This window comes from Dipteris shenzhenensis, chromosome 16 (assembly GCF_047967505.1).
Source record: "Dipteris shenzhenensis isolate YYH24624 ecotype China chromosome 16, Dip_SZ_1.0, whole genome shotgun sequence".
Classification (NCBI taxonomy): Eukaryota; Viridiplantae; Streptophyta; class Polypodiopsida; order Gleicheniales; family Dipteridaceae; genus Dipteris; species Dipteris shenzhenensis.
In genome coordinates, this window is record NC_141611.1 from 40,641,819 (window position 1) to 40,930,176 (window position 288,358).

Here is a 288,358-nt window from a genome sequence, read left to right on the forward strand (position 1 = left end):
TGTCTTTTTACTTGTCAATTTCTTCATATGACGTGAACTTGACTTTAACCCATTTGCAACCTACAAAGTTTTTCTCTATAGGGGGATCTATCAAAGCCCATGTGTATTCTTGATAAGAGAACTGTACTTTTCATCCATTTCTTATTGCCATTTTGAAACTTACACTTCTTGGAATAATGTTGGTTTTTGTAATTCCATCATGGTGCTTCATTAACTACTCAGCACCCACAACAAGTGCAAGCAGCATGTTGTTTCAAAGAAATATAATGAATAGCTGAAAGAGAGTGAAGTGCAAGAAGCTAGGCAGCAAGCTAAGGGCAAGGTTGTAAGTGATGAGTCAGCATTGATGGAGCAGCAATGGAAGGATGGAGTGTACCAACAATGAGAAAAAGACTTGTTTAGTCATTAGTAGAAGTGCCCTTAATAAGGGCAACTGATACAATGCATGTGCCCAAGGGAGAGCACCTATAGATCAATAAATTACTCCATTGATCTCTCAATCAGACCCATGAATCTCTCAATCACACCTAGTAGAACCTTCTACCACCTAACCTGGTCACATTAACCACCATGTGGTTACACAAAAACTCACACTACCTTTTATTCCTTGGTACAACCCCCATTACATCAATTTGTCCAACATACCCCCCCACAAATTGATGACCTCACCCCAGCAGTAGTCCATGGGAAGCTTCATGGCTTGTTCACACCTAGTAACAACACTCATGACCCCAACCTGTGACTCACTCTAATTATGGCTCTTGGTTTACAACTAGGAGAATGGACAATGATTATGCATGGGAAGTTCCCATAGGTCTGACAAGAAAATAACTCACACATAAGACTAACAATCATTTAAGGGGGACATCCCAGGGAAGAGAACCCTTCTTGACCACACACAAAACAACTTATAAGATAAATGGGTCATCACTCTCATCAAGATTGACTTGGGTGGTGAAAGCAGTGAGAGCCTTAATCTCCTCTGGTTCTTCTTCTTCTTTCTCTGCTTCTTCCACAAGACTTGTTGAAAGTCTCTTCTTTGCATAGCACTCCTTTTCAAAGTGTCCAAGCTTTCCAAGGAAATTGCACTTCATCTTGCTCTTGCTTATAGATCCTTTGAAGTTGCTTTTGACCAGATATGCCTCACTTTCTTTGTATTCATTCCTTTGTTTAATCTTTCTTTCTTCTTCCAAGAGGAATGCCTCTATATCCACCAAACTGGAATCTGGTAGATTAGTGAGAGTAGTTACAATGGTACCATACTCATCATCAGGTAGACTCTTAAGCAAGATAGTAATCACAATGTCATCATCAAGATCAAAATTGATGCTAGATAGCTGAGTCAATATACTTTTCATGGAGTTTAAATGTGAGGATATTGATTCTCGTTTATCCAACTTTAGATCAAAGAACTTAATGAGCAGATATACTTGGAACATTTCCCCTGTGATCCAAAATCCCAAGATGCCTCCGTGCAGCACATGTAGTTTCACAATCATCAATGTGATGAATAAACGAATCACTCAACCCAAGTGCAATCATAACTTATGCCTTTTCATTCCTAGGTAACCATAATGCTTCTCCTTCCCTAGTAGTTGGTTTCTTCTCTTTCCCATTACCAATATTCCAAATCCCCTTCTTTATGAGAATAAACTTGAGTTTGGTCTGCCATGTATGAAATCCCTCTCCCTCAAACTTGTCTATCTTTGTTTTGGTAGCCATAGGGAAGGTCTTACCAATAATGGTAGTGTCTAATCCCTTTACAACTCTTCAAAAAAGAACCATCAACACATAAATGCATATCGCAAGCAAGAAAATCTAAAAAACCAAGCATATTGATAGTAGTGAGGGACTTGAGTTTTGTCTTAAAGCCTAGTGACTTTCCTATTCAAATATTTTGGAGCTCTCTTCTTCTTTATTTTCCTAACACATGCAGTATTGCTAGAACCATAAGAAGAAGGCATTTTTAACAACAACCTTCCATGAGTTCAATGGCTGTGTACCAATGCTCAATCTCAGTCAAAATACTAAAATTATCCACTCAAGTCAAATGCCCTATGCCATTGTTGACTTAGTCAAACATGAAGACAAATCAAAACTCTCAAAACTGATCCTAGCAACAAGCAGAGAGTGGAGGGCAAAATTCAAATTAATCAAAGCAGCTCCAAGAGGGATTTTACAATAGAATGAAAAGTCTATTACCAGTGAAGAGCCAGTAGGAATCTTGGGCGAACTGCTGCATCAGGTCATCCTGGGTAACACTAGTAAGTCGCACTGATTTCTCCTCAAGAAGGCTGGTTTTTCACTCAGCTCAAATTTCAACGACAAACTCCTCATAGGGTTGCCTAACTCTAGCTACGAGCAATTAAGAAAATTCGACGCGCTGAAGGAGAATTTGCAAAAAGTTTTTGGGGGGATAATCTTGTTGGCACGAGCAAATGTCACAATCATTCTCTAATTCCTCCTAGCCAAGAGTTTGCCCCATCAAGAGGAATCTTGGGCTCAAAGGGCTTGGGAAATGGTGCAAAAATGGAGAGAACAAGCTTAAGGAAAATTCGTGGCAAGAGAGGGAAGAAAGGAAAGAATTGGGGAAGAAGATGATTATGTGGCACAGTGGGAGGAAGGATCAAGGAGGGTGAAGTGGCTCTGATACCACATGATGGAGTAGTAATGGAAACATGGAGTGTACCAACAATGAGAAAAAGACTTGTTTATTCATGAGTAAAAGTGCCCTTATAAAGGCAACTAATAAAATGCATGTGCCTAAGGGAGAGCACCTCCAGATCCACAAATTACTCCGCCGATCTCTCAATCAAACCCATGAATCTCTCAATCACACCTAATAGAACCTTCTACCACCTAACTTGGTCACACTAACCACCATGTGGTGACACACAAACTCACACTGACCTTGTAGCCCTTGGTACAACCCCCATTACATCAATTTGTCCAACAAGCATAAGAGCACAACAACAACAATAGGTAGAGGACCTTTGCTATTAGTTTTGTCCTGAAGCATAAGGATGAGTCCTCAAGTGCAAATGGAGAAGAGGCCGCATGAGGCCAGCTCTTCAAATTTAGTGATTTTGGAGAAGCATGCCCTTAGTCTGGCAGTGGTGCTTCCAACTACCATGGAGGTGGGAGCAAGTCGGCAATGTGCACATCACCTAGCCTAAATTTTTTATGAAGAAGTGGAAACAAGTGTCGTTGGTTCGTCTGCAAGAGGAGGTGAAGTTACTCTTAGAGTGCAGGAGATCATTAGTCCATAAGTCAATACCCCTAAGGGTGTTTACAGACTTAGCCCATCGGCAGCATGTCCAAGGATCATGGATGGGCAAGATTGGCCACCCACATCGAGCCCATGGCCCAGATGCATTTGGTTGCCGAGCATGAGCTAGAGGGTGCACAATAAATGGTGAAGGCAAGGCATCTTTAGATTCTTATTTAAGAGGGTTAAGGGAAAATTTTTAGAAGTGTCATGCGAACGAAAACTAATTTCTTGGAGGCTTAGGTGAAGGGCTAGTAGATGCCTCAAACAATGCATAAATGTTAGATGATATTCTAGCCAACTTGTCTAACACTCACAAATCGACATTATGGGGTTGTGGGAAGAATAGATAGAGAAGATGCTACATCTAGTCCTAGATTCAGGGAGCAAACATTAAATGATAATGAGCCCTTTCATGATGCAGAACCGAATTCAAAACTACTAGATATACAATGGACGATTCATGTTGAAGGCTCCAATTGATCAAGAATCCTAGATAATACAAACTCCGTCCCCATACCATGGATAGATAAGGTGTGATGACCTCTCAAATGTGCTGCCAGAAGGTGGTGGAGGTGGTGGTTGTTATCCATTTACCCCTACTCCTCAACCAACTTACAACCTGTGGCTATGAGATATCCCCCCTCAAATTTATGCAATCTCGACTGTGTGTTTCTGTAGTTGGCCGCATAACCACTAGACAATTATAGAAGGTTTAGGGGTACCCTAGGGCACCCCTAGAAGATGGTCCAATTATCTTGCACTATGCCTCTGAGGACAATGCTAATAATGGTGAGGCCATCCTGAGAAGCAAATCTAGGGGTCTATGGGGACGGCCTCTAAGAGAGAAAGTCACAACTTTAGCATATCACTCAGAGGCCGTAACCTGATGAGTAGATCAACTAGATACAAAGCTGGCAAAGGAAAAGACTTGGGGCATGAGTGGGTAGGATGCAATGTTCTGACTGTTTAAAGAAAAATCTCCGGTCCTCCAACAAAGCTTGGATGCTATCAATATCCGATATCTCTATAAAGCATCAATATAAGTAGAGCAATTTGAGTAGCCAACTGCATAGCTAAAAATCAACCAACCAAAATGTAAGACAATGGGTGTAGCTCTGACGTGAATGTAGAAGGAGCGGGGGGGTCGGTGGTGACACAGGCCCAGGCTAGCAGTGAACTCCATGGCACTAAAGGTACACGTGGACTACCTTTAAAGGAAGAATATAGACTTTTAATGTTAATATTGTGATCTGTAGGAGCATCTCATAGGTAGCATGATAACATGGCTATAATATTTGGCAAGCCTACACATACATTCAATGGCTAGCTCAACTTTCATCTTTGACCAACGTAATGGAGCTACATTTGGCATCAATGCTTGCTGGATTTTAGTTGGCAACATGCAAAAATGCCAATCCCCTTACCTCCTCTTCAACAAGAACCTTTGATTGTTTTGGTTACTCCCACAACTGGTGGACCTACCACCACATTTCTGGCTAAGTAAACACCCAAAGAGACACTTCTTGATGCATAGTGCTCTTGGAGAATGGCTAAGTAGGAATGCAAGAGCAAGAGCATAGGCAGACTACACCCAAAGAACATGTGCATAGTGGAGCTGTGGCATGAAGTAGACAACAACCCAAGCTTGAGCAGACAGAGAGGCATGAGAAGGCCCAAGGCAACTTTGACAAATAGTGTGTCATAAACCCTTATTAATACTAATTGTGTCACTACATTAGTAAGCATGAGAGTGACACTATTATCAATAAGCATGATAGTGACATGACTTTAATAAATGTGAGCCTAAATAAGTATGAGGAGCCTCAAGAAGAAGAACCAAGATATCCTTTTAAGACCTTTGAGATTTTGAGAGTTCCATTATGATAGCACAAGGTGTGGAAGGCAAGGCCTCCATTGCAAGTAAAAAAAACCTCTCTCATAGACAAGGGTGGAAGAAGATGATGAATTAAGCATGATGTGGATCTCATGTGGACTACCAAGTTGTGTTTATGACTAGAATTATTAAGCTTAGGCACACACGCTATCAGGTCACAAGCAACCCTCCCCAAAGCACCATGGGAAGAATAACATGAAAGATGCCAACTAGAAGGATAAGATAGTGACTACTATTCAAGTACTTGGGGAATTCAAGGGCAAGGATCAATCAATCGATATGTCGAAAGAGTAACCCAAGTGATCTTAAGAAAAGGATCATGAAGAAATGGAAAATTCCAAGGTAATCTAAGATGGACGCTCAATAAAATTCTTGATCCTATAAGTCAATTAATATTCATGTAGGAACCACCTAGTATAGGCGAATATGAAATTTTGAAAAGACTCATGCATAAACAAAATGGACACTAAGGCCTAGGAGGATTTTACGGGCCTAAAGATTAACATCAACATCAAGAAATTGTTATGATTGTCCCCTTATTCTACGGATCTATTTGCCGAGTAGTTCAAGAATTTTATGCAATTACCCATCACTAGCATAATGAATAACATGGTCACTATGCAAATAGTAAATCAACGTAAACCCTCCTTGTTTTGGGTGTAAATGGTTTATCATTATTTAGTTGAATCAAAGGGTAGGTTACAAAATGCATGCATTATCATTTATGGTTTAGAGTTATTTTCGTTCCGCTAGTAATGGAGGAAATGCCTACCTTAATCAAGCCAAGGTAATACATAATTAGGGAGCAAAAATTATGACCATTAGAATGGTAGATACCAAAGTCAAACTCCCTACTACTCCAATAAGATTCCAAAGCACAATTGACCATAGGATCTAGAGTTCAATGATAAAAAATTAAGAAGCGCTAATCATGGAGATGAGTGTTGGTAAGAGAGATTCGTTCCGAGTAGCGACCAAGTTCAAAGAAGCTCAGAAAAAGCCAATAGGCTCTGAAACAATAGGAACTATACTCAGAGCACTTCCTTGAGGGTGAACAAGAAGAATAAAAGAACAAAGAAGAGTCAAGTACCACAATTCATTGATTTGGCACATCGAGGGCGTGTTTCCCAAGCTTATGCAACAAGAAGTAAACATGGGTACACCAAGGCACAATCTTGCATAGTCTGAGCAAGGTAGGATTTGACCATAACTTTCTAGGGTCAAGTACACTCCCTATTCATAGATACCAAGATGTGTTTACTTGGAACTATATGGATTTCAGAGGTGTACCTCTTTAAATCTATAAATACTACATTCTGCTTGTGCCTAATGCTAAATTTGTGTGGCTGGAGAGGTATAGGATGCTCGTAAAACTATGCAAAATAGGCTAAGACAAAGTTAGACTAGCTCCTCCAAGTAGGATTCATCTATGCCATTGATAGAAGCAATGGGCTACCCCTTGTCACACTAGTGCCAAAGAAAATTGGTAAGATTCATGCATGTGTGGACTATCAAAAGTTGTAAATGTGAAGATTTTTCCAACACCGTTTCCCCATTCCATTCATAGATGAGGTCAAATTACATGAGTTATGATGCTAATAAAAGGATATAGTGGATAGAGTCAAATTCCAATTGCACAGAAAGATGAGAAAAAGATGGCCTCCATAATAGAATGGGAGCATATGCCTACAACGTGATGTTGTTTGCATTACATAATGCGTCATTCACTCTTTTAAGGTTCTTTGTTTAAACATTTAGAGACACCGTCAAATTTTGGCAAATATATCTAACAACTTCTATGGGTACACCACCATTGTTGTGCACCTTGTGTAAGATCTTCCACATAGGTGGAAAGATAGGTATATCCTTAAGCCCCAAAATGCATTTTCTATGAACATCTTAGGCAACTGTGAGAATGTCGGAGCCAATTAACCTATAGTTCTACATTGTTTTATCATAGTCATTGATGCTTCATAAGAGATTTCACTCAAGTAGCTAAGCCACTATATAATTGCTATGTTCAAAGATTGATCCACGGTACTACAACATCCATTTCGTGACAATGTTGATGAGATGTAACCTTCCATAAAGATGTGCATGCATTTAGCTATGGCTTGGTGCAAGTGTAGCTCAAGTGCATAGTATGTGAAGGACTCTTTCTTTCCAATTCATTGTGTACTTTTCTCTCTTTTCTTGCCTTCCATTTTGTTTCTAGGTAATGCACTCCTCCTTGCGCCCAACATTTTGCTCACTGCATCACTAAATTAGCACTCCTTTTGTGATGCGCACCATAACTTGGCCATCAGGAAATGGCTATCTGTAGAGCAAATGTGAAGCCATGATGGATGTTTGGATGAAGCATGCAACATTTCACGCGTAATATTTCGGCAATCTCACTGGGGTTTGTTTTCCTCAAGATGGCCGCATTTGATACGTTCCCTGCTTCACTGCTGCAAGACTCTTGCAAATCCGGTTCATCTTCTTCTTTTGGAAGACTTTGGCAAACTAAACGTAGCTTGCATGGGTTGATATATGTTGAGTAGCTTGTGTGGGTTGATATATGTTGAGCAACGTTGTCGTCTTGACTCACGTCCGTGTTCTTGCATCCCAAACCTCTTTCCTTCGTCCCATTCTTGGACGGCTGCTCCCTTTCTATCTGGTTGAGACTTCCGACTGACACACAGTATTCACAAAGATGAGGCATTGACGATCTGTTGATCGCGTACGAAACGATTAGAGAAGCACGACTTTGGCTCAGAAAAGAGAAAGGAGTTCCTGAGCGGAAGCAGATCGCACATATCTTAAACCAAACAACCTATTTAGAACTATGGGAAACTCTCTCTCACAGAAATAGGCGTCGACGAGTTCGTTTAGAATTTCATACTCGCACCTTTGTGTCCGAATAGGAGTATACCTCACCGTTTTGTCACCTTTCTTCATGACAAAAGCATTAGGAGTAGTGTTAAAATGGGCATGCAATTTCACATGCCTTCTTGCTTCCCCGACTCTACATCTACAAGAACCTTCTTTGTGTTGCAGCAAATAACTGCAACAGACTTCAGCATCAGTTCTCACTATCTTCAAAGTCGAAGTCGAAGGAACAGTCCACTGTTATGCACTGCTTACTGAATGATGAGTCCAATGCCAGTGCACTGCCTTCAAGTGAATCCTTTACGAAAGGCATTACACAGGTCGATGCCTCTATGGAGCCTACATTGCTTCTCGACTGGTGTAATGTTAATTATTTTCAATATTAAAAAAATTAAACTGCTATTCCAACGAAACGCATTGCATCTCATCAAAATATTATTTTTCCTTTAATTTAAAAAAGCACTAATCACTTTCCCTTAACCAATTGAGTTCTTTACTTTTAATACAAAAACATTGACCAAATATTAACTAATTAAAATAGAACATTGAGTAAATATTGCCTAATTAAAACTGAAAATACACCAACTAATGCAACCCAATCCAATACACCCAAACGGGAGATGTGATTGCATCAAACACTTAAGTGTTCTTGTAACAAAATCATGAAACTACAAGTCAACTCCATTTTTGGGAAAGAGCCCAAAAAATGTACATTTTTTCAAGATTATAGGGACAAAATATATACTTCATGTCAAACATTTTAAAAAACTAGAACTTTTATAAAAAACGAATGCATAAAATATTACTTACAATTTACTCTAGAACCCAAAAATGTCTAGCGACGTTTGAGGAATGGAATCCATCGACCAATTGAGCTCACAAAAAATCAAGGGGTACATTCCATCAACCATGCGAATGTATCAGCAAGGGAACCCATTCGACAAAACGTAACTCCATGCGTTCCCATTACAATTGCTCATATCAAAACTGTTGGCAAATCACCTCCATGACAAAGAGAGACTTCAATCTACCAAGCACTCAATTGAGGGGTGCAATCCATCGACCATTTGAGCGCATAAAAATTCAAGGGGTACAATCCCGAGCGTACTAGCAAGGGAACCCATAGTGAATGAAACTAGAAGGCAACACATAACTCCATGCATTCCATTACAAAACAAACCCATCTGTTCGAGCGATGGGCATGAGATGATAGTGAATGAAACTAGAAGGCAACACATAACTCCATGCATTCCATTACAAAACAAACCCATCTGTTCGAGCGATGGGCATGAGATGATGGTCAAGTCTGTTTCATTCTCTTCGTTGTTGGAAACAAAACCATGAACCTCCTATGCACGGATCCTTTAAAACTCTTAGAACCGATGTATTGTTCCCCAAAAGACCTTACTTAATGTTTACAACCACCATGAAAGTTATTGATTCCTTGGCTACACCTAGCAAACACAAACCGCTTCTGCTGTTGCAACACATGACACAACCCATAAGTTGCCACTCTGCATGAAGTGCACACAAGATGAAGACGAGCACAAAAAACCAACATGGGACATAGGCACTGACCCTAGCGCTCAAAGCGACCACCCTTTTACCCCTCATCAATAGAAGGCATTGCACAATCGTAGATGTAGTCGGATATAAAGGCACCCATACCTAAATGAAGCCAATCATGAAGGCGAGCATCCAATTGAAGCACTTGATTCAAGCACTTGTTTGAAGATGTGAAGCCATCAATCATCGCAGACAACTAAAAACGTCAAGTGAAAGAGAGCTTCCATTGCATCTTCCTAAGTGATTACACAAGCACCCGATTCTAAAGGTTTGGCGAGACTGAAGGACCCATTACAATGCCTCCAACTAGTCGCGGTATGCTAAAGACCAAGTTGGGCATCTTGTCATGGGTCACTTGTGAGATCCATGAAAATGCAAACCTCTAGCTTGATTCTGATCCAAATGACCAACGAGTGGTATTACATTGAAAAGATGTAAGCAAACAAATGAACAAAACTTGAGTTGAAAACTAAACAAAAATGAATTAATAAAACTTGAGTTGCAAAATTGACAAAACTGAATAAACAAAGAGGAAAAAGAGGGGAATGGAAGGGGTGGAAAAGAGGGAAAGGGAAGGGTTGAAAAAGAGGGAAACTACAGAAGGGTTGAAAAGAGGACAAGAGGGAAAAATATGGAAAGAGGAAAAGGGAAAGGGGGATGGAATATCTATAAGAGAAGAAGTAAGGAACGTAGGAAAAAAAAGAGGGAAAGAAGAGAAGAGGGAAAAGAAGGAAAGAGAGGGAGAGGGAAATGGAAGAAGGAAAAGAGAAAGAGGACAAAAGAGGAAAAGAGAAGGGCTTAAAAATAGGGAAAAAGGGGTTGGCATGTAGAAAAGAGAAGAGGGATGGAACATAGGAAAGAAAGAGGATAAGAGGGCAAGAGGGAAAAAGAGTGTATGGATAGAAAGGGAAGGGCTGAAAAAGAGGGAAAGGGAAGGGCTTTAAAAAGTGAAAAAGAGGAAAAGGGAAGAGGGGAAAAGAGGAAAGAGAAGAGGAATGCATGTATAAAAGAGAAGAGAAAAAAGCGAAAGAGGCATGGATGTAGAAAAGAGAAGAGAAGAGCGCCCATGCATGTAGAGAAGAGGAGATGTAGGAAAGAGAAGAGGGATAGAGTGTACAAAAGACAATGTAGAAAAGAGAAGACTGAATGTACAAGAGAGGAGGGATGTAGAATAGAGAAGAGGGAAAGAGGGATGGAATGTAGAAAAGAGAAGAGGGATGTAGACAAAAGAAGAGGGAAAGAGCCTGGATGTAGTGTACAAAAGAGAAAAAGAGAAGAGGGAATGTAGAAAAGAGAACAGGGATGCAGAAAAGAGAAAAGAGGGATGGGGAAAAAAAGAAGAGAGAAAGAGGGATGGAATATAGGTAAGTACTAAGAGAAGAGGGATGGAGAAAAGAGAAAAGGGAATGTAGAAAAGAGAATAGGGAGGGAGTGTCCAAAAAAGAAGAGGGATGGAATGTAGAAAAGAGAAGAAGGAATGTAGAAAAGAGAAGAGGGATGTAGAAAAGAGAAGAGGGATGTAGACAAAAGAAGAGGGAAAGAGGGATGTAGTGTACAAAAGAGAAAAACAGAAGAGGGAATGTAGAAAAGAGAAGAGGGATGGAGAAAAGAGAGAAGAGGGATGGGGAAAAAAAGAAGAGAGAAAGAGGGATGGAATGCATGTAAGTACTAAGAGAAGAGGGATGGAATGTAGGTAAGTACTGAGAGAAGAGGGATGGAGAAAAGAGAAAAGAGAATGTAGAAAAGAGAAGAGGGAGGGAGTGTCCAAAAAAGAAGAGGGATGGAATGTACAAAAGAGAAGAAGGAATGTAGAAAAGAGAAGATGGATGTAGAAAAGAGAAGAGGGATGTAGACAAAAGAAGAGGGAAAGAGGGATGTAGTGTACAAAAGAGAAAAAGAGAAGAGGGAATGTAGAAAAGAGAAGAGGTATGCAAAAAAGAGAGAAGAGGGATGAGGAAAAAAAGAAGAGAGAAAGAGGGATGGAAAAGTACTAAGAGAAGAGGGATGGAGAAAAGAGAAAAGGGATGTAGAAAAGAGAAGAGGGAGGGAGTGTCCAAAAAAGAAGAGGGATGGAATGTAGAAAAGAGAAGAAGGAATGTAGAAAAGAGAAGACGGATGTAGAAAAGAGAGGAGGGATGTAGGCAAAAGAAGAGGGAAAGAGGGATGCAGTGTACAAAAGAGAAAAAGAGAAGAGGGAATGTAGAAAAGAGAAGAGGGATGGAGAAAAGAGAGAAGAGGGATGGGGAAAAAAAGAAGAGAGAAAGAGGGATGGAATGTAGGTAAGTACTAAGAGAAGAGGGATGGAATGTAGGTAAATACTGAGAGAAGAGGGATGGAGAAAAGAGAAAAGGGAATGTAGAAAAGAGAAGAGGGAGGGAGTCTCCAAAAAAGAAGAGGGATGGAATGTAGAAAAGAGAAGAAGGAATGTAGAAAAGAGAAGATGGATGTAGAAAAGAGAAGAGGGATGTAGACAAAAGAAGAGGGAAAGAGGGATGTAGTGTACAAAAGAGAAAAAGAGAAGAGGGAATGTAGAAAAGAGAACAGGGATGCAAAAAAGACAGAAGAGGGATGGGGAAAAAAAGAAGAGAGAAAGAGGGATGGAATGTAGGTAAGTACTAAGAGAAGAGGGATGGAGAAAAGAGAAAAGGGAATGTAGAAAAGAGAAGAGGGAGGGAGTGTCCAAAAAAGAAGAGGGATGGAATGTAGAAAAGAGAAGAAGGAATGTAGAAAAGAGAAGACGGATGTAGAAAAGAGAAGAGGGATGTAGACAAAAGAAGAGGGAAAGAGGGATGTAGTGTACAAAAGAGAAAAAGAGAAGAGGGAATGTAGAAAAGAGAAGAGGGATGGAGAAAAGAGAGAAGAGGGATGGGGAAAAAAGGAAGAGAGAAAGAGGGATGGAATGTAGGTAAGTAGTACTAAGAGAAGAGGGATGGAATGTAGGTAAGTACTGAGAGGAGGGATGGAAAAAAGAGAAGAAAAGAGAAGAGGGAGGGAGTGTCCAAAAAAGAAGAGGGATGGAATGTAGAAAAGAGAAGAAGGAATGTAGAAAAGAGAAGATGGATGTAGAAAAGAGAAGACGGATGTAGACAAAAGAAGAGGGAAAGAGGGATATAGTGTACAAAAGAGAAAAAGAGAAGAGGGAATATAGAAAAGAGAAGAGGGATGCAAAAAAGAGAGAAAAGGGCCAGAGAAAAAAAGAAGAGGGAAAGAGGGATGGAATGTAGGTATGGACTAAGAGAAGAGGGATGGAGAAAAGAGAAAAGGGGATGTAGAAAAGAGAAGAGGGATGGAGTGTCCAAAAAAGAAGAGGGATGGAATGTAGAAAAGAGAAGAAGGAATGTAGAAAAGAGAAGATGGATGTAGAAAAGAGAAAAGGGAATCTAAAAAAGAGGAGAGGGATGTAGGAAAAAGAAGAGGGAAAGAAGAATGGGGTGTATAGAGAGAAGAGGGAATGTAGACAATAGAAAAGGGATGTAGAAAAGAGAAAAGGAAAGAGGATGAAGTTTACGAAAGAGAAGGGGGATGTTGAAAAGAAGTGGGAACTTAGACAATGGAAGAGGGGAGAGTGTATGAAAGAGAAGAGGCATGGAGTGTATGAGAAGAGGGATGGAGAAAAGAGAAGAGGGTATGTAGAAAAGAAAAGAGAGATTAGGGAATGTAGAAAAGAGAAGGGGAATGTGGAAAAGAAAAGGGGGATTAGGGAATGTAGAAAAGAGAAGGGGAATGTGGAAAAGGGAAAGAGAAGAAGGATGGAGAGAGGAAGGAGGAAAAGAGAAAAGTCCTACATCCATCTCATTGCTAATACCACTAGTGTGGTAGGACATTAAAATGTCTTAGGACACTTTTATGTCTTGTTAACTTAGCCAATTCCTAGAATTATTCAAAGGCATTCATAAGGTATTTTGTGGTTTTGACTATTTACTGTAATATCTTATGTTAGAATTATTATGGATTGGAATGTGCACCTATTACTTTGAGTTTTAAGGTCAACCTAACAAGAAATTTAGGTTTTAGATAAAATGGCCATACTTCTTAATTAGAATGAGTTTTTTAAGAGTTTTTAAGCCCTAGAGTCTATGGATAACTATAACACATATGTTTACATTGCTTTGGATCTAGATAATCATACTTATTATGATCTATGGCCTCAAATGTAATTTTGGCAAAATGCTGATAGCGAGGGGAAATGTGATCTCTTGCACACTTTGACATGTCTAACAAGTGACAAACTCAATCATACTTTGTATATGTTTTCAATATGATATTATGGAGTAGCATGAGTTTTTAGGGGACCTAATATCATGTAGAATACCAAGCTCAAATCTTATTGTTATTGTTCATTATATTGAAATTTATGCTAGTTTCAAGATACAAGGGTTAACTAACGTCATAACAACTTTTAGAAGTTTCAATTATACTTATAGAATGCCTTTAATCATGAATGGGTGATATTAATAAAAGAAGGTTATGAGTAGAACACTTATATGTGGAATAATTCAAAACTATAAAAGTGAGATTTAATACACAACTTGTTTTGATCATTGAGATTAAGAGTACTTACTCTCTTTTATTTGTAGCGTTTATTGCAATATGGTGACTTCTACCTATAATAAAAAAATTAGTATTGTTTATATATGACACTTTGTGGCTATTATGTGGTACTAGTAAATTAAGTTAATGTCTTTGGTTTTAAATAATTGTGATATATAGGTGAGTTGGGAATAGAACTAGAGATAGACTTATTTGGCATGATTGACTTGGTTAAAGACATAGCCTTTGATGTAAATGCTACTAATTGATTCTTTTTTCCATCAAGAGGCTTCTTATCCTTGTCCCTTTTACTTCTAAATACTTGCATTATGTCAATACATATATTGATTTCATCATGAACAGATGAGTATTTCCCACACTTGGTGTACATGTTCTTAAATTTTTTATCTTCAAAATGATCAAACTTGGAAGACAAATTGATTTTGGATCCTATTCCAAACTACTTTTTGTAATTTTGTTGGGGCATGCCAGCATTGGTATAGGTTTCGGCATTTGTGTTGGTATCTAGAATGATGTTTGTGTCGATATGTGTGTCAATATAGAAGTATGCATGCTGCAAATATTGATGACTATACCAACGCACATACGAACACTATTAGTCGGAAAAGAAATCAAGACCAGAGGCTAGAGGCTAAGCATGGCGATGCTCGAGGGCCATAGAGAAAAGGAGATCGTGAGGGCGAACCATTGTCATGGGAGGGGAAAAGGAATTAGAAGTGGAGGGAATGAAGAGGGAGACTATGACACAAGGGGAAAAGGAGAGGGGGAAGAGAAGCATGAACATGATAGGAGGAGGAATGTAGAGATGGAGACATCAAGGGAAGAGAACCATACTTTATTTGAAAGAAAGGATGAGAGGGAAATATCAAAATACTAGCTAGATGGCTTTACAAGAATGAGTGTGTCTCATCACGGAATAGCCCCCTCCTTTTATAGCCAAAAGAGGGGGGTCTCTCCCAATTAATGTGTCCTCCCACATGCATGGTGTGTGTGGAAAAGTCTCCCATGTGGGCTAGGCGGTTACGCACTCTCAATTGTGTGCGACAACCCTTTGCCTCAATTTTCCACATAAATCAAGCCCCATATCTCAAGTCTATGATACTCCCTTGGTCTCTTCCCAATTTTATAATATGTTCAAACCTTTAGGAGGACAAGTGGAGGGTTGGCACAAGGAATCTTGCCACCTCATCCTACTTTCCCCATTATTTAACTTGCTCTCTTGGACCTTCTATACCTCCCCCACATGGGCCTATCCCATATGGAGGGAATAACTCAATATAATATCCATCTCCACCTATTTTATATTGCTTCTCCCATGGACTTTGAGCCATATCTCACTAAATGCAGCCTAGGTGGAGGGGTGGCACATGGAGGAGCCATGCCACCTTACATTTTATAATATTACTATCATGGATTATGTACAACACACCTTAGGGGTCCTCTTACATGGAAGGGTGGCACATGGTCATGCCCTGCCACCTCAACCTTGGGCCCTATGCACACCATATTTTATTATACTATTGCCACATATACAAACACACATACATATTAATGCCTTTTTCCTGTTTTGGTTAGCACATTGATTGAAATCTCATGAAATTTTTGGCACGATTTCTTTAGGCATTTCTTGCATGATATATTGTACTACCTTGTTAAGTTATCAATATACAACATGTCACTTAGGTTTGACTAAATCCTTGGCACAAATAAATTTGACATCAATGCAACTACGTGATGGAGTTTCCAATAATGCATCACGTGCTTGTATAGTAATGTTCAAAAAATAGGAAAAAGGTGCAAACATTTCTCTCCTTAGGTTTCTGACATGGGCTATTTGGTCTAAAAAGCTATAATGTATAATGTTTCACCACCACAAAATGGCCTTTGGGGGTATCATTTTACTATTCTATGGAGCTCATCGTTTTTTCAAAGGCTTATTATCTATTTTCATTGGTAAACAAAATAACATATGTCAAGTGTGGGCCAAACTTCAACTCAATCTCATTGTAAATAACATATGATGGGGAACATACACATATCTCCACTTTGAAACTATCATTCACATAGAAAAAATAAATAAACATCCTTTGGTAGAGACATTAACATCACAATTTACCTAACTCAATAAGACTAACTGTATAGTCCAGTAGTGATTCACGTGTCGTGGGGATCTTGGAATAATTCCATCAAAGTCTCCAATCCCAAAAAACTCCTTGTGGGAGCTTTATATGCATGAGCCTCGCACTTGTGTCACCCAAGCATCTATCGGATTGTGTTCAAGTGATTCTTCGAGAGTGAAGAGAGAGGGAGGGAGGAGGGAGGGAAGAGCGGAAGGAGGATGAGAGAGGGGAACATGGATGAGAAGAGGGAGAGAATGGTGAACAAGGGAAGTGGTAATCACAAGGCAACTAGCAATGGAAACAAGAAGACTCAAGTGCAAGAGAATGTAGAGAAAGAGAGAGCTTATATTCCCAATGTTGCAAGTACACAATGAAGACCAAAGTCAAACTTTTGGCCTTAAATACATTCCACCTTTTGAAGGGAGGGCTGACCCTTGTACTCTCTTGTACCTCTCTCATTCTCGTATTACAAGCACTTGGGCCCATACTACTCCAAGGTAGATAGCATATTCTATGTTTTATACCTTCTCCTACTTCTCAATCCATCCCTAGATTGTGTCTGGTGCATAATGTTGGACTTTAAAGTGTTGTTCATGATTCTATGTCGAGATCAAAGGTCCTATGGGAGATTCGGCAAAACACGTGGAGTGACTTCCAAAAATGCCTCTCAAACATATCTTCAAAGCTTTGAATATGATGACCACAAAGATTGTGGACACGTATGTACAAGTGCATCAATTGAGGAAATAAGGGCCCCTCATTTAAGTTGAAAATATTTTTTTCTCAAAGCCGTTGATGGTTCCCCTCTACCAGTGGGTCCAATGTAGGGATGTCCTGAAGCAAAACGATCAATAGCCTTAAAAAGTGCATCGTGGCAATGAGACTGCAGGATCTGGGACCGAGGCAAAGGTTGTGTTAAAGTCCTCCATTTAAGCAGCCAGTGCATAGGATGAGCCAACTTCTAGAAAATAAAACTTTGGGAATTTTTATGCAATATTTGTGCTACCAAACTTCATCCATTCAAAATTTGGCCAGCTCCAATGGCATTGTAGAGGCATGTACATGGGATCAATGAGTTGTTCAAGGCCCGCAGAATAATAAGGTTGCCAAAATGCCTCGAACTTCAAAAAGGGGACCGGCTATTGAGGTTGGAGGCCTGCATCTACATCTGTTTGAGGGACCATAGTGTAGTCTAGCCTGTCATACCCACCCCTTGTGTTTCTCTTATTGTTATCATGCCGCCATTTGTGAAAGCTCCTCTGTATTAATTCCATGAGAGTTCGTACCTCCATTATGTCCTTACAGCTTAGATGGTGTTGTGGTCAGGAGTTGTTTCTTGGGGCTGATCCTCTTTTTCATGGGGATGTTCATCCACTTCTTTGTGCCCCTCCTCCTCATATTGCCCTTCTATGTCTAAGAAGAGCATGGGCTTGAGAATTTGGTACCATGTAGTTGTGCCCATGTCTTCCTGGTTGATCAATTGTTGTGTATCTGTGGTGGTGTGCTGTGAGGTGGATGGCTGTGCATGTGCCACTGATGGTGGAATTGGGGTCAGTGCTAGATGTAGTGTCAGGTTGTGAGGGTAATGGTGGCTATGGTGCTATGCTAAATCAATTCAAGGCCATATCCATATCTTCTTCTTGGACATTAGTGGGGTAGGCCATATGAGAAGGCCATATCTTCTTGGCCAGGATGTTTTGTGTAGCTACTGTCATGGCCATAATGGACTCTAGAATTGCCAGCTCCTTTTGCCCAGCCTCATGATCTTCAAGTGTCAACTGAACTAGAGGTACAATATTTTAGAGCTTGCTAATAGACTCTAGGGAAGTACGGTGGCTGAAGTAGATACTACTTGGGACCTTGTGTGGATTACCATGGCTGTGGTGGAGGATTTTGCTCTAGGGGCTCCTGTGTCATATCAATTACCTCCTCTCCGTTCCCAATGGGTCACTTGAGATGGCATACCCTGCAGAGCTTCTCTACATTGTCAGCCTCCCTTTTACGGTCTTCCTACTCTTGGATCCTCTAGAGCTCTACTTGTTGTTGCTAGAGGTCATCATGTCTCTTTTTGGCTACGTCCTCATCCTACATCTCTTTAGCTACTGCCTCGTCTTACTGTCACTTGGTGGCTTCTTCATCTTGCTGCCTTTTAGCAATTGCTTCATCTTTGGCCTTCTTGATGGACCCTTCTCTCACTCTTCTCTTCTCTTTTTGGGTGATAGCTTGGTGGGCATAGACCTAGCAATTGGAGCTGACAATAAAGATATGTCCTTTCTCACATCATTATATCCCTTTGGAATAGGATCTTTCGACAGGTGATGGATGATGGGCATTATAAACATCGAATACCTATTTTCTCTCCATGAGTGCATATTCCAATAATTTCTTTGTAGAAGAAGTATGCCCAGTTGTGGTCTCTTCTAGTTCATGGAGGTGTGTCAAGAGATTGGGTAGGACTGCACAATAATGTTTAGTCAACTGGATCTACAATGAGGAGAGTTACTACCCATGTTGCTTTTGCCAATGGTACATTTTGGATCAAGTTAATCGGGATGCCACCCCTATTGTGTCCATATCCTCTTGCATTGGGGGTTCGTCCTATTGCATCTACGATCCTCGGCCTTTTTATTGCAATTTTCACCTCCAGCTACCTTGTTTGTTTTGTTTGTGGCTCTTTTGGTGGTGAGTGTTCAAATTTGTCATTGATGATTTGGGCCAATCCAGGGAGAGGTTATATCATTCCTTCTTCATCACTTCAAATATGGATGCAAAGGTGTGCTCCTACTCTGCTACTCTTTAACTTCCTTGTTTAGAGGTTCATCACCTAATCTTTGATGTTTGGTGATCGTTTTGTGTACTTAACAAATTCCTACCTTTTGCATCATGGTCCATGAGACATTCATACTGTGACTTCTCATGGTGACTCTTGAAGTAGGTCTTTCAAGGTAGTTTCTTGGCAAAACTACTTTAGACAACACTTTTCAAAGTGAAATAACATTGACATCCTTTAATATGAATCAAATGAAATTTTTTGTTTCAAGGGCTTAACAAGAAAGCCCTCCCAAAGAAAAGGTACCTATGTCAAGAGCCAAGATTTTCTGGTCAAAAAGAGGCTCATGAATCACACCTTAAAGATATTTGAAGTAATTCGGCCACAATAGGACTAGATGTAGAAGCACATGGAAAAAGTTTTGCATGAACTTAACGAAAGTAAGCCATGAAACCCCACACATTTAAACTAGTGGGAGATGATGACAAAGAAGACAAAGATGCCTAAGAAGGACCAAGAGGGGCTTCCAACCTCAACGGTCCCAAAGACCATGGTGAGACCAACCCCTCACAAAAAAGAATCTGATGCAACAAAGAACCAGGGGGATAAAAGGCCAATAGTGGATCGGTCACAAAAATAGTGATTAGAAAGAGTGGAACCTAATAGCAAGGTTAAAAACCAAGGTTGGGGTGAGCGTTGAACCCCAAGATTCATTGCAAGGTAAACATGAAGCCGCCGTGAGCCCCACTTGAAGGATGAAGCAATGAAGGGCAAGGTGGCCAAGTTACACTTACTCCTCACAACTTCCTAGAACGAGTGGCTGTAGGAGCTGGCAAATGTACTAGCATGATGAACCCTCCCTTCAACCTCACCTTTAGGATCTCATTCAAGTAGCAATAAAGATGCACAATGGGGGAAGGGGTGAAAGTCAATGCATGACTGTGGTATATTAGAGCCAAGTAAAGGGCTTGACATAGTAGATGGGTGAATGTTGGACTCCTTGAACTCGTGTAAAGGTGGTGGGTAGTACCCACTGCCTATGTCAAATTGATCACAAAGGTATAAATAGGAGTCAAGGTCTAGAAGTCAAGATCTAGAATCCTAAGAGAGTTTTAAGGCATGTGAGAGTGCAACCCAATGCTATTCTATTTAGCTAGATTGCCAAATGTAATAAAAAAATTTCTTCGAACAAATTTTTTGTACACCTTCATCTTTGTTCCTTCCTTCTCTTGTGCAAGAAATCTTTCTAGTACACTTTTGTATTGCACCCATTGCACTCACATCACATCCGCTCAATGAAGAGCGCCAATCAATCAATTATCTAAAAATACTACTAAAATTGGAATCGAGGTTATAATGTATAGATATGAATAGGTCAAATCCCCAATAAGTACAATTAGGACCTCTAAGGGACATATGTACCTATGATACAATTTACATGTCACAAAGCCCCTCTTAAATTAAGCTACACAAGTAGTTGGTGAGAGCTACAAACCATATTTTCTATTATTTTAAAGGTGAAAATGTTGAACAAGACATCAGAGAAGTAAATATGCATTGTGATTGGAGCATATTTTTTGTGCAATAGAATGGTTGTACAACCAAATATGTTTTCCCCTTGTAGTATGTTTTAGTAAATACTAAATTATTTATAAAGATAAGAAATTTTGTTACAAAATAATGGCTTTGTGGATATATCTACAAACTATCTTGTGTTTATCCCTCCAATGAGAACCTTTTCTTTGTATTAAATATATCTACAACCTATCTTGTGTTTATCCCTCCAATGAGAACCTTTTATTTGTATTGATTCTAAGGACATAAATGTTGCCTTGCACTTCCAAGTTATATGTAGTTTTAGAGCCTTATCCTAGGCATTCTATACAGACTTCCATAGGTCAATACCTTTAGTGGTGCATGGTGAAGCTATTAGCTTAGGGAGATTCTCCCATGTGGGAAATGTTTAGGGTTTGAATTTTTCCATGTTATTTATAAGTACCATGAGATATGTAGAGGCTTACAACTTGAATGATCCATTTTGTTGCTATTTTCAAGGCTGTTTGCTATATATCTATAATATCTAAGCCTCATTTAGCTTTTGGAAGAAAATTATTAAATCAACTAGATATTCTATGCATGGTTAATTGCCCCCTAGAGAAATTTTTTGCATAATTCTAAATGCTCCTCCTTCAAGAGGGAAGCCAAAATGAGTAATAATATACTGCATTTTGGTAAAGACAATGATTCAATATAGTTTTCCAATAGGAGGTTGAGTTGGTGTCCTTTCCCATGTCCAATTTTATCTTGAGATATGAGGTTTAATGAGGTTCTTCAAGGATATGGGAGGAAACTTTGATCTTTCTATGGGAGCAAACTCTTCCACTAAGAGAGATGGCACAAACCACCTTGTCTTCCTTGATACAATAGGTTGAGTGGGTCAAAGATGACATATCTTTGGTAGTACATGCAGATGTGATTGGCTACATAGATTTAGTGTTTACAATCAATGTGAAGATTTGTGCTAGGACAAGATCTAGCATGCTACTTGGAGCCTCTAGTAGGAAGAAGGGGGGAAGAAGAGGTAGAAGAAGGGGTAGAAGAAGGCTTCAACAAAGACCTTGTCTACTACCTACATGAAAATACTTCAATAAAGATGAGGATGAGGAGATTATTCCAAACACTTAACACTTCACTAAGTATGAGAATGAGGAGATCATGCCAACCATAGTCAAATACATACAAGTGTCCATTGTGGAGGATGTTGAGAGGAGGAATAAAAAGTCGGTAGACTCCATAAGTTTTATATGTAAGGTAAAGTGCCCAAAATGTTCAAGTATGTTAGTACCCTTCCTTGTAAGAAGGTGGAACCAGTCTACACATTGCTTTGACAAGACCTTGCAAGAGTCTAAAAGTTGTGTAATTTCAAGTTTTTGGAAAAGGATTCTAAACATTATTGTCTAAGATAAACCATAGAGACAATATAATCAAGGGAATAAATTCTCAAAGGAAGCCTAATGCATGTTCTTCCTTGGCCTCATGAGGCTCAAAAAAAGCCCTAATGTCTGAGCTTCTAGTCTTAATTAATCATCCTAATTTGCATCCATCCTACGTAGTTGCAACACATGTGGTTGATACTTATTGAGAACTTCTATATCCCATCCCCCCAAAAAAATTTAATCTCAAGAAATAGAGATAACAGTATTGTAAAAAGATCCATGACATTATGGAGAATGAAGCATTTGATGCCAAGCTCTAACACAAAGTACATTTTGAATAATTTCTTAATGTGTATTATTAGTGCTAGAAAGTGGATCTTTTCACTTGTAATTACCAAAGAAGATGGTGATAAAATTTAAGGTATCCAATGATCCCAAAGGTCCTAATGATAAAAATGATCCCTTCATTAGCTCCTCCTCTAGGTAGGCTATTGTCAAATAGGCCATGAGAGACTAGAGCAAATACTAAGACAGATGTGGCGATCATGGACACATTTGTGGACAATTAAGCCAGCAAAGTGGTCAATCATGAAGGCTTTTGAATTGTCATTCAATGTAAATATAATGCCATCCCCAATTTCCATCCTCATAAGATGCATGTCCATCATTGTAGATATAGGAGAATTTACTTGATTAAAAACTTCAAAAGGTGACTACCAAGATTATTATAAATGGAGACAAGAACGTCTTACTATAGAACTTCTTTCTCCCATCTGTTGTTGATGATTATGAGGACTAATAAGTACAACTATGTGATGCAAAGAAGACCACTTACTTAAACAAGATCAATACCTACCACTCTTTTGTAAACTAAATCCCACTTGTGTGTTGCTACATGAACAAAAACTTACTTATGGTAATTTCTTCACATTTCAATAAAGATTCAATAAATTTTAATTACGTTGCTCAAAAAAATGTGTAGGAGGCATTGTTAAATAAAGAGACTAAGAATAGACATCCAAAAGGATGTAGATTGTCATGTAGGTAATGGATACGCCTTGGTGGATTTTTAAGCGGTATCTTGGAATTCTTAATTGTTAAAATATATGCTCCTTGTAGATCATATGCAAGAGCCAAATTATGGGACAAAATGCCTATGTTGTTAAGTGGTGAGCTGGACCCTCATTTTAATAAGCTTGTGATAGTTTAGATCAATCTGATCCAAGGCAAGACCTCACTCCAAATGTGAGGATGAAGAATGGCACAAATTATGTTTTGGTATTGGGTATATTGATGCCAAAATTATGGATTAGAGTAGCATGGATGCCTTCAATTGGATGACTATCCAAGGCAAGACCTCACTCAAGATGTGAGGTTGAAGCATGCATAAATTACATTTTGGTATTAGCATAGTTGATGCCAAAGATATGGATCATGGAAGCTTGGATGTGGATGAACAAGCAAATGGGATTGCACTTTTTGCTAGTTTCCCAGACTAGATGTTTATTTTTAATCGATGCCGCTGGCTCAAACCTCCTCTTCAATTCTGTATAGTACACAAGGCAATGCCTTGTATAACTATGAAGCATTGGTTAGACCATGCCTAGTAGTTAGATCATAGTAGTTAGTAGTAGTCAATAAATTAGTAGAAGGGTCCCTTCATACTTGATTTGGAGCTCCTCAAAGATCCCCAAATGGTTGAGAAAAATATGCTAGAATGTGATAAGAACATCGATAAGGGTTTTACCAAATGAACCAAGTGGGATAATTTTGTGGGTTACTTGAAAATGTGTAAACATAAGATGTGGGTTAAACATAAGGGATTTGTAAATCTTCTCTATTTAATAAATATACATACAAATTAGGTTTTTCAATTTAGAAACATAATTCTTCCAAAGGGAAAGGAAGAGTTGAATGTCGTATATAGGGTTTGAATATTACCCCTAAATGATACTAAGTAAATATTACTCGATAAATGGTTTAAGATATTACCCCTTAAATATTACTCATATGTAAATAGGGGTTTATATATTACCCCTAAATGATACTAGTAAGTAAATATTACTCAATAATTGGTTTAAGATATTAACCCTTAAATATTACTCATATGTAAATAGGGGTTTATATATTACCCCTTAATTCATGCATGCTTTTCTAGTATTGCTCTCAAAGTAGCAAGAATATGGATGGAGGCAACAAAAGTCAAGGGTATCCCCATAGGTTCAAGTTGGAGAAGCAAATCTCAATAGTTATCAACACCTTATTCTTCTTGTTCCAAATCTTTCAAATGCACCTAGATTTTGAATTGTGATATCATCTATCCATGATTCCCAACTCTTGACTACTGATAAATGCAATGGTTGAGAACCAGTCTCATTCCTGCCAAATTGGCCTGAAAAACCCCCCCCATTATTAATCCTTTTATGAAACCTATCCAAAAAGCAATCCCACCTTTGCTTCATGGATATGTCAAATCCCATTGGAATCCCCAAGAGCCTAAAAAATGTGCCCTTTTTTATTCTGAGGCATCCCAAATTCTACAAGACTACCTACACCTTACCACCGAGAGAGTCATACCCTATTTTTTTATGATTAATTCTAGAGCCTAATGCTTTACAAAGATGTCTAGACATTCCATTATGCATCTAACATCTTGCTCAATATTCTTGGGGGTAAGAGTAGTGTCATCAACAGCAAACTGCTCACACAGTATTTGTTTGCCAGAGACATGAGTTCATTACCTTTAAGGTTACCTTCCTGAATCTGACTCCTGAGAAGCCATCCAAGAGAGTTTAGCTACTGCTATTGCAAAGAGGAGAGGGGCAAGCGGGAAGCCTTGTCTAATTGACCTTTTCAAGAGAAAAGGAGCACTCATGTCTCCATTGACACTTACCTTGGCTGAAGCATTAGTGATTAAAAGCTGAACATAAGAAATAAAAGAAGAATCCAGACCCATGCCTTGCAGATATTGTAGGAGGAAATCCCATTCTAGCCTATCATAGGCTTTGTCAAAGTCTATCTTGAGGAAGCATATATCTTGCTTGGTCTCCTTGGCATATTCACACCCTTTCCAAATATTTATAATTGCCTCCAAAAGGTGACCACCCTTTATAAAATCTTTCTATTCTAGAAGAATCTAGTCCTTCATCTTTCTTTGAATTTTGAGAGCTAAAGTCTTAGCAAATATCTTCTAGCCCGCTGTAGGTTAAGCATTGTGAGAGGTCTCCAGTTCCTAAGCTCCTCTTTGGATCCTTCCTTGGGGATGAGCTTGATGATTCCACCATTAACATGAGGGGGGAGCACCCTTTCCTGTACTTTCTTGCCACAGTAGTAGTAAGTAAGGTCCTAGCAGGTCCCAAAATACCTTATAAAATTCAATGGGGAGACCATCCTCTCCTAGTGTTTTGCCATTTGCCATATTGCTGTGATGACTGCCTCCTTCAGCTCTTCAAGACCAAATCAAATTTCTCTATTGCTTTATCTCTTACAACTTGACATAACTTTCTAGCTCTCTAGGTCTCTTCAACTGGAATGACTGAAGAAGAGAGGAGTGGCTAGAAGTGACTGTATATTAGCTAGATGTTCTCCCCTTCGGTTGAAACCAAGGCTCCATTATCCTTTTTTAAAAGAGGGATGTCCTCATTGACTCTTTTTTCTGATAAATTTGAAGGTTTCCTTAGTGGGTCTATCCATCTTGCCTTCCCACCAATCTTTGAAGTTTACCTTGGTATCATTCGATTCAATCTGTTCTTGTTTTCTGAGCTCTTTTTTGGCAATAAGTATATCCCTTTGGGTATCTGGATCTCTAAATCGGGCATGTTGCTCTAAGCTCACAATTTTGCTCTGAATCAAATCCATTATCTGAGCTCTTACCATGGCTTTATGTTTTCTAGCTGTCTTGAGAATTTTTTGAGTATTCTCAATTGTAACAACCCAAGCATATGCAACAAACCTGCCCTCATCAAAAGCATTTTCCCAAGCTTTCTTTATCAACAAGTATTGAACACTCTTCAAAGCAAATAGTTTTGGCTCTGCTTTGAATCAATAGGTTCCTCTATGACCAGACCCAAAATCATCATATAAAGAGATAGGCTTATGGTCTGAAAGAGTTAAGGAGGAGAAATTATAAGTCTTTAAGGAAATGAGATTATTCAAAAGACCCTATGAGTAATAAAACCTGTCCAATCTAGCTTCTCTCCTATACTCACCCAATTGACTTACTATTACACCAAGTGAAATCACCATTTGGACCTGCATCAACTATCTGCCAGTGCTCTTTGAGTTCCTCCCAAACATCCAGCTCAGAAACTCTGCTGACAGTGCCTTTTTCAAACCATATGTCCCTCTTCATTTCTACCATATTGAAATCCCCCATAGCAAAACAATTGCCATCTATAAACAAAAGAGAGTCCCATAATACCTTTCTTTCTGCTACTAAATTGGGAGCATACATAGAGATTACTACAAAATTGATCCCTTTAATAAAGCATTTGAGGAGCACCCATCTATTTTGCCCATCTATGATCACTTGGGTGACTCCTCTATTATAATGAGAGAGGGCTCCAATAGCAATCCCTCCCTTCCCTTCCACATGGGAAGTAAAATACTAGACTCTCATTTTGTCTATAGACTTCAATCTACTCTCTAAATTGACTCCACGTAACTTGACCTCTTGTAATGCTAGGAAAGTAGGGGAAGAGAATTACATAATACATTTCTTTCTGCTACTGAATTTGGAGCATACATAGAGATTACTACAAAATTGATCCCTTTAATGAAGCATTTGAGGAGCACCCACCTATTTTTCCCATCTATGATCACTTGGGTGACTCCTCCATTATAATGAGAGAGGACTCCAATAGCAATCCCTCCCTTCCCTTCCACATGGGAACTAAAATGCCAGACTCTCATTTTGTCTATAGACTTCAATCTACTCTCTAACTTGACTCCATAGGACTTGACCTCTTGTAATGCTAGGAAAGTAGGGCAAAGAGAATCCCATAATACCTTTCTTTTTGTTACTGAATTGGGAGCATAAATAGAGATTACTACAAAATGATCCCTTTAATGAAGCATTTGAGGAGCACCATCTATTTTGCCCATCTATGATCACTTGGGTGACTCCTCCATTATAATGAGAGAGGACTCCAATAGCAATCCCTCCCTTCCCTTCCACATGGGAACTAAAATACCAGACTCTCATTTTGTCTATAGACTTCAATCTACTCTCTAACTTAACTCCATGTGACTTGACCTCTTGTAATGCTAGGAAAGTAGGGGAAAGAGAATTAGCCCTCAACTAGTGAGATGGACTTCAATCTACTCTCTAGCTTGACTCCACAAGACTTGACCTCTTGTAATGCTAGGAAAGTAGGGGAAAGAGAATTAGCCCTCAATCAGTGAAATATCTCTTCTCCTCTTCCAGGGTCGGTCAACCCTCTAACATTAAGAGTCAAGAAGGAGACTGATTTATCTGACATTCTTTTTCTAGCCCTTTTTAGCCCTGGGGTTGGGGCTATTTAGTTGAGTAGTAGTAGCTTTAGATTTCCTTTTTTTATGTTGGACCATAGTATAGGCTTTACTTTGACTGGTCTCCCCTTGGCTTCCTGGGGTGCCCTTGATTTGCTCTTCTTCTAACTCCTCTTCACTTATATCTTCCCCATCCATGGCATCCTCTCTATTAACATCTTCTTCAAACTCTTTTGACCCACCAGATTCAATAAACGTGTAATCATCATGATCCTCTGTATTACTGCCTTCAATGTTAGCCCCCTTATCCTTGAGATGTTCAAAGGGATTTTTGTTTGCTGTAGGGGATAGCCCAATTTCCTTACCTTTTTCAATACTACTTTTGGAAGTCTGCCTCTTCTGCTAAGTACTCAAGGGTACTAAAGAAGTCTTGGGAACCCATTTCTCTGTAGGTCCAGCTTGCTTTGGAGCAGTAGGGGTAGCCTCTTTGGGCTTTCCCCTTTTTAAAGGACAATTTTTCACCACATGTGTGGGTAGTCCACACAAGAAGCAAGAATTGGGTAGATTCTTGTAAGCCAAGGGCTACTCCCTATAGGTAATACAATTTCTATTTAGGATTATGAGGGATTGGGAATGGCCTTTACAATATCGATCTTGATACACACTTGGGGTTTAGTGCCACTAGGATTAATAAAGTTTTCATGTTCCACTCCAAGGACTTCTCCTAAACCACAGCATAAGAAAGGTAACTGATTACATAGATAGAGAGGAAGGTTAGGTAGCTCTACCATCTTGAGAAAAATCCTTTGACCACCATTCCAAGTATAAAGGTTGATTTCTAATGGTCCAAAGACCATGTTGTAAGGCTCTTGCTGCCATCTCAGGCTTTTCAAAGAGGAATTCAAAGAAACCTTTTTTCAAGAATCTAACATTAAACACATTCATACCCTTCCTTACCCAATTTGTCCTGATCCAAGTCTCAATAAAGGCCATTGGGGGGTCTATGACTCCAAGAAGGAAGCCTACCAAAGCATGAGTGCATAGCCACAAGACTGAATCATTGAGGAGTTTGTCATCTAGGAAGGCCATAACTAACTTGCGCGCACTAAGTGGTTCACCCTCACCCTTAGTGTGGCATGCTCCTCGAGAAGTTTGTTGTGCAGGAGCTCTTAATGCTTGATTGCCCTGAGATGTTGACACGTTCATTTTCGACTGGCTGGCTGCGAGTATCCCTTGCTCATTCGGAGTCTTCCCAGTAAGTTCGTGATCAACTCTTTGTCCTACTGCACATTCATCATTGGTTGTAGAAGCGCTTGCTATGTCTCCTCTAGTTCCACCTTGATTATTGGTACCTCCTCTAGTTTTGTCTTTATAGCTGGAGTTCCTACCACTGGACTCACTCTAAAAGTGTTCGTTGCCAATTGGGGAGTCAACTCTTGGACCTTCTCCTCCTTCACTTGCACTAAGAAAGGCACATGTATTGACGAAGGTTGCTTGCACCTCTTTTGTACTGGGGAGAGTTAATGGGCGAGGCTTGGTATATGCGTCTGGGAGCTAGGGACCCATGTGGATAAGTAAGGCCAGTAGTAACATGAGATCCCAGGGGGAGGCTATTAAAAATCCCCCCCATGGCTTCTGAGCTGCATGAAAGTAGGACGGTCGAGCCACTCCTCCTCCTCTACCTCCTCGAGTATCAAAGAAGGAGGATCCATTATGCTGAGGGGGGAAGAAGCGCATTTCTGCAACAACAGAGGATTCTTTGGCTAGAGCAAGAAAAGCTTGTTCGACTACTCTTCGTCTATGAGTGCAAACTTGTAAAAAAATGACAGCGGCAGCAAATCTTTGGCATGTCTAATTCATGCGGCGATGTGACTCTCTCTCTCAGGATCATCAACAGTACCATGCAAAAGGAGACATGCATTGGGATCTAGTTGGGGAAAAGAGGGTTAGAGATGGTGACATGTGTGTCCATCACCATCAAACCCACTATTCTCCATCTCCTAGTTTGATGAAAGTCTTGTTGATGAAGACATCTCCCCTCTTGATCCCATAAATGCTTAATGCAAAGATCATTGAAAGCCTATGCCCTATTCAATGAATGTACTTGCTAAGAGCAAGTATTGAATGTTTTTCTTGCAACTTGTGTGCATTTTGTGTCGTTTTTGCACTATGTTTGTACTACTACATGTGTGTGTGAGAGAGAGAGAGAGCTACTTGTGCTTGCATTGTGTGTTTTTCTTTTCTTTCTTTTTTTGGCTTGCATATGTGCAAGGGGTCTTGTAGTAAGCTTAGAGAGCAACTCATCTATGATTGTACATAGTTGTGCAGAGAGATCGGAGAGGATGGCTAGCCTATGTTTGTTGGAGCTTGATGGGCACCTTAAAGCTAGCAATCAAATTATGCTATGGATAGGAATCACATGACCGTCGTGTAAGCAATTCCTCAATAATTGAAGTCACACATAATCTACCTTGGATTTATTTATATTTAACTAAAAACCTCTCTCCCTTTGTCTCTCTCTATCTCTATTTTTTATCCCTTCTTCCCTCTCTCTCTCTCTCTCTCTCTCTCTCTCTCTCTCCCTCTCCCCCCCATCCGTTATGGCTCTCTAAGGAAAATATTATTTGGAATATTATATGGTTTTGTCTTGCAAATATTTGTATTCAATACTTCTTAAATTAAAAAAAACATTTTTCTTCGAGGATCAAAGTGTAGTCCTTGAGATTTTTGTAAGGTGATTCTATTTTGTTTTTGTAAATGATTGAAACTACACCATAATTAACATGATTTGTGGTTGTAAATTTTGCTGAAAATTTTTCTTCTTTGGTAGGATGGATAGAAAAATGTGGACCTATGGAGATTACCTTTTGCTTCTGATGGATGATACTTCTTCAAATACATCACAACCACTATGGGGTTGTAGAAGTATGATATAATGGTAGGAATCCATCTACAAAATCACTACCTCTCTTCTATCTCTTTCTCTCTAATTTCAAGTCACACAAGCTCTATTTTGTCTCCTTTCTTAGACTAATTCCAAAATTAGCATCGATAATAACTTTAAATCCTAGAGAATACATGGCTTTTGTTTTGTAATAAAAATGAAGAGCTTTAAAAAGAAAAGTTCATGATTACAACCCTCTACAACTTGGGAGTGAAAAATGCAAGTATGGAGCTTGCAAGATCCACAACAAATGAAAAGGGAGGTGGCGCAAGTAATGCATAGGAAGAATATATATTTTTTAAAAACCAGAATTATGAACCTCTATACAGCAAAACAACTCTGAAATACAATTATGAACTTATATATAGCATGGCCCTTGCGCAAGGAAGCCCATTAATTCATAAGATGCCCATAATGACATATTCAAAATAAATATTAAGAAATTTGGCAAGCAAATCTAACATCATAACTCATTATTTATTAGCAAAAATATTTACTAGAAGCACTTGATCACTTGGTTCCCATAATTGAATTGTTGAATGTGAATGTGGAAAATCTTTGCTAGATTTTCATGTATTGCATCAAATTTAATAAGGATAATTATTGTTTGGTCAAGAATATTCAGACAAATCGGTCTCGCGTTCCTGTTTTGTAGCCCATGTTTCTTAGGATGGAATGGCATGCACCAATGGATTTGACTTATTAGTGACCTTAATGTAGTCATAATAGTAGTTACACCAAAAGCTAGCCATTAAGAGTAGACAATAGGTTATCTTAAATTTTTGAAACAAATGAATCGAGACAAATTAAAGGAAGTCACTTTTGTGATAGGTACATCCAACTTATAAAAATTTTGAACTCTGTCTCAAGGAATAGTAAATGATCCACAACAAAGCTATCTATTCTCTCAATCCTTATAAATGGATCATATGCAAGACAGTAGGCAGTAGTCACACATTTCTTGATCATTATGCACATTCCTATGGCAAATACAGAATTTTGGAGATTTGTTTACAATCACCAACATTTAAGGCTTTCAAATATTCCAAATGGTATACCTCTTCACCAATTTGTAGTAATGCAACCTATCCTGATTCTATCTATCAAAACAACCTGTTCTAACTCTATACCTCATCGATTTGCAAGGTGATGCAAGTTGAATCAAGGTCCAAATGTTCAGGATAAGAAAACCTTGCATCATGTAAGTCCCATACGTGCTAAGAATCTTCCCTTCAAAATTATATTCCATTGAAATATATGTCACAAAATATTTATATAGGTAGTAGCATCTCAATTTAAGAAATAAAAAATATAACAATTTCTTTCAGCAAAATATCAGTAGGTTTTCAAAACCTAAAATTAGAATCAATGCTCAATTAACAAATGTCAACGTTCACTGCACAATTAACCATTCTAAATTATGTCAATAACCACAATGATTTTTAGATTTTAGATATGCCCCTTGAGTGACAACATAGGCACTACAACCCTAAATCCCTCTTTCAATGATCTCAAGTCTTAGAGTTTTATGATTTTGCAATATTATACTAGCTAGATGACGATCAACTTCAACACAATCCATAGTTGGCTCTCTTCAGCAATAGTACGAGCAATGCTATGATAACTACACTATCATGTGTGAGACATCCTTGACATAGTGTTTTAAGATGCACAATTATCTCAGCTCCTACTGACTCGATACAAAGTCCAAAAGTGTGTCAACTATCAACCATCATAAGTATGTCCTACATTTTGTATAAGCCTTCCATATAGACTTTGTCAAAATATGAGAATATTGTATAACATCTTGGGTGGTTTGGATGCCCACTACTCGACCTTTCTCACCTCTTGTTCCTTCACACAACTCTCATGAACAATTATTCATTTATGGCTAAAGTCATGGAAATAAGGAAAAAAAAGAGTCATGGAAATAGAAGAATTGACATCCTTGAAAGATGCAGCTCCTCAAGCTCCATAATGACAACATGTAATGGATGAAGAATACACAACTTTCATCATGAATAAGATACGCATTTTAACGATTCAGTTAGAAGATAAAATACTATAGGTTGCAACTAGGTTTGTAAAGTCATATTGACCTTATATGATATAATTAGCATCTAGAAGGCTAGAATAGTTGTCAGAGGACATGCTCAAGAATATGGAACTGATTACAAGGAAACTTTTGCACTAGTTGAAAAATTGACAATAGTTAAAAAATTTATTGCTATAGCTCTGCAATTCAATTTGGCCGTTTATCCTATGGATTTCATAACTTCGTTTCTTAAGATGACACAACTTGAAGGGACTAAAAGATCCTACCATGGGCTTTTACCAAGTGTGAATTAAGCAGCAAGCTTGATTGTCTCTTTGTAATGTCATATCAATCTGAACCCCCACATTCATGACATTATTCAGGATTCCTTTCCATGAAAAAAACCACGTTTTTCCCTTGATGCCAAAAATGGAAGAAGAAATTTGATCTGCAAAACCATAGCTTTGAAACAATGTTGTAAGAGATATTTTATAGGGCTAAGATCTCCCATATGGTCTCTTGCTTTAGATTCGTTTCCTCCTTTTCTCACAAGTGATTAGCCATTGCATAGAGATCATTCTTCGTCTTATCAAAAAATTGGATGTACCTATTGGGGGGTAAAAATGCCAAGTGTAGTTAAAAGGGCCTCTCTTGTTCAGTAGAGATGGTTGCACCCACCTTTTCAACTAGCTTCTCCCTAGCATGCATTCACTCCTCATCCTAAATGTTTGCCTCACCTAAAACTTCATCACTAACAAGAATATTGTGAAAAGCCAGTAAATGGGATAGGGTTTTCCGCGCACATGCGTTCATATATGCTTCACACAACTCAATCAACTTTTGAAGTGAGAGGTTTAAACATTCCAATAGATCACACATTTGATCTACATGTAGATACATGCCAAAGTGCATATGAATCATTTGATTTATTTAATGAAAATGCAAAAGAATTTTGGCAAACCACTCAGCGTTTAACTTTAGCCTAGTCAGCAACGATCAACAAGTTGAAAAGAGCATTCCAATGCTAAAACACTTTTTCAAATATCAATCAAGTGATTTGACATGAGTTTATGCAAACAACAATCGACTTTAAAGTCTTTCACATGTGAAGACATCGTTAATTGTTTTGATGGATCCCAATCACATCAATGATGCATCCACAAAGGTCATCAATATATGTGACAATATAGTCAACAATCTTTTACAGCTTATGACAATTAACTTTTTCAACATAATCCATATTTGCAAGAGAACTTGGCATAGTTTTGAAGGCATCTGTAGTTCAATCTCGAACTAGTAAAATACAATAGTGTAAAGTGCCAACATTTATCAAGAAGATCAACACCCATGAATCATATATTTCTTTAGGCCAAGCTTAAAGACACAATGCATCAACATTTCATGGAAACAACCATCCAGCAACAAGTAGGGTCATTAAAAGAAAGCGTTCTGGCAAGAGAACAATACCCAATCGAAACAATAGCAACTAGGACAATACAAACGGTATCAAAGCCACGATTGCCCTCATCATGATAAAAGTCAATACATAATAATAAACAAAAGCAGACCTCCAACGAACAAAAACAAAAACAAATAATTCATAGTCTTATTATAAAAATTTATACAAATAACTCCCACCAAGAAGAATGTGATAAGAACTTTAGACTTTAACCTAGGTATGATTGACCAATCAATGGAACTAAAATAAAGAATTGAAAAATACAACATAGCCCTACAATTCTTTGAAATAACAATATCGGAATCCCACTTAGACAATATGGTGCAATACAACCAATGAAGGAAAAAGGTTGAGAACCTTACAGGCTTACAGGAGGGATCACTCAACAAGTTACATGTGTATTGATGAAGCTTTGCTTAGCAAGGCCATGGTGGTTTTGCCACCCTTTTAACAAGGGTAGGTTTAGACGGGCAGACGCCCTCCTTCTCAAAGGGGCATTGAGTGATATGGCAAAACACCATTCTAGTTGGTCCATGTCTAACGGAAGGAGAGTTCATTCGGCCCCCCCCCCCCCTTTTCCCACTCCCCCCTCCCCCCTTGCCCCTCCTCCCTCCCTTCATCCAAACACTAGTCAAACACACTAAACCAATTACAAATTTGGCAGGCTGCAAAGATTTGTTAAAGTTGCCATAAAGAAATCATGTCCACCCCGTTCGAATGCCATAGAGCGGCGTCAATCCTCCACAAAAGGAGGGTTTGGTTGCCACTTGTTTGAACCTAGCATAATGCTCAACAAAATCTTGAGCTTGCCACGACCGAGAGGCAGCCCTTTCCACAATTGATCAGAAGGGATACTAAGGGCCGGTTTCCACCACTGAAGCGGTGCGATGATGGTTTGAGCAACGGAGGTAGGATAGGAGAGATGCGTTCAGTCTGCTCGCACGGAGCAGAGCCATGCAAAAAATTGGATAGGAGCACAGGACATAGCAAAGTTCACTTGTTTGGAACTCCCTTGTGTGGTTTTCAAAGTGGGCGGCAAGGTGAAGCACGTGGGTGTTGGAAATGATCCACCGGTTCAAGAAATGCTGGATGCACCGCCCGAGTGCTCAACTGCGCACCCGTGGTGCAACTGCGCGGTGCGCGCACCCTCTCCCCTCCCCGTTTTAGATCACACACAGAAGTTTGAATCAATGGCTGGAAACAGGCCCTAATTAGCATGGGAAATGCATATTAAGCACAAATTAATTGACTAACTAATTTCTGTAATCCTCTTCTATGGCATATATAGTGTTGCACTGTGCAGTTGAAATAGCTGTGGAAGAGCAGCTGGAGGAGGGAGCTATGGCGGAGCCTTCATCCCACCCTCAGCCCCTTCGAATTCACCTCAACCAGCCTCCTCGTGAACGAATCCCTTCCATCATTTCTTGCCATGCCGAACGAGATCGTGTCATGGTTCTCCCTCCTTTTTCACTCCTCCTCTCTTTTTGTTAGCTTCTTTTCGGCTGCATTTAGCTTCCATAACTCATTTGCTTGGCTTGAATGGCCTCGTGCAGGAAGTCTTCCGGAACGCAATTTCCCGGCCTTCGCCTCCCGCAGCAGTTGCCGTCTCGACGATGCAGGAGGCCGTGAAACCTCAGGTGTGTTGCTTAAACCTGTTGCTGCTTGTTTCGTGCAAAGTACACGCCCTGGGAAAATTAGTGGAAGGCAATGAAGTTGCTCACGGCAGCGTCTGCATTTGCAGAAGCAAACTGTCCTTGTTCAGGACGAAAACCAATTATTGGAGAACGGGCTTCGTACTCTTCTTCAGGAGCTTGTAGTACGTCTCTCTCAAACTGTGCAGGGCATTGAAAAGTTTTAAAATGTGGTTTCCTATGCTTATATGCTTGCCGATCAGCGAAGTGCTGCTTTTTATGCATCGGATGTATGGTGACTTCACCTGGAGGCCGACTTTGTGTTGTTATAGCGCATGCATTTTGAAACAATTGTATCGGCTTTAGTAGGGCCAGACGCCACTAGGAGTGCTTTAGACAGGACTTGGAACTCAGTAAGATGGAAAATCCTTTGCCTGTTCATCGGTTGGCTTTCTAAAATCTTTTGTCTAGCAGCCTAGGGGAAAGATTCAAAATTTTGTTTGTTTTTAGAATGGTCTTTTAAACTGGAATTTCTCTCTTCCTCCTCTCTTTGTCACCGATTGGTCTGATCTCACCCATCGTGGTGTCCAAGTGCATGCATGCTCTAGGTTCAAAGTGAGATTTTAAAAAGACGACAAGCAAGAAGCATCCATCCAAACATAGACCATGCCATTTGAAAAAAGACTTGAGTAAAAGTCAAGCCCTTTTGGATAGAGGAGTTTAGGGGTCCTCTTTGGATAATGTTTCAAAATCCCATTGCACCAATCGCAGGTCCAATTCCATGGCAATTAATTGTTTGAGCAATAAATAGGTTTGGGTAACAAGCATGCAACTGAAGGAGTCAGGGAGGACCTGATTATGTGGACCGAAGTTGCTATGAAGCTTGCTACACCAATAAACTTGCAAAGGGCATGATACATATCTAGGAAAAGAGAAGTACGTGCTTAGTGCAGACATATTAAGATTGGATCACTGTTAGAAAAGTACCCAAAAGAGGGTACACGCAGCGGAAGACTTATAGTAATGCCCAGGAGCTCACACAGTGTGCGGTGTGGGTGTGGAATCACAAACTTCTTTCCTTATGTGCATACAATAGGTGTGCAGACTCATCAATAGACAATGAACCAACCAGATAGAGAAACCACCAAAATATATATTTCTGTCCACAAATATGGACACAATACAAAAGAGACAGATCCAGAGTCCCACCAATGATGTGGTCCTCTGATCTTACCACAAGGTCCTTCTCCTATCTGCTGGCTATCTCTAGACTCGAGCCCGCGTGCTCCACCTGGAGCTTCTGTAGACTTTCCGTCCATATCACAACACCTTGCTGCCCTGAGAGACAGCCAAGGTTCAGCCCTTGAGAGCTCAGTCTGCAGCACACCTTCTACTCTCCTTCACCTCCAAGATGAGGCCCAAGAAAATGTCTTCTGGCTGCTCCTGTCTGCTGCTGGTTCTGCTGAACTGTTGGATGGAGAATGAGGCCCAATGGCCTCTTTATATAGGCCCCAAGGGGGCTGGCAAAATACCGACCAGCCTGCAGCAGACTGGCCGACCAGTCTGTGGCTGGTCCAGCCCTTTAAGGGCACACAACCCAGGGCTTTTGGCCCAAACTTCCAGGGCCCTTTGGCCCTCCATTCAAGGCAAGGATCCAGCCTATATAAGGCCTGCCTTCTGCCCACTGACAGCCATATTTGCTGCTCCATATGTGGGCCTGCACATCCTGCCATATCTGCGCCTCTGCCAGGTCCTCTTCCCAGCCACGTGTCCTGCGCCGTATTCCTGTACATCCTGCTATCCTGACCCGCCTGTACTGCGCCATCATCAGGGTCTGTTGCAGGCCCTTCACCTGCCCACTACCCTCGCCATGCTGACGCCATCTGTAGGTTCCAATCCTGTGAGGTGCTGCCCATGTGGCAGCCCCTTCTCTTTCTTCTCTCTTGGGCACATCCTGCCCTAGGTCTCCCTCCCCCACACACTCCTCATTTGGGGGCTTACAGATGGGGAGGTGACCTTTCCAACACCCCCTCTCACCGACACATCTCGGCCCAATGCCAACACGTCGATGACGATGCTCCAGTAACTCCCTGGTCGTAGTCCTCTGGAACTCTTCGATGTCGAAATCTTTTCCTGGCTTTTCATCCAGTGGCTCCTGCTCCACCAGGTCTGGTTCCGCTTCCGCACACCATTCTGGTAAACAGGTCCATCTTTGGTAGCACCTCCTTTAGTCACGTTCCCGCCTCTGAACTCGAGCAATCCAGCTATCACGATCTTCCAGTCGTCCCCCTCATAATGGGAGTCTTCTAGGCACCATGCTCTGAGGGTCTGTTTCAACCCGTCCTTCATTTGGCAAGGTCTGCAACCAATGAATATTTCCAGATAACCTGGACCATGAACTCTCACTGAGTTTTCAAGGAGGTACTCTTTTGGCTTCAGTACTCTTTGTCCATCACCTTCTAGCAATCTGCGTCCAAGATTTGAAGAAGCACCAATACTTCCCCTTCTGCCTTCGAAGAAGGCCAATTCCTTCCAATCTCTTATCACCTGAGACAAATGAAGAGCAGAGTCTCTCCACAGCATGCTATAAAGGCTCAAATGCAGAATATCAAATACATACCAGATTATTGTACTGCCTGAATGTTCGCTCTGAAAGCAAACTCTCATTGAGGCACCCACCAAGCGCTTGTGTAGTCCTGTACTGTCCCTTTCTGAACTCCAGCATCCATCTGACCATGAGACCCCAGGGCCTTCCATGGAATCCACCCTCGTGTCAGTGTCAACAACCACACACCTGGAAGGTACCGAGCGCTCCATGCTGTCCTTCACCTTCACAAAGGCATCTGACTCCTCGTCGACCCACATCTCTATGTCAGACATCCTTACTGTGATTTCTGGATCAACATATCTGACCTCGGTAACACTCGGTGATGTCACCAGGAACAACTCTTCGATTACCACATTTGCTTTGGCCTTTCCCTCTGAATCTAAGTCAGACTCCTTTTTGTTTTTCAGATCCGCCTTTTTCTTTCTGCAGTCCTTTGCAAAATGTCCGGGCATATCACAATAGAAACACTTCTTCTTGTGCTTCCTCTTCGAAGTCCCCTCGTCGTCAGAGTCATCTTGCTTGGACTTGCCACCATTAGGCTTGCCCTTTCCTTTGCCAGCCGAATCCTTCACCAGCATCGCCTTGTCATCTTTATCCTCGTTGTAGAGCTTCTCCCGAGCTTCCACCTGTAGCAGTAATGGACACAACTCCTTAAATGTCAGAGGTTTGGTCCTCTGTCCTGCTGTCACAGTGGTAACAAAGCTCTTGAAACTCCGAGGCAGTCTCCTCAGTACCATCAAGGCCAGATGGCATGACTCTGTCTTCTGACCAATTGTTGCCAGCTGATCCCTCACCACCTTGACCTTCGTCAAATGGCTATGTACCGTATCTCCTCCTTCCATATCAAGATTGTAGAGTTTATGCTGAAGAAGCACAATTTGGGAGGTATTGTTTGTCTCGTACAGATCCTTCAGGGTGGCCCACGCCTCTACTGACATCTCGGCCAGCTGGATATGCGGAAGAACGGAATTCGCCGTAGTCCCTATGATTATTGCCAGGGCATGGGCATCTCTGTCTTCCCAAGCTTCCATCTCCTCTCTGTCTACTGCCATGAGTATCTCCCCTTTAATGTCCACCATGTCCTCCGGCTTCGACTCCTCTCCCGTGGTCAGCTTCCACAACTTCCGAGCCACTAAATGACTCCGGATCTTCACTTTCCAGATCGGGTAATTAGTCCCGTCCAGGTTCCCAGACTCTCCAAAATTAGGGATAGTGAAAGAGAGAAAACTGGGGGAGGAGGAAGGGGAAGCAGGGGCTGAAGAGGCTGTAGAGGTTGACATCTCTGTTGTTTATACCACACAGCAAAGTCAACCAAACTTAATTGCAATAGACGAGAATTCTGAACGTACCCGACTGAACCTGAGTCACCCTCCTTCTCGCAAGGGCACAATCCTCCAGTCGTGGAAGTCGATTCCCTAGAGCTTCTGAATCAGGGTCGTCCTTCAGCAAGGTCCCTACCTTCAGGCTCCCACACCTGTGAGCCTCCTACTTGGGCTCTGATACCATGTTAGAAAAGTACCCAAAAGAGGGTACACGGAGCGGAAGACTTATAGTAATGCCCAGGAGCTCACACAGTGTGCGGTGTGGGTGTGGAATCACAAACTTCTTTACTTACGTGCATACAATAGGTGTGCAGACTCATCAATAGACAATGAAGCAACCAGATCACATGCACATGTTCTCCAGGATGATTGGGCATGGGCTGTCCATTGCTCCTTTGATCCTTCCCAAGTTGATGCATTCTTTACTGTTAATGATGCTCAGTCTTGGTATTTTGATAGTGGTGCTTCCAAGCATGTCACATCTTGCAGACAGTTGTTTCATTCCTTAGCTAATGCACCTCGAGGGGGGACTGTCACATGTGCTAATAATGCCTCCTATGCTGTAAAAGGAATTGGAGATGTGCATCTCACATCCATTTCAAGCCATCTTGTCACTCTGACTAATGTTCTTTTTGTGCCCGGAATTGAAGTCAACTTGATTTCAATTTCAGCAATTGCCACTTCAGGTTTCAGAGTGATTTTTGATGGATACAGATGCCTAGTATATGATCTTCGTGATGACAATGCCATAGTTCTCACTGGCACTTTGAAAAAGGGGCTTTATCACCAGGCTTTATCACCTTGATGATCACTCAGCTGCACTCTCTATTGAAGCATTTGCTATTTCAGATTCACAGCTTGCTGAAACTCATCTTTGGCATGAGAGAATGGGTCATCTCAATTATAGAGCTCTTGCCAAGTTACATTCATAGGACATGGCAAATGATGTACCTCAAACTCACACAGTTTCCAAACATGTGTGTGAGGGTTGTCTTTTGGGTAAGATGCATCGGTTTCCTTTTCAAAAGAATTGTCCAAAACTCTCACAAAGGAAATTGCAGCTAGTGCACAGTGATGTGTGTGGCCCAATGAGGACAAATGCCATTGGGGGGTACAAATATTTCATGACTCTCATTGATGACTTCACAAGATATTGCTGGGTATATGCTTTAAAAGCCAAATCTGAAGGGCTGACCTGGTCCAATGTAGTATGGACTAGTCGGCCGATCTGTGGATTTGGTTGGCCAGATCAGTAGGGCATGTGCTTTATGAAGGGGCCCCATTGTTGTGGTCCCAAAGATCATCCTGTGCCTTAAGTTTGGGCTGCATCCACAGCAGCAGAGAGGTAAGTGATCAGCGTCCATTGTGCCTCAGGTTTGGGCTGCATCTAGAGCAGCAGGGAGGTCAGGGATACATCAGGAGAACTCTGCAGCAGCAGATCTTCAGCAGGAAGAAGAGCAGCAAAGAGAGGTATTGGAGCAGGATCTTTCCAGCCCACTGAAGCTCTACTGGAGCATGCAGGTTGACAAAGATCAGAAGTGCTCTGCGGAGCCTATGGGAGTGCCAACAGTCCACACCTAGCCAGCACACATTCTGTATTATATGTTTTTTGGTTATTCTACTTCATGAACATGCTCTAGATTTGTGGTAGGCCTCAAGTGTAGGTTGGTGCATAAACAACGAAGTGAGATTTGATTTAAGCATTGTGTGATTCCTGGGCAATATTCTTCTTCTGTAAGGGTGTTGGCGACATTGAGCAACCTCCATCTCTGTTTTTAAACACATGATGCATGAAATCCTCTTTAATAAAACACATGTTTATAACAAGATAGTCTTAGAAGCTGTACCAAAAGTAGCGTGTTGATGTGTAGAGCAGAGAGCTTCCCATCTGGAAATGAAAAGAGCAATCGTTTTTTCGAAAAGGGATAGAAATGGAAATCATTTTTAGAGGAAAGTGTAAGGCTTCTTTATTTTATAAAGAAGGCATTACGATTTAGTGAAAAGGCTGCTAAACATGTAATCTTTTTGAGTGCATGTGCAAAAAGGGATTGAAATGGAAATCATTTTTAGAGGAAAGTGTAAGGCTTCTTTATTTTATAAAGAAGGCATTACGATTTAGTGAAAAGGCTGTTAAACATGTAATCTTCTTGAGTGCATGTGCAATCTAGTTGTCGTTTTTCAAGGAGAAATTGGGGGTTATGGATACGTAGATGTTAAAAAGCATGCAGTTTACCGTGCTTTTACAGTTGGAGTCTTTATGCATTTGTCTAGAAGATACAATAGGCAGTTTATAGCAAATTGGTAGGTCTGTTATTTTGCTTGCCGTTCCTGGTTTTCTTGTATTCGGGGCAAGGGACAAAAAGTGCGAGGAGATCCTATAAAAGAATGTAGGAATAGAAGGCTAGAGACTGGTGGAAAAACGAAAGGTTCAAGAGTTCAGTGTATCATTTAAAATCTGTGCTTGCATGTCTGGCGAAAAAGAGTGAATATTTCTTAATGCCTCCAGTATCAATGACTGTTCTCATTCTTAGAGGGTAAGCATTTGAAGAGATGGGACCTATCGTTGGATAATGCATTGTAGGGTGCTGCTGTGGAAGCTGGACAGCCTGTTATGCAGCATGGTAGATCTATTGCTGAAGGGGATGATGAACGTGGCCTTATAACCAGGCTTCTTGGTAATGAAACTTTTCTCTTGTCACAATTCCATTCTTAATGGTGTTTTTGTTCGAGTGTCTTGTGATGCACTACATAAAAATTTTCATGAATTAAATGTGACAAATGTATGGTAATTTTCATAAAATTTCAGGCTGTTTCTTCACATCATGGTCCTCTCCTGTATCTTATAATCATATGTGGCTGTATCTTGTAGACATCATGTTGTTCCTTTGTGAACGAGGGCATGTTGAAGGAGGGATGGTTTTCCAGCTTTTAGAGGATCTAACTGAAGTTTCAACCATAAAGGATTGCAAGGAGGTATTTGGATATATTGAAAGTAAGCAGGAGACTTTGGGCAAGGCAAGTGAAATTTTGAAGTCCTGATATTTCTGCCATTTCTTCAGGTTGTCTTGTGTGTTTGAATTGGTCGCAAACAGATCCTGTGATATAAATGTGAGTTGGGCTCATGTGGATTATATTATTCTCACACGTCTATGTCCATAGGCAGAGCTTTTTGGAAGAGGCAAATTGGTGATGTTGAGGACTTGCAATCAGCTACTTCGGCGCTTGTCAAAGGTATTTTAGTTGGGACATTACGCATGTATCTATGTCGATAGTCAGTGGATCTTTAAGTCTGCTTTAGAGTGGCCTTGTAAAGTCTTGGAAAAAAGGTGGTTTCAACTTGATATTTCAAATAGACCTGGGCTTCACATTGATCTATCATTTCACTGTGTTATTGGGCATTTAAGTCTCACATATTTTTTTGTTCTCAAGTTGTTGTATGCTGTCTCTTTCTCTTTCATTAACATCAACCCAACCAGGTTCCTTGTGTTATGTTTTTCTTGGTGTTTCTGTTAGCAAGTGCTAGTCTCTGTGTGGTTGGGTCTGCCTTTTGCCCAAGAATTGAGCCTACGGTTTTGTATATAAATTTGCTAATGCTAATGTTATGCATTTGATTTGTACTACCTTGAAGTAAGGTCTAACGCCATGTCATCCGTGCTATGCATAAGCCAAGTTAAAGTTTGGAAATTATGTCAATAACTGTGCCCTTTTCTTAATTTTCTTTTGTTACAAGTCTTTCATGGCTTTTCATCTGTGTTTTTTTCTATCTATCTTTTGTTACAAGTCTTTCATGGCTTGCTTGTTAGAAATCAAGAGGGAATGAATCACTCAAACCTCCACCCAAGATCTCTCCAACTCTTACACACACTCAACTCAGATAGAGGATCACAGATGCAACAAACACTCTCAGAAATAAATATGGAAGGAGAGAGAAAGAGAGTATATTCATCCACCAGATGGTGGGCAGAAAAATAGCTCCAAGGGAGTAGTACAAAACACAGCAAAGTGCTGGAGAATATTGATGGACTCTCTCTCCCACCAACTGCTCCAGATCTGAGTGCTGAACACAGCTTTGGAGAGGGGCTTTCAGTCTTGCACTGGATGCTGGAATGAATGGAGGAGTAGGCCTTTTATAGGCACTGCCCAGGCCCCTTGAGTTGACCGACCAGCAGGTTCAGTACCCTGTTTGGTGGCCGACCACATGGGCCCTAGAAAACCGACCAGGGTTGGCCCTGGTCGGTGGCCCTGGTTGGGCCGACTTGGCCAGCCACAGGCCCTTATTTAAGGACGCCCTGGGCGGCCAGTCAATGCTGCTCTTGGTGCCTCTATGTGAGGCCTAGAGCCCCTTTATTCCTGCTGTTGCAGACTGCAACCAGCCCGTGTGCTGGTTGCCTATGATGCCGGCTTGAGTCTCTCTCTCCAGCCCTCCTACCTCTCATTGTCCCTTGTCCCCTCAAATCGGGGGCTCAGAGGTGGGCACAGTGAGTTTCTAACACCCCCCCCTCAATGTCACAACTGTGGGCCAATCCCCATTCGTTTGATGAGGTGCTCCATCTGTTCTCGAGGAAGTTCCTTCGTGAAGAGGTCAGACAAGTTGTCGGCGGTCAGGCAGTACATAAGCTCGATCACGTCGTCGATGATGAGCTCTTGAACAAAGTGGCAATGAACTTCGATGTGCTTGGTCTGCGCATGGTACACTGGATTCTTGGCAATGGCTATGCAACTCTGATTGTTGCACATCAGCACTGTTGCGTCCTCCTGACACATGTCCATGTCCTCCAGAATCCACCTCAACCACAGTGTCTCACAAGCTACTGTACACGCGGCTCTGTACTCTGCCTCTGTAGATGAAAGGGCCATTTTGGGTTGCTTCTTACTCAACCAAGAGATGGCACCAGATGCAAGTAAAAAACAATACTCTGTTGTTGATCTCCTGGTGTCAGCATCACCCGCCCAATCACTGTCATAGAACCCGCCTAGTTCGATGCCTTTGGTATAGGTGATCCCGTAGGTGCAAGTACCCTTTAGATACCTCAGCACCTGTAAACCTGCATCTCAGCGACTCTTTCTGGGAGAGGCAGAGAACTGGCATAATAGCCCAACTGCATAACAAATATCAGGTCGAGTATTGGTAAGGTAAAGCAAACTTCCTGCCAATCATCGGTACAAAGGAGTATCGACCGGCTGAGATGTGTCGACCAATCATCGGTAAGGTAAAGCAAACTTTCTACCAATCATCGGTACAAAGGAGTATCGACCGGCTGAGATGTGTCGTGAACACTTAGCTTGAGCCTGACCTCCATGGGAGTTACTGCTGTCCTGCAATCCTCCATTTATCTCTTCAGAAGTTCTCTGCAATATTTCTCCTGTGAAATGAAGATCCTGTCTTTGGCCTGCTTTACTTCTATCCCAAGGAAGTAGTGTAATAACCCAAGGGCAGTCATCTCAAACTCAGACATGAGTAGCTCCTTGACCTGAGAAATCTTCTTGACATGGTCACCTGTCAAGATAAGATCATCAACATAGGATGAGTATCAATCGCAACCCCTTCTCAATGAACAAGTAGAGGTTTCCCTCAAAAGGGCTCCGACTTAGCCCTATCTTCTGAAAGAATACATCAATCCTTTGGTACCAAGCTCTGGGGGCCTGTTTCAGCCCGTATAGCGCCTTCTTCAACCTGCAGACCTTTAATGGGGACCCTGGATCTTGAAAGCCCGGTGGCTGCTCTACGTATACCTTCTCCTCCAGGGTTCCATTAAGGAATGCGGACTTCACGTCCATTTGAAAAATAGGCCACTGGAATTGGGCAGCAAGGGCAATCACTGTCCGGATTGTAACCATGCGAGTTGTGGGAGCAAAAGTTTCATCAAAATCCATGCCTTCAGTTTGAGCAAAACCTTTGACTACTAACCTTGCTTTATACTTATCCAAGCTGCCGTCTGACTTGTATTTAAGTTTGTATACCCACTTAGTGCCGATGACTTTCCGTCGCGGGGGCTGGCCACTAAGTCCCAGGTATTGTTCTTCAGGATAGCATCCATCTCTGCCTGCATGGCAGCCTGCCATGCTGGATGGTCCTTCGCCTCCTCGAAGGTCCTTGGCTCTTCAAGCTGAGCCACCAACGCAAAATTCATGGATGGAGTCTTCTGAAGACGTTGGGACCGTCGCAATCCAGAACTGCTACTCTTAGGTATTTCGGTGACCCGAGAGTCTTCCAATGTCCGTAGGTACCATTGGGGCAACCTCTTCTGCTTCTAAGTGGGAGGAGGAACTGTAACTGCTTCTGGAACGTCCTGCTCTTCCTCAGTACTTCGTGGAACATCAGCTTCCGATTTCGCCACCTCTTGGATGGTCAACCTGGGGCGGGGTGGGTTCGGGGGTTGAACAATCTCCTCCTCCTCAATCTGAGGCTCCTCCTGGGGTTCAGGTTCCTTTTCCTCGAAGACAACATCCCGACTGATAAGGATCTGCTTCTTTACTAGGTCGAAGAGTCGATAGGCCTTGGATTCTTCGCTATACCCAACAAAGATACATTTTCTGCTCCGGGAATCAAGCTTGGTCCTGTCTTCCTTGTGCACATGCACCCATGCGTTAGAACAAAAAATGTGAAGATGAGTCATAGAGGGCTTCTTACCATAAAATGCCTCATATGGAGTATTGTCCTTGACGGCCTTCGTCTTGGTCCTGTTGAGAATGTGTACGGCTGTATTGATAGCTTCACTCCAATAGGCTTTAGAAAGGTTCCCACCTCGGAGCATAACAAGCCCTGTCTCCGTGGTGGTTCTATGCTTCCTCTCGGCTACCCCGTTTTGTTGAGAAGTATGTGTTGTGGTGAGTTGTCGCTTGATCCCATGCTTGCGATAAAATGTGTTAAACTCATTTGAGGTGAATTCTCCCCCCCTGTCTGCATGGAACGTCTTGATATCCTCCATTGTCTCCTTTTCAACTCTGGCCTTCCAGTCCTTGAACTTCTTGAAGGCCTGTGACTTTTTGGCCAAGCAATACACCGAGGTCATTCTACTGAAATCATCCACAAAGAGAAGTGAGTACCTGGATCCTGCCCGCGATGCTGTAGACATTGGGCCACAAATGTCGGCATGAACCAACTCAAGAGGTTTGTTGGCCCGAAACGAGGCCTCTTGTGGGAACTTGTCCCTGTGCTGCTTGCCTTCTAGACAAGCCCTACAGACACCATCCTTGCTTGTAATTGGTGGAAGTCCATCCACCATCTTTGACTTAGACATTTCAGCCAAGGTTCCATAGTTGACGTGACCGAAGCGCTCATGCCAAAGTTTGGACTTTCCGTTGTCTTCATGAACCAACATTGCACTGAGGCGGTACAGTCCGTTCTCTTCAACTCCTTGAGCCACCTGTTGGGGTAAAGGCACTATGGCCACCCAAGTACAGTTAGTACACTTAAGTACAGTTAGTACTTTATTTGTTAAGTACACTAAGTACACCGTACTTAGTGTTGTAACCTTATCCTTTCATATAAAAGGTTGATTGTGTGCTAGGGGAGGTACACACATATGTTTTATCCCCACACTCTTGTGTTTATCTTGCTAGTGTGTGTCGGTGTGCTCCTACTCTCCCCTTCCACAAGTGGTATCAGAGCCACTCTCCCTATCCTCGCCTATCCAGCAGCTGCCTATTCGTGTGGGTGCCCAAACGTGGGTCTTACCAGCAGCCAGCAGCCAGCGCCGTCAGCGACGCCAGCAGCTGCCAACGCTTCCAGCTGCCAAGGCAACCAGCGATGCCAGCAGCCAAGGCTACCAGCGACGCGAGTTGCCAAGGCAACCAGCGACGCCAGCAGCCAAGGCTACCGGCGACGCCAGCGGCCAAAGCCACCGGCGACGCCAGCAGCCACCAGCGCCATAGGTGCCAGTAGAAGCGGCGCCACCAGCGCCAGCAGCGGCGCTACCAGCGCCACAGGCGCCAGCAGCTCCGCCATCATCGTCTCCACTGCAATCTCGTTATGGGCGCCAGTATCGCTTCTTTCCCCGCCTCCCGCCAAGCGTCCTCGCCCTGATTTTGGGACAAACTGTAGATTGATGCCTTTGGTATGCCTTAAAATCTTTGGAGAGCTTTGTTTTACAAAGTGATGCAGACTACACTCCCGTGAGTACCTAGTCGGTGTTGAGAATTTCAAGTCACAAGGTACAGAATCAAGGGGCTTTTGTAGCCACAGCCAAGCATTGGCTTGTACACGCACTTGTTTGCGTATATCCTCCTCATTGGAGTTGATTTGTGCAAGGATTTGATGCATTTTATGACTTACGGGGCAGTGGCAGATGCATATGAATTGGGGCTTTTGACATTGTTATGCATATCAGTGTTGGGGGAAACACCTAGATGCTTTATGAGATCAGTGGGGCTTTGGGAAAGCGGTGTATGCACTAAAATCTTCAAAAAATTGGCTTCCAGTCAAGGGGCTTTTGCCTCATTCAAGTTCTAAACTGTGTAACACAGTTATAGAGGCAAGAGAAAGTCTAATTCTGACAGTTTTGGACAGTTATACAGTCGATTTCTGTTGCTGTACTAGAAAGTACAGTCAGGTACTGTCCGGAGTCAACTTTTGGACTGTAAACAGTCACTTTACTGAAGTTTAAAGTGATTAAAATAGTGCTGTTTTCACTGTTACAGCAGGGACATACATTGTGTCAAATAAAGGTACTGCTGTACTGTACTACAGAGCATCAATTAATGCATTAAGTATTGCTTTTCTGGATCTGCAGCAGGCAGGAAACAGACAGTATTTACTGTTAAATGGGAGAAAGCTGCAGGTCCTGTGTTCCATTGCAGGAATTAACTTTTGAGCACAACTACAAGTGCATCTGTGCACTTAGTTTGCAGGGAGTCAGTCACCCAAGTGTGGGTTATACTTCTTGCTGATTGTAATGGCTTCATCCTCGGAATCTTCTCTTCTCAATATTAAAAAGTTGCAGGGTGCTGCTAACTACCCAATGTGGAAAAAGATGGTCCTGAATGTGCTAATTCTCAGGCAGTTTCATGCTCCTATTATACACAAAGGTGTGAAGCCCACTGGCACATCCGATGATGCTTGGGCACTAGCTGATCTGTCAGCAAAGTCCATAATTGAATTGTCACTCCATGAGAGTGTTGTTTGGAATGTGGATGGTGAAAAAACAGCCTGGGGTGTGTGGAAAAAGCTACAGGACACATATGAGCAGCAGAGTGTAGCCACAAAGATATATTGGCTGCGCAAGTTCTTCAATCTGAAGATGAAGGAAGGGACCTCCATGGATGCACATCTCAATGAGTTTAATTCAATTGTCACTCAACTTGCAAATCAAAAATATGTGGTGGATGAGGAAACCAAGGGTATGGTACTCTTGATCTCTCTTCCTGAAAGTTGGGATACATTCACCACAGCTGTAACAAATGCAAACACTTTCAAAGTTTTTCAGATATCACAGGGCTGATTTTGCAAGAAGAGCAGAAGCTGAAAGCTCAAGATGCAGTAAAGCCTAACAATGCCTTAAATGCAAGGGGGAGAAGTCAGCAAAGAGGCAAATCTCAGGAAAGGGGAAAAGGGAGGAGCAAGTCCCGCTCCAACAAAGATGTTGAGTGCTACTACTGTGGCAAAAAGGGACATACCAAAAAGCAGTGCTTTAAACTGAAAAATGATAAGAGAGACAAAGCCAAAAACACTGATGCGTCAGATGCAAAAGCAATTGTACCAGTAAGCAATGGCAAGAGCAGTGTGAAGATTGAAGAGCTTCATTCTACACACGGTTATGAAAGTGAGGGAGAGGTTCTATTTCTCTCTACTTTAGGGGATAATCATGCATGCAGTATTGTTGGTATTGGAGATGTCAGGCTTGTATTTGCTGATGGTACTCAGCTTATGCTTCACAATGTTAGGCATGTACCCGAAGTCAAGAAAAATCTGATTTCTACTGGCATGTTGGATGACGAAGGTTTTGTGACCAGCTTTGGTCATGGTTTCTGGAAGGTCACCAAAGGTGCCCTGGTTGTCGCCAGAGGCTCTAAGGTTGACACAATGTATACTCTTCATGCTAAAGTATGTAATCATGCTGATATTCATGCCACCGAGCTGCCGAATATTTCTATGTGGCATAGCCGGATGGGACATATGAGCATAAGTGGAATGGAGCAATTGGCTCGCCTTGGTTACTTACCGTCTCTTAAATTTTCTGATTTAAAGTTTTGTGAGCACTGCATATATGTTAGACAGTTACAGTGTCCTCATAAAAGGAGATTAGGACATAAAGATGCTCAACTTGAGCTTGTGCATACAGACGTGTGTGAGATGCCTAGTCCTTCACTTGGAGGTGCACGGTACTTTGTCACATTTATAGATGATTCCACAAGGAAGGTGTGGGTGTATCCTCTTCGATTGAAGAGTGATGTCTTTTCAGTGTTCCAGAAATGGCTTGCTATGGTTGAGAACCAAACAGGCAGAACACTGAAGGCTTTGCGGTCAGATAACGGTGGGGAGTATATGTCTAATGCATTCAATGCATTTTGTGATGCTAGAGGTATTAAAAGAGAACTCACTGCTCCTTACAGTCCAGCGCAAAATGGCACTGCAGAGCGTATGAATAGAACCATACAGGAAAAGTCTCGCTCTATGATGTCACATGCTGCTTTACCTCATGGATTTTGGGCTGAAGCTGTAAAAACAGCAGTACACCTCATCAATAGGTCACCAAATAAAAGACTAGATGGCAGAGTGCCAGAGGAGCTTTGGACAGGAAAACCTCCTTCCTATAAGCACTTGAGGGTCTTTGGCTGCACTGTGTACGTGCATATACGCAGAGAAGATCGCAGCAAGCTTGATCCTAAGTCTCTTAAATGCATTTTTCTTGGATATGGTGACAGTGGTGAGATGGGTTACCGCCTATGGGATCCTGTGAATAAGAAGCTAATACGCAGCAATGATGTCTTATTTGATGAGTCATGTATGTTTAAGGCAGCAGATAAGCCTTCTGATGCTTCAGAGGTTGACATTGATGACTCGGGACATCCTGTACAATTCAGGCAGGCTGCGAATCAGCCACAACAGCAGCGTAATCAGCCAATGCATGATGCTGCAGCAGGTCCAAATGGACAGCTCGCAGTGGCGGAAGATGTACTACGGGACATGCCACCTTTGGAAGACCTCCCAGGCATAATTCTGCAGCCTGATCTACTAGAACAGCAACCTGTTTTAGGTGAGCAGCAAGTTGGACAGCAAAACCAATGGGTCCGAAGGTCCACCCGACAAATGAAACCGCCAGACAGATTTGTTCCAGGAGCAGATTTTATTATGCTTACAGATTGTGGAGAACCTTCCTGTTACAAGGAAGCCGTGCAAATGCATGATAAAAGGCTATGGGAACTAGCCATGAAGTCTGAAATGGACAGTCTCCATAAAAATGGTACTTGGGAATTGGTGCAGTTGCCTAAGGGCATGAAATTACTGCCATGCAAGTGGGTGTATAGATTGAAAGTCACACTTGGAGCTAAGCCAAGGTATAAAGCCAGGTTGGTTGCCAAGGGCTTTAAGCAGGAGTATGGTGTCGATTTTGATGAGATCTTTTCTCCAGTGGTTAAGATGACCACACTCAGGATTGTACTTGCTTTGGTTGCATGTGAGAATTTGGAATTATGCCAAATGGATGTGAAGACAGCCTTTCTTCACGGTGATCTTCATGAGGAGATCTACATGCAGCAGCCAGAAGGATTTGCAGTCAAGGGCAAGGAGTCACTTGTATGCAAGCTTAAAAAGAGCCTTTACGGGCTGAAACAGGCACCAAGGGAATTGTATAAGAAATTTGATACCTTCATGAAGTCCCAAGGTTTCAGGAGAAGTGATGACGACCACTGCTTATATACCAAAAGGGCTGCAAATGGCAGCTTAATCATTCTCATTTTATATGTGGATGACATGCTTATTGCTGGTAGAGCTCGTAAGGAGCTTGATGACCTTAAGAAAAGATTGCATGAGGCCTTTGATATGAAGGACCTTGGTGATGCAAATCACATACTGGGAATGCGGATACGGAGAGACAGGGGACAGCGTTTGTTGTATTTGTCTCAAACCGAATATATTGGCAAAGTATTGCACAGGTTTCATATGGAGGGGGGGAAGACCCTTAGTTCTCCATTGCCTCCGTATGTGAAACTCAGTGCAATGGACAGCCCACACTCAGATGCTGATAGGGCTGAAATGGCCAAGATTCCGTATGCTTCAGCTTGTGGCAGTCTCATGTATGCCATGGTTGCTACCAGACCTGATATTGCGTTTGCAGTGGGAGACCTAGAGCCCCTTTATTCCTGCTGTTGCAGACTGCAACCAGCCCGTGTGCTGGTTGCCTATGGTGCCGGCCTGAGTCTCTCTCTATGCAGCCCTCCTACCTCTCACTGCCCCTTGTCCCCTCAAATCGGGGGCTCACAGGTGGGCACAGTGAGTTTCTAACATTGCTTTGGAATAAATGTGTTGGAGTTTGGGTCTGTTGAAAAATTTATATGTCTAGGAGCCATATCTTTAAATCTTTTACTAGAATCTTCTACCTAGATATCTCTAGACTGAGTACAAGTGGGGAAGTGCCTTGGAAGCAATTAAAGACGGAACCAAAGAAACCTCCATCTATCCGTGACGTGCACATGTCTAGTGCTCAGATGGTAGGCACGTATTGTCTTATCGTACATAGATATTTATTGTAGCAAAAACAACAAAGACGAGAAAGAAAGAAAGAAATAAATTTTATTAGAGTCTTCGGAAGACCGATGGGTCTATGAGATTGAAAGAAAACCTGATACAAATCACAGTAAGGGTGGAGCTACTGAAACGAGCATCATCACCCGTGCTGAACCCTAAGTCTGATCATACATAGTCAAATATATCTGGATGTAACAATGAAAAGAAAAGAAAAGGACTGGAGCGGAGCGGAATCCTCCATATGTCATGTTGCCCTGGTTGGTGCATAGTCGGTGATGGGACGCTGGCGTCCGTCAAGGCGTGCCGTGCATCTCGATCTCCTGGACGAGGCTCGACACAAGACCAGCACCACGGTGACTCCCATGGGACGTATCCCGGGTCTAAACAATGATGGGAGGTCCCTCAGAGTGATCTGTGTCTCCCCTCGATGTCTCGTGTGTCGTGCTGCGATCGTCGGGTCGGGGTCTCTGTCACGTCTGCGGCTATAGATTGGACGATCAATGTCAATCGATGGGAAGAACTCTGTGATCCTGCTCTGAGAGGTGTCTGATGATGTGGCCAAGCCTCGTTGCCTGAGTAAGTACTCTCTGTGTCGGACCCCCTCGTGAATGAAGGCCGCGAGGCATCTGTGATTTGGGTAGGTGAGAAATCTGGAAAGGAGCCTGGAGCTGTCTCTGAAGAGGCAGTGGTAGCGACCTCGGATCTCGTAGTACACTGGGCACTTGAAAATAAAATGCTCCTCTGACTCAACCTCCTGACAGTCGCACAATATGCATAAACGATGCTCCCTAGGAATCCCCTCTGCTTTGCCGCTCTCTATGCAGAGGCAGTGTGATGACACCCGAAACTGTTCGATGGAGATCCGTAGTGAGTGAGGCATATGAAGCTCAGTGTACCCCGGTGGTGTGATGAATCCCTCCGACGAAATACGAAGACAATAATCTCTGTAGAAACTCAACTTCACTGGAAGCTCCCTCGGCTCCAACCAGGTCCTAAAGGTGTGTAGCTGTAGGAGATCCTCTCGAATGACCTGGTTGGTGTGTGGCCCAATCAGGATGGTGGGTGGGAGTACCGGAGGGGCATCTAAACTGTACTGAAAAGGAGGTATCCTATCGATGTGGAACCCTAGTCTCACAAACCGTTTGTGAGTCCGTGCATACCAGCATCTCTCGTCTCCCTCTGCTGCCAACCTCATGGGGGAATCGAGAGCCAACCATGGCAACCTTTGTCTCCCTGATGTGCAGTCCCCATATGATGTAACCCGGTGTAGATATGTGATGGTCTGCAAGGCTGCATCTAGCTGGAGTGGAGAAGCACCAAACTCGGCCTGAATGATGTGATGTGGTACAGACGGTTTCCCTCAGATCATCCGTGAGAGCATGAGGATCTGTAGGCGCTCCACCCGTGTCCACTCTGTCTCTGACATGTTAGGCCCCCAACAAGGGCTGCCATATATACCGGCTGGTCGGACCAAGGAGTCGAAGAGAAGAGCCTTGGTCCGAGGGTCATGGAAGTGGGAGTGAAAGCATTGTCTCTCTAGCCGAGCCGGTGAGGCGTATCCTCTGCTCAAACTGGCCTGCATCGCTAGTCTCATCATGAAGATCGGGCCGGAGAAGATGACCCCCAAGTAAGTGTATGAGGATACGATCTCAATTGGAGACCCACCGAAAGTAAAAGTAACTTCCTTCCGTTGCATGTTTGCTTGAGAGGTGTTAAAGATCATGACCTTGGTCTTGCCAAGGTTGACCTCCAAATCATGGGATAAACAAAAAGCCTGCAGTGCATCTAGGTGTCGCTGGAGCCCCTTGGGTGTGGATGATAAGAGTGCCACGTCATCTGCATAAAGAAGAATCCTGATGATGATCTTGGCAAGTGAGCAACCGGTCCCTCCGAACGTCCCAATGAAAGTCTCCAGCTCATCGATGTAGAGGCCAAACAGGGTCGGTGATAATGGACAACCCTGTTTGACCCCTATGGTACTCAGGATCTCATCTGTCCAACCTGCACCTGTCTGAACTCGGCCTGAGACTCTCATACAGTGCCATGACTGCCCAGATGATCTCCTGATAAAATCCCAGTGTCTGTAGGCATGTGATGAGACGAGCTCGAGGTACTGTGTCAAAGGCTTTGCGAAAATCCACAAAGCAACAATATACCCTCTCCTTCCGTGATCTGGCCTCCTCAATGACACTTCCGAGTGTGAGTATGTGATCCATAGTCCCATGGTCTCACCTGAAACCGGCCTGACCCTCTACTCTGAGCCCTCTCATCTCTGCGAACAGGCTGACCGATGCATCTAATACAGCTGCATAGATCTTGGACATCACATGTCCAATCATGATAGTCCTGTAGTTACTCGGGTCCATGGGATCCCCTGCCTTGTGGATGGGGGTGATGGTGTTGAGTGTCCAGGTGCGGGGGAAGCCAAGGCAAATAGCGTCATTACATGTCGATCCCATATGCGATAAACTTAGTGCATAGCCCCTCGTGATCCTTCGCTCGCCCATTGTGCAGTTTCAATGTCGCGTCCTTGACTCCCCCTCTGGTGAACAACGTGCAAGTGGTGGGGCGTGGTGTGTGTATGAGATCTGGAGTGGGCTGGTGTGGGACATCATAAAGATGGTGTGCATACGTGTGCCAGATTCTTGTGTCGGTGAGGGGTGATGGGGACCTACGCTCAAGGAATCTCCACCAAAAATCCTTAGAGTTGCTGCTGTACAAGATGTGCAGCAGCTTCTCCTCATTTCAACGAAGAAATGCCTGTTTCTTCCGACGTACGAGATATCGGTACTTGTGTACCGTGTCTGGTGTGTTCGGGAGGTGACATCTGGTTTCAAATCGGAGCTATTGGCGATAAGCCTTGCACTCCGCATCGTACCAATTGTTGCAGGGTAGAGAACCAAGAGGTGGTGGTCTAGTGGACTGTGGTGTGGGGAAAGATTTGGAGGGCAGCCTCGTGGAGTGTGCGACTAATCAGGGCAGCACGGTCCTCTGAGTGGTATGTGATCGATGTAGCTTAGGAGTCTGTTTAGGCGTCCAGAGTAGGCCGGTGAGAGGCTGTGATCAAAGTGTAGGTCGTGGTAGGTGTCGTGCTTCCTATGTGGGGTGTGTGGTGTGGCTAAGCGTGGGGTGGCGATAGTGAAGAATAGATATGTGTGATCAGCTCCTGGAGGGAGTGGTGCTACGGTGAAGTCGATGATATATGAAGTGAAGGTAGGGGATCCCATGATGTAATCTACTACACTAGTGCCCCTCCATGTGGGAAGCAAGTAAAACCACCTCAGGAGGGCCATAGGTCGAGCCCGTTGTAGATGATGAGATCATGCATCCTGCCTAGATCAAGGAGCGCGTGTCCATATGGTGTAACAGGCCCGTGTCGGTCATACCTGCTCTGTCTAGGTCCTTGTCTGGTAGCATGATAGAGTCGTCTCGGAAGTCCAAGAGTGGTGCCTGGCGCATGCTCGTCCTGGCGTTGAAGTCCCCAACGAGAACTTCCCCACGGGCTGCAAGGTTTGGGATATCCTGATGTAAGGGTGCATATGGCGATGTCTCACCCTCCTCTCGTGCCACTCTGGCGAAGTGGGATGTGTCTGGCGGGAAGTAGCATATTGCTATGAAAAGGTCATGGGTGTCTGTGCGTTGGATTCGGATCCACATGAATCGGGAGTGTGCGTCCTTCCTCTCAATGGAGATGGCTCCAACGAGGGAAGACCTGTACAATACTGCGACCGCGGCTGATCCTTGGACTCCTCCTATATCCCTCGTCTCATCCTTGAAGGCTGACTCCCATGTGTAGCCACTGACTATCGGTAGTGGACGCTCTGGGCTCTGGTGTGTCTCCGTGTAAAAGACTATGTCTCGTCCTGTATAAGCCTGGGTCTGATCATAAGGTACCATTCCAAATGGTGCAGTCTAGGGTCTTGGAAACCTGAGTCTCATAGGCCCCGTCCCCCTAGGAGGTACGGGTGGGAGCCCGACGGGTGTCGGTCAACAACCTACCATCTCGGACCACGGCCCATTTTTCTCCTTGCGGGCAACATCTCATAGCTGCAAAAGAACTCGTCGCTCCTTAATCTGTAGTGGTGTCAAATCCTCGTCCATGGACAGGGTGGGATGCTCTCATAGAGAGGCTCGGCGTCGGAGTGTCGCTAGTCGAGCATGTGAATCTCTGAAGCGAATGACTAGGGGCTGCTCTCGGTTGGGATCTCTCCCAACATGCCATGCTCCCTCTATGCCATTGTCGGGGACTCCCATGGTTGTGGTCACAGAGGTGATCGCCTCCTCCATGGGCGTCGTAGTGGTGCTGGTGCTGTCTCGTGTGATCCCTCGTACCCGGATGTTGAGGGCCTTCGAAGCCCTTTGCTGCTGCTCCTGTATGGCGGCTGAAATGGTTGCCTTGGCGGGCTCCCGTTTCGCCACGTCCACCGATCTAGTCGTCTTTGCTATAATCGACTGTATCCTGGCTATCTGTGCCTCCATCTCTGTGATTGGGGTCCCTCCAGGCCTGCTCTGTGTTGGGATATCTCAAGGTGTATGCCTCAGGCACACCTTGGTTTCTATGTGTGTGTGCCCATAAGCACAGTTAGGTGGGATAGAAGCCACGTAGGATGATTGAGAGAATCTAGGAGCAGATTGAGGAGATGATTGTGGAGCTCAGAGGTCATCAGTGATGTCGGTGATCATGTAAGAGGTGCCTACTTAAGGACCTCATCTTTCTTCATTCCATATGCAAGAATTCTGAGTTTGTGTTCACTCCGTGTTTTCTTTTCAGTTTACCAACATGGTATCAGAGCCCTTTGATCCCCCTTGAGCCCATTTCTGCCACATCATCTTCATCTTCTTCTTCTTCATCTTCACCATTTCTCCTCTTTCTTCCCAAATCTTGCTAAATCCTGTTCTCCCTCAGTTCTCCGCCTTTCTCCAAGCCCTTCCTGTTGGAGATACCTCTCAAAGGGGCGAACCTTTGGCTGCAAGGAATTGAAGCATCTTCATCTCTGCTGGTCGCCATTTCGCGCAGATTGTCGAATCTCTTTCCTGCGATTTCTCCGAGACTGCTTCATCTTTCTCTAATTCCTTTCGAGGGAAGCTTCTCCATACCTTGGGCTATCTTGTGCTGAAATCTGAGCAGCAATGGCTGCATATTCAAGGAGAAAACAGAGAAAAACCAGTCGACTTTGAAGAAGCGAGCTATGGCGACCTGACGCAGATTTGCGCCTCTCCTCCTCAGCGGATTCTCTCTGGTATATGAGCTTTCTTTTGCCTTAGAAAGCCCCTTTTTCTTTGCTTTGGAGAGTGAGATACAAGCCCTCCAAGTTCAGGCCTCTGTTTTTGACAGTTTTTGACAAGGTTGTGAAAGTGATGCTACATTAGATGCTACTTTAGCATTTTTGAGGTTTTGAAGTTTTGAAAAGCATTAGTACAACTGTGGCTACAACTTTCTTTTAAGTTGCTAGACGTGGATTTGATTGGAAAGCTTTCATTTAGCCACCTCTGTGAAGCATATAAGTGAAAGCATCATTGATTGAAATTTTGTCACAAGACTTTGCTACATTAAATGCTTATACTTTGAAGCTTTTCAGTTATTTTTCTAGCCTTGTAAGAGAGAAGACACTGCCCAATACCTGGGTTAGACCCTCTCATGGCTTGCTTATGCAAAATATGTGAAAAGCCAAAACATAAAGCAATGTCTTGTTATGCTACAAAGGAAGAGAATGCCAACATGGCTTCCTTGTTGAAGATTGCTAAGATAATGGTTGCCAAAAAGGAAGCAACTTTAAAGATAGAAAATGCCAATCTACTTTCAGTTGATGTGCCTCCACAAGATGAGGCATCCTTTGAAGATTATGCTTTTTGAATCATCTCCATGTATGCTCCAGATCTCTCTTTTGTTGAGTCAAGGTACTCAGCCTCGATAGTCCTCCAAAATCAATGAAATAAACTATTGTGTTTTGTGTGTTTTGTAAACACCTCTGGTCACCATATGATGTAGGCCATGTGTATGTGTTTTACTCCATGGTACCTCCTGCAGACATTGTGTGCATGTACATGCAGGGGAGATAACCATTGGAAGATCTTTTGTATCCCTTTTGTTTACCTTACACCCATGGGAACCCTTGCTAGCTTGAGATCCTAGCCATTGATAGATCCATGACCAATATGAGATGGCATGTGACACCTTGTGCTAGATGTATCCTTGACATAGCCTGAGGCATTCCCTTGAGGGGGGGTTTGTTGGGATATCTCAAGGTGTATGCCTCAGGCACACCTTGATTTTTATGTGTGTGCGCCCATAAGCACAGTTAGGTGGGATAGAAGCCACATAGGATGATTGAGAGAATCTAGGAGCAGATTGAGGAGATGATTGTGGAGCTCAGAGGTCATCAGTGATGTCAGTGATCATGTAAGAGGTGCCTACTTAAGGACCTCATCTTTCTTCATTCCATATGCAAGAATTCTGAGTTTGTGTTCACTCCGTGCTTTCTTTTCAGTTTACCAACACTCTGAGGGTCTCGAGCTCCTCTCAAAGCTGTGTGATGTCGTGCCTGAGTCCCTGGATAAGGATGCCCTGCTCCTGTATAATGCAGGCCCTCCTGGGTGTAATGTGTCAGCTCTGCCTGACGGGCCCGGATGCTATGTATCTCAGCCAATAGGGAGTCCCAAGCATCTGGCGGGGGCCTAAGATGTCCTGGTTCAGGTGGGAACTGGATCTCGAGAGGGGTTGGAATGAAGGTGGGCTGCTGAGGTTGTACTGATGACATCATGATTTGGGCGGGGGAGTGATATGTAGGAGTAGCGCCTGGATCTTGAGAAGGGACTAGAAAGCCAAGCACACCTAAAAGAAAGTATGTAGACCAACTGTGCTTCTAGAGTTGGAGCTCTAGAGGCCCAACCTTTAAAGTACAAATAGGTAAGTAAGGCCTAAGTTTTATTAAGAACTTGTATCCCTTCTCAATATAAGAACTTGTATCCCTCCTCTTGATGTTGTTACCTAATCTCCTCATCCTTGTACTCTCATTTTGCTGTAATAAAGCTTCATTGTGCTCTATGCGGGGCCTTGGCTTCTTGGATCATTGGGTGCACATGATTTCAGCCATATATCCTAGCAGATTTTGATTTCCTGTGACACACGACAGTGTTTTTCCCTTTCGCGCTTGGTGCAGTAGGGCTGCCCACTTGTCCCTTTCTTGTTTCCGTTTGTGGTAGAGGCGATTTGGCTATTTTTTTGAATTACAGGGAACTAGCCTAGCAAGGATGCACTGCCCAATCTAGTAGGAGGAGGAGCTTTTTTATTATGAGCTCGTAGATGACATGACCTTGTATGTGGAGGGCTCTAGAGAGGGTGAGGCAATTGCTAGAGGCTTATTGCTTGGCTTAGATCAGTTGGGATAAATTAGCTGGGCTCCTCATAGAGCCTGAGGAGGTTATTATGAGAGAGGATTTTGGCTTTAGATGGATAGTAGAGGCCAGAAGGTGATAAGTCCAGCTGGGGTTGGATATTTTGGCCAAGCGACATTGTCTTGTTACTAGAGAATGTGCGTCACAAGCTTCTTTATTGGAGGTCTGCCAAGTTGTCATTTTGGTAGAGAGAGCCTTGGTGTGAGCCATGTCCTTTTGGGCTTGGCTCAGTACATTGTGTCTTGGTGGTGCTTTTACAGAGGTTGTATGGGACAACTCAGGCGCTTGATGCGCAAATTGTTGTGGCCAAAGTCGGATAAACACTCGGGTGAGAGTAGCTTGGCAAATGATGATCATAGGTGGATCTCAGCATCATTGGTGTAAAGCAGTGTTGAGTCCTCCTGGGCAAGCACATCGCATACACTCAGAGCCTTGGAAACTCTTACTCCAATAGAGGCTTCTAAGGAACACATGGTGCAATGGCCGTAGTCGACTTTCAAGATCGTCACAGAGGCTCCTTTAATGGGGAAGGGGTCGCTACCAATGAGGAGCTTGATGAGGGTGTGGCGGCATTTGTGTTTCGGACTTGTCCTAATGTATAAGGAGATAGAGTGACAACCTTTGATTTGGCATCCAGAGGCATAGGATTCGGAGCATCATATGCTTGGTCATTGCATGTATATTAGCTAGGCGTAGTGGGCGCACCCGATCCATGGGGTTTGGAGCTGGCTCCCCCATCAGCTTGAGGAGTGGTTTCATGCATTAGCACACTTAAGAGGGACGGGAGGAACTTAGATTTGCTGCAGATGCAACAAACCCCCTTGTTGGCTTGGCTATTTTTGTTAAGACGAGTGTTCCACTTCGAGCTTCTTGATGTCCCATCCAATTTTCTTCAACATAGGCTTGGGAGGCTGCAGCTGGAGATAGAATTGGGGGAGAGAGATCCGGTAGATGATGGAGCCTTGCATTATTTACTTGAGTGGAAGAGGATCAAGGTGGTTGGGCGGCTAGAGAGGACATGGGCCGTCAACCCCAAATTGTATAGAGAGTTGTATATTTATTGGTGGATATGGCTATGGGAGGTAGCCTGTTGAGAGATGACCGGTTGTGGCAGTCTCGGCTTGGGTAGTAGGAGAGGACATCAGATGTGCCCTTCTTCTCTTATATTAACCTCATTGGCAAACCACTTTAGTTGGATGTCTCATTTTGGTCATCTCCAAATTTTGGTCCTGCCTTACGACGAGCATTCACTTCCTCGCTCGAGGAAGATTTCGTACCTTTTTTTTTTTTTCAAAGAAAGGAACCATCTATTAATGCTTGAAAGATTTCATACAAGACAGCAGCCCCGAAGGTGCTGAGTATGGAAAAAGTGGAAAAGGCTGAAAGAAGAACCGACCCGTTCCAGAGAAACCTAGCTCACCTGTGGAACTGGGGCTAACAGCCAAGAGGGGGGACTATACAGCCAGCGAATCCCTCGCGGAGTGAATATGTAGAAAACACGGGCAGGCCAAGCCTTGCAGAAGCGAGCATGCCTCTCGATAGTCGCCCTGGAGCCTGGAGTCCCACGCTCCCAGGTGGACCGGAGAGTGTAAATGATATCGTGCCAGATGGCAACTAGGGTAGTTGAGGGTGGAACCGGGTGCTCACCCATCACAAGACTGCAACGGGCCACCCAAATGTTCCAAGCTGTGATGCTGGCTACCACCTCCCAAACACTGTCCTCCCTAGGAGGAGGAGGAGCTAGGCTGTCAGGAGGGACTGCCTCATGGTATGCAATCCTCTGAATGCTCTGACCCTGTATCCGGTAGGCTGGGGAGATCTCATCAATCTGAAACACGTGTCCTCCCTCTGTCAACCAAGCCACCATCCCCCAGGTGTAGTCTCTAAGAAGACTGTGCAAACGTGTCATGATCCTGAGGGCTCTCATCTAGATCCTTGTTGCACTACGGCAGCTCCATAGGCAATGCGGGATAGTCTCCAGGACACCCTCGGAGCAGCAATGGCATTGCCCCTCCACTCGCATCTGCTCCAACCACGGTCCCCGATGAACAAGCCTCCATGGGCGGCCAGCCAGAAGAAGTATGAGATCTTCCTCGGCTGCACGCTGGACCACAACCGCGTCCAGAACGTGGAGCTCACCTCCCGGGGCACTCTCTGGGTCACCCAATGTCTCTCCCTCGAGGGGGTCCACCTCGACGAATCCATTTGAAGCCTGCTGCCAATCCGGGTGGTGTAGGAAAAGAAGGGCACCTCATCCACCTGCTCAGCTAGGCCGCCCCTGGAGGGTTAGAACCACTCTTCTGGGTCCCATTGGACCTCCCTTAGGGGTCTACCCTTCCACATCCAAAGGCGCCATCTAGAGGCGTCCTACTCTGAGATGCTGGGAGGGTCAATGTGCCACTCCTTCCCCAAACATCCTACCACTCTGATCATCTGCCAGTGTATCCCATCAAGACTCCCATCCATCTCAGGGTCCCTCTCAGTGAGTGGCTGAAGAAGGCCTCCAGGTCCTACACGGAAGAAGCCGGGGTGCGTGTTGGCGCGCTGCTTCAAGATCCTCAAGGGAACACCAGTATGGGGAAACTGCCCCAACCATTTGATGTCTCTCCAAATGTGAAGTCCTTCCCACGAGGACTTCGGAATGGCTAAGTCAATGTCGCCCATCTGCTGCCCTGTCCCTCGCAGATGCGCAAGGGTGACAAGCCTCGCTTCTGTCTCCATAGGTAGTCTGCTCCAGCAGCCAAAGGACCTTGCTGGACCACTGTCCCACTGTGCCCAACCAATGTGAGTCCGTTGTCCGAGCATATGTCTCTCCAGATCTCTGATCTCTGGGTGCCACATAAGGGGCTGGCGCTCACACTCCTCTCTGCATCTGGGCGGAGCACGGATGAGATCCGCTGCCAGTCTTTGCCATACCCTGTGAAGACTCCTCATTAGGGGGGAACCCTTCCCTGTAAGGGGGGCCTCTGAGAACATCCATCGATGTGAAGGCTGCCAATGTCCCCTAGTGCGTGGGGTGTTCCTCACAAGCCCTCGCTGTAAGAGGAGCTTCCAAGGCTCTGCACCTGGGGTGAGGCCACGAACCACCAACTTGCCCAGAAGGGCCTTGCTCTGCATCTCCGGATCAATGACACCAAGCCTTCCAGTGCTCGCGGCATGATCACTGTTTGGTAAGCTACTCGGGTCCTAGTGTTCCTCGTGCCGTCTGAACCGTACCAACCGTCGGAGCTGCCCAATGCATCCTCTGTGAAAGCACCAGCAGAAGGCGATATACCAGGCCGTGGCAAGAAGGACTTGGTTTGGCACTAAGGCGCGACCTGCTAGGGAGAGTTTGGTCGAGCTCCAATAGAGAAGCTTGCGTCAAACACTCTCAAGGACCGGGGCAATGCGCTGCTCTGTTTGCGCTGCTCTGTTGTAATGTCAATACCCACCTAGCATCCGAGGTATCTCGTTGTCTCGCCCCTCGGTATCCATCTGAAGCCAAAGTCACTCCCCCACTCACGGATCTCTTGTGTCTCCTCAAAGCGTGTGAAGAAATCTATAGATTTCGTCAAGTTGATCGGTGCCCCCGAGGCCTCACAGTAAATAGCTAGGGCACCCCTGACTCTCTCCAGACTGGCTATGGTGCCCTCAATATACAAGGCCTGAAGCCAAAAGGTATTTCTTTTCAGACTAACTCCAATCCTTGCTATGAGTTCCATCACCTGTACTCAAGCCGCCAATTACATTAGTTATTAACAATCGATTGAACGAATCACCGAATGAACCGATCCCAACATAACGGCGCTCAAAGCACAATAATCAAGCATAACACCAACAACACTAGCGACATCATTATTAATATGGAATCACCCACAATACCGACCATCTAGCATGGCAAAACACAAGCTAGTCAGGCGTCCGCAACTAACCACACACAATATTCACTAGGACCCCCGCCGCGTCTAGTGCACTCCTATGGAGTACTTTGCCATAGTCACACTTGACTAAAATAATAATGTCCAAAGCAAGATATATCAGAAATATAATTTCCGTAACATCCCTCTTGCTTGGATTGCAACTGACCTCAGTTGCGTGCTTGATTATAGGAACTAATGAGGTCTGGAAAAGTTCGAAAGAACCACTTAGGCATGCACTGAGCATCATCTCTCGGATGATTCTTAAATTTGAGCAAGTATTTAATATAGACATTTCCTTTTCGGGTCGAGGTCTGTTGATGATCAATAATGCATTTGGGTTCTAGAATTTATTCTTCATCAATAATCAATGGAGCCTATGAAATCCATAGATATTTGTTCCCAAGGTTGCATAGGAATAGGCAAAGGCATTAGCAATCCTGGGGTCTTTTTTTTGTAATTCTTGATCTTCTGGCAAGTGATGCATTCGGCTAGAAACTTAGCCACATCTTTTCTTATAGTAGGCCAATGAAATTTCCTCGCTATCACTTGTAAAGTGGCAGTCACTCCCCTATGTCCCATATATGGTGGTTGGTGCATTTCCTCCATTACAATTTGTGAGGGAAAGAGTGAGGGAGTGGAACGATGAAGACAGAGAGAGAGAAGGAGACACAAGAAGTGTGGGTGTGTAAAAAGTGTTGAGCCACACCACAAACTCATAGAGTTTTATTAGGATTAGGGATTCACCCTATGACTGTCTTAAGACAGTCATAGGTGTCATAACTTTAAAAGGGTGGCAATGTGCCTTTACTCCAACAACCTCCCACCTAAAGGCCAATGTGCCTAAAGGGGAGAAAAGAATAAAAAATTACAGCAATATATACAGTTACTGTATACAAGACCACAAAATAAGAATGGTCTCATCCTAATCCCATGATGTGGCGACAATGTGCAAACCGCTCTGTAGGCAAGCTCTTAGTGAGCAAATCTGCAGGATTATCATCACTATGCACCTTCACAAGCTCAAGCCGCTTGTCTTCCAGTACCTCCCTGATGAAATGGTATTTCACATCTATGTGCTTGGTCTTCTGATGAAAGACCGGATTCTTTGCCAACATGATAGCACTCTGACTATCACAATGCAAAACTGGCATATCTCCTGTAATGCCCAAATCTCCCACCAGCCGAGTAAGCCATATTGCTTTCTTGCAAGCCTCAGTGGCTGCAACACATTCAGCTTCAGTGGTTGAGAGTGCAATGCATTTTTGCAACCGAGACACCCATGATATAGCACCTCCTGCAAATGTGAAAATATAACCGGTAGTAGACTTCCGGTTATCTGCATTCCCTGCATAGTTTGAATTTGTAAAACCATGCACCAATGCATCCTGCCTACCATAGCATATGCACAAGTCTTTGGTACCTTGAGATACCTCAAGACGCCTTTCACTGCTTCCCAGTGCCGCTTGCCTGGATTTGCCATATACCTGCTGATGACTCCCACCGCAAAAGCAATATCCGGACGAGTGGCAACCATGGCATACATCAAAGAACCAACTGCAGATGCATACGGAACCTTGGCCATTCCAGCCTTATCATCATCTGATCTGGGGCTGTCCTTACTGCTGAGTTTTAAATGTGGAGGCAAAGGGGTACTAATAGACTTCCCCCCCTCCATTTTAAACCTCTGCAGTACTTTGTCAATGTACTCCTTCTGTGACAGAAACAAAAGTCCCTTGGACCTGTCACGAATAATCCGCATACCAAGAATATGATTTGCATCACCCAAGTCTTTCATGTCAAAAGACTTATGCAGTTGTTTCTTCAAAGCACTAATCTCTTGCTGAGATTTGCTGGCAATCAGCATGTCATCCACATATAGAATGAGTAGCATCAAACTGCCATCCTTTGCCCGTTTGGTGTACAAGCAGTGATCGGTCTCACACCTATGATACCCTTGGGACTGCATGAAGGCATCAAACTTCTTGTACCATTCTCTTGGCGCCTGCTTGAGTCCATACAAGCTCCTCTTGAGCTTACACACAAGCTGCTCTTTCCCTTTAACAGCATATCCCTCTGGCTGACTCATGTAGATCTCATCATGGAGATCTCCGTGAAGAAAAGCAGTCTTCACATCCATCTGACATAAATCCATGTCCTCATGAGCAACAAGAGCTAACACTGCCCTCAAAGTAGTCATCTTGACTACAGGGGAAAAGATCTCATCAAAGTCAATGCCCTTCTCCTGCTTAAATCCCTTGGCAACCAATCTGGCCTTATACCTCGGTAAAGCATTTGAATCCACTTTGACTTTGTAAACCCACTTGCATGGCAAAACCTTTCTGCCTGCAGGTAGCTGCACCAAGTCCCATGTATCATTTTGAAGTAGGGAGTCCATTTCTGACTGCATGGCTTTCTCCCACTTCCTTTTCTCTGTTCTTCCCATAGCTTCCCTGAAGTTGGAAGGCTCACCACAATCTGTCAGCATGATAAAATCAGCCACATTATTGGCTCCTGGAACAAACCTGTCAGGAGGCCGTTGTACACGGGTGCTCCTCCTAACAAAATGTTCCGGATTAGGCTGCTGTCCAGCCTGTTCGTCAAGCATGACGGGTGGCTGTACCACCATATTTGGCTGTTCTACAGCGCCATTTGCTGGCATATCCACTGGTGCATCATTGGCAAAATTATCTGGCTGATTTTCAGCCTGTATACCCTCTTGAACAGGGTTATCTACAGCAGCCTGCTGCTGCATATTAATGGGCATTCTTTGCTGTCTGACATCATCATAAACAACCCTCCTGTATTCCACAGGTTGCACGGGTTCTTTGTGTACACTATCCTCTTTAAAGATGACATCATTGCTGCGTATAATCTTCCGTTTGACGGGATCCCATAACCTGTACCCCATTTCACCTTCGTCACCGTAACCCATGAAGATGCATCTGAAAGATTTTGGCTCCAGTTTGGTGCGCAGTTCTTTGCGTATATGAGCAAAGCACTGGCAGCCAAACACACGTAAGTGCTTATATGAAGGTTGCTTGCCAGACCACACCTCCTCTGGCACTTTCAGCTCCAAAGCTTTATTCGGCGACCTGTTAATTAGGTGAACTGTTGTTTGCACGGCTTCTGCCCAAAAGCCATGGGGCAATGCAGCATAAGACAACATACATCGAACTTTCTCTTGAATAGTTCGATTCATCCGCTCACTCACACCATTTTGAGATGCATTATGAGGGGCTGTGAGTTCCTGTTTAATGCCCTTAGCTTCGCAAAACTGTACAAAAGCATGTGACACATACTCACCCCCATTATCGGATCTGAGGCATTTCAGCCTGCGTCCTGTCCGATTCTCAACCTGAGCGACAAACTTCTTGAAAGCATTTAAGGCATCGCTCTTATGCTTCAAGAAATACACCCACACTTTGCGTGTGGCATCATCAATAAAAGTAATGAAATACTTTGCACCCCCTAGTGATAGCTGTGGCATCTCACACAAATCAGTGTGCACTAGATCAAGCGGTGCTCTATTTTGGGGAGTTCTCCTCTTATGAGGAGTCATAGAATGCTTGCCAAATATGCAATGATCACAAGTAGGCAAATCTGAAAATGAAAGAGACGGCAGATAACCCAAACGTGACAGTTCTTGCATTCCTTTAACGGACATGTGTCCCAACCGGCTATGCCACAATGAAACCTTTGGCAGCTCGGTTATGGCAACAACATGATTACCTACACTGGAAACATAAAGAGGGTACAAGGTATCACTCTTATAACCCTCAGCCACTACAACCTGGCCTTCAGTAATCACCCATTTGGAATCCCCAAATGTGGTGTGGTAACCACTGTCATCCAACAAGCCAGTGCTAATCAGATTTTTCTTGATTAGCGGCACATGGCGAACACCATCAAGCATAAATATGCATCCATCAGGGAATACTATCTGTATACTGCCAATCCCTGCAATCTGACATGCATAGTTGTTCCCAAGGTGAACAACTCCATGAGTACCTGTGTAGGAAGTAAACCACTCCCTATGAGGAGTAACATGAAAAGAAGCACCTGAATCCAAGAGCCAGGTGTGCATGTCATGGCCATCAATAACCAATGTATGTGCAATTACAGCAGAAGAGCATAAAACATCATGTCTGTCACTGTCACTGTCCTCTGCTGCAACATTCACTGCATCCAAGTCATCTGCCTTGGCCTTGCCTTTGCCTTTGCTTCCACTGCCTGCATCCTTTGTCTCAGCTTTCTTGGCTTTCTGATCCCGTATAAACTTGAAGCACTTAGACTTCACATGTCCCTTCTTGCCACAGTAAAAGCATTCAATATCCTTTTTGCCACGGGACTGACTGCGGGATTTGGACTTGCCAGTAGATCTCCCCTTCTGCTCAGTCCTACCTCTTTCCTGTACCTGCAAAGCATTGGAAGACTTGCTGCCCATATTATTCTTCCTGCTCATCTCCTCCATAAGGAGAGAGCTCTCCACATCAGCATACATAAGAGTGACATTTGAATTAGACAGGGTGGTCTTGAAAGTGTCCCAACTCTCAGGGAGGGTACACAACAAGAAAGTAGCCTTGAACTCCTCATCAAGGTTCAATCCCTGTGCAATAAGCTGTGTAAAGATGGCATTGAACTCACTCAAGTGTGAGGTCATAGCTGTACCTTCCTTCATGCGAAGGTCGACAAGCTTTTTCAACCAATAAACCTTACTGGCTGAACTCTTTTGGGCATACAACTCTTCTAGCCTCTGCCATAGGCCATAAGAGGTCTTTTCAGCCTGAACATTGAACACAAGAGAATCAGTGAGAGTAAGCATAATAGCAGCCCTTGCAGACAAATCAAGCTCCTCCCACTCATCATCTGCCATCCCAGATGGCTTGACACCCTTCACCCTTATAGGCTTAGAAATTTTCTTTAGCAGAAGTACATTCAAACACTGTTCTGCCCATAATGCATAATTGTGTGCCCCTTCCAATTTCTTTATGTTCAGTATTGAAGATTCACTTCCCCCTGATGCCATATCAGATAAGGAAAGTACCAGACTCCCTGTAAGTCAAAAAATGACTAAATAAAATTCTGATTTCTCATAAAACCTGCTCTATCAAGAGCCAGGAGCACTCACAATAGTGCTGTTTTTTACTGTCAAAAAATCTGCAGCAAAACAGAAAATTTTCCCTCCAGTCACTGTACCTTCTGACACACTGTACCGTGCTCAAATAGGCATAAAACAGTAACTTCAGAATGCTGCAGCTGTTCCACAAGTGCTTTATCAGTGCATCATCATCTGACAAAGCACAAAACACTGCTGTCCTGGACACTTCTCCCACCTCAGATGAGGTATTGCACTGATTTTATATGCATAAACCACTTGTCATACACTGTTTTGTCCACTGAAAAAGGCTCCAAACACCTCAGCCTGTCACAAACCTGCAACAAAGTATGGGACAAGTCCCAAACAATCACCCTTCTGCCAAGGGGATAAAGGGCATCTGATGCTCTCAAACAGTGACTTTTTTTTGCCGAAAAAACAGTGCTAATTATGTTACTTCGAGAGCAAGATACAAAAGGTCAGCTTGTAGCTGACGGGCTGCGTTCACAAATCGGACACAGCCCTAAAAGGTAACAAAAAGTAAATCTCTCTCTCACGGAGGGATAAGGTGAGTGTGAATGAACAGCCATCGGGGTGGTGAGTAGCGCCACCGAAGGCCCTGCGAGGTCTGCTCGAAGAAGAGGCCCTGTGTGTCCCAAGCCCGGAGGAAGCGTCTCCGCTTCTCTGGACCGGCCCGGGAATCTCCCTGAATCTGGTCCCACTGGCCTCTGAGGGTATGAATAATCTCGCTCCAAATATCAGTCATGATCTGGGCAGTCGATAAGGAGGTGCCACCGAGGATCTGCGCGCAACGCGAGGTCCAAATGTGCCACCTTGCGATGCTGCTAATAATCTCCCAGACTGGCTGCCTCTCCTGAACTCCTGTATCAGCCTCTGCTAGGTGCTGCGGGATACCCTCGAGCGGCCCCCACGTCCCCTGTGTGATAAGGAAAGTGGGGTCCTGCTGGCATGCCTCGAATAAGTGATGAAGACCAGGTGTGGTGCTGCACCAACAGAACGCGCCCCAAGTGATCAAACCTAGCTCCGGTGCTGCGCGAGTAAGAATCCCGAAAGTCCACCTCCACACTTCCTGGGCGCGACTGCAGCTCCACAGGCAGTGTTTTGGTGACTCCTCATCCTCATGGCAGATCTGACAGCGTCCGTCTTGGCCTATCTGCCGCAACCAGCTCCCCACTGGAAGACCTTTGTGGGCAAGAAGCCACAGGAATTAGGAGATCTTCCGCGGCCGCCAGCTCTCCCACAAGGCCTTCCAGAAGGCCTGCAAAAAGAACCTGGAAATACCCTGTGCATACCAGCTGGGCCGCTGGGTGGGGGGGCGGCTCTGCATCCTCCCAAGAACTTGCCTGCCCAAAGTCGTGCTGTAGGCAAAGAAGGAGGTCGGCCCCTGTCCTGTCACAATCTCTGGCCATCTCCACTCTCCTGGATCCCAATCAAGCTCTGACAAGGCCCGCCCCTCCCAGAGCTAGAGTCGCCAAAGCTGCATCTGATCCTGCTCAATGCTAGGATCGGTACGCCAGACCTTCCCCAAAAGGCCTACGACCCGAACCCTCTGCCATGGGAGTAGGGGGTCAATGAGCGCATCCTCTCTCCTGAGTCGTCCATCCCCCATAACCGCGAAGAAGGAGATAGAGGAGTCGTCCATACGTCCTGCGACCACCAGTGGGATGCCACGGGGGGTGAACTGTCCCAGCCAACGGTCGTCACCAGGCATGAGGATCTGAAGCTCAGGTGGAACCAACGGGGGGTGAACTGTCCCAGCCAACGGTCGTCACCAGGCATGAGGATCTGAAGCTTGGATCCCGCCGTCGATCTCCGTGCGTCTCGCCTGGGCTCCACGTGCACCTCCAGCTGCGTCTGCGAGATCAGCCGTCTCCAAATGTCTGTACGTGTCCCTCTAAACTCGAAGGGACCGGGCTGGCCCCCTCATCCAACCATCCCACCTGATATGTGATCTCTCCCCCAATTGAAGGCCCTCGGCATCTCTGACCTGATCATTCCAGATAAGCGGCTGGCGATCGATCTCCTCCTGATAGCTAGGAGGGGACTGAATGAGATTGAGGCGGAGCCGCCTCCAAACCATGAGGAGGCTACGAACGAGTGGGGAACGGGACTGAGTGAGCGGGGCGGAAGTGAAGATCCACCTGAGGGATGGGAGCCACTCTCCACCTCGGCGCGGGACACAAGAACCGATCCCCTGCTGAAGTAGCATCTTCCACGTCTGCCCCCCCGGGGTCAAACCGCGGATGACTAGCTTGCCTAACAAGGCCTGACTCTGAAGCTCTGAATCGATGACCCCCAGGCCACCCTCAGCCTGCGGAAGAATGACTGTCTGCCAAGCAACCCTGGCTCTGGTATCTCTGAGGCCATCCTCCCCGGACCAAAGGAAGTTTCGAACCAGCCTCCTAAGCTGTGCCACGCTGGATCTCGAGAAACACCAACAGGAAGCCACATACCAAGCCGTGGCTAGGGGGACCTGGTTGACTACGAGGGCACGACCTGCAAGGGAAAGCTTAGTAGTGCTCCAGAAAGCTAGCTTCCGTCGGATGGAATCTAGCACCGGGAGAAACTGCTGAGCTGGCGTGATGTCCAGGCCGACCTGAAAACCAAGGTATCTAGCTGTCTGTCCCCGTGGGATCCACCTGAAACCCAAAAACCTCCCCCACTGAGAACACGCCCCGGGGTCTGTGAGAAAACCAACTGATTTGTTCCAGTTGATTTTCGCACCAGCAGCCGAACAGAAGACCTCCAGGGCCATCTTCACCCTCTCCAGCATCATCTCATCGTCCTGGACAAACAGGGCTGTGTCATCCGCGTACTCCGAGTCCAAGAGCTCCGTGTCCTCCCGGAGTGGAAGGCGAACACCCCTGATCCCTGTAGACCTCGCCCGAAGGTAGTAAGTCATAGCCTCGGCGAAGAAGAGAAACAGGTAAGGAGCAAGGGGGCAGCCCTGACGCACTGATCTCTCCAAGCTAAAACGCTCACCCATCCTGCCGCCAATGATGACTCTGCTAGAAGCTGTCCTGTACAAAGCTGATATACCCTGAATCCAACTTGCTGGGAAACCTAGCCGCTCCAGAGTCCCCTCCAGAAAGGACCAGTCCACTCGATCGTAGGCCTTCTCAAAGTCGAGAAGTAGGATGGCAAGGTGTGATCCGCTGTGCTGAGCCCACTCCGCCGCCTCTGAAAAGGTGAAGACATTATCCAGGATACTGCGATCCTGGACAAATCCTGTTTGAGTGTCATGAATGAGGTCTGGGAGTAGAGGCCGAACTCTGGCGCTGATCATCTTGGCGAGGATTTTGTAGGCAGTGGTAAGGAGAGTGATCGGGCTCCACTGACGGATCTCCTGTCTATCTCCTCCCTTCGGGATGAGGCAAATCAGTCCCGAGGAGAGGCTCTCTTGCATATAACCGCTGCTGAAATCCTCTGAAGAGCTGCTAGGAGGGGCTGATGGATCTGGTCCCAAAAGGAGGTGAAGAATGCCCGGGATAGCCCATCCTCACCTGGGCATTTCTGCCCATCGATGGCCATCAAGGCCTCCAGCATCTTATCCGTGGTGAACGGTGCCAACAACATCGGCTGCATGCTAGGCTGGACCAGGGATGGAATGTGCCTCCACACCTCGTCACGGGCACGTCGAGTACGAGAGGCAAGCGGCTCCTGCTGGAAAAGGGTCCTGTAGAAGTCGGAGGCCAACCCCAAGACCTCTCCCGGATCCGTAACGATGTGTCCCTCCGCTGTCCTGAGACTCCGAAGCTGATCACCTGCAGCTCTCTGGCCATGCGTCCTGAAGAACTCCCTGCACATCCGGTCACCCTTCCGAGCCCAGAAGGAGAGAGAGGCGTGATAGGAAAACTCTGAGCGACGCTGGAGTGTCTCCTCAAGAAGGGCTCTGGCTCGAAGGGCTTGGATCCGAAGCTCCTCCGAGCTCGGGGATGCCTGTTGGAGTCGCTGAATGGAGGCGAGGTCCCTCCGAAGAGCTCTCTCTCTACCCCACCATTCCTGTCGAACCTGTAGGGCTGCGAGCTGGCAGATCTGGCTGGACTCGTGCAAAGCCTGCGCCACCGAATCAACCAGATCCACGCACTCGCCCCAGTCTCTGTCCCAAAGACTGCATATACTGCTGCGCACGTCCTCCCTCGAGAAAATGGAGTCGGGAATCCGGCATGAGCGGGGGGGAAGGGCCTAAGCTGCCGAGTCTAATGATAAGAGCACAGGCGCATGGTCGGAAAGTGTCGTCCCTGGAACTATACCCGCCTGACCACCTCTGCTGATGGCCCAATCACTAACATAAAATCTATCCAGCCTCTCCAGGAGTCTGCCTCCTTCCCTGCGGAAACCCCACGAGAAGTCCAAGCTCCCGTGCCAGCGCCGGAGGGACGGGTCTCGCCAACTGTCCCTACCTCCTGTCGCAAAGATAAGAGTCCCAAGCAGACTGCTCTGCTTGAGACATACCTGTAAACTCTGGTCCTCTGCCCTGTTGGTCCTCCAAGGTCTCCAGATTGTTGAAGTCACCTCCAACAATCCAGGAATCCATGTCTGGGAGAATCCCTGTAAGTGTCCTCCAGAAGGTGGCTCTGCAATGGAGATCTGTGGGAGCATAAATGTTGAGGATTCCAACTCTGGAGCCCTCCAGTTCTAGGCCTACCCAAAGGGCACGGCCTGGTATCAACGTGCCATGACCGAAAACTCCTTGGGCTAGCTGCTCGCCCACGGAAGTACAGACACCACCACTCCTCCCCAGTGCGCCAATCGAGGGCTCCCAGTAAGTGTGAGAGCGTCCAGGGAGAATCTTCCCGCATCTACGGGAGTGAGCCGCAGAAAGCTCGTGCTCCTGGAGCAGAAGTACATCCAAACGACCAATCATTGCTGGGGAACTTCAAAATGAGCTTCCTAGGACCACGGGTGCCAGAAGAGTGAAACCCGTTCACATTCCAGGATACGAGGTGTAGGCTCATGGTGAGCACTGGGAGGCTGCGAACAACTGTCTGCTCGCGGTCGAAGTCGAAGAAGAAGCTGACATTTCGGAGTGGAGGCGTTGACGCTTATGGGAAGGTTTGGAGGGGGAAGCGGGGTCGTCCTGCCCGTCCTTCAACACCTTCAGCAAAGGCGAGAGGCCTTTGGTACCATGAACGAAAGCTTTCTCGAGCCAGCTCGAGATCTCTGAAGTGGACATCTCGTAGAAGGCACGGAGTTTCTGAGGAGTCCAGGCTCTGACATCTTGGGGGAGGGGCCAAGACAGGGGGGGCCTGAGGATCACAATCAGTCTGAAGCGTTTGGCGGCGCAACGCCACCGCAGGCGCACGTCACCCTCGGACCACTGAGTCTCGAGAAGCTGCCCCACCGAACGGGCCTATCCAAACCTGAGCATGCGTCTGCTCCCTGAGAGCCTCCCAGACCGAGCCGTCTGTCCAGGTCTCGGTGCCGTCGCTAAGGAACGTGAAAGCAAAGCTAGGGCCATCCCTAGGGGCCAAGGCGGCTATCTTCCCATCCGCCCCTTTGCGGAGCAGGAAGATACTGATGTCGAGGCAAGCAGGGAAGGTCCCGAGGTCGGCCACATCTAAATAGTCCCAGGGGCCAGATCTGTAAAAGTCGCGGGGGAGCTCTCTCTCCTGAAGCTGAGGCCCGTCAGAGTCTGCCACTGAGGGGCTAGCGGACAGAGAAGCCTGCTTCGGTGGTGGTGTAGACTCAGGGTGTCTTGCCAGCGGAGGGGGAGGGGGAGGAGGCTGGGGAATAGGCAACTCAGACTCCTCAAGGGCGACTAGCGGAGGAGGAGGAGGAGGGGGAGCGGGGGCTGCCCTCGGCTGAGGAACCGTCGGTGCAGCTAGCTCTGCGGGAGAGCTGAAAGAGGGGGGGGGGGAGGGATGGGGATGCATCTGGAACTGGGGCTGAGAAGGAGGGGGAGGAGACTGAGGAGGACGAGGAGGGGGCTGAAGCTGCGGGTCGGGAGATATGGGGTGCAGTTGGGGAATGGGCTGGGGCTGAATGGGAGAGGCTGGGGAGAGGAAGAGAGGGGGACCTGAGGCTGTGGAGGGCGGGCTACCGTCAAAGAAGATGCTCTCCCAGGTCCCTGGGGCGGCTGCCTGTCGGGTCTCTGAGGTGCAGCTGCAGGTTGGGTAACCTCTGCCTCCTTGTCTTTATCAGAAATCTTCTTGTTCTTTCCTCTTTTCCTTCTAACCTCAGTCCAGCCGCCAGCTAACTCTGGTCCGGACTCCGGCTGCCTCTGCTCCTCCTGGCGTGGCTACCCGAAGGGGGGGGGAGGGGGCGGAGAGGGAGGGGGCGGGGGAGGCCGAGAAGAGCTAGCGAAGCGTGGACAAACAGCCGCCAGGTGCCCAAAGCCGTGACACCTCAGACACTGTCCTGGCTGTCCGGTGACTACCATGCTCTAGGTGATGCTGCCGGCATCTGTCACGATCTCGATCACTGCCGGGAGAGTCGCAGGATCCGCCACAGCCACACGGACTCGGGGGGCTCCTGCCGTAGTCACCGCATAGGCGAAAGTATCGTGCATAACCCAGCCAAAGTGGGAGCCCAGGTCCCTGACAATCGGCCGCAGCTCAGCAGCAAGACCTGGAAAAACTAGCGTCACTGGATGGCGAGGTATACGGAACCGAGCATCAAAATCCGTTGCGCTGAATCCACGGTACCACGGGACTATCATGATAATCTTTCCATCCACTGACGTGGGGGAGCCAACAATCAGGTTGCTCGCAGCTTTCGCATTGGAGAGTTTGAGCCAGAAGATGCCCCTTCCCATAAGGGCCACCTCCTCAATATGGCCGTCCTCTAGCATGAGAGTGGACTGGAGCCAGTCCCTGATGGCTGATCTGGAGGGGGAATGTCCAATGACTCTGCCATAAACAGAGGTAAGGGCAAAGTCATTGGCAACCTCCTGAACTCGAGATGATTGTTGCTCTGTCAGGATGACGCGGTAGGCATCTGGAGAGGGAGGGTCCGATTGGGCCTCCGGTTCCGGGCTGGAGCCGCCATACCGCCAAGACAAACTGCGAGGCTTCCGATGAGGAAGAGGCTGCCACCCAAAAAGGGGGGGGGTAGATGCGGGAGGGTGGAGCCTGGGTGTGGCGGGAGGGATGGAGGGCGGAGGGCGGAGGAAGCGGGATGGAAGGACAGGAAGCAGAGGTGGCACGGGGTGGAGGAGTGGGGGCGGAGAGCGGGTGAGGTGGGGAGGCGGGAATGGAAGCGGGGGAGAGGCGGAGTGGGGCAAGAGGACGGACGGGGGGCGGGGGGAAGGGGTGGGACGGAGGGGCGGGGTGGAGCGAAGGGGTGGGGGGGGGCGGGGGCGGAGGGCGGGAAGGGAAGGTGGGGGTGGAGCGGAAGGGCGGAGAGGCGGGAGGGGGCGGGGGCGGAAGGCGAGGGGTGAGGGGGCGAAACGGGAGGCGGGGGGTGAGCGGAGTGGTGGCGGGGCGGGGTGGAGCAGAAGGGCGAGGGAAGAGGGGATGGAGCGGCGAGGGGGTGAGCGTAGCGAGGGGGGGCGGAGCGAGGCGGGGGTGAGGCGGGGTGTGAGGGGTGAGGACGGAGAGGCAGGGGTGAGGGGGGGGGTGAGACGGAGGTGCGAGGGGGTGAGCGGAGGTGCGAGGGGGGGGTGAGGTCGGAGGGCAGGGGTGAGGCGGGGGTTGCGAGGGAGGGCGCGGCGGCAGCGGCGGGTGAGGGGAGGTGAGGGCGGAGAGATAGGGGCGGGAGAGGTCGAGGCGAGGAGGAGGGGCTAAGGGAGGTAGAGGTACGGAAGGGGAGGGGGAAGCTCGCAGGAGCGTTAGCCCAAGCTTACCATGCGATACCTTAGAATTGGTCCCTTGCATTTCCTCAAATAGTAACTCAAGTGCTCACAAGCAAAATCTGGACAAAAGCCCCTTGATTTGACACCTGTACCAAGTGAAAAACACCTCAACACTGAGGTAGCATACAAAATACAGCGCTCTCTTGGCACTTTCACCTGACAAAGTAATGCATAAACTGCCTGTGTGCACAGTGGCAACACAGATCCCAACGTACAAACTCAGAAAAGAAGATCTTTTGAGCACTGTCAACGATGGACAGTTAGGGACCGAGTAAACTCGATGCGCCCTGGCCAAGCGTGGCTCAACTGAGATTTTCTAAGTGTCGTACACAAATTGTGACCTGCAAAGAAATGTCACTGATACACTGCGGAAAACGAGACCAATGTTGGCACCCTGGCTCCACACTGCCTCAAGGCATACACTGCATACACTTCCAGGCAAAAGCCCTATGAAATTGTCACCCGAAAACTGAGATTTGCACTCAGCAAAAGCATAAAAGCCCTCGCAAATTAAGGCATCTGACCTTCCTGAAACAAAATAACTGTGTAACCACCACACACTGTAGCACTAGTCACATCAAGCACGAGGGACACGAGGGTACTTGTTGTACCTCAAACACACAGTTTTGAGAACTGAACAAATTCTGGGAATGAAGAGCAGAGTGCTCTCTTTTCCTTCTTCCCAAAAAAAAAAATCTGTGCTTGCTGTACCTGCTGTACCTGCGCAGGGTACCTGCTGTACCCTGTACCTGCGAGGGCACAAATCCCAAAAAAAAATCCGACCTGTACCTCCTGTCGCAGCGTCCGTACGGCCACGTCCGTACGGTACGGTTGCCTGTACAGCGTCCGTACAGTCGGTACGGATGGCCGTACCTGTTCGATCGACGGGTTGCACGCAGTCGGTACTGCGCGCTGCGCGCGCCTGGTAGGCTGCGGCCGCCGGTGCTGTGCGGTGCGCAGCTAGCAGCAGCTAGCTGCTGCGTGCGCGCCTGCTGCGCGCGGCGGGTCGCGCATCTGCTGTGCGTGGCGGCGCCCTAGCTTGCTGCTGCTGCGCCCTGGCCTAGCTGCTGCTGCCCTGCTCGCGTGCCGCATCCTGCTCGCTGTTGAGGGCGACGAGGCCCGAGGGAAGAGGTAGAGTGAGGGGTAGACCGGAGAGAGGGGGAGAGGTAGAGGCTCTGATACCAGTTGTGAGGGAAAGAGTGAGGGAGTGGAACGATGAAGACAGAGAGAGAGAGGGAGACACAAGAAGTGTGGGTGTGAAAAGTGTTGAGCCACACCACAAACTCATAGAGTTTTATTAGGATTAGGGATTCACCCTATGACTGTCTTAAGACAGTCATAGGTGTCATAACTTTAAAAGGGTGGCAATGTGCCTTTACCCCAACACAATTTGTCTAAAGGGTCGAGTAATGCATAATTTCTTTTGATAAAAGAGGTATTCATCATTGCATGATAGTCCAACATAGGATTCCAATTATTATTCTCTAATTTGTTCCATATATCGGAAAAGTCTGGATCCTCTTGATAAGAATTCTTCATAACTTCGAAAGATTGGGTCTCTATAGCAGTGATGTGATTAATACTTGGTTTTCTGCTAAGAGCATCAGCAACTACATTTTCTTATCCAGGTTGATACTGAATCATGGGCTGAAAACTCTATATAAATGATGCCTACTTGATGTGCCTATCGGATATTAGTGACTAAGTCAACAAATGCTTGATACTTTGCTGATCGGTTTTGATAAGAAACTCAGCTCCCATCAAATAATGTTTCCACATTCGTAAGGCATGCACAACAGCGGTTAATTCTTTATCATATGTACTATAATTGCATTGCGCTGGTTTTAATTTTCGGCTCTCATATGCTATTGGATGTCCATCTTGCATAAGCACGGCTCCAATTCCATATCCACTAGCATCGGTTACAACTACAAAGAATGGTCGAGAGAAATCGGGTAGTTGCAACACATGAGCTTGTGTGAGGGCTTCTTTCAAGGTTGTAAAAGATTTATCTTGACGCTCGGTATATAAGAAATGTTTAGCTTTTCTAAGAAGGTCTGTCAATGGATGTGCAATCTATGCAAAACTCTTGACAAACTTCCTATAAAAGCTACACAATCCCAAGAATGATCTTATTCATGTATATCTCGGGGTTTAGGCCATGTGACTATGGACTCAATCTTCTTTGGATCTACTCGAATCCCATCGGCGGATACAATGTGACCCAAATACTCTATCTGATCTTCAAAGAAACTACTCTTTTCAAGATTTATGTACCATTGATTTTCTTTCAAGAGTAAAAAGACTAGCTTCAGATCTTCCTTATGCTCCTCAACGTCTTTGCTAAACACCAGAATATCATCGAAAAATACTACTACGCAATCATGGTGTTTAAGAAAGATTCGGTTCATCATTCTACTAAAAGTAGTTGGAGCATTAGTTAGCCCAAAAGGCATAACTAGGAACTCATAATGTCCCATTTGAGTTCTAAAGGCAGTCTTGTATATATCCTCTTCTACCATACGAACTTAATGATAGTCGGATTTGAGATCTATCTTACTGAAGACCTTGGCCCCTTTCAATTTGTCCAAAAGTTCATCAATCCTAGGGATTGGATATTTGTTCTTCACTGTGATTTTGTTTAGTGCACGATAGTCTATGCACATTCCATAGGTTCCATTTTTCTTTTTGACTAATAAGACAGGTGCTCCATAAGGAGAACTGTTGGGTCTTATCAATCCTCTCTCTATCAATTCCTCCACTTGCTTTTGAATTTCCTTTTGTTCTAGCTGATTGACTCTACAAGGAGCTTTGCAAGGTGGAGTATTGCCCAGTAGGATTTCTATCCTTTGATCTTCAAGTCGAGAACATGGTAGTCCAGGCGGCAAATCCTCTAAGAAACAATCGGAAATTGAGAAAGAAACTTTTGGTGTGTAAGCTTAGTGTTTGGCTGAGTAGCCGTTATTGTATTCACCAAAATCAGATAGGTCTTCTCACGTTTCTAATTTCTCTTTTGGCTTGTGTGTGGTTGAGTAAAGGGCTGATCTCAGGTTTCATTGAGCTTTTTAGACATATTTCTTGTCTGTCCTCAATCCGCATCTGATGTGAATCGTAATATCTTAGGATTATATTGATGCCTCCATGGCATTCCTAAGATGATGTCCACTCCCTGTAGGGGTGCCACTAGAAAGTTTCGTGTATCCTTATAGGGTTTAATTGAGATTTCAAGATTCTTGACTTCTCTAGTGCAATTGTACTTTGTTTTGGTAAAGCAGCTTTGACCTTGTAGTTAGATGGGAAAGACTCTAGGTTTAGCTTTGCTAAGGCTCTTTCCGAAATGAAATCATGAGTACTACCATTGTCATGCAGAATAACCTCTTTGCCATTAATGAAACCTTTTATCTTTAGAAGAGCATGACAATTATACTTGCCTCCCTCTTGCTTGGCTGCTTCGTCGTGAATCATGTTCACTTTCGCCGTCAGGGTCTTCTTTCTTTCAGGACATTCGATGGCTATGTCTCCCATCTTGTTGCACTTGAAACACCTTATTTCTTTCTTTGGAAAATTTCCACCGTTCCGCTTCGAAGAAGAATATGTTTTATGTGGAACAAAATCATTTTTAGATTTAAAGAAGGGCTTTTTATCAAATCTCTTTTTCTTGTGGAAGGGTACATGTCGTTGCAAATCCTTCCCTTCCTTTGGGATCCCATTCTTCCTCTCACAATTCATTGCAAGAGAAATCGCAGAGTTCAGTGAGCGAGGATGAAACATGTTAATCTCGGCTCTCAACTTAGATTTTAGACCTGCCACATACTTCCCATTAACTTTCTCTAAGGACTGTAATTGGATCAACGTTTGCCAAAATCTATCAGTGTATGTGGAGATCTTTTCCTTATCGAACTGCCTGAAAGTATCCCACTGTTGTCTAGCTTTTGCTTTGAAATGTGAGGAAAGAAAATCTCTCTTGATGAGCTTTTGAAAAGACTTTCAAGCTTTGGGTCGCCTTTTACTATGCTTAGTGATGTTCCACCAAAGTGCAGCACTCTCTACTAAATGATTTGTAGCACATTTAATCTTGTCTTTTTCAGAGAATTTCTCCCTTGAAAAATAATCATCTAGCTGACTGATCCAAGACAAGACAGTGCGTGCTTCTTTCTTTTCATCGAAATTTTGAAATGAGAAAGCTTTTCTACTTATCTTACTCTCCTTTCTCGAATTAGGTGCTCTCAGTGTGGCTTTGACTGTCCTGATAATAGGATCATCATCGGAATCATCGTCGGATGACTGATCATCAGATGAATGCCTCTTCCTTTTCTTACCATTGATTTTCTTTTCCAATCTCTCCCTATGCTCACACTCATCGGCCAACTGTGGCTGAAGTGCGTCTAACTGCTCTTGAAGCGTGGGTGGTTGTGGCTGATGCGCCATGATAATGCGGTAAATACAAATAAAGCGGAGCGGAGAAAAATAAGGATACGAAGTGTATGAAAGATTAAACAGATGAAATAAAAATGTGATTCAAGTGTATGGTAAGACAACGGATGGCGGAAGATACTAAGTATATGAAATAGAAAGCATAGAAATCACTTATCTTGCTCTTTGATCGGAGGTAGAAAAGACTAGAGTGGGAGATATGTGACCGATGATGGTGCTCGTATTCGTTTTTGCGCTCAGCCGATTAATTGCATGGTGATTTCGTGGTTTCAATTGCCTTCTTGATTTGAGCTTCCTCAGATTTTGCTTTGCTCTCTCAAAAAAAAAAAAACGCCTTTGCTGGTCGGTGGAGTGGCCTCGCACTTTGTGTTGGAGATCACCAAAAAGAAAAACTTCTTTTTTTGAACTTTAGAGCTCTCTCTCTCTTTTAAAAAAAAAAATCTCTCTTTTTTTCAAAATTAAAGGAGTAAAATATGGACCTTAGTATCTTTAGACCATGCGGATTCTGAGAATCGACGGCTCCTTTGATGTGCTGCCTAAATGCACAGTGGCACTGCGCTTGGAGTCAGAAAACCAGAGACTGCCTGTAGGCTACTTCAGTGCTACGGGTTCGGAGTTCGGAGTCCAAGATGGCTCGTTGGCCGAAGCACTGCAGGTGACTAAAAGGTCCGCAGACGGGGCGTGTAGAGGAAAACTCCGAAGCATAGAGGCGACTAGGCTGGCTGCACTCAATGCACTAGGCCTCTGAGCCTTATACCTTGCTCAGCCGCCGCCGTTGGTTGCTGTCCTCGGAGTCACAAAAATTTAGGTTGGCGCAAAGTCCTGGACTAGAAAGAAGCTTGAGTCAGTGGATTTAATGTAGGAGCTGCAGCGCATTGAATCACGACGGCTGGTTCCAAAGATGATGGCGGTGACGGCTCGACTGTGAGCTTTCAATTATTGAGAGCCAGTGGGAGGCGGCTTCCAAATTCGCACGGGTAGAGTTTGGAATCGGTGCACACGACGACTATTGCAAGGTCTCAGACTGTGTTGAGCGCCGGATAGAGGAAGAAAGCACGCGAGCCAAGACAATTTCGTGGATGATGATGTAGGCTGTGTGGACACTGTGGATTTTGTGGACTCTGGAGCAAACGGGTGGCGGTATGCAGCTAAAGGGAGATTAAATATCCTGCAGCCGTCCGTTGTTGGGTGCAAACTTCGAAGCTGATTTGTCGAAGGCGAAAGTGAGCCTTGAGCCAGTGGGTACGTTCCTCGATGCACACTTTCTCTCCCCCACGAACTCTGATTTTGCACACGTCCTCTTGAGTCCTCCACAAAACTTCTCTTTCCAAGGTGTCTTTTTCTTTTTGAATCCACACGAGGAAGCTTCAAACTTTCTTTTCTTCGCAAGAGTGTGGCCAAAGCTCTGATACCACTGAAACCAAAAGGTATTTCTTTTCACACACAAAGTCACCACTTAATCAATTGGAGAAGAAAAGCACAATCACACCACGAAAACGATAGCAGAATGGGTACAATCTCCCCCCCCTAGATGAGTGGCTCACGCTTCCTCATCTAGAGTATTTATGATATTTCATAAAAGCACCAAGGAGCCAAAATTATCCCTCTCTTCCAAAATGAGGGATTTGCTTTACATAGTCATCTTAGGGCCCAAAAATGAATTATGTCCGTTACAAAATATATTGCTCAAACTTGCAATAATAAAGCAAATATAAAATTGCCCCATGGCCATATATAATGTGCTGTGCAACACCTCGATCGGTATCCTCGCACTAACTCCAAATCTCGCTATGAGTTCCATCACCTGTACTCAAGCCGCCAATTACATTAGTTATTAACAATCGATTGAACGAATCACCGAATCAACCGATCCCAACATAACCGCGCTCAAAGTACAATAATCAAGCATAACACCAATCACACTAGCGACATCAGTATTAACATGGAATCACCCACAATACCGACCATCTAGCATGGCAAAACACAAGCTAGTCAGGCGTCCCCAATTAACCACACAAAGTATCCACTAGGACCCCCGCTGCGTCCGGTGCGCTCCTATAGAGTACTTGCCATAGTCACACTTGACTAAAATAATAATGTCCAAAGCAAGATATATCAAAAGTATAATTTTCCCTAACAAGGCCGTGTCGTCTGCAAACTTCGAGTCAAGTAGCTTCTCCTCTTGTCTGAGTGGGGGCCTCAACCCTGTGAAACCCGCTACCTGTGATCTCAAATAGTAGCCCAAAGCCTCCGCCACAAACAAGAAGAGGAAGGGAGCGAGTGGGCAGCCTTGGCGGATTGAGCGAGAGAGAGGAAAGGCCTCGCCTGTGTGTTATCCGATAAGGATCTGGCTAGAGCTCCCTCTATATAGCGCTGAAACTCCTCTGACCCATCTGTTTGAGAAACCCAATCTCCTCATAGTGCCCTCCAAGAAAGACCACTCCACCCTGTCGTAGGCCTTCTCAAAGTCCAAGAGAAGGACGGCCAACGGCTGTGACTCCTCCCTGAACTAATCCACTGCCTCCCAGATGCCTCCCAAAACGTGAAGATGTTGTCTAGGATGCTGCGCTCCTGGACAAACCCAGTCTGTGTGTCATGGATGATGTCGGTAAGATGGGGCCGTAACCGCAAACTCAAGACCTTGGCGAGGATCTTGTATGTAGTATCAAGCAGAGTGATCGGCCTCCATTGTCGGATGTCTGACCTATCTCCCCCTTTTAGGATCAAACAAATCCACCCCCTGCTCAAAGATTGAGGGAGAAGGCCCGTGTCAAAAATCTCTTGGCAAGCTAGACGGAAAGGGGTGGAGATAATCTCTTAGAAGTTCTGGAAGAAGGCCGGAGTCAAGCCATCCTCACTCGGGCACTTCTGGGTCGGTAGAGCCTTGGGGGCTTCCTAGAGCTCCTCATCTGTGAAAGGCTCCTCAAGTCTGCTGCATAAGTCCTGTGAGACTACTGGTGGAATGTGATCCCAAACTAGTTCTCGGGCCACAAGACCAGCTGGGGTCATTCTCTCCATCTGAAAGAGTTGGCTGTAAAAACTGGTGGTCATGTCCAGATTCTCTTGCAGGTCAGTGTGCATGATGCCCTGCGAGTCTTGGAGACGCTGTAATTGTGTGCCTGTCGATCGGGGCCCAGTGGTTTGAAAGAACTGCTTCGTCATCTTGTCCCCGTGCTGCACCCATCAAGCCTGGGAGGAATGATAGGAGAACTCAGCCCGCCGCACCTCCGTGTCCTGAAGCTCGAGACGAGCGCTCTTGAATATGTCACTAAGCCACTGAGACACTGGGTCCTTCTCCCTGAGCCTCTCGATGGAGGCGAGGTCTCTCCTCAAAGCCCGCTCTCGCTCTTGAAGGGTCCTCCTTCGCCTAAGGGCATGAGCCTGCAGCTCCTCACTGCTCCTTTGAATCTCATCGGCCACCCATGCAGCTGAGCCTTCACACGGTGCCGTCTCTGACTGCTCCCAAATCCTTTCATGACTTGCTGAATCTCCTCGTCCTACAGAAGGTCCTCTGGAATGCGGACCCCCTTTTGGGAGAGACCTCGGCGGGGCTGATCCAAGTGAAGTACCAGTAGAGAGTGGTTTGACATCGTGGTACCTGCTAGAATCCCGGTAGATCCGCCTCTGTGTAGTGCCCAGTCCCCAACATAGAAACGGTCTAGTCTCTCTAGCAATCCATTGTGTCTCCTCTGTCCAAAGGAGAAGAGAAGGCTGCCAGGTGTCCTACTGAAATTTGGCTCTCTCCACGGGTCTCTGCCATTGATCATGAAAATGAACTGGTCCCAGGTGCTACGCTCTGCTGCTGGCATCTTAGAGAACGAGGCTCCGCCTCGCTTGTCTTCCCTAAACTCTACGTTGTTAAAGTCACCTCCAACAATCCAGGAGTCTACATCCGGAAGACACTCTGACAGCCTCCTCCAAAAGGCCGGGCGGTGCTATCTACACGTTGGGGCATACACGTTCATGATCCCGATCTTGGACTCTCCCGTTTGAACTCCCATCCAAACTGCCCATCCTAGAATGAGCTCGCCTTGATCGTAGATTTCTGGAGCCAAAGTATGTGAGATTGAGATGCAAACCCCTCGACTCCGTCCTATCGTGGGGGACCACTCCTCTGGACGTCTCCCTGCGAGAAGGTGATGGCGTCGTCTGATGTCTGAAGCTGAAAACACGTGCTCTTGAATCATAAGGATGTCCACGGCCTGCCCTACCACTGCCCTCTGCAACTCCTGTCGGAGTATTAGGTACTGCGGGTGGCTACGAACACGGTCGTGGAGCCTGTGTAGGTTCCAGTGAGTGGGTTCCTATCCTAGAAAGATTGCTTTGTGTGATTTTGTCGGGGGTTTAGAGGGCGAGTTGTCAATATCTGTGCGTTGTCGTACTAGTGTGGATACCGGCTCAATACCGATCTTCCGTATCCACTTCATCATGAAGGAGGCTTCCACCCTGAACAGCTCTGCACACTTTTGGAGGGGCCAGAAGTGTGCCTGCTCCACCTTTGCCTCCAGCGGCAATCTAATAACTCTCGTCGCCAAACCACACAGCGGCTCCTTGCGCGTGAAGCTCAACTGAAAGTTCACCTCCGCACCATGGGCATACCAAAGGTCTAGTCCATGTGGCCCCATCCACTGATCCATCATGAGTGTAATCTGATTCCCCGAAATAGCATCGAATACCTCTGAGGACCATGTCTCCAATCCTGTGGAGGCAAACGAAAATCTCCTATCGAGGTGTGTCGGAGATCCCACTGCATTGATCAAACCCCCCTTTTGGGACTGAAGGACCATGAGCGTTACCTCCAATGGTAGAGGATATCTGTCCAGAATCTCAAGATAGTTCTAGGGTCCTAACCTCCAGAAGTCCCGTGGTAAGGGATGCCTAGGCTAGAGGTTAGGAGCCGCTGACTGGGAAGACGAGCCTCATCCCTCAGGATCCCTCCCTGAACGAAGCTGTTGCTGCGATGAAGCAGCAGCAGGAGGCGTCATCATTCCCTTGCCAGCTGCATTATCGTTCTCTTGCCAGCTGGTAGGGGTGTTGAAGCGGAAGAACCTGCTGCTGAGGTGGAGAGGGGGACGACAGGAGAGGGAGTGGTAGGGATGCGAGGGATAGAAGGAGGGGGGCGGGTGGTGAGGGTGACTATAGGAGGGGGGGCTAAGGGGGGGGAGGGGGCAGGGGGAACCTTGGAGGGGGAGGGGGAAGTGAAGAGGAGGAGGGGAAAGGGTCTAGGGGAGGAGGGGGAGGAGAGGGAGGAGGACGGACAAGGACCACAGGGCCCCCCTGTTGATCAGGCTCGTCGGGGATCTGGATCGGCTCCTCTGCGGCTCCCATCAGGCTAGCATTTGCGGCTTCCGTCATCGCCGCATCTGGAGCTCCTGGGGCTCGATGTTGCTGCAAGGGTGGATGCGGAGGCTGAACCTTTGAAGCTGGAGGACCGTCTGGATGGGCGGTGGTTCTTGTCGTTCCTCCTTCGGGGCCTCTCGGTCAATCCTGTCCCTCTCTTTGCGATTGGCCCCTGCAGCGCTTGCGGGCCTGCTTGCTTGGTTTCTTTTTCTTTTTAACTTGGGTTCAGTCCCCTTCTGAGGGGTTAACCCAAGGGTTGTGAAACTCTTGCTGCTCCTGCCTAAGAGGACGCTAGGCTCAAGCCTGCTAACTCTGTCTACTCTACGGAGGGGGGGAGGTGCACGAGGGAGGCCACGGGGGCAATCTCTAGCGAGGTGACCCATCTGTCTGCACTGAAGACACTGGCTTGGTAACCCGGAAATCTCCACCCTTTGGCAAAGTGTGCCCCCTTCAAGGGTCTCGAGAAGGATCAACTTTGGGAGGGACTCTGGGCTCTCAACCACCAGTCTGCTCCTGGGGACTCCATCATCTGTTAGAACTAAGGTGGCCGACTCTAGCGGGGACTCAAGCACACTGCCAAATGCCCGACCAATGGAAGGGAGGATGGCTCGATACTGCTTGGGGAGCCTTGGGAAGCGAAGTGTAACTGGGAAACGTGGAACATGGTGTGTCATATCCATGTCCTCCAATGTGAATCCATGATACCAAGGAAAGAGGTAAACAAGATGTGGGCCAAGGAGGATGGGGCTCCAAGGCAGTGTCGGGGGAGCTTAGTTGGATGAGGAAAACGCCTCGTCCATAGATGGTGACCTTCTGGATGTGGTCTCCTTCTAATGCCAAGCTCGCTTGGATCCACTCTCGCACTTGTCTCCGTGTAGGCGTGAGGCCCACAATTCTACCCACAAGCGCCTTGTCTTGGAGGGACTGAACTGCCTGCTGTACTTGTTGCTTGTCAGCTGGGGAAAGAAGAACCTTAACGGCCGTCGGATTCGAGGGTGCTGCCATAGAGCCCCTCTGGCCAGACCAAGGGTCACCACCAAGGTTTTCTTTCACCTTAACAAGCGCAAATGCTCCTGCTGCAGGGAGGAGGAAGAGAACGGGGAGAACAGCGTTAGAGGGGGGAGGTAGAGACGAGGCGGGGTGAGGGGGGGGGGGGTAAGGACGGAAGAGGAAGGAGGAAGGTGGAGAAGGAGGGGGGGGGGGACGAGAAGGCAAGGGAGAGAAGGCGAGGGCAAGAGGCGAAGAGGAGGCGGGAGAAGGAAGCCGGCCGGGGGGGGGAGGGGAGGAGGAGGCGGAGAAGGCGGAGGGGGAGGTGGTAGGCGGAGAAGGCGGAGGGAGGAGGTGGTAGGGGCGGCGGAAGGAGGCGGGAAGGGGCAGCGGGGGAGGCGGGAGGAACAACGGGGAGGGGAGGAGGAGGGGGAGCGGAGGAAGCGGAGAGGGGAGGTGGGGGGGCAGTGCGGGGAGACGAGGCGGGGAGGGTAGGCGAGGGGAGACGGGGAGGGGGGGTGGAGAGGTAGAGGAGGAGGTCGAGGGAGGAGGCAGCGAGGGGGAGCGATAGTGGAGGCGGCGGGGGGGGCTGCGAGGAAGAGATGGCGGGAGGGGGGCAGCGGGAGCAGCCAGGTGCTCAGGAGCTCCTTGAGTTGCTCCAAAAAAACTGTCCTTTTATTATTCAGTATGATGTTCCAAGCAAGAGACCAAGATGATCAAGAGAGGCTTGAGGCTTGATAGATTTCGTACTTCTTTTGGCAAGTGACCCACAGACGTGTTAAAAATGAACCAAACTAGGGTATCTACAACGGAAGACTGATAGGTTTGCTCAGGGATCCACGCAGAAGTGTTTAACTACGGAATCCAAAATTTCTTTTGTGTGTATTCAATATACATGTGTGTGTGCAAGCTAGTATGTGGACAATGCTCCAAGAGAGATATAGTACCAAGAAAAAATATATTTCCATCCACAACAGGTCACAATACAAAAGAGTCCAGAGTCCCACCAAACCGTGGTCCTCAGTCCTTACCAAAAGTTGTTGTACTACCTCCTTGGCACTTTTAGATCCCTGAGCCCGTGTGCTCCTCGTCAAGCTTCTGTAGACTAAGTCATGGTGCCTTGATCCCTGCACGTTGCTGCCTCGGATGTCAGCCTAGGTGTGCAGACCCTTCTCAGCGGCTGTTTGCTGCTCAACTGGATGTAGAATGAGGCCCCAAGGTGCTGAGAGCCTCCCAAATGAACCGACCTGGTAGGGGCCATTTTGGCTGACGCGGCAGTCTGCCCTAGCTGACCCCTGTCTGTGAAAACCGCCCTGTTTGGGCTCTCCTTTTGAGGCCTTTGCAGGCCCTGCCAGGCCACGTGTCAGGCTGCACACTGGCCCCGGCAGTCCTGCCGGATCTGTTCTAGCCCTGGATCTTGGGCAGAACGTGCTCCAAACCATCCACCTTCTGTGTCCTGCTGTTCCGCCTCTGTCCAGGCTCTTTTCCAGCCCTAAAACTGGTCCTGCACGTCCGTACAGCCTGCTGGAGACATCCGTACAGCTCTGCACTTCTGCACCAGCCTTCCGTACATATTTTACAGGCACCCGGGAGCCAGTCTGCATATGCTTCTGCTGACAGCCCCGTACAGTTCCGTACACGTGGCAGACACACTGCCCTAGGGAACTTTTTGCTCCAGATCTGTCAGGTATTTCCTCTGACCTGCTGCCCACATGGCAGCCCATGTGCTGCCCATGTGGCAGCCCCGTATATTTATGTGTTCTTGCTGTGAGCTTGCTGCCCACATGGCAGTCAAAGTGCTGCCCATGTGGCAGCCACATCACCTCTAGGTTCACCCTCCCCCCCCCCCCCCCACCATGCTCTTCCCATATGGGGGCTTACAGATGGGGATGTGACCATACCATTCCAACAAGACATGCCTACTTATTGGCCATGGTTGGATAAGATGCGAAGGGACAGGACTTGTTGTCGTTGTGATGCAGGAGACGTAGAGATGATAGCTCCTTGTTGCCGTGAGGATTTGACAGGATTTTCTTAGGATTGTTTTTAGGTTGCAGAGGATGGGTCCAGTTGTCACTTGCCTTGTGGTGCATGGCTGTCAAAAGTGCGGCATGCTTTCTCCATAGAGAAGATCTCCCTGGCCTACCTGATTGATAGCATGTCAGTGACGACATCTAGAATTCCTCTCCTCGTGCTTGATGGCGCTTGGAGCTTTTTCCGAAGGACAGCATTGGGAGACGGTTGCTAGCATCATGGCCTGGTATTTTTGGGTGCAAATTGCCGTCTTGTGATTTGGGAGCAGGGCACAGTGGTTGAAGGAAGACTGCCGAAAAGTGAGAGTGTTTTTGCAAGGCATGGCCTGCAGGTATCTTCTACATTTTCATGGATAAAGGGATCTGTTTGGTTGTATAATTGTCCACACAGGATGCTGGTACCAGCTCTTGTGGCACCCTAGGCAGTGAGTTGGAACTTAGACTCCTAGACGCGGGCTGCATGACAGCAATCGCTTTTTTCAGCGCCTGATGTATTGCTGAAATCCTTGTTATTGTTTTCAAAACTTCTGAGAGCCGGTACTTTTTTTGGGGGGGAAAAAAGATTTAGAGGGGATTCGATTTAGAGGGGCAGCATCTTCCACCCATAGTACCTCCATTATGGAAAAGGGTGCATATCTAACGGCCATCTGATCAAAGGAGATCTTAGCATAATATTTTAGGAGTCTTAGCATGACCAGCCAAACCATAAAATTCAAGAGTCTTCGCATGACCAGCCAACGAACCTGAGAGTTGGTCCTGAAGGTAGCATTACAGGGATCTATGAACATGTTTCCCTCATTGCGGTCTAAACAAAGAGAACTCTAGATTAAAATCTTCTTTCAGACATCTTTATGTTTTTAAATGCAATGAACACTGCAGTTTGCACTTGATGTATCTTTCAATGTTTTAAAAAAAAAAATCATCATGCTAAATCTCTATTTTTTGGATTTTGATGGAGTCTAGAGCGACCAAGTTGTTACATTGGTTCTGAAGAAGTTTTTGTACATTACAGTATAGGGGTTGAGTAGACTGAGGGCCAGCTTGTTTAAAATACCTAAATGTGCATTGTGCAGGCCAATGATGTGGTTTTTTGTGGCCGAATTTTGATGTTTCTTGCCCATTTCTTCCCTCTTTCCGAGCGTTCAGGTAAGAAATCTAATCTCCCTTGAATTGGAATAGTGCATGAGCTGGCTGGCTTTTACTGGAAAGAACCAAATGTGAAGCTTGGGTTGATTCTTTTGATCCTTATTTGCAGCTGTGAATATAAAGGGCATTTTCAACACGTCTAATGAGACAAAATATGAGAAGGAGCCTCCTGGTGATGGTATGGTTCTTTAGTGTTTCTTTAAAGCAGATCCAATGACTGAGTTGCTGGGGGAAGTTTGCCCTTATCTTAATGTTTTGGGAATAAACCCCTGTGCTTGGAAGATGTTGGAAGGGATCCATCCCAATTACAAAGGCAAGCAGCTTGATGTTGTATATTTGTGGCAGGCCTTTCCCTCGATTTCAACTTTTATAGAACCTTTTGGAGCTTACAGGTTCTTCTGCCTGAGCCACCTTTTCATCTTTATTTTCTTGGTGCGTGTAATAAATAGTGTGTTACTCTTGAATTTAGAGTTGTAGTTGTGAATGCCTAACTACATAATCGGTCGGGCAGGAGAGCTAATAACGGATTGGTTTTTATGAGATTAATAATGAAGCAGCTATCAGAAGGTTAGGAATTGCTTCCTCATAATTAAGTATGATAGCCTTCTTTCCACAATATGCTAAGAATCTTGGACTGGTGACTAGCCATATGGTCACACTTGCTGATCATCATGATTGTGTCACATTTTAGAACTTTGGAATGTATCAGAGGGAATACATTTGATGGTGTTTTGGAACAGTAAGGTAGTCAAACACCACCAACTGGCTGAATATCAGTCATGCAAGCTAGAAACTATTGTTGGAACATTTGGCATTGATTACAAGTAATCATTCTCATGTTTAAATTGAGCCTTTGCTGGTCATATTAGACACAGACGTTTGGCATTGATTACAAGTAACCATTTGTTTGTTTAATTTGAGCCTTTGCTGGTCATATTAGACACAGAAGTTTTCTGCATTCTAGATGGGACTGTATGCCTGATTTTGAAAGTGGGGATGTCATGTTTACTATTGTGGGTGATGCTTTATATTGCTTTTCATTCTTTGCAGGAGTGCTTTTGCAATCCTACAGTTTTACTTCAACATGGAGCAAAGTGGCAGATGTTTTCTTCAAGTCTAGGGGTGCCAGTCTCAAATCTATCTCTAAATCTGTATCACTGCACTCTATTCTGCGCTTATTTTCAATGCTTGTTCTGCATGCATGCAAAGGGTAGAAGGATAAAATTTAGTTGCTTTGTAATGTGGCCTTAAATTTCCTCCGGCAAAGTATACTATTCAAAGTAAGTCTTATTTATTTATTTTTTGGGCATGTGACAGGTTGTTCTTAGCACATTTGAGGCTCAACCACTAGGTGATGATGATGACAGCTCTAGTCACTTGGATGAAGGGGACAATGCTGCATTCAATATCAAATATTTAACCAGTAGCAAGCTTATGAGTTTGGAGGTATGTGTTTACAGCTTGTTCACCCTGGTAGTACATTATGTTCCAGCTATTTTCCTTAAAAAAGAAGTCATTATAGGTGAGAAACATGCTAGAAGTAGTATATTGCACTGAACGTGGCCTCGATCTTCCATTTGTGCTGCTTCCTTAGTCTTTTTTATATGTTTTTAACAGTTGAAAGATCCAGGCTTCAGGCGCCATGTACTGGTTCAATGTCTTATTATCTTCGATTACTTAAAGGTACTAGTATCTTATATTGAATATCAAAAGGTCTGATAATTTTTTTTCTTGAAAAACACAGAAGGATTGTGAATACGCATTCATATTATTTTCTGTAATGAGGAGCCTTGAGTTCTACACCTTGCTTTAATCCTTTTTCTGCAACTAAGAATTACTTTTTGGACAGATCCTACTTAGTTATTCCTTTGTGGAAAATAGTGCTGCTATAGAAAGGTTAACTAGGTCATCTCTGCATTTTAACGTTTCAAATTATAGTTTGAAAGACAAATCATAATGTAATTGCTTGTAGTGGTAGCCTATGTATCATGTTTGTGATTATCTGTATTGCTTGCTAGACTCCTAGCAAGACAGAAAAGGAGGGGCCTCGAGAAACCCTGGTGATTCTTCTTGCTGTAGTTTCTTCAACTCTGTCATAGAAATTATGTCCAACTTGATTTCTTTGCCATTTCTTATGTCTTACTTGCTCTTATCAAGTTGAGGGTTGGGAACGAGGCTAATTGCAGAGAGAGGAGGTCAAAGTTATGGAAGATCGTGTGAAGAGACTCTTGGAGATCACTCCTCCTAAAGGGAAAGAGTTCCTTGTCAACATTGAGCATATACTTGAGCGTGAACAAAACTGGGTAAGTTCCTTCTAATTTAAGCTACAAGATGCTGCAAATTTCCCCTGTGCATAGAAACCTTCTCAAGGTTAATTTTAAATTTGTATGGTGTATTTGCTTAAACAAATCCCCTCTGTTCTTCGTTATATGTTTAAATGAGTATTGATGCTGAATCTCATGCTGAAGAATGAGCTAGACAAACTTGTGCAGTATATTTAAACTGTTACCTGCTATAGTTCCTTGACAGGGTCAGGCTTTAAAACATATGTGATTAATTGCAGTGGGAAGTAGTCTCATTGATGTCTTAAAGGCGGAAATGGCATAATTTAGTTAAGTCCAAAGGGAAATATTAGGGCAAAATCAGAAGGCTGAAAGTGACCTAAAGTGGTCATTCTTGCCATGTGCTAGTAAGAGGGCATGTATTGCTAGGTGTATTGACTCTTGTCCAAGAGATTCTTGTTGTATTTAATTGAAAGGTAGGCTCTTAATCTTGTTTGTTCCACATGTGGGGTGGACGGTACACATTTTGAATCATTGGAACTCGACAAGAGAAATTCTTACTTCCCTATAATTTGCATATTGTCTTTGTGAAATTGAAGAAGCACTAATTGGTTTCCGTATACATGTATCTGCTGGACTCCACAGCCAAATCTGTTGTAACTGTATCCAATTCTTAGCTTTGGGAGGAGGTGTCATAAATCCTGAGCAATCCGTGGATAGATTTGTACATCTGTGCAGGGGTATGTGGCCTGCAGACCTGTACATATGTACAGCTGTACGTGGCAGGTAGATCATGAATTCTTTAATTGATTTCTGGAATGGTATTGGGGTTCTATTGTGAGCTCTAGGCAACTTGGCAAGGATCTTGTGGTGCACACATAGATTTTTTAGATTTTTGGAGAGGGCCCCTCCCATCGTACATGGGTACACATGGATGTCTACACATAGAATAGAGACCCTGGCGATTGGGTGTGCCAGGATTGGGGGAGTGACAATTTATTTGGCTCATACCTACAGCCATACATCACCGCCTTAGGTAGAGATGAGCATGCCTGCTACATGTAGATCCAAAGAGCTCTGGTTGATATTCTTGTAAAAGTGGTCACCATGGCCCACCAAAAGACCCTAGTCTTTGGAAGGCATATGTTGATACCCTCTATGATGTCCCTAATCAGCCTGTGCTTGATGTAGACGACACTCTGCCATACAACTGATCTCTCTTCAACACATCACATGTGAAAGATGCCATAAAAAGCATATAGAATGGCAGAACCAAGGATTATGAAGGCCTTCAAGCAGGATTTTGACTCATGGTGGGGGAAGACTTACTCTGATTTGGCTAAGCTCTATAATGAGCTGTCTGCAAAGGCTTTCTCGCACTAGGACCATCGATCCATAAAACCTGATTGGTGTAGTAATTATTGGACCATCATGGTAGGCCACTCAATGGCGATGGTGAATGGATTTGCACTAGAGATACAGATCAATGAGCATGTTGAGTGAGTAGGTGTGCGCAGGATTGGTGAGATAGGCTTCTGATGGAATTATTCTACTCTGAACTAGAGAAAACATATGGCTAGAGACATCGATCAATGAGCATGTTGAGTGAGTAGGTATGTGCACAATTGGTGAGATAGTCTTCCGATGGAACCATTCTACTCCGAATCACATTTTCTCGCATACTTTCATTGATTCAGTACATGGGCTTGCCTCTCTCATGGCTCTGGGCTCTTCCATTGCAAATGGCATCATTTGGGCAATTACAGCCTTAAAAGAGAATCATAGGTAGAATGTGCACCACACAGATGTCCGCTGAGTTGAGTGCTCTACATTGATGAGTTGACACCTTTTTAGGACACTTTGGGAGGGTAGGGATTGTCATTGGCATATATATGAGCATTTCTAGATGGAGAAAGCTAAAAAATGTGGAGCTGAGTTCAATTGAGATTTGCATGAATGAGATACAAGAGGGCTATCAAGTTTCAACATGATAAAACCCTAAAACCCTAGGGTGAGGCTAGGTGAATTTAAACTCTCTCAACCACTAACTGTTGTTAGGGGGAAAACCTTAGAAGGAAAAAGTGCCTCTAACCTTGTATCTAACTAATTTATTGGGCATTGCCTTAAATAGTACAATATTTCCAACAACCCCCTGGAGTGACAATTTGCTGGTGTACAAGGTGTGATCTCAATTACCAAATGGAAGTAAGCTCCAAAGCTTTGGAGAAAGCTTCAACTGTCGATAGGGCCTTCGTAAAAAGATCTACAAAGTTTTGGCTGCCTTACGTCCTTGACCCCTGCTCATAAGCTCAAAATTCGAGAGCACTTTAGTGGAGAAACTTATTGGTTTTGAAATGTTCCTCCTTAGTGCAATTATATGGCTGCCTGAGTTAATCAATTGGCAAAATGGTTTACCGATTTGTTGGGGCCTTGGGACAATTTGAAGAATTGACTCTCCAAATGATCCAAATACTATGGTGGATGTGTATGGCTCAGTGGATGGCCAATCTTTGTGGTGGTTTACAGCCATCTACTCCCATACTAACTGTCAAAGAGCTTTTGCAGTGGCACAGAATCCCATGTTTCCTGCATGCACAAACACATTGAGATCCATTATCATTATGTCAAAGAGAGGTTACATGCAAGAGAAACCAGTTTGAACGATTGTCCTACACATCACTGCCTTTGGTTGGGACCAAACGAATCTGGTACTTGCTACTAAAGGCATTGTGGAGTGGGAGATGCCTAGCATTGCGTTGGAGGTATGCAAAGAAACCACCCCATCCATTTTACTCAAAGAGCCCATACCATCTTTGATCTTCTGAAGGAAGCAGTTACAACAGCTCCAAGTTTAGCTTTGGGGTGGGGCCAGCCATTTGACTCCATCGCGTTCGATGGATGCAAGCTGATTCCAGCCGAGACCAGGTATTTGGCATATGATAAGGAGCTGTTAGCAGTCATTCATGCCCTCAAAACATGGGAGCATCTTTTGTGTAGGCAGGAATTTACAATCTAGACAAATCACCAGGCATTTAAGTGTTTAAAGACGATGCTAATCACCTAGTCGTCCAACCATCAAGTTCGATGAAGGGAGACTTTTCAGCAGTATGGGGGGGTGATAAGGTTCGAGATGCTTGACCCATATTCATTGTAGTGTGCTACTTCCCTCCAGACATGTCATCCTATGCACGAGAGGTCATTATAGACATACACAATCCATATGAGATGATTCAGGATGACATCATGGAGTTCTCCAGACAGGGAGACACCCTCCTACTAGGAGATTTCAATGCACGGACCGGAAATAAGCAAGTTGGCCTGCTTGACTTCACCGATGACAGAGATTCATATATAGTCCCAGAGCTAGATGCATTTGAGCTCAGGATATTGAGACACTCTACAGATGCCCCACAGGTGACAGGATATGGACGACTTCTGCTTGAGCTAGGGGCAGTCCACGACCTGATCATTTATAATGGTCTTCACAGATGGCCATCATGGTGGTGGATCTAGTACGGTGGACTATCTACTAGGCCCACTAGATTTTGTCTCATGGATACACGAGTTTGTCATACCCCCCCCCTCCCCCCACTCGGAGATGATCACTCATACTTGGCCTTCCATATCTCTGCCAATATGCCAGCCATAGGGAGACCCCTCCCATACCTGCACGCATCCAGATCCACTTTGACCGTGCCCTTGACCCAGTGTACATGAGTCACTTAGCCAGGGGGCTCCCGGCTCTACTTGGAGATGATATAGACCTCGCCAGCGCCTCTAACACCCTTGTCTCAATAGTACATGATGCTGCTACCAGATCATTTCCCACGACCTGACCCATGCGGGTCCGAGATGGGAAGATGTCCCAAAACCCCTGGTTTGACGACGAGTGCGCAAAGGTGAGAGCCCACCTGAAACAAGAATGGACTCTGGGTCATCTGACACCACCCGAGACATAGGGATCTTTCGACGATTGACACGTCGTAAGAGGCGGGCCTTCCTCACACATAGTATGGACAAGATTGTCAGATCTTTTTGAGGAGACTCGACCACTGGATGGGGCTTCATATTGGAGAGGAAGCTACCTATTCCCATTACCGATCCGGATGTATGGCACACGTATGCATGTTCTCTCTATGATGCCCAAATGCAGACACCACTGGATATGTCCTCTATGCCTAGGCCCACTACTTGCCGCTTGTTCACCACACAGAATGCAAGAGCAGCACTTTGCAGATTACACAATCGGAGAGCGCAAGACCATGAGGGCCTACGGACCGAGCACTTTGCACATGGACAGGAGGTCCTAGCACCGATCCTAGCACAGATGTTCAACTGGGCTGTGCGCCACGGTTTCCCACCTAGTTGGAGCACTACCACTATTGTACCGATACACAAAGCCTGAGACCCTATGGAGAATAGAGTTATCGGGTTATCAGTTTTTCAGGTTATCAGTTTAGTAGTCTGCACCCAGCAAGGGCCTTAGTGCGCCCTTTGCTCCAACCCACTGAGGCTTGTATGAGATCATCCTTTTGGTGTACTTTGTACCTTGTCCCATAGGCCCATGAGGTCTTCCGCGGACGTTAATACATCTTTCTTTCTTTCTTTTTCTCCCTCTTTCTCTCTCTAGCAGCAAGGGCCTTAGTCTTAGCACCCAGCAAGGGCCTTAGTGCGCCCTTTGCTCCAACCCACTGAGGCATGAGATCATCCTTTTGGTGTACTTTGTACCTTGTCCCATAGGCCCATGAGGTCTTCCACGGACGTTAATACATCTTTCTTTCTTTCTTTCTTTTTCTCCCTCTTCCTCTCTCTCTAGCAGAAAGCGGGGCTGATACATGGTATGCACTCGACTCCATGGTTTGCGAGTCACGGTATCCATATGGATTGGCTGCCCCCTTTCCAGTACATCATGGATGCTCCATTGACATGACCCCAGCACTCTTAAAACCTCTGATCTGCAAGCAAACACAAGAACACACCAACGTGAGGAATCTGAGCTGGCTGCTCACCACCCAACCATGACATCTACGGGATGCGATCTTGAATCAGGAGATGCCCCCTCCGAGCCACAAGTTGAGCTACTGGCACGAACTCCCAACCAGATCCTAACCAGCCTAGCGTCCCATACCACGAGGTGGTGCCGTGAAGCTTGGGATTTGCTGTTGGGCCTTGGGCTACGCTAAGATGCAAGCGTACGTTCGATCCTCACTCCAGGATTAGACCTAGCACCTGGGAACGAGACTTGCTCCCATCGGCTCTCTGAGATTTGAACCCCTGGGCCCCTTATATAGACATGGGCCCAATGTGCCAAAAATAGCGAAGACCACTAACTGGTTCGTACCCTTGCCACTCAACCCGAGAATCAAGCCTGCCTAGCCCTAAGCCTCCCCAGGCTACCTGAGCTAGTCTTGTGTACCTAGTACACGTCAGATACCAATCCGTGCACATGACATACTTCCCCTCCTCTAAGAACTCACTCTTGAGCTCGCTAAAAAACCTGGGAATATCCTCTGGAGGTTCTGTAATGTCTCCCATGTTGCATCCTCCTCAACATGATCTTTCCACTTGATCTTGTATTCAGTGATAGTTCTATTACGAATCTGTCTTTCGTAAAATTCAAGAATAGTCTCAGGTTCGTGTGGAATAAAAGTCAAATCTGTAACTTCTATTATTTCTTAAGGAGAAACAAGTTGATCATCTGCATCCAGTAACTCTTTCAGTCTACTGACATGAAATACTGGATGTACTTTAACATCAGGAGGCAATTCTAGTTTATATGCAATTGGCTTAATTCTTTTAATAACTTCGAACAGACCACAGCATACGGGGGATAACTTCGGAACCAAACCAGTACTTAGGCTCTTGGATTCCTTGGGAATACACAAATATACCATCGTCTCTTCAGAGAACTCTCTGGGTGAACAATGCCTATTAGTATAAAATCTGTGCCGATCTTGAGCACTTCTAATGGACTCCTTGGCAAACTGCAACATTTCTTCCATGTCTTGCAAGAATGTCTTTGCAGAATAATTTTGAATCCCCTTTAACTCAACCATAATTGGTGACTTAGGTTCAAACCCGTACATAAGCATAAAAGGACTGTAACCAGTACTTGAATGCTTTGCACTGTTGTAAGCAAATTCGATCATGGGGAGATAATATTCCCATGAAGACTCTCTCTTAGAAACATATGCCCGAAGCATATCTTCAACCAATTGGTTGACCTTCTCTGTACTGCCATCAGATTGTGCATGATATGAGAAACTCATACTTAGAGTAGTTTCCAACTTCTCAAAACAAGTGTCCAGAAGTTACTTGTAAACTCCAAGTCCCTGTCGCTGACTATGTCAGACGGTAAACTATACAGCTTAATTAAGTGGTCCACAAACTCGTGAACCAGCTGAACAGCTGAGATGGTTGTTCTAGGAGGTAAGAATCTAGCCATTTTTGTTAGATGGTCCACTATGACCCAAATGGAGTCATGACCCTTGCGCGTTCTAGGCAAACCTGTAATAAAATCCATAGAAATACTTTTCCATTTATTACCCGGGATTTGCTTTGCAATGGTTGTAATAAACCCGCGCTTCTAAGGCGTTCTGCCTTAGTAACCTGACAAACCCGGGAACCTATCACATAGTTTTCAATAAATGCACGCATCTTAGACCAATAAAAGATATGTTTCACCAGAGACAAGGTCCGATGTATCTTGGATGTCCAGCATTAGGAGCATCATGACACTCCCAGAGAATCTTGGATCGAAGATCCGAAACATTTGGCACACGTATCTTTCCATTCCGGAACAACAAGCCGTTCCTAATCATCCACTGACCTCCCACCACCTGTACCGTAGGTGGCACAATCCCTGAGTCCTGGTCAACCATGGAGCTCCCATCTTGGATTTTCTGCCAATAAGAACTGAAATGACTATCAATTGCGCAAAGCCCTCTCAAGGATTGAAATAGGTTTGAGGATATTTTCGTAAATGACATAGCATTTATAAACTTGATTCGACTTAAGGCATCTGCCACACTATTCATTGAACCCTTTTGATAACGTATTTCAAAATCAAAATCTTGCATTAACTCCGCCCATCTAGCCTTTCTTTCCCTCAATTCAGACCCATCACACACATATTTGATTTATTGATGATCGGTTAATACAAGAAACTTCGAACCATACAAGTAGTGTCGCTAAACCTTCAGAGCATACACAACTGCATAGAGTTCTTTTTCTAGTGTGGGCCAACGATATTGGGTGTCGTCTAGCTTCTTACTCTCAAAAGCTACAAGTCTATCCTCTTGGAATAAAGCCGCCCCAATCGCAAAATCACTCGCATCGGCCTCTAAAACATAAGGCCGGGTAGGATTGGGTAATGCAAGAACGGGTGCTTCCTTGATAGTTAACTTCAAGGTTTCAAAAGCCTTGTTCAATGCATCATTCCAAGAGATCGGCTGGGTAGACCTGCGTCCACGACCTTAAGGCATCCGCCACACTATTTATCGAACCCTTTCGATAACGTATTTCAAAATCAAAATCTTGCATTAACTTTGCTCATCTAGCCTTTCTTCCCCTCAATTCAGACCAGTCACACACAGACTTGATTGATTGATGATCGTTCAATAGAAGAAACTTCGCACCATACAAGTAGTGTCGCCAAACCTTCAGAGCATACACAACTGCATAGAGTTCTTTTTCTAGTGTGGGCCAACGATATTGGGTGTCGTCTAGCTTCTTACTCTCAAAAGCTACAGGTCTATCCTCTTGGAATAAAGCCGCCCCAATCGCAAAATTACTCGCATCAGCCTCTAAAACATAAGGCTGGATAGGATCGGGTAATGCAAGAACGGGTGCTTCCTTGATAGTTAACTTCAAGGTTTCAAAAGCCTTGTTCAATGCATCATTCCAAGAGATCGGCTGGGTAGACTTGTGTCCGTGACCTTTCAATATGTTGGTCAAAGGTGCCATGATATTGGAATAATCATGTACAGACTTCCGTAGAAAAACCGTGAATCCTAGGAAAGAACGAAGTTGTTTCACAGTCTGAGAGATAGGCCATTCCAAAACCTTCTGCATACGATCTAGATCAATGCTAATACCTTCAGAAGAAATCTTGTGTCCTAAGTAAATGATCTCCTTCATAAAGAAGTCACATTTACTCATCTTGGCATAAAGCTTATGTTGTCTTAGAATAACTAAGACAATCCGGAGGTGTCCAATGGGATCCTTTAGCGTTCGGTTATATACCAAGATGTCATCTAAGAACACGACATATACCTCCTAGTTCGGAATGCGGTTCTATCTATGTGTTTAGCAAAGATACGGATTTCGTGATAACCCGTACGCAAATCAATCTCAGTGCAGGTGGCGGGTCTCACAGGGTTGAGGCTCCCAATCAGACAGGAGGAGAGGCTACTTGACTCGGAGTTTGCAAATGACACGGCCTTGTATGTTGAGGGCACCACAATGACTCTGGAGAGAGTCAGAGGCGCCCAAGCTATTTACTGTGAGGCCTTGGGGGCACAGATTAACTGGATGAAATCCATAGGCTTCTTCACAGGCTTTGAGGAAACACAGGAGATCTGTGAGTGGGGGGGTGACTTTGGCTTTAGATGGATACCGCGGGGTCAGACAGTGAGATACCTCGGTTGCCAGGTGGGTATTGACATCACGGCAGAGCAACAGATTGCCCCGGTCCTGGAGAGCGTTCGGCGCAAGCTTCTCTATTGGAGCTCAGCCAAGCTCTCCCTAGCAAGTCACACCTTAGTGGCAAACCAGGTCCTTCTTGCCACGGCCTGGTATATCGTCTCTTGCTGGTCCTTGCACAGAGGATGCGTTGGGCAGCTCCGACGGTTAGTACGGAACTTCCTTTGGGCAAGCTTTGACGGAACAAGGAACACAAGGGCCCAAGTAGCTTGGCAGAGGGTGATCATGCCGCAGACATTGAGAGGCTTGGGTGTCATTGATCCATAGATGTAGAGTAGGGCTCTTTTGAGCAAGTTGGTGGTGCATGGCCTCACCCCAGGTGCAGAGCCTTGGAAGCTCCTCTTACAACAAGGGCCTCGGGAGTAACGCATGGAAAGAGCGCCTTGGTAGAGTTGATCGTTGTAGAGAGCTCTGTACGGTTGTAGTTAGCAGATGACGCACCATCCATGAGACCAGTCTTGCGTGTGTTGATCACGTGGAGATACCAGGGCTTTCGATGTCCTTTTTTCCTCTGTTTTATTTGTTTGGTTAAATTTCTAGATCTTCAAGGTGTGTGAGCTGGATTGGGAGCGAGATTATGCTTTTGGATTTAAGGATTTGAGGTTTTTGAGATTGTAGGAGTTTCCCTAGCATAGGGAAAAGTGGTTTTGGTTGCAGTTTGATATATGCCTGGTTAGCTGTAAAATTTGGGAGTTGGGCTTTTGATTGTGGATACAATTTACGTGTGTTTAAAACACACACACACACACACACACACACACACACACACACACACACACACACACGTACGCACGCACGCACTCATTGACCTAAATGGAAGTAGAAGAAGAAGCTTCTAGGTGGATCCCGTAGAGTCGGGAATCCGGCCGACCTCGCAGGTGTCGCATCCAGCAGGCCATACACTGTCTGGTAGAATTGCCTTATTGGAGGATGCCTTGCAACAGATTTTAGCGCAACAGTTATAAGTAAATGTAGGGCAATCCGAGCTCAGGAAAATGGTACATAGTATGTCTACCAAACCATCTCGTGAAGAGAAAGGTAAAGATCCAATGGAGCCTAAATCCAGTGTTCATACGGCTGAGCCTAGGAGGGCTAAGGTACCTAATATTGCCAATTATAGGCCAGAAAAGTATTCTGGTCGGATGTCTGACCGTAGTTTCGATATCATAGAAACCTGGTTACACAAATGGCACGAGGCCTTCGCCATTTGTGAAATCAAGAATGATATGAAGAAAATCCGCGAGGCCATCCATATGTTTGATGAGGTAGCGGATAGGTGGGGGATAAAACAACAGAAAGATGGATTAGCATCCAATACTTGGGAGGGGTTTAAAAAAGAATTTAGAAAACACTTCTTACCTCCTGACGAAGCATCCCGAGCTTGGCATCAGTATCGAAACCTTCGTCAGAGAAATTTATCAGTGGCAGAATACACTGATAAGTTCAGAGAAAGTATAATGAAAGTTTATGAACCTCTACCTCAGTCAATCCAGGTAAAAGATTTTATCTTTGGATTGAATGATTGGATCAACATGGAAGTTTGGGCTAAGTATGCGAACACGCTAGATGAAGCAATTGCCATAGCCGTGAACTATGAGGATGCAAAAGGAAACAGACCAAGTGGGTTTGTGCAGGTTGGGACTCAGTATGAGTACCCAAAGAAAACTGGGTTTAAGAAGAAGTGGATTAGCAAAGGGAGTGCCTTACAACCTAGTGGTCAAGCCAAGCAGGCGAAACCAGTTGAGACTCCTAAATCAAGTTCCACCATTGGAATGAAAAGAAAAGTAACACCAATGGCAGCTCGGGCTTGGTCGAAGTCTTCTTTGAACCCAGAGCAAAGAGAAAAAGCGAGGAGAGAAGGCTTGTGTTTTGGATGCTTTTAGCCTCATCAGTGCAAAGATTGTCCACGAAACAAGGATCGTTGGATGGTTGAGATGGTGATCTTAGAATGCGACGTGGAATTGGAGGGAAGTCCCAGAGCAGAACAGATGGAGATTCAGCTATGAGATCTTCTCAAAGGTCAGTACCTGTTTTGTTATGTGTGTCTGTTGCTAAGCTAGTAACTAGTGCACCTGATAATGTCCTGTGAAAGCCCTCAGCAACGGGGTGTACAGCCTTTAATGATACGGAGTTAATTCAGATGAAAGGGCAAGTAGCTAATCATGATGTCATTGTGTTGTTTGACTCAGCGTCAATGCACAATGTAATTAACTCTAAGCTTGTAAAGAGGTTGAAACTAAAGACTAGCCCATCTGACTATGCATATATAGTCAGAATGGTAGATACTGAAGTATGGGACCAAAGGGTTACCCAGTTAGAGCTTCGAATTCAGGACTATGCTGAGAAGCTTGATTTTGAAATGACAAAGCTTGCTCATGCAGAAATAGCCCTGGGTAAGGCTTGGCATTCTAGAAAGAATCCAGCCATAGATTGGAAAAAGCACATTTATCAATTCAAGATGAATGATGTGCTGTATGTTTTACGAGGTGAAAAAGATATACCTCAAGGACCTTTGGTTTCCGTAATGGAAATTCGAAAAGCTCAAGAAGAGTTTTTGTTTCTTTGTACAGCATCGGTAGAGCCGATTGATAATTCTTCGGCTAGCACTGATGTTGCCCAAAATGGAGAGATGGCCAAGCTGATTGATCAAATAGCAGAGGAGTTCTTTGATTGTTTTAGGAATGAGTTACCTTATGGGTTATCTCCAGAGTGGAATGTTCAGCATAAGATAGAACTAATCCCGGGGGCAGAACCTGTAAATATACCTCCCTATAGGTTGAGTTTTACCGAAGAGGCGGAGGTACGAAGACAACTGGGGCAGATTCAACCAAGTTTCTCACCTTTTGCTTCGCCAGTGATATTAAAGAAGAAGAAAGATGATACTTTTCGTCTCTGTATAGATTACAGAGCATTGAATAATATCACTATTAAGCACAGGTATCCGATGGCTTGGATTGATGATTTGCTAGATGCGTTACATGGGGCCGTAATTTTCAGTAAGATAGATCTTAAATGTGGCTATCATCAGATCCATATTAGAGCTGAGGATGTGCATAAAACTGCTTTTAGAAGCAGGTTTGGACATTATGAGTTTTTGGTAATGCCCTTTGGACTTACCAATGCTCCAGCTACATTCGTGATGCTTATGAACGATTTACTACGTCCGTATATCGGAAAGTTTGTAGTACACTTTATTGACGATATTCTTATATTCAGCAAAAGTGTTGCTGAGCATTACAAACACTTAAGAATAGTGTTCAGTACTTTGAGGAAAGCCAGTCTTTATGTAAATAAAAAGAAAACTATACTGTGTATGGGAAGACTTGAATATTTAGGATTCATAATTACTCCTGAGGGGGTAGAAATGGATCCAAAGAAAGTGGCTGCGATACTGACTTGGCCAATCCCTTAGAGTGCTTTGCGGGATTTGTCCAATTTTATTGAAGGCATATTAAAGGATATTCCGAAATAGTATCGCCATTGACTGATATGACCTCAGATAAAGTACCTTTTATATGGAGACAGAATGAACATGAAACTTTTAACACCATAAAACAAGCTGTGGTCTCAGGACTGGTGTGAAAAATAGTTGATCCCCAGAAACCGTTTTTCCTTGAAACCGATGCAAGTGGCATTGCGGTAGGAGCAATTCTCCTCCAAGAGGGAAGGCCAATAGCCTTTGAAAGCAAGAAGCTTTCTTCCTCTCAACGAAATTGACCAACTCATGAATTAGAGTTGTATGCTGTTGTCCATGCTCTGAAAACATGGAGACATTATTTGTATGGGTTAGAGTTTTATATTGATGTTGATCATGATACTCTGAAACATTTTTGTAAACAACTTGACTTGAGAGGCCGCCAAGCTAGGTGGGCAGAACTCATGTAGGAGTTTAACTTGACGATGCGGTACCGAAGAGGGAAGGATAATAAAGTTGCTGATGTGTTGTCACGCATTATGGATAATATGAGTTTCACGGTATTAGAGAGTGCTCTAACGACCGAGATTAGAGAAACTCAAAAGGTGGACGAGTTCGTCCAGAGTCTTTGGCCTAAGGCTCATGTGTTCAAACCGGTGAAAAGGATGACCTGGCATCCAGAAAAGGCCAAACTTATGCAAGATATACCATAAGAGATGGTATGCTGAAAAGAAATGGCAAGGTAGTAGTACCTAATCAGAATGATCTCAGGTAGAGAGTCATTCAACAATGCCATGATAGCCCATGTGCGGGACATCCAGGAGTCGAGAAGACATATGATCTTGTGAGACGAGATTTCTTTTGGCTAAAGATGAAAAAGCATATTCATGAATATGTGACACGTTGTTTTTCTTGTTAGGTAAGTAAGGCAGAGCGGGTGAAGCCACTCGGACTTTTATAGCCCTTGGAAATACGACTAGGTAGGTGGGAGAGCATTTCCATGGACTTTATTGTAGGTCTGCCTACGATACAAGGTGGATATGATTCTATCCTCGTGGTAGTTGATCGTCTTACCAAGATGCCTCACTTCATTCCAACTAGAGAGTCTGTTAGTACCCCGCAAGTGGCGGATTTGTTTATTAAACATATATTTCGTTTGCATGGATTACCCAAATCCATAGTGTCAGACATGAATGTCAAATTTACCGATCATTTTTGGATTGCGGTGTTTGAGACACTAAGGACTGAGTTGGGAATGAGTAGTGGGGATCATCCAGAAACGGATGGTCAGACGGAAAGAATCAACCAAATTTGAGAGGATATGCTTAGAGCATATGTGTCATTGAGGCAACATACATGGGACAAGTGGTTGCCATTGTTAGAATTTGCCTACAATGATAGAAAACATTTCTCTACAGGGTTCAGTCCGTTTGAGCTGAACTATGGTTATAGACCAGCGAATCCAACTACAGTTGGAGTACCTCAGAAAGTGCTTAGTGCCGCGAACTTTGTGGTTCAGATGCAGGAGATGCTAGCACTTGCAAGAGCTAACATCCGCCAAGGCGTATACGGATGAAAACAGATCTGTTAGAGAATTTAAGGAAGGAGAAAAAGTTTTTCTCAGAATTCCTTCGCACTCTAAGTCTTTGACTGCAAGAGAGTGTGCTAAGTTATCACCTCGATATTGTGGGCCATGGTTAATTCTAAAAAGAATAGGCAAGGCAGCCAATAAATTAGAATTGCCACAGGGTTGTAAGGTGCACCCAGTGTTTCATGTTTCTCGTTTAAAGAAATTTTTGCTTACAGGTGACTCACTAATCGAGGGTGTTGTTTTGTTTCAGGAGATAGAGGATAATGCAAGACACAAACCAACAGGAATCTTTGACTGAGGAACAATGCAAGTACGCGATCGGAAGATACCCACGGTGTTGGTTGCATGGCATGGTTTACCTCTATCAGAAGCTTCTTGGGAATCCGTATACTAGTTACGGAGACTTTATCATCGAGGACGCTGATGCCTGAAGAGGGAAGGAATGTTACGCTCAAGTTGAGGTAACATGACCTCGGAAGGGTCGGTCGACATTTTCCTTTAAAGGATCAAAGTTGTATTATATTTGTTGGGCTTTACGTAAATGATAAGAAAGGAATTAAAGTCAAGGTCCTAGGTGAGGGTGATATGGCACTAGACTAGGTGGATCTAAGGCTAAAGGGTCTAAATGCATTAAATGTGCCAAGGGGAAAATGATTCAATGTTATCCCAAGAGAGGGGTAAATGATGCATTTAGGAGGTATCTTAGAATGAAGACATGTGGCATACTAGATCCATCTAGGGAATTGGGGCTCGTTGGGATTTGGCAAGCAGGAGCTTTCACGTAACGTAATCTTCTTGATAGCTTGCTACCATCGAGGTTGGCTGGGAGGATAATCTGTGTGCCTATGCCCGTGATTGGTGTGAAATATATGCCCGTAAAAGAGATTTGTACGTATCAGAGTGGGCTGCCAATAACCAAAGGTAGGGGTAGTAAGTTGAGAGAGCAAAAGATGCATCATGGCAGCCCATGGCTGAGAACCCTGCATAAATTGCAGCATCTGTTTTGCCTTTATGAGCAAGAATATGTACATGAAGATTTAGAATATTAAGTCCTCCATGCATCTTGGGAGAACATAAATGCTGCACCGAAAGTAACCGTAAGCTTTTTTTGTGATATTTAGAGCGCCAAAAGGTTGCTATAATCAGAGAGATGAAGGCTGCAAGATGCCCTTTGTTGAACATGATCAAGGGCAAATAAAACTGAATGTATGCCATAAGAATGGATTGAACAATCTATAGCCTGACATGCAAAGGCCATGTGACAAGTTTCCAGCATTCAAGTTTCTTCTTCAGAAACTTCTTCAGTTTTTCCAAAACCCAATCAAATTGTTGTCGACGAGTAATCATCCAACCAAGAGGATAGCCCAAGTGACGAACCAGTTGATTTGGTTGAACAATTTTGCCAAGCCATAAGAGAGAATGCCATTCCTTGGAATGCAAAGGTAACAATTTGGATTTCTGAAAATTAACATGAAGTCCAGTAGCCAAACCAAAAAGAGAGAGTGCTTGCATGAGAGAGGATAAATCCTGCCGAGTATTCCTTGGAGTAAAAAAAGAATCATCAGCATATGCTTGAGCAATCAACGTACCACTGCTAGGAATGTCCAAACCATGAAGCCTTCTATTGCCACCAGATGATTCATATACTGAAGCATGGGATGGGTAGCAATAGCATAAAGCAATGCACTAAGTGGACAGCCCTGATGAACTGAGCACCGGAGAGTCCATGCTTGAGAAATATCTCCCGAGAGTATGCAAGCATGTAGGCCATCTTCTCCCGGTCGTATTGATGCCCCCTCTGGGCCCTGGTATGTGCCATGTAGCTTTAGTTATTGGCACTTAGGTCACCTAGTACTTTTAGTGTCTTATGACACCTAGTACTAGTGGTACCACTAGGACACTAGGTCCTAGGGTTCTCTTTTATAGTACTTTGTACTTTCATTTTCATTCTAGTTGTTGATGTAACGGCTTCCACTTCTTGCTCCACTCTTTTGCATCCTTTTGCTTCCATGAGCCTACAGTGGTATCAGAGCACTTCCTTCCCGGACCTGCTCCCTACTCCTAGCTTCCTGCTTCCAGCTCCAGCTCCCGCTTTTCCGCTCCATCATCAAGCTTCAGCTCTTGGACGTTCTGCATAGCTCCGACGCGACCTGCTGTCCGTACAGTTCGAACAACTGTACGGGTTTCGTACAGCGCCTCCTCCTGTCCATACACTTGCACGTCAGCTCGTCCGTATAATTGTACGGATTCTCGTACGACGCGTCAAAATTTGTCCGTACAGTTTCGTACAGCCCTCCGTACTACGCGTCAGAATTTGGCCGTACAGTTTCGTCCGTACTGTTTTGTACTTGCAGATTCTTTTGCAGGCTGAAGGTGTCCGGTGTTCGTCATCTGTTGGCAGGATTCATTTGCAGGTTTAGCTATGCATTCAGCCATTGTTTGGCTTCGATTTTGGGAGTAGACATTGCAGTAGATCTGCAATTTTTTTGTGACATTCGGGGCTTTTGCATTTGGGCTACGATTTTGCAAGTAGATTGCAGATTTGCAGACAATTTGGGGCTTTTCCTGAATTTGCCCTATTTTTAGCTTAGTTTTTCTCTACAAATTGCGGCTTTTGGGTCTATTGCGATACTTTCAGATTTGTGGCAAGAAATTGCAGGCCATTTGATCACATTTGCAAATTACAGCTTAATTTGGGGCTTTTCCAGATTTGGACAGCAAGTCCTATTTTTTTGCAGTTGCAAGCCTTAAGGCTATCTTTTGGGTCATGTTGTGAGTGCATTTTTGACTTGTCCTATTTGCAATGGCTGGCAACAATCGTGATTTATTTGGCATTCTTCGTGAAGATGATAAGTTGGATGGCACCAACTATCCGATGTGGTCTTATCTCATGAAACATATTCTTGTTGCAAGACATTTTTGGAACATTGTTTCTGGGATTGATCTGAGGCCAGCCAATGGTACAGTGGCTGCCCCTAATGTTGGTCCCTTTGCAAGGGGGACTCCTCCTGATGCTTTATCCTCTAGCACCCTTGTTGCTGCTCCTCCAACTCAGGAACAAACAAGATGGGATGCAAGAGATGCAAATGCACATTCTTGTATTGCTTTATCATGCAAGAGAATCATTATACCACACATCCGGTCATGCAGGACAGCAAAGGATGCTTGGGACAAATTGGCTTCTCTTTATCAGATTCGCAATAAGGCACGTGTTGCATATTTAAGAAAGCAATTGTAGGAAGTCAGCATGAATGAAGGTGACTGTATGGATGCATACTTGACAAAGGTCAAGGACCTCATGGAACAACTTGCGAATATTGATGAGGTGTTGCCAAATTCTCAGCTTGTCAGTACCACATTGAATGGGCTGCTAGATACATATCAAGGGTTTGTCACAACCCTTCGACTAGTGGCCATGGGTAATTGAGACCACTACTCCTTTGATCAGTTAGTCACTTTGCTTTTGCAGGAAAAGCAAAGTCGTGCTAATAGGCAAGCTACTATTCCTGATCATGCATTTGCTTCACAGTAGACAGGAAAAGGCAAGGTTGCCAAGATTATGGGCAAGCCTAAATATGCGCCTAACAGTGGCAATTTCTCCAATGTATCTCAAAATACAGCAGATAAGTCAAAGAAGAAAAGATGCAACTATTGTCGCAAGCCCGGGCATGAAATTTCAGAATGCAGGAAGTGCATTGCTTCGGAGAAGAAGAAAGCAGGATTGACAGTAAATGCCTCACATGCAATTGAATCCCATGAGCTAGCAGATGCCTCACATGCACATGCTCTCCAGGATGATTGGGCATGGGCTGTCCATTGCTCCTTTGATCCCTCCAAAGTTGATGCAATCTTTATTGCTAATGATGGTCAGTCTTGATATTTTGATAGTGGTGCTTCCAAGCACGTCACATCTTGCAGACAGTTGTTTCATTCCTTAGCTAATGCACCTCGAGGGGGGACTGTCACATGTGCTAATAATGCTTCTTATGCTGTAAAAGGAATTGGAGATGTGCAGCTCACATCCATTTCAAGCCATCCTGTCACTCTGACAAATGTTCTTTTTGTGCTTGGAGTTGAAGTCAACTTGATTTCAATTTCAGCAATTGCCACTTTAGGTTTCAGAGTGATTTTTGATGGATACAGATGCCTAGTATATGATCTTCGTGATGACAATGGCATAGTTCTCACTGGCACTTTGAAAAAGGGGCTTTATCACCTTGATGATCACTCAGCTGCATTTTCTATTGAAGCATTTGCTATTTCAGATTCACAGCTTGCTGAAACTCATCTTTGGCATGAGAGAATGGGTCATCTCAATTATAGAGCTCTTGCCAAGTTACATTCATAGGACATGGCAAATGATGTACCTCAAACTCACACAGTTTCCAAACATGTGTGTGAGGGTTGTCTTTTGGGTAAGATGCATCGGTTTCCTTTTCAAAAGAATTGTCCAAAACTCTCACAAAGGAAATTGCAGCTAGTGCACAGTGATGTGTGTGGCCCAATGAGGACAAATGCCATTGGGGGGTACAAATATTTCATGACTCTCATTGATGACTTCACAAGATATTGTTGGGTATATGCTTTAAAAGCCAAATCTGAAGGGCTGACCTGGTCCAATGTAGTATGGACTAGTCGGCCGATCCTGTCACATCCATTTTAAGCCATCCATTTCAAGCCATCCTGTCACTCTGACAAATGTTCTTTTTGTGCTTGGAGTTGAAGTCAACTTGATTTCAATTTCAGCAATTGCCACTTCAGGTTTCAGAGTGATTTCTGATGGATACAGATGCTTAGTATATGATCTTCATGATGCCATAGTTCTCACTGGCACTTTGCAAAAGGGGCTTTATCACCTTGATCATCACTCAGCTGCATTTTCTATTGAAGCATTTGCTATTTCAGATTCACAACTTGCTGAAACTCATCTTTGGCATGAGAGAATGGGTCATCTCAATTATAGAGCGCTTGCCAAGTTACATTCACAGGACATGGAAAATGATGTACCTCAAACTCACACAGTTTCCAAACATGTGTGAGGGTTGTCTTTTGGGTAAGATGCATCGGTTTCCTTTTCAAAAGGATTGTCCAAAATTCTCACAAAGGAAATTGCAGCTAGTGCACAGTGATGTTTGTGGCCCAATGAGGACAAATGCCATTGGAGGGTGCAAATATTTCATGACTCTAATTGATGAGTTCACAAGATATTGGTGGGTATATGCTTTAAAAGCCAAATATGAAGTGTTCTCATGCTTTCAAAGGTGGTTGGATATGGTTGAGAATGAAACAGGATGCAAGCTTGTCACCCTCAACACAGATAGGGGGGAGAGTATATGTCAAAGGAGTTTGATGCATTTTTGGCTTCACGGGGCATTGTTCACTCATGCACTACTCCTTACACTCATCACCAGTCACTATTCCCTGAAAGATGGGTATCTAATGAAAGATGACTGCCTATGGTGAGGAAAAAGATTTTGGAGGAATGTCACATCAGTTTGTTACTGAATGCCTTACGTGTCAGAAAGTGAAGTATGATAGACGGAAGGCACCTGGCCTACTTATGCCTATTCCCGTGCCTCAGGCACTGTGGGAAAGTATTACAATGGACTTCATTTTTGATTTGCCAAGATCAAAGTTAGGGAATGATGGGATTTGGACTATCATTGATAGATTCAGCAAGCAAGCTCATTTCATTCCGGTTCGCAAAACCATAAAGGCAGATCATATGGCTAAGCTTTTCATGGCATAGATCTTTAAGCACCATGGTATGCCTAAGTCCATTGTCAGTGATCGAGATCCTAGAATGACCAGTCTATTTTGGAGAGCTTTATTTGATAACATGGGGACGAATCTGAAATTTTCTTCTTCTTTGCATCCCCAAATAGATGGTCGAAGTGAAGTAGCAAATTCTACAGCATTGGATATGCTGAAATGCTACGTGGGTGACCAAGGTTCAGACTGGGAGAAATACCTACCATTGGTAGAGTTTGCTTACAATAATACAGTATACAGCTCTACAGGGAAAGCCCCCTTTGAGGTCATTTATGGGAAGGTGATTCAGCCACCTATCCTGAGGACCAAGGATGAATTATTTGCAGCTGATCAGTTTGTGAGAGACCTCCAGACAGTTTACAGCCAAGTCCGGACAGCAATTGAAAGGTCTCAAGAGAAACATAAAAGAGCTACAGATAAGCATAGGAGACAGTTAGACCTCATGGGGGATTGGGTACTTTTGAAGTTTGAGAAAGCTAGGCTCTGCAAGTTTAAAGGCAAACAGAAAGTGTATGCAAAGTTATCTTCTAGATACTATGGCCCTTTTAGGGTTACAGAAAGAGTAAATGAGGTTGCATACAGGTTGGCATTGTCAGAGCATTGGAGGATTCACAATGCATTTCATGTGAGTCTTCTAAAGAAATTCCAGGGGCTAGAACCTACAGAACCAGTATCAGAGGATCCACTAGAAGTGGATGAGCTGGAGGAGGTCCTTCAGCTAGAGCAGATTGTGTACCATACTGTACGCAAAGGCCCTCAAGGCAAAGAGTTTTATAGATATCTCGTAAAATTCAAGAATTATACGGCATTAGATGCCAAGTGGATGGATGAAGACATGTTGTCTGATCATCCACAGCTTTTGGATGATTACAAGGAAGCTTAACTGAATAGAAGCCGAGGGGATGTCACCACAATGTAAATATCCTAAGTCAAAGTACAGTTGACCATTTATTTGATCATACTTAAAGAGTTTTCCATCTGGATTAATTATGGTCAAAGAGTTCTTTTAATGGTCAAAGAATTGACTATGGTCAAAGATACTTGACGTCAGCCTGACTTCGGTCAATAAGACTTGGTGTATTACCAAGAGGGTTAACTACGGTTAATCAGAGAACCACAGAGCTGACTACGGTCAGAGAGTGTTGACTTCGGTCAACGAGACTTGGTTTATTGCCAAGAGAGTTAACTACGGTTAACCAAGATGTGCCAACTTCGGTTGGAGAGACTTGACTATAATTAAGGTGCCTCGAACCTTGGTCAAAGCCCCCTAATTATAATCAAGGGCGTCGGCTTCGGTCAACCAAAGAATAAAAAAATAAAGTAAAATATATATTTATATTTGTTATGTGTGCACATGTGTTCAGTGGGGACGCCCACCGTGACTAGAATTAGTCCACAGTGTGTTATTTGCATGCAAAGCGCTAACAATTAATGGGTGCCATGGCGGTGCGCTTTAATTAATTGTTGCAGGTACTAGGAAGAGTGATTTTCCTAAGCGCAATGGAGCCTAACAAGAGTCTAAGAGGCGGTTCGCGTGACCAAGTGCTTCTAGGACTCCAGAGTTGCCCTTAGTGGCATGTAATTAGGAAAGTAATGTAGACTTTGACAAGTGGCTTGTTGCCAAGAAAGGGAGCCTAAGAGTTCATGTAATGATTTTCATTTTTACGTTTGAATTATGTATGAACAACTTCTACGCTGAACTCATGTACTTGATTTCTCTCTGATGAATAAAAACCTTCTGGGGGGTCCAGCCCGACGATTGTCCTGGGCCCTAGTGTATCTGTTGAGAGAGGGAGAGAGGGAGAGAAAAGAGAGTGTCTTTGCTGTCCTTTACGAGTAAGATTTCATAGAGAAATGAGAGCGAGAGGTTCTACGTTACATTTTGTCATAAAGATGCTTTTGACAGCAAAGAGTGGATGGATGCAATAAGAGTTGAGCTACAATCTGTTTCCAAAAATGACACATGGGAATTAGTAGATCTCCCTCCTAACAAGCATGCCATCGGTACCCAGTGGGTCTACAAATTAAAAAGGAAATCTGATGGCAGCATAGATCAACACAAAGCCCGTCTTGTTGCAAAAGGGTATGCCCAACAACAAGGCATTGATTTTGAGGAGACCTTTGCTCCCACTTCCAGGATTACTACTATCAGATGTTGATGGAAATGGGGAGAAGGTGAGAGACACATGACTGGAGACGAGCTGAGGCACGAACTGATGTGGATTGATTAATAATCACAGCAAGTACATAGCCTCTTTTATAGGCTGGGCAAGCCTTACAGACACCTCATAGATGAGGTCACACATGAGAATCTAGATCCTATAATCTAGGTGAGGAATCACATCTACCACATGAGGTGGCACAAGTGGCCTCAAGACTCTTCACACACACATAATTGTAGGACACTCCTAGGACTCTAGGACCACACACACTAGGACCACACACACTAGGACTCCGATTCCAACAGATGTGTCATTGCCATTGCAGCCCATCACCATTGGCAAGTGCACCAGCTTGACATCAAGACTGCCTTTCTTCATGGGGATCTGCAAGAAGAAGTTTATGTGACACAACCTCCTTATGCCGGCTGAGAAAAGCCCTTTATGGTTTGAAGCAGGCACCCAAGCATGGTATGCTAAAATTCATGCACACTTACTGTCCCTGAATAGCCCCACAGAGCCCATTCTTTATGTCCGTGGGAGTGGATCTGATTTTTTAGTGCTGATTTTATATGTGGATGACATGCTGATCACGGCCTTGATACTCAGCATATTGCAGCTTTCAAGGCTGATTTGCAGCAAGCTTTTGAAATGTCAGACATGGGACAACTGCACTAATATTTGGGCATTCAGTTCGCTCATGTTGAGGGGGGTATTATGATGTCACAATCCAAGTATATTGGACAGCTCCTTGATTGTTTTCAGTTTGAGGATTGCAAGCCAATCTCTACTCCAGTGGACCTTGGCTTCAAATTTTCAGCTCATGATAGGAGCCCACCATGTGATATCACTCTTTACCAGTAGGTTGTTGGATGTCTCATTTACTTAATGAGATCTGACTTACAGTATGCAGTATCCCAGCTCAGCAGGTTCATGCACATGCCCAGTTCACAGCATTGGCAGGCAGTGAAGAGAGTCTTCAGATATCTTAGAGGCACTGAGGATTTAGCCCTCTTCTATGGTGATTAGGGATCCCTTACGATGCATGCTTACACGGATAGTGATTGGGCAGGTCCTTTCGACACCAGAGTGTCACATACGGGCAACTGTTTTTTGCTTGGCAGTTCATGTATCTCTTGGCTCAGCAAGAAGCAACCAACACTTGTCACATTCAGCTGTGAGGCTGAGTACAGGGCACCCTTCACCGCTACAGTAGAGTGTGTCTGGCTTCGACAGTTACTTAACAGATATTGCTCTTCGCCAGACATCCTCCATTATGGTCTACACTGATAGCCAGAGTGCTTTGGCCCTTGCGCGTAATCCAGTGTTTCATGCGCATACCAAGCACATTGAAGTTCACTATCATTATGTTCGAGAGCGGTTGTCAGCAGGAGACAGAGAGTTGTCCTATCTTCCCACAGAGGACAACATAGCAGATATGTTTACAAAGGCACTTCCTCGTCCGAAGTTCGAAGTCTTTCGACGGCTTTACACTTGGTTGCCTTTGTTACATGATCTGGCATACCTTATACATTCATAGGTGGCTATATTCCTTTGGATGAACATGTGCCACCATGACTAGAAAATACCAGGTATTCTGAGACGTTTCCAGAATACTTCAGCCCATACCATGGAGGGGGGGTTATAGGCCATCTTCTCCCGGTTGTATTAATGCCCTCTGGGCCTTGGTATGTGCCATGTAGTGCCCTGGTATGTGCCATGTAGCTTTAGTTATTGGCACTTAGGTCACCTAGTAGGTTTAGTGTCTTATGACACCTAGTACTAGTGGTACCACTAGGACACTAGGTCCTAGGGTTCTCTTTTATAGTATTTTGTACTTTCATTTTCATTTTAGTTGTTGATTTGACGACTTCCACTTCTTGCTCCACTCTTTTGCATCCTTTTGCTTCCGTGAGCCTACACGCATAGTTTGTGAAATGAAATCCCATTGAATTGTGTCAAATGCTCTAGCAATGTCAACCTGTAATAATAAAATATCTTGCTTTGTATATTAGGCACATTCTATACTGACATATGCATTAGCAATATTATCTGTAATATGTCGTCGAGGAATAACACACACACACACACACACATTTTTGTGGGGAGGAGGGTGAAATTCTTAATATACTATATCATGAAAAGGAGTCATCAGAATGCGGAGCTCAATAGTTCATCATAAGAAGATTTCATTATATGACAAGAAGACAGCATGATCTATATGATGGGTTTGCAGACAATCATACCGCACGTGCTCGCGCACTCACTCACTCACTCACTCACCGCAAACAGCACATGTGTTGTGTGTTCCTTTCATTTGCAGTTCATGCTTTTGCTCAGTCAGTCCGTAATAAGGGGGGGGGGGGGAGAGCTTAGACTCCTTGCCCATTTACACATAATAATTGAGCTTACTTCTTCAATCCATAACATTGAGATGAAACTTGCTACCCTAATGCATCAACTTGATTTTCACTTGGACAAAAGTCAGTTTCTGTAGCTCTTTGGACTGGCCATTCGATGTTCTTGAAAAAATCCATACACTAACCAAATTCTTGCTATGGCTAGCACTTATCAGCAGGTACATGCCTTTCATATTTACAAGTAAATGGGTCCCAAATTTTCAGATGATATGCTGGTCATTCTATGAGCATTCGTTTTCTGTTGAATGCTTGATTAACTATGGTGAAGCTGGTGCGTACAAGAGTTGTGTCTAGACATACAGTCCTAGAACATAAAATATGTAGTCTAGACATACAGTCCTAGAAGATAAAATTTGTAGATGTAGCTTTTGGTAAGAATTAGGCAAAACCTCTGTATGCCGATCTGTTTCTTGATCCCATAAGTCTTGAAAAAATTTCACTTTTCTGACTTCCAAATGATGGATGCTAAGTTTCCATCTTCTATCTTCCAGGTGTGGTGGAAGCGCGATGGTTGCCTTCCTTTTGAAAGGTTTTATTCTGAGAAGAAAGCAACACAAGAGGGCTCGAAGAAAAGGCTTGATTTTTTCTCCTCTTCTTTTCTTCTTAATATGGCATCCTCTCGGTTCAGACCAAATATAACAGAATCTAGGACTGAAAATGAATTAAGATTTTGTGCTTCTTTCACTTAGTCGATTTAGTGAATTTGCAGAGAGATTTTGGATCAATACAGTGACATTTGTCAAGCTCAGTCAAAATTAACAATATTTTTTTTTTGCCTATGTTTTGGATCAGGAAGACACGCTGGAGACTAGGCAACAAAGAACTATCACAACTATGGAAATGGGCAGATCAAAATCCGGTAGTTTCTCTACTTCACCTTGTAGATATACATGCTTTTTTGCTTAATGTATTCTATGTTTTTGTGGCTGTATACATTCTTGCATTGCTTCTAGTTCATTAAATATTTGGATTCTGGAGAAGGTTGAGATCAGTTTGTTTTTCCAAAAATTTAATCTTCTTTTTCTTTTTGGGTTGGGAAGAGGTTACTTTCAAGTGGAATACTTGGTAGTAATGGTAGTAGTAGTAATAGTCATGACAAATTTAAATCTCAATGCCCCTCCCTTTTGACTTACTTAAAACATAATGCTAGCTGTTAACTGCCTGTGCATATCTACTAGACCGACAACTTGAAACCATTGTCTACGTCGCCTTAGTCTCTTATCCTGAGAACTTTACCATTCATCTCTCAACATCATTCAACATCATCTTTCAGGCAGGGAAAGCTGATTCCTTTATTTATGAACGACCGATTGAGCCATCTTTCACGCTTTGAGAGAGAGAATGTGCCAGAACAATCAGTCACTTTGCATTAGGACCCAGAATAGTAGAATCCTTTTGTAGAGCACTTTAGACTTCAGCGTCAATCTTTGTATGCATAAAATTTTCCTATCACTTTCAACTCTCTTACGACTGTTGTAGACATGAGTCATTGTTTGTCCAGTTAGTCCATACATCAAACCTGGACAAAAGATTTCAGATTTTTCCACTTTGTCTATCTGCTTGGCCTATGCTGTAGAAGATCACAAATGTCGTAATCCATGAAGAATACCTTGAGTGCAGCACCTGTATTGGAGAATAGGCCAAACCAATGAGGATGATTTGCTGCATTTTAGGCTGGTCCAAACCATTCGTGTGGCGCCTCCGGGATGGTTGCATCTTGTCTCCTCTACCATGTGACTATCTCCCCTCAGGTGCTACAATGCACAAAGTCACTCCTCAAGCTGCTCTGGAAGACAACTCCATCTTCCCAGAGGGTAGGCAAGTCCGCTGTCCCAATGTGCCCAGCTGATGTGTGTGGTAACTAAGTGTCTGTCCCTTTTGATATTGGACCTTTGGATGTCAGATCAAATGTGGCAGAAAGGGATGCAATGGAAAGAGGCAAAACAGTGGTGGGGGCTGAAGGGACCACCAAAGGGCAGAGAACGGGAAGGGAATGCGCCTGCAAGCTCACGGGTAGTATCATTGGGCGGAAAGAAGTAGAGCGAGGATGAAGAAGCAGAAGAAAAGGGAAAAGAAAAGGCAGTGCTGACAGAAATACCCAGTTCTCCACCTGACACGAGCCCCCTGAGGGAGGAATGTCAGCTGGCAAAATGGTGTGGCACACTACCACAGTGGCGATGAGGGTAGAAGGGGTGAAACGAAAAGAAAGAAATGAAACCAGAAGGAGCAGGAGGGGGTTCAAGGTAGAGGCGGAAGGGATGGAGGTCGAGCAGGTCATGAACCCAGGTTCTTCTACTCATACAAAACTGAGGGTCAAATGGAGTGTTATTCAATGAAGTATCCTATCCTAGCTTCGAATTGATAACTATTAAGGGAACATTTAAATCCTTTCAAAGGTTGCAAAAGCACACCCCGGGTTTTCAAGCTCCAAACATAAGTTCTTACATCTAAGTTGCCTTATAAAACTAATGCAGTGCAAGGCTTCGATCAAAACCCATTGAACAGAGAATTAGTAAAGCATAATTTTTTTAAAATAATGTTTTCTGCCGTGATCACTGTCATTATAATTTGTACCAAAGAAGGGCATCATGCTTATGTACCTAAACCCCATATGACATCAGGAGATTATAAGCCTCCAAGCATACCAATGGCCTTGTGAAAGTCTCCATCCAGTCTGAGGACAAATTCTGCCATTGGAAAGCTATGTTGGAAGATAACAGCCTAGCTAGACAGTATTAAGCGCTCTAGCAAGAATATCATTGATGAATCCCTTAGGACTGAGGGTCTGTTTCTAATGTTAAGCATCTTGCATAGCATGCACATTCGTTTGATTACAAGCAGTAATTCTTGATTTGGTGCTCATTCTTTCATGTTGCTTTGCCATCCAAACTGCTTACAGAATGCTTTAACGGATCCACAGCGAGTAAGAATGCCTTCTGTCACCGAATGTTGGAAACCTCTTGCAGAAGATGTGAGTGTAACCTCTAGCATAAACTGTCAACTAATTTTTATTCTGTGATCGGAAATTATAGCAATACCCTTGCAAACAAAAGTTTTCCATCAAATGACGCATTTGTCTCTGTAGATTGAATTAGCATGGTTTTCTGATGGTTATCCATGATCTCTCAACGAGGGTGTTGAAGTAATGGATGGTACAGGGTTCAAAGTCACTTATGTGTACTTTTGGTGACGTATATTTTACTCGTTATATTGAAGCTGCCTCCTTTTTGTCGCCTTAGGCTTGAATGCTCTTAACGGAAGGTTCAATCTGCAGATCTGCTACAAAGTCTGTGGAATAGGTCACATTGTTAATCTCGCAACATGTAACGATTTGAAGCCACATGGGTCTAATAAGAAACGGGGACAGTTTTGGAGCTATGGAATACCTATTGGACATTAAGGGGCTGACTGAAACATCTGTATCATACTTGGGACTTGGGACCATCTCCTTCAGGAGAGTGGAGAGGGGGGGAGGGGGGGGGGTGAGCCACTTGGAATGTGCATTTTTTATACGATAATAATTGCTTTATTGTTCTTGGATACAAAACATGGTCTAAGAGACTCATAATGATGCTACAATATTCCTGTAGAATGTCCCCTGCCTCAACTTTGTGGGTGGAGGACCTGTGCAAGTAGGTGGACGAAGTGCTGAAATTGATGTGTGTGTTTTACACCGGAAAAGGAAAACTTACAAAACCAAATTCTACTTGTGCTAAGAGTGTTCTCCTTGTTCCTTAATGAGCTGTCTTTATTCCTTCTTGCTCGCTCCTTGTACTTGATAAAATTTGGCCCTGGTGGCTTTATTGTTTCCTTGCCAAAGAGGGTGTAGATGGGTCTTCCTATACCTTTATCTTATACGAGTGTATTCCGTATGCTGTTCCCTTATTATCGCTTTCAATCACATGTGGGAAATTTCTTTTTCCCAAAGAATTCTATTCCATTCCCTATATCACGTCTGAGGTGGTGTGATCTGTGGATTGGAGATTCTACAGTGATATTCAGGCAGATCTTGGTATTGGAATTGAGATACTGATAGTACTGATGTAGGAAGTGGAGGTCATAGACACATGAGATTCTATATTATCATCTGGATATTGAGCTCAGTTTTGGCATCTATATATGCCTATTTGTGAATCTTCTTCATCCTTGGCTTCTCTAGGGTTATTTTTAGATATTTTATTGTTAGATACATATTAATTTCTTCCTATTTTATAAAGTTATTCAGAATTCACCTCGGGTTCATTGGTTTTGTCCGGAGGTCTGAGATTATTTTATAATCAAAACCAAGCATTATTGAAATAAAAAAATGTGTTCGGGGATTAGCTCTGAGATGGGGTGGTCTTCGTTCACACCGCATGTGGTCTGAACGAAGATCTGTGTATTTCTTGATTGGTAATAGAACTTGCTTTCTTTCTATGATCTATTTGATTGGCCTTGGAATAATCTGTTAGATAAGCCTAGGTTTGCTTGTGTTTGTCAACTGTGAAAAGTTTAAGAGTCAAAGTGATCCTTGTTTGAAGCCATCGTGGATACCTAGAGCCATGATGCCAAGGTTGCAAAGAAAGCCATCACTTGCCCTTAAAAGAAGACAAATAAAATTAAGAAGAAGGAAAGTCCACTGTGTGGATCTGATCTCTTCTCTTGGTTCAGATACCAATAGTTTGTTTTAGCATTTTTTGCTGACAATTGATTAGCCTTCTCCTTTAGTTCCATCCTTTGTCAAGGCTGAGTCTGCCCTTCAGCTGTAGAGTCCAGAGTGCTGACAGAAATGGCTGTATGTGGAGGGCATATGTTTATACTATGATCTACACCCGCTGATGACGTCAGTGGGAATGTTATAGTAGCTAGTCTCTGCTATGAATGGACTTTATGGTTTTCAACCTTGTGAGTGACTGTCATGAGATTGAAACTGCACACTGTGTTGTGTTTTGAGAGGCATGTTCTTGGATTCGTCTAGATATATGTAGAGGTGCAGCATCCCTACTTTGTAGGGGTTTCCTAGCTATGGAGGTTTTGCTTTGGTACCAAAGCAATGTCCTGATGGGTCATACTTTGGCTTGATGGAGTTTATGGTTTTCAACCTTATGAGTGACTATCAACTGCACTATGTTGTGTTTTTAGAGGATGAGTTTGGGCGTGTGCTTGGACTCATCTAGGTATATATACATACTTAGGCGTGAATCGTACGGTGGTTATTTGAATATGGATTAAAGATTGACATGGATTCTTTTTGCAGCTACAGTTCCATCTAGAATGGCCCTCAGAGATAGAAGGCAAATTGCATCCGGGATGCATGACCCTTGGCTTATATGTGTGGCATCATGCACCACCTCAAGTTACCTGTAGGTGCTCATCAAGCATAGGATATTCCCCATGAGATAGGCTAGAAGCTTCTAGGCTCCAATTATTAGATGCTTTGCTATTCGTAAAAGCCCTCAATCCTAGCATGCCAATTAAGGTAGGGTTGGCCTTAGAAGAGCAACATAAATGTGTATTTCAGTCAATATACACGAAAATTTCCCAAATTTTGTTTAATCTTGCTATCAGTATCCTGCACCCCAAAGTATAGATAAAAAGAAAGATAGAGCTTTACTGAAAGGATTTTGTCCTCATGATTGGTTGTATTACATGAGCTCCATGATGAAAGGATTTTGGCAGCTGAGTCAAAGAGAAGCATCTTTGCTTCCAAGTCAGTGGCATCTTTACAGTTGTGAGAAGTCTGGATTCTCTCTCTCATGGGCATGTGTATCCCCTTTATCTGAGTATTATAAGATAGGACTCAGCATCATCATCCTAGCTGTGTTCATCTTGCACTGCGCATTGTTTCATTGTTGACATGCCTTTGCACTGATTGTTCTTGCATGCATCAAGTGAGCTGATTTCTCAACTTATGCTCGAGTTTTTTGTCTTTCCCATCATTGTTGCTGCTTAGCAGAATTTATTCCAGTGCTTCTGACATTGTGGCAGTCACTTTTGAATCGTCCTTTCCCAAATAGGAATTTCTATTTTCATGCTCCAAGTGTATTCTCCTAATTACTGCTGTATTTGGCTCATTCACTTGGCCTCTCGCTTAGCCTTCTCCAGAGGAGCATGTGTCGTTCCATCTAATCCATTAGGAGGATGCATACCATAGAGGTATTTTACGGCTTACCCTTTCTCACCAACATTTCTTCTAAAAGCAAAGGTAGCTGTACTCTTTCATTGTGTCCACTTAACACAAAACCATACCATTGATTCAGGCAGTTATCAGCCCGTCAAGTCTTCCCACGTGTGGCTTGAGACGAGTTTCAGTTGTGTCAACCACGTGTCAGCATATACCTTCAGTGTAGAACTGTATTTGCCCAAGATGTTCTATTTGTATCGCTCTTGTGGCTCTCATGGGCAATGCTGCTTAGTCATCGGGAGCAGTATTGTACATGCCAATAGCTCAATAGGCCTGCTGTTCTCCAAGGGCTCAAACCCCCAAGTGATTGATTGAGCTTATGAAACCAGCATGTAAAATAATGGGGGCACCTGGTTTCCAAGCAGGCACAAGAAACTCAAAATGAGAATTTTAAATGCTGATATGAGATCAGCGCTTAGTCCTCAATCTCAAGCTTCTGCTGAAGCTGGAGATAAGGACTCCTCGAATTATAGGCAAGCGCTAACGAATTCATGCCTTTGGAGTGTGTATGGACTAACGTCATACACCTCTGTTGTGTTTCATGAAGTCTGCATGCTAGTCTGACTGAATTTATTCATTTCTCGTGTTAAGTTGTAGATAAGACATGTATGTGCACCGCACAAAAAGGAAATTGTTTTGTTAACTTGCCAACTTTATACGTAAGATATTTTATACCCAGATTGAATGGTCTTGTTGCTCCAGCTGAGCAGTTATCATGTTACTCGCTTTTGTGGAGGTCCACATTATTTTTTAATCATGTTTGTGGTGATGACTAGATGGACGCTGCAGCAGGAATTGAGGCAGAATATCATCATAAAAATAACCGGGTAATATCCTACTACTGAAGGGTTTTTATGGCATTTTAATAACTCTAGTTGGCTGCTGGATAAAAGGCATCTAATTTATTTTCATTTTGAGGCACACCATGAAGTAGCAGACCTTCAAGTTCTAATCTTCAAGTTCTGATTCTGCAGGTGTATTGCTGGAAAGGGCTACGCTTTTCAGCACGGCAAGATCTTGAAGGTTTCTCTAGGGTACTGAACTTTACATCTCTATCTTCTTTAATAGTATAGATTTTAGTTCCAAACATAGTATAGTGCGTGCGTACGGCGTACGAGAGAAAGAAAAAAAGTTTATTAAAGTCTGCTAAAGACCGATGGGTTTGTAAGACTGATAGAAAACCTAATACAATGAGAAAAAGGGTGGAGCTACTAAGTGAGCATCCTAAACCATGCTAGAGAAAACTGAGACATATTCAATGATATCATCATACATGTCACCATAGTCATAACACATCCCTGGCATCATCATCCCCATGGAAGATGCAGTCCGATCCAATACAATACAATACAGTGCATGAAAGCGTCAAGATACACCCGTTGACGGACTAGGCGGTGTAGGCAAGAAGCCCGTAATAGATTGTTGTCTGCTATCTGGGAGAGAGAGAGAGAGAGAGAGAGAGAGAGAGAGAGAGAGAGAGAGACGTCCACGGGAGGCCTCGTGGGCCTATGGGACAAAGTACACCAAGAAGAAAACTCATACAAGCTTCAATGGGCTGGAGCAAAGGGCGCGCTAGGGCCCTTGCTGAGTACTAAGCTATGCTAAGCTAAAGAGCTTAAGATCCCAAGCAAAACCAAATACAAGCTTATGCAAATTGAGAGCTGGGACTCAAAAGCCGAAGCCTGACACCGTGGTGGCTCTTCGGTGAGCTGTGAAAATATCTCGGATTTGCTCTCTGTCGAGCTGTCTCACGTTGATAGGACAAAATCTGTATCAAGTTTTTGAGCACTGTATATAGCTGTGGGTAGGCACATAGTTGTACACATCTAGGGTAGGTGTGGGCTTTTGGCATTTGTGGAATTTTCTTTCACAAGCATGATGGACTAATGTATAGTTTTTTGAGACAATAAAGTATGTTTTGCAGGGACTTCATGCGAAACGATGAAATGCAATGTGGTTGTATTAGACTTCCAGAGCAAGGGTGTCCAGTGTGTGGTCAAGTGAAATGTTTTTGGGGTAATGTAAATCAAGTCATGAAGGGTTTTTTTATATTTTCTTGAGTCAATGTGCACTTGCATGTTACGGGAATTCGATATGTTTTGGTGCCCATGTCAAGGGGCTTTTCATGTGTGTGTACGGGGGTGCATGCAAGCTTTAATGTGCATGCTAATATGTGTAGGAATTGTGTGACTAAAGGTCCAAAATGTGCATTTAATGTGCCTTGGGGGGATATTTGCATTTTTTAAATGGGAGAGTGGTAAAATGTCACTGATGAGGTGGCAAATTAGGCTGAGGTGGCTGGACTGATTGGGAAGGCATCCTGCACATGCAAGGTGGCTACGTGAAAGGATGAAGTGGAGCTTCTAGACTGTGAGCTGGAGCTACGTGAAGATGGCGGCTAGGAGCTGATTTCGTTTTATGCTGGAAGGATCTTACGTTGCACTTGACGAAGGCTTCTTGAAGAATTGGGGGGAACGATCAGATCGATGGTAGAGGCTCGTAGTGGAAGGGAGGTTGTGTGAGAACAGGAAAAACCTATGCGTGAGGAAGGTGAGTGACGAGTTCTGGAAATGGGAGCTTCTCTGACTACGGGAGTCCATGAGTCCCATGGCTTGTGTGATGACGGGAGGTTTGCTCTGTTGGCTATCTTCACGTAAAGGTGGAAGAATGAAGTACGTAAGATCTACTGAAAGTGTCAACAACGGCTGCTCTTGAGAGGCTGGAATACATTGTCTGTGGAGATCGTGTGCACCAGGTCCAAGGGAGAAGCTGCTGCGACGATGGAGTTCGTGATACAAAATAGTTGATCGTTAGTTGCATGTGAGCTAGAAGCTTGTTCGGAGAGTGCAAGCTTGTAAGTGACGAACGAGTCACTGACTATTGCTTTGGCTGGAGTTCTTGATACGGGCTAGGATCATCATGCTAAGGAGGCATGTGATTAGAGGTTAGGCTGCCGTATTTGAAGAGAGCTATGGATGCTGAGGCTTGATGACAGAGAAGGCGATACTGTGGCGTTGCTACTATGTAGGCGTGAAGGAGAAGAGAGATGCAGGTGCTCTGTGAGCAAGTACAGGAGCTGTGAGGCAGTTACCTTTGCGTGGAGGACCTTGGGCAATAGGGAAGGAGATGTTGTGGCGCTATCTTGATCATATGCCAAGCTACGAGCTGCCTACTCTTGTTGGGAGCCTAAGAGACGGGCTGTTTGCTTTTGCTGGAGTCTTGGGGTGCTTGGCTGGAAATCTCAACTGCAAATTTGGAGTAGACAGATTCTGAATGCTCCGTGATGATAAGAGAGGCCGTGTTGCTGGTTTTCTCCACATGAAGGAGGTGTTGTGGCGCAGCTATGACTATGTGGGAGTTACAAGCTGTTGTCCTTGATGGAAGCTTAGGAGTGTGGGCTGTGGGTTTATAGTATTCCGAGGCTGACTGTTCTCTGAGCTTTGGGGGGAAGTTCAGTTCTAAGTTTATCTGTTTCGGGCTGTGTAGTCTTTTGGCTCTCTTTGACTCTGTGTGGTCCATGTTCAGTCAATTTTTGTGGGGGTTTGTCTCGGTGCCTAATACAAAGACACATGCTCTGGAATCTGGTTCATAAGCTCATCATCTAGGAGCCCACATTGCAGCTGATCCCTATGAAGTCTCACCTATCTGACGTGGTGAAGTACATAATTCATGGTTATCTTTCCTTTTGTTTCCTTATCATCTTTTTGGCGATCCTGCTGGGGATGGGAGGAGTTTTGAATTGAGATTGGGTACTCAAGACAGAACCGCCCATAAGATTGGCTGGGGAATGTTGCTTGAATTTCTGTGTGGTTAGGGATTGTAACTATGAAGACAAAGCCTCACATGAGAGTGATTCATTGTGAGTTATGTGGGGAGTGTGGACACAGGAGAGATAGATGCCTTGATGTTGAACTTGGGGTGATACGTCTCCGTGCTAGGGTCAAAAGGCTTTGAAAGTGATTGGTCTTAGGAAGAAGAATGCCAGTCAGATGCAGGGTAAGTTTTCTTCAGTAGAGCGATTATTTTTGTTTTCTTCCCAGAAGAGGTTGGGTGGTATTCTGGTTGGAAGTGTGTTTGAGATAAGTTAGTCAAGAGGAGAGATGGCTCATGAATTTCCTCGATTTCACGGGTTGCCCAATGAAGACCCAGAGAGGTTTTTAGAGTGCTTGGAGTTCACAGCTCTTATTAAAGACAGGAATGCTGCAGAAGTCCTTCAGATTCTATCCTTTTGTCTGTTGGGAGAAGCGAGAACTTGGTTGCAGACTTTCTCTGCAAGGATGTGTGATGATCAGGGTGCTCACAGAAACCCCACTTATCCAGAGGTGAGGACAGCTTTCTTGGATTGGTTTATGTGTGTTAGAGATCTTGATGGCATTTGGAGAGAGCTATGTTTATTGCAGCAACAGCCGACTCAGCTAGTAGATGAGTATGTCAGTAAGTTCACTGTGTTGTGGAATAAATGGCAGGTGGCCTTATTACTTGAAGTTCCTTCCAGAGTCATAAAAAAAGATAGGTTTGTTGCTGGTCTGAAGCCCGAGATTAGGATAAAGATTGAATGTAAAGAGCTGGTCACTTATGAGGATGCTCTCAGGGTAGCAAAAGAGAAGAAGAGGAAGCGGATAAGATTGTCACAAATGATGCAAGAGATGCCAATGGTTCAGCATGTGCCTGAAATTATCTCTCATGTGAAGCCAGAAATACAGAAGCCAGAAGTTAGGAAGGAGGAGAATATAAAAAAAAAAATTTATGAAATGTCGGAGCTCATGAAGAGTTTGAGTTTGAATTTGATGAATGGTAGGGTTAGAGGTAGATCATCGGGTGGTTATGGCAGAGGCAGCATGCCTTCTTCAAATAATTCAGGCCCATGGCAAGCATGACGAGGTCAAGGGTCATTTGCACCTTGTGTCCAGTGCTTTAATTGTGGAGAGTGGTCATTACAGCACACACTGTGATAAGCCTCCTCGTGTTGGAGGTGATGTTTATCCATTGCCAACAGGGTTAAATAATAGGGTGAATGATCATAATGTAGAAGTAAAAGATGCAGGTCAGCCTAGTACCTCTGGAATGCATAAAGCCACTGCAGAAGAGAAAGGGAAAGGTAAGGCGGTTACATTTGGCTTGTTGGAGTTGGAGGAAGTTAAAGATGTCATGCCATTAGGGAAGAGAGATAGAGAAGAGGAGGTTGGTTCGAGTGCAAAGAAGGGGAAGCAGTCTGAGGAGATGATGACCTACCAAAAGAAGGAGTAGGAAGCCAGGAAGTACAGAACTGCAGATTATCCCATGGGGAAGGAGCAGGGAGATTATGATTTGGTGGAAGATCTTTCAGCGAGGAAACCGGACATTACATTTGCCCAAATGATTGGTCTATGCCCAAAGCTTAAAAAAGAATGGAGGCGGACTGTAAATCCAGCAAAGAAGAACTCTCATAAAGGTACAATTAAGCTGATGTCCGTCTCAGAGTTGCTAGATCTTTTACCCGTTGTAGAAGCCTGGCATAAAGGAAAGGGTTTTAGAGAGGCCTATATAGATGGGGGTGCACAAATTTGTGTGATTACTCAGGCTTGTGTGGAGAGATTAGGACTGAAGATATCCCGCTCCTCTAGTTATCGCATCAGAATGGCAAACCACTCCAAGGTGAAGACTTTAGGGATAGTACCTAGCCTGAGGTTGAGGCATTGAGTGTTTCATGCCTGCGGGGTTGGGAGCCTATCCTTTGATTTTTGGAAGGCCGTGGTTGAGGAAGGTAGGTGCAATTCAGAATTGGCAGAAAGGAATCTTTTCTGTACATACGAATTGGAAGAAATTGAATTTCGATATGTTAAGCAGAGCTGAAGTTTCAGATTCAGCAAGTGAAGAGGAAGAGAGAAGTGAAACCAGCAGTGAGAATGAGAGCTCGGTGACTTTAGAAAGTGATGAAGGAACAATAGCATTGGTGGATTTGGTAGATGAGGATTCATAGGTGGATTTTGTGGGGGCAGCAGGGTTCAGTGAGGAAGAGGTGGATAGGTTTGAGGTTATTGAGGATTTAATGCAGCCCAAATGTTCTCAAAAATCAACTCAGGTGTTGATTGAGCAATCATTGAATCTTGATCTCAATGTTGAGGAGAAAGAAGAATATTTGAAGATGTTGCAGAAATACGTTGAGGAGAAAGAAGAATATTTGAAGATGTTGCAGAAATACCCCAATTTGTTTATCACCTCTTATGAGGAGATCAGGGGATTTAAAGGGAAGCCTCTGAGGATTGAGCTGAAGGAAGGTGCCAGACCTGTTTTTCAGAAAATAAGAAGATTAAGCCCGGAACAGAGAGATGTGCTGAAGGAAGAGGTAGATAAGCTTCTCAAGGCAGGAATAATTTATCATGTAGTTCACTCTGATTGGATAAGTCCTGTGGTCATAGTGCCAAAAGGTGTGGACAAATGGAGAGTCTGTGTCGATTACAAGCCTTTGAATGCAGTGACAAAGAGAAACCACTATCCTCTGCCTTTTCTGGGTGATATTCTTGATAAAGTGGCGGGTCATGAAATGTACAGCTTGTGTGATGGATATTCAGGGTACTTGCAGATAGCCATAGCCCAGGAAGATCAAATCAAGACTACCTTCATTACCTTCTGGGGCTGTGTTTGTTACAGGAAAATGCCTTTTGGAGTTACCAATGGCCCCTCGCACTATTAGGAGAATTCAGATATGATTTTATCACCTTTTCTGGATAAATTTTGTAAAGTGTTTATTGATGACATCTGTGTGTACAGTGGAAGAAGGGAGCACTATGGCAAGCTGGATTAGGTATTTTATGAGATTGATAATAATGGTGGTCAATTAAATCCTAAGAAGACTCAATTAGCTCAGACCAGCATTAAAATATTGGGGCATATTGTATCTGAGAATGGGATTGAGCCATATCCAGGTAAAGTAAAAGCTTTAGTTATGCTGTCCTCTCCTGAGAATACCAAGCAGCTACATACCTTTCTCCAGAAGGTGAAGTATCTGTCGAGATTTATTCATATGTTATCTCAGATTTTGTATCCTCTTCAGCAGGTGGTAAAATCTGAGCCTCTGAAATGGACGACAGAGAGTGAAGAGGTGTTTGAGGCAGTTAAGGAATCCTTGACTCATATTTCAAGTGTAAAGCCACCAGATTATTCCAGGACTTTTTATGTGAATCCGTCTGTAGGACCAGATGCTATTGGTGCTATTCTTTTGCAGCAGGGAGAGGGTTCCAGATATATGAGGCCAGTCTATTATGCCAGCAGGGTGAAGAGTGAAGTAGAAAGGAAGTATTCAGCGGCTGAATTTGTCCTGGCTAGCCTCTTGTATGCCTGTAGGAGATTTCGGTCTTATCTATTGTCGAGGCCTTTTGTGGTTCTCACCTCATGTTCACTACTGTCTCATATGTTGAATAGTACAAACATCTCCAGGAGCATGATTAAATGGACAGTAGAGTTACAAGAGTACTCTTTTACCTTCTTGGTTGAGAACTCTACCAGAGCTTTCTTGGCTGATCTCCTCACCTATAAGGAAGGACCTATTTTAGTTGAAGATGTGGAGAAGAACACTGACATGAATGAATAAAAAGTACTAGAGGATGCATTTGTTTTACACTTTGATGGATCTTACAAAAAAAGTTTAAATAAAAGTACACGAGGAATTGTCATTTATGATCTTGGAGGAAAGGAGATTCGGAAAATGGGAATTCAGCTCGAAGCCAGCAGTAATAATGAAGCTGAATATGCAGCCCTCTTCGAAGGTTTGAAAGTATGCATTAGTCTGGGTATTAAGAGACTCATGATTAAGGGAGATGCTCTGTTGGTTATGAAGCAAATTTTAGGTGTCTGGAAGGTTAAGCATGTTCATTTGCAGAGATGGATAAGCGCGGTGAAGAAACTGTTAAATCAATTGGATGCCTGGACACTCCAGCATATTGAAAGAGGTAAGAATGTAAATGCACATGATGCTGCACAGGAAATTACAGCAGCTTATGTTGATGCAGTAGGAGTGCAGGAGCCCTTATACAAAGGAATGGAGACATTAGCTTGTGAGGAAAGCTTCTTGTTAACTGGTAAAGAGTTGTGGATTATTTGATGAGACGCGCTGAAGCACGAGCAGTACGGGCTGTCAATGCGAAATCTGTATGTAAATTTGTGTATGAGGATATTTGCTGTAGATTTGGTGTGCCACTGGAGTTGCTTTCTGATAGAGGTCCAGGTTTCAGGAGTGAACCGATGGATTTATTATGTGGAAAGCTGAAGATTAAGCACAGATATGCAAGTCCCTATTATCCCCAATGTAATGGGATGAATGAAAAATTTAATGGTGTGTGTACTAATATCATGGGAAAGATCATGAGAACACATGAGAAGGAGTGGGACCTTGCTTTGCACTGGGCTTCATGGGCTTACAGAGTTGCAGTAAAAGAAGGCACCCAGTTTTCACCATTTCATCTTGTTTACGGGAAAGAAGCTCTATTACCCTTGGAAGTAGAAATTCTTGCATTACAGATGCTAATGAAGATAAACGAGGATTCAAATTCTAGAACCGGTTATTGGATTTGCAAGAAGCACAACTAGATAGACAAAAGGCGATGGAACATTATGCTTTAATTCAAGAGGAGAATCAGAAGAGAGCAAACGGGAAATTCAAGGATAAGAAAATCAAGGAGGGTGATCTAGTTTTGAGATACAATAGTAGTCTAGATTCTACCTCCAAGAAGAAATTTGTGACAAAATGGGATGGATCTTTTCGTGTGATGAAGAAATTCAAAAATGGCTCATATCAACTTGAGAATTTGGATGGTCAACAGCATAAGAATAGAGTCAATGGATTCAGACTAAAGAAATACTTTCATAGGATCATGAGTGTGGGCAGCTGTGGACCTATTGTGATGAAACCAGACAAGCCGGAAGACCTCGTGGATTAGGATATCTCTGAAGAAATGCAAATCTTATGTACCCCTATCTGCAAGACATGAATGTTTGCAGACTTGGGGATGGGCAAAATGATACGACAAAATCTGTATCAAGTTTTTGAGCACTGTATATAGCTGTGGGTAGGCACATAGTTGTACACATCTAGGGTTGGTGTGGGCTTTTGGCATTTGTGGATTTTTCTTTCACAAGCATGATGGACTAATGTATAGTTTTTTGAGACAATAAAGTATGTTTTGCAGGGACTTCATGGGAAATGATGAAATGCAATGTGGTTATACCAGACTTCCAGAGCAAGGGTGTCCTGTGTGTGGTCAAGTGAAATGTTTTTGGGGTCATGTAAATCAAGTCATGAAGGGTTTTTTTATATTTTCATGAGTCAATGTGCACTTGCATGTTGCGGGAATTCAATATGTTTTGGTGCCCATGTCAAGGGGCTTTTCATGTGTGTGTACGGGGGTGCATGCAAGCTTTAATGTGCATGCTAATGTGTGTGGAAATTGTGTGACTAAAGGTCCAAAATGTGCATTTAATGTGCCTTGGGGGGATATTTGCATTTTTTAAATGGGAGAGTGGTAAAATGTCACTGATGAGGTGGCAAATTAGGCTGAGGTGGCTGGACTGATTGGGAAGGCATCTTGCACATGCAAGGTGGCTACGTGAAAGGATGAAGCGGAGCTTCTGGACTGTGAGTTGGAGCTACGTGAAGATGGCGGCTGGGAGCTGATTCGGTTTTATGCTGGAAGGATCTTACGTTGCACTTGACGAAGGCTTCTTGAAGAATTGGGGGGAACGACCAGATCGATGGCAGAGGCTCGTAGTGGAAGGCAGGTTGTGTGAGAACAGGAAAAACCTATGCGTGAGGAAGGTGAGTGACGAGTTTTGGAAATGGGAGCTTCTCCGACTACGGGAGTCCATCAGTCCCATGGCTTGTGTGATGACGGAAGGTTTGCTCTGTTGGCTATCTTCACGTAAAGGTGGAAGAATGAAGTACGTAAGATCTACTGAAAGTGTCAACAACGGCTGCTGTTGAGCGGCTGGAATACATTGTCTGTGGAGATCGTGTGCACCAGGTCCGAGGGAGAAGCTGCTGCGACGATGGAGTTCCCGATACAAGATAGTTGATCGTTAGTTGCATGTGAGCTAGAAGCTTGTTCGGAGAGTGCAAGCTTGTAAGTTACGAATGAGTCACTGACTGTTGCTTTGGCTGGAGTTCTTGATACGGGCCAGGATCATCATGCCAAGGAGGGCATGTGATTAGAGGTTAGGCTGCCGTATTTGAAGAGAGCTATGGATGCTGAGGCTTGATGACAGAGAAGGCGATACTGTGGCGTCGCTACTATGCAGGCATGAAGGAGAAGAGAGATGCAGGTGCTCTGTGAGCAAGTACAGGAGCTGTGAGGCAGTTACCTTTGCGTGGAGGACCTTGGGCAACAGGGAAGGAGATGTTGTGGCGCTATCTTGATCATATGCCAAGCTACGAGACGGCGGGCTGTTTGCGTTTGCGAGTGGACCAAATCCGCTCCTCTCCTGATAGACACAATGGTATCACCCGGCTGGGAGGCACTTAGAAAATGTTGCTCTGTCTCAACCACTCCCAACGTGCATAACATACAGATCCGCAGCTCTTTGGGTATACTTGCAGCTCTCCCTGTCTCAATCCTTAGCTAATGGGACGAGACCCATAATTGTCCAATAGCGATCCTTAGTCCATGAGAGACTCTTTTGTCCTCGAGATACGGGGGTTTGATGATGAATCCCTCCTCGATACTCTCAGGAAGTGGTTGCGATAGAAATGGATCTTGGTGGGGAACTCTTGGTCCCCCCCACCCCAAGTCCGAGATGTATGGGGCTAGAGGAGATCTAACCGTATGATATGGTTAATCTCGTCTCGTGGGATCAACTTAGGTGGCGTGTCCATGTTGTATTGAGAGAGAGAGAGAGAGAGAGAGAGAGAGAGAGAGAGAGACCCTTTAGGATCTATGGGACTGGCGATCACTATTAACTAATAGTGATCCCTTACATTTAGTGAAATAAAATATTACAAACTTGCTATGTAGTGAGTACTTGTTGGGCTAGCCAGTGTGCTAGTTCTAGTACCTTGTTGCGGTGTCCCAAGACCTCTTTTATGTAGCTTCCTAGCTTTTTTGGCTGCTCAAATTATCTTTTCTGTCCTCATAGCCTTCTTTGATGTGTGCACGGGCTGTGTGCACGGGCTCTACATTTTACGAGTACATGCTGCGAGAGAAAGAAAGTAAGTCTATTAATGTCCACGGGAGACCAATTTGTCTATGGGACAGAAAAAAGCCATCTAATACATCCACTTAGGGAGGGCACATGGCTAATTCTATTATGACTTTGAGGCAACGTGTCTATACAGCTGCATAGGCATGGACGGATCTCAAGAAATAGTGTGAAACCATGAATTAGATGAGGATCGAAATTTTGAAGATTCAGGTTGTGTTGGAGATATCATCCAAGTCTAAAGCAAGGGTGTACAAGATCAAATGTCTATATGATCAATATTTCAGCCACTAGTGAAGATCTTGCATGAAGGTGCATTCATTTTGATTCCCCCAAGTACGATAGCCTATCACAGCATTGAATACCCCTTTCTCCACTCCCTTCTACTCCCTCAGCTCCCTTCTCTCCACTCCCTTCTACTCCCTCAGCCCCCCTCTCTCCACTCCCTTCTACTCTCTCAACCCCCTACTCTCCATCCCTTGTCTCCACTCTCTCCCTTTCTCTCGAGTCCTCTCAGCCCCCTCTCTCCCCCTTCTAAGTTCTCTTAGGCTTCAGCCCACTCTTTCAGCCCTCACTTCCTTCCACTCTCTCCCTCTTCTCTCAGCCCACTCTCTCCCCCTTCTCTTAGCTGCCCTTCTCTATATGGCTCCTCCTTGTGGCCTCCACCAAGACCACAAATTTGAGTGGTGGAAGGAGGTGAGACCTAGAGCCCTCTATAGCAAGTCAAAAGGAGGAGCATGCAAGTGGCATTGTCCCTATTGTAATGCTGAAAATCTTGAGGCTCAGATTGAGTGCGGATTCCTTTATTGAAAGTAAAGAATGGAGGCATTAATTGTTTCCCTGCAAATATTCCAGGTTTAGATAACACACTTTTCAGACACTTGCAGATAGATTGGATGTTGAGGCAGCACAGAAAAGGTTCTTGATCCTTGCGGTCGAGCATCAGCAACCCCACGCACATCAGCTTCTCCTTTTGTTTCTATGTCTAGCTCCTTCTTTGGAAGTATAGTTTCACACACACATACGGAGACTTCCACTTCATCAGCCCCCGGCCCGAGAGTTGTGCAGGCTAGCCTTGTGGCCTGATGGCATGCTGGGAGGAGGGCACATCTAGATGCCACAGTGCGACGATTCTTTTATGGAGTAGATGTACCAACAAAAGCCCACAATCCTTACTTCATTGATGAGGTGAAGAAGATTGCAGCCTTTTGACCTAGTTATACTCCTCCCTCATGCGAGGCCCTGCGCACCATAATTTTGGCAACAAAGAAGACCGCCATATAGCATGCTTTGGCTCCCATCAAAGACATAGGTGTCACATTGATGGAAGATGGATGGAGTGACACTAGGAGCCACTCTATTCAAGGCATCATTACATACTCTAGTAGAGGCGGCAGCTTTTTTATTAAAGCTATTGATAATTCAGAGGAGGGAAAGTCAGCCAAGAGGTTGGCTAGCATTTGGATGGAGTCCATCGAGTATGTGGGGGCAGATCAAGCTATTCAGTTTGTTTGTGATGGTGAAAACTCCAACAGGGCAGCAGGGAGGATTCTTGAAGAGAAGTACCCTCAACTTACCTTCACTCCTTGCATGGTACATGGGCTGAATAACCTCTTCAAGGATATTGGTAAGTTGAATTGGTGGATCCTATGGGTAATCATGTTGTCTCTTTCATCACTTGCCATCACTACATTTTGGCTATTTTTCGCAAGATATCCCCAAAAAAAGAATCACTTTAAGTATAATGACACACGCTTTACTTATAATTCATCATGCTGAAGCGGCTTTTTAAGCTGAAAGCTCAATTGAGGCAGCTTGTTGTTTTCACTGAGTGGGATGCATTGCGTGAACTCTGTAGGGGCTGAGAGACTTAAGTCCATTGTCTTGGATGACCTCTTTTGGGATGATGTTTGCCTCTTGCTTCAAGTTATAAAGCCTATTCTTTTGATGTTTTGGCTTGTTGATGGAGATGGTCCTTGTATTGGGAAGGTGTATGAAGGGATAGATAGAATGATTGAGACCATACATGCTTTGTATGCTTGGAGGAAGGAGGAGTTGAGGACACTGGCAACCTCTCGGTGGACAGAATATCATTCATCTTGGGAGTTTGCAGCCTGTTTTTGGATCCGGAATTTCAAGGGAAGGGGCAAGAAATAGATAAAGAGGTGATTCAAGGACGGGAGAAGGTATTGAGACGACTTGTCTCAAGTGCATATGATAGGAGAACAAGTGCGGGAGGAGTGGTCATATTTTAGGCAAGGAAAATGGTTGTTTGGTTTGGAGGATGCAGAGAATGAAAGGTTCAAGATTTCCTCCATTCATTGGTGGGAGGAGTATGGGGCAGATGCTCCATTGTTGCAGCGTTTGGCCATTCGTATACTCATTCATCCAAAAAGTGGAACATGCTTGAGGTTCAAAAGGCAAACGATCTTGTATTTGTTAATGCAAACTGCGTTTGCTTAACGAGTTCATGGCAGAGTAACCATATCTTGGATTTAAACTAGATGAGGACTCCGACAGTGATGTAGCAGAGGATGCTCTTGAGCATGAGGATGATGTTGCTCAATAGGGTGAGGGAGAGGACTCTATTGCTATGCCACCTTCAGTCCATGAGGCCCGACTCTCTTTTTTTCTATATACCATGTACTTGATTCGAGAGTCTGGAGTCCTATTTTGTATTGAGGCCTTTAGGCCCGAGGCATGGCCTCCTTTTTTTGTACCTTGCATATTATATGCTCTTGGATCTATAGTGTTCTACAATTCTATGCTTTATGCACATTGCAAACATTTACATTTCATTTTTGAGTATTCTAAGAGTGTCTTTAAAAGTCTAAAGCTGAAATGGAGAGTTTATAGCTGTCAGTTGGTATATTTTCATATGAATTGATGAGTGTCATATGATGTGGCGTTTCGGTTCCCGTTCCCCCGTTTCCCTTCTCCAAACATTCCCGTTCTAGCTCCCGAAATTTCGGAACGTTCTCGTTCCTTGGTAACTATGACTCACACACCTGCTGCTATAAAAGAAAAATCTGCTCTTGAGGTCCAACGATGGATCGATTAATTCCCCCTCGCTACAATGTCTTTGCATATAAGGAAGGCGCCAAAGTTGCCAATGTGAAATAGAGAATTTACTAGTTTGAGAGGTAGAAGAGGGGATTCAAAGAGGAACCGGTTTTCTACCGTCTTGGCCATATTTGAGTTGCCCCCTGATTGAGACTAATCCCCGGGTGGGCTACGGGTTCAGCCCAGCTTGGGATTAGAGGAAAAACAGAAAAGGAGCTGTTGCTGTTACTATGTGTGTGTGTGTGTGTGTAGGGAATGTGTGAAGGTCGCAAATGGAAACTGGTCTGGATGTATATTAGGGAATTGCAGCCTGATATAGTTGCTTTGCAAGAGCATAATCAGCATATGTATGCTGGTCAAATAGGCCATTTTGCTGGTTATGATATCTTCTATGTTGGAGAGCTGTCCTTTTTTGGTGTGGCTTTTTTGGTAAAGAACGACCTTCAACCTGTTGTGGCTCCCAATGATCGCCATGGTAGATGGATTATTGTTCAATGCCTTGTTCAAGGGGAAATTTTTGAATTTGCATCGGTTTATGCCCCCCAATCTTCTCATGATAGAGCTTTGATCTAGGCTGCCATGCATACTTATCCATGGCGACAACATGCCTTCATTTGTGGTGACTTTAATAATGCCCCTCAATCGGGTGACAACACCTCAGGCCACACTCATATGTTGGCTTTTGAAACACAGGCATGGTTTGATTTTTTGCTTCAGTTGCGCCTGGTTGATCTCTGGAAGGAATTACAGCCCATGCTTCCGGGCTATACCTTTCAGCATAACGCTCAATCTTTTTATCGGGCATGCTTGGACAGATGGTATCAGATTGATCCACAGCATTGTGATGCCTTGTCAAATTTGGGTTGATCATGCTTTCACACATTCGGATCATGCTCCTCTTTGGTTGAGGCTTTCCTTACATGAATTTCCCACTGACAGATTGCCTTGCCGGAGGCTTTTGCCGATTAATAATAGTTATCTGGAGCATGCTGACTTTAAAGCCTTGGTCTCTGATGCTATTCAGCCTCTCTCTCGTCAGATACGCATTAGTTTGGATTATGCCTGGCAGGCTTTTGTTGCTCGGATGCGAGCAGTTATTCGAGATTATGGCAAATCCTATATGCAAGCCACAAGGGAGACTGTAGCACATGCCAAATTTACTTGTCAGAGTTTGATTGAGCTTGCTCATCTTCGCCCTTTGTCTTTAGAGGAAAGCATGCTCTTATGTCAGGCTCAATTCTCTCTTCAATCCAATGATCGCAGAAAGCTTGCTAAATGGGAAACTCAATCCAGACAACGGGCATTTTTGGATAAAGGTTGCTCTTCCAAGCAATTTTTTAAGAGTTTACACTACAAAAGACAGGCTGCCAATATCTATCGGATCCGGATGCGTGATGGTTCTTGGTCAACATCTCGTTCAGAGCTTGCTGATTTATGTGTGCAGCACTTCTCCACTCATTTTGGGCATTTTGGGCATATGGATACTCTTTCTCCTCGGGTCGTGTCTGCACGTCAGCTTCTTTTGCAGCATATTCATCCAATTCTGTCTGATGCTCAGGCTTTGGAACTTGAACATCCTTCATTGAAAGGGAATTGTCTGATGCACTGAGATCCCGTGGCAGATGGAAATCTCCAAGATAGGATGGTCTCACTGTTGGATTTTTTCTTGCATTCTGGGATCTTCTTAAGTTCACCTTGTTGTAAATGGTGAATACCGTATGGCAAAATCAACAGATGCCTGTGTCATGGAAAAAGGGTCTTCTCAAGTTGATTCCAAAAAAGCAGCTCTGTGATTCACTTGGTGATTGGAGGCCAATCACGCTCATGCCAGTCATTTACAAGATCATTGCCAAAATGGTGGTTGATCGGATTAAAGGATATTTGCATGATGGGTTGCATTCCTCCCAATATGGCTTTGTTCCACGTCGCCGTATCACAGATAACATTGCCAATGCTTATATTGGGATTGAATATGCCAAATACACGCAGTAGGATGTTCTACTCTTGCAGGTGGATATTGCAAAAGCCTTTGACACAGTTCAATGGGATTTCATCTCGCAAACTATGCGAGCTTTGGGGTTTGGACAAAAAATGCAGCAGGTTATTTACTGGCTTTACAGAGATAGCAATGCGGCTTGCATTCTTTCCGGGGATATCTCTGATGAGTGGACTCTTCATTGTTCGGTCCGCCAGGGATGTCCTCTCAGTGCTTTACTGTATGCCATTGCTACTCATCCTATGTTGCAATATATTGATCATCTTGTGGCTACAGGATCACTTCATGGCTTGGAATTGGATGCTAATCACAGCATGGTTGCTCAAGCTTATGCTGATGATTCTTTCTTTACCCCGAAGAATACGTCCCACGATCTTAGTGCCTTGATGCAGGTCCTCTTTGTTTATGGTTTGGTAGTTGGTCTTCATGTTAATTTTCAGAAGTCTAAGTTGCTCCCTTTGCATTCCAAAGACTGGCATAGTCTATTATGGCCCAGGGATATCATTCCACCCACTCAGTTTGTTCGTCATCTTGGTTACCCTTTGGGGTGGGAACTGACTCGCCGACAACAAATTGATTGGGTTTTGGCTAAGCACTAGAAAAAGCTTGAGTATTGGAAACTGGCAACCTGGCCTTTGCACGTTCGTCTTCGAATAGTGCAGTCCATCCTTGTATATACAATTTTACTTGCCATTGATCATGCTCACTAAGGCAGATCTTACATCTTTGGTGTCTATCTTTATGGAAATCTTCTGGCGATCCAAACATGGCAGAAAAAGTCTCAGGCTGCTTTCGATGCATCACATTTGTTCTCCCAAGATGCATGGTGGATTGAACATCACGGATATTCATGTGCATATTCTTGCCCACAGGGGGAAAATGTTGCTGCAATTTCTGCAAGGTGATCAGCCTTGGGCTCTTATGATTAGGACTCTGGTCACTCATATGAGTATTTCTGTGTTTGGTCATTGGCAACTCGATCACTGGGATTTCTTTTTTGGCTGCATTGATGGCACTTTGCCTGGCTGCCCTTTTGTCTCCCACTTGCTTCTTGACTGGAAGCATGTTCTTTCTCATCTGGAATGGAATGGACGGCAATCTTTGCTTGGGAATTCTTTGAGAGCTGAAAGCATTCACTGGTCGAAAGTCTTTCAGCCTCCCTTGGCTTTACAGGAACCTCGACGTTCCTACTTTGTCTTGTTTAAAGGCATCACCTCGGTTGCTGATGTTATAGATGTTTTGGTATTGTGCTTTCCTTTTCTCTAGCAGCCACTACATATTTATTGGGCTCTCATTATCGTCCTTTGTGGCGATAAATTACTTCTATGCTTTCGCCTTTTGTTCTGATTCCTCCTTTGGAACTCCAAGACCGGTTGGAAGATTGGACTTTGACTTCTCTAGGGTCCTCTTCTCGTCCTTTGAGGCTATCTTAGATTACTGTACCTGCATTGTATAAAATCATTTTGCCTCAACCTTGGGTTTCAGAGAGAGGTGATTCTGTTTGGCGAATGCATCGCCCAGCCAAGTGGTGGAGGAAAAGATTACAACAACTTTGGACCTATAAAGTACCACTTCGGCAACAGGTTTTCTTTTGGCGAGTTCTTTTGGGAGTGTTTCCATTTGGACAGCTATTAGCTCATCGACACATTGCTCCCGCACTTTGCCACATATGTTCTGCTTCTTCGGAGATTGTGCCTGACTTGTTTTGGCATTGTCCGTGCTCTCGTGAGTTTTTTGATCTGCTTCGACAACGCCTGGGAGCGAGATTCCCATCTGTTCCGTTTGGGAAGTTCTTCTGGCTATTTGGGTTTCATCCATCCAAACCGGAGTTTCATCTTTTCCTCGTTTGGGTTCGCTGCTGGGCACTATGGACTTTATGGACATATAGGAATTGTAAAGTCTTGGTGATTTTACTTTCTCTCTGTTTGGCTTTTTAGGCATTCTCTGCAGCAATCTTTCTTTGATTGCTTGCAGACCCGCTGCATAGATCATGAGGTCTTTTTGGCATATACTGAAACTTTCAGTTGATGTAATTGTAGCACCTTATTTGGGGGTTCTACTCATATAATATATTCAATCAAAGATTTCACAAAAAAAAAGTGTGTGTGTGTGTGTGTGTGAGAGAGAGAGAGAGAGAGAGAGAGAGAGAGAGAGTTTTTCTTAAAAGTCTTTGGAATACCAAAGGGTCTATGAGACTAATAAAGAAACAGATACTATGAGTTGAGGGTGGAGCCACTAAGCGGGCATCAACACCCATGACGAAGTACAAATGGAAACCCAAAGTCCTAAACATAATGGCATCGATACATAGTGAGAACTCTTTGGGCTCTCAGGGTGGGAGCAAGTAGGGGCATCAACTCTGGGAGGGGGGCATCAATGTACGAAGCTGATGTGGTGGCACACAGGTTGTGATAGGTCGCTGGTGGAGACTATCAATACATGTGATCCGCTGTGGTCTCTTGGATATAGCCCTACGGCGAACAAGTGCCACCGTCACTCTTGTGAGTCGGTCCCCTGGTCTGGTGAACAAGGAGGGGAGGTCCCCTAGTGTGATATGTGCCTCTGTGCGCCTATGGGCCTGGTGTGTCGCTAGCTTTGGCTTGGGTCCTCAAGGTCGTCCCTGTGGGTCCCGCTTGTCGGTGCTATCTAGCTTGAAAAACTCATTTATTGTGCTCTGAATGGGATCTAGCAGTGTGTCATGATCACTTCCTATGTGCTCTGAGCAAGCGTTCCTTGGCGGACAGCCTCATTGATAAAGGTCGTCGGGCATTTTTGGTTTGGGTAGCATAGGAAAGTGAATATATGGTCTTTCGAAGACTTTTAATAAACTCACTCTCACCTCTCTTTCTCTATACATACATACAGATACATACATACATACATACATACATACAGATAGATAGATAGATAGATAGATACGTACCATGAGCAAAACGGCATTGTCACATAGGGAGAAAACTCTCCGAGCTCATGGAGAGGATGGGAGGTAGCGGAGGCATCAAGCCTTAGAGGGGGTTGTTGATGTGTGAGGCTGCTATGGTGGCATAAAACTTGTGATAAAGCATTAGGTGTCATATCTTTAATAAAAGGGTGGCAATGTGCCTTTACCCCAACAACCTCCCACCTAAAGGCCAATGTGCCTAAAAGGGAGAAAAGAATAAAAATTACAGCAATATACAGTTACTGTATACAAGACCATAAAATAAGAATGGTCTCATCCTAATCCCATGATGTGGCGGCAATGTGCAAACCGCTCTGTAGGCAAGCTCTTAGTGAGCAAATCTGCAGGATTATCATCAGTATGCACCTTCACAAGCTTAAGTCGCTTGTCTTCCAGTACCTCCCTGATGAAATGATATTTCACATCTATGTGCTTGGTCTTTTGATGAAAGACCGGATTCTTTGCCAACATGATAGCACTCGGACTGTCACAATGCAAAACTGGCATATCTCCTGTAATGCCCAAATCTCCCACCAGCCGAGTAAGCCATATTGCTTCCTTGCATGCCTCAGTGGCTGCAACATATTCAGCTTCAGTGGTTGACAGTGCAACGCATTTCTGCAACCGAGACACCCATGATATAGCACCTCCTGCAAATGTGAAAATATAACCGGTAGTAGACTTCCGGTTATCTGCCATATACCTGCTGATGACTCCCACCGCAAAAGCAATATCCGGACGAGTGGCAACCATGGCATACATCAAAGAACCAATTGCAGATGCATACAGAACCTTGGCCATTTCAGCCTTATCATCATCTGATCTGGGGCTGTCCTTACTGCTGAGTTTTAAATGTGGAGGCAATGGGATACTAATAGACTTCCCCCCTTCCATTTTAAACCTCTGCAGTACTTTGTCAATGTACTCCTTCTGTGACAGAAACAAAAGTCCCTTGGACCTGTCACGAGTAATCCGCATGCCAAGAATATGGTTTGCATCACCCAAGTCTTTCATGTCAAAAGACTTATGCAGTTGTTTCTTCAAAGCACTAATCTCCTTCTGAGATTTACTGGCAATCAGCATGTCATCCACATATAGAATGAGTAGCATCAAACTGCCATCCTTTGCCCGTTTGGTGTACAAGCAATGATCGGTCTCACACCTATGATACCCTTGGGACTGCATGAAGGCATCAAACTTCTTGTACCATTCTCTTGGCGCCTGCTTGAGTCCATACAAGCTCCTCTTGAGCTTACACACAAGCTGCTCTTTCCCTTTAACAGCATATCCCTCTGGCTGACTCATATAGATCTCATCATGGAGATCTCCGTGAAGAAAAGCAGTCTTCACATCCATCTGACATAAATCCATGTCCTCATGAGCAACAAGAGCTAACACTGCTCTCAAAGTAGTCATCTTGACTACAGGGGAAAAGATCTCATCAAAGTCAATGCCCTTCTCCTGCTTCAATCCCTTGGCAACCAATCTGGCCTTATACCTCGGTAAAGCATTTGAATCCACTTTGACTTTGTAAACCCACTTGCATGGCAAAACTTTTCTGCCAGGTAGCTGCACCAAGTCCCATGTATCATTTTGAAGTAGGGAGTCCATTTCAGATTGCATGGCTTTCTCCCACTTCCTTTTCTCTATTCTTCCCATAGCTTCCTTGAAGCTGGAAGGCTCACCACAATCTGTCAGCATGATAAAATCAGCCACATTATTGGCTCCTGGAACAAACCTGTCAGGAGGCCGTTGTACACGGGTGCTCCTCCTAACAAAATGTTCTGGATTAGGCTGCTGTCTAGCCTGTTCGTCATGCATGACGGGTGGCTGTACCACCATATTTGGCTGTTCTACAGCCCCATTTGCTGGCATATCCAGTGGTGCATCATTGGCAAAATTATCTGGCTGATTTTCAGCCTGTATACCCTCTGGAACAGGGTTATCTACAGCAGCCTGCTGCTGCATATTGATGGGCATTCTTTGCTGTCCGACATCATCATAAACAACCCTCCTGTATTCCACAGGTTGCACGGGTTCTTTGTGTACACTATCCTCTTTAAAGATGACATCATTGCTGCGTATAATCTTCCGTTTAACGGGATCCCATAACCTGTACCCCATTTCACCTTCGTCACCATAACCCATAAAGATGCATCTGGAAGACTTTGGCTCCAGTTTGGTGCGCAGTTCTTTGAATACACTGGGAGTGCTTTGCTCATATACGCAAAGAACTGCGCACCAAACTGGAGCCAAAGTCTTTAAGATGCATCTTTATGGGTTATGGTGACGAAGGTGAAATGGGGTACAGGTTATGGGATCCCGTTAAACGGAAGATTATACGCAGCAATGATGTCATCTTTAAAGAGGATAGTGTACACAAAGAACCCGTGCAACCTGTGGAATACAGGAGGGTTGTTTATGATGATGTCGGACAGCAAAGAATGCCCATCAATATGCAGCAGCAGGCTGCTATAGATAACCCTGTTCCAGAGGGTATACAGGCTGAAAATCAGCCAGATAATTTTGCCAATGATGCACCACTGGATATGCCAGCAAATGGGGCTGTAGAACAGCCAAATATGGTGGTACAGCCACCCGTCATGCATGACGAACAGGCTAGACAGCAGCCTAATCTAGAACATTTTGTTAGGAGGAGCACCCGTGTACAACGGCTTCTGACAGGTTTGTTCCAGGAGCCAATAATGTGGCTGATTTTATCATGCTGACAGATTGTGGTGAGCCTTCCAGCTTCAAGGAAGCTATGGGAAGAACAGAGAAAAGGAAGTGGGAGAAAGCCATGCAATCTGAAATGGACTCCCTACTTCAAAATGATACATGGGACTTGGTGCAGCTACCTGCAGGCAGAAAAGTTTTGCCATGCAAGTGGGTTTACAAAGTCAAAGTGGATTCAAATGCTTTACCGAGGTATAAGGCTAGATTGGTTGCCAAGGGATTTAAGCAGGAGAAGGGCATTGACTTTGATGAGATCTTTTCCCCTGTAGTCAAGATGACTACTTTGAGAGCAGTGTTAGCTCTTGTTGCTCATGAGGACATGGATTTATGTCAGATGGATGTGAAGACTGCTTTTCTTCACGGAGATCTCCATGATGAGATCTATATGAGTCAGCCAGAGGGATATGCTGTTAAAGGGAAAGAGCAGCTTGTGTGTAAGCTCAAGAGGAGCTTGTATGGACTCGAGCAGGCACCAAGAGAATGGTACAAGAAGTTTGATGCCTTCATGCAGTCCCAAGGGTATCATAGGTGTGAGACCGATCATTGCTTGTACACCAAACGGGCAAAGGATGGCAGTTTGATGCTACTCATTCTATATGTGGATGACATGCTGATTGCCAGTAAATCTCAGAAGGAGATTAGTGCTTTGAAGAAACAACTGCATAAGTTTTTTGACATGAAAGACTTGGGTGATGCAAACCATATTCTTGGCATGCGGATTACTCGTGACAGGTCCAAGGGACTTTTGTTTCTGTCACAGAAGGAGTACATTGACAAAGTACTGCAGAGGTTTAAAATGGAAGGGGGGAAGTCTATTAGTATCCCGTTGCCTCCACATTTAAAACTCAGCAGTAAGGACAGCCCCAGATCAGATGATGATAAGGCTGAAATGGCCAAGGTTCCGTATGCATCTGCAATTGGTTCTTTGATGTATGCCATGGTTGCCACTTGTCCGGATATTGCTTTTGCGGTGGGAGTCATCAGCAGGTATATGGCTCCACACTGCCTCAAGGCATACACTGCATAAGCTTCCAGGCAAAAGCCCTTTGAAAATGTCACCCAAAAACTGAGATTTGCACTCAGCAAAAGCATAAAAGCCCTCTGCAAAATCAAGGCATTTGACCTTCCCGAAACAACATAACTGTGCAACCACCACACACTGTGGTACTAGTCACCTCAAGCACGAGGGACACGAGGGTACTTGCTGTACCTTCTACACACAGTTGTGAGAATTGAACAAGCGGGAATGTAGAGCAGAGTGCTCTCTCTTTTTCTTCTTCCCCCAAAAGAAAAATGCCTGCTGTACCTGCTGTACCAGCTGTACCTACTGTACCTGTGCAGGGTACAAATCCCAAAACCAGAAAACGAACTGTACCTCTCTTCCCTTTCTGACGCGATCTGACGCAACGACCGTACGGCGGCGTCCGTACAGTACGGTCGCCTGTACGGTGTACGGACGGCGGTACGGAGTCCGTATGCGAGCTCCCCCCGCGCTGCCTGCACGCGCGCCTGCGCGCCGCCTTGCTCAATGCCCTGCTGCTGCCCGCGCGCGCTTTCGCGCGCTTCCCTGCTCTACCCGCGTGCGCTGCCGGTGCGCTGCCCAGCTCTACCCGCACCCGCTGCCTGCTCTACCCGCTGCGCTGCCCCGCTGTGAGCTCGCTGCTGCCGCTGCTGAGGGCACGAGGCCCGAGGGGATAGGGAGGGGTAGAGGGAGAGGTAGACAGGAGTGGAGAGGGAGAGGGAGAGGTGAAGGCTCTGATACCAGTTGAGAGGGAAAGAGTGAGGGAGTGGAACAACAGGGAGAGAGTGAGAGAGAGGGGAGACACAAAAGATGTGGGTGTGAAGTGTTGAGCCACACCACAAACTCATAGGTTTTATTAGGATTAGGTTTTTCACCCTATGACTGTCTTAAGACAGTCATAGGTGTCATATCTTTAATAAAAGGGTGGCAATGTGCCTTTACCCCAACAGAACAAGCTTAAGCAAACTTTGGGAAGAAGAGGGAGAGATGGTGAAGAAGAAGATGATGATGTGGCAGAAATGGGCTCAAGGGGGATCAAAGGGCTCTGATACCATGTTGGTAAACTGAAAGGAAAGGAAAGAGTGGACACAAACTCAGAAGACTTGCATTACTTGCATTTTGGAATGAAGAAGAGTGAGGTCCTTAAGTAGGCACCTCATACATGCTCACTGACATCACTGATGTTTTCAGAGCTCCACTATCATCTCCTCAATCTGCTCCTAGATTCTCTCAATCATCCTATGTGGCTCTCCACCACCTAACTGTGCTTGTGGGCACCTAACTGTGCCTCTAGCACTCACACATAGAAACCAAGGTGTGCCTGAGGCATACACCTTGAGATATCCCAACACTCTCGACGTTTGGGGGAGTGAAAAAACACAATATTGGAGAAAGATGAAATGGATGGCCCACTCTGAAAAACAAAGAAACAGCTGGTTTTGTAGGAAATCCTGAACTTCATCCATAGATTATGTCCTAGAGTTATGCATAGCATTGTGTGAAAGTGTAGTGCTGCATGTAAAAGATTATTATTGTGCTATAGGAGACCTACGCACCTGAGTGTAATTAGAGTCAGATCCTAGATCTGAATTCTACAAATAGACTAGGACAATGTACATCGGCTACACAAGTCAGCCTGGTGTCAACTATCCAAATGATTATGGGCATAAATGCTGTTTTTCCAAAGTGTTGGCCTAACTATGACAATATTTGACTGCAGTTTACAGAGCATGGGATTGAGGGTGTAGTCCCTCCAGAGTTGCTTCCACCTGAAGTGCGTGCCAGGTTTCATGGCAAGGGTGCTGAAAGATCCAAACAAAGGGCTTTAAAAAAAGAGGAAGACATCAAGGGAAGACATTTGCAGGCAGATGATATACAGATGGTAAGCGTTGTTTTGTTAGAGCTAGCAAATGTTGTAATCATTCCAGTACGCAGTCAGCACAGTGTCGTTTTCTACTATTGCTGTTACCGTATTTTCACATCTTATTGTTTTTTTTATGATCAAATTTTTGTTGATATTGCTATTCTCAAGAAAGCTGACCAATATCATGTCTTTTTAGGGGAATGGTCGTGTAGGAGTGCTTGACGATGCCACTGGGCCTCAGGACCTGGATGATGGAACAGCAATGGACACAGATGTTTTTGTGGCTACAAACCCTAGTGGTGCTCCTACTCCAGATGGGAGTCAAAAACAGGGTTCTGATACAGATGGTGCAGCAGATGAAACCCCTTCTGCAGCTGGAAGCCCTCCAGAAGATGGCCATGGTGGTGACACTTTGAGCCCAAGTGAGGGTGCAGCCATAAAATCTCAGACAATAACTGTTGATTCTTCTTTATCAAAGCCCCCTCGAAAACGAGCTCATTTGGAATCATAAACATTTTATTTTAAAAAGTGTAGTGATGTATCTGACTATTGCGAGCAGCTTTATAAGGCTATGTATTGCTTGCATAATTATTTTGATTATATGGAATACATACATGTAGGAGAACTTGGAAGGAAAAGTAATTGTGAATGTAGTTCATTGGTAAGGATGTTTGGAATTTGGAATGTTTCAAAGCTAGAGGGGTACAGCAGCTTCAAATGACAGATTTCATTTCTTCCACTAGGATTGTTGCGGTAAGTCCAAAGACATTGCTGAAAATATGAAGGCAGTGGATTCTGTCAAGACGGTAATACATGGCTTGTTGGATAGAAGCTACAAAGGGCTAAATGGTGGTCAAAGAAATGAAAAGAACCCTGAACATAGCACAATGTTTTTCCACATGAATCACTGCAATTACAAAGATGCAGCCTGAGAGAAGCGAGACTGCCCTCCCCCAAGCCTTTGGGAGTGTGGATTATCCATCCATAGTCTCACTAGTGTTTTTGGAATAAAAGAGTATGATGGCATGTCTTAGGATTGTCCATGTTGTACCTTCATCTGTTCAACCTGAGGTTTCATGTGGTTCTTGGCAGTCCACAGCATTAACCCTGTGGCAACAAGGGTCAAAAGCACAATCAAAGCCAATATGAGATCATTGTACGTGGAGTAGCGGCAAAGTTTTGGTTGTAATATATTGAGCTTGAAAGTAGGTTCTAATAGGATGGAGATAGCCAAGTACTCTTTAGATGTAGAGAGAGAGAGAGAGACACATCCACACTTTGTGTCAAAGAGAGAAACTCTATTCACTTTTTGTCGAACAGAGAAAATCCATACACATCCACACATTAGGTCGGAGAGAGAAATTCCATATACATTTATACTTTGTGTCGGTGAGAGATTGAACACAGGAACATTTATAAATCTCTCTTAATGCATAAACTCACTCTTTGGGGCTCAGTGTTCAGTTCACTTGTGTATATATGTGCTTGATCTCTTGGTGTCCATGCTTGCTTACACTATTAATGTATTCTAGCATGCTCTCATCCTTGCAACGCAAATGCCTTGCTCCCTCCTCCGTACTTTTGGTAAAAATGGATACTTTTGGCTTAACGTACAAGTGTCCCCTTGGTAATCACATCGGTCGTTTGTTCGGCAATCTGGACTTTAGTATTAGAGACAATTCTGCTAATTGTTATCTTGCTGTGGATGTGTCAGTGAGAATTGTTTTTTGTTTCATGGGTGAGATGATTCTTAAGGCTACTTCTTGGACATGGTATTAGAGCTTATGGTTCCTCAGTTGCATCCTTGTGCTCATCTTGTTGATTGGGGAGAGAGCTACACTTTTGCTTCTTCATCTGAGCTTCCTACCTCAAGTTATTTTAGGTCGAAGCATTTAGTTGTAGAGCTTCTAGACTTCCATCAATTTTGATAATTTGATAAAACAGTTGGGAGGGAGCTTTCATGGCTAGCACCTTGTATGATTCCTCGTGGAGAATCCTTAGGAATCGAGCTCAGAAATATCAAGAACACGTTAGCATGCTTGCGAATCTTCTTGTGCTCACTCCGCTCCAAGATGTGCGTTCACTTTGCACCTCAAAGTTGGTCATCATTTTGGGTCTCATGTCTCATTGTGCTCACACCAGCAACAATTGGCATGCAACTCCTACACCTTCATTATGTTTTTAATACATTAAGTGTATAGTTAACATTTCATGTGCTCCCCTACTTCCTCAACATGGTATTAGAAGCCCGCGGTTAATCTTGCTTTGGTTGCACGCTTACTTGTGCTCATCTTGTAGCTTAGGGAGAAAGCTACACTTTTTCTCTTTCTACCATTTCATATGAGCTTCCAAGTTCCTAGCTCAAGTTATTTTAGTTCAAAGTATTCAATTGTAGAGTTCCAAGATTTTCGCACAGGGAGCTTCCATCGTTAGCACCTTGTAGGATACCTCACGTGGAGGATCTTGGGGAGAGTAGTGCCATCTTTACTTACATCATGTTGGTGCACTTCTCGTGGGTCTTCTCGTGCTACTGCGAAGTCTGTCATTGTTTCGAGCTCTAATTATCATCATTCTGCTTGTACCAACCATTGCTCTCTAACTCTAGTTCTTGAGCCAACTTGTTGAGTGTCATAGCGTAATGCACACGTCTACAACCTCACATGTTATCCTATCATACCGACGCATGCAAGGATTGCATGCCCCTCAAGCGATGCACCAAACTTCGCCCCTGCGCTTTTTATCATCATCGCCTTTGAGCATTTTATGTTACCACTATCGTTCTCTCGTTGCCTGTGTTCATACCAACCATCGTTGCTCATGTGCATTAGTTGTTTTGCACTAGTATGTGTGCTTTGGTTCCCGATGCACCCATAGTTTTCTTATAGGACAAACTTTATCCAACTGTGCAACACTATCGTGTGTCATGTATCACCTATCGCATCACTTATTCTCATAGCTCGTTGCCTACCGTGCATCGTCGCACTGCAGCCTTTGCATGGATAGCAATAAACCCTCTATACCTTGAAGTTGCTCTTACATTCAACAACATCACATTGTTTGTGTCTTATCTCATTCGTTGTTCCATGTAGTCTATTAGTTGTTGGTAATTTTCGCCAAATCTATCACACGTGTCTGTGTTCAAAAAATTGGTGGAGTTTGTAACACACGTCTAAGAGGAGCTCCCCACGTCGCACTGGACGCTAGGGAGAAAGTTGAGTCGGCGAACGGGCTCTGCGAGTGGATTCGCATCCTTGCATCTCTGGCTGATCGAGTCGCGAGATAGAGGATCTCGATTGCAGACGGTGCAACCGGATTTGCATGCGCACCACCTTGCAATCACCCGCCATTTGACTTGGAAGTTGGGCCTCCCCCCTCCTTTCAATTAACATTAAACCCGCCCCTCCCCTTTCAAATAAATAAAAACCATCACATACATTCATCCCCCTCCCAAAACCCCCTATTTCCAATAAATTAACCCCCCCCTCCCAAAACCCCCCCTTCCCAATTAATTAAAACCATAAATACATTCCAAATAATTTAAGCACGACATCCTTGAATTCAAGCTTAATGCAGCCTTAAAACTTTTGTTAGGAAAAATAGGGAAAGTTATAAAAAACAAGAAAGAAAAATTAAAAAGTGAGATGTTAAATTCCTAATTTCAAAACCCAAAGTTGCAAAGGCTCTACTTCAAAGTTGCAAAGACTCTACAACATGATAAATCAACGATTTGGATCCAACGTCCTCAAATATTGCACCATTGTGTCTCTTAGTTCTATTGCCTCTGACATGTCCTCCTCCCCACCATACCCGGCCACATGGTTCTCAATCAAGCCATGATTTGTGTTAATGTCCTCATCATCATCCATACTGTCATCATAGTCAAGGCCCATGTTGTGTAAGATACAACATGCATGGATAATTCATGGAAGATGGTGCAAATTTGGATTCTTTATGGGTCAAACAAGGATACCCCATGCAGCCTTCAATCGTCCAAAAGTTCTCTCAACAAACAATGCAAGTGGATGGCACATTGTAGTTGTAACCTTTAAGCTCTGGGGATCACATCGAAAGGGGATCATCAACCAAGGAAGTAATGGAAAAGCTCCATCTCTATGTCCTTCCTAAAGCTATGGATCCCTCTCTCCTCTCCAAGACATGCCAATCGCTCTCCACCTTGACACTTGCGATAGAAATCTTTGTTCCAAATCACCTGTTTGTCATTACAAGAGCCTGGCCATCTCATGTTTACGTCCATGAAACTCATGCTGGACTCCACAACTCCTTGCACAATCATGCTGTAATTTTTATCCTTGTCATACTAATGAGTGCTATCTTCCTTTGCAGTTAGCTTCAAGCTCAAAAGCTGAATTTCGATGCGGAAATGCGGGCAATATTTCTCTTATGCTCATTACCATCCTCATGGGATACTTTCCGTACTGCTATCAGTAACTCTGCACCTGATGGAGTATTGAACTTTGATGATGTGGTTGGTAGCTTGTTGGCCAAGGAGATTAGATGGAAGTCAATGGAAGGCAACAAGCATGATGCAGCCTTAAATGTGCAAAGGGACAGATCACAGTCCAGGGGGAAGTTTCAAGAAAGAGGAAAGTCCTGTAGCAAGTCCAGGGCACGGAACATTGAGTGTCACTATTGTGGCAAGAAGGGCCACATGAAAAAGTATTGCTACAAGCTTAAAAGAGAGCAAAAGGAAAGAATGCAAATTGGGGTGCAACTAGAAGGAAGAGAGTCCAAGGGAGGACAAAGGAAAAGTGAAGATCGAGGAGATCAATGCAGTCACACATGATAGTGACAATGACATTCTCTTCATGTCTAGTTTATTTGCAGAGTTGCTTACCACTTCAGATGATGCATATTACCAGGATTGGATTTTAGATTCTTGTGCTTCATTCCATGCTACTTCCCATAGGGAATGGTTCTCCACTTATGACAGTGGAAAGACAAGTTGTGTGCATCTTGGAAATGACTATGCATGTGACATAGTGGGAGTAGGTGACATACAGTTTTCTTTTGCAAATGGGTCTGCATTTATTTTGAAAAATGTGAGACATGTGCCTAAGCTGACCAAGAGTCTCATTTCAACGGGTCAGCTAGATGATGCTGGTTTTCAGACCATCTTTAGTTCTCGGAGTTGAAAAATTCAGAAGGGCTCTATGCTTTTGGCCAGGGATGCCAAGTGTGGGACTTTGTATCCCTTACATGTATCAGGGGTGTTTGATCATGTTGTTACAATAACCAAGTAGCCAAGCACTTCTTTATGGCATTGCAAGTTGGGCCATATGAGCCAAAATGGGATGAAACTCTTATGCCGTTTGGGTTATGTACCACATTTGAGTTTCTCTGATTTTGAATTTTGTGAGCAGTGTCTCTATGGGAAGCAGACTAAATCAGCCCATAAAAGAAGGGGGAAAGAAAGAGTTTAAAAAGCTTGATTTGGTGCATTCAGACGTATGTGGTCCCATGCCTACACGGTCATTAGGCGGGGCTGAATACTATGTGACATTCATTGATGATGCAACTAGGAAAGTGTGGGCATATGCTATAGCTCGGAAGAGTGATGTGTTCTAGGTATTTCAGAAATGGTTGGCCTTGGTTGAGAATCAGTTAGGTAGAACGCTTAAATGCCTACGGACTGACAATGGTGGAGAGTATCTCTCTTATGACTTTCAGCATTTCTGTGATAGACGTACGATTAGGAGGGAGCTCACATCCCCTCGTACTCCACAGTAAAATCCAGTTGCAGAAAAGATAAACTGTACCATTCAAGAAAGGTTGCAATGCATGCTTTCTAATGCAAGTCTTTCTGGTGGTTTTTGGGCTGAGGTAATGAAGACTGCAATGCATGTGATTAATAGGTTATCTAGAAGAGTTTGGATGGTGGTAATCCTAAAGAGGCATGGAGTGGCAAGAAGCCCTCTTACTCTCATTTGCATATATTTGGGTGTGAGGCATATGCACATGTGCCAAAAGAGCTTCGAAAGAAGCTAGATCCTAAGTTTAGGAAATGCATCTTTCTGGGTTATGGTGAAAATGGAGAGATGGGCTATCGTCTCTAGGATCCAGAAGCAAAGAAGATCATGCGCAGCCATGATGTAGTCTTTAATGAAAAGAAGATGCATAAGGCGCCCATGAGGGATATGGAAATGAGGAGAATCACTTTCCGGGATGTGAATCCACCTACATATGTTGATAGGCAGCAAGCTGTCCATGCACCAAATGTACAAGAAATGGTACCACCAAGTACTCCCATAGGTATACAATCAAGGGTAGATGATGGATCATCTATTGGTGGAAATGATGAGCCAAATGTGGCTGATATGCAGGTGGGATAGCAAGCTGAAATGCCCTTGAGAAGATCATCTAGAGTGTCTAGACCGCCTGATAGGTTTGTTCCAGGGGTAGACTATGTGATGCTTACTAATTGTGGGGAGCCTTCTTGCTACAGAGAGGCTACGATGCGCGAGGATCAACGCAAGTGGGAGTATGCTATGCAATCAGAGATGAGTTCTCTTATGAAGCATAAGACTTGGGACTTGGTTTCTTTGCCACATGGAAAGAAAGCTTTGCCATGTAAATGGGTCTATAAGATGAAGGTCACAGGTGATGATGTGCCTAGGTACAAGGCCCATTTGGTTGCTAAAGGGTCCAAGCAAGAGAAGGGTGTGGACTTTGATGAGATATTCTCTCCGGTTGTGAAGATGACCACACTTAGATGCATGCTTGGACTAGTGGCAGCAGAGGATATGGAGCTTATGCAGATGGATGTCAAGACAGCTTTCTTGCATAGGGATCTGCATGAGGAAATTTACATGGTGCAACCGGAAGGCTTTGAAGAAAAGGGCAAAGAGCATTTAGTTTGCAAGCTAAAGAAGAGTCTCTATGGTCTTAAGCAAGCGCCTAGAGAATGGTATCAGAAGTTTGATGCTTTCATTTGATCCCAGAGTTTTAGAAGGAGTGAAATTGATCACTGTCTCTACACCAAAAGGGCTAAGGATAATAGCCTAATACTCCTGGCACTATATGTGGATGATATGCTATTGGCTAGCAAGAATACTTATGAGCTAGATGCATTAAAGGCCAAGTTGCATGAGGCCTTTGATATGAAGGATTTGGGACTTGCAGGTCATATTCTTGATATGCGCATCACGCATGATCGGAGTAGGAAACTCCTTTGGCTTTCACAGAAGTATGTTACAGAAGTATTGCAATGTTTCAATATGGAGGGGGTGGAGGCAGTGAGTACTCCATTGCCTCCATATGTGAAACTGAGTCATACAGATAGTCCCAAATCAGATGAGGAGAGGGCCATGATGGCCAAGGTTCCTTATGCATCAGCGGTTGGGAGTCTTATGTATGCTATGATAGCTACTAGACCAGACATTGCATTTGCAGTGGGAGTTGTTAGCCAATATATGGCTAATCCAGGAAAGAGGCATTAGGAGGCAGTTAAGTGCATCATGAGGTACATGAAGGGTACCAAGGAGATGTGCATTTGCTTTGGTAGAGGAGATATGCATGTACTTGGGTACATAGATTCAGACTATGTAGGGCATGTGGATAGTAGGAGATCCACATCTGGTTATGTGTTCACCTTTGCAGGTGGTGTAGTGTCATGGATGTCTCGCGCACAGAAGTGCATTCCTTTGTCTACCACAGAGGCTGAGTATGTTAGGTTGAGTATGTTGCACCCACAGAGGGTTGCAAGAAGGTTATATGGCTTGATCGGCTAGTGGAAGATTTGGGGATTCATATAGGTGTACCGACATTGCATAGTGATTCCATGAGTGCTATTCAACTAGCATGGAATCCGGTCTTTCATGCAAAGACCAAACACATTGAGGTCAGGTACCATTTCATTAGGGAGGTACTTGAGGACAAGCGCATAGAGCTTATCAAGGTTCATACAGATGATAACCCTGCAGATATGCTGACGAAGAGTCTACCTAGTCAGCGGTTTGAGTATTGTTGTGTATTGATGGGCATTGGATAGTATGCTCACTGGTTGTTCTCCCTTAAAGGCACATTGTCGTTTAAGTGGGAGGTTGTGGGGGTTAAAAGTCTCTCTCTCTCTCTCTCTCTCTCTCTCTCTCTGTCTCTCTCGTTAGTCCACACTACTGCCTCCATCTAGAGCCACCATCCTATATGTGTTAAGAGAAGAAGGCCACATCATCCACACTATTCTCTCCATCTAGAGCCACCATTCTATCCATGTCATGTAGGAGAAGAAGGCCACCTCATCTATGCTGGTGTCTCCACCTAGAGCCATTATCCTATCAGTGTGATGTAGGAGAAGAAGGCACCACTCGCTCTGTGTGGGCTACTTTAGATGTCCAAAACCACTTCCTTAGGTCCTTGCGAGGGCTAGCCCTCCGTAGGCTAGAGGTGCCATCGATGTGCATCTTGGTCCGATATATGCTAGGAGGGTCTATGAACCACTCCTTGCCCAAATGGCCCGATCATCTTCCAATGAAAGGAATCCAAGTTCCCATCCATCTATAGGTCTCCCTCGGCTAGTGACTGGAGGAGCCCTCCTAGCCCTACTTTGTCAAAACTAGCTTGGTCTGTGCCTCTCTTGATCATAATCCTTAGAGGTATCCCCATCCTGGAGAACTGACCTAGCCATTGTATGTCCGCCCAACTTTGAGATACTACCCACCACGACTCAAGGATGGCTACATCTCGATCTCTCCCATCGATTGTCTTGCCCCTCAAAGATGAGAGATGGCTCCCAACATCGCCTTTGCCTCTGAGGGGAGCCTACTCTAAGTCCCAAGGAGTTGGTAGAACCACTTTCCCATTGAGCCTACCCGATGTGAGTTCATTTTCCTAGCATGAGACCATGATGATCTCGAATCTCCAAGTGCTAGATAAGGGTTGCCACTCGAGATCCTCCCTGCATCTACATCAAACTCAAATGACTCCTCCTGCTAGTCTCTACTACACCCTATGGAGGCTCTACATCAGTGCTTGGGGAGCCTTTCCTCGTAAGAGGGGCCTCACAAAATTTCCAAAGATGGGACTACTATCACCCTCCACTAGTGTGTGGGCTATTCTTGAGAAGCCATCTCTACAAGAGGAGCTTTAGGGTTCTATACCACGAGTGAGACCATGCACCACCAGCTTGCCTAGGAGGGCTCTGCACTAGATCTCTGAATCAATGATGCCCAAGCCACCTCGTGCCTAATTGGCCCATAAAAAGTTACACGCCAAGCACCTAAGGTGCTAGGGAGTTGCCACATGCAACCCCTGTGAAAGCAACGGTAGGAGGCTATGTATGACAAGAAGGACATGATTGGCCACTAAAGCTCTACCTGCTGGAGAGTTTGGCTAAGCTCTAATATAGAAGCTTTCACCACTCTATCTTGAGAATCTGGACAATCGGTTGCTTTGCTGAAATGTCAATATCTACCTTGCATCCAAGGCATCTTGTTGTCTACACCACCGTGGAATCCCATCAAAAGCCAAAGGTAGCCCCCACGCTCAGATCTCCTGGGCCTCCTCTATCCTTGTGAAGAAGCCAATACATTTGATCCAATTGATTCGAGTTCTTAAGGCCTCGTCTATCCTTGTGAAGAAGCCAATACATTTGGTCCAATTGATCCAAGTGCTTGAGGCCTTGCAATGGATAGCCAAGGCACCCCTGGCCGCTATCTCAAAGTGAGCCCTCACATAGAGGGACCTATCATCTACGAGCTCTAAATCTAGTAGCTCCTCTTGCCTGATTAGAAGCCTCATCTTGATCAAGTCTGCGGCCTAAGAGCACAAGAAGTAACCTAGCACCTCAACGATGAAAAGAAAAAGAAAGGAGGTGAAGGGAAAACCTTGTTATACCAACCGAGAGAGAGAAATGGCCTTGCTTATGTGGCCTCTTATAAGCACCTGACTAGAGCTCCCTACATAAAGAGTTGAGACTCCCCTGAGCCACATGTTTGAGAAGCCTAGTTTGTGCATAGTCCCCTCCAAGAAGGATTACTCCACCCTATCATAACCCTTCTTGAATTGAGGAGAAGGATGGCAAGAGGCTGTGACTCCACTTGAGCCCACCAATCCTCCACCTTCTAGAAGGTGAAGATGTTGTCCAGGATATTGCATTCCTAAACAAAACCAATCTGCATGTGATGAATGATGTCTGAGAGGTGGGTTCTCAATCGCAAGCCCAAGACCTTGGCAAAAATCTTGTATGTTGTATCTAAGAGGGTGATCGGTCACCATTGGTGAATGTCTACCTTTCCCCTCCCCTTCAAGATCAAGAAAATCCTGCCCCAACTTAAGGATTAAGGAAAGAGGCTAAGTCAAAGATCTCCTAACAAGCTAATCCAGCCCTGACATAAGGACCAAGGAAAGAGGCTGAGTCAAAGATTTGCCAGCAAGCTAGCCATAGTGGGGTGAGGATATGCTCCTAAAAGTTTCGAAAGAAGGCCAGGACCAAGCTATCCTCCCTAGGGCACTTTTGAGGTGGGGGGAAATTGGGTGCCTCCTAGAGCTTCTCATATGTGAATGGAGCCTCTAGCTGTCTACTCAAACTTAGTAGGACTACTGGTGGAACTTGGTCCCACACTGCCTCTCAGGCTACAAGAATCAACGGTGACCCCTCCTCAGATTGGAATAGTAGTTGGTAGAAATCTGTTGTCATCTCAAGAATCTCAAATGGGTCTTGTGTATTTGCCCCTACTCATCTTGCAATTGCTAAAGTTGGTTGATTGTGACCCAACGGTTTGAAAGAACTACCTAGTCATCCTATCTTGCTACTAATGTACCCATCTAGCCTTGAAGTAGTGGTATGGGAACTTAGATCACCGAACCTATGTGGCCAGAAGGTCAATCTGTGCACTCTCGTACTAATTCCTGAGCCACTTTGGGCCTGGATCCTGGATCCTACTGTCTAAGTCTCTCTATGGATACGAGGTCCCAGTTAAAAAGCTCTCTCTCTCTCTCTCTCTCTCTCTCTCTCTCTCTCTCTCTCTCTCTCTCTCTCTCTCTTCGCCCCCCCTTATAGAGTGTGTCTCTATCTAAGGGCATGGGACTATAGCACTTCGCTGATCCCTCTGTATCACATTTGAAACCTACGAATCCCATCCATCCTTGAGCCCATCCTTTCGTTATTGCCAAATCTCAACTATTGCCAGTTGAATCTCCTCATCCTAAAGTAGGTCATCTAGAATGCAAAGCCCCTTTAGGAAAGTCCACGGTGAGGTTGCTCTAAGTGCAACATAATCAGGGAGTCATCAGACATAGTAGTGCCTACTAAAATGCTCATGGAGCCCCCCTTGTGCATCACCCGATCCCCAACATAGAACCTATCAAGGCACTCTAGTAGAAGATCATGCCTCCTCTGCCTCGAGGAAAAGTGGAGACTTCTGAGTAGCCTACTGAACTCCATCTCTCTCCAAGGATTTGTGCCACCACTGGTCGTGAAGATTAACTACTTCAAAGTACTCCTCTCAATTGTAGGCATCTCAGAGAAAGAAGCTTCTCCTTGCTTGTCCACTGCAAACTCTAAGTTGTTGAAGTCACCTTCAATAATCTAGGAGTCAATGTATGATAGGCTTTCTATCAACTACCTCTTGAAAGCTGGGCGGTGCTGCTCTATAGGTAGGCACATACACATTCATGATTTCAATCTTGAAATCTCCAACAGAGACCCATCCAAACTGCTCGGCCCATGATAAGCTCTCCCTAATCAAAAACCTATAGGGCCATTGCCTAAGAAACTAAAATGCAGACACCTCCACTCTGGCTTATTGTGGGGGACCACACCTCTAGGCCTCTCCCTTGAAGCAGGTGGTGGTGGTGATTGATGTTTGATGTTGAAAACATGTGTTCTTGTATCAAAAAAAAATCCACTACCTTTCCTGCCAGTGCCATTTGCAACTCCTGGCAAAGTATCTGATGCTGTGGCTGACTCTGTACATGATTATGGAGCCCTTGCACATTTCAACTCAATGTGGGGAGGAGGCAAGAGTGAACAAGGCTCATTTGTGGGAGCTTGCAAAGAGGGCTTGGAAGGGTAGTAATCTGCATCCATGTGTCTACGTGATAGGCTCCAGGCTGACCTTCTGTGCCCAGTTCTTCATGAAGGAGACCTCAACACCCAACCTCTTGTAGCATCTAGTAGGGTGGGTGCATGAGCTCCACCTTTGGACCCTAGTGGATCACTGCTATTTTGAAGCCTATAGCCAGCTTCTCTGCAATGAAGCGAAGCTGGTAGGCAACAGAAGCACTATAGTTGAGCCATAGATCTATCCCTTGGAGGCCCATCCACTGCTCCATCATGCGATATATATGCTCTCCCATCATGCAGGCAAACAAAAATGGGGTCCAATACTCCTTTCTTGTTGAGGAAAAGTGGAAGACCCAAAAGGGGCGATATTTGGAGCCAACCACCCCAATGGATCCCCCTTTTCAGGTTTTCAGGGCTATAAAATCAACACTGTTACCTCTAGATCTAAAGGATGCACATCTAGAATTTCCATATAATTCCAAAGCCTGAGCCACCAAATTTCTCTCATCTGTAGGGGCTATTTTGGCTAGGGTCTAGGGCTTGGAATCTTGGAGGACAGGCTTCCTTCCCTTGGCACTAAGGAGACTGAGTTTGGGGAAGAACTAGGCTACATGTGCAAGGAAGAAGCCACATTCTAGAGGGAAGGGGCTCTCCCTTGCCTGAGAGTTGAGGAGCAGGTTCGCATCGAGGGGAAGAGTGAGAGGTGTGAGGACATAGAAGAGGTGGTTGGTCTTGTTGTAGGGGGTGGCAGAGAGGGAGACAACAAGGATGAGGAAGGCAACGGGGGCAAGTAGAGAAAGTGACTGCAACGGGGGGCAGGTAGAGACAGTGACTACAACACGGGTAGTGGCAGTTGGAGGGGGGATCGGGACAAAGTGGGAGGCAACAGAGGGGGAGATCAAGAGAGAGTGTGGTGGATAGGAGGGGAGTCGATCACAAAAGAATCGAGAACTCTAGTGCTCTGCTACTAGTAATTGAGTACTTTGGACACCTATCCCCGGGTGCTTGGGAGGATTGGCAAAGGTAGCAGATGGAGAAGCAGTGGTAACTTCGGTGTCTTGCTACTACGTGGATGCCTGTGTAAACAAGGCCCTTGTCATAGGGGGATCTATTGGAAGGTCAAAGGAGGTCTCATCCCTGGGGCACCAACTCAAGATGTAATATGTTACTACCCTCGTCCAAAATCCAAGGTATGGGGGGACAAGGTCCATATATAATATGCATGGATTTCCTTTAAAAATTTCAAATATGCACAGGAAAAATATGAAAATTTCATGTCCCTCCTCCCACAAAATATAAGGTATATACCTTGAAAAATATGCAATATTTTAAAATTTGTACATATTTTTCATAAGGGGTAAAACAAAAAATATACTAAAATATGAAAACATATCTCCTTTAAAATTAATGTAACCTTTTCATGTGTTACCCAAATTTCAAGCTGTAAAGACATATTTGAAGCTCTTTTAGTGTAGAACACAACCATGTTGATTTGAATAATTTCTACTCATGGCAAATTTTTAAATCCATCTCATACTCAATATTTTGATAGTTTTTCTTACTAAAGGGAGTTGGCGCCCTAGGATCTCATCCTCCCGTGTCTAGGGACAACTAAGGGGGCACTCCCAGGCTGCTCTCCTTGGGTGTGGGAGGCAAGCTCTCACTTTGCTCTCACCTTCTCTTTGATTTGGCTCATCGCCTACGATTCCTTATAGCTTGCTTGCTCTTTTTCCTCTTCTTTACCTTGGTCCAATAACCTTCATAGTATTCCACCAAGGGGGTCTGGGACTCTCATTGTTGCAGGGGTAGGGAGTAGTGCCAATGGGGCAATAGCAACTATTTGTAACCTGGAGTGGCATGAAACAACATGCATGTTGACAAAGATTCATGCCAGATCATCTCTTCCACATGCGAGCCTATTACACTCAGACACTTGAAGCACACATGAAAGGTCCTAAATGGGACTTGGTACCACAAGACATTATTTCCAATGCTCCAAGATTGACGTACGTCATGCTGTCTCGAGTCACGAGTTGACGACATCTTCGTATCTTGTGTAGAATAAAACCTTCCAACTTCGTGCCCATGCCTCATATACTATACCCACAATGTAATTAAAAAAGGTAATATCCATTCACCATCCATTACTTGATACATCCATTACTCTCGCCATCCATTACTCGATACAACATTTTTAATAATTGTAAGGCTAAATATAGAGTTCAGCATATAATCTCAAATCTATGCTCTAAAACCAATCAAACATACTACATTCCTTCATTGTATAACTCGGTCACTATTTATTTTGGCAGATCGTACAAAAGGGGTGTCTCTTTTTCAAAGGATGTTCACAGTTTCCGAGCAAAAACCTACGAGCAGAAAAGTCCGAGCGATAATTTTTGACACCAACCATGCTTGTATATTTCTCAAAGGAATATACAATTCTTTCTTAATTTCTCATTTATGGAACCATATACTTACTTATTTTTTGTTATAACCCTCATTTTAGAGAACATCATCTATATATGAACAAACAATGAACACTTTAGAAACTCCTATAAATATCTCCCTACATAGTCTCTTTTGAGGATTATGGTAATTCAATCAATTTAAAAGAGTTTCCCTAATCTTTAGGAATCCCATATTTGAAGCTCTCATATAACAATGTATACCATGTTCCTTGGAAGATATTGGAAACCTCATACTTGAAGCCATTATAATTGATCATAAATTAATCTCTAATACATTATCAAATATGGATACATTATCAAATATGGGAAGGCAAGGGAGGGATTTTCAAAATATTCCCAATTCTCCAAACCTAAGTACTATTAAGGAAATGTGGTCTCTTTCGAACTCCTTCTTACCATAATATGAATTAGGGAGAAGTTGTAACTCTCATATACATCTTGAAATTTTTAATTTTTCTCTTTTATAACTACAAAAAGTGTAATTTTAAGCATACCATTGCATAGATCATGAGATTTTGAACATTTTTCTCTTTTACAGCTCCTCAATCTGAGCTAAGGAGCAAAAGTTATGACCCCTTCTGCGTAGGCTCTCCAAGGGTATTCCGCCAGCTGAATAGGGTTGGGGCAAGCTCTTCAAACGATATTCCTCTGGCAAAATACACTTAGAGGGTCTATTAAAAAGGTATTATATATTTTTCTTAGGTCATCCTGAGGAACTGTAAAGAGGATATTTGCTCAAAATTTCATGATCCAACCAATGGTGAAAGAAAAAGAAAGGATTTTTGAAAGTTGAAAATAAGTCACCACTTAGACATTATATATGTATATTATATAAAGGTATATTTATATCTATATCTATTTATCAATATTTCATATTTATTTACATATTCCTTGAAATAATTTGGATTTTTTTCCTCCCCAAAAATGACTTGAGCCTATATATTTGGATCCTCCCACCTTTTGTCCGCTCGTCGCTTGGGGGTTTTTGCTCGAAAAATGGAAACCCCCCTTTTTCAAAAAATGGCTACTACAAAAGAGGTATGTATACATGCGTAGATATTTTTTCTCAGAAAACCTGTCTATTTAACATCAATATACATTTTTATTCATACATTCATTCTCATTTTCAGCTTTTTCAAATGTTCAAACAAAAAGCTATACAAAAAAAGGAAGACGAAGAACATGCCCTAAAAAAACAGAATAAAGAAAGCAAGATTTTCTTCAATGATAAATACATGAGAAGAGCAAACGTGGCAAGCATACAACCACAAGAATATATCTTTAGATACAAGCAATACCATCCCTTAATGGCAAAAGTAATGTAGATTCTACAAGATAGACCAACAGGGAGCAACGAACTTGCAAATGGATTGATAAAACACATTATACAAAAGCTAGCCAATGGACAAGAGACCATGGATGAGTTGTTGCCCCACACAAAAGCACAAGTGATACTTGATAAACATACCAAGGGAATATCAATCTTTGCATAACAATTATGCACTTTGCCTTCAACGTCGAACTTGAGGAGTTGCCGATCTAGACAAGCAAGCAACTGACATCATATTACAAAAATTCAGGGATGTGTATGATCTATAGCAGGGCAAATGGCCAATAACCATTGATAAGATAGCATACAAAATTGACCCAGAATTTGTAGAAAAATACTATGGACCATTAGCAGCAATCTTCCCAGAAGCCAAAAAGCAAACTACTCAAGGTAAAACCCACCCACAATATAGAACATCCTTTCAAATTATATTTTGCCTTAAAACTACTTTAACTTTCACTCATCCTTTATTCAATTATATGAACAGGAAACACAAATAAAGAACCATCCATCTCAAACAACAATACCACATCGGTAACAAATTTTATCTATTGCATCACTTGTCTACGGAATGGAAAAAATTTGTTGGACAAACTATAGACATTGAAAGATGTCTAAAATGACACAAAACTAACCCACCATCTAAAATGATCGATGATGTCCACAGGTACAAACCATTTGACAAACACTTCAACGTGGAGGTCTTGGCATCAACTCTAAATAGAATGGAAGCGAATAACTTAGAACGTCAAGACATTACATGGATTGACATAACATCGAGCTCAAACGGTTACAATAATATGAAAGGACACCCTCCGAGCTCAAAAAAGTATGACTACTTAAAGCGAAACAATTTGATTTAAACAATAATGTCATTTGTATGACTTCATTTCCAAACATTTAGAATACAATTCATATTGTTCTTCTTTATTCATTGTTTAAATTTGTTTCCGCACTCATATACATGTACTTACATCACATTTTTATAAATATAGAATTTATAATTCCACATTATCGTTTTCATTTGTTCTACCATTAACATTACGATTTATGCATTAACAATTTCTAATTCTACTTTAACATTTTCATTATTTCTCAACAAGTATGCAACATTCTCTTTGCTATCACAATGTTGCAGTGTGATGTCACCAAGTAACACTCTTTCTATGATGAAGAGCTCTCTGATGACATCAATGTGCTTTGTCTTGGAGTGATATATTGGATACTTTGCTAATGCTTGAGCCGATTGATTATCACTGTATATTGTTGTTGTCATTGACTCATCAAAGTAATATGTTTCTGACAATAGTCTTTTGAGCCATATAACCTCACATGCACCTGTAGTGAGTGCTCTATATTTTGCTTCAGCCGAAGACAAAGAAACAGTTGGTTGTTTGTTTGACAACCATGATATAGCACCTTGACCAAGGAAAAATGCATATCCCTATGTGGATCTCCTGGTCTCATGATCTTCGACATAGTCATTGTCAGAGTATCCATGCAACCTTGGATGACTTCCTTTGTATTCTATCCCAAACTATCTTGTAACTCTGATGTATCTCAAGACTCTTTTGGCTGCATTCCAGTGAGACTGTTTTGGATTTGCCATAAATTGTGCAAGTGAACTTACTGCATAACAAATATATGGCTGTGTGATAGTCATATATATAAGAGATCCGATGAGGTGCCTGCGCCCTATAGAACCTGTCATTGACTACAGGCTTTTTTGAATCTTTTGCAAGTTTCAAACTCTGTTCCATGGGAGTGGCTGCAATCTTGCAATCTGCCATATGAAACTTCTTCTGGAGACTGTCAACATATTTGAGCTGATTCATAAAGGTGCATTCTGAATCTCTCCAGAACTTAATTCCAAGACAATAGTGCATAAGTCCAAGATCTTTCATGTCGAACTTTGCAAATAAGTCTTGTTTTAGCTTTTTGATGCAACTATCCTTGCTTTCTTTCACAATCAGATCATCTACATACAAAAGTACAATAGTAATGTCTTCCCCTTGAAATTTGTAGTAGAGAGTATGATCTGCATTGGATTTCATGTATTCCAAATCATCAAAATATTTGTTGATTCTATTGTACCAAATTCTGGGTGCTTGCTTTAAGCCGTAGAGACTTTTCTTGAGATGGCAAACTTGATTCTCCTTTCTTGGTTCAACATAACCTAGTGGTTGTTGCATGTAGACTTCCTCGTCTAGGTAACCATTGAGAAATGCATTCTTGAGATCGAGTTGATACACATTCCATCTGCTGAGTGTCGCTAGTGATATCAAGAACCGTATGGAATCCATCTTTGCTACCGAAGCATAAGTCTCATCATAATCCCTACCATATTATTGTGCAAATCCTTTTGTAGCTAGTCTGGCTTTATATCTTTGAATGCTTCCATCTGGATTGTACTTCACTTTGTATACCCATTTATTTGCTATGGCCTTCTTTCCTAGTGGAAGGTCGCATAATTCCCTAGTATTATTCTTGTACAAAGCATCCATTTCTTCATTCATAGCAATTTGCCATCCTGGCTTGTCTACTGCATCTTCTAAGTACACTAGCTCTTTTGTAGCCATGATGGTAGTCATAAGAGCATAGTTGGTCATTTCAACCTGAATTGCTTTGCCTTTCTGAGCATATGTTGATCTACCTAGAGGTCTGCTTTCCTAGTAGACCGTCTGAGTTGTTGTGGCTCTTCTCAACGTGTTTCTGGCAATTCATGCTCTTCTTCATCAACCATTTCTGTAGATGACTGTGAAATCGGTGCATCTATCTCTTGTGTATTTGCGATTTTCCATTCTAATTCCTCATCAAAGATTACATTTCTAGAGATAATGACCTTGCGGTTGATGGGATCATACAAACTGTATGCTTTGCTTTTGTCACTGTAGCCAACCATGATGCATTTGCATGACTTCGCATCCAATTTTCTATGAATGATCATCATGTATGTGGGCATATGCTATGCAACCAAATATGCAAAGATGCCCAATGTGTGGCTTGTGTCCAGTGAATGCTTCATAAGGTGTCACGTATTTTACCATTGTGCAAAAGTCTTCCTTTGTGTTTAATATCTATTTCGCACAAAGAGTGGACCACTCACTCCCAAAACTTGGGTACTCTATCATAACCAAACTGCATATGGGAAGTTTTACTTTGCTAATGAAAGTATTAAAAGAATGGGACCATAATAAAACTATAGTGGACAAAACTTTTGATACTTCATTACTATGGACAATCAACTTTATACTTGAAGTACCTCTCAATTATAAAACAAAACTATCCTCTGTGCTAACATAGCTAAATGCTATGAACTTGTACCTTTGGTTGATGATGATGTGATGATAATAGTTGTGGTTACCTTAGCCGACAAACATCAATCCTCAAAACCGTTTATCTATGCTCACTTTAATGAGCATAAAGGAAAATGGAGGTAATAAATCTATTTTGGTCAAGGAAAATAGAAGAATGTTTATTTTTACAGTTTTTGACCATTTGGTTTAGCTTATCACTCATTGTCGTATATAATGTGGAGATACAGTATGAAGACAAATTAAACTCATTCCTTTGGGTTTCTCTTATTCACTCATGTGTTGTAATTTATATATTTTTTGGTACAAGTCTTCATTTCTTTTGAGCCTCATGAAACCTGGTCAAGTTGATTTATTGCCACTCTTCAAGAACATGTTTTGTCTCACCACGATGACATCCTATGTGTTAATAATAAGATTATTAAAAATTTCCTTCATCCTAACTCTATCAAAGATTTGCATAACCCATTCTAGATTTACTCTCTACCTCTTAGTGAAAACAAAGAAAGCATTCATAAGTCCCTTAAAAAGTTGGATGTTGTGGTAACTCTCACTAGTAATTTCATGAACCTCTATATTGAGATATTAGGGGATGGGATGTTTGCCTTGGATAAGTTTGACAAGGCAAAATTACTTCATTTTGTGTGTCAAATTTTATCCACTTCTAATATATTAGGCCAATCGGCCAATCTTGCAAAATGATTCTCCCCCAAAACTTTCCTATATTAGTTGTGCAATAATAGAACCTTGGATTTCTTAGAGATTTGATAACTATTTTAGACTTACTCAACACTTTGGCCTCCAATGGTTTAAAACAGAAGACGTTACTACTACAACTTGTATAGCAATTCTCGGCATCCTCGTATTTTTCTGGTGCTCTATTGAATATACCCAAATTAATTGAGCTTCTCTAAGGTATGATGTTGGTCTTTGTGAAGAACCTTTTTGTCTTGAAGATAGCTAGGAACTACCCATAATGGGGTGTCTTCCATTCCCTTTGCCCTTCAGCTGCATCTTCTTCATGTATGACCCCTTCAACTTGAATAGACGCTTGTTGGAACAAGTTAGAGAATGATGACTCAATGCCTGAGTTAATAAAGTACCTATTGCTAAGGCTACTTATTTGATTTGCTTTGTATTCGCATTTGATATTGTGACATCGATAACAAGTGGAGTTTTGCATTGAAGCTTGTAGTCCCACAATAAAAGATTCTTTGTTCTAACATATCTTTTTGGTGGATGGATGCAGGTGAGTGGAGCTGCTTCAAATCTCATGCATTATAGTACAATTTATCAAATATGTTGATCCTTAGCTTCTTGTGTGTGAGATGCATTTTGCCATCAGAGATATCATGTCTTGGATACGTTACATTTTTTGTCCTATTTGTGCAAGTGAAAGAAAGTGTGTCAAATCAGTCTTGCAAAACACACACACACACACACACACACACACACACGCATGTACACACGCATGCATACACACACACACACTTCCCTTCAAGGAAATGTGTTTTACTATATCCGTTTACTATGGATAGAAATGGTACAGGATGCCACATAATTGGGTGAGATATTTTATAGAAGCTCGCAAAAAAAGGAAAAAATTTGTTCTTTACTCTATATATAACAAGGTTGAACTATGTTTAAATGGCCTGCCTAGGAGGTTTCTACGGTCTATTGAGATGTTTGTTCTTTTCTTTTTTTGGTGATCTTTGCCATCTTCATTTTTGTTTTTTAGCTTGAGTTGTTTTTTTTGGTATGTAGTCCAATAAAAAGTCAATGTATATGCATGAGTGGTCAGACCAATACATGAACTTCGTTCCATGCTTTGTGCCATGGCTATTTGTGTTTGTCCATATGTGGTCCAAGGTACTTCCATGGATAGTTGTGGGTATTGTGATGAGTTATTTCATCCCCTTTAATCTCATGAATTCGTTGATGCTTACTTTGTTTATATTATTCTTGTGGAAGTCGATATTAAAGTCATGGATGACGTAGATTTGAATCCCATTTGGAATATGGCCAAGAATTTCTTCTAATATTTTGAATAGTACATTGTTACGAGTGGTTGGTGACCTGTAAACGTTGAGGATCACTATAAAGGCATTTTATGTTGTCGTTAGTATTGTTAGTAGGCACTCGCAACTATTGTCATACATTTCCTTTTCGTGTGCTATTAGTAGTTTGTCTTGGTAGTATGTTGTGAGTCCCTGGCTGTTTGTTGTCGATGTATGTCTGAGCCCTAGAAATGCCATGCCTGTTCCTGAATCTGGATGGGTTTCTTGCATGCACAGGATGGTTGCCTCCATTAGAGTTATCGTTTACATAATAACCTCTCTATGGGTAGCGAAAGATCATGTGTTGAGGCTTAACAATGTTTTTTTTTTTGCGTCTTCGTCCTCATGATTACTGTGTTCGAAGGCCCACGCTGACTCCCCTTGAAGCCGGTCCAGGTTGTTCAAAACTCCTTTGTCCACTCTAATGTGATGTTGTTGCAAGCATTGATGCAAGTATAGGTTGGTTGGGTCTCTTATTCTAGAAACTGCGGTGTAAACCAATCCATGTGTGCGAATGTAAATCGGGTCAATAGCTAGCGAACTCATAGTAGTCAGCCCTTGGGAGCAACGAATGGTTCTTGCTAATGCCACCTGTATGGGAAATTGTGTCCTTATTGCATTGTTTAGGTGATTCCCACCTATTTCAAACTCCCTGCTGATTTGCAGTAATGGTGTCCAATCGCGTGGTGTGTTTTCCCTATACATGTTTATGTTTTCGCTTTGTGCTTTGGCTCTTGTTGTTTTGTTTGTGGGTTGTATCAACACCACCTTGGTCTTTCTGCTTGTGTCCGACCCTCTGAAAACTTCGTCGGCCCCATTTACTATCTCGTCACACTGACATCAAAGTTTCGAGTGCATATCTCCATGATCATTCCCGGTTTTAGCCTTAGCTGTCCTTGTAGCCCTCCTGTTTTCTTTGCATCGCTAGGTATCTTAACTTTTTTTCTGCAAGTTCTATGTTTGCGATTGTTTGAGTTCAAAATGTGCGCTTGTCCTTGTAATGTTTCGAACACGTAATTGTTGTGATCGTCCTTGGTTGCGTTGGTGTAGAATAGATGGGTTACTGTATGTTTTGCTGGAACTGTTTTATTGTACAAGTTGTTTATTGTTGAGATGTCTTCATTTGTTTGTCCTCTGACTCTTATTTTGTTTAGTAGTTCCAAGAACACCCCGTTTTTTTGTCTCATATGTTCATTGAGTATATAGTAATGTATGTGTGTTTGCCAGCAAGAATTGAGTATTATCGTTTGTTTCGAATTCTGGGTGAAAACGCAGGAATCTTTTATTGGGCTAGCCTGGCAAAGGTTGCCTAATAGCAAAACATTGACTCTCCCAAATGGTTTGTCGTGGTTGTGTTTTATTTTGCGCATTCGCATGCATTGGGAGTACATCCTTTTTCCCTCACTTCCAGGCGAGAGAGTCATTCACTTCTCGCTCAGCTCAAGGAGCTCTGAGACAATCATTTCATCAGGAGAATCAAGCTGCATGCTTCCCTAAGATCGAGCTAAAGGACTACGATGCGTGTACCAGATCCTAGATGAATATCTCACCATGAGAGTTGAAGGGGGAGTCTTCTCTGCATCACTGTGGACTCAAAATGGCTATCGCCTATTGGTAGCAAACGGCTGGTAGTAGGGAGATACAAGTCTTGGAGGGTAGAGACTAACCAAGCCAAGCAATCTACTCACTTCTACTTCGTTGTTGATATGACACTCTACCTCCAAACCTCTTCTCTGTTGATAGTATGCTTTGTTTTGCTAGTATGATGGTCATTCAAGCCCAGCTCATTTGTCTGTAGCAAAAGCCTGGAGCAGCTCACTGTCTCTCTAAGTTTTGAAACTACCAGATGATTGTTTACTTCTCTGGTTTATCTAAGCACTTGCGTAGCTAGTCTTAGCACGTATGTACTGGCTTACCTATGATCTCTATTTGTGAAATAAGATGCCTTTATGTGATTTCTCCTCTTGCCTCCATGCTATGCCCTGTGTATGCTCACTTGTGAGTGTATATGTGGGTGTTGGGCTGTAGCGTTGTCACTTGGCTTCTCTATTGGACGGATGTCTACATTAATGATTAATCTTGGGGAGTATCCAATTTAACATATCGGAATACAGGCAAGAAGTGTAAGTGGATACTGTGATTTCTTTCATCGGTGCATGCTTTGATGACGGCTGGCCTAGATTGCCACCAACACCGTTCATGGGAGGCTTGCTGACTGTGGTGAAAGAATATAGGTATCTCATTGCGATGGGTCTCTCTAAGAGCTACTGGGGGTAGAAATGGTTGTGTATATGCTCTCTAGTCCTTCACTAGAGCTTCTTTGAGAAACTTGGAATATTCGACAATATTGGTCTCAGAGCTCCAAGCTTTACGAATTGCCTTTCATTATATTCAATTACATAGACTACGGGCACTGGTTCATGGACCAAGCTCACGATATCCCGATATGCTAGTAGATTACGATCAGCCCGCCCAAGATCTGTGGGAACTCCTTTATGCTAGATAAAGGGAGCATGGTTGAGTGGTTTTAGAGGCTAATGGGACCTGCGCCAGTCTGAGCAACATGCAATCCCGAGATGAGTAGCCCTCCATGCAACCATTTTACATTATCTGGCACAGCTCCTATGCTAAGTTGAATGTGCGATGGCCAAAAGTGTCGTTAAGTAGAGACTTAGCAACCCAAAAAAACATTGCATAGCTAAAATACCCAGCATGATATACGACACCCAACTCATAAATTTTGCTCGAAGCAGACTGCGTAACAACAACCCAACTTCGCATTGTTGGCAGCTTCGCATTCTATACCCTTGGCTTCTTACTCAAAGGTGCAGAATTCTCTTGGCTAGCCCAAAGTTACCGAATTCTCCCTGAACCTCTCTCTTAGGTTGCAGCCTTTGCCAGGTTCTTCACTTGACGATTGAAAATCTCTCCCCTCACAAGGACTCTGTGATTATCTACCAGCCTTAGAAGTAACCTCACAGGGACTCTGGTCGATCACAGCCATAAGTCGTAAGAGAAAGGAAGCCGTCTTAGGACAACCTTTTAGCATTTCAAGGATTCTATTTAGAACTGTATTTTTCATAGGCTTTAGCCTAAATACACTATATCAACCTTTGGCTCAATAAAATTTTAGAGCGAACTTCTCGTAAAGGAACCTTTAGGACCTTATTAAAAAGCTTGAATGACTAATTATTGATATTTTTCAAAAAAGCTTAGTTTATTGCAAAAAAGGAAATAAGACCTCCCTTTAATAGATTAAATTCTTGGTCTTTAAGAGCCATCTAAACACTTTAAAAGAGGGATGAATGGCTATGGATGTTTAGGGTCCCCAAGGATGTCTCTTAAGAGGGACGAGTAATGAATGAATGTAGTGTGTATGCTCTTGTGGAGAACAGAGTGTGTATGCTCTTGCAGGCTCGCATGACTATGTGAATTGTTGCCCAGGAAACTTTTTATATCTCTTGATGCCCATCAATCTTCTGCATTACAAGAGGTAAGAGGTGGGGAGCATTTTATTTTGGAATATTATTGATTGGATTTAATGATATTACTCTTGCAATTCATGCCTTAACTAAGCTCTCTAGGATTTCTTTTGTATTACATGGGTCTTTTCATGTTTAATTTAGGATGGCATTGCCCCACACATACACAGATCTGAGGCTTTATCTTTGGGCCAATGCTCTATATGATTTCCCTAGAAGGATGGAAAGACTAGTACATTTACTTGTTATGCTTATCACTGATTGGTCGAACTTGTCCATTGGTGAAGGGAACTATACCTTTTCAGGATTACCTAAGCAGGCAAATGGAGGAAGATCCCCCTTGAGAACTTTTACACTTGGAATTTATTATAGTAAACTGCACTAGGGATGTTCTTAAACGATTTCCTTTATGGTTTGTGGTTTCTTTATTTGGGAGCAAAAGAAATGCCCTTGGAAACTCGATTTCAGATCCCATGCATATGGAGCCCATTGGGATTCTTCTACCATTTTATATGCACTTTTAATGTCATACATGCCAACTACTTTAAGAATGCCAAGATTTTATTAATGCTAATCTTGATTGAGTGATAGGGATAACAACCGTGTGTCGGCATTGAAGCCCGGCTTCCACATCAAAAATGTATTGTCCTAACTTTCATTTTCATTGTGATCGTGCCAGGTGAGTTGGCACACCTCTCCATCGGATTTGCAAATAGAGTCTTAGGCATGGTATTGCGGAAAAGGATGTTGGCTACCTTGAAGGATACACTTGGGAGACTTATGATGAAAGATATAGTACTCTCGACCCTATCATGCACACTTACATAAATGTATTTGTTAGCAATGAGAAATGAAAATTGAACTACTTTGTAACTTGTTGAATTTAGAAACTATGTTATGGTTTTTAACATTGTGGAAATTGATAAGAAGTTATTGTTAAATTACACGGCACAACGGAATAGAGACTGAACAAAGAATAGAGAGCACAGTAAATTGGAGACGAACAAAATTTTCCTTCAATACTGATGTAGTATAGATGATGGTGGCTCCGTCCATCCGTGCGCTCCCACAATGGAGCTTAGATGGCGATCTAGATAGATACTAGGTGAAGAGCTACCAGCTAGAAGATCTGATCTGACGCAATGGACTGGGAAGGTCTCCTCTTTATAGCTATGAGGGCAGTAGTCGGATCAACGTAGTCGTTGGAGCCGACCAATCAACCTAGTCGATGGAACTGACTAATCGTCCATGGAATATTCAGGGAATATTCCTTAGACCCCAACGAGAGCAAGGGGCTCCCACACAATCAAGACAATGTGCCTTGTTGTGCTACCAGCTTACCTACCCTACGTAGCCCATAGGCTAGACTCACATAGATCACCTTTCTACCATCAACGGTCTCATTGATAGACCTCGTCTGACATGTAAGTCAGGATCCATCCAGTGTCCCAGGCTCACACATGGCTTCTCCTCATATGGGGGCCTTACAACTTAAGCACCTTGGACCATTGGTGGTTACCATGAGGGTGGGGCATTGAGGATATCTAACAATTATTCTCTTGGATTCTTGATTAGAGATGCAGCTAGAAATTACTCTCTTGGATTCTTGATTAGAAATGTAGCTAGAGTAATTAGATAGAATTCTTCTTGCTCAGGGATTCTCTTTGCTACACCCTTAAACATTAACATAAATGTGATTATAGTCATGATGAAACAATGGCTGCCAAGGGCCTTTCGAAGCTATGACTAAGGATGTTTAGTGGAGATTTAGATTCATTGAAATAGTAGGTAACACACATACACACGCACACACACACACACACATCCCTTTGTGTTCAGTGTGGGTATGTTTGGAGCACTTGTGAACTATGCGCCATACAAACACTTCCCATCAGATACTTAAACACATAGTTGAAAACATATAAGAAACAAGTCAAAATGGATAATCATTCAACTTTGCATTGGAAATAGCAAATACAGATCAAAAAGTACTTCCTTGTATTCATCATCATCATATCATAGCAGAAGATTAACATAGAACTGGATAACAAAATATGATTGCAATCCGATCAATGTGAGATTCTCATCCGATTGCAGAGACTCTTAACATGAGTACCAAGAAGTTACATGCAAGTAATTTAATTATTGTTTTTGTATGCTGGCTATGACAACTAAAAGATAAGACTACTACTTCGAACTAGACTTAGTTATTAGTGCCTAGCTAAGCCCTAACACTTGGCACTTTCGATGGTTAGGATTTTTGATTTGTCAAAAAGCCATAAGACATGAATCCTTTACATATAGTATTCTTTGTAATAGCTCAAATCAATTCCTATGCTCTCCCTTCTAATGATTAACTCAAAGTCTTCACCACCTCTCACTTTAGTAAATTAACCGGTAGCACTCTTCTCGGAACATTCTCCTTCTTTGTCTTCAAGTGTCTTCTCAAATCATTCCCCTTCTTTGTCTTTAGGTGTCTTTTCAGGTCCACAAATTGTCATTATGTTGCACTATGCTAAAATATTGAGCTTCGGGCTCTTTCTTATCTTTAGTTTCCACCATGTCTTCATCAAGTTCTTCTATAGTGATCTTTATTTCTTTATGGTAGCATATATAACAGCTGCATCTGCATCATCAAACTTAACATCTCGACCTGTTCTTCGGCTGCTACCCTGCACATCAGAAGAAAAAATCTAAAAAGTTGGGTTAGTTGCAAAACATGCTACATCTTTAACTTTGCTTGAGTGTTCTCCTTTAACCTCCTTCAACTGGTCTTTAAGCTTTGCATTTTCTGCCATAACCACCTCCAATGTGTAGGCAATTGAGGCAAATGCCTCATATGGTCTTTGAGCTACCACCATCAGTCTACCCTTCAGGTTGGTCCACAAAGCTTCTGATGTCTCTATCAATTGAATCTTGAGTTCCTCTAGTTCTGCCCCTATCATAAAGATACCATCAACCTCGCCTATCATGGCTTTCAGTTGAATATCCACACCCTTCAGTGCCTTAGCTCTCTCTTTGGCAAGTACTGTGTCAACCTACAAATGCACATAATCCTCAGCAAGTTGTTGTGATTGAGTAAATAATGCATCCTTCATTTCATTGAGTCATTTGTGTACTATTGGAAAGCATTCTTTTTGAATTATCAACCGATTAATTAGCTGTTGGATCTCTTCTTCTTTGTGATATTTGTACAGCTCAAATTCATTTTGTTGTCTCACTATTTGTTGCTTCAACTCTATGACTTGCATTTCCTCCTACTCACTTGCATCAATCTTCTTCTGTAACTCCTGCTTGTCATTTTGCAATGCTTGAATCTGTGCTAAATAGTTTGTCTGCATTCCACTTTGCTAGTCATGAAAATACTTCAATATACCCATGGCATATTCGACGTCTTTCAGGGATACCTTCCTTAACAAACCTACTTCAAGAGCTAACATATGTGCCTTGCTTTGTAGCATTACTGGTTCAGACAACGAAGTCAAACTATTGTCAAACTGCACTTTGAGATTTGTTGCAACCAACTTCTTGACATTAAGTTTAATTTTCCTCTCCTTATGTGTCTTGTGTATATTTTTTAAGAGCCCCTACCCCCAATTGGTAAATCCCATAAACTCTGTGTCAAACTTTTCCTGAAGATCATCCTATGAGCTTCTTTAGTAGTATATTTTGCCTCATTTAATTCTTGCATTGCTTTCCATTTATCTGAATCTTTGGATACATCTTGCATATTCACATCTCGTTTCCCCTTAGTTTTGGTTTTTGCATCAAGGCTCGGAATCTCCTTTAACATCACCAAAGATCTCTTGCTAAAGACAAACACAGCTATGATAAATAGACCGACTTTTGAGTGATTATTTGTACCTGTCAATTTTTTCTTACTGGCCACTTTTGCCATCAACCTGTTGTAAATTATGTCTGCCCATGAAATCTTGTACCCCATTCTCAGCCGCTCTCAACATAGAGTAGCTGTCTCTCGACATGGTATTGGTCTTGATAAGAAGCTGAACTCTCTCCAAGTACCACTCCAGCTGTGCTGCCTCCTAACAAAGTCTTGAACATTGTATATAAGAAAATAGTTCATTGCTGTCTCTCGCTGCCCAAATTCTCGGAGCATGTCGAATTCTACATCCTTGTCATAAGACATTTCTTCCTCAATCAATGGTACATTAAACACATGAGAGATAATGCCCGGGTTTACCAACATTCCTAGAGCCACAAGCCCTTCTGTCCTCTAGAATTTTTCATAATGTGATCGCTTCAGGCTATGCTTTCTAGGTATTCCAAGGTAGACTGGCATAATCCATTAAGCCGACCTTCAGATCCAGTGAGATCAAAAAATTCTTGAATGATTTTTGTCCGTATGGCTTCTTCGTTGGCAGAGAAGCAGTCTCCTCAATAGAATTATCATCCTCCTCTTCAGCTATCAGCATAACCTTTGGCTCTAGTTTGACAACCTCTTTGATTCACGAACTCTTTTACGTTAACTATTGCACTCGTTTCTTCCCCATGCTCCCTTCTTCCTCAGCAACTTCGCTTAGCTAACAATGTAAGAAAATAATACAATGTCTGTGCTCAACAGATAACAGGATCTCGTACATAAGAGAGAAAACAAGATAGTATGGAGAATCAAAAAATTGATTACTGTAGAACTGATACAATAGATGGCGCTGCCTCCCAACCGTGCGCTCCTGTGAAAGAAGCTTCGATGGCGTGCTGGAAACAGTAGAAGACGGAGGCTGGATGCTAAGGAATCACGGTTGTTGTAGCCAGTGATGAAATGGGCTTCACGGACTTGCTCTTATATAGCCACCAGTCGTAGTCGGTTAGGCTCAATTGGGTGGCCGACCCAGTCCGCCCAAAACGGTCGACTGGGGGTCGGTCCTCAAATAGGCCATTGACCATACGATAGAACCGGTGCACAAAACAAAGCAACTAACCTATGGTTACTGTTCGGCCCACAGCCATCCGGGATCATTTGAGGCTCCAAACGGCCCCCGCAACCCGAGAGTGGGCTACCTCGGGAAATGCTCTGTCTACCCTCAGTGCGGTCAGTCAAGGGATGCCTTCCCACACTTGCATGTAGCCTAGTTGTAGTGTGCCAACTCTATCTGAAGCCGTCCAGCCATCAGGCCACACATGGCCCCCATTTGGTGTCCAAACCAGGACCTACCGAATAACCGAGCTACTCAAATGCCTTCTCCTCATATGGGGGGCTTACAAGTAGAGTTAGCTGGTTCCCGCATAGTTACATGAGAGTGGAGCATTGATATCTAACAAAAAATTGGAGACCAGTGTGAGGGAAATTTGCATGCGAAAAGGAAATCAAGCTATTGCCCATAAAGTCGGCAAAGCTCACTAAATGACTGGTGACTACCGATCTCTTGAACACAAACAAGTTGAGTGATTTTGAACATTGTCCATACACGAGTTTCAACATGCATGCCTCATTGTGCTATATTGCCATCCCCCAGTTGGTGATCACCTCTTGTAATGAATGTGTCACATTGTTGGCTCCTTAATCTATGAGAACTTTGGACAAGTTTACCATATCTCCACCTCCTTCGCTCATGCCAGACATCACCTTCACCTGTACCTGTACAATTTGTGACATGCTATTGCTTTGCCTATGATTCCAGGCAACTTGGTTGGAAACAAGTCGGACTGCCTCCAAAGTTGAGCAAACTCCAGTCGGGCCAGTTGTAAGTCAGAAACAAGTCAGATCAACTTCGAGTTTGACCAAAATTGGGGATCATCTGCTTATCAAAAATTAGTCGGAACTCAAACAGGTTGGAATAGAGTCAGAAGTCAAAACCCTAGTCACGGACTGCACCAACATGCATATAGCCTTCAATCATTTGGTGAATTCTCCAATAACACTGCCGCTTCATCCATCTATATGAATAAAGTAAAATTGAGATTCCTCCATACACTACAAACAAGTAAGTCAGTGGGCATCAGAAGCTTGCCAAAATTGCACCATCTACATCACATCCAACTAATCTTCATCATTCCTTTATTTTCCACTCGATAGATGCAAACTATTACTACACCCATGCTTGTGTTTTCACATACTCTGGCTCCAACCACCTTCAGCCTTGATTGAGTTGGATCATTGCCAAAATATGGTTTGAGTCTAAAACCATTGACTGGCTTAGGGAAAGTATTACCATGCAAATCACTCACTACAAATGTTCCTTGACTGAGAACTTTCACAATTCTATAAGGTCCATTATATCTCAATTTCAATTTTCCTAGATGAGGTCCAAGCTTGGAATTGTACATCAGCACCAAATCACCTCTTTTGAACAGCTTGAATTTTATATTCCTATTAATCCAAGATTGTCTTCTTCTCTGATTGATTTCAGATATACCTAAATTGATAATCCGATCCTCATCCAACTTCATCGATTGTTGAATTCTGAAATTTATGGATTCTTCAGGAGATAATTTATGTTTCACAGCAATTCTCAAGATTCCCACAATAAACTCCATTGGTAATTCTATGCCATACACGAATCTAAAAGGAGTCATACTAGTGGCTACCTTCAAAGATGTTCTAAAATCCCAAAGAACTGAATCTAACTTCTGATCCCAGTCCTTAGGATTATCCTCAATTGTCCTTCTAAAAATCTTCATAATAATTTTATTGGAGCTTTCAGCCTACCCATTTCCCTGTGGGCAGTATGCTATAGAATTCTAAGTTCTTATGCACATCATGTGAGTCTTGGTTAGCTTTGCAATGACCTTATTGTGATAAAATGATTACCCCTATCAGATACTATTTCAATTGGTTTCCCAAACCTTGTCATGATATTATGATACGGGAAATTTGCAACATTTCTTCTCTTATTATCTTTCAAAGCCACTAATTCAATCCACTTAGTACAATAATCTCAGTATAGCAACAAGTATGTACTTATAATTAGTGTACCTGGTTGCTCACTTGATTGGACCAATAAAATCCAAGTCCCATTTTTGAAAAGGTACAAGTGGAAGGATAGGTTGATGATGCATCCTCTCTTTTGGTGAAGGTCTACCATTTCTTTGACATACTAAACACTCCTTTGCATATTGATGAGAAGCTTTGAACACTATTGACCACCAAAGTTCTGCTTGCATAATCTTTCTGCCTGTGACCTCCCCTAAGAAGTGTCCCCCAACATTTCCAGCATGTGCCTTTGTAAACACTGCTTGTTGCTGCTCATGAACTGGCACACATCTTCTAATCACTTGATCAATGCTTCTCTTATAAAGTACACCAACAATAACCAAATAAGGCTTACTTTATTGTACCATTTTCTTTTTCTGATCCCTTGACAAAGAATCAGGAATCAGTCCATCAGTAAGGAAAAATAGCATTCGATCATACCAATCTTTTGGATCCTCCATTAGGACCACGAGAACATGTGTGCATCTGGTGGCAGATCTTCTATTGAGATGAGCCTACTCGAAAAATCAGTAATTGCATCTGTCTTCCTGGTGTATGAATTTAGTCAAATTCCTGCAACAACAACATCCACCTTGCAAGTCTTCCAGCTAGTTGTGGTTTAGTCACAAAATAGATCAAAGCCTAGTGGTCAACATGGAATATAACCTTATTACCAACAAGTAGGTAATGTATGAACTTATGTAAAGCATATACCATTCCCAAAGTTTCTCTTTGAGTGAATGCATAGTTCTTTTCTACTTTTGTCAACACTTGGCTGGCATAGTACACAAGTTGAAACCACTTTTTGTGCTTATCTTGCATCAATACTGCTCCAATTGCCACATCCAAAGCATCTACAAACACATGAAAGGGTAATTTCCAATCTAGAGGTTGTAGAATAGGAGCTACTACCAACATCTTTTTTAAAATGTCAAATGCTTGTTGGTGCTCCAATCCCCATACAGACTTCACTCCTTCCCTTGTCTATTTAGTGAGTGGCATGCACACATGTTCTCTAACCTCAAAAATCTGCTATGCCATTTGATCTAGCCAATAAACCTAGACAATGCTTTTATATTTTTGGGAAACAAAGCTTTTTCTATGACAGATACCTTTCTTGGATCAATAGCCATTCCATCTTCAGATATAATGTGCCTCAGTAACACACCTCTTTTTCTTGGATTCAAGCTCAATTGAGCCATCTGACATTTCTCAAAACATAATATGAGATGATCTAAATGATTTGATCTCTTTCCAAAGACTGTAAAGTCATCCAAGAATACTCTCATGAAGGAAGTAAGGTAGTCTGCAAACACCTCTTTGTTGTGAATAGAAATCTACAACTATAGTATAAAGATTGCTTGGCTATGACCAAATTGAGATAATGCGTTTTAGTACTATTCATTTTTATACTTGGTTGCAAATACTCCCCATTCAGTAACAAATACAATTTTTTCCTTGTCCTCCTGAACTATCCTTATTTGATTGTAACCACTAAATCCATCCAAAAAGCTGTAAAACTCATGACTTGCCACAACATCCAACATGGTATCACAAAAAGGTAAAGGGAATGGATCAGTAATAATATTTGCTGCATTCAGCTTCCTATAATTCACACATATTCTTTGTTTGCCATTCTTTTTGGAAACTATGACAGTAGGTGACAACCAATTGACTTTATCCAAAGGACATATGAACCCAACTTTAAGAAGCTTATCCAACTCATCTTTGACTTACTTAGCATAATTAGGATTCATCCCATATCTTTGTTGAACAACTGGAACTGAACTTTTTTAAGATTTATCTTATGTTGGCAAAAAGAAGGATCAACTCCCTTCATACCTGTATAATGCCATGCAAAAATGTCCTTAAACTCTAGCAATAGCTTCCTCAGTTTTCCTTTGAAAGTTTCCTTCAATTCATTGCTGATGACACAAACCATCTTTGGATCATCCTTATCACCAAGCCCAGGGGATTCACCCTTACTATAAGGATTTATTGACCTCTCACTATACCCAGTGGTTGAATTCTCCTCTGATCAGCCATTTGGACCTGAAAAGGTGCAGGGATCAATTCATTCTCACAAAAACACTTATACAACTCTTTAGAAACAATGTTAACACCAAATCCCCCATCAATAAGTACTTCTAGAATTATTTGTCTTTTGTACTCCACATCTACTACTCCACATCTACTGTAGGCACTTTATAATCAACATTCTCCACAATAAAGGTATAGGTTTCCACATCTTCTTCACCTTCCAAACTTACTACCACCTTAGCCATAGAGGGTTGCTCCTTATGAAAATTTTGGCACAATTGTTCTTTAAAAGAAGGAACCGGGTTAAGCAATTGGTCAAGTGTTATATGGATCTTTGAGTGCAATAGTTCTCTAAAGAACTCCTCTTGCCCTCCTTTACTTTTAGGCTTCACTTTAGGTTCTTATGCTTCATCTTTGATCAACAAACTCTGCTCCATTTTAGGTGCTTCATTTTCTTCTTCCTTATCTTCAGATTTCTCTTTACTGCTTCTGACTGTTTTCAGACTCATGTCTGATCTAGTCCGGCTTTATGTTGAAACCTCCTCCTTTATTGGGTCACTTTGGGCAAAATCTCAATGAGACTGTACTTGTTGTTGCTTTATTTTTTTAATTCTCTGAACAATCACACTCAACTTCAAGATACTGAATGTCATGTTGGCTATGAATCTTTGTGATTGTCCTTACAATCTCCTCCTAGAAGATCTCTTTAGATTTTTCCACAATAGTCTCAAGTATGACAACATTTACACCTGCTGGTAGTTGTGGTGGAGGGTTTGCATTGGGTCTGGGATTAAATTGTACAATAGGAATACCTCTTTCATTTCTATGTTTGCACCATAGTTCACATTGAGGGCCTTGGTGATGTCCATCCTCAAGCCCACAATAAGTGCATGCTTGATTATTTTATCTTGGTTGAGCACCCCAGTTCTTCTTCTATTGTCTTCTAGGTGCTACATTGTTATATCTTATGTTAGCTTGTGCTCCCACTTGATTGACAACCGCTACTTGGGCAGCTTGCCCTGCTGGCTGCATATGAGGAGGCAACCTCCCCTTGTAGTTTGGATTATACCAACACTTTTCTTTATCATGATTATCTTTTGAGCAAAACTCAGATGGTATCCTCTTTCTTTGACTCTACTCCCATACTCTTCTGTTGTTCTTTGATTGTCTTCTCAAGCTTAGAGTCTCCTTTTGGATTCCTTGCTTCTTTTTTCTTGATTTTAGTTTTAGACTTTGCTTTAGACTTCTTGTCTTTTCCTTTTTTCTTCCTCTTTTTTCCTTCTTCCTCATATGAATCTTCATCGGAACTGTCATCTTTTGAACTATCACTCTTTTCAGCCTCTGAGTCAGAATCCTCCTCCTCCAGATTTTGAGTCAGAGTCATTATGCTTTTTCTTCTTCACCTTATTTTCCTTGTTCCTTGAAACACCAAATCTTCTTTCTACCCTTTGAGTAGCTTCAACCAGATTATTAAAATCATTTGCTCCAGCAAGTTGTTCATGGCCTCCTGCTACTGTGGTCCGCAACTCCTTGTTGAGCCCTTTGCAAAAATAGTCTTCCAATTGTTCTTCAAAAGGTCTTTGTGTTACTGCAAGCCTTTGATATATGTTTCTAGAGTTTTGTAGATATTCTTCCACCAATAAGTCTTTCTACTTCATGAAGCCTTTAAACCACTACCTTCGGTGTCTTTTCCTTGTGAAATATTTCCAAGAAAGATCCCTTCAGGTCATCATATGTAGCAAAGTGTGGTAGCCCATATTGCATGAACCAATTAATTGATCTCCCTCCATTGTGGGTGCAAACGGCTCCTTCTTTACTGCATCTGCTAGTCCTTAGAAACCGCTCGTAATCCATCGGGTCTCAAACTACTCTACATGACTGTCAGGGTCTTGTCCTTTCTTCCCTTCAAACTTTGTGGCTTTCACTAGTGGATTTGGGTTTGCCATGATGATAGGTGGTGGAAGAGGTTGTCTCCTTTTTGGTTGAGGTGACAATGAATTGAACAGGCTTCTTCAAGATGCAATACAAAGTCTTGCTGCTAGATAAGATCCATAGGTAGTTCCAATGAAAGCTTCAGATCGTGAAGCTCGGGTCAGTTTCTTTCACTTCTAAATACTCCAAACTGTGAGTATAATTCATTGAAGATCCTTCTCTACTCGGCACATAGTCGGCATCTTCTCACTACTTTCTCCATGTTGGAAGTCGGTTTGACTCGAGGCCTCAGCCTTGGCTCTTGCCCTGGTAAAATAGGTATGACCTCTACTAGTAGGAGTCTCCCATTCGCCTGTGTCTAACATTCACTACCGCATCCTCCATGAAGTCAATAATCACCCTTAGTCAGAATTCAATCGAAGCTTGTATGGCCCACTCTCCATGTACTATCTTTCAAACTAATTGCCTGTAGATCTCCAGCCTTCCATCAGTTCGCTTCTAGGCTCCCTCCCAAAAATCTTGGCATCGAAAATCACATCTAGATCATGAAGGGGACCTCTAAATTGTTTGTTTGCACACATCAAGATTCCACCTCTCAGTAATAGGTCGACGTATTTCCTTCATTTGCATTCTTATTTGCCACTTCCAACAAGATCTTCTTCAGAACTAGATTCGCTCTTTCCGCTTGCCCATTCCCTTGTGGGTAGCAAGCCTGTGTCTACTTTATCTTGCTTTCTTTCTTTGCAGCCTTGTAGCCGTTCCCGCACGTCTTGCTAGCACTTTCAGATTAGTGGCATCAAAATTCATTGATCCTTTCCATTTTGAAGACTTTTTTGGACCCAAACCAACTACAGGATCACCAAATGTGTTCAAGGTGGTTATGCCCTGAGCACTTGTGAACTATGCATTATACAGACACTTCCCATCAGAGACTCTAACACAAAGTCAAAAACAGATCAGAAACAAGTTGGAATAGATAATCATTTCGGTTTTACCTTGCATTATTGATGATTGATACATGGTTTGTTGATAGTTTTAACATTCACAAATGAATGCTTTGTTTTGGTCGAAGACTGGCATTGTTTATCCATCCCTAGTAGAGACATCCCCACTTATCTTTACATATTAAGAGTATGATTATTTCTATGAGAAAATTAAATATTTTTTTGGAGCTTGGCATGTATTCAAATTCTAGCCAAACATTTCCTAAGTGCTATGAGCAAAGGTGATCATTCTAGTGTTGACTGATTTGTCTGCAATATTATATCCATGTCTTGTGTGTACTAGTAGAACAAGGATAGGCCATGGATTTATAAGGTTGACCCAATATATGACTAATAGGAGAGAGCAATGACTAAGTTATTCTTAAATACTTATCTGTAGTGAAGTGAGATACTGAGATGGATGATTGTAGTTAACAAGCTAGGGGTACTTACACTTACCACAAGTAATGGGCAAGGTATAACTTTTTTGTCTTTTCACCAATATGCATAACGGGTTGATTTATGAGAATTGTGGTAGAATGATATGGATAACAACTAGATACCAGCATTGATACCTATCTTCCCACCATGGACTAACACTTTGTGGTTTGTGGTGGATGGTTACAAGTGAGTTGGTGTATTTTTATGTGATGCTTATTGATTGTGGGGAGCCTTCTTGCTATAGAGAGGCTATGATGCACGAGGAACAATGGAAGTGGAGTGTGCTATGCAATCCAAGATGAATTCACTCATGAAAAGTAAAACTTGCGACTCGGTTTCTTGGCCACATGGAAAGAAATAATTGCCATGTAAATGGGTCTGCAAGATGGTCATAGGTGATGATGTACCTAAGTACAAGGCCCGTTTGGTTGATAAAGGGTTTAAGCAACAGAAGGGTGTGGACTTTGATGAGATCTTCTCTCCGGTTGTGAAGATGACCACACTTAGATGTGTACTTGGACTTGTGGCAGTAGAGGATATGGATTTTATCCATATGGATGTCAAGACAGCTTTCTTCCATGGGGATTTGCATGAGGAAGTTTACATGGTACAGCGGTAAGGCTTTGAAGAAAAGGGCAAAGAGCATTTGGTTTACGAGCTGAAAAAGAGTCTCTATGGCCTTAAGCAAGCGCCAAGAGAATGCTACTAGAAGTTTGATGCTTTCATTCGGTCCCAGGGTTTAAGAAGAAGTGAGATTGATCACTGCCTCTACACTAAAAGGGCTAAGGATAATAGTCTGATACTCTTGGCACTTTATGTGGATGATATGCTATTGGCTAGCAAGAACACTCATGAGCTAGATGCATTGAAGGCCAAGTTGGATGAGGCCTTTGACATGAAGGATTTGGGATCTGCAGATCATATTCGTGATATGCGCATCACGTGTGACTGGAGTAGGAAACTCCTTTGTCTTTCATAGAAGGAGTATGTTACAAAAGTGTTGCAGTGTTTCAATATGGAGGGGGGGAAGGCAATAAGTACTCCATTGCCTCCACATGTGAAACTAAGTTAGGCAGATAGTCCCAAGTCAAATGAGGAGAGGGCTATGATGGCCAAGGTTCCTTATTCATCAGTGGTTGGGAGTCTTGTGTATGCTATTGTAGCTACTAGATCGGACATTGCATTTGCAGTGGGAGTTGTTAGCTGGTATATGGCTAATCTAGGAAAGAGGAATTGGGAGGCAGTGAAGTGAATCATGAGGTACATGAAGGGTACCAAGGAGAAGTGTATCTGCTTTGGCAGAGGAGAGATGCATGTGCTTGGGTACAAAGATTCAGACTATGTAGGGCATGTGGATAGCAGGAGATCCACTTCTAGTTATGTGTTCACCTTTGCAAGGTGCAGTGTCGTGGATGTCTCGCGCATAGAAGTGTGTTGCGTTGTCTACCACAGAGGCCGAGTATGTTGCAGCCACAAAGGGTGGCAAGGAGGCTATATGGCTTGATCAGCTAGTGGTAGATTTAGGGATTCATACAGGTGTACTGACATTACATAGTGATTCCATGAGTGCTATTCAACTAGCACGGAATCCGGTCTTTCATGCAAAGACCAAACACATTGAGGTCAGGTACCACTTTATTAGGGAGGTACTTGAGGACAAGCACATAGATCTTGTCAAGGTTCATACATATGATAACCCTGCAGATATGCTGACGAAGAGTCTACCTAGTCAGCGGTTTGAGCGTTGTCGTGTATTGATGGGCATTCGATAGTATGTCCATTAGTTGTTCTCCCTTAAAGACACATTGGCCTTTAAGTGGGATAAGTGGGAGGTGGTGGAGGTTAAAGGCCATCGTACCTTAACCCTGGTTATGTACAATACTCAAACACATATATATATGGATGACATAGAAGATTAGAGTGTTCTTCACCCACCAAAACTTGTGTGGCTCTCCCTCTCTCTCACCCTCTTCCATTTCACTTCCATTGAGAGCACTCTTATGCACTTGTAACATTACATTAATAAATTTCTTGCAATATTCTTTGAAGATTTGTCAATCTACTACATGAAGTGAGCACACTTGAGTGCCTATAGAATTTCCCTCAATCCATACAATTGTGTGTTATCAATGGTGTTTCTGAGGCACATGGTCTTTAGTGAAGGCATCATAACAAAAAAATGCAAGATAGTCACAATGTAGAAGACAAAAGAGACAAACAAAATTAATCAAGTGTTTTTATTTGTAGGATTCCTTAGCTTCTACAAACGATTTATCAAGATTTTTGAAAACTCATTGAACCATGTCATCAGATAACAAGAGTGCGTAGAAAGCTCTAATGGAGAAAAGAACGAAGCAAAGCCTTTTAGAGCCTGCAAGTGATGACAATCAAGGCATTGATCCTTTGAAATAAAAAACGAATATGTTATTCCATGTGCATGTTGATGCATCGGGGATGGTGATTGGGTCCATCTTGGATCAGCTTGAAGGGAACCTAGATTTCCTAATATTTTACACAAGTCAAATGTTCTCATTGGCAGAGATGAACTATTCAATGACTAAGCAGGAAACCTTGGGGATGGTGTACATTGTATAGAAATTTTGGCACTACCTCCTAGGTAACTCATTTGTCTTCCATGTGGATAATCAAGCATTTTTTTGTACTTGACCAACAAGACAATTACAAAGCCACGGTCGATTTGGTGGATGCAATTACTCCAAGAATTCAACTTCAATCTACAAGCCAAACTCATCAAATTGGGGAGATAACTACTTATCCCACACCAAACATAAGAAATCTAGTGAAGAGATTGATGTCAATCTTTCCAATGCTAGCCTGTTGATGGTGCCGATGTAAAAAGACAAGCACGAAGGGATCATCCAATATCTCTCAATGATGACATTCCTCAAAGATGCAAGCAATGATGAATCGTGACGTATTGCATTGAAATCATGGAAGTACTTAATCAGAGGTAGCTACTTGTATTAAAAAAAGAGAGGCGGGGGGGGGGGGGGGGGGGGTGACATGGCCTTTTGGCAATAGATCTTTTTGCACAAAAGAGAAATTGTCATGAAAGAATCCCATCAAGGGGTGGTTGGTGGTCACTTTTCCATTGAGGTCATGGTTTGAAAGATCCTACGTGTGGCTTATGGTGGAGCACTATCTATGACAATGTGGTGAAGCACTACAAAAAAATCTGATGCATGTCAATGAATCGGAAAGCCAACCTTCCAAGATCAGATGCAGCACTACAAAAAAATCTGATGCATGTCAATGAATCGGAAAGCCAACCTTCCAAGATCAGATGCCAGTGGAAACTTAACTATTCATGGGATCCATTCTAGAAGTAGGGACCATAATTAATTGTTGCATTCAACATGACAAGTCATCCAGCACAAACAAGTACATCCTAGTGGGCTAAAGCTAAAGCTCTCAATTGACATCACCACTCATAGTACAACAAGGTTCTTGTATGAGAGCATCATCTGTCAAGTTTGGTGTCCCATTGAGATTATGTCTAAACAAGGGGTTCACTTCATCAATGTGATGACAAAGGAATTCCTCATCCAACACAAGAAATGGATGACATACTATCCATGTGTGAATGGTTTAGGCCAAAGCAATGAACAAGGTTTTGAAGACGATCCTCCACAAGACCATGAATGAGCACCAAAACAATTGAGATCACAAGTTGGAAATAACACTCTGGGCCTACAAACGACATTCAAGGTCACAATAATGCATACCCCATTCTAGCTAGCTTTTGTTTTCATATTATTTATACTAGTGGAATTCCTTGTGTTGAACCTAAGGGTGGTAGTACAAGACATGAATAGACAAGAAATAGCCATCACGAAGAGACTAGACAAATTGTCCAAAATTAACGATGTCATGTTGAGGGCAACTTGGACACAAGGTGTAAAATCCAACAATGGAGGAAGGGATGGTATAATCGCCACATCAAGAAATAAGCCCTCAAAGATGGGCATGCTCATACTACTACATGGTGCTCCACTGGGAGTGACAAAGTGAATTCTACAACATCGGGCATGGGTAGGACCCTGTAGAGTGAAAAAGTGCTTTGACAATTCGATGGTCACTCTCAAGCTCACAATTGGATGGTCACTCTTGAGGTCCTAGAAAGTTCTTTGACAATTGGATGGTCACTCTTGAGGTCCTAGAAGGTGATGAATTGTCTAAATGAATCAATGGAATGAAGATCACATTGTTTTGGGGTGCGGGAGTAGTTCGCTTAGACAAATTTGTTGAGGAAATCTCAAAGTGCCAAATTGTGACCATTGCCCCAAAGGGGCCCCATTACACATCAAATCAAGATTGACAAATTGATCATATGGAATCATGAGTATGCGGAGTGCCAAAACTAGGCACAAGCTCCAAAAAATTACAGCTGCAATTTTGAGTGGGAGGTCGAAAGGAGAGGCATCACAAGGGGAGTGAACTGACATAATAGACCATTGGGGAGGCAAGCCCTAGAATCATGCATATATAAGCCCCCCCAAGGCAAGAGAGCTCAATTTCTGCATTAATGAGCCAAGCATGATGTCTACCTCCATTGTCACCATAGCCTTGAGATCCCCGCCACCAACATGAATGCCAACCAGCCACATCGAAGCGCAAGAGCACAAAGGTCCAAGGGCCTACACCAAAGAAACCAAGGCCAAAGGGCCTTGAGATAAAGCTGCCTATAGTTGCCATTGGCTAACATTGTTCTTGTACTAGCTTCACCTCACTTGACTCACATGTTCGGTGAGCTACCTTGGAGTGCAACTTTTGACCAAAGTCTCTCAATCAAGGCCATTGAATCAAGATGTTTCAAGCAAAGTAGCGACGATGAAAATCAATGATGATAAGCAACAAGAGTTTTGAAGCTCCAAAACATTGAAAATGACATGCTTGATAGAGCAGTAGATGGTGATGACATATTCAATGACGATGCATGGCTTCAAGGGCAAGGCTACATCACCAACAAAGCAAAAGATGTGGATCCCAACACATTCTTTTGAAATTTATCAAAATGAATTCAATGAAGACCTTCAACACATACATGTTGCAAATGTTATCATCAATACCAAGCATACCTTCTAGGTTGAAAGATTTTGAAATCCCTTGGGTACAACAATTTAGTGATAGAGGGAGATCAAGGAGAAGAGGCTACTTCGCGTTAGTGATAGTGCCAAGATAGAAACTATGGGATAGAATGGCAACTTTGAAAGTTCCTAAGGATATAAAAGAAACAACTTTGAGATTATACGAAAAGGTTTTAGTCAAGCTAGTAGATGGCTTAGAAGGTAAAGAAAAAGAAACATTTACTAGTAACATCAAGGTGCAACCTTCTTTGGGAAATCCATAGATGAGATTCAAAATGGATAAAGAAACAAGGAGGAGAAGACATTGAATTAAATAATTAATTTGCCTTGTTCTCCTAGTATGTGCAAATGATGTATGTTATACGCAAACACTAGGTCAAAATTGTCAATGACACTTGAATGCACTCAATGAATTAAGGAATGGTTTCATATAAATGTGTGGGCATAGAAGTCCTAGCCAACTACAAAATTGAATACTTTTGCTGATAGAAGAGTCTTAGGAGGACAAAAGGCACCCTTTAAGATGCCAAATACATGCAAAAAGACATTTATATAAATGCAAAAAATTGGAAGTTCTTATTTCTACCTTGGTACACCAATTCTCTTTTATAGTTGCCAAGCATGGGTACCTGACCTGGCATGAGAAGCATGGAAAAGCATTGCATTTGTCCAAAAGACATTCATAGGAAGGGGAGTGGGAGCCCACTCACAAACTCCAAACCCTACCTCTATAAGAGGAGCACCTTGCCAATTCATTCACCACATTAACAAAGTAGAAAGATGCACTAAACTAGGCAACACAAGAGAAAGGATGGTACAAAGAGGGGTCCAAATGATTGGACAAATGGGGAATGGGAATGGACACATAGGACGTACCAAAAGAAGTACCTAGTATAAAGGGGCTAGTGCAAGAACGTGATGGATAAACATGGGCTGAACAAAAAGGAGAATGACCTATAGACATGAGTTTAAACCCCATAACAAAATTACCTACCAGATCCACGTGTGAGGGAAAGGAGACACATCAAACCCAATGGCCCTACCCTGGCCCCGCTACCCCTCGTTGGTTGTCTTTTCCCCAATTAGGAGTTTCTAATTTTGGATATTACCCCAATCCCTTGGCACTACTCAATAGAAAACTATCCCAAATAGTATAATCTCTGCAAAAAAATTTGACCTACACAAGGCACAGAAATAAAAATGGCACAAGTTGATTTATAAGTGCAGCACTCCGTGAGGAGTGTTTAACAAAGAAAACAATCTGCCTCATACATCTCTGCAAAACCCACTCGTGCATACTTGACCCGTAACGAAAAAACGTCAGCTAGACAAGAAATTTGATCTTGACTGGCCCTCAAAACCAAATCAACGTATATGGATTGTTTAAAATCCAGAAGGATAACTGTAGAATCAAACCAATGAAGAGCAAATAATCAACCTCTCCAGTTCCAACACCGCCTAACACCTTAAATGTCATTGGTCGGAATTTGAGTCAACCTCTTCTTGCTGCCAACAGAAAATATTGTTCCGACTTAATAGCAGCTTGAGCCAGAGAATGAAAGATGGTGCCTTACTGATATACAAACGATCAAGTTACAGAAATGCCCCTAATAGTACGAAAACAGATTGAAAAGCTTGCTACTTGCAAAAGGCTTTAGTTTCTTACCAGTCAGTCAATTATTCTAGCCATGAATCTCATCTCGTCCGGGGAAATCCAACAAAGCCCTGCAAAATGTGCACAGTGAATATATATACATATACATATACATATATACACACATACTATGTATATACATATACATACACCTAGATGAATCCAATAACATTCCCGGACTCATCTAAAAACACAACATAGTGGAGTATCAATCTCACGATAGTCACTCGTAAGATTGAAAACCATAGACTCCATACATATGCATACATATATATATATAAGCAATATTCACTCAAACTATCTAGTAAGGATCTTCACTGTTACAAGCACTATAAAACTTATCTTTTCCACCAGAACACAATTGTCCTTTAAGTCACTCGTAAGATTGAAAACCATAGACTCCATACATATGCATACATATATATATATAAGCAATATTCACTCAAACTATTTAGTAAGGATCTTCACTGTTACAAGCACTGTAAAACTTATCTTTTACACCAGAACACAATTGTCCTTCCTCTAGGCCATTAGATTGCTTTAATGAGGTGCCCTGCAGTGGTCGAAAGCAACATCACCCAGAGAATGGTAGTTGTGAGGAGAAAGCCAAAGTGCCTGTTCTGTTTTTATTCATGATACTTCACGAATTGGCTGCACATGACTTCAGACAGACAATAATAAGAATTGCCGACCGCATCATTTCAGTGTGACTTCGGACGGACAGACTAGCTTTCTCCTCCATGTGCAAAATTATTAACCAAAATCCTTATAAGCTGAAAGAGAGAGTGTGAATCAGAAGAGACAGAGAGAGAGAGAGAGAGAGAGAGAGACAGAGGAAGGGACAGACAACCCAAGGAAAAATTTGCACCTTCTCGCATAGTAGCATAGACATGAAATTCATATTATAGAATGCAAGGCACAATGAGAAAAGATGAAAAGAGTAAATGTAGGTATTGATTGGGTTAAAGGGAGAATGTCTTTCTTAAGACTCAAGAACGATTCTCCCAATGTCATCTTTTCAAACTGCAAAAAGAAACCATAGGTTGTTCGAACACTGCTCCTCACAATTCCAGCGATGAGGAGTTCCAGATTTCAGCAATTCGAGACAAAACTTTTTAGCTTTGAGTAAAAAAATCTTTACATGACTATGTGTCGAGACCATAGATTGGCAAGCTAAATCCTTCCCAATTACCCCCGACACATTGGATACAGGCATTCTTTCCGAGGCCTTGTTTCGCTGAACCTTAACAAAAAGGTATGTTACTGCTCAGTGAGCCAACCCCCACCAGACAACCTGAGCAAGCTAAGCTTTTAATGTACAATACTGCCTGACAGGACTTATATTTTTTCTTTTTTCAGCAGAAATACTACTGCTCTTGTAGTCGTCTTTTGCTATACATTAGAGCGACTGGCCTCAAAACGAATCCCTTTCTCATTGGGAAGGCCAACTAACTGCCTTGGCTAAGCTGCACTACATAGTACTTCCAGCATTTTGATTGGCATCTCATGGCACCATCAGACCATTCAAGCGGGTCCGTCTGTCTGAGTTCTGTGCCTGCAATCCTTCTGAGGTAACTTTTCTTTTAGAGCACGGAATCTCAGGCTGATCAGCAGAATTGATTCTGAGATTGTTTACAGAATTAACTTTAAGCTCGCGCACATGCCCTCTTAGTCTTTTCACGTCCGCAAGCTGGACAGGCTTCAGGAGAAACTCTTCTGCTCCCTCTGCTAAACACCTGGAGACGTACAAAGGGAAATCTATCAGCAAAGGGTAAGGAATTTCACAAGACGACTGTTAGCCTGACTGCACAAGATTCATCAGAAAACTACGCAACGAAGAGCTGAGCACAATATTTAGACGTTAATCTGCAAAGAGCAAAGGGTAAAAACCATCACCTATCGATCCGATTGGGAACATTTTCGGAGGACATAATCACGACTGGTATCTCCTTCAACGCAGAAGTGCCCTGGTCAAGAGAAGTCAAAAAAATTATTTATCCAGATGCGAATTAAATCAAGACATTGGCAACATCCTGCAAAATTCAAAGGAACTCACCTTGATCCTTTTCAAGAGGTCATAGCCGGTCATCCCAGGCATGCAATAGTCAGTTATAATAAGATTGATTTGATATGCCTGCAAAGCAAGGCATTTCTTCAAAACAATTTCTTCAAAAGAAATCCTTCCGAATACAAAGCAGAATTGGTAACAGGTTTAACATCCACAATTTGTTCAAAGAAAGAAGAGTACTTGACTGAAGATGCTGAGGTCGGCCGAAGGCGGGCAAGAATCAGGGCTTACATTCACGGTCACAGGTCCGACACTTTCTCCTACACCCAAAATCTCCAAGGCTCTTCTTCCACTGTCGACGGTTGTCACTGAAATGAGTTAACAAAAAAACATGTATCCAGGTCAATAATAGCCAACTCAAGATGGAAAACCAATTACTTTCAGATCTAAGCGTGCATTTTTAACCGAGCTCGGCAAACAAGGACTGCTTCACATAACTGACGCGTCCGTTGCTAACTGTGCCACGAACCTTCTGGACGCAGGTAAAGATCGACAATTACACAGCCCATGCCGATCTGCAAGGGAATGGGATCCAAGAAGCAAGAACTGGGGGACACGAAAATCGCGGTTGAACTTCGGATTGCGACGCAAGATGCAGATGTCCGAAGAGACTGAAGAGATGAATAAGAGGAAACGAAAGCATACCTTTGTAAGCCGATGTCTTCAACAGTTTTTCGATCACTTTCCTGTCGATAACACTGTCATCCACGGCAAGGACGTGGACCTCTGGCGCCCTCATCTCCGGACTATTCAACGTTTCGGAGAGCTCCGGCATCAACCCAGTGTCAAGCTCTGGCTTCGCGACACCGGAGACGTCGCTCACCATTTCACAAAATGCAGCGGCTTCAGCCACTGCGTCCCAGAGAGCGTTGCAGGCGATTTCGGCGAGGACTGATACGAAAATCACCCGAACTCGCAAAAAACCGTCCCAGAGCCCGCGCAGTCAAGTCTTCGCAGCTGTGCGATTTCAGCGCTAAGCTGTGGATTTCCAGGACATGGGTAGTTAAGCTGGCGCTGAAAGCGTGAATTCTAAAGAAGGCCGAGAGGACTCTGGCGTGATTTGTAGAGCCGAAGCTGCTCTCACGGAAGCTAAGCTCCGGCGCAAAGGTGATGTGGGCTATGAGAGATGAACAATCAGGGGGGGGTACGAAAGACGAAGGAGGCGAGCACACCGAAGGCGTGGCGATGGGCGCATGCGAGGGGTCGTCCGGCGGGAGGTACGGGAGGGGGTAGGGGGAGAAAGCAGGGGAGATGGGCAATGCGAGAAGCGAATTGGGTAGCGGAATCTGCGATTTGAAGGGGAAAAGGCAACAAGACGAGGGAGCTTATGAAGCTTTTGGGAGGAGGTGGCTATGGCGGTTCTGCGAGCCCAAACTGCCAAAAGTCGAGGTGAGAGAGACGACCCAAAAGACGGCAATGCTTCAGTTGGACGGTCAACTGGCCACTCCCGGTCAAAGTCCCCGGTTGACTGGCTACGTGCCGGGGTACGAACGGGCATGCGGGGGCCGACCCACCGGAGACCGGTCCAACCGGTGCGCCGGTCACCGGGACCTGCGGCGTTCCCTCGGCGGCCACCGGCGCAGCCGGTGGACCGGGCCGGATCCCGCCTGGGGCCCGCGGATCGGCTGCGGATAGCGACCATTAAATGGGCCTGCCTGCTAAGCCTCGGATTTGTCAGCCTTAATTTGGCGGGTTCCGTGGGCCGCCTTTTTTAGCGGCCGGAACCCAAGCCAACTAGCACCTGTGCCGCTATTTTAAGCGGCCAAGCCGCTAATTTAGGTCCTCCGCTAAATCCGGCGGACCTCCCCTGAGTCATTTCGCAATCGCCCCGAGATTTGGTGACGTAATCCTGGGATTATCATCAGCATGACTGCGTTTTTGTCCTTTTCTTAATGCGGTTTTTTTTTAAATTCCTTTCTCCGTTAAATGTACAGAGAAACTTTTTTTTTGGAACTTTTTTGTTTTTTTCTCGTATCCGTCTTAATATCCGAACTTTAATTACTTTCCATTTCTCCGTATCTTCTACATATCCCCTCTTTTATAACTTTCAACGTTTACCCCCTATTTTTATTTGAGCCTTTTAAAAAATAATTATTATTATTTATCCCTATTTCGAAAACTCTTAACGTTTGCATTTCCCCCCCCTTCCTTTAGTTTAAGTTTTTTTCAAAAGTTGGTTTTCAACGCTTTTTATCCCACTAACATTTCCAATGGACTCCAAGGAAGACCACCACCCTTGCACAAGCCTTTCCTAAAAAACTCAGGCTAAGATTGCCTTTACCATTCCAAATTTCGAGTCTCCTCTTCATCAAAAGTTATAGATCATCCCTTGAAAATTTCTCGTCTTCTCTTCACCAAAATGTTATATTTGACTTAGATCATTACTTGAAAATTTCCCGTCTTCTCTTCATTAAAAATTTTAGCCGTTTCCTGAAAATTATACAAGACGAAGGTCATCACTTGAAACCCTTCCTCGAGAGAAGTTTTCCCCAGTACCCTCTCTCTTGTGCCGCCCTCATGTTCTCAAGTCCGTCACATGTGTTTTGTTTTGCATGCAATGAATCGGTACTCACATAGGTATGGCCAAAAAGTCTTATAGTAGGGTAGCTCTATACTCGAGGCTTGTACAAGGACCCCCAAACCAAAGATGATGGTCACGAATTACAAAGCTAGCCAACGTGGCAATTATGGGAAACTCTTTAAGAACTCTCAACCCTCCATTTCCTACTTTTGTGAGGAGCATGGCCTCTAGACTTGAACATCCTCAATATGGGGGGCATATGATGTACCCTAGCCCTCCCTTTATATCCAAGTTGCCTTTCCACGTGGTTGGCTTTTAAACAAATACCTTATTTCAAAGGCCATCATGCTTGCCATTTTTCCAAGCCTCATATCAAATCATCTCCACTTTCAAAAATTCCTTCTCCCTCCTCCGCACATGGATTTGTCCAACTATCTCCCCAATGGGCCATCAAAGATTGAGTCGCTTCCCCAAAAAAAACCGCCCCCTTAATCTCTATCCAAGATCCAACCATGCAATGCATTTATCTACATGCATATATGCATTATGTTTATCTACGTGCATATATGCTCTCCTAGGTTGCATATAATTTTATTGATGCACTCTAATCTCCCCTCTTTCCAAAATTCATATGCTTCCCTTCTAATTTCTAAAACCACTTTCACCCTATAGATCATTAGAAAACTCAAGCCCTCCCTAGATTTAGCCTTGTATAGTTTATCCCTTACTTTCAACAATGTTCTAAAAGATTGGAAAAGCTCGTCTCAAAAGCATGGATTTTGACAGCCTTGCCTCCCTAACTTCCACACATTCTTCCCACCCACATAAAGCTTTGATCTCAACTTTTTTTCTAGAAAAAATATGGTATCCTAGCTCAATGCATCCACCCATCCACAATTTTCATGTATCCTTTTCCACGCTACACCAAGATATTACATTGTTTCCCTTTCATTAAGGATTCTATTCTATAACCGTAAGATATAGTCTTTTCCAAATTTCTTAAAGCTATGCAAGTGCCTTTTGCATTCTTGCATGATATCTTTGTACCTTTTCCCTTTGGTCTCTTTTCAATTTTGACTCTTTTATCTTGCATTCTTTACTTTTGTGTCTTTTAAAAACAATTTCTTCTCACATAATATTCAATGTCACTTCTAGTAGTAAAATACCAAAAGAGATGGGGAACCCACTCTTCATGTCATATGCACAAAAATAAATTGCTTGGAACTTTTGGGTCAATGCATTTGACTAGGGTATCACATGCCGCGAATAGTTGCACACAATCTTAATAAGGGATATGTTGGAACCTTGTCAACATTAAAATAATGGATATGCTACCTTGTTGGTGATATGTGAGGTATGACCAATGGTTACATATATTCTCTTTGTGAAGTGATGTTAAAGGTTAGTGGTCAAACGATAGTAAACTTCTAAGTGAGCCAATGAATAAATGTTTTGATCTAATCCAATATCATATGCACACAGCATTGCTTTAACAACATTCAAGGATACACCAAATCAAGGTTACAATGATAGCCACAATCACTTTCTCGGAGTGTTAGGTGAGTTTTTTTTCCATTTTTAGGTTGCTCTCATCATGAAAGCTGTGTATCCCTAATCAATTTGATAGCTAAGTTTTTGTTAGGCTTTAAATTGAACAAATAGCCTTTACATCCATTCCAATCTCTTTGCTAGTGGGACATGTTGACTTCTAATGTTGACTTCTAAGTGTCATACATGTCCATGATTCAACGCTTTATCTTTCACCAATGCAGAACTTCAAATCATGTCACACCATTTACATTGGTAAAGAATGAGCAAATGTAACCTCCTCAACATGACTTGATTCGAAAATTATTGTCTTTAGAATTGTAAAATACTGATTTCACATGCTTAGAGGTTAAATAAATATAAAATAGACTTGTTGACAACATTTTAAGTTATTTCACATGTTCACAATTTAAATTACTACAAAATAGACTTATTGACAACACTTTAATTATTTCACATGTTCATACTTTAAATTATTTCACTTGTTTACACTTCAAATTATAACAATATAGAGTATTAACAACACAATTTGCATGCAAAGGTTTTTCATTTGCGGGGTTAAATGTGGGTATTAGAATATTCATGCCCTATTCATGTGTGCATTCACCTCTATGAAGGTCATAAATTCAGCTCATTGCACTCTATTCCACATCCTCTTATAAGAAATCTTAATTCCAAAGCCTTACCTTTTATGGGACTCTATGTTTTTAAAGTTTACAAACATTTAGTGTATAGAAATGATCATTTTATGTTCTCTTGACATAGGAAACACATATGTAATGCTCTACCAAAAGGGTACTTGAAATTTGGATCATGTAGTACACCTCTTAAATATTTTGATGAAGCATGTCACCTAATTCCTACAATTAAAGGAGGAAGGGTCGTTCGTGTTTGGAAGAAGGGAGAAAGCAATAAGCAACCTTAGCATTGAGAAGAAGAGAGGAACCAATGAGTGACACTCATACACCCATGTTATTTTCTTCAAGCTTGATATGTTTCTAACATCCTTTTTTACCAATGCAAACATCCACAAGCAAGTATGTCCCACAAGCCATATACATAAGGAGAAAAAGTAGGAAGTACAAGTTATATTCTTGGAAATGAGCATGTAAGAATTATTTTGGTTTATGCATATGCTTTCTTGGATTTCTGGATCAAAATCTCTCATCTTCTAAATGTGAAAATTGAGAGCTTGTGGAACCATAAAAGTGGATTCTTTATGTTAATATCTACCACAATAAGAAGACATATTTTATCGAATTTCAAAGATGTGTAATATATGTATGCAAATACGTTCTTAGTTATCTATCACAAAATGTAATGTGCATATGAAAGTATGACTCTTTTGTGCTTAGCTATCTATAATAAACTATTCTATATTTTCATGTGTAAAATACACCCAAAATATATGCTCTTAGCTTGTGAGCTCCTCTTCCTTGTTCATAGCATTGTGATCCCTTTCTCTTTTAGTAGCTAGAAATTTTTTGGCATGAAATTATCCTAAAATTGGAAACGTGGCAATATCTATTGGTGGATACAATGAAGTAAAGCTATCTATAATAAACTATTCTATATTTTGATGTGTAAAATACACCCAAAATATATGCTCTTAGCTTGTGAGCTCCTCTTCCTTGTTCATAGCATTGTGATCCCTTTCTCTTTTAGTAGCTAGAAATTTTTTGGCATGAAATTATCCTAAAATTGGAAACGTGGCAATATCTATTGGTGGATACAATGAAGTAAAGCTATCTATAATAAACTATTCTATATTTTGATGTGTAAAATACACCCAAAATATATGCTCTTAGCTTGTGAGCTCCTCTTCCTTGTTCATAGCATTGTGATCCCTTTCTCTTTTAGTAGCTAGAAATTTTTTGGCATGAAATTATCCTAAAATTGGAAACGTGGCAATATCTATTGGTGGATACAATGAAGTAAAGTTTAAAAGAATGGTCTAACATCAAGTCTCTCTATTAGCATATTTTTTGTCTACTTAAATTGACGAGACGAGGCGGATGCCTCCTGGACCTCAACGTTCACCTAATCCTTTGTCCCCTACTCCGTTGGCCAAAGTTCCGTGTCATGACACCTCTCCTGCTCCGCTTGCTAATGCATTATATGACTGTCTAGCTTGTGATTTAAAGGATTTAAATGCGAAACACCATGAGCAAAATGACACTACCCATCTTTTCAAAGCAAATGTTTCCATTTCTCCTGATAATCTATGCCATGAATATCATCGTCTGCATTCCTGTGGTTTTTACCTTCTTTTCCTGGGTTGTGTTCTTTTGGAAGACCAAGTATTTTTACCAAGCGAACCTATAAAGAATCATTCAAATCTCTCCATAAGGCATACAGAAGCAAATCTCTATCGAAAGGTTGTACATTGTCCTTAATCTTTGAAAATTAGAAGTTCCAAGGAAGCTGCATAAACTTTGAAGGGACCCATGTTTCGTGGAAAGACCGAGAAAAGTAGTGTCTTCTCTAAGGAAGAAGAGCAAGACTAGTGTCCTTATAGAGGAGATCCATGCGCAGAGTTAGATCACGCAAGATGCTGCTTAGGAACATATACTTAGCTAGGTGACTTAGACATCTCATCGTTATCCTTCCTTCCAAAAATAAAACGAGCCGGCTCAATTCTCTTCCAAAAGTGAACAATCTTTGTGCTATTATCCTTATATTTCGGATATTTAAAACATGCAAGTCTACTCCTGCATGTCTAAACAAGAAGGTTAAGTAGTAGTTCGACGAAGTGGGAGACATCGATGTAAGGAGGATGTAAGACTACAAACACGACGCTAAAAGCCGAAAACAATAGAATTGAGAGATGTATTCCTGATGGAGCTAGAGATGGAAGAATTAAGATCTCTTACTGATCAATGCTATCTCCATTTATGAGGAGAACTGGGACGCAAGGCAATATTGTATTTTGGAGTGAAAGCAGTTTGCTATGCATATTGCATTAGCAATCTATGAGGAGTGCACCTGTCCACCAGAATTTAGATAATGTCAATGAGAATGTTGTAGGCCCAAATCTAAGATCGGTGGGTTGGACCGAGAGACATCTTTGAAGGCTCACATGATCTCCCACAATAAGACATCTAGAGTTCAAGAAATTTGGATTGTATGTAAAATGGTCATGTGGAGCATTCCTACTGTGGCTGACATGAACCACTTGAGGAAGTGGGGAGTCTACGGGCCAAGAATACATGGCTAGAAGAGAATTTGGTGCATTACTCTCAACTACAGTGCAACTCGACATATACATTTTACCTTCTTTCTCTTTGTCTCTTCAACTATATCCTCAGTTGGGTTGTATTAATTTTAGAGCAGACATAAAACATAATAACATAAAAACCCAAACCCACTACACCTTCTATTTCGCACAGCTAAATGCAAAGTCTGTGATTCCATATTGTGTAATAGAGAAATACATGCCTTTCAAGGACGAGTCAATTCCATTCTCAACAAAAGAGAGTTGCCAAAAGTACTACAAACAACGTTGTAGAAGTAAGGATCTTTGTGGGAATGGCAAGGCAATATTGGGAAGACGAGTGCGTAGCATTTCCCATAGAAAGGTCCAAATGGAACCTAGTTGGACCCCATCACAAGTCACAGGCGACTGCAACATCTTATGAACTCCTCTCCTCTGATGCTTCCTCAAGAACCGCACACTATTTCATTCAAATTGTGTGTCCAAAGTAAGGAGCCTTTGTTTTCTTCCTCTTTTTGTGTCTTTCCCAAGCTCAAGTTACCAAACTAGGAAGTATGCATTGGATACCCCTCTGAATTCTCCTGCTCTTTCAAAAAATCTCTTAGATATCTCTTGCCATTTTACTCATTAAATTATCTCATATAGTACATCTTAACACTACCCTCCTCTATGGTGCTAGCAACATCTCTCTCCCACTTGTAAGGTTCAAATGTACTAAACATAGTGAACCTCGTTCCACTACGCACCTACCCACTTATACTAATTAATTGGGGAGGGCCAAGTAGTTCTAGTACATCCTTGATATAGTCATGGACATAGTCATATATTTGTGAGAGCTAAAGGCTAGGGGGGTCAAGGGACTGTCAAGGGAAACACTACCCTCAATACAACCTATATTGTCACTAAGCATTGTATGGAAGGGCCTCGTGGTTTTATAGTGGTATGGGCTTTTATTCAATAAGTCCCAATGTCTTTAGCTTGCTTCTTGTATAAATTTCATATATACAAAAAAATTTATAGGTCCCTTCTTTAATGATCCGAATATCCCCCTTATATGTTTTCCTTATGTGATCAACATAATGGGCCGTTTGGTATCCTCTTTATTGAAAGCAATATATGATAAGGATTTTCTACTTCATAGCCTGCATTTCTATTCTGGGTGTGGAAAAGGTGGTGAAAATATAAAAGTCATCCCAAATCTTAATGTATCCATTGTAAAGTACAGGGGGCATACCAATGAAAGAATAGTCTATTTAGTCTATGAAGACTATACATAAGGGGTTGAAACCAAGGAATGACTAGTTCATATTAGTCCACAAAAGATAAAACATAAGGAAAAACCAAAGGTAAGTAATCCCTTACTATACAATTCCATTTTTATAGCTGGCTAAGTCCCAAGGTTGTATTACCATATTTAACCATAAATTAGTAATATATTCCATTCAAAACAACCAAAAGGCAATTACAATAGAGGTGGGAGAGTAATCATCCACAAACTCTGTAAAGAAACCAAAAGATGGGCTTATGTAAGGAGAAACAATTAATGCCCACCATATCAAGAACAACACAGACCTTTACAACCTGTTATAGATGGAAGTATCCCTACCTTTTAGTGCCCACTAGTTCTAGGAGGGCATAGCGAGAGAGAAAAAGAGAGACAGAAAAGTTTATGAAAAGTCTTTGAAAGACCAAAGGGTCTAGGAGACTTAAAAAGAAACTGATACAATGAGCTAAGGGTGGGAGCCACTAAGCAGGCATCAACATCCATGATGAATACAAATGGAAATGCAAGGTCTTGAACATAATGATATTGATACATAGAGACCAATCTCTGGGATCTTGGAGTGGGAGTAAGTAGGGGCGTCAATTTGGAAAGCTAATGTGTTGGCATATAGCCTGGTATAGGTCGCTAGTGACTATCAACTTGTGTGGTCCACTGTGGTCTCCTGGCAATAGCCCTCTGATCTCATAGTGCACAGGGCATCTAAATGTGAAATTCACCTTTGACTTGATCTCCTAGGAAGCACATAAAGTGCAATGTGGCCATCTCTGGGTATGCCCTATGCTCGACCACTCTCAATACAGAGGCGATATGACAAGACTAACTTATAGATATCCTCAAGGAGTGAGGGAAGTGGATCCATGTATACCCTGGTGGGTCGATGAAGCCCTCTACCAAAATTTGTAAGCAGTGGTCTATGTAAAAATTGAGCTTCACAAGAAGCTTGCAAGGTGCCAACGAAGTCTTGAATGTGTGTAACTGCTACAAGAGATCCTCTCGGATGACTTGGTTTACCTCGTGATAGGTGAGCAGGATAGAAGGGGCCTGAACACTGTATTGGAAGGGAGGTAGCCTATCTATGTGAAGTCCGAAGCTCTCAAACTATATGCATGTATGTGCATACTATCTCCTCCGATCACCCTCTTCTACCAATGCCATGGAGGAGGATAGGGCCAACCAAGGAAGCCTATGTTGCCCTGTGGTGTGAGATTCGTATTGTCTAATGCGGTAAAGATATGTGATCACGTGAAATGCCGCATAAAGCTGTAGTGGGGATGCTTTGAACCCAAGCCAAAACTATCTAATGTGGGACTGAATGAATCATCTGTGAAAGCATAAGAACATGTATCCTCTCACCAATCTACCTCTGATATATCTGGTCTCGAACACGGGATCCCATCATACCTATTGGTCAAACCAAAGAGTTAAAGAGAAGAGTCTTGGTCTGAGGGTCCTTAAAATGAGAGTGAAATCACTATCAGTTGTGATCTAGCCGGCACAACATATCCCCTCCTCAATCGAGCCTATAATACTAGTCACATTGTGAAGATCAAGCCAGAGAACAAAACCCCTAGGTATGTGTAGGAGGCAACCACCTCCATTTGCAACCCATCCAATGTGAAGTGCTCTCTGTGCATGGCTACCCAGGACGTGTTGAAGAACATGACCTTGGTTTTACCAAGGTTGACCTTCAAGTCATGTGCACAAATAGTATGGAGTTGTTTCGGGATTCCTCATGAAAGAGTTGTGTATATCAGAGAAGACGCGACATAATGGAAATTGACTGGTTATTTTCCTATTGTTGTTTGCATACTCTTTTGTATTGTGTTTTGTTCACTGGTATCAGAGCAAGGTATGGGGACCGCTATGTTTAGCAGCTCGATGCATTGTCTCGTCCCAGTGTTTGATGGGAAAGGTTTCAAGGCATGGAAGAGAATGATGTTTCTTCATCTAAAGGGTGAAGGATACTTTCAGATTGTCAATGGTGTGGAGAAAAAGCCCGACGCTGTAACTGAGGCCAAGACCTGGTGAGCACAAGCATATCATCTACCATAGTCTTCTACCGTGTCATCGTGCTCAAGTGAGCACTCAACGTTTGGGAGTAAGGCCTCCCATGTCCAGTTTTTTGCCTGGTCTCGGTTGCCTGGCTCCTCCAGTACCCTTGTGAAGAGCTTTTTTGAAGGGGTTACATGTGTCTCCCCTGTGGGAGTTTTCATCATACAGCACATCCTAGGGTCCCCGTGTTCTCCTTGAAATGACAGAACCCATCATCGTTCGCTGTAGCTATTGTATGGAGACTATGCTCCAAATACATTCAAGGAAATGTGCACTCTGGCTAGGGAGTAAACGTTCAAGGAAATAGGGGCGAGAAAGTAAACGTGCAAGGAGTCATCAATCATCATGCATCCTCACTGTGCTCTTTCGGGCACTTAGGTCTTCCTTTGCGCAAGGGTGTGAGCTGATGTAAGGAGAGATTTTTTGGAGGATGGCTGTATGAATTAGTATGGACCTGTTTATCATCCATTACCTTGAGGCTGTGTTCTTCGTTGCTGCAGTCAAGGTGTCAGGGCTCTTCACGTCCCACTATCTCCACAACTCTCCACTAATAGCGTTGGTTGTTGTGTGCGAGCTAGAACTTCCATTTTCCAGCCTGGGGTTCAGTGCCTTCTTGAATTCTCTCCCTTTCTCATAATGCGAGGGAGGGGGAGGGAAAGTGCCTTCAATCTCCTACACTCGGCTTCAGTGCCTTCTTGAATTCTCTCCCTTTCTCATAATGTGAGGGAGGGGGAGGGAAAGTGCCTTCAATCTCCTACACTCGGCTTCATTTCCCACATGCCTCAGAGGGCGGGAAGGGATGGTTGGTCCTCCTTTTTCCTTCCAAATGTCTATTTTTTGGGGGCTCGAGGATCCGTGCCCCAGAGTCACATCAATGTCTCTAATAAATGCTTTTGGCGTGTTTTGTAGTACCTCATAGTGGGGGATTTCAGTTTGTTTACCACTCTCAAGGTTTTTCGGGGTCCATGGTGTTAAAATATGCTCAATTGGGTCGTTGGTCCTATCAACCCTGATAGCAATCCCTTACTCACCATCCTATTAGCCCCTATGGTATCTTCTAGATCCATGGGTGGTGCTAGTTTATGGTAAGGTTATTCGATCAATTTCATGCTTGTTAATCAAGCTTGAGTGAGGATCCCCGTATGTGTCCTCACAAGGTCGTTATCCCCTAGGGAATGGCTTCCAATTGGGAGGAATCCCTTGTCTCCTCTAAATCGATTCTCTTGTTTTGAAATCTTTATTGGTGTACAATGTTCGTGCATTTCCCTTAGGCTACTAATTATTCTCATGCTTTATTTGACCATATTTGTATGTTTCTTGCCCCACTCCGTGCCGAAGTAGGTATGTATCATTGGTGTGGGTCATGCCTCTCCACGTAGCACACATGTATGTGTGTATATGCTCATACCAAGAGCCCATGGGGATTCAGGATGTAATATATCAAAGTTTATCATGGGGTCTGCCTTTTAGGGGTCCCTGGATTCCCCTCCATTTTCTCTATTTGCAGAGCAAGGGGAGGAAAGTGTGTGTTCATCCTACAAATATACTACCCTTCCACATAACTCAATCAAATATCTTTTAGAAATTCAGAATCATTTTAATCCATTTTTTGAGGAGCCCTTAAATATTATGACAATCAAAATTCATCTTCCATTACATATCACCCTCCATAAATCAAATAATCACATCCAAAACTTATGACAGTTTTCAAAATCTCTTGTATTCCAAAATTACTTTCCAACCTTGTGGGACCCAAGTGTATTAGAGGTAGGTACATCAATATTACCATTGCAAAGCATGAAGTTTCTATGACAAAAGCAGAAATTTATAGATAGGGAAGGAGATCTGAGCTGTCCCAATTCTGTTTGAATCTTTCATCACAATCAAATTCTCTCAAACAATCAACCATGGGGGAAAAAGGTGCATATGGGTATATATAAGTTCACCAAAAAATTGCATAATATTAGCTATATAACCATGGATTATTGAGTTACCCCCACATACCCATGGGTATGGTCCATCTAAACCAAATGAAATATCATGTCAAAAGTCTCAATATTATCCACCGGTTGAATGCAAAAGAACAACTAATAACATAAGATAACTAAATGTATTTCTCCAATCTGCCAGTAGTGATTAGTGTGCCAGTACAATGCTACACACCATACATCTGCAAATCTATTTGAGAAGCATGTCAACTCACCTACATCTATCCATATAGAAGGTAAGTTAGAACTAGGACTTTTTGGATGGACTACAGGCATCCATGCTAACATGCAGTTGTTCTCCATGTCCCTTAAATTGATCTATAACAAATCATATCTTCGCACTTAAACATTCCAAATGTATTAAATCATATATATCTGTCGAGTATTTGAATTCAAAAAATCAAAGTGATGGGAGATAGTATGTTAACATTGTACTTCTCTTAATTTCTTGGAAGTTCCATAATGAGGTTCTAGTAAATCTGTTGAACACACAGCTTACTTCAAACTAGCAACTCCAAAAATAGTAATAGTGCCTCTATCACAGAGGGAACCTCAACCAAACCAACCCATCAGTGATCCTCTTATTTCAGGGAGTACACTATATCGTCCATTTTGTGCTATCTCTGCTTATAATATATATGCACTTCTTTAGCAATAGACTGTAACTAGTCTGGCAAATCAGCTCTTTCTAAGAAGTGTCATTTTACCCCTTAGTATCTGTTTTCTTGGACCCAGCATAGAATTATTCGCACACAGTCTCTCTCTGAAACTAGCTAGGGACCATTTCATGTGCAAAAAGCAATTTTGTATCTCAAAAGGCCTTATTATTATCGCTTCATATAGAAATGTCTATATTGTTTCATCTCCATCTCGTAACCATTGTTACTCTCTAGAAATACACAAATATATTGCTATCGGTGGCTAACCCAGCGATTATTACGTATAAGCATTGATACGTAACTCCAAATACATCACGTAGGTGTTTTGGCCAAAATCGTTCAGTATTACGTATCACCATCTAATACTGACTTTATGTTCATGCAAATAAACTTCTTACGATATCATCACTTCTTTTGTCCACCTCGTGACAGGTAATCTTTCATATCTATTCTCGATGTTGCCCTCGATTCCCTCGGTTCTATCCAAGAGTCGTGAATCTCAAGTCTTATACATATGGATAACTCACGTGCTCAAGGATCTAATCATTCTGTTCATAGGATCAAGAATCGTAAAGTATCGTAGTAAAAAAGGAAGTATCATGCACCTTTTATATCTACTGCCTAATCATGGAGGTGATTGAGTATAATGCCAAGGCTTGTGAAACGAATGGCTCCACTACCAGTTGGTAGTCCAATCGTTCTACCCACCTTTGTCTCCAGACCGTCGTTAGTGCTCTAGGTTATCCTGGGACTGGTATTTCGCCCTCAACCTTCATAGAGATGATTGACGACAGAATCCCTTGGATCTAGTTTTAATCGAGTCCAATATAAACATTAAGACTCCATGCATGAGGTGAATGTATGCATATCGCTTCTACTAACACTACCAAACTCTACATCGTCGACTACGTCCCCAAGACTCTGCACTACGCCAAGAACTAACCATTCTCTTCTATTGTGCAGAAGGCACCTTCTGGGCCTAGCGTCATCTCCGAGAGAATAGGGGACCATTACTCATCTTCCAAGAATAAGGAATGCTTCTAAGCTCTTAGACAGGGGGAGCAGGTCCTTGTTAATAGACTCCTGGATCCCTTCATCGAGTAATTCTGGGAGGTAACTTACCTATGGGAGGTCCATAGTCCATTTTCTATATTGAAGTATTCTCCCTTCAAGCCTCTCATTGTGCGAGCCTGAGCCTTCACTGCAAGGTACTAGCTCTTCGCGATGAGAACACGGGGGATTCACTAGTAGTAATAAGGAGACATCACCTGTGTGCAATAAATATATGAAAATTTCCCTTATCTAGCCCCTATTTACAGGAACTTACCTTATAAAATGTACCTTCCTTCCCTTATATAACACCCCTCCCTTACACTCACGTGGTACCATATGATAAACCCTAGTGGACCCCCCGAGGCTGAGAAACACCCACCCTTCCCTTCTTCTCGACTTTCTAAGGGGTAGTGTCTTCACTATTTTGAGCTTGAACCCAATAGGACTACTTTGGATGCTTAGTTCCTTGAGTTTAGTGGAGGCATAGTGTCACTCAACTATGCGTATCAGTACTGAACATCAATAACTCCTTGCCATTCAGGGCCGCCTCCCAGCCTGCGCCTCCCAGCCTGCTCTAAAATATGATTTAAATCCTTTTTGCATTCTATCCATTTACTCCTCTTCCAATGCCTGACATAAACGTTGGCTTGAACGTTGGCTCCTTCTAATATCTAGTTCCAACATTCTAATATACAAGCTTTTCTTTTACCCACTATATAAATCCGTTCAACCGTGGTCACCCATTGGGTCCTTTGATGTCCCTCAAATTCATCCCAATCAAGCATCATTCTAAAGTAAATTTGAAAATTTTAAGAGCATAGTGAATCCCTATACTTTCTCTTATTATATTAAAAATGTCTAAAATCCAAGGTCATGTTGATCCAGAATTTTGGTTAGTTAAATGCATATCATATGTGAGAATCACTTTGCTATATAAAAGTCATGTGTCTCAACTTAATGTTGATATAGGAGTATCTATCGAGTTTGACTTATATGTTTTTTGGTATGCCCAAATAATATAACCTATTATATACATCCCGATAGCTATTCAAAATTCTGCAATATAATGTATCTTATAGGGAAAGATCCTTTTATAATATTCATCGTTGATCTTTGGCATTTTTTTCCTTGGAAAGAAGTGAGTGTGTGTGTGTGGCCAACCTATCGCATTCCCGTAGGTCCAACACATAATCTAAGTGAGGGCAGTAGACTGCCCATCACTTTGGATTGGGTCGGACTACTGCCCAATAAATACACATTCATAGGTTCTGAGGGGTTGTGGATTTAGGATAAGTACTCACCTAACCACTTTCTTAATTTATGAGAGTCTAGGTTGCATCCAGGGAAGTCCTATTGAAGGAAAGTTCCTATCACTTTTCTACATTTCCCACTTTGAACCCATTTTTCTCAAAACTCTTGATCAATTTCTTGATTTGTATAAAGGCATTGAAATCCTCTTTTTCAGTGTCTATTATGGGCATTACTTAGGAGAGAATTAACTTTTCTAAAAATGATAAAGGTCTATTACTACATGCCCAAATGAATTCGCATACTGGGTAGTCCAGGGAATCAGTTTTATCAAATCTGTTTGTTACTGCTATACCATTGTTTTTGTTGGTGATAGTAATGGACACATTCAAGAAATTGGCTCTTATCCCAATGTTATTACCATCATCCCCAACTTGGGTATCCACTGCAGTATCTTTTATTTCCAGGAATTGGAGGGGGTAAATCCAAAGTGGGTCCACCTCATCATTCTCTTGTGCTTTGAAGAACTCCTCTAGGGAATCAACATTTACTAGTAATATATCGTCCATATATCTAAAAGGATATTCAAATCTAGCCAATCTTCCCCAATCTTTCTCCTTCCATAGTTTCATGAGATAAAGTTATTCTCAAACCAATGTAGGTATAGGTTACACCATAGCAGTGAACAAGAGAATCCCATAGGTATCCCTGAGACTTGTTTAAATATTTTTTCCGCTAGTCTCAAATGCATATTGTCCAGGAGCCACATATTGATCCTTACACATTCTTGCTCCGACCATGATGTCAGGGTCTTACTTCTTCTATTGCTCCATGAAGCTTTTCTTCTATTCCAATTTAAGTGTAGGTATCGTTTACCTTTCTTGCTATAGGCCATGCTAATGATTTCTGATATTATCCTTTTCAAACCATATTTCCCTTCTAGAGGGATGTTTTCATAACACTTGCCAATATCTGCAGTGAAAACTAAGTAAATATGGTTTGGTAAATTCAATTTTACTTTGTATATGGAGCTGACTAGCCAGTACGCACTCACTGTAATATTGGTTTCCAATTTAATCTATTCTTGAAGGTCCATGGATGCCTCCATGATGGGATCCAAACAAGCTTGTAATGCGAAAGTAATTAGTGAAGCCAACTCTGAAAACACACACCGATGTGCATTAGTGATCCATCTGAAGGTATTCTTGTGAGCTTTGAAAGTGGCCATGAGATATGGTAATGAAATAGAGTCCAAAGTAATATTTAAGTTAAAGTTTGAAATATCTTCGACCAGTCGGTCTAGGATGTATGGTCTAGGATGTAAGGGTTATCCACTATCTAGAAATCCCTGCTAGATAACCTCTGCAATGCTTGCTCCAAAATGAACTTTTTACATATGTTGCGTTCGAAGCTGACTTATCCGTGGAAGTAATAAGAAGATTTTTTGTTAGTCTCTCAACCTCATTTACTATATGTGGGATTCTCATGGGATCTACTTCCTCCTCAATATGTAGCTTCTTTCTCATCGTCAATCTCATCAAATGGTTTCTAAAAAATGATCTAAAAGTTATTTCCATGGGATTAAGCCTTTCTAAAAGTAATGGGATACGTGTAATTAATTCCTTCCATATCATAAACGATGTATTCAGTGTCCCCTTAATACTCAAGTGTTTCCTAGGGATATGTCCAAGTCCTTCTTCATATATCCTTTTAATGTGCTATCCATCACAATATTATTGTCAATAGTACACACATGTCCCCATTGTTTTTCAATGAACTTCTCAAAACTCTTCATTCCACATTGACAAGCAATCTCTAGTCCATCTTTGAATAATATCCTGAGTCTACAAAGTATAGACGCTAAGTTATTGGAGAATTTCCATGCAATGCTAATCTCTTTCATGGTATCAATCAAATCACACATCTCGTATTGGGTTAGAAAAGCTATAAATAATCTCTTAATCAAAAACATTTCAAGTAGTGGGTTATTAAATAATGCATGAATGAAGAGGCTAGATTTCCTCTCTTTTGCTTATTAAAGTTTTCGTGTTATGTGGTAACATCCTGATATTTCTCATGCGAATTTCACATACCTGCCAGCAATCAATCCTTGTCATCATAAAGCAGATGTCGGACAGGAAGGTTCTTGCTCTTTGTATCAGTGTACGACATGGTTTTCCCACCTCTCAATATTTTTGATGGTTGTACCTAGGATTCCAGACTATCCAAGTGTACAGAACTCTTTGAAGGGGGTTGCCATTTGATCATCTTACTGGAATAGTGGTCCCTTGGTGAATAATAGGAAGCATTCCCTCGGCCTCTTGTATAACCAATGCATCATGTTGATCTTCCCATTGCTCGAGATCCATATGCTCTAGATGGTAACATTATAGGGGATCGTAGCATGAGTTCCCCATATGACATTACTCCGGGTGATGATTGTGGAAGTAATGGAGCAAGAGGGTTCTTCGCCAAATTCTTAACAGCTAATAAAACTAGCTCCCTCATGTAGTGGAATGTGAGGGAAGCCTTGCAGAATATGACCATATCACTAGCCTTCATAAATCAAAAGGTCATCATCATTAGTAATTTCAATCTCACGGTTGACATTAATTCAAATGCATCAACAAGTAAGAAATAAGGCTTGCCTTCATGAATAAAAGGAAAGAATCGAAAGCAACTTTCAATGGTCTATTTGGAAAAAACGCTGGCAAATTATGTAGCATATACCAAATACCATGATCAAACCATAACGGCTGTGCCCTGCATTCAATCTTTTCTTCCAAACATCTGCACTTTATATAGGGTCTGCCAACATTAAAGATATCATTCAAGTATTTGGGAGTTCTTCTTTCTGTTTTTGATATCTGGCTCTTACATCTCCCAAACACACCTACAGGGGAAGGGCACCTGCCTGTAGCAAAAGCTGACATTGGGCAAAAGTTGGAGAGAGCGTGATTATGCATGATGCTAATATTAAAGCTTTGTGCTTGCCTTTTTACTTCCACTTTCAGTGCTTTTGAGGTCTCAACAAGATCAGCCATAAATAACCACATGTCTGGTGCAAATGGTGCTAATAAATTCGTATCATGGAGTTCCCACACTTTATTATCATATGCTAGCAATTCAACTTCCAACACCCTTGGGGGGAAAAAAGGATTAGTATAAGCATGTGTAGAGCTCTTTCTTGGGGTGACTACTATTGACATAAGTTGATCTGAAAAAATTGTTTCTTGGACATCTTCTGAAAGTCCTTCCATAATATCACAGAAACGATGTTGGGCCGTGTTGGAGGAGGATCCTTCTAGTAGGGAAAAGCATTTCAAGCCCAGATTCTCTGGGCACAAAGGCCCAGCTAGGGGATGGAGGTTTGAATATATAAAGAGGTTCCTCATAATATCAGAAGACTTCTCAGCAAATTCCACTAAAGCAACATTATCTTCCTCCATTAATTGCTCCAAAGACATAGATAACTAGTTGATAACTTCCAAAATATTCTTCGTATTCCCTTTTCGATTACGAAGATTTTGCACCAATCATTGATGGAAAGTTGCATAACCAACAATTTATTTGATTCAGGGTGTTCCTTGTTTTCTTGCATGTTTAGGGCAATGATTCTGTCATGTACTCTTTTGTTTAACATAGTCATGATGGCAGAGCATCCAAGTGATGGAGTAGGCAGCGGATCCATATATCCAAGAGCCACTAGATCCTTGTGCCATAGAGAGGCCTGCTAATCCAAAACCAAGCATTACCATTAGTCATGAGCTTTTTCTTATCTCACAATGGCTAGGCAATTGTGTGTTCATCCTACAAATTTCCTACCCTTCTACATAACTCAATCAAATATCTTTTAGAAATTCAGAATCGTTTTAATCCATATTTCGAGGAGCCCTTAAATATTATTACAATAAAAAATCATCTTCCATTACAGATCACCCTCCATAAATCAAATAATCACATCCAAAACTTATGACAGTTTTCAAAATCTCTTGTATTCCAAAATTACTTTCCATCCTTGTGGGACCCAAGTGTATTAGAGGTAGGTACAACAATATTACCATTGCAAAACATGAAGTTCCTATGACAAAAGCAAAAATTTATAGATCAGAAAGGAAATCTAAGCTGTCCCAATTCTGTTTGAATAAGTTTCATCACACTCAAAGTCTCTCAAATAGTCAACCGGGGGGGAAAAGGTGCATATGGTATATATAAGTTCACCAAAAAACTACATAATATTGGCTATAACTAGGGATTACTGAGTTACCCCCACATACCCATGGGTATGGTCCATCTAAACTTAATGAAATATCATGTAAAAAATCTCAGTATTATCCACCGGTTGAATGCAAAAGAACAACTCATAACATAAGATAACTAAATGTATTTCTCCAATCTGCTAGTAGTGAGATTAGTGTGCAAGTACAATTGTGCAAGTACAATGCTCAACACCATACGTCTGCAAATCTAATTGAGAAGCGTGTCAGCTCACCTACATTTATCCACATAAAAGGTAAGTTAGAACTAGGACCTTTTGGATGTGGGACTATAGGCATCCATCCTAACACGCAGTTGTTATCCATGTCCCTCAAACTGATCTATAACAAATCATATCTTGGCACTTAAACATTCCAAATGTATTAAGTCATATATATCTGCCGAGTATTAGAATTCAAAAAATCAAAGTGATGGGAGTTAGTATGTTAACATTGTACTTCCCTTGATTTCTTGGAAGTTCCATAACGAGGTTTCAGTAAATCCGTTCAACACACAGCTTACATCAAACCAACAACTCCAAAAATAGTAATAGTGCCTCCATCACGAAGGGAGGAACCTCAACCAAACCAACCCATCAGTAATCCTCTTATTTCAAGGAGTACACCATATCGTCCATTCTGTGCTATCTCTCCTTATAATATATACACACTTCTTTAGCACAGACTGCAAGTAGTCTAGCAAATCAGCTCTTTCTAAGTAGTGTCATTTTACCCCTTAGTATCTGTTTTCTTGGACCCAACAGAGAATTATTTGCACACAGTCTCTCTTTGAAACTAGCTACAGACCATTTCATGTGCAAAAAGCGATTTCATATCACAAAAGGCCTTACACTAGCTATTATTATTGTCGCTTCGTATAGAAATGTCTAGATTGTTTCATCTCCATCTTGTAACCATTGTTACTCTCTAGAAATACACAAATATATTGCTGCCTGTGCTAACCCATCAATTATTGTGTATAAGCATTGATATGTAACTCCAAATACATAATGCAAGTGTTTTGGCCAAAATCGTTCAGTATTACCTATCTCCATCTAATACTGACTTAACATTCATGCAAATAAACTTCTTATGATATCATTGCTTCTTCTATCCACCTCGTGATGGGTAATCTTTCATATCTATTCTCTATGTTGCCCTCGGTTCTATCCAAGAGTCATGAACCTCAAGTCTTATCCATATGGATAACTCACATGCTCAAGGATCTAATTGTTCCATTCATGGGGATCGGGAATCGTAAAGTATCGTAGTAAAAAAGGAAGTATCATGTACCTTTTATATCTACTACCTAATCATGGAGGCAATTCAGTATAATGCCAGAGCTTATGAAATAAATGGCCGCACTACAAGTTGGTAGTCCAATCGTTCTACCCACCTTGTCTCTAGACCCTCATTTTACTGCTGCTCTAGGTTATCCTAGGGCTGTTATTTCACCCTCAACCTTCATAGAGACGATAGAAAATGGAATCCCTGGGATCTGGTTTTAATGGGGTCTAATATAAATGTTAAGACTCCATGCATGAGGTGAACGTATGGATATCGCTTCAACTAACACTACCAGACTCTACATCGTCAACTACTTCCCCGAGACTTTGCACTATGCCAACAACTACATGTTCTCTTTTGTTGTGCAGAATGCCTCTTTTAGGCCTAGCATCATCTCCGAGTAGCGATTAGAGAGTAAGGGACCATCGTTCATCTTCCAACAGTAAGGAATGCTTCTAAGCTCTCAGACAGGGGAGTAGGTCCTTGTTAATAGAATCCTGGATCCCTTCACCGAGTAATTCCAAGAGGTGACTTACCTGTGGGAGGTCCATAGTCCATTTTTTGTATCAAGTATGCTCCCTTCAAGCCTCTCATTGTGCGAGCCCAAGTCTTCACTGCAGGGTACTATCTCTTCGCACTGAGAAACACCCACCCTTCCCTTCTCGACTTTTTGGGGGGTAGTATCTTCACTTTTTTGAGCTTGAACCTGATAGGACTACTTTGGATGCTTAGTTCCTTGAGTTTAGTGGAGGTCTAGTGTCACTGAACTGTGCATATTAATATTGAACATTAGTAACTCCCCACCACTTTAGGGCTGCCTACCAACCTACTCTAAAATCCGGTTCAAATCCTTACTGTATTCTATCCATTTACTCCTCTGCCAATGCTTGACATAAATGTTGGCTCCTTCTAATATCTAGTCCCAACATTCTAATATACAAGCTTTTATTTATCCCACTATATAAATCCATTCAACCGTGGTCACCCATCGGGTCCTTTGATGTCCCTCAAATTCATCTCAATCAAGCATCATTCTACAGTAAATTTGAAAATTTTAAGAGCGTAGTAAATCCCTATACTTTCTCTTATTATATTAAAAATATCAAAAATCCAAGGTCATGTTGATCCAGGATTTCGGTTAGATAAATGCATATCATATGTGAGAATCACTTTGCTATATAAAAGTCAAGTATCTCAACTTAATGTCGATATAGGAGTATCTATTGAGATCAACTTATATGTTCCTTGGTATGCCTGAATTATATAACCTATTATATACATCCCGATAGCTATTCAAATTTCTTCAATATAATGTATTTTATAGGGAAAGATCCATTTATAATATTCATAGTTCATCTTTGACGCTTTTTTCCTTCAAAGGAAGGAAGAGTGTGTGTGTGTGTGTATGTGTGTGTGTGTGTGTGTCTGTTTCCTAGCATCCATCTACCCTATCCTAACCAAATTCCAACCAGTATAGAGTCATACAAGTAATATCTCCATGTCAACAGTCAACTTGGATCCCTTAAACTTTGATAATACAAAATTGGGCCTACTGAACTAAGCACATCATAGAAATTATAAATCCTAATGGAAATTAGCTTAAGAGGGATGGAAGCTATACATATGGATGGCTATCAAAACTGAGCAAATATTCAATATAATAACATTAGTAGTGCACTCCTAAAATGTACAAAAGGCATCAAGTTCCATTCAAGGACACTTATCAAAAGTAACAGATAATATTTCCTATCCTTTCTTGTTCCTATCATGTTGAACCAGCATTGTATAAATATGTGGGGTCTTCATCACCTTCGTTTTGTATCTCTTTTTGCATACGTAATTGGGATTCTTATTTTATAAGACTACAATGTTTTCTTAATGGCAAAAAGAATCTATTCTTAATGTGGCCCACAGCCATGTGTTAGAGTTTTCCAAGTTTAGTTACATTTTTCCAAAAACATATGGGTTAAATTCAACTTGATCCACTTTCTCATGTAGGGGTCAAAAATCTACCACTCTCCATGGTTTCCTGGGTCACCATGGTACTTCCAATAGGGAACCTATGTATAGCCATTCCCAAGTCAAGGCACCAATGTTTTGTACTGGAGTTTAGCATCCAAGGATGAAATTCATCCACATTGTTTGCCAATTTTTCTTATCTCACGCTGGGTTCCTCAGCCGTAAGAGATCTAAAAAGGAAAAGAAGGAGAACGGTCCTCAAGGTTGTGAAAGCAATCTAGATGATTCGAAATAAGATAGATTTTTGTTAGGGAGCTTTAGGATCTCATTTTGAGTTCGTGAGATCTCTTGTTTGGATTTTTGTTTTGGTCTTTTCTTTTGTTTGTTGGAGTTCTAGGTTCTCTTTATTGAGTACCTTCGATCTCTTGTGATAAAAATATTTTAAATATTATGTGTTTGAAATTTGTTTGTGGGAGTTCTAGGTTCTCTTTATTGAGTTCCTTCAATCTCTTGTGATAAAAATAATTTAGATATTTATGTGTTTGAAATTTGTTTGTGGGAGTTCTAGGATCTCCCTGTTGAGTTCCTTAGATCTCTTGTGAGATAAATTTTTTTGTCAAAGTTTGAGGATCTCCTTGTTGAGTTCCTTAGATCTCTTGTGAGAAATATGTTTGTTTTTGTGTCTATGATATTTGTTTGTGGGAGTTTTAAGATCTCCTTGTTGAGTTTCTTAGATCTCATGTGAATAGATTTTTGTACGTGGGAATTCTAGGATCTCTTTGGTGAGTTCCTTAGATCTCTTGTGATAAATGGGCTTGTTTTTTTGTTTATGAAATTTGTTTGTGGGAGTTTTAAGATCTCCTTGGGATCTCTTTGGTGAGTTCCTTAGATCTCTTGTGATAAATGGGCTTGTTTTTTTATCTATAAAATTCGATTGTGGGAGTTTTAAGATCTCCTTGGGATCTCTTTGGTGAGTTCCTTAGATCTCTTGTGATAAATGGGCTTGTTTTTGTGTCTATGAAATTTATTTGTGGGAGTTCTAAGATCTCCTTGTTGAGTTTCTTAGATCTCATGTGAATAGATTTTTGTACGTGGGAGTTCTAGGATCTCTTTGGTGAGTTCCTTAGATCTCTTGTGATAAATGGGCTTGTTTTTGTGTCTATGAAATTTGCTTGTGGGAGTTCTAAGATCTCCTTGTTGAGTTTCTTAGATCTCATGTGAATAGATTTTTATACGTGGGAGTTCTAGGATCTCTTTGGTGAGTTCCTTAGATCTCTTTGTGAAGATAGTGGGAGAGAGGGAAGGAGTCTCACTTGTGGCTTTCTCACATACACAATGGGGGAATACACACACAGGTGGAGGCTAAAAACAGTTTTCCTCTTCTTAGTTGTGAAAGCCAAAAAAATTCTAGTACAAAGAAATAGAAGAACCCTATATGTGGGTCTCAAACCAAACTCAACTAACTAAGGTGGCATACTAACTGAGCCATGAACTAGAGTAGATAAGGATAGCTATCATCCAGCTATTATTCATGGGCGGTGTACCAACCGCATCTGCAGCTAACAAGTCGGTGACATAAATGCACAACGGTCACCCTGGCATATCGCAAGTGGAGCTCGATATCTCAACACTCCCCCTCGAGCTCAATCCCAATTCTTGCACACCAAGCAGGTCTCTGAACTTGCGCAGCTTCTCTGTGCCCAATGCCTTCGTGAATATGTCAGCTACCTGATCCTCTGTGCTGACATAAACTAGATCAATAAGACCTAGTAAAACCTTCTCCCGCACATAGTGATAATGAACCTCAATGTGCTTTGTTCTAGCATGATAGACTAGGTTATTTGCCAAGTGTATATTGCTCATGTTGTCACAATAAATGACAACTGGCCCATCTGTAGACTGATGCATATCATAAAGTAGCTTATGCAACCAAGTCACCTCACATGCAGCCATTGCTACACCCCTGTACTCAGCCTATGTGCTTGACAAGGCAACTGTAGGCTGTTTCTTGCTGCTCCAAGTGACTGCAGCACTCCCAAAAGAGAACACATATCCACTGGTAGATCGTCTATCAGAAATACTACTAGCCCAATCAGCATCAATGTATCCATGCAACTGTATCTGAACCCCAGCCTCATAAAATAGTCCATACTGCAATGTGGACTTCACATACTTGAGTATGCGTCTAGCCGCATCCAAATGCTATTTCCTTAGAGCCTGCATAAACTGACTTACCAATCCAACAACATAGCTTAAATCTGGCCTGGTAATAGTCATATAAATCAAACTTCCTACTATGCGTCTGTACATAGTAGGGTCTTCCAGAAGCTCACCTGCATCTGTGCTCAGCTTGAGTACTGCCAATTGCACGAATTCATGCAACGACAACTATGCCTCCAATGCGCAGGTCCTTAAGATAAGGCCAAACAGGTGCAAGGAGGGCCTATTCTCATTGAAGACCTCCTCGGCGATGACACAATCGACATCGATCTCCATACATGAGCCAAAACTATGCCAACAACCCCCGATGTGCCCTTCGTCTCAGTCTCCACCAGCCCCCAGGAGACAACATCCTTCACCACCGACACCTCTTCCATGCCATGGGCAGGCCTAGCAAAGGCCATACAATTTTGTAGCATGCCTCAGTATAGGGCAACAAGAGGCTATAGCCACATGACAACAGGGTAGTTGTCACTCGTAGACGTGATGGAGATGAATCTCTTTGAAGCCATGGCACAACTACCCCAAGTCGCCTGCATGATCTTACAAAGGAGGTAGGAGAAAGCCTCACAACTCTCCTCCAATATCATCCAAGCCCAACTCTCTGCACATGAAAGCCAGTTGAGAATGGTCACAGCTCAGGAAATGGGCCATGCCGCACTACATTGAGCCAAAGAATATCGAGCCAAGGTGAAGAGCTGGAGCTCACTCTTACGAAGGTCAAGGAAGACCTCACCACCAGTGAATCCCTGGTCCCCAAACGCTCATGGACCAGGTGGGCAAGGTGGAATTAGCCCTGCGCATGATGCTCGAGCAGCAAGCACAAGCAAAGCAGTCATACGCCCGCTCATAGGAGTCCCATGACCAACAGATCCTCTCCTTATAGGATCTCTTGGGTGCAAGAGAGGAACCTCACAGTTTCCCTCCAAGAAGAAATCGAAACCCAGTGCATCACTGGCCAATTTGAGGAGTCATGGTTGGAAGACCACAAGTAGCAGGAGTTCGAGATGTATAGGGAGGTGTTTGCACAATTAGCCACATACACACTTGCACCATGCACCATCACCCAAACCCTGCAAATGCGCTCTGATGCACTCCGCACACAAAACCTCATTTTCCACTCCGACCTCACTACACTTTTGCCTAACACCCTCCAAACTATTCTCCACTGTAATCCCAACCACTGTCGACCCACCTTAGCCATGTCATATTTCTCTCTTGACCTTCAGCCCAAATGACGGAACACAACTACAAAGTCATCTTCGACGGTGATGAATGCACTATCAGAGACAAATCCAAAAGAGGTCAGCTAGTAGCAAAAGGTGTCAAGGAAGGACGCTTATACAGGATGCTAGCTACAGTACCAGATAAGCATGCCATGTCAGCTCAAATGCAATAGATGCCACTATCTGCAAAATGGCACAAGAGATATGGTCATGTCAACTTCAAGTACTTGTTAGATAAGGGGGGTGTGCTCCTGCCCTTCCCCTCCCCTTCCCTAGTAATGGTTGATATATTTATGATCAACAATTTGAGATGCTCTAATTGTAGCATTTACATTTTAAATTGTAAATTAGCTTATTAATACTTGCAATACTACTAGCTCACTTGAGTTTAGAAATTCATAACTCTACGCAAACAACTGCAATCAACTTTGCATTACTTGCAAAGAATAGTTAATTTTTAGAATAAAATTCATGGAGGTTGCGTGACAAACTTGGGTGGGAGGTTGCGTGACAGATTTGGGTGGGAGGTGATTAGAGGGTCAAAACATTTAATTTCTTAGGTTGAGAGGTGCTTAATTAATCATACGTTGAGAGGAAATCGGCTGTGAGTTAGCAAAGAGAGAGAGAGAGAGAGAGAGAGAGAGAGAGAGAGAGAGAGAGAAGGGGGGGGGGGTAGCCGATGGAGGGAGACAAAGGGAGAAGGAGTCTAGAGGGGAGACATGCCCTCCCCCTCTTATAATTGCTCAGGTATTCTCTAGAACTTTCCATAATTTTGCACTTGCGGAACTCTTCGGAATTCACCACTTTTGTGTACCTTAATTTGCCACCTTCGCTTACTTTAATTTTTCTTCATCCCCGAGGACCTGGTATTTGACACCATAATCTCGTCCTAGTCTTGCACCATCATGCCATCCTTCTAAAGAGCATCTAGAAATAGGTTGTCTACTATCAACCAAAGGTGGATAATAATAGGTGGTGGCATGTCATACCTATTATGCCACGTTCCAAAGTGATGTATAGTACAATTACTAATATGGAGTGTATGGAAGATGATCATGGCCATGGAGGTGATGATGACCTTGATATTAGAGAGGAGGATGATCATGAGATAGGAGATACAGATATTGAGGCCATTACCCATCAGGACAAGCCTACCATTGGTGATGCTGATTTTGATGAGCACATGCACAAGTAGTAGTGGGCTGAATATATTTGTAGATCTCAACATTGGTTTGGATTTGAAAGTAGATAGTTTGGCAAGGGTTGATCTCATTGAGGATGAGATCGAACCGTAGCCCATCATTGATATTGTGGCAAAACTATTTTACATATTGTCTCATTCTCCTCACCTCACTTAATTTTTGTATATGTGGGTTTGCCAAAAAGCATTGATATTTTAATTAAAATTATGTGCTTTGGTAATCATGGGTAATGTTTGGAAAGCAGTGATGCACATTTATCAGCCTGCACCAAGATATCACTTTCTATACTCTCTGTTCTGCATTTATAAAGGCGTCTAAATCTACATCTAAATCATAGTGTAGATGCATTATTAGACGTGCTAATGGACGCACCATTAGACGTGCGAATAGACGCGCTCATAGATGCACCCATATTTTTACTATTTTAGTTGCACTTATAGACGCACCCGCTATTTTGCACATCTATAGTTGGTTTGTCTTGTTGTGACTCTCTTTGAATCGATGCGTTCCACATGAAAATATCATCCATATGACCATAATGCACTGTACTTTTTATACTGCAAAAGAGCATCATTAAAACAATGAGGATGCATCTATTTTATAGTGTATATTGCCACAAATAATTAATTAATTACATCAAGAGGTAAGAAATTTACATGCATCATACATCCAGATGATAACTCTCACTTGCACTTGTTCATTGTCTCTCCATCACGTTCTACTTTATGTAGAGCCAGTTGTAGCCAATCAAGAGACATGTGAGTGGGGAGAAGGGTGAGATCCCATGGATATATGGTTGCAATCGCTTGTACATTTCTGAATCTCATCCTTGCATTTATTCTTTCTGCTTTGGCCGCTTCATATCTCTCAATCCACTTCTGCATTTCCTTGCTATTGAGGATACAAAACTTATTGAATTTTGCCATTTGCTCTTCGCTCATCTTTCTTTCAATCCATTTTCCTCGAGGAACCTCGCCAATGATGCGATCATCATCCTTGTTATGCCAAGCGTGCGACATATCAGGATCCATGGATGCAAGAAACTCCGTGATATATACTAATGACCTCCTAATGACTCTTGCACAGGCCATCCCTCTGCCATGCTTGCTTCCGCTCTTGATCTTTGCTTACAAATCCCTTCAAAGTTTTCATAAACCGCTCGAGAAAAAACATCCACCGACTATGAACGGTACCTGCAATGGCCACCTCATTGACTATGTGCACTTGAGTTGTCATAATGCTTGAGGGAAAGTGCTTCTCAAGCAAGCATACGGCTTCGATGGAGTCCACCCTAGCCTTTTCGGTGCTTGATATGGAGATCTGTTTTTTAGATATCCACCTATTTCACATGCCCATGTAAGATATATTCATAATTAGTCTATAGATTATTCAACTTAAATTGAAGAAAATGCAATCAATGTGATTTGATAGTAAGCATACCTCACAATACCACTGATCTTGAATATGTACCACATTTGAGTTTCTCTGATTTTGAATTTTGTGAGCACTGTCTCTATGGGAAGCAGACTAAATCAGCCCATAAAAGAAGGGGAAAGAAAGAGTTTGAAAAGCTTGATTTGGTGCATTTAGATGTATGTGGTCCCATGCCTACATGGTCATTAGGCAGGGCTGAATACTATGTGACATTCATTGATGATGCAACTAGGAAAGTGTGGGCTTATGCTATAGCTCGGAAGAGTGATGTGTAACTTTACCCCGGTTATGTACAATACTCAAACACATATATAAATGAATGAAAAAGAAGATTAGGGTGGTTCTGCACCCACCAAAACTTGTGTGGCTCTCTGTTTCTCTCTCTCCCTCTTCCGTTCTTGCTTCTGTTGAGAGCACTCTCAATCTTTTCTTTGAATATGCACAATCTTGCAAAACTCAAAAGCTTCCTTTAACTCCATCGCTCTTTTATAAAGATATTGTAGATTAGGACTCTACTCAATTCCTTCCTAAGTTTTGGAGAGAGTGCCAAAAGCTCCCCGAATGTGATTTGTTCAGTCTTCTCTCTAAGGTCTGTCAATAGATCATAACTAAGTGTCCCTTGTCCAAGAGGAAAATCAGATTGTCCAATCTTTCTTTGGGATGAATTTTTCTTCTTATGTTTCCATTCTTTCTCTTCCTCCTCTTCCTCGTCACTCCTAGTTTTATGACTTCTTGTCATCAATGGCATCAAAGTTCCTTCCTCATCTTCCTTTTCTGAACATGTTCTTTCTAAGAGTACTACACTCTTGTCTTCTTTTTTTTTCAATTTTGGACATTCGGGATGATAGTGTCCCTTCTCTTGACATTCATAACATGTAACATTGCTTTTATCCCTAGGCTTATCCTCAGTTCATGGAGCCCTAGGTGGCTTGGTATTCACTAAGTGTAACTTCAAATTAGCAAATTCTACCATCAATTGTGCAATATTATGATCTAGTGAGGGAGCAGATACCTGGGATGTTGAGGCTACCTCTACCCGATGTGCCGAAGTCATGACACTTGTAGATGGCTGAAATGCAGACTCAATTTGATGGACTGCCTCCTGCTTCAAAGCAATGCGAAGAGCCTCTTTGAAATTACTGGGATTTTTGCTTAGAACCTTTCCATGCAAGGTAGAATCCAAACCATAAACAAATTTGCTCATCTTGAGATGAAATAAAAATACAGCTACGATAGCATGGGAATAGCTCTTCCTTTGACCCCCAAAACAAAGAACACATACTTTTAGGTTTTGAAAAGATAAGAATGTTGAAATATAGTTCATGAAAAATGGAACAAGAGATGAGAAGTTAGGACCATTTTAGTAACAGACTCCGAAACTGTCCCAAATCTAAGTCTACCTTGTTCTGCACACTGTAACATTTTCTCAATAAATTAGAACATGGAAGTAAAGACATAAATTGATAGAGCTCAAAGAGACAAAGATTTTGATATAGGTTTCGACCAAAATGGAGTAGGGAGCAAAAAGTTTCGGCCATTTGAGGACATGGTACCAAAACAGTCCAGGAGCGACTTGAGCAATAGGAAAAGGCAACGATTTCTCTTACTGAAGGGGTTGCTTCCATAGTACACATTGGACTGAGGTCGCCCTAAATGGTAGAGAATCCCCTCAGAACAGATCCCAAAACAAGCCATACATGAGCACCAACAGAGGGGGAAAATCTTTTGGTGAGCTTTTTAATGTGAGCTTTTCTATCATTTCCTTTGTTTTTGTGAGCTTTTCTTAGAAATCCATACGTGTTTTTGTTATAAGAAAGATGGGGAGGTTAGAAAGAGGGGGAGAGGATATAGGATATATTCATTTTCATAACATGTGGGAGGGGTGGAAGAGTGTATACTATGCACAAGGGGGGGCAAATATGAGTGGCAGTAGGAGGCAAAAAATTATGGAAGATATGTCCATATTCAAAGTAGAAGGGAGGAACTATGGGAGATATGTTCATTTTAAAAGTGTATAATTTGAAACTTTTGACCTCAGATTTGGATTCCTCGTTGAATTCCGGTCATTTTGAGTACCAACATGACCATATTCCGATAAAAATTGAAAAAATGGTGTTTTTGTCATGAATTCAGTTTTGGCCTGTTTTGGGCCTACTTTGAGTCTGCGCAAAAACACCATTTTTTCAATTTTTATCGGAATATGGTCATGTTGGTACTCAAAATGACCGGAATTCGACGAGGAATCCAAATTTGAGGTCAAACCTGTCAAATTATATACTTTGAAAATGAACAAATTTCCCACATGCTCTCCCTTCCCCTTTGCATTTAGTAGATGAACATAACTTTCACATTCCTCATCCTCTCTCTCCTCCTTACACTCCTCTTTGCATACCTTATAAGTTCCCCCTCTACGTTCTCCACTATGATAATGAATATATGTTCCAACTCCCCTCCCCTCCCTTCTCCATGCCACCTTACCCATGTGCCCATCCCTCCCCCTTTCCTTTATCTCCCCTCCCCCCCCTCTCTTGTCTTAACTGCAACCACAACCCAAATTTTCAACCCACCCTACTCTATGAACGCCCCCCCCCCCCCTCTCTCTCTCTCTCTCTCTCTCTCAAGTGAATGAAAAGCTCGCAATATTCATGAAAATTGAAAAAAAGCTCATGACAAAAAGCTCACAAAAAAATCACACCCCCAACAGAGCTCCCAAGCGAAGAGGGAAAAAATATGATAAAATGGGAAAAGAAGGGAAGATCTTGGTTTTGGAAGCCAGGAAAGCTTCCCAATGCAAGACAACTACAAATAAGAGAGGGGCTAAGGCTCAAGGGAAAGGAGAGGCATAGAAGGAGCTAGATACAAGGCAACGGCAAGGCTACAAGGAGAAAAATGAGATGCTTGAGAGAGAGGGGAGGGGCTTCTTTTATAGTGCAATTCTCACCTTCCTTCACCCTGTTACATTTGCTGGCAGTAGATTCTTTCACCTCTTCATGAGATAAGGGCATGGGTTACCATCAATTGTCCTTTGAGGAGGATTTTGAAAAGTGTCCCATCACAAGATGCTTCTTTATCCTTTTGCATAGAAAAATCAATAGTCCTCCCACATGGAGCCCAAGAGGACCCTCCTCTTTTCCACATGTCAACATCCTCCACATTCCACATAAGAATTCTAGAAGGATCCCTTTTGACTCCACACTCCTCCACACCTTTCCACATGCCCTCCACATGCTCTCCATGTGCACTCCCTATTATTTTATTACATTATTGAGTCCATGTAGGCGTTTGGCCCACTCTAAATATATGACTCATTTCTATTTTCCAATTACAAAGCAAATAATATATCTCCCAAACCACTCTATCCCTATACCAAGATATTTATAATTCATACCCGTGGTATTTACAATGATGCACTCCACTCATAATCACCTTTGCAATCATTTTCACTAATTATTCTAATTAGTGTCAAACCCACATTAATGATTACATGAAATAAAGTAGTCGACATCAAAAGATTGGCAAGTCGCAATGAGAGTAGCCGCAAAGAGCCATCTCCCACCACCAACTTCTCCACCCATCATGCTTCTTGGTTCTTTGTCTCCGTGGCTAGCTTTTGTCACCTTGCGGGCCCCACAGGTCCTCCCACAGGTTTCAAAACAAAATATCATTTTTTGTTGTCACAATACTTAGTGGAGGGCATGGTCTCCTAGATCTTCTTTGTATCTGATGGGCTATGTTAAGGGTGGTGCCTCATCTCTAGTGGTCACCTCTGAGGAGGGTTAAATTGGACCAGAGACCTCGATCGTGTGTGCTTTGGTCCCTCTCCGTGTTGCATGTGGAGTGTGTGCCTCTCATCTAGCAGCACCATGGTGGAGACTCTCACTCCATGATTCTCTTATTTCATCAAGCTCCTCTCCCTCAGCCTCCCCAGTAGTAGCTGGCTTAGATGCATAGAAATTTGTAACATGTGTCGGAGGTGATGACATAGACCACCAAGATTGATAGAGCACATGCTTCTCTCTAGCCTGTCTCATAGCAATATATCTCTCTATCATTGCATCTCAATTAGATAGAGCCCAACACAAACCTGGTTGGAAAAATGGATCCACTGTATAAGTAGGCCATGCCCCTTCTGAAATAGGCAATGATATCACCCTCGAATCTCATAGTAGACTGGGCAGGCACATAGAAAGTGTTCCTCTGTCTCGACCTCCCCCATTCGGCATAGTTTGTAGACCCTTTTCTCCCTAGGTATGTCTATAGCTCTCGCTGCCTCAAGCCTCAGCTAATGTGATGAGACACGCAACTGCCCTATGGAAATCCTCAATGCATGTGAGACTCTCCTACCCTGAAGAAGAGGTCATGGTAGAACTAAATCTTTGTGGGGAACTCCTCTCCTCCCCACACCCTAGACATATGGTGCGGATCTAAGTGTAAGATACGATTGATCTCATCTCGTGGGATCATCTCAGGTGGTGCATCCATGCTGTACTAGAAGGGGGGAAGTTTGTCCATTTGAATGGCATGACTACCAAACCATGTGGATGCTCATGTGTACCATGCTGTATCAATACCGGTCTCTGTCAATCAACTAGAAGACTCCAATGCTAGCCTCAATAATCTCTACAAGGGTAAGGCCTAGACTCTGTGGAGGAAGGTCACTATCTGAAAGATGGCATCAACTTGGAGAGGGGTCATGGAAAACTCTAGTTGTATAATCTAATGGGTGACCGAGGACTTGATTCAAATCATCGTGGATCCCATAATCACCTATAGCCTCTCAAATCTCTCCCAGTCTATTGATGAAATATCACTCCCCTAGAAAGGTGCTGCATACATGGTAGTCACTCTCACCAGTGGGTCAAAGGTGTTGCATACATGGCAGTCAGTCTTACCAACGTGTCAGAAAGCTAGCCCTTCATCGGAGGGTCTTGGAAGTGTTTTTGAAAGCACTGCCTCTCTAGTCGGGAGCCATAGCACTTCATCCTCATGTGAGTTGTGCCACAGCTGCATGGATCATTGTGAAACCTCGTCCGGGCAACACTACCCCCAAATATGTGTAAGATTGCACTATCTCCATTGGTTTGTCTTAGTATGCAAAGCTATGGCAATGGGACAGTGCACGCGAGGTGTTGAAGATCATAACCTTGGTTTTCCCAAGGTTAACTGTCAAGTCTCTCTTTGTGCAAAACATCTTTAGAAATTCTATATGTTTTTGCAATCCCTCTGCTGAGGATAATATGAGGACTATGCCATCTACATACAACAATATATGCACCATTAGGTCAGCCATAAGTGAACCCTCTCCACCTAGGATAGGTGGAGATCTACAAAGGATGTAATCTCATTGATATAGAGCTTGAAGAGAGTCAGTGAGGGGGGGCAGGATTCCTTCACTTTGATATTGCTCTCAACCCAATCTGATAGACCTCCTAGGGCACATACCCTCCCTCTAATGGACTCCTCATATAGACTCATAACCCCCCATATCATGATCTCTGGGAGCTGTAACTCTTGTAACCTCTTGATCAAGCAGGAACGTGGGACAATATCAAATGACTTACAAAAAGTCTACAAAGCAAGTAGAGACTTTCTAATGCCATCACTTTGCCTCCTCAATGATAGCCCTCAAGGTGAAAATGTGGTCCAAGATGGAGTGATGTCTCTGAAAACTTGCCTTCCCAAAAGCTCGTTGCCCTTGATCCTTTGTGTGGCTACTAATATCCCTCTCTAGTACTGACCCATATATCTTAGCTAGAGTGTGGCCAATCATAAGAGTGTGGTAGTTCCTGGAGTCCAAGGGATCACCTGACTTGTGTATGAGAGAGAGAGAGGGGGGGGGAGAGAGAGAGAGAGAGAGATGATATGATGTGATTAAGTTAAAGTCCTCTTGAGACCATGGGATTGGTGATCACTACCAACAAACAACAATCTTTTACATCCGATGAAATAGAATACTATGGATTCCTATTTAGTTGGTGCTTGTTGGGCTAGTTTGTGTGCTAGCCCAAGTACTTTGTTTTAGCGTTCCAAAACTTCTTTTTGTTAGCTTCCAAGATTTGTAGTTGGCTATTCCAATAGATTTTTGGGCTGCCTCTACTGTCATCATATCTTTCTTTGACATGTGCATAAGACCAGCATCTTAGGAGTACATGTTGCTCATCTTCTATTGCTCTTATAGGGTGAATTTTGCATATTCTCTCTTCTCTTAGGACACTTTTCTTCTCCACCTTCCCTTTTGCACTTCTAGATCATGTGAGCTAGATCTCATTTTGCATATTAGATGCCATTTCAACATGTCTTCCCTAAGGTGTTTTTGCATCCCATAGCTATCCCCATCAGATTAATCTCATGTTTATAGGAGTACAATTTTGCCCTTAGGTCTTATGATAGTCTCTATGGCATCTTCTATGTCACTAGCTCTTTCATCTCACATGTATCCTTTGGTATATCAATAGGTGTTATACCCCATTATTTCATCCATTACATCTTTTCTCAATGCCATCCAATGGTTTTCTAGCTTCCAATTCCTTGTGAGATATCTTGCTAGCATCCACCTTTTGAACTTTGTTGGGATAAGCCATGAATTGGCATGATTCTTCTCCCTCAAGAGCTATCATGCCCGTCTTAGCCAGTGTCTGTGCCTTAACCCCCAATTCCCCTATGATGAATCTTTCATGTAAATTTTCTATTCTATTCTAGTAGATCCTAGAGAGCTCACAAGCCCATACTGGACACTTATAAAGCATTAACCATGCTAAGAGTTGCAGCAAAGTAGCCAATCAAAATAGCTATAGATAGTCAAGTAGCTAGAAGTAAACATGGTACCCCAAGAAAACTCAGACCAGAGTGCAGTAGAGCAAAGAAGGCTACACACTAATAAGCTAGTTCTAGCATATTGGCATGGCATATTAGAAGGACAAACAATAGTTGGATTGTCACATAAGAAGGCAAGTAGGATATTGATGAGTGATAATGGGCAGAAGCTGGTAAATAAAATTTGATGTGAAGGAATCCTCCAAGAAATGCATCCATGTAAGGAAGAAGTGATGAATGGATTAATCAACATGTGGCAATAAGGTTTGCACATAGTGAAAAGGAAGACACATCATGAAATCCAAAAGACAAATCGAGCCCATTATCACAAAGGTAGCACAAGAGGACGAATTCAATGGTAGTTAGAACCAAATTCATAATTGAGGGGGGTTGTTAGAAAGTGTGGAATCATGAGTGAGTTCATGAGGTACAAGGAGGTATTGGCACATGGGAAAAAGATGCAAGGACTAATGCCACATACAAAGTGGTAGCCCAAATATCAAGTTATATAAAGCCTTGTGTTGATAGGGACCTCGTTAGCTTGAATCCATCTTTTGGGGAGAGGACCTTGGAGTGGCTAGGTTATTGAGGGTTGGGGCATCCTCAATTCATGGCTCCACCAAATTTTCAAGTGTAAATTTATTGACAATATGGAGGGTAGTCCCTTTTATTGACAATATGGAGGATAGGCCCTTTTATTCTCATCTCAATGGACCCTTTTGGAGCATCTTGGTAGACCACTATGATAGTACCACTATGGATCATATTGCCACATGTGTGTACTTGACTTGTGTTGCAAGGTTTCTGGCACAATCTTATAAAATTCAAGGGTCACACTAACATGGATACCTACATGCTATGACTTCTTTTGTGTCAATGCCCTCATTGTTTAATGCCTCCTCTTGCCTTTATCTCTACATCCCTCTTATTGCATATGTAACTTTCAAGATACATCAAGCGAATGAATGTAAGAATATAGCGAAAGTTAGAAGCAAAATATTTTCATCAATAAATTTGAAGCTATTTAAAGAGAAGTAGGTAGAATGTTTGCAATGCAAAAATAATAATGTGTTTCTCTTCTTGCCTCACAATATGTTATCTACCAATAGACTAGATAAGTTTATCCCTCAGTGCTTCCTCTCACCCTCTCTTACCACCTCCCTTAAAAGGTTTTTCTCCTTTCCTAGTTACACTTGCACATCTGAGTAAGTCTTAGTATTAACAATGAGTAAGGCATTGGCTAGCATATAAAAGAGTTGGATCTAGAATATCTGAAATGTTGAAGGGAATGGTGACCTAACATTAATAGCTCATGGCATTAAATCACTATTTCTATGAGCTATAGTAGCAGATAATATCTCACAATATTCCACCTCTTGCTAATCAAAATGTCCCCATGGTTTTATGGGCCTTTCAAGGTGATTTAGAAAATCAATGATCTAGCATATAGGCTTGAATTATCGAATAATTAGAATTTGGAAAATAGCCTCTTAAAGACATTCGACGGACCTCTACCTATTAGAACCTAAATGCATTGTTGATCTCATCAACAAATCTTGACCTGAAAAGGAAATGTCTATACCAAATATTTGCTCAACTTTAAGCATCATCCAAGAGATGATGCTCAGTGAACGCCTGAGTGGTTCTTTTGAGATTTTCTAGACCTTATCAGTTCCTATAATCAAGCATATGGATGCCACATTACACACGTCCTATCATCACCTACATTGCCTTTGGCATGCCCCATCACCTACCACACCATGTGGATATGCCACATCACATGCCAAATCGAATTGCCTTCATGGAGACGCATGCCCCTTCAAATTATGGATGGAGACATCTCATCACATGTGGACAGGGACCCATAGTAAAGTATAATTTGCATGCTCTTAGAACCATCATGTGTGCCAAATGTTAGTTCATTTGAAATGACTAATTGGATGAATTGTTGCCATTATAATAAGCAATTGTCTCTCTAAAGATAGACGGATATCTACATCTTCCCATATTCCATAGGGGTCTTTGTCATCATTTTGCTCTTGCATACACAGTCTCCTTCATGCTTCTTTATACTCGAGAGAAATTGTGGAGAGAAGCTTAGGTATGAGGACACTATGCACAATATCCTTGGGACCCAAGGAACAAAAGACTAAACTTGACTAAACTTGACAACACCCTGCAAACACCTTGCCGACAATCTTTTTGAATCCATATGGCACACCAATTGCAAGGGATGACAAGTGGAGAGGAAGAAAAAAAAGTTGCCAAATGCTAGGGACAATCTTAGCTTCAAAGTACATCATATATTTTTCAAATATTTTTTTGTCTGTGAATGTAGGGACTAGTTAACATTGGGTGAGAGGTTTATTACAAAAGATTCTTGTGAAGAAGGGGTTATTCTATTCCAAGTGGCGAATTTTGTCTATTGAAGTTCCATGGGGACCTTCTAATAGAGCTAAACTTCTTTTTCTTCCATATGCAATACAGAGGCACTCGATAAGAGGAGCCTTCCAAGTTTCTTATTTCACACATGTCATTCCCGTTTTCCATCATTGTATGCAAAGCTTCCCCTATTTTTTCTTGAACATGGATCTTTCTGACAAACATGGAGCAGCAAGTGTTCTGTGTGAAATTGCAAATACGAATTTAAAGGATTTTGAGGAGGCAATTTGGTATGTTGCTCATCAAATGCTGATGTAGTTGACCCATTGGGGGATGAAATGAATAGAGAGGAGCATGAAGTTGAGAAGCCATCCAATGTGTCATCTAGGGCCATGGATGAACCTTTAATTCCCAATGAAGCAACATTTCAAGACATAGCAGATGACAAGGATGAACCTCCATTTTTTAATGAAACAATGTTTCAAGATGGGGTAGATGACAAGGGTGCATCTGATGACGACACTGCCTTAGACAAGGCTAGTGTTTGGGTGATGGGTTGCCACAACAAAATGGTAGTGTGTTTTATTTTCTCACTGTGCTTCTATCCATTACTCTTGCTTGTTATCTTGTCACATGTACTCTCGAACTCCTTGTAGTATTAAATTTATAGGATGTGAAATGCTACATCATGTTGAAATATTAGAATCGCATAGTTGCATAAGAATTGATTTTTTTTTAAATTCCTTTCTTTTATTGTACCATGCTCCTACAGTATTACTGCAACAGTAGTTTGAGGAGCATGTGCATGAAATAGACTCCTTGTTCTATTGCAACGGTTAATGTTTGTGCTACGGGGAGACCTTGGTAGAAGTTTAAAACCATCTTGGATAGACACTTCATGAAGCACCATGGGCTTGGTACAACCCCTGCCATGCAACAGATATATGATTGCACCACCGTGATGACTTACTTTGTGAAGGGTGACACAATGATGCCTCTCCAGCAAGTCTCTTCCAAGAGCTTTCGTGAAGATATCTGCAGCATTCTCTGTAGTCGGACAGTACACCAAGTCGACCTCTCCATCCACCATGAGCTCACGTACAAAGTGATATTGAATCTCAATGTGTTTTGTGCGAGTGTGGAACACAGGGTTCTTTGCAATCGCCATGCAACTCTGATTGTCACATGATAACTGTGTAGGCTTGTTCTGCACTGCACCCATGTCCCCCAAAATCCTCCTCAACCACACTGCCTCGCAAGAAGCAAAGCATGCTGATTTGTACTCAGCCTCAGTAGAAGAAAGAGCAACAGTAGGTTGCTTCTTGTTGACCCATGACATAGCTCCAGATCCAAGTGAGAAATAGTAACCTGTCACTGATCTCCTGCTGTCCACATCTCTTGCCTAATTTGAGTCACAAAATCTGGTCAAGATGTTGCCCTTGGTATAGGTGATGCCATAATCAAGTGTGCCTTTGATGTATTTTAGCACCCATATCCCTGCCCTCCAATGGTTCTCCCGGGGCTTATTGGAAAACCTGCTTAGTACACCAGTCGCAAAGCTGATGTCCGGCCGTGTGTTGCACAAGTAAATCAAACTACCCACAAGCCTTCTGTACTTCGCTTCATCCACCACTGGTGATGAATCCTCATTTGAGAGCTTCACGTCAACCTCCATAGGGGTGCTAATTGTCTTGCACTCAGCCATGCCAAATGCCTTCAGTATCTCTCCAGCATACTTCAGTTGTGAAATGAAGATTTGTTTTGGCTCTTGCCAAACTTCAATCCCGAAACAGAAATGCATCAGTCCGAGGTCTGTCATTTCAAACTCTCTTCCTAGCAAATGCTTTGTCTGTGAGATCTTCTCTTCATGGTTCCCTATTATGACAAGGTCCTCCACATAAAGAACCACGATCATACACCTGCCTCCTTCTCTGAATATATACAAATTTGCATCTGATGGGCTCCTCCTGAACCCGTTTTGTAGAAAGTAGGCATCAATTCACTGGTACCACACTCATGGGGCCTGCTTCAGCCTGTAAAGTGCCTTCTTCAGTTTACAGACTTTACCTTTTGAACTAGGGATCACAAAACCTGGTGGTTGCTCCACATATACCTCCTCCTTGAGATCTCCATTCAGAAAGGTGGATTTTACATCCATCTGAAACATGGGCCAACTTCCCTGGGCAGCTAAAGCCAAAACACTGCGAATTGTGGTTAGTCGAGATGTGGGAGCAAAAGTATTCTGATAATCAAAACCATGTACCTGTGTGAATCCTTTTGCCATGAGCTGAGCCTTGTATTTATCCAACATGTCGTCGGACATGTACTTGGTCTTGTACACCCAATTGGTGCCGATTACCTTGCGTTTTGGTGGTCGATCCACAAGGTCCCAAGTGTTGTTCTTCATTATGGAGCCATACTCCGACTGCATAGCCTCCATCCACCTATCATCACCCTGTGCCTCTTCAAAACACTTGGGTTCATCAACACGGATCACCTCTGTCATCATCAAAGCGTAGTTGACCAATTGTTCCTGTGCCCTTCTTTGCTCCTCTAATCTCTTGAACCGGTGGTGTTCGGATGGTTCCTCCTCAATGGCTAGAGGTTCTCTGCCATCTAAAAAATGCTTTACCCACTTCGAGAATGGCCGTTGCCGTTGTGGTTCTACAAGCTCTTCTTCATTTTCTTTATCTTGAATTCTCCCAAGCACCGTTGGGGGAGTTCGGCCTGCTATTGGTGGTGGTATTGGATGGATATCCTGGTCCTGGTTGTCTGGGAAGGAAGCATCCTCCTCCAATTGATGCGGCTGTTCTGAGAAGACCACATCGTGACTTACTATTACCTTCTTGGTAATAGGGTTATAGAGACGGTAACCCTTTGCCTCTTCACTATAGCCCAAGAAAATACACTTCCGGCTCTTCAGTTCCCATTTGGTCCTGTTAGCATTAGGGACATGCACAAAACAGTCACATCCAAAAACTCTAAAATATGCAGCTGAAGGTTTCTTACCAGAAAAGGCCTGCAGTGGAGTCATCCCGTTCATAGCCTTCGTGTAGCTACAATTTAGAATGTAAACTGTCGTGTTACATGCTTCAGTCCAAAAAGTCTTTGGCAAATCTTTCCCTTTCATCATACTCCTGCCCATTTCACAGATGATGCGCATCTTGCGTTCTGCTACTCCATTTTGTTGTGATGTATGTGGCGGGGCTTTTTGCCTCTTGATCTCGTGACTTCTATAGTCACTTTCAAATTCAATTGATGTGAACTCTCCACCTCTGTCTGATCTCAATTTCTTCACCTTCCTCCCTGTTTCTTTCTCGACCATTACATGCCATTCTTTGAACTTACTAAAAGCCTCGTCTTTAGTCTTCAGGAAGTATATCCATATCCTTCTATTGTAGTCGTCGATCAGCATCACGAAGTAGTAGGAACCACCCAAAGCTTCTGTCTCCATCTTTCCGCAGAGGTCCATGTGAACGAGCTCTAGAGGAGCCTTTGCCCTGTTGGCCTCTTTAGGAAAGGCTTGCCGATGCTGCTTGCCCCATCATGCAAGCTTCACATACATCAGGCAGATCTGTAATTTTTGGTAGGTCTGCAATCACATCACTTTTATGCATCTCCTTTAAAGAACTAAGGTTTAGATGACCAAACCTCTCATGCCACAGCATAGTGTTCTTCACATCGGCTCGAGCACTGAAAGCTGAGAGTTCGTAAATGTTGTTGCACCGTGTACCTTTACCAACGACCTTCCCTTGAAGGTCCAAAATCTATGCACCATTCTTATCAAATTGTACTTTGAGGTCCCGATCCGTGATCGCTGAAATGGACAACAAGTTCCTCTTGATATCTAGCACATAAAGAACATTGGACAATTGTTTTACAACTCCATCTGACTTGAGAGCAATCATACCTTTTCCTTTTGCTGGACATTTTGCATCATTGTCGATTGCTACCAGGATGTCATTCCCTACTGGCTGTAGAGAGGTATACCAATCCTTCCGACTGGTCATGTGGCATGATGCACCACTGTCAATAATCCAAGGTTCATCCACGGGTACATGAACTGCCTCTGTGCAAATCTCATCAATTGCTACGAATAGCTCTACTGGTACTACCTGCGTGCTATTGCTAGACTCTTTCTTTACTCCGTTCTTCTCATCTGCAATCTTCTTTCAGCACTCATTTTGCTTGTGCCCTGCCTTGTTGCAATAGAAGCACTTGATCTCCTTCTTTCTCTTTTTATGATCAAAAGAAGATGGGTTACCAGAGTCCTTACCCTTACCTTTCTTTGATCCAACATAGAAAGCCGAATGTTCTCCAGTCCTCGTCTTTTGACACATCTCCTCCTCCAGAAGCATGGCGCTGAAATCCTCAAAGTTGAGGGGCAGATTTCTGTTCTACGTATTCAGTGCCATAACAAGACCGTTGTACTTTGGTGGGAGAATCCGTATGCACCTTCGTGCTAGATTCTCGCTGGTGATGGTGATGCCAATCGCAGTCATCTGATCGCGCAGATTCTTCACCCTGGTGATGAACTTCTCTGCCACTTCAGACTCAGACAATTTTTCGTTCGTGAGTTGAGTCTCCAGATTTTGAATCCATGTCTGATTCGTGGTCTTGCACTGATTTTTCAAGACCGTCCATGTCTCCTCCGTTGTGGTGACATGTTGAATTAACGCCATGACGGAATCACTTACACTGCAGACAATAGAACATAGTGCATCTACATTTCTTCTTATCCACGCGAGAATCTCATTCGCAGTTGGTACTATCTATTGTCCTGCATTGGCTGGATCCGGTCTCGCACCGGCTTCACGTCCACCCCAGTAGCAATATCCCAAAGCTCGTATGCACTTAGGATGGTCTTCATCTTGAACTTCCAGAGTGGATAGCTAGAGCCGTCCAACTTTTCGCTTTTGCCAAACGGTGGGATTCGCAGTCTTGTGGGCTGGGCCATCTCTCACAATCTGCTCGCAAACAGAAACACACTACCAAATCTTCTTGCTAGAGTCCAGGCTCTGATACCATGTAAGAAAACAATACAACGTCTGTGCTCAATAGATAACAGGATCTCGTATGCAAGAGAGAAAAGCAGATAGTATGGAGAATCAAAAATTTGATTACTGTAGAATTGATACAATAGATGGCACTACCTCCCAACCGTATGCTCCTGTGAAAGAAGCTTCGATGGCATGCTGGAAACAGTAGAGGATGGAGGCTGGATGCTAAGGAATCAGGGTTGCTGTAGCCAGTGATGAAATGGGCTTCACAGGCTTGCTCTTATATAGCCACCAGTCGTAGTCGATTAGATCCAATTGGGTGACCGACCCAGTCCTCCCAAACCGACCGACTGGGGGTCGTCCCAAAATAGGCCACCGATCACACGATAGAACCTGTGCACAAAATAGAGCAACTTACCTATGGTTCCCGTTCGGCCCATAGCCATCCGAGATTTTCTAGGACTCCAAACGGGCCCCGTAACCCAAGAGTGGGCTGCCTCGAGAAATGCTCCATCTACCCTCAGTGCGGTCAGTCAAGGGATGCCTTCCTGCACTTGCATGTAGCCTACTTGGCAGTGTGCCAACTTCATCCAGCCATTATGCCACACATGGCCCCCATCTGGTGTCCAAACCAGGACCTACCGGATAACCGAGCTACTCAAATGCCTTCTCCTCATATGGGGGGTTTATAAGTAGAGTTAGCTGGTCCCCGTGTAGTTACACGAGAGTGGAGCATTGATATCTAACTACGACATGCATCTTCAATTGGTACACTTAGATATTTGTGATATGGTGACTATTAGAATGGGAAGTGCACAGTATTTACTTACCTTTATTGATGATTTCTTTTGCAATCTTTTCGTCTTTTTTCTTGCAAATAAAGATGAAACATTTGAGAAATTTAAAGCATTAAAAGCATTGGTGGAAAATCATACTTCTGAAAAGATAGCAGCCTTTCACTCTGGTGCGGGTGGAGATTTCACATTTGTTTTGTTTACTGAGTTCTACTGCACTCACGAGATTGAAAAACAAGTGGTGAATGCATACAATCATAAAGAAGTTGGCATAGCACAAAGAAAAAAATAGAATGATTGTCGATATGATACCATTTCCAACAAAATTGTAACTTAACAACTCTCCTAACCTCACTTTTGTCTATTAGTAGCATCACCAAGTGTCCAAAATTCATCATTGCCTCACTATGCAATAATCACATCATTTCCTAAGTTTCAATTGCATGATCATAAGGCAATTAAATCCCAATTGGATAGACATGGCAGTAAGAGATGAGCCTCATGCCCAAATCCCAATGTAGGAGGATATTACGACACTAATTTTTCCTTCCCATTTGTTGCACAAAAAATTTATTATTTTTCCAAGTTTCCCAAGGGTGACGTCAAGGCTCGCAAACATCTCAAAATATGATCTTTAGGCCTTCATAGCATCATAGTCTCAATGATATTACTCAATGATTATAGAAATGGATGTGTAATGGCACCTTTGATAGAGGAGCTCCAGACCCTATGGGGAGGCAAATGTGTCTTTGATACGTAGAGCTCCAAGGCATACCATTGACATACCATTGATATTTGTAGATATCTAAGGCATACTATGGACATTTTGATTAGGGAAAATTTGATGTGGAGCATGCATGACTTTCTAGGATATGGGGAGGGCTTGGGTACCTATTTGTAGATCTATGCATGCCTAATGACCTTTTTATGCATGTACGTCTTCAAAAAAGTGGGTACCATGCTTGCCCTATTTGTGGTTATTGTTTGGATGCATGACACTCCAAACATTTGAGGAAAGTGGTTTATGAAGGTCATACTTCATACCTTTTTCTTAACCATCCTACACGTGAATGTCTTGCCTCTCTTTAGGGCTTTTGTATGTTTTTTTATAATAATAATGGCCTTTGCTATCAATGAGATAGGTGTTTGTAGTTGAGAACCCTATAATGATCAACCACCATGCATATTGGAGAAAGTCACATCAAGATACTATATTTTTCAATAGATGATAGAGAGAACACACATCTACCCTTAGGTACATCACTATCGTCAATAGATGCATGTAGTGGGGTGGCACAATGACATAATGTAATCCTTTCTCCAAATGACACAAAATCTCAATTAGGAGCTCATATTGCTTTCCAAGTTCTTGTATAGGGTTGGGTTATTCCCATTTTTCTAACTCATAGGGATACATTAAGGATGAATATTGTTGAGACCATGTGGATTCAGTAGTATGGAGCTAGATGAGTTGGAGAAAAGCAAGATCTCCAAATAAAAGAAGTAAACTTGGAGTACTACAAAATACAATCTTAAAATCACAAGAGAATCTTCAAATTCCTAAGGAAAAAGTTGCAAAGGATGATGTGAATATTGAGGATTTTGTCTTAGATCAATAGTGAAAACGCATGTAGAAGTTGAAGTCCATATGAAAAGAGAGCAATGCCACCAAAATGCATGGAGAGATAATTTGTAATATAAGAGATATTTATTTGTATCCCAGATGTAGTCAATCTTTTAAAATGTTAATTAGACTTAGCCCTTGTTCTATTTTTTTGCACTCTTGTTTATCCAAATGAGACAGTTGGAGTTATTAAACTTGTTCTTGTTTTATGCAATTTTTTAAAATTTGAACTATTATATTTGACAGTGATTATTTGAAAAGATTTGTATTAATTTAATAAAAATTTAAAAATGGCAATTTGTGCATGAAATCTTTTGCAATGCGAACATATTATATAGATAACACATCATAGTCATAATGAAGGCCGATCTCTTGAAAGATTGACGATAGCAACTAGCATGCAAACCAAATAGACTAGTTTATTTGAATACATGGCCATGTTGGGTGCCACCATGGGAGGTGCAATTGTTCTCTCATAGTCCTCATCTTGTATAATGGTTTCATGTAAAAAATGATGGTGTGTGCAATGTGCATGCAATCATGAACTTAAAATACATTGGCTCACTGATAATCTAGCACCTGCATCTAAAAATAAAAAAGCATCTCATGAAAACTCCCCATACGCTTCCATGTAGCACATGACAATATGGCCCTGATGTCAAATTTTTTGCTTGCAATGTGTACAAGGACAAGGCAAAGCCTCTTGGGAGTTAGCCCTTCATCTGATGAGGTTTCATTCACCCTATCCATCTGCACACATCCAAAACCATGTCGAAGATCAAAATCAAGACCCACAAAAGATCACACTTTGAGACTCTAAATAGATGCCCTATTTGCGTCCATATGGTTGTCGATATAGGTGTTAGTATATACCAATGGACATACACTGACACTATGTTTTTCTAGTTACCAACAAAAATATGGATGGCTATATTGATGGCCTGGGAACACTAAAAGATACCCAAAACACATTTTGCCTCATTCTAAATCTATGTACGCTCTATCCCTCTCCATCAAGTTTCATCTCCTTTGTACACCCTTCCTCCTTCTTGTTCCCTTTATACTAAGCTCCCTCTCCACATTGTTTGCTCTCCCCGTTTCCCCTTTGTTAACAGCCACAGCCATGGAGCACGAGGATGGATCTGGGTTCCGGATCTGGGTTTTGAGCCACAAATGGCTCAACATCAAGCTGGCCCGATTGGGTTTGAGCTGCAAATGGCTCAACGTTGATCTAGTCCTGTAGATTTTGAGCCTCAAATGGCATTAATCTATCTTGTGGGTTTTGAGCCTCAAATGGCTTAGGACAAAGGCAGGCACCGGGATCATCCAAATTGGCAAGGATAACACAAGAGCCATTTGGATCCCGTATATGGATAACACAAGAGACATTTGAAGACCAGAGGAGGTTGAGAGAATGCCTTGGCGCCATATGGGCCCAAGTGGTTTTTGTAACACGAGAGATGAGAGAGAGTGGTATAAGGAGATGAGAGAGAGTGGTATAAGGAAAAGGGTTGGCCCTCCCTTAAAAAGGTGACTTGTATAAAAGTCCAAATGGTTGACTTTGGTCTTCATTGTTGTATGCACAAGTTTGGAATACAAGCTCCCTCTTCTCTTTCAAGATTGTCTTTGGGTGTTCTCTTATTTCCCTGCTGGTAGTTACTTTGTGCTTGCCACTCCATCCCCATTCATTTTCCCCCTCTCCCTCTCTTCTCCCATCTCCCCTTTCCCTCTTTCTCTCATGGAAACACATTGCAACAATTTGGGAGTCACTGGATCGACACTTTTGGATGGCTCATGCTTTGCATTGCTCTCATAAGGAGTAGCTTGGAGTGGAGGCTCCATCGGCATTCCTTCAAGATCCCCATGACACGTGAATCACCATTGAGACCACATCTTTGGCGCCACTGCCGGCGAGTTCAAGGTATGCTTTTGTATTGCACTTGCTTTCTCTCATCATTTACCCATTTCTCATTGTTTCGGATCTTTGATAGTGTAGTTGTCGGAGTGGAATCAGTGAAGTTTGTATTTGGACAAAAAAGATGAAACTATCATTTTCTCGCCGGAAAACATTTTTGATCATGTGAAGCTTGTTTTTTATGTTTTTTAGTGTTTTGAATTAATAGGAAGATAGTTTAGAGGATTACTAAGGTGTGTGATAGAAAACTCCAACAAAAACACCCAAAAGCGATCCGTGGAGTGAATGTTGAAGTTGGCTTAGAAGGACAAACTGTCACCTTTTGCAAAACACCCCTTTTGTCATTCAAATGTTGTTCTTTTTTGTTATTTTTTGCAATGGTGTGTAGGTAAATTAGGTAGTTTGGCATCACCCCATCATTCCAAAATTATCAAGACTCATCAAAACTGGTCAGTGACACTGTGCATTCCTATCCCCATGGGTCGTTACTTTAGCCCATATCCCCATAGGTTGTTGCCTTAGCCACTATCCCCACGACCTGTCGCCTTAGCTCTATCCCACCGGTCAAATATGAATTGACCCGTCGGCTTAGGCTTAACACCACAACCTGACAACTATCCACCGACTAACCCGCTACCTTACTTAATACGTGTCAAAATTTGCTATCCACTGATCTGACAGATGTTGACCTATGGCCTTGAGCCTATGCCCATGTCCCGTCGACTTAGTATCAACCCCACAACCATTGCCATACTCACATCCCTCCGAGGAAGCTATCCCACTGACCATTGCCATAAGTCTATTCCCATGACCCATCAGCTTATAGTAGATAACCCTTCGACCGTCATCATACTCGCAACCCATCGACCTGATCATCCCACTACCCATTTCTATAACACTAACCCATCCTCACCACAACCTGCCGACATGTTTCAATAGTCTATCCCTACACCCGTTTCCATACTTCTATCCCTTCGCCCATTGCCATATGCCTTTCCCTATGCCCATTGCTATAGGTCCATCCCTTTGGCGATTGCCTTATATAGCTAACCCTAACCATGGGGATAGCTCTGGGGATAGACCCACTATCAAAAATACAAAATTAAATTTGAGGCAGAGTGTACCTCTATAGAGATCTTATACATGCACTTGAGGTCTGGAAGAATTTTGTCCAAGGAACCCGAGCCCAAGGACATTGTTTCTAGCCATGCTTAGCCCACTTTTTGCCCTAGCTTGGGATCGGCTCCAAGTGGGAGCTCCATTCCTAGCTCTCACTCCGTGTTAGGGCCTCGATGGGAGGACCCCTCTAGCTCCGATGAGACAAAGAGCTTGAATGAGGAAATGCAAGAGCCTATGGGCTCAGGTGCTTCTAAAGCCCCCTACTCCAACCTAGTTCCACCTCATTCTCCTATTCCTTGTGTAGCTTCCAAGTGAATAGGTACAATATCCAACATGTTTGGATGGTTAGGCGCAACAGATTCAGTAGATAAGGAGAACCCTTTCGCTAGTATGTCCATAGAAAGGGGAGGTCAGCAACAACCAGCCCCTCAGTCGCAGTAGGTAAGGAATGAGGCTGCCTTCATGGACTCAAGACCCACGATCTTCATAGGGCACCTTGACTCCGAGTGCATGGAGGACGATGACCCATGGATGATGGACTTCACAAGGTGAAACCCTGGCCTTGGAAATGCATGAGACTTCCAAGGGGGAAGCTCTTATGAACTTTTGACCTTCCCAAGTGCCCTCGACATTTGCCAACTATGTGGTCCTATAAGTTCCACCTTACAGACCGATGCAAGGAGCATCCATGCAGATGCCTAGTGACCCACTTCCTCGTGGAGGCCGATAGTTTACTCTTGCAACTGCAGCCCCGATGTACAGGGGAGCATGCTTCACAACCCCAATGTCGATACCGTCAACCCAATGGATCCCACCACCAAGTCCAGGCTTGAGGCCACCTCTATGACCCATTAGGCCCACAACAGCACCGCCTCAACTAGCTTCCCAAATAGTCCTATCGAATGAGGCAACGTGCATCCTAGTGAATGCACTAGGAAGGGTGGCTGCCCCACCCCCGTCCTCACCCTGTTTCCAATAGGGATCACCAACCCCTCTAGGAGTCGACCCATAGCCATCTCCAAATTGATAACTAAATTTCTTGGGAAAGAAGATCCGGTCTCCCACGTGGAGCCGTTCGAGCAAATATGTGAAGCATTTGGTGCTCATGGAGATCTAGAAATGGTTAATGCTTTTGGCCTCTGTCTGGATGGCAAGGTAGGCCAATGGTATAGGGCCCTCAATTGTCGGGAAGAGAAAGTCAACTGGGAGGCGTTACAAAAATATTTCATTGTAGGGTTTGCCCCCAATAGTCATAAGTGGAGCCCGATTAATCAATTATATGACATGAAACAGAATGACAAGGAATCTATTCATCATGATTACATCGCTAAGATCAAACACCTCAATTCCTGCTGTGAACCACATGGGAGGATGAGCGACGAACGATTGTTGCCATGCTTTCTCATCGGATTGGCAAACCCAAAGCTGCATGACCACTTAATGGTTATGAATCCCACTTCCTTCAAAGTTTGTAGCAAAGTAGCCATTCATATAATTGATAATGTGATGGATAAGGTTGTCCAGGACAAAACTAAAACTCCATCCAAGGTATCACAAAGGTCTTCCAATACGGATCCTACCAAGAAGGAGAACAATGAACCTAAGGGTTTGGATATGAGCAAGTTGGCGTCCAACCTACTAAATCCGCCGGGCCAGCAGTGGAAGTCAGGAAACACCGAGTAATGCCCACTTGTATCCCATGGAGTACAATGTTTGGTTCAAGGTATGCAATGACAATCACCCTTCCAATGAGTGCCCCTGCCTTAGGGCAAGGCAAGCACTCTACTGTGTACACTGCTATAGATGGGGAAACCACGACACCTCCCAATGCCGATTTCCAAAGGTCCTCTCCCAACCGATCTATCAAATGAGACCCCCATTAGCCTTGAAGGCCCCTCCCAACCCGATGAATGCCTAAGGCACCCCTCTAGCCAATACAAGGCAATATAGAGCACAATAGGCTCCCTTACCCCACCACCTACACTTGGGTCCACAACCATCCCTACCTCATATAACTCCAGTCAACAACCAAGTATTGGTGGAGGAACTACCCAATGATTTGGAGGAGCCAGATCATGAGCACAAAAACCCTGAATATTACCCTTGCAAGGAGGGAAGTGGCATCATAAGTCACTACCTCTTACATGAGGATCAACATGTCGCAGTGTTCCAGATAGCACCCTTGGCGGCGCGGCGAGGGCAAGAAGCATGAACTCCGTGGCACAAAGGCCCCCGATCCAATGCTATACTTGCCAAGGTCCACACATGGCAAGTGAATGCATGTGTAAGGGCTCCGTAAACCCCCCCATGTCATGCTTTAAATGCCAAGGACCGCATTTTCTAAAGGACGTCGTTGCCTTAGCTCTATCCCCACGGGTCATCGCCATAACTCTATCTTGTCGGCCGTTTCTTTAACTCTATCCTACCGACTTTCTATCCTCACGGGTCATCGCCATAGCCCTATCCCACCAACCATTGCCTCAACTCTATCTCACCGACTTGCTATCCCCACGGGTCGTTGCATAGCTTTATCCCCACGGCCGTAGGGATAGCTCTGGGAACACAAAAATCAAGAGAAAGCACATGGAAATTGGGACCCCGAGAATCAAGAAATGATGAAATTTGCATGCAATTTGCATTGAAATAAACCCCATTTTGCAAAAAAATCATTGGGGTGCTGCCCCCGCACCCCGCCGAGATTCTGTCCCTAGACAAGGGGCTGTCACCCCTTGACCCCGCGTCGAGGTGGACTCAACCTAGAATCAGGGACTCCACTGTGCAAATGAACACATGATCTTGAGATCAGGAAGAGTTCTACAAGCTCATTCTAAGCCTAAAGACAGTGCCTCGAATACTATCTTGTCGACGTCCATACCTAGCTTAGCATCCTTAGGGTCAGTAAGCTCAAAAGGTGGTTCTCACTCATTGCAAGAACCACCACCAACTAAATTATCCAGCTCGGTAGATTCCATGAGTCAGGATAGAGACATGGGTGAACCCTCTAATGTTAGAGCCTTAGTGGCTCTGAACTCCATCCCCACTGATCTCCACTCTCCCACCCCATCTACAGCAGCAGCCACATTAAGGGAAACCTTTTCCAATATCATGGGAAGGTTTGGATTGACAGACCCAGTAGAGTGGCTGAACCCATTTGCTGGATAGGACTAGGGCAATGTCAGAGGCTCAAATGCTGTCCCAACCACTGATGTCAGAAGTAATATTCAGGGAGCCAAGTCCCACAATACCTGATGGCAATCAACCCCCGTCGTACCAATTCTTGGATGATAGACAATCCTATGGGGATGTATTTGGACCCATAGCCCCAAATGCTAGAGCAAAGGGGGTAGAGGAGAAACCTTGAAGGCCCACAATTAAGACACTCCATCTCAGAAGCCACTCACCATGCAAGCAGAGAACGAGAGCCTATGCACCTCTGGCCGCCCAGAGGAATCGACATTGGAAGACAGAGAGCAGCAGGAGTTCTCAATGTATCGGGAGGTCTCCGAACAACTCGCCATTTACACTCTCGCCCCACGCACCATCCCCCAAACAAATGCACTTTGACACACTCCGTGCACAAAACCTTATCTTCAACATAGAGGTTACCACCCCTCTTCTTCCCACCCACTCAAGACCATCCTCCGCCACAAACCCAATCATTGTTGCCCCATCCTTGCCATGTCCTATTTCTCCCTCTACCTTCATCCCACTAGTCTCTCACTCCTCCATCCTTCTGATCTTCAAACCCTCGCTGCCTTACCCCCCCATCCTGCTAAACTTCCAGGTGTGGTTCCGGGTAATCACAGAGTCCACAAACTATCCACAAGACGATGATGCAACTAGTGAAGCCCGATGAACTTAGCCCATGGGTCTGCACTCCCAATAGCCTCCAAGCCACCAACATCAACCAGATGTAGAGCTTTGGACGGGGGGCCTCCATAGTCCAAATTGAAGGGCACCTGGTTGCATACCGCTCCACCACTTACCATCCCCTCAAAATCATCATCTTGTATAACAAAGTGCTACAAGCTCTCCAGGACTCCCTCGAGTCCTTGGTTAGCAATTTTGAAACCATTCATGTAGCTTACCCCAAAGTTGTCACACCGAGGAGGAAGGGCGGGAAGCCATCACCATCTTTAACTCTACCGCCCCCCCTACCGATAGCCACCCCCTACACATCCTGCCCAACCGCCCCTGCAACCCACCAATCCCGTCCTGCCCCCTGCCTTGCACAAACCTCTTGAAATACTACTCTAGCACCTCCAACACAAGCTCCGCACAGCACGAGACCTCCCAGTCCATTTCCTCCAATGCTCCTATCGACCTTTTTGATGAGGCGCTCAACACGCTCTTGAAGCCAAAAAAATTTGTACCTACGTCCATCAATCCGTCACCCACCATTGGGACTACTGAGGAGGAACCTATGCAAAATGACGACAATGATGTCCCTCCAACACCCCCCTCATCCCACCTAAAGATATCCAATGGCGATCGGATCTGCATTCCTTCCAAGACCTACCTGACAGTGCTCTAATGCATCATTGGAAGGCTCAGCCCTCGAAGGGTCTTCCATCTCTACAAAATCATGGAAGTTCCCCCCTCACTCAATTCGTTACCCTGTCCTTCAATCACTAGCAGCAACAAACCCATCCGAAGTGCACACATGGCAGTTACCACCTAGCCCCCAACGCGCCCATTCCCCTCATCGACTCGAACTCCACGTTGTTCAACCCCATTGGCGCATCCCCTTTCTAAAGAAGGAGAAATTTTGGTGCTACTATTGCAGCGCACACCTCGAGCGACAGATCCATCCCCTTTACATGCCCAAGGAACGATGATGGCCACTTTCGAAAGCTCCAACAAAAGGATCAAAACATTATTTACAACTTCCCAAAGTACAATTTTCCCAAGGAAATGACTCAAGAGGGGTTTTACTTCTGACTGCATTCATTCAACGACACAAATGGCTCTATTTCAGACCCCACAGTGGTTGCAATGATCCACTTCAACTGCCTCATCCTCTTGCTACTCCGTGATCTCCTCACCCACAGTTGGCCCATTGACGACAAGCTCCATAATCTCAAAAATCAGATTGTCTTCAACCCCGACATCGGCCCCTCTTAGTGCCAGGACCTCTGCCTCTACCTTTGATTCCACAACCTCCATGGCCATCACATTCGCACCTTCGAGGACATGCATGCCACCTTCTTCTGAAAGTTCCGCTCTTATTTCACGTGGATGACCCCCCGCCAATTGGACCGCTACGCAGCCCTCCAAACAGTCCTCCCGTCCACCTACTCCAGCATGGCTGATCTGAGGACGGCTCAGCAACAATAGGAAGGGGGGCATGTTAACATCCACCATGGAGCATGATGACAGATCTGGCCAGATGGGTTTTGAGCCGCCAATGGCTCAACATCAAGCTGGCCCGATGGGGTTTGATCCACAAATGGCTGAACATCAATCTAGTCCTATGGGTTTTGAGCCTCAAATGGCTTAGGACAAAGGCAGGCGCCGTGATCATCCAAGTTGGCAAGGATAACACAAGAGCCATTTGGGCCCACTTATGATTTCCAATGGGAGGCCAAAGTGGGGTATGACATTTTCGTATAAGAATTTAGTGATTGTCCTCACATCCGACTTTGTTGTGGCCTTGGCTTCTACCCACTTGGTAAAATAATATGTGGCCACTATGATATAACATGCTTGGGTACCTTTTGTAGTTGTGGACTAATGGCACCTACAAAATCAATACCCCACTTCTTAAAGGGCTAGTCTGTAAGGGCTCCTGTCAAAGCCATGCAATCCTGACTCTGGGGGAAACTTATTAGCAGGGATCATAGCATTTAACAAACTCGGCAACATCTGCAAAGAGCGTTGGCCACCATAATCTAGCTTGCAATACCTTACAGGCCGTAAGGTCTCCAGCGAAGTGACTGCCTACAATACCCTAATGAGCTTTATCTAGAATCTCCACAAACTCATCCTCTCAGACATAGTGGTGCAATATGCTATTTTTCCCCAATCGGTAGAGCTGTTCAGCTATTAATTGATATGGGACCGCATCCTTGATAAGTTCCCTCGTCCTATCCTTGTTAAAGACCTTATCTTGAGGAAATCCATTGGCTAAGAAGTGTATGATCTCTTGCGCCCATTCCAAAACCAAATCAACCAAGAATATTGAGGCATCTGGAAGATCATCCTCCACCCCTATTGTTGGTTCTTCAGAATGCAGAGCATGTGATCATCCATGAAATGAGTACGTCCCTTCCTTAGTACGACGGTGAAATCAAACTCCAATAGGATGAGCATCCAGGATGAGCATCCATTGCGTGATGCGTCTAGTCATGCATGGCTTATTAACCAGATAAAGGAGAGCTTGGTGATCTACAAAGTAGACAAACTTGTTTGCCAACAAGTAATTCCTAAAAAATTTAACTGCATACACCATGGCAAGTCGTTCTTGCTTTGTAGTATAATTCATCTCTGCATCGTAGTTGGCGGCTTGTAAAATATATCGGGGAGTCCACGTTGAACTCACCTAGCTATGCCAACAGGCACCCTAATGCGAACTTTGATGCATGAATATGGACATGAAAGATCAAGTTCCAGTTAGGTGCACCAAAAATCAGGACTAATGCCAAGACTAGTTTGAGGGTCTCATAGGAAAGTTGGCATTCTTCTGTCATCAGTAGTTTTTACAAAGGGCAGGTAATCTTGGCATAGTTGTAGATGAATCTACGATAGTAACCCATGTGCCCAGTGAACCTTTGTATGCGCTTTGCAATTTTGGGTAGGGGTAATTCCAGGATAAGTTTTATCTTGTTATAATCCATGGAAATTCCATTCTTGGACACTACATGTCTAAGATAACCCCATGTTTCACCCAGAATTCGCATTTCAAGGGGTTGAGGGAGATCCAGTTGAGATGGCATCTTTTGAATACCAATCTCAGGTATTTTCAGGTGATTGTCCTAGTTGGAATGAACACAGAGGTCATCTAGGAAGACCTCTAGGAAGTCCCTCAGATATTCTGTGAAGGTTGTGATCATCAATTTTTGGAATGTCGCGGGAGCATTCGTGAGTCGAAGAGCATCAACTTGGAGGCATAGACTCCCCAATCTATGGCGAATGTGGTTTTATGATGATCTTGTGGTGTATCTAGAGAACCTATCTAAGAAGCTATAACTACGACTCTCTCCAACACATGCTCCATAAAGGGCAACAAGTAATGGTCTTTATGAGTCGTGGCGTTTACTTTTTTGAGATCCACACATACTCTGATCTTACCCTTGTTTTTAGGACTATAATGATGGGGATACCCAGTCTGTATGCTCGATCTCGTAAATGAATCCCACATCAATTTGTTTCTGTATCTCTTCCTGTACAATCGTTGCGTACTGTGGATTCATCGGTTAGGGTCTCTGCAACACTCATCTTATGTCATCCATCATAAGGATGGTGTCTTGTACGGCCTCGGGCGGCACACCCTTCATGTTCGCATACAAGCAAAGCAATATTGGAATTCATGCAATAGAGCGAGCAAGGCTTGTCCTAGCTCTGAGGACCTGTCCTAGCTCCGAGGTTAGGTCCTCAGCTATATAGATCAGTTTAGGATCTTTGCCTTCATTGGCAAGGTCTACTTCCTTAACCTTAACCGGTATTGGTTGCCTTGCTCCACTCACCGTTTAGCCTGCTCCAGAAGTATCGTGCGAACCTGGACCATTTAATCCTTGAAGTGCTTGGGGACTTGTGGTAGATCAGTTTCCTTTCCTCATTGTCTCCACGTCTTTTGAGATAGGTTGCTTCTCCTTCCAGGAAGTCTGCTCTTGAAGCTTTGGATGAAAACTCGTGGTGTGCTATAACAGGACCCACATATCTCAATCAGTGAATATCTGTCTCCACCCTCCGTACCCCTTGATCATCCGCAGGTGTCCTCAAGATGTTTATCACGTTTAGAGGAACTACAATCCCTAGCACCTTGGGATCATAGGCCGCCATTTTTGTTCCTGTCTTTTCAACCGCGTTCTATGGTCGCTAGGACATCCATCCAGTTCTGAGAGAATTTGAGTTCTAGCAGTGGAGCATACCAGCGTTCTCTCCTAGGTCCTTCTCGTTACAATCTTGGAACACATTAATGGAGGCGGTTCTTTGCGTAATGTCCAACTCGCCGGCAAATAAGGTTCTGGTCATGGGGTGGGCTTTCCATGTCTGTAGGTCGACCCTCACAATCTGCTCGTCCTTGCACAAATAGATTCTATTAGAGGCCCAGTTGTGAACCAGACCTAAAATTTAATGGTCTCCCTAAGATGACATCATAGCCATCTGGCTGCAAGTGGAAATCCATCACCACAAGCCAAACACAGTAGGTAAGACCGAAGGTCTTGATCTTTCCCATTGACTAAGCTGTCGCACCATCAGCTAATTTCACAATCAGGTTGGTGCTTTCCATTTCAGGATTTTTCCATTTAGTCGAGCACTATTTAGTGACAATGTTGACACCCACTTCTCCATCCAGTATTGTTGTGGCCTTTTTATTTTAGCAAGTAATCGGGAGTATAGCATTTGTATTATCACTCTCGAAGTTGCCCGTATGGGACACCTTAGATGGAGCTGCAAACAACTTTTCCAGTTGCACCTTATCCTTAATGTTGCACAACAGTCTTGCTACACAACTCAAACAATGTGGGATTTTGGGTAAACAAATGATCATGCAACTTGGCATCCCTTAACCCAATGAGGAAGCATGGTAATAGCCGCTCATTACCCATTCTCTCATGAGGCTCACAACAGGAATTTATATGTTTAATCCTTGCAATGTATTCCCATAAGGTTTCGTGCTCCTTTTGCTTAACCTCATACAATTGGTTAATCGGACTTCGTTTTGGGCCAGTGGGAGCAAATCCCACTATAAAGGCCTTCCTTAACGTCTCCAGTTGATTTTCTCCTCCGCTCCTAAGGCCCTGTACCATTGGCCTACCTCACCATCGAGGCTTGGGCCAAATGTGTTCACTTTGTTTAGGTTACCAATATCCCCAAAGGTCTCGCAAATTTGCTCGAATCTTTCAACAGGAGATACATGATCTCCTTCTCCTAAGAACTTAGTTATGAACTTGGAGATGGTGACCGGACAGCTTCGTGAAGCATTAGCTTCCATCTAGGAAGCTCCAATGAGTGATAATTTTAAGTTTTCTTATGGAAACTTATTTTTCATTATTCATATGCTAGGGAGAAATTTAGTAGATGGGTGATTGCTATCGTCCGTGCAACTATGACAAAGAAAATGTCTATCATTAATTCTTGGGTCGAGTTTCTACATGACTCTGCTGTAGATCCAGAATGCTAGACTCCAAGGAAACGGAGTGTCTTTGGTCATGTGTGTAGAATGTTCATGTGTGGCAGATTTTAGGGATGCAGTGCTTCTGTCTATTTGGATAACTCGAAATCAAGTAATTTGTGCCGCTAATTCTCAACTAGTTTTTAATGGAGTGAGTTTGGTCCAAGCTAAATTGGCTTTTGCTTTGATAACTTGTGTTTTAGTTATAAAACGAGAGACACTAGGAGATTGCTAGGGAGTCTTTGCTGGCGATCATTGCTCAATTGTATATCTTTGATCCTGCCCTCTCTATTGTGCTCTTGTATGGACCTTGTCCTTTGTTTTTGTCTATGCAAGCTAGATAATGAAATATGTTAGTAACCTTAGGGCCATTTTCAATGTAGTTTGTCAATGCTACACTGCATAACTCCACATGGCTAGCATTAGTGCCCTTCTAGAAATGCATTTGAATGCTTGGCTCATGCTAGCTCGTCTACTTATGCATGCATTTGGTCTCACACTTCCTTCTACATGACTTCCCACCAAACAAAACGAAATTGAAGTAACAGTTGATCAGGGTTGTGAGAGGGCCAATCACCTCATAGATTTGATGACCTTCACTCCTTTTGTACCTATGAGTATGTATATTTTCACCCACTGAAAGGGAACAGGACTGGGTTGCACATGCATGAAGCCAAGGCCATGTGAGTTAGTGCCAGGTTTGCCCATGTGGATCATAGGGAAAAGCTTCTACCTAAGTGGGCAAACCATTTTTCATTTGGTGCTCAGCGACATCCACACATGCTTGTGCCATCCATTTCTATTCCCGTATTACAAATTTTGGCATGAGAACCGGTAATGACGCCATGAACTGTGCTAGCTACTTTGTTCGCATATCTGCGAGTTCTTCAATGAGAGATTTTATTTGCATATGGACCAAAGATTGCATATGAGTTGGTAATGTATTTCTAATTGTGCTGTCTATCATGAGCTAGATTTATAACATTTCCTCACTGTTTATACTTGCTTAATTGTGCGGTGTGAAAGTTGAGATTTGGGGCATGCTACTTGCTCTATGGCACTTGAGTTTCTGAAATGAATAGAAGACAACATTTTATCATTACAAACAAAACAAATTCTTATTTTAATTCTTGATGAAAGAATTTCTAACAAAAGTGTGTGAAGGTTTCATGAGAAAGTGAACAAGATTTAATCTAACCAACAGCCAAATATCATGGCACGGTTGAAATTGAAGGCTTACAAGTGGTAAATATTCAGTGATAGCTCCTATTTATAAACTGATTTACAAATATGTGAATAATATGCACAAGGAAGCTTCAGCCAACAAGCTAAAAGAATCTCCTCGTATTTACAATCTATTCTCTTTCTGTAATAGTGGCTGCGAAAATCAACTTGCTAGGATTCTAAATAGGTGGTCACAAAAGGCGGTCTCATCTAGGGCAGCACGAGAGGGAAAAAAGCTGAAATGATGCTTTCATGCAACAAGCCTTTTAAATGCATTCTGTATCATTTCTGAGCTGAAATCCGATTCGGTCGTCATGATGTTTGGGCTTTCAGATGGGACCATGTCTTCCTTATGGTAACTTCCACTGCCACGAAGAAGCCTCTCTGAGCCAGCATCTACAGATCCCTTTAAAATAATTGTTTTATGTAAGCCTGAGAGTAGCTTGTCATAGTCAGAATCACCAGTCTCACCCACAAATACAAACATGTTGCTAATATCTGTCCCCCACCGTACAAATAAATACCTGCAACAAGGCAACACTCATCAAGAGGGAGAAAATACTTGTGACCTTCTGCACAATTCAAATATCTTTGAGATAACATACCTAAGAGCCTGTGTTCGAGAAGCAAACAGAGGCAGAATATACAACTGTGATTCATTCTTACAGTAGAGCACATGACACCTTAATCCGCGCATCCTTAAATTTTTGCGCAGCTCGTCAACTCTAAGAGCCTGTCAAATGTAAAACTTCTATAAGCACGAAAAAGTAACAGCATATCCACATCATTGTGATATGATGATATAGTACAGAGACCGTTTAAAATGATTTACTTACCCGGGATTGATCATTGATCTTGTATGCAAGACGGTGTTCGTTTGTACAGGCTTCATCCTGCATGATAGCTGGGGTTTCTATGCCTGTAACCTTGTCTCCATCACAAAACAGGATTTTAGCCATAGACTTTCGTAAGCCCTCTCCACCCCATCGATAATCAATGTGTGCAGCATAGTCTTTGTCAGTGCAAAAATGGACTTTTGACAAAACGGAAGCATTTTCTGCATACACATCTGGATAATGTATTTCACTGCCACTTCCACATATCAATGCATCAAAATCATGCAGTCGTATTCCTCCAAGGTTGAAAAGATCAATGGTTTCTGACAACGTCATGGCAGTAGAGAGGATAAATCCAGGTGAATGCATGGATGGCTCATTTTGAACTGATGTAGTTATCTCTTTGATAGCTTCAATCATTTTTGAGCTGGGCTGTCCATTTGAGTTATAGGAGTCGATGGAAATCACAAATAACTGTTTCATCTTTCGCCGCAATGTTACATTACTGAATACTGGCTCTTGCTTGAAAGTGTCAGAAGACTTCTGACTGACACTTCCATTCTCTTTTTCCCCACTTAGCAATTGTCTCTGAGACTCCAAATTTCCAGATCCATTGCCCAGTGATTTGTCATCTATTGAGAGGTGTGTGTGGACATCTTTCAAAGAGTCCCTCTGGAATTCTTCATCTACTTGCTGATGATCAAGAATAGCAGTATCCTTCCATTTAGGATGTCGCATTCTGCACTGTGTAATGCGAGCCAGGTAAATACGACAGTGTTGTGGCCAGGAGTAATAATTAATATTCTGCATCCCATTACGGCGACATTCTGTCCAGAGACTCCTATCAGACACAAGCTTCAATAAAGCTTCAGCAATAGCCTTTTGATCGTGAGGATCTACCAACAACCCATTTTTAAGTGCCTGCAAGAAAATGATAATCACAGGCATGAACACAAAGCTTCATCCAAGAAGTAAAATGACTTCCTTTAAGAAATATATATTTGACTAACTGTTGATGCATGTATAGGTATGTATTTGTCATGGATGAAGAATACACTTGTCTATGGCAAATAATTTCAATGCACTAACTTACTTTGTGGATGTCAACTGGCCCCCCATTCTTTGTTGCAACTGTAGGTACACCATGGGCAGCTGCCTGTCCCAGATAACATCAACACCTTATTTATTCAGAACGAAAAATTTTCTCGGGAGCATGGATCTGCAAGATTCTCCAACCAAACTGTACAAAAAGCTAGGTGTGACACCAAATCAATACCTCGATGAGAGTAAGACCAAATGGTTCCACCAAAGCTGGGTTGATAAATACCCCCTGTTAAACATAGCATCACATGTGAGTAGTTACTCAATTCACAATTAGTCGAATGACCTCTCTTTCCTACATATGGAACAGAGCCTCATGAGGTCAAACCATATAATGATTTCAGGTGCTAACATCTGTTCACCTGTAAATGAGGCTAAAACATTTACCTTTGTTCTTGCTGCAAGGCGATAGATATTGGGAACATCAGACTGCTTATGATGCTTTGGATAAGCTACTTGTCCGTAGAGATTGTACTTGTCTATGAGCTTCAGGATTGTTGTAAGAATACTCGCATTTCCTCCAGTCATCTCATCGATGTCATCTCGATTTCCCATGATAAGAACCTGAAATTTCAAGGACGGGTATGATTTCCCGTAACTCTTTTCAATAAGCACCACATGAGATTTGACATAAGTGAGGAAGTACCTGCAGAGAAAATGATTCATGCAAACCAGACAAGAGGATTCTCACCATATTAGCCAATTCTCTCAATGGACGACACTCCCCAAATGCCTTCACTAAAGTTGTTAAGTTCTTTTTTGGGTCTGGTCGAGCAAGAGCTAAAATAATGGGCTTGTGTGGGTTGCTGAAAAAACGTTTGATCTGCACACACAAAAATTCTTGAGAGTACCGCACAAATAGAAAATTCTAGGAGCACCATATATTCTACATTATGAATTGAGCTACCTCTGCCCATATCGAAGGTTCGGGCTTTGGTGACATTGGTTCACTGGACAAGGCCCCCGAGTCTGTATCACCCTCTCCAAACTCACCAGCATCTGCAGAAACCACATTACTGAAATCCATTCCAGGAGGTATGACCTGCAAGAGCAAACTTTGCATTAAAATGGGAAGGCACACTTCTGAAATTTGCATAACTTGGAAGTTGCAACTGGAGTGGGGCTTGTTTACAACACCAGTAAACTATCATATCACTTACCACCATTCGTGGCATGTATCGTCCGTGACAGCTCATTCCTTGCTTAGATCTAGCTCTCAAGACTCTTTCAAGGTTGACATCAAAACCATCATACAAACCCCATTGTTCCTCTATCTCCTGCCTTGTGCTTGTAATAACAAGCTCAGCAGCATCAAGTGAGAGCTCTTCTCCCTCAATGCGCCGCATGATTCTGTAAGTACTATTTATATCTTCCTTGGATTGGCGGCCCTGTTTCAAAAGCTGTTCCAATTTGTTGCGGCCAAGAGAGTGCCCAGTCAAAACCATGGGCACATTCAAGGCACCTGAGAGTAAAGATGCTGAGTTGCCAGCATCTGCATAATGCCCATGAATAACATGAGGCCAAACATACCGATCTCCTGCATTGATCTGTTCTCCAAGGGGCCTAGCCATATGGAGAACATGAGCTAAAGCACCATCAACAAATTCTTGAATGTAAGGCCACAGACGCTCTTTGGAAATATATTTATCCCGTGGTCCACATGGAATCCGAATAATGTATGCACCGCTACTTTCCCCAGCATCCTCTGTCTCTCCATGGGTAAGCATCTCTGTTGGTTCCCCATAGCTCCAATCAACCTCAGGTGAACAAATTTGACGAGTCAACAAGTCTACCCGATAAACTTCTGGCATCATAGAGAGGGCCCTTGCCAGTTCCACAACATACTTGACCTGCAAAATGAGGCAATATTTTGAATCATTTTGCTGCATTGTTTCTTACTTTTCCAGTGACAAAAAATAGACATGCACATAGGTATGATTGTCCATATTTGCATGCATTCTATGTACCTACACACATGCATACATACTTTTGTGTGTGTGTTGAGGGGGGGGGGATAATGCACACCTATACATGCATTTGTGTTACATTGCAAGATGACCTCTTTTGATCAAAATCCCTTGAAAGTAAAAATACAGATATGGATAACATATAGCTAGACACATGCCTCTAAAATGCTCACACGAGGGATTAATTAATAGAGGAATGAGTGAGGTGGTGTTTATTTTTGGCACTATCCTTGCTTTTTTTGGAGAGAAGAGACAAGCTCACTGGTAGAGGACAATACTGCAGGATATCAGATGTGTTTGGATATCGTATTCATGGATGGTTTTTTCAGGTTAGTTTCCTAAAGAAGAGATTTTTATATTGTTGTCAAAAGTTTGCATGCCCTAATTTTGAAACATTCATCAGGATTTGTATCTTTTACTTCGAATTTCAAAAGAAAACATATAAAAGCGTACTATGTTCTATCAATGTTGTGAAACTAAAGAAATCAACTCGATAGGATTTCATATTCATATATAAGTATAGCTTTCATAAAAACATCCATAATCGTATTTCTAGAGAGAGGTCAAATTAAATCTCTCTCTCTCTCTCTCTCTCTCTCTCTCTCTCTCTCTCACACACACACACACACACACACTTTTTTTGTGTGGAATTTCTCTCTCACACACACATGCACATGCACACGCACACGTACGCACACACTGTTTAAAATTCAATTCAATGCCTACCTGGCCACCTGTGTCTGAGTCCCTACCAAGCTCCATGTTGTAGCCTCGCACAAGGCCGTGTAAACTGGACAAGTAGCCAAAATTTGATATCAATGCAAAAGGTTTTCTCATAAACGTCTCCTGAAAGTAAATAACTTGTTGTTGTCCAAATAATTTGATCCTAGCATGTCAAAAGAGACTGCAATCCAATTAACTTAATTCATATAATCTTCAAACCTAAATCGAGTTGATAATCACACAACAAGACGAATGAAAGGTATGTAAAATGAATTCTAAGACATTCAATAACAATCAGGCAACAGTTGCAGACGCAGGATAGAACAAAATTGTTCATATACCTGGATGAATCCAGGAACATTCCCAAACTCATCCTCTAAAAACACAACATAGTGCACTTTCAATCTCCCCATAGTCACTCATAAGATTGAAAACCATAAACTCCATCACGCATAGCAAGGACTAGCTACTATGACATCCCCACTAATGTCATCAGTGCCCAACAGTGAGAGTAGACCATAGTATAAAACTATGCTCTCACACATACAAATCCACACACTCACACATACTTGAGCATCCATTTATACAAGGTCTTCGTACTGAGTTTCTGTCGGCACTCCGGAGGTGAAGGGCAAACTCAGCCATGACGAAGGCTAGTGAGATCGTTTAGACTTCACAAGCAATTGTAGCTTGAATGAAGAGATTTGGACTACTTTTTTATAAGCAGTATGTGTGGGTGTGTGGATTTATATGTGTGAGAGCATACTTTTATACTATGGTCTACCCCCACTATTGGGCGCTGATGATGTCCGTGGGGATGTCATAGTAGCTAGTCCCTGCTCTGCGTTATGGAGTTTATGGTTTTCAATCTTATGAGTGACTATCGTGAGATTGAAACTGCACTATGTTGTGTTTTTAGAGGATGAGTTTGGGAATGTTCCTGGATTCATCTAGGTATATGCTTCTGCCGTATTAGCGGACATGCAAATTTCACCTTGTGAAGTTTTCGTCCAAGTTGTGGCCTGCTGGTATTGCAATAATTCTTTCTATCTTAAATGGTGCATTGCCCTATCAGCTAGATTTAGATTTAGATGCTCATTTGGGAGAGACTAAAATGAAATCGTTTAGACTTCATAAGCAGTTGTAGCTCGAATGAAGACATTTGGACTACTTTTTGGTTAGCCTTCTCTTTAACGAGCATCTAAATCTAAATCTAGCTGATAGGGCAACACACCATTTAAGATAGAAAGACTTATTGCAATACCAGCAGGCCACAACTTGGACGAAAACTTCACAAGGTGAAATTTGCATGTCCGCTAATACGGCAGAAGCATATACCTAGATGAATCCAGGAACATTCCCAAACTCATCCTCTAAAAACACAACATAGTGCAGTTTCAATCTCACGATAGTCACTCATAAGATTGAAAACCATAAACTCCACCATCCATAGCAGGGACTAGCTACTATGACATCCCCACTAACATCATCAGCACCCAACAGTGAGGGTAGACCATAGTATAAAAGTATGCTCTCACACATACAAATCCACACACCCACACATACTTGAGCATCCATTTATACAAGGTCTTCGTACTGAGTTTCTGTCAGCACTCCAGAGGTGAAGGGCAAACTCAGCCATGACGAAGGCTAGCACTAAAGGAGAAGGCTAATCAAAAAGTAGTCCAAATCTCTTCATTCAAGCTACAACTTCTTGTGAAGTCTAAACGATTTCATTTTAGTCTCTCCCAAATGAGCATCTAAATCTAAATCTAGCTGATAGGGCAACACACCATTTAAGATAGAAAGAATTATTGCAATACCAGCAGGCCACAACTTGGACGAAAACTTCACAAGGTGAAATTTGCATGTCCGCTAATACGGCAGAAGCATATACCTAGATGAATCCAAGAACATTCCCAAACTCATCCTCTAAAAACACAACATAGTGCAGTTTCAATCTCATGATAGTCACTTATAAGATTGAATATATATACCTTTGTAAGACTACAATAAGTCTAATCATACAAATTTAGATTTTTTGTTATTCTAAAGATAAAAAATCTACACATAAAATAAAAGAGAAAATAAAAGAGAATATGAAAGAGAAGAAAAAAGAGGTAAACAAAAACTTTTATAAAAAACAAAAGGAAGACATACTTAGCAAGCAAAGCAACACTTATGTCATCAATCAGTGCCTAAGCATAAGCAGCTATACTGGGTTTCTAAAGACCCGTAGAGTCTCATAAGATTGAAAACCATAAACTCCATCATGCATAGCAGGGACTAGCTACTATGATACCCCCACTGACGTCATCAGCGCCCAACAGTGGGGGCAGACCATAGTATAAAAGTATGCTCTCACACATACAAATCCACACACCCACACATACTTGAACATCCATTTAAACAAGGTCTTCGTACTGAGTTTCCGTCGGCACTCCGGAGGTGAAGGGCAAACTCAGCCATGACGAAGGCTAGCACTAAAGGAGAAGGCTAATCAAAAAGTAGTCCAAATCTCTTCATTCAAGCTACAACTGCTTGTGAAGTCTAAACGATTTTATTTTAGTCTCTCCCAAATGAGCATCTAAATCTAAATCTAGCTGATAGGGCAACACACCATTTAAGATAGAAAGAATTATTGCAATACCAGCAAGCCGCAACTTGGACGAAAACTTCACAAGGTGAAATTTGCATGTCCGCTAATACCGCAGAAGCATATACCTAGATGAATCCAAGAACATTCCCAAACTCATCCTCTAAAAACACAACATAGTACAGTTTCAATCTCACGATAGTCACTCATAAGATTGAATATATATACCTTTGTAAGACTACAATAAGTCTAATCATACAAATTTAGATTTTTTGTTGTTCTAAAGATAAAAATTCTACACAAAAAATAAAAGAGAAAATAAAAGAGAATATGAAAGAGAAGAAAAAAGAGGTAAACAAAAACTTTTATCAAAAACAAAAGGAAGACATACTTAGCAAGCAAAGCAACACTTATGTCGTCAATCAGTGCCCAAGCATAAGCAGCTATACTGGGTTTCTAAAGACCCGCAGAGTCTCATAAGATTGAAAACCATAAACTCCATCACGCATAGCGGGGAGTAGCTACTATGATACCCCCACTGACATCATCAGCGCCCAACAGTGGGGGTAGACCATAGTATAAAAGTATGCACAAATCCACACACCCACACATACTTGAGCATCCATTTAAACAAGGTCTTTGTACTGAGTTTCCGTTGGCACTCCGGAGGTGAAGGGCAAACTCAGCCATGACGAAGGCTAGCACTAAAGGAGAAGGCTAATCAAAAAGTAGTCCAAATCTCTTCATTCAAGCTACAACTGCTTGTGAAGTCTAAACGATTTCATTTTAGTCTCTCCCAAACGAGCATCTAAATCTAAATCTAGCTGATAGGGCAACGCACCATTTAAGATAGAAAGAATTATTGCAATAGCAGCAGGCCGCGACTTGGACGAAAACTTCACAAGGTGAAATTTGCATGTCCGCTAATATGGCAGAAGCATATACCTAGAAGCAAAATATCTTCCGTTCTGATAACACTTGTCTTCACCTTTTTTAGGATCTCCTACTACCAAACCTAAATTTTCACATTATTTCCAAGGAATCATGGTCAAAGAGTAGCTCAATTTCCAATGGTACTGAAGCAATACCTTATCAATACTATGTACAAGCATTTCTTTTTCTGTGGTTGTTGCTGAATAAACATCTCAAAATCTGAATAGTTTCTGGATATCTTGGGTTCCTTTGTTTTGACTTTAAAGGCTTGATCTGACTTTTCTCCATCAGAGAATTCTGATAGTTCCTTTGTGGCATCTCTGTGACCCTTCTCCCTTTCATAGTGACGTCGTGCCAATCTCTGTGCATCGTCCCATTCAATCTGCAACAAATACACTATAAGAAATGCGTGGAACATTCCAAAACCAATCCGAACAGAGCCTCACTTGGAGGTCACAGATTAGAATCTTAATGACAGAACAACAGGGAAAAAGCCTCTCTCTTCTTTAGATACTACATTGTAAGGGCTAACATTAAAGATCCTTCTTGAGAACAGGCACTGCCTTATTTTGTTCACCTGATGCTTGTGATCGAAGAAGAAGTTAAAGGCAAGAAATCTCATCATCTCTCTCTCCTCCCCCCCACCGCCCAAAACACCCAAGAGAAAACCCCAAAAGAAGCTGGTTAGAACAAGACCATGTTGCAGGTGAGAACTGTAAAACAGAAGCATGGGGGAACTCCATATCTAGCTTTTTTGTTAAGTGGCTGTGTCTTGCTAATCTAATATTTGCGATTGTAGAGCTTTCCAAATTGAAGTACAAACCAAAAGAGATGAATAGTACTGGTCATGGTCGTGCGCTGGCATATGTATGTGTGAATACTCTTTCTCTCTCCCTTCCGCCCCCGCCCCCCCCAAAAAAAAAAACAAAGAGGGAAGCCAAAGGCAAAAGAGTGTATGAAGTGATTCTTCAACAGCATAATTCCATTTGCCTAGTAGAGAAATTCAGAGGTGGATCCACACCTTAAGAAGAAACCCAGAGTGGCAGAATTCTAGCCACTGGTTGAATTATAAGTATCCAATGTTACTCGAAAACGTGTTACTCCATGAACATATAATAGAATCGTACAAAAGTGCAGCCTTAATAAACCATTCAAGGCTCCTAATAATGGGATCATTGTTCTTTGAAAAAAAAAAAACAATGGGATCATTGTTTCCTACATAGTATTTGTCCTCATGAGGAAATAGCATACAGTTGATCAGGACTAGAGATCATGGCTTTCACACAATTCCTAGACTTAATAATTCGCAGCAGCAGTTAGTCAGCACAGGAAAGTGGAACATGTCCAACCTTGCGCGTTACAATCAAAATGGCCCATAGAGATAATTAGATAACATTTTCTCAACTTTTCCTGATTGCTTTCTTTGTGAAAATGTATTTTCTATGACATTTTATTTCCAGTCGTCGTATTACAGGCAAGGTACTTTCAAGGGCTATATGTGCGTTAGTTTTGGACGAAAATTCAGAAAGCCCAACTCTGGCAATGTAAGTATAAAGGTTGGCCTTGAACGTTCAAAATGACTTTTAGCGACAGACCAGACGGAGGAGAACATTCATAGGAAGAAGAGCCGTTCATAGCGGTAAAGCACCGCTTTACGATCACGCCTAAAACGACGGAATTACCATGCCTCGATATTACTTCGCCCACATTGCTTTCTTCGTCGCGTTGCTATCGAAACACATTGCAAATCAGCGGCACGGCAAAACGATTCCAAAATTGATTCATATACCAGAATAGATTACGACTCCATCACTTATTCTCATTAGTGGTGCAAGAACACTCATGGGCTTCAGGAGAGAGAGATAGACAGGAGGGGGTTTTGAATCGCGGAAAGCGAACGCACCTGTTTCTTCTTACGACTTAAATGCCATATTCTCCAACATAAATTCTCCAGTCTGTTGTTACGTTCTTGCGCATTTCTCATGGCAATAGTCTGCAAAACAATGACACTCTTAGCGCTAAAGATTGATCCATCGAAATTTCTGCGCGACGGTTCCGAGTAATGGATGGAAGCAATCGACCACCCGGACGTTTCTTGAAACGAAGCACACTCCCACTAGAGATAGCAATCTGCTAATCCCACACGGCAATGGTCGCAATTCAATTCAACGTACAGAGTCGAAATTGAGCCAACGTGCAGCAAAATCAATCGTTAACCAGAGAGTCCGTCGAAATTGGAATTCCATAAAATAGAAAGGAACTCACACCAACCCAACTCGACAGCTTTCTTTCTTTCGACAATCCGAGAGGCTTTGCTGTTCAAGTACCTTAACCCATGTGCGATGGATATCGGTTTCATCATAGCTAGATATGACCTCTTCCACAAAGAATCTGGATGGATTGAAACTGCCTCTATCGGTAATGGGAACCGGAGGGTGACGATTCTCGATTACACTGCCCCTTTCTCTGAAGCCCTGTGCGCGGTGCTTCGCGATAACAGCTCCCGCGTCGAGGATGGCTTCGAGATATCCGTTTATCCACTCGTTTCCATCCATGGTCGCTGTGGACGGTTTCGTATCTGCGATTGGAGCAATGGCGACGTGCGAAGGTAACTGCAATCAAGGAAGAGGAGGTAAGGAAGCAATCGGGCAAAGAACGGAGGGGGAACAATGATGTTTCGTATTGAAGGGGCTCTCGGGAGGTGACGGGAGGGGGGAGAAGCAAACCCAAGAAGGGATAGCTGCCAAGATATGCGTCCAAAACCGAAAAAGCTGATTAAAAAGCGAGAGCAGAAAGGATTAGGAGGAAGAAAGGAGGAGAGAGCGCCTTTGAAATGGAAGGAACAAGGGAAAGCAACGAGTCTGGAAGAGGCTTGAGAGGGGGTGAATAGCCGAAAGAGCACAGAACAAGAATGGATGAAGAGGGAGAGGGAAGATAGGTACCTTTGTGAAGAAGATGAGCACCTTGTGAAGAAGGTGATGGAATTGGAAGCAAACAGTGAGGAGAAGGGGGGTGAAAGGAGAAAAGCAGGAAGAGATACAGAGAGACAGAGAAACAGAGAAGGCTGATGAGGCACACAGATACAAACCAAGAGAGACAACAGAAATACACACACAGATACAAACCCAGAGAGACAACAGAAACACACACACCGATACAAATCCACAGAGACAACAGAAACACACACACAGATACACAGACAGACACAGAGAGAGAGAGAGAGAGAGAGAGAGAGAGAGAGAGAGAGAGATAGAGAAGCTTAAGTTGATGAGCAACTCATTCTACTCAATCCTACTTTGGCCCTCACAAACTGCAAGATGCAGGAATGAAGACATCTTTGTTGTTGTGATATATAACGTTGCTCTTGTTGTTGTTGTTGTTGGAGTAGTAGAGCAGTTAATGATGAAGAAGAAGAAGAAGAAGGAGGAGGAGGGGAAGAAAAATGATTGATGAGGATGATGAAGATGAAGAAGAACAAGATGAGGAGGAAAAAAGAGCAAAGTGAAAGTGAGTGAGTGAGTGTGTGTGTGTGTGTGTGTGTGAGAGCTCTCTCTCTTTTCTTTTCTTTTTGGAGGGGGTTGATGAGAATGGATGGCTGCTACGTTCTCTACTCTCTCTTTCTCTCTCTCTTTCCTTCCTTTCAATCCTTCCTATATATATATATATATATATATTATATATATATATATATATATTATTATATTATATATATATACATATGACCACCCTCCTCCTTTCACCTTTTCACTTCTCCTCCTCCTCCTCACCATCTTCTCTTTATATATATTTCCACCCCCCCCCCCCCCCTTCACCTTCTCCCTCGCCCATCGTGCGCTACCGGAAAACCTTTCCTCCCACCCCAATCGGCATACTTACTCTCTCCACCTCCGCTCGTTTTTGCCATCTCAAAACATATACACGTTTGCCGGTTTGAGCACCGACTTCGCCCCAAAAATCTCAACCGGTATTCTGCACACAAGGGGAGATCTTAGCCAGGCTCCTGCTGCTTCTTTTTTCAGGTTCAACTATGCAAAATATACTAAAGGCCTGGTTTGTCCTAGCACTTCTCGCATAGCCTACTCCAAAGACTCAGCATGCTCCCACCAACTTCCTATGCTTGAAAATTATTATTTTTCAGACAAGGCCATATTTGTGGGTGCTCCCCTCCCACTACACCACCCTTTTGTGGTGCTCTACAACAGGTACACAAATCGCAAAAATCAAAGATCGGGCAACTTTCATTCCCTTTAACTCTCCACTTCACTCCTCACCTTGTTATCCCCACTCTAACACTCTTGTTCCAACAAACTACAGTTAAGCTCCACACACCCATTCTAACTTTGGTGAATAGCAATTGCTATATTTGGTTCATTGCATTTCATGTTGCAATGCATGCTCTTACAAACTTTGTGCCCAGCTTTTGAGTGTAGTTGCTTGCCTTCCGTGGTACAAAAAAGGGCGATGCTTCTAACACCCCATGCGCCCTATGAATAAAGAAGAAAAAGGAGAAAACTAGAATAGTCCAATTCCACCTATGAAAGAAATTGGACAAAGAACAACAAGGATAATAACTCTTATGAAAAAATTTCACCCATAATGTCCCATTGTGCATGCTAGGTTCCAACCCTCCTTGGACACTCTCAAGAGTTAAGAGTTCTTTGCAAATATTTTATTTTATTCTTTTAAAGGAGAATATATGTCCTTGGATTTTCTCTATGAGTATATTTCACCCACCTTACAACATATTCATTCACATATTCCATAATCTCCCCAAATTATTTCCCTAGCTCTTCCCCCCCACCTTTCTCTTTTTGAGATTTCCTTTAGTCACGTGATAAAGCGACTTTTCAATTCTACCTTCCATTATTATTAACCCCATATTTCCCCCCTCCCTCCCAAACAAACACACACATAGCACACTCTATTGAGTAAAAACAACCCACACCAACCATCACTGGCTCTAATTTACTAGTATCCCCACAAAAAACGATAGGCCAATCTAGAAATCATCCATTGCATTAGCCTTTTCTCCCCGGCATTCAATGCTCATGAATAATTGATAACAGCATATTCTTGGCAGATTCTCCTTTATCACAAGAATGATCTAAACAATACTCACATATTCAATTCATATCTTCCTTCATTATGTTCATGAAAATTTCATTGCCACTATAACTTGACTCACATATGGGCCCACGTTATTGCAACCTTAAATCAATAAACAAGCTCGAGTTATTACGTCACTCTACAACTAATGCTTGATTATAAAGATATCTCAAATGTCTCCATCTTAACTTTCGAGAATATGTATCAAATTTCAAAAGTAGGACTAATACACTCCATATAACATCACTACACGTTTCTTCCCTTTTGTCTTAATATCTCTTACCTTTATACACATAAACAAGTATATTTGACTCTTGTCAATCATAAAGGAACATTCTTACTTGGACACATCTAATTATCAATTGGAAAAATTTAACTACGCTAAAACCATCACAATCTCTCTTTCTCTCTCTCTCTCTCTCTCTCTCTCTCTCTCTCTCCCCCCCCCCCTTGCACCCACATGCATACATGCACACATGCATGCATGCGCGTGCGCACACACACATAGCCACCTCAAAGATGCATTTGTAAATTGCACGTTTTGGCTTTGGATTTTAAGAAATGTAGCACTTGCTCATGAGTAACAGTCTCAATCAATGCCAACCTTTTTGTAATAGAATTATGAAATGCATCATTTGTAGGTATGCTAAAACACTAAAAGACATACACCCGTGCTATTTCTCAGCCACATAGCATGACAAGGTACAAGTGATTACAACCCTATATTCAAAATTAATAAGACATAATTTATTGATTTGAAAGTCTCACATGCATATTACAATTCGCTATAAATTCCTAGTTTCATGGCTTACAATCTCCCCTTGTTCATTGGCATTTTGTTCATGGCTTACAATCTCCATGAGAGCATCCTCTAGTTACGCTAATGTGCATTTTGCATGTATAGAATAGGTCGCCTAAATAGGGCTTACTTCCATTGTTTCTCTTAGAGATTTTCTAGTTGTCTTGCCATTTCTATCATATTGAAGATATCCTTCTCAAGATGTTCTTTGACCAAACCTTGCATGCTTCTTAATTGTCTCAATGTTTGGATCCCTCACTTCCCTCAAAGTAAAAGAGGGAAACATGGAACAAAATGGACACAATTTCAAACTCACAAAATCTCTAAACAAAAATAACAACATAAATGGAAATGCTAAGAGATATAAGAAGATATGGCTAGTATTTGCTGCAACTTCCAAATTCATTTAATGAATAGTCTATGAAGGGATGCTTGTCGAGAAGAATACAAAAGGGGACAAGAGAAGATTCAAGTCTCTCTCCACACTGAGATCCTACGTGAACTCATGCATATCCTCTTCTCTTACTCCTTATGCAACATTTCACTTATCCTATGTAATACTCTTCTGCACACAAGTGATAATGATTGCAAATGGCACAAGTGACACCATTACATTTACAATATTTCATATCTTAACATGTGAAAAAGTTCTTACACTCTAAGCCCTTTTTCCACCATGGGACTTCACTTCTTAGTTATAAGACTCATTTCAATAGTGCTGGTTTAGATAGGACACAAGCTTTCCTCATTCAATCCAAGTACTAATCCCTAGCTACTTGAGTGGTTTGATCTCTTAGATACAAGGTTCCTTCTACCCAAAGGTTAAGGTGCTTCTTACCTTGCAAACAAAGACTATGGAGCACATTTGCAAAAGTTTCCCTCAATTCCAGACTCTGTGTGCTTGCATATTGAGCCTCCAACTCTAAGCAAACCTAGTACTTGTTAGAGACATCCTTAAATGGCACCATGACTAAATGAGGACAGAGAGCCACACAAGTTTTGGTGGGTGCAGAACCACCCTAATCTTCTTTTTCATTCATTTATATATGTGTTTGAGTATTGTACATAACTGGGGTTAAGGCACAGTGACCTTTAACCCCCACAACCTCCCACTTAAAGGACAATGTGCCTTTAAGGGAGAACAACCAGTGAGCATACTATCCAATGCCCATTAATACACGACAATACTCAAACCGCTGACTAGGTAGACTCTTCGTCAGCATATCTGCAGGGTTATCATCTGTATGAACCTTGACAAGCTCTATGCGCTTGTCCTCAAGTACCTCCCTGATGAAATGGTACCTGACCTCAATGTGTTTGGTCTTTGCATGAAAGACCGGATTCCGTGCTAGCTGAATAGCACTCATGGAATCACTATGCAATGTCGGTACACCTGTATAAATTCCCAAATCTCCCACTAGCCGATCAAGCCATATAGCCTCCTTGCAACCCTCTGTAGCTGCAACATACTCAGCCTCTGTGGTAGACAAAGCCACGCACTTCTGTGCACAAGACATCCACGACACTGCACCACCTGCAAAGGTGAACACATAACCAGAAGTGGATCTCCTACTATCCACATGCCCTGCATAGTCTGAATCTGTGTACCCAAGTACACGCATGTCTCCTTTACCAAAGCAGATGCACATCTCCTTGGTACCCTTCATGTACCTCATGATGCACTTAACTGCCTCCCAATGCCTCTTTCCTGGATTAGCCATATACCGGCTAACAACTCCCACTGCAAATGCAATGTCTGGTCTAGTAGCTATCATAGCATACATAAGACTCCCAACTGCTGATGCATAAGGAACCTTGGCCATCATGGCCCTTTTCTCATCTGATTTGGGACTATCTGTGTGACTCAGTTTCACATATGGAGGCAATGGAGTACTCACTGCCTTCCCCCCCTCCATATTGAAACGCTGCAATACTTTTGTAACATACTCTTTTTGTGAAAGCCAAAGGAGTTTCCTACTCCGATCACGCGTGATGCGCATACCAAGAATATGACCTGCAAGTCCCAAATCCTTCATATCAAAGGCCTCATGCAACTTGGCCTTTAATGCATCTAGCTCATAAGTATTCTTGCTAGCCAATAGCATATCATCCACATATAGTGCCAGGATTATCAGGCTACTATCCTTAGCCCTTTTAGTGTAGAGGCAGTGATCAATTTTACTCCTTCTAAAACCCTGGGACCGAATGAAAGCATCAAACTTCTGATACCATTCTCTAGGTGCTTGCTTAAGACCATAGAGACTCTTTTTCAGCTTGCAAACTAAATGCTCTTTGCCCTTTTCTTCAAAGCCTTCCGGCTGCACCATGTAGATGTCCTCATGCAAATCCCCATGCAAGAAAGCTGTCTTGACATCCATTTGCATAAGCTCCATATCCTCTACTGCCACTAGTCCAAGCATGCATCTAAGTGTGGTCATCTTCACAACCGGAGAGAATATCTCATCAAAGTCCACACCCTTCTCTTGCTTGAACCCTTTAGCAACCAAACGGGCCTTGTATCTAGGCACATCATCACCTGTGACCTTCATTTTGTAGACCCATTTACATGGCAATGCTTTCTTTCCATGTGGCAAAGAAACCAAGTCCCAAGTCTTATTCTTCATAAGTGAACTCATCTCTGATTGCATAGCATACTCCCACTTGCGTTGATCCTCACGCATCATAGCCTCTCTGTAGCAAGAAGGCTCCCCGCAATCAGTAAGCATCACATAGTCTACCCCTGGAACAAACCTATCAGGCGGTCTAGACACTCTAGATGATCTTCTCAAGGGCATTTCAGCTTGCTGTCCCACTTGCATATCAGCCACATTTGGCTCATCATTTCCACCAATAGATGATCCATCATCTACCCTTGATTGTATACCTGTGGGAGTACTTGGTTGTACCATTTCTTGCACATTTGGTGCATGGACAGCTTGCTGCCTATCAACATATGCAGGTGGATTCACATCCTGGAAAGTGATTCTCCTCATTTCCACATCCCTCATGGGTGCCTTATGCATCTTCTTCTCATTGAAGACCACATCATGGCTGCGTATGATCTTCTTTGCTTCTGGATCCCAGAGACGATAGCCCATCTCTCCACTTTCACCATAACCTAGAAAGATGCATTTCCTAGACTTAGGATCTAGCTTCTTTCGAAGCTCTTTTGGCACATGTGCATATGCCTCACACCCAAATATACGCAAATGAGAGTAAGAGGGCTTCTTGCCACTCCATGCCTCTTCAGGAATATCACCATCCAAACTCTTACTAGGTGCTCTATTGATCACATGCACTGCAGTCTTCATTGCCTCAGCCCAAAAACCACCAGAAAGACTTGCATTGGAAAGCATGCATTGCAACCTTTCTTGAATGGTACGGTTCATCTTTTCTGCAACTGGATTTTGCTCTGGAGTACGAGGGGATGTAAGCTCCCTCTTAATCCCACGAGTATCACAGAAATGCTGAAAGTCATGAGAGAGATACTCTCCACCATTGTCAGTCCGTAGGCATTTAAGCGTTCTACCTGACTGATTCTCAACCAAGGCCAGCCATTTCTGAAATACCTGGAACACATCACTCTTCCGAGCTATAGCATAAGCCCACACTTTCCTAGTTGCATCATCAATGAATGTCACATAGTATTCAGCCCCGCCTAATGACCGTGTAGGCATGGGACCACATACGTCTGAATGCACCAAATCAAGCATTTCAAACTCTTTCTTTCCCCTTCTTTTATGGGCTGATTTAGTCTGCTTCCCATAGAGACAATGCTCACAAAATTCAAAATCAGAGAAACTCAAATGCGGTACATAACCCAAACGGCATAAGAGTTTCATTCCATTCTGGCTCATGTGCCCCAACCTGCAATGCCACAAAGAAGTGCTTGGCTGCTCGGTTATTGCAACAACATGATCAAATACCCCTGATACATGTAAGGGATACAAAGTCCCACACTTGGCACCCCTGGCCAAAAGCATAGAGCCCTTTTGAATTTTCCAACTTTGAAAGCCAAAAGTGGTGTGAAAACCAGCATCATCTAGCTGACCCACTGAAATAAGACTCTTGGTCAGCTTAGGCACATGTCTCACATGTTTCAAAACAAATGCAGACCCATTTGCAAAAGAAAACTTTATGTCACCTGCTCCCACTATGTCACATGCATAGTCATTTCCAAGATGCACACAACCTGTCTTTCCACTATCATAAGTGGAGAACCATTCCCTATGGGGAGTAACATGGAATGAAGCACCAGAATCCAAAATCCAATCCTGGGAATATGCATCATCTGAAGTGGTAAGCAACTCTGCAGATAAAGTAGACATGAAGAGAACATCATTGTCACTATCACGTGTGACTGCATTGATCTCCTCGATCTTCACTTTTCCTTTGTCCTCCCTTGGACTCTCTTCCTTTTGATTTGCACCCCAATTTGCATTCTTTTTCTTATTCTTTTGCTCTCTTTTCAGCTTGTAGCAATCCTTTTTCATATGGCCCTTCTTGCCACAATGGTAACACTCAATGTTCCGTGCCTTGGATTTGCTACGAGACTTCCCTCTTTCTTGGGACTTCCCCCTGAACTGTGATCTGCCCCTTTGCACATTTAAGGCTGCATCCTGCTTGTTGCCATCCATAGACTTCCGTCTAATCTCCTCGGCCAACAAGCTACCCACAACATCATCAAATTTCAGTACTCCACCAGGTGCAGAGTTACTGACAGCTGTACGGAAGGTATCCCATGAGGATGGCAATGAACATAAGAGAAATATTGCCTTAGTCTCCGCATCAAAATTCATTTTTTGAGCCTGAAGCTGGCTAAAAATAATATTGAATTCATTCAAATGAGAAGCAATGGAGACCCCTTCCTTCATTTGCAGCTCAAACAACCTCTTCATGAGGTAAACTTTATTAGAGGCAGTTTCCTTCTCATAAGTGGTACACAGTTTCTTCCACAAATCTTCCGTAGTCTGCTCATTTACTACTGTGAAATAAACTGACTCTGCAAGATGAAGTCTAATAGTAGACTTTGCTAATGCATCCAACTCATTCCAATCATCCTCAGACATATTTGCAGGCTTAGCTTCAATCCCTGCCAAGGGTTTAATCTGCTTCTTTTGAATAAGCACATCCCTTATCTGTTCTTTCCACAAAGAAAAGTTTGTCCCATCAAACTTTTTAATGCTGAAAAACTCCTTTTCAGGCATGGAAGAGGATGCCATGATGCAAATAAAGCAAAATCCCAAATGCTAGTGCCTGCAAGAGAGAATCACACCAAATACCAGGTGCACCCAAATGTGTATGCCACAATAGAGTGAAATATCACCAAAATTCAAAGCTCAAAGCATCAAAAGATGCATCTGACTCATGTGCATATACTATGCATCCATATGAGCAAATCTGGCCCAAAAGAAAATGCCAATAAGTGCCAAATGACTCAAGCATAAACACCGTCCACTGGCATATGCATCAATAATGTCTCATCCAAGAGAGCATAGCACTATCAGTGCATCACCTGCAATGTGTCAAAGCTGTCCCTCAGCATAAAATAGCATCCATGTGCAAAGCGTCCATAAAAAATAGCATCCCACAAGGCAATTTGGGCCTATCAGCGCATCCAACAAGGACCGCAATGCATCCAAATGGCCTATAAATCATCCACTGCAACCCAATGCACACCACGAATGAGCGCACACTGCTCAAACTGCAACCAGAGTGATCTGCATAAGGTATGCTCAAGAAATCATAGTCCCACGGTAATGAGCGCTACTGAAAATAGAACCTGAGATGCCTCAAAACATGGGCGCCATTGCATAATCGGAACCAGCAAGAAAATCTGCAAATATCTCTCTTCTGCCAGAACTCCAAAATCCCAACCGATGAGTGAGAAATGGGAGTCAATACTTATCCACTGCCATGTGGCATAAATCTAAGGTTTCAAAACCTTAGCATGAAAAATGCATAACAGAGAGACGAAATCGAATACACAGAGATTTATAACTCTGAAAATCCTCCACCGAATCACGCAAGAACTGATAGGTAGGGGTTTTTGGGCGTCCGGAACGCAATGGGACAGACGGTTTTGGAAACCGTGGCCTCAATCACTGGGTCCAACACACGGACTGAAAAACGTTTTTGGAAACAGAGCTATCTGTAAACTCCACCGGAGTGCGAATGATGAGCAACATAGAAGTTTTAGGACCTCCTGAGTCCACTGGAACTGACAGATCTGCAAATGGTTGCTCCAAACTTGAGTTCCAACACCCGGGCAAAAAACGCAGGAATTGACACAGTGAGTCAAAAATCCACTGAAATGATCTCAGATTCAAGAATGAAGGTGTTTCCAAGCTGCTGAAGTAATGTGGACACCAAAAGCAAGCAATAGTTGCCTCCACAAGTCAATACGGAGTCTCTGTCATCGAACGGAACAGGGAAAAGCTCAAAAAAATGACTTTTTCTTTGAAAGCTCTTAACAGGCTCTCAAAACCACTTCGTAAAGCCAAAGTGACTTTTCCAAAGGTTCCTCCAAGGTCTCTGCACACTCGGATGCAAGTAAAGTCACCCACAAAGCTTCCCACAAAGCTTCTCCTTCCTCCCACAGAGCTGCTGAGCTTCAAGCATTCACGCACGCTCAGCTAGATCACCCGGGCTCTGATACCAGTTGAGAGTGCTCTCAACGGAAGCAAGAACGGAAGAAGGAGAGAGAGAGACAGAGAGCCACACAAGTTTTGGTGGGTGCAGAACCACCCTAATCTTCTTTTTCATTCATTTATATATGTGTTTGAGTATTGTACATAACTGGGGTTAAGGCATAGTGACCTTTAACCCCCACAGGTAGTTACTAGCAGTTGAGTATAATTATTCAACTATATAGAGGCAAGAATTAGTCATGATGTTGTCAATATAGAAAATAGAAATGTAGACATTATCTACTATTAGAAAACTCATTCCTATGCTATGTTGACCACTAGGCCTTCAAGTATGTATTTCTAAGTCCAACCTTAATACAAAGGTTTGCTCCCATCTATTCCACAAACCTAGACTCCAAAGGCTCCTCATCAAACATCACAATATATAGAGCATGCACAATAATACTTCCACGAAACATTGCTGCAACCAAAGAACCAACCTAGAGTGGCAGTTTGTGACCCTTGTGTCACTGCTTTGCCTACGACACTCTAGAAGATTTCACCCAGGTCCCACAGGTGATCCGTTTCCATTTGCCACTCTCACTACACAAACCTTGCAAAAGTAAAGAACATCCTCAATTCTTGCTTATGCCTCCTACTCACATCAACCATGCTATTGGTCAATTGTAGGAAGTAGACAATCTGTTTTTATAAACAAAGACATCCGGTACAATCTCTCAGGTGAGCTTCTGGAAGACCCTACTATGTATAGACGCATAGTAGAAGTTTGATTTATATGACTATTACCAGGCCAGATTTGAGCTATGCTATTGGGTTGGTAAGTCAATTTATGCAGGCTCCAAGGAAATCATATTTGGATGCTGCTAGACGCATACTAAGGTATGTGAAGTCCACATTATAGTATGGACTATTTTGAAAGCATATAAAAGAGTGACATGATAGACACTTGAATGATAAGAAGACCTTACATGAGGGATTTTTGGTACTATATTATATCAAGCAACTGCTATAAGTTTTGTAGATGAGTTGGATGAAATTGTATCAAATGTTTCCAAATGGTTCCCTTTGATGAGTAGATTTTGATGGTGCGATGTTCATCAAGACAGTTTAAATGGAGCTCATTTGAGAAGATACTATGTTAAGTATGTCTCCATTCATGGGAGACGTTGAATTTCTTTAGGGGGCTATTATGTGGATGCTAGGGTGTGTTTGTTCCACTTTGTGTTTTTTTGGAGTGTTTCCTTATTTTCCTAAGCATTCATGTGTGTTATTAGGATGATTATTCTTATCTAATAGGAATAGTTGGGAAATGATGTGTTCATAGGATGATTGTTCTTATCTAACAGGAATGGTTGAGATTTGATGTGTTCATAGGTTTGGTTAGTTTTAATATCTTGAGGTGATCTAGGATTAGTACTCCCTTTTACATTGCAATGTAGAGGTATCAAAGGTAAAGTATGGTTTATCTATTTCGCTAGAGGTGTGTGCACCTTGTTTCGCAAGAATGCTTGTATGCCATTACACTTTATCTTACTTTGCATGGCCCATCTATTTTTTCACATGTGCTAGCACGCCTAGGATGCAGTCATGGTTATCTATGCGCATTATGGAATTAGTTTCTATCTCATTTCTATTGGACATTCTATTAGACATGCATGCATATCTTCAAATTCTCTTTGAACCATCTAACTCTGCTCCCTCGCTTAACTCTACTTTGCAACCAATGTCTGACTCATCGACTCTTGCGGATTCCTTCCATGCACAATTCCTTCTATTATTTGATACAAGGTGAACTTGTTTTGCAAGTTCTGATGCCTTTGACTTTTCAGACTTCGGAGTCCTACCAAGTAAACATCTAAAGAGCCAATCAAACATCTTCTACAATGCATTGCTACAAGTGACATCACCACCAGCCTTGAGTTCTTGAAGTAGGTTACCTTGGCTCGATAGTACGACTTCTCCATGCCCTATGTATTCCAAATGTACAAAGGGACATAATTCTATATAAAGCATGGTCTGTGCGCATAGAGAATATATTGCAAACCTGACAAACGACATTTTAATAACAAAAATTAATAATAAAGCAAGTGCTAAAGACTATGATGGTGATAAGATTACTGTGTAAATGCATAATGTGCAACTCCCCCCATACTTTCACCATTAATTGCATAAACTCTTTGAAAGCCATCATAAACCTTTTATAATACGTCGTCGATTTGACCTTGATGAAGAAATTTTATCAATGCACCTAGATTTGTCCATACGTTTGCTCTTAAAGTCACTAGTTGAGGATGTGAAGCCTTATGGGTCATGCATTCACACAATGCATTCCAATCTTCCCAATTCAAGGTACTTTGAGACAATGTATGTTTTGCTTTCTCGAGATTGCAAGCATCGAGCAGAGTGAGGATTAGAGATTATATGCTACATCTTTTTTTTGGACATCCATGGAATATTAAGAACATTATTTCAAGAAATAATGTTTTTTATTAATACCTTTTCATCCTCAGATATAACAACAATTACTTTTATGATGTCAAAATAAATTGCTCTCAGATATGTAGACCTATCAAGGGTCATAATATAACCAACGTAGTGGTAGACCATGGATCCATATTAAATGTGATAAACTACAATACCTAAAAGAATTTGGGGCTCAAACTACTAGATCAAGCCTTCCCAAACATTGAGCATGACTAATAATTCTAGTGTACTATCCAAAGGAATGTTCTACCAAGTATTTATTGGGGTATTGGGTATTGGAAAAGAGAAGAGAGTGCTTAATGGAACAAAGCTCACGTGGGAAAAGGAAGCAGAAGATGAAGAAGGACATGCAACTACAAAAAGTACTACAGAAAGTATCCCATAAGAGGAGGCAAAGAGATGGTTAAGAACATTTCCAAAGTGGAGCTATGTCTTGAGATAGTGTGAAATCCAAATCCCTATGTAAGGAGAAAAAATTGCACCTGATGAGAAGTCTCAAGAGAGCGAAGGAAGATGGAAATGCTCGGTGTTGGGGCTATTGTTGCTGATCCTAGTTGCGCAAACCTCGACACAGGTGCAAGTGAGAAAATGCAAGAGGAGGAGGAGCATCTATTAGAGGAGGATGACGAAGAAATAAGGGTAGGAAGGCAACATCATGGAAAGGCTTGCAAATTTTGAGCAACAAAATACCTTCTATAGGATGCCTTGCATAAAGAGATAAGGATTGGCTCATAAGGATGGTATTGATCATCCACCTTTTAATGACAAGCTCCTAGGTTCTCCATAAAATACACATAGGTCCCACCTAATATAGAGGAAACTAAGTCCACACATAGGTCCCACCTAATATAGAGGAAACTAAGTCTCCCTAATCCTATCCAAAGCTATCCAAGATACAATCCTCCAATCATCTTAATGATAAAATATCAACACCACCCCTTAATAAGACATGTGAGAGGAGTATTTATCTACATCGAGGATGATGATTTTTTGAGCAAAATCTTCCGAGCATTCGAGCGAAGGAAAAAAAAAAAAGCTTCCAACTATGTAAAAATATGGCAAAAATGGTCGAAAGAAAACATAGATTCACTTAGAAATATGTAAAGTATTATAGCAATGCCTATTTTATACACAGGTCTTTACATGAATCTTTGGGAATGGTAACATAATGAGATGGCTTTTAAAGAAACCCACATGTAGAGTAGACTTCTCTGTGAAAATTCCCTTATGATCCTTCTTACAACATTTACTTAATAGGGGGTGACATTGAAAACCCTCTCTCAACCTATCTTCATGAAAGCGTTTCTCCAAAGAAACCTCATTAAAGCAAGCCATCAAGGTAGTTTCGCCGATAGTGAAACCTCTTTGAAGTAGGTCTTCCAACAAAACTACCTTGGATGATACTTTTAAAAGTAACCTAACTTTCACATCCAATGTCCAAATATAGTCATTCAACCACTCAAATTGATTTGGAAAACCCCATTTGAGCACATCTATGGGGTTATATTTTGGAAATATTGCATATATAGTATTAAATATTACATGAATTTTATGAGAGTGATATATAAGTCCAAGTTAATACTTATTTATAGTAATTTAATCTTCTTTAGAAACATATCCATAAATATATTGTTATTTATGCTATAAAAACACTAGAAAGCTCTTGTCATATTGATATAAATGTGTGTAATAAGTAATTATATATGCATAATATTATTACAATTTTATGAGACTGATATATAAGCCCAAGTTAATACTTATTTATAGTAATTTAAACTTCTTTAGAAACATATCCATAAATATATTGTTATTTATGCTATAAAAACACTAGAAAGCTCTTGTCATATTGATATAAATGTGTTTAATAAGTAATTATATATGCATAACATTATTACATTGAGAGTGATTATGAGGGATGTTTCTTAATGAAATTATTTTTCAACACTTTTTAAAGGTAATAACACGGGTACAAAGGATGCCTATGAATAAGAAAATTTATGTTATGTAAAAATGAATGAGTGACTAGTCTGTATATTTTTATGATAAAGGGATCTAGTTCTAGTGAAAATAAAATTGTAAAAGCCATGTCCTAAAGAAATACACTTTTTTAAATCTCTTGAAAAACACGCTCGAATAAACTTGCACATAGGATTTTGCTCATAAAATTGACGCATCCCTCTACATCAAGTGATATCAAGATAGGAAAATATGAGAATCCTTTATCAACAACTAAGCTTACTACAAGGTTTTGGATTTACTAAGAGGCATGGTATTAATTGAAATAACATGTTACATAACTAGAGTAGTGTATTGATTAAGAAGATGACTTTTTGTTCTTGCTTGAACTCTTCCCTCATATGCTTACACCTTGGCCAACCTCACACAAATGACTAACACAAGGTTGCCACCCTTGCTTAAGGTATTCACATATAGATATAGTTGTGCTTTCATGAACATGCGTAGGGCTTCTTTGCAAACCGTACTTCCTCCAACTCATGAGGATAGCAACACCTCCTCCATATGGCAATGATGGAATTCCTCTAAATGATGGTGGATGTATAACTGCAAGGAGAGTCTTACCACTTGCCTTATATGAAGGTCAAGGCCAATCTCCACTCCATTACAATGTATAGAAATTAGATGCATGTCATTACCATAAAAAATGAGGATACAAGTGTACATAGAGCAAAAACAAAATCACGAGAGAGAGAAACAGAGAGCCACATAAGTTTTGGTGGGTGCAGAACACCCTTATCTTCTTTTTCATTCATTTATATATGTGTTTGAGTATTGTACATAACAGGGGTAAAGGCACAGTGACCTTTACCCCCCACACCCCCCTAGTACCAAAGCACTGATCATGGCAAGCCCTCAACAACAAAGCAAGAAAGATCTTTCAAAGAGCCCCCAAAAAGGACGGAGAATAATGATAAGATCAAGGAAATAACATCATTGATAAGCCAGATGGAGAGATCCTACATAAAAGTCCACACTGGTCTTTTGAACAAAATGACTAAGTGGCTGAGCTGGTGCACTGTGGTGGGATACATTCATGGGCCAAGAACTTTGATAGAACTCTTAGAGGGGATGGTGCACAATGCCTACTCGCATAAAGATTTGTCTATCACCAACACACAATTCCTAAGAAATGGTTTTATAGTATTCCTCTTCAAAAACCCGAAAAATGGAAACCATAAAAATAGCCCTTATATGTAATGCGTAGAATAGAAAGTTGTCACTGGTACTACTTGTTAGTAGCCACGTATGATATAGAAGCATTTTAGAACACTAGTCATTAGCTGCAATAAGAGATAATGCCCACAAACAAACTTTAGATAAATAGGCATGGCAATTAAAGGTCAAAGGAGTAGTAGCCCAAGTTGATACATGAACACATAAAGGGCTAGAACAACCAAAAAATCCACCTACACTTAGCATGACTATCAAAGATAGGAGATCTTACTATTGGTTACTAACACTATGCTACAATACCACTCTTTGCCTAATTGCTGACCGCCTTGTTTAGTCTGTACACTTTTCTCGAATGTTTAGGCTTACTTTGTTGTATATTTGAAGCTATGTATCTATGTATTGGACATGCTACGTATTGCCAACAAATAGCATTGGTCATTCCAAGAAAGTATAAGGTGAAGAACATGTATATGTTATCTCACTCTATTGGTTGAGAGTGGGAACATTTGTGGGCCATCAATTGTGGGCCATCAAATGTGTCTATGATATTATGTGACCGTTCAGGCAAAGGTTATTCCATGCAAGGGGACTTTTAATGTGGAAAATCAACAACTACCTTAGATTGGTTGTTGGTTGGGTACCCATCGGTACAAATGGATCTATGATATGTGGATACCCTTCAAGAAAAGGGTGTTCCATGTGACTACTATAGTATTTTAATGTGGACAATAAATAGCTACCGTAGCTTGCAATATTGGTCGGGACTCGGGTACTCATCAATACTGTTGCCGCTTTTGTACTCTCTCTCTCTCTCTCTCTCTCTCTCTCTCTCTCATGATTATCTCTTCCATACTTTCCCTTCGCTACTTCTGGTAGTCTCTCTCATGGATTGCTCCTGTCCATTGCTTAATCATGAGGCTCCTCTATCTCAGGGCTCATAATTTTAGGATATCATGCTCACCCTATGTGTGGCTCTAAACAAACTTTGAAAACATAGAATGCCTCAAGAAAAATGTACATGGAGGTCATCAAAAATGTGTTCTTATGGAGTATCCATACCAATGGGCAATGGCTTTGGAAATCAGGTGTTGATGAGGACTAGCGAATGATTTTGGACATTCCATGATGTTGGGTACCCACAGCCTCACCAACCATGAAAAGATTATCCTATTTCTTCATATGCACTTATTGTATTCATTTAAAAGGTCCTCATTTGCTAGATCCAATGCACATATATAAGAATGTTGGCTAAAGTATTTGGAAGCATCTCATCAATGAGAAAGAAAGCAAAGTGCATCAAGACGACTTGTGAGCAAAGAGGTAAAGAAAACATGGAACCAAGTATGCGATTGAGTACAACCCAATGCCACCAAAGGCACCATGGATATTGTAAAAGGTTGAGGAGAATTATGTAAAAAGGACAAATGTAGGGATGACAATATTGACAAGATGCATTCATTCTTTGAAGGGTTCTTGAAGGGAAACCTAGTGGTCCCTAACATTATGATTTGCACAAGATAGTGCATTTGTAATTTCTATCTTTGATCTATCATATCATTGCACATAAAGAGATATATGGTTACCATGGAGTGTAGCATTATAATATTTTTGTGTTAGAATGGTAAATGCTACTAATAGCATTATGGGGATGCTTGAGAAAAGAGGTTAGAGATACTATTCACAAGCCATTTTCTTTGATATAGAATGTGTAAAGGCCCTCAAGAGCAAATGGCACTCGAGTAGGAAAACAAGTGTATAAGATCTATGTAATTGAATTGTTTGACCTTGTGACAAGGAATTTTAATTAATCAAATTAATTTTCCTTTACAAATCAATGTAAATGGCCTTTTTCATAATCTTTCATCCTTAGAGCAATTTATAAATGATTTGTGTATATGAAATGGCTAAAGGCCCTTGAATCAAGTAATGGGTGTTCAAGGTTCCATAATAGCTTTGAACTTGTGGAAAGGTTTACTTAGATTCAAAGTTCCACTCCCAATAAACTTTTTCTAGCCATTTTTACCCCCTTTGAAGAAAATTTTGGTTGATTGGCTATATGAGGTGGATGAAGATAGTTAAGTGGGGCAATAAGTATGCATAGACGTGGAGATCAATGGCATTTTACTTGTTGGAAGCACATTAGAGCATTGCAATCCATTTTCACTTGTGATTAGACCATAAATTCCACAAATAAATATTAAAAAGAATAATAGCATCGGAATAAGTGTTGATAAGTTAAAATTTTAATGCTAGTTTTGATGTTGTTGAGAATCAAATAAAAATGCATTAGTGTTTTTTTTTTGTTTTCTTTTTGCTCATCTCTTATCTCCCTATGAGCAAGAAGGAGAGGGAGAGAGAGAAGAAGAGGGAGAGACATTAAGGAATGTGATTTTTAAGTTAGAAGGAGAAGGAGAAGGAGAGGGAGAGTTATAGAGATGAAGGTAAAGTGATATTAAAATCAAGAGGAAGGGAGAGGGAAAATATTTGGTTGCTCTCTTATATTTGTTGGTAGCTTCTAGTTGTTGTAAAGCCATTTAACCCTCTAAAGTCCCCTTTAAAGTCAAGAGGAAGGGAGAGGGAAAATATTAAATAAACAAGATCTTCTCTTTTTTAATACTTCCCTAACCTCGAGCGATTTTAATTAATTGTAACATAACAAGTATATATAGAACCTTAATAATTAAAGGGTTTGAGCTTGTGACAAGGAAATTTAAGAATCTAAATTTAATTTTCTCTCCAAATCAGCCTATACAGTCTATCTCATAGTTCCTAGCCTTTGAATTCAATACGTTGGACATCTTTTAACTCTCACTCCAACTAAAATCAAATGTCATCCAAAAACTTGCATCTTGTACTAACCCATCCTTGGAACTTGCAACATCCTCAAAACTAGTGCTTCAACAATACAAGAAACCCATAGACAATTTGTATAGTTAAAAAATGGCTGATAATCGACAAACTTTTGTTTTGTAATATCCTTCCTCTAATTTTCTTCATAAATAATTATTATTTACAACATTACTATATAACAAACTCAAAATCAATGGGATCTTGTGGTAAACTTTAATACATAAGAAAACTTAATAATATCCAATTAACTCATGGGTGACAGTGCCCATCAAATGCATAATCTAGCATAAAAAGCAACAATATGGCCATAACTCAACACACTAATTTGTAGCTTTTCCATGGTAATGCGATGGTAAATCTTCTATGATCAGGAATTACACTCAATCCTTACCATGAGACAAAATAGAAGTATAGATCATCAAGGAATCTAGGTGACTTCCACAAATACATAACCAAAGAGTTCTCTACTCTAACTCCAAATGCATTCTCCTCCTTAAATGCCAAAATGACACCTTTTCATATTGGCATAGCCGCCATGAAATCCTACTCTAAAATGAGCCACACTGTCAAATCAAATCTCTCAACAACATTCATCTCCCACCATTGGATTGATAGTCTATGAATTACCATGTGTCATGGTCCCTTTGACCTAGATCTCTATCCATGGTCCCCCCTTCGGATTTTGCCACCTAGATCTACTAGCATGAAATTGGATCCCTACCTATAGAAATTGTTGGATCCTTGAAACCAAGACCTTGTTGGATCCTTGAAAACCCTAGATATTAGACCTATTGGCTCTATTAAAATTAGATTACCGAAACTAGATTCTAGTACATAGTCCTTTCCTTAACCCTTCCACATTCAAAATTGCTGAGATTGGAATCCAATAACCAAATCAAATGATTGGATCTAACAAAGAATTTTTGTGAGATTAATTGATCTCTATTTCCACATCTGAGAACTGGTAGCATTTGTTTGCATCAATAGTAGCAATAGAATTGACATTGCAATTCTTCCCTAACAATTTCCATCTCTATACACTTGCCTTCTTGTACTGCTTCTTTGTTTCTCTTTCATAGGTTCATTTTGGTGATGGATTTCCTTTCCCTTTAACTCGCTCTTTGGAGCTATCCATGACAATGCTCTTTAACTTGTTTCTACCTTCATCCCAATTGCACTATTATTGTTGATGCCTTAAAATATCTATAAAAACTCCATAAAACCCTCAACACCTCTCATGTTAAAATGTTATAGACAAGGCCTCTCCACCTTGTCTTACTCAATAAAACACATGGATGGCCCTTCATCTACAACTTCATCATTATGCTCAAAATGGGATCCCTCTTTAGCAACAAAGGCCTTCACCTTCATTAAAAAATCCATATCAAGGTGATTGAGCTAAGGAATTTAGGCACATGTAAGTAAATGAGGTGCAATTGGAATAGGAACATGCATATGAATGGCATCAAATGAGGGAAAAACCCATCCAAATATTACAAAACGCTATTGTGTTCTACCCTCATAAGACAATTGTGATTGCATAAAGAAACAAAAAATCATATGTAACACCGAGGTTGAGCTTGTTGAGAGTATCTCTTGTAGCTTTTCCCTCTCTTATTTCCTCACATCAATGCATAAAATAACTTTATTCTTTAGCCTCTTGCTAACAATTTGGGGCCATCTCCTTCAACACTCTCATTAGCATACTCATCCAAGGTGACCCATACCAGTCACCTAAAACACTTGGGCCATAGCACAAAACCAAGTAGTATCGAGTTCCTTCCACCATGACAACTCCATATGAAAAATAAGAGAGCTATGCACGTTCTCAATCAGTGAATAAGAAATGATATGTAAGTGTAGTATTGAGAACCCCAAACCCATGAGTGCATATTGGTAACCCCTTCAGCGAGGTTGGGTAACCACAAAGATTATATATAACATATACCCAAATTAAACCCTCTAGCTCCTCAACCTCAATGATAGGGAAAATCCTCTCAATGATTGACCTTACCCATCTCTCACTTTGTCACTTCGACCCATTCACTCTCAAAAGGCTATTGTGTTCTACCCTCATAAGGAAATTGTAATTGTGTAAAGAAAAATCATACTTACCACCAAGGTTGAGCTTGTTGAGAGTATCTCCTGTAGCTTTTCCCTCTATCATTGCCTCACATCAATGCATTTAAAAGAACTTTATTCTTTAGTGTTTTGCCAACAAATTGGGGCCATCTCCTTTAACATGCTCATTAGCATACTCATCCAAGGTGACCCATACTAGTCACTCAAAACACTTGGGCCATAGCACAAAACCAAGTAGTATCAAGTTTCTTCCCCCATGACCACACCATATGAAAAATAAATGCACGTTCTCAATAATGAATAATAAATGATATGTAAGTGCAGTACTGTGAGAAACCCCAAACCCATTAGTGCATATTGGTAACCCCTTCAATTAGGCTGGGACCTTCATGAGTTGTGTAACCACAAAGACAATATATAACATATACACAAATTAAATGCTCTAACTCCTCAACCTGAATGATTAGGGAAAATCATCTCAATAATTGGCCTTACCCATCTCTCACTCTATTACTCCTGCCCATACATTCTCACTTTTTTTTTTTAACGATCACTCACTCAGTCACTCCTACCCATACACTCTCAACTTTGACCTATTATTGGCCTCTGACATATACTCCCAACCATATAATCTCAACTTTGACTATTGTTAGCCTCCCACATCATAATGTGCAATAGAAATGGGATAGAAACTCCTCTCCTGACTACTCCATCAGACCTCCTTTGATTGCTCCCATGAGCCCTCCCCAAACTACTCCCATGAGCCCTCCCTTGATTCCAAGAGTGCACTTGCCAGCCCTCCCATGATCGAGGCCTCCCTTGATTCCAAAAGGGCAGCCATTAGGTCTCCCATGATCCCTCCCTTGATTCCCAAAAGGGCAGCCATTAGGTCTCCCATGAGCCCTTCCCTAATTCCCAAAGGTGCACATGTGAGCCCTCTTTTGACTCCCATGAGCCCACCCCTCCCCATGAGAAATCACTTCATTACTTCCCTCCCCATGATAAATTGCTTTAGTCCTCCCCTTCACATGAGAAAGCCACTCAACCCTCCCCTGATCAACAAGAGTCTCCCTCAGTTGATCACATGGAAGAGCAAAGTGTCTTTGCAAATCTCTAAGACATTGAGAACCTTATTGGAGGGCCTTTAGTAAAGTAGATAGTGAGGAATTGAGTCTTGATTCCAACTCTTCCTATGATATTTGGATTGGAAATAGTACCACTACCACCACCACCAGAACCTTTTCCACAACAACAATTATATTTGGGACCTCCAATTCCAAGGGATAGAACAAAGACTATGCCTAAAGAAAGCCCCATTACAAGTAAGTTCTTCAAGGGGAAGGTTTGAGATGAGGATATCATGAGGACACAAAAGATAATGAAGCACAAGTAAGGGAAGAGCAAAGGAGAAAGTTAAAAGTAGATAAGAGGCCATGGAGCCAGGTACAGCCTATAGCATATAGAGAGAAACCATGAGTAAGAGAACATAGAGAAATTAGGGAGCTATAGAAGAGTACAAATAATGTTATCCCACGTTCTTCATTTCAACACATTATACGTGAGGTCACAAAAAGCTACAAAGATGATGTGCATTGCAATACAGGTGCTATGGGGGCACTCTTGGAGGTTGTGGAGCAAGTCAAAACTCAGCTATTTGAGGATGCGAACTTCTATGCCATCCACTGAAGATGCAAACTTGTGTGCCATCCACTCAAAGTGCATCACAGTGATGGACAAAGACTCAGCTATTGCAAACAAGATCCATCACTCTGATCCCAACCTTAGGCCTTAGAATAGAATATTTCATGTTATCCCGTTGCCCCTTGGAGGCACATTTTTGTATATGTTGCACTTAGGGCAAACTATTATAATACAAAATATTTTAATGATCTACAAGATGACATTGTTGAGTTTCTTTGTATGTTTTTAATGTCAAAATATGGTTCCTTTAAAGCTTTTCCATTATAAAAAATACATTTTGAAGTGATAAATGATGTAATTTCACCATGGTAGTGTCATTTCTAATAAATCCACAAACAAGGAATTTCACTATGTCACAGAAGGCAAAGTTGTTTATCCCATCGATCTTTGAGTGTATTTTTCTTTGTGGTCCCATGTTATTATTCTCAACACAAGACAAGTCTTCTATATCAGTAAGCATGTTTGAGTCACTTGCAACACAGGACAAGTCTTCTATACCAGTGAGCCTGTTCGAGTCATTTGCAACACAGGACAAGTCTTCTATACCAGTGAGCCTATTCGAGTCACTTGCAACACAGGACAAGTCTTCTATACCAGTGAGCATGTTCGAGTCACTTGCAACACAAGACAAGTCTTCTATACCAGTGAATATATTTGAGTCACTTACAACACAAGAAACCTTTTTTGCATCAACATCTATTACTATGATGTCCTCAATACCTGTGAGCATGCCACTATGATACTCTTGATCACTACTATAGCTTCTTATCAATTTGGATCCCATTTGTGTTATAGTTCTTTTCTTCTGATAATATTGCATTGTGTCTTCCATGACATTGAAGGAAACTGTCTTAGGAAAACTTGATTTCAAGAAAGCTAACCCCCATTTACAAGTACTATGAACTTGTACATGAGACGTAGTATTATGGATGTCTAGATGTGAAGTACTATCCATTGCATTTTGAATGACACCTGCACTAGTTAACTTAATTATCTCCACTACACAGAGAAAACTCTGAGCATAGCCCTTAAAGTTGCCAATTGCTAAAACTTCTCCGGAGCAAGATAACATCTCTACTTTTTCCCTCTCAAAATAAGTTTTCTTGATATCTTGAAAGTATGTCATTGGAACAATTTCATCTTGGTCCCAGAGTGTTCTATGTGCTTCATATCAAATATGTCACATTGTAAGATATTTCCCAATGTTTCACACTCTCCATGTGGATATTTTAAATGCACTTCAGGATTTACAACGTTGGTGATTATCACTACACATCTTCTCTCACCACAATGTTGGAAATGACATACATTCAGAGGATCAAGACTATGAATTCGTCCAAAAGCCACCACTTCATTCTTCTTATATAACACCACATCTGAGAGAGTTTGAGGTTGAGAGAAATTTATGACAATAAGTTGTGAGAGTTTAAGGTAAAGAGGGAAATTTGTGAGAAAAAAGATATAATGCAAAAGATGGTCTTTTGAAGTTGTTGCGTACGCAACAAGTTTTTGAGAAAAGAATCGGATTTAAAAAATATTCAAATTTATAAAAACTTGATTCTTAGAAATTCTTGCATATGCAATAGGTTGGAAATGAACTCACCTCTTGCAACATTTTGAAAATTTTGAGAATCCTGCAACAGCTTGATGAGAGGAGAGAAGCGTGGAGTGTGAAAGAATGAACTTTGAATGAAAGAGAGAATGAAGAACGTTCTACTTATAGTGAACCTAAAAGAACTAAAAAACCTAAAAAACTAAAAAAAGCTGACTTTACCTAAAAGCTACCCATTTCCTATAAAACTCTACTCCTCCTCATTCTCTCACAACTTTCCTGGAGCTCTTCCACCACCTCCCCACCCAAGTACTCCCTCCCTCTCTCCCTTCCCTTCCCCTCTCCTCCCTCCCCTCCCTTCCCCTCTTCTCCCGCTTCCCATCCCCTCTCCTCCCTTCCCACCTCCTCCCGCTTCCCATCCCCTCTCCTTCCGCTTCCTCTCTCCCTTCCCCCCTCCCTCCTTCCGCTTCCCCCTTCCCCTCTCCTCCCTTCCCCTCCCCTCCTCCTCTTTTCCCCTGTCTTCTCCCTCCTCCCACTTGCCCTTCCTCTCCCTTCCCCTCTCCTTCCACTTCCCCCTCCCCTCCCTTTCTCCCTTCCCCTCTCCTCTTGCTTCTCGCTCCCCTCCCCTCCCCTCCTTTCCTCCCTCCCCTCCCCTCCCTTCCCCTCTCCTCCCGCTTCCCCTCCCCTCTTCTCTCGCTTCCCCCTCCCCTCCCCTCCCCTCCTTTCCTCCCTCTCCTCCCACTTCCCCTCCCCTCTTCTCCCGCTTCCCCCTCCGAGCAGTGAGGGGGAGGTGTGGGGTGGGGAGGGGAGGGGAGGGGCAAGGCGGGGCGGGGAGGGGAGGCGAGAGGGGAGGGGCGGGGCAGGGAGGGGAGGCGAGAGGGGAGGGGCGGGGCGAGGAGGGGAGGCGAGAGGGGAGGGCGGGGGGCAGGGAGGGGAGGGGCAAGAGGGGAGCGGAGGGGCGGGGCAGGGCGAGGAGGGGAGGGGCGAGAGGGGAGGGACAGGGCAGGAGAAGCGAGAGGGGAGGGGA

General features: G+C 42.8%; 3 protein-coding genes across 5 annotated transcripts; 1 reads left to right on the top strand and 2 right to left on the bottom strand.

The window, feature by feature from the left end:
• Nucleotides 1-35,185: 35,185 nt before the first annotated feature.
• Nucleotides 35,186-148,697, top strand: THO1 (nuclear matrix protein-like protein). Of its 2 annotated transcripts, none has more exons than XM_087387440.1 (21): nt 35,186-35,338; nt 35,440-35,523; nt 35,628-35,702; nt 42,029-42,122; nt 42,317-42,466; nt 42,611-42,678; nt 90,205-90,277; nt 90,387-90,455; nt 90,623-90,669; nt 91,328-91,399; nt 91,595-91,723; nt 91,895-91,960; nt 92,296-92,337; nt 92,464-92,580; nt 117,111-117,148; nt 117,412-117,478; nt 119,519-119,590; nt 123,559-123,609; nt 123,757-123,816; nt 147,426-147,587; nt 147,766-148,697. In XM_087387440.1, the coding sequence occupies exons 1-21, from the start codon at nt 35,228-35,230 to the stop codon at nt 148,078-148,080; spliced, it is 1,962 nt and encodes a 653-aa protein (XP_087243566.1). In that variant the 5' UTR covers nt 35,186-35,227; the 3' UTR covers nt 148,081-148,697. The 2 variants fall into 2 exon arrangements, with proteins under 2 accessions (XP_087243566.1, XP_087243565.1); XM_087387439.1 differs by having other exon boundaries at nt 117,111-117,193; nt 147,766-148,694.
• A 43,606-nt stretch (nt 148,698-192,303) lies between these two features.
• Nucleotides 192,304-194,769, bottom strand: LOC147892956 (two-component response regulator ORR3-like). Its single transcript, XM_087386741.1, has 5 exons — nt 194,045-194,769; nt 193,580-193,707; nt 193,388-193,465; nt 193,228-193,298; nt 192,304-193,067 (listed from the first exon to the last, which is right to left on the bottom strand). Exons 1-5 carry the CDS (start codon nt 194,223-194,225, stop codon nt 192,836-192,838), a joined length of 690 nt encoding a protein of 229 aa, XP_087242867.1. The 5' UTR covers nt 194,226-194,769; the 3' UTR covers nt 192,304-192,835.
• A 57,949-nt stretch (nt 194,770-252,718) lies between these two features.
• On the bottom strand, nt 252,719-264,519 carry LOC147892957 (putative sucrose-phosphate synthase 2). Of its 2 annotated transcripts, none has more exons than XM_087387010.1 (14): nt 263,858-264,514; nt 263,243-263,527; nt 262,819-262,908; nt 261,071-261,297; nt 257,390-257,453; nt 255,857-256,546; nt 255,604-255,738; nt 255,388-255,519; nt 255,084-255,260; nt 254,872-254,925; nt 254,689-254,751; nt 253,596-254,516; nt 253,365-253,492; nt 252,719-253,283 (listed from the first exon to the last, which is right to left on the bottom strand). In XM_087387010.1, the coding sequence occupies exons 2-14, from the start codon at nt 263,468-263,470 to the stop codon at nt 253,010-253,012; spliced, it is 3,183 nt and encodes a 1,060-aa protein (XP_087243136.1). In that variant the 5' UTR covers nt 263,471-263,527; nt 263,858-264,514; the 3' UTR covers nt 252,719-253,009. The 2 variants fall into 2 exon arrangements, with proteins under 2 accessions (XP_087243136.1, XP_087243137.1); XM_087387011.1 differs by having other exon boundaries at nt 253,026-253,283; nt 253,426-253,492; nt 263,858-264,519.
• Nucleotides 264,520-288,358: the final 23,839 nt, after the last annotated feature.

Coding starts and splice junctions, on each gene's coding strand:
- THO1 (XM_087387439.1), top strand. CDS start 35,228: ATGGCGGAGCCTTCATCCCACCCTCAGCCCCTTCGAATTCACCTCAAC. Junction 42,467..42,610: donor GGAGACTTTGGGCAAGGCAA/GTGAAATTTTGA, acceptor GTCCATAGGCAG/AGCTTTTTGGAAGAGGCAAA. Junction 90,670..91,327: donor GAACCTTTTGGAGCTTACAG/GTTCTTCTGCCT, acceptor CATTCTTTGCAG/GAGTGCTTTTGCAATCCTAC.
- LOC147892956 (XM_087386741.1), bottom strand. CDS start 194,225: ATGGTGAGCGACGTCTCCGGTGTCGCGAAGCCAGAGCTTGACACTGGG. Junction 193,708..194,044: donor GAAGACATCGGCTTACAAAG/GTATGCTTTCGT, acceptor AACTCATTTCAG/TGACAACCGTCGACAGTGGA. Junction 193,466..193,579: donor ACCTCAGCATCTTCAGTCAA/GTACTCTTCTTT, acceptor CTTGCTTTGCAG/GCATATCAAATCAATCTTAT.
- LOC147892957 (XM_087387010.1), bottom strand. CDS start 263,470: ATGGATGGAAACGAGTGGATAAACGGATATCTCGAAGCCATCCTCGAC. Junction 262,909..263,242: donor TCCATCGCACATGGGTTAAG/GTACTTGAACAG, acceptor ATTGTTTTGCAG/ACTATTGCCATGAGAAATGC. Junction 255,520..255,603: donor AACCTTCGATATGGGCAGAG/GTAGCTCAATTC, acceptor TTGTGTGTGCAG/ATCAAACGTTTTTTCAGCAA.